This window comes from Paroedura picta, chromosome 7, assembly GCF_049243985.1.
Source record: "Paroedura picta isolate Pp20150507F chromosome 7, Ppicta_v3.0, whole genome shotgun sequence".
Taxonomy (NCBI): domain Eukaryota; kingdom Metazoa; phylum Chordata; class Lepidosauria; order Squamata; family Gekkonidae; genus Paroedura; species Paroedura picta.
This window is the reverse complement of record NC_135375.1, coordinates 15,573,959-15,860,894: the sequence shown is the minus strand read 5'-3', so window position 1 is coordinate 15,860,894 and position 286,936 is coordinate 15,573,959. Positions and strand designations below refer to the sequence as shown.

The 286,936-nt window shown below is 47.0% G+C and overlaps 5 protein-coding genes and 1 long non-coding RNA gene across 14 annotated transcripts; 3 read left to right on the top strand and 3 right to left on the bottom strand.

Annotated features, from left to right (window-relative positions):
• The first annotated feature begins 51,420 nt into the window (after positions 1-51,420).
• On the top strand, positions 51,421-90,256 carry CCDC68 (coiled-coil domain containing 68). Of its 3 annotated transcripts, XM_077346806.1 has the most exons (13): positions 51,421-51,553; positions 57,809-57,866; positions 62,728-62,835; positions 70,245-70,387; positions 72,187-72,264; positions 75,585-75,722; positions 78,263-78,388; positions 79,549-79,677; positions 83,833-83,915; positions 84,822-84,927; positions 85,606-85,689; positions 87,011-87,087; positions 87,661-90,256. In XM_077346806.1, the coding sequence occupies exons 3-13, from the start codon at positions 62,817-62,819 to the stop codon at positions 87,707-87,709; spliced, it is 1,032 nt and encodes a 343-aa protein (XP_077202921.1). In that variant the 5' UTR covers positions 51,421-51,553; positions 57,809-57,866; positions 62,728-62,816; the 3' UTR covers positions 87,710-90,256. The 3 variants fall into 3 exon arrangements, with proteins under 3 accessions (XP_077202921.1, XP_077202922.1, XP_077202923.1); XM_077346807.1 differs by lacking the exon at positions 62,728-62,835 and having other exon boundaries at positions 51,423-51,553; XM_077346808.1 differs by lacking the exons at positions 51,421-51,553; positions 62,728-62,835 and adding an exon at positions 51,667-51,684.
• Positions 90,257-92,822: 2,566 nt separating this feature from the next.
• Positions 92,823-212,570, bottom strand: RAB27B (RAB27B, member RAS oncogene family). 3 transcript variants are annotated; one of them, XM_077346810.1, is made up of 8 exons: positions 212,513-212,570; positions 212,346-212,434; positions 154,126-154,224; positions 102,717-102,888; positions 100,048-100,133; positions 98,129-98,232; positions 96,866-96,989; positions 92,823-96,421 (listed from the first exon to the last, which is right to left on the bottom strand). In XM_077346810.1, exons 4-8 carry the CDS (start codon positions 102,867-102,869, stop codon positions 96,232-96,234), a joined length of 657 nt encoding a protein of 218 aa, XP_077202925.1. In that variant the 5' UTR covers positions 102,870-102,888; positions 154,126-154,224; positions 212,346-212,434; positions 212,513-212,570; the 3' UTR covers positions 92,823-96,231. The 3 variants fall into 3 exon arrangements, with proteins under 3 accessions (XP_077202925.1, XP_077202924.1, XP_077202926.1); XM_077346809.1 differs by lacking the exons at positions 154,126-154,224; positions 212,346-212,434; positions 212,513-212,570 and adding an exon at positions 132,867-133,337; XM_077346811.1 differs by lacking the exons at positions 154,126-154,224; positions 212,346-212,434; positions 212,513-212,570 and adding an exon at positions 111,559-111,580.
• Positions 116,602-123,283, top strand: LOC143841724 (uncharacterized). The gene is made up of 3 exons (XR_013232760.1): positions 116,602-116,666; positions 118,479-118,599; positions 123,042-123,283. It is a non-coding gene; the product is annotated as an uncharacterized LOC143841724 (long non-coding RNA).
• An 18,017-nt stretch (positions 212,571-230,587) lies between the features above and the next one.
• C7H18orf54 (chromosome 7 C18orf54 homolog) lies at positions 230,588-249,294 on the bottom strand. 3 transcript variants are annotated; one of them, XM_077346801.1, is made up of 8 exons: positions 249,194-249,294; positions 247,249-247,587; positions 243,914-244,696; positions 241,203-241,356; positions 236,452-236,554; positions 234,645-234,770; positions 233,737-233,807; positions 230,588-231,668 (listed from the first exon to the last, which is right to left on the bottom strand). In XM_077346801.1, the coding sequence occupies exons 2-8, from the start codon at positions 247,475-247,477 to the stop codon at positions 231,593-231,595; spliced, it is 1,542 nt and encodes a 513-aa protein (XP_077202916.1). In that variant the 5' UTR covers positions 247,478-247,587; positions 249,194-249,294; the 3' UTR covers positions 230,588-231,592. The 3 variants fall into 3 exon arrangements, with proteins under 3 accessions (XP_077202916.1, XP_077202918.1, XP_077202917.1); XM_077346803.1 differs by having other exon boundaries at positions 243,929-244,696; XM_077346802.1 differs by having other exon boundaries at positions 249,158-249,232.
• Positions 249,270-259,533, top strand: STARD6 (StAR related lipid transfer domain containing 6). 2 transcript variants are annotated; one of them, XM_077346804.1, is made up of 7 exons: positions 249,270-249,491; positions 252,205-252,294; positions 252,960-253,009; positions 253,300-253,426; positions 254,980-255,094; positions 256,903-256,996; positions 258,932-259,533. In XM_077346804.1, the coding sequence occupies exons 1-7, from the start codon at positions 249,285-249,287 to the stop codon at positions 259,074-259,076; spliced, it is 828 nt and encodes a 275-aa protein (XP_077202919.1). In that variant the 5' UTR covers positions 249,270-249,284; the 3' UTR covers positions 259,077-259,533. The 2 variants fall into 2 exon arrangements, with proteins under 2 accessions (XP_077202919.1, XP_077202920.1); XM_077346805.1 differs by having other exon boundaries at positions 249,366-249,491; positions 252,200-252,294.
• Positions 259,534-261,024: 1,491 nt separating this feature from the next.
• On the bottom strand, positions 261,025-284,523 carry POLI (DNA polymerase iota). 2 transcript variants are annotated; one of them, XM_077346799.1, is made up of 10 exons: positions 284,350-284,523; positions 281,475-281,600; positions 275,152-275,316; positions 273,439-273,591; positions 272,655-272,891; positions 271,153-271,331; positions 269,833-269,924; positions 269,088-269,212; positions 267,339-267,538; positions 261,025-262,877 (listed from the first exon to the last, which is right to left on the bottom strand). In XM_077346799.1, the coding sequence occupies exons 1-10, from the start codon at positions 284,420-284,422 to the stop codon at positions 262,065-262,067; spliced, it is 2,163 nt and encodes a 720-aa protein (XP_077202914.1). In that variant the 5' UTR covers positions 284,423-284,523; the 3' UTR covers positions 261,025-262,064. The 2 variants fall into 2 exon arrangements, with proteins under 2 accessions (XP_077202914.1, XP_077202915.1); XM_077346800.1 differs by lacking the exon at positions 284,350-284,523 and adding an exon at positions 283,772-283,851.
• Between the last annotated feature and the right edge of the window lie 2,413 nt (positions 284,524-286,936).

The following is a 286,936-nucleotide window of genomic DNA, read 5'->3' as shown; positions in this document are numbered from 1 at the left end:
GCACTGATAAAGCTGTTCTGACTGAGCAGTAATATCAGGGCTCTCTCAGCCTCACCCACCCCACAGGGGGTCTGTTGTGGGGAGAGGAATGGGAAGGTGACTGTAAGCCGATTTGAGCCTCCTTCGGGTAGGTAGGGAAAAGCGGCATATAAGAACCAACTCTTCTTCTTCTTCTTGGTGTAGTGGTTAGGAATGGCGGGTTTGATTCCCCACTCCTCCACGTGCACCCAGCTGGGACAAATCACAGTTCTCTCCAAGCTCACTCAGCCTCACCTACCTCATAGGTTGTCTGTGGTGAGGAGAGGTGAGCTTTGCCTGCAGAGGGGCTGAGATTCATCAGCATCCCCAGGATCATGTAATGGGTGATGTGGAAGATCTCCACCGAAAATGCTGGAGTACTGCTGCCATGAGTGGAGACCAGCCTTTCTCAACTTTTCTACCATTGAGAAACCCCTGACATGTTCTTTTCTACCATTTTCTACCATTGAGAAACCCCTGATGTGTTCTTCGGGTGTCAAGAAGCGGCACAATTGTGCAGAATATGGTTGAGAAGCAGAGCTGTGTACCCCTCTAGCCCCATCACTGGCCATTTGGTGTGGAGGGGTAGGGCTCGACATGAGCAAATTTGGTCATATCAATCCTGCAGAGGAGAGGACACGCAGTAATGGGTTTAAACTTCAAGTACAACAATATAGGCTAGATATCAGGAAAAAGTTTTTCACAGTCAGAGTAGTTCAGCAGTGGAATAGGCTGCCTAAGGAGGTGGTGAGCTCCCCCTCACTGGAAGTCTTCAAGCAAAGGTTAGATACACACTTTTCTTGGATGCTTTAGGATGCTTAGGGCTAATCCTGCGTTGAGCAGGGGGTTGGACTAGATGGCCTGTATGGCCCCTTCCAACTCTATGATTCTATGATTCTATGATTCTATGAATCAAAAACGTTTAACATAATTAAAAAATAAATATAAAATTAATTAACTCCCACAAATTCAGGAGCCCTTCCAGAGCCATCAAGAAACCCCAGGGTTTCACAATAACCCTTGGAGTCCCATTCAGTTATTTGGCTGCGTGGACTCTAAATGAAATGCTGTAACAGTGGATGGGAGGCAATGGTAAGGGGAAGCCAATTTCTCAGCTTGAGGCCTTCTCAGAGGCATCTGGCAGCCAGCGTGGGAAACAGGATGCTGGAGGACACGGAGCTTTGGTCTGACCCAGCAGGGCTATTCTGATGTCCTATTGAGTAATTGATATCATTATACTTGAGTCATTCCCTTTGTACTGAACAAAGTTCAGAGAAAGAAAGTTCTCTGCTTTCTTTGTAGGAGAAGGGTGACGTTTGATGTTACCATCATGCAATGAATCACTGCAAAAGGTGCCTGAATTTGACTCTTAAACCCAATTTGAAAGTTCAGGTTTTCTACCTTTTGGGTGATGCTACATCCCAGACACAGCCTCTTGTGGCGCAGAGTGGTAAGGCAGCCGTCTGAAAGCTCTGCCCATGAGGCTGGGGGTTCGATCCCAGCAGCCGGCTCAAGGTTGACTCAGCCTTCCATCCTTCCGAGGTCGGTAAAATGAGCACCCAGCTTGCTGGGGGGTAAACGGTAATGACTGGGGAAGGCACTGGCAAACCACCCCATATTGAGTCTGCCAAGAAAACGCTGGAGGGCGTCACCCCAAGGGTCAGACATGACTCGGTGCTTGCACAAGGGATACCTTTACCTTTTACATCCCAGACACGGGCTTCTTACTTAGGGGAACGGGGCTCGTGTTATCTTTTGCATTGCTGGATTTATTGATTCATTTACTCTGTTCCTGTGGATCCGGACAAGCAAAATCAACCTATGCTGTCTTTAGTTGGTTTCGATGCAACGAGACGGTATTTGGATGACTTGGGAAAGTTCCGTTTGAATGGAAACAATAGCAGCTGAGTCACTGTTCACAGGATACAGGATACAGTCATGGCGTGAAATCTGTGAATCCGGGTGCACCTGGAACAACTCCCCCTCAGGAAACAAACAACCAAACAAAAACTATCTTTAAAAAAAGGAAAATGATGACTCAGCCGTTGTTATTTGAAATCGTAATGGCTCTCAAAAGTGCAACTTGAGCTTAGTATTAACTCGTGAAATAATCAGGCAGCATTGTATGGGCAAAAAAGTATTCCTGGAAGGAGTAATTATATGGAGTCGAGATGCCCTTTTATGGCTTCTTTTAAACTAATATATGCTTATTTCTCCTAGCAGCTGGAATTGCCTTAGTCCATCTTTCTTGAAGCCTGGAAGCTAAGCAGGGTCGGTCATGGTTAGTGCTTGAATGGGAGACCACCCAGGAAGAGGGGTTGGTATGCAGAGGAAGGCAATGGCAGATTGCCTTCTGCTGGTCTCTTGCGTGGAATGTGCCATGGGACTCACTGGCAGTCTTCAAGCAAAGGTTGCATGCACACTTTTCTTGGATGCTTTAGGATGGTTAGGGCTGATCCTGCGCTGAGCAGGGGGTTGGACTAGTTGGCCTGTATGGCCCCTTCCAACTCTATGATTCTATGATTCTATGACTCTTCTTCTATTTCTCAACCAGGGTTTCGTGAAATCCTGGGGTTTCTTGATGGTTGTAGAAGGGTTTCCCAAATGGATGAGTGTTACCTTATTGGGTGATAGGACCATACAAGGTCATGTCAACTCAACCACTCCCTCCCAAAATTGCTAATGATGATCCTGGGGTGGGGATGGGAAGGGGAGAGGCCCTGGGTGGGCGTGTACATGGCCATGATTCCTAACCATCTACAAAATTGTTTCTCTTCACAATTAAACTATTTTTTTATCAGGGATTCCCAGCCAGGGTTCCAGGAAAGTCTGGGGATGTGCAAATGCTGCCCAGGGGTTACGCGGCCTTTCCCAGAAGTTTGGATGGCTGCTGACGTCACTGGACAGCACTGGAGCCTACTTCCCCTGTTGCCAGCATGATGTAGTAGTTAATATGGTGAGCTGGCTTTGATTCCACACTCCTCTGCATGCAGCCAGCTGGGTGATCTTGGAGCAGTTCTAGTCCTGTTAGAGTTGTTCTCCCAGAGCAGTTCTGTCAGAGCGGTCTCAGCCCCACCCGCCTCATAGGGTGTCTGCTGTGGGGAGAGGAAGGGAATTGTAAGCCATTTTGAGACTCCTTTGGGTATAAAAGCCAATTCGTCGTCTTCTTCTTCTTCTTCTTCTTCTTCTTCTTCTTCTTCTTCTTCTTCTTCTTCTTCTTCTTCTTCTTCTTCTTCTTCTTCTTCTTCTTCTTCTTCTTCTTCTTCTTCGTCTTCGTTTTCGTCTTCGTCAACGTCTTCTTCTTCTTCTTCTTCTTCTTCTTCTTCTTCTTCTTCTTCTTCGTTTTCGTCTTCGTCAACGTCTTCTTCTTCTTCTTCTTCTTCTTCTTCTTCTTCTTCTTCTTCTTTTTCTTTTTCTTTTTCTTTTTCTCCTTCTCCTTCTCCTTCTCCTTCTCCTTCTCCTTCTCCTTCTCCTTCTCCTTCTCCTTCTCCTTCTCCTTCTCCTTCTCCTTCTCCTTCTCCTTCTCCTTCTCCTCCTTCTTCTTTTTCTTCTTTTTCTTTTTCTTCTTCTTCTTCCTCTTCCTCTTCCTTCTTCTTCAATGGAAATTGTAAATGATTATTTGGCTGGCTCCTGAATCTTACCTCCGCACCCACTTCTCTGAAGGGGCATATCACCACTTCTGGGTTCTCTGAAACCTGAAAAATATTTCAGGGTTTCCTCCATGGTCCAAGGGTTGAAAAAGGCTAGTAACCTGGTACTCTGCTCCTCTTTGCATTTCTAGACTCGGCCAATAGGCTCCACAGACCTTAAGAGGCAGGATTTCAAGAAGGCTTAAATCAATTCTTCAGAAATGTTGACTGCATTACCGATGAATCGAATGCAAGTTGCTCCACAACCTGATTACCCCCATATCTGTCTCTATATAATAAAGAAGAACAATATGTTGTGAAAACATACCTTGGGATTTACCAAATGCAATCAAGGTGCAGAAGGCAAAATAGATATTCAGAGAATCACCTGCAGCCTTGCTTGAAAAATCAGAGCTAACGTTATATTTTTCCCCTATTTAATTATCCCTTCCATAACATCACTTAGATTTAGTCTCCTATCTGTGCAAATTAGTAGCACCATTATTATTAAAACCTACTTAGGAATCTCAATCAGGGAAAACTACCACTTTGATGCTGAATACATATAGGCGCATATAATTGGGAGTGTGTCTGGGGGGAAAAACAACCCCTAAAATATGATGCAAATGGACTGCCTGGCTCAAAATCCAGCCTCTTTCTCTATGCCAAGCTGCATTTCATACCCTGAGTTTTCAGACGCACCGTGTATAAATCTATACTAAACCAGTAATCTGAGACTATGCGCTGAGTGCTGAGGGGGCTGCTTTGGCAAAAAGGAGCATAGGGCAGAAATCACAGTGCTACGGTAGGCACACACAACATCTTAGGAAGGCCCTTCCAGCATCACCCCCTTATAGCACAGTCGAAAGGACCATGAACATATCAGCAATAGCTTCAAGCTGACATATTGTCAAAACTATGCCTGCATTTGCCGTTTGTTCTTTCAGTGTCTTGCTTGGTTCTTCGTCCATGTGATTGATTACCTTAGATGTCTTAGGGGTGAGTTGTGGCAAACGTTGGTTAGCAAGTTAGCGGGGGGATTTCCTGTCTTGTCCGGTTGTCAGGTGCTGCTATTTCGATGGTGGCCTTAAAGGGTGGTTGCGTTTCTCCAGTTCGTACGTATTAGTCTCCAAACCACTCACCATCTTTGTAGCCTTTCTCAGTCAATGCTCCAGTTTCTCTACATCTACAGGACTCTAAGTGAGGCCCTACCAGAGTGGAGTGGTAACATCACCTGGCATAATCTGGACACTATACTTCTTTTAATACAACCCCAAATCATAGAATCATAGAATCATAGAGTTGGAAGGGGCCATACAGGCCATCTAGTCCAACCCCCTGCTCAATGCAGGATTAGCCCAAAGCATCCTAAAGCATCCAAGAAAAGTGTGTATCCAACCTTTGCTTGAAGACTTCCAATGAGGGGGAGCTCACCACCTCCTTAGGCAGCCTATTCCAGCCTATCCCGTTTGCCTTTTTAGCTACCAAGTCACACTGCTGACTCATGTTCAGTGTCTGGTCTACTAAGACCCCCAGGGTTGTCTAGTCCAACCTCTTGCACAATGCAGGAAACTAACAACTATCGGTCCACTCACAGGGTTTCCAAGCCTACTGGAAATCAGAGTTTATTCTAAACTTTTTTCCATCACTTACAAACAGTGCAGTGCTACCTTCACCCAGTATGTATGAACACTCACAGAAAAACCCTTCTCTAAGTAAAAAGGAACAAAAATAAAAGAGAGGGCAGGGAAAGGAGGGAAAGTGACAAAAACAGGAAGGAAGGAAGGAAGGAAGGAAGGAAGGAAGGAAGGAAGGAAGGAAGGAAGGAAGGAAGGAAGGAAGGAAGGAAGGAAGGAAGGAAGGAAGGAAGGAATCATAGAATCATAGAATCATAGAATCATAGAATCATAGAATCATAGAGTTGGAAGGGGCCATACAGGCCATCTAGTCCAACCCCCTGCTCAACGCAGGATTAGCCCTAAGCATCCTAAAGCATCCAAGAAAAGTGTGCATCCAACCTTTGCTTGAAGACTTCCAGTGAGGGGGAGCTCACCACCTCCTTAGGCAGCCTATTCCACTGCTGAACTACTCTGACTGTGAAAAACTTTTTCCTGATATCTAGCCTATATCGTTGTACTTGAAGTTTAAACCCATTACTGCGTGTCCTCTCCTCTGCAGCCAGCAGAAACAGCATCCTGCCCTCCTCCAAGTGACAACCTTTCAAATACTTAAAGAGGGCTATCATGTCCCCTCTCAACCTCCTTTTCTCCAGGCTGAACATTCCCAAGTCCCTCAACCTATCTTCATAGGGCTTGGTCCCTTGGCCCCAGATCATCTTCATCGCTCTCCTCTGTACCCTTTCAATTTTATCGACGTCCTTCTTGAAGTGAGGCCTCCAGAACTGCACACAGTACTCCAGGTGTGGTCTGACCAGTGCCGTATACAATGGGACTATGACATCTTGTGATTTTGATGTGATGCCTCTGTTGATACAGCCCAAAATGGCATTTGCCTTTTTTACCGCTGCATCACACTGCCTGCTCATGTTTAGTTTACAATCCACAAGTACCCCAAGGTCTCGTTCACACACAGTGCTACCTAGAAGCGTATCCCCCATCCAGTAGGCATGCTTTTCATTTTTCTGACCCAGATGCAGAACTTTACACTTATCTTTATTAAATTGCATCTTGTTCTAATTTGCCCATTTTTCCATTGTGTTCAGATCTCGTTGAAGGAAGGAAGGAAGGAAGGAAGGAAGGAAGGAAGGAAGGAAGATGACATAAGAGGAAGGAAAAAAAGAAGCTTAGAAATTCTGGAATGAAGGAAAAAATAACAATAGCAGGAAGCAAGAAAGAATGAAGTGAGGGGGAAACAAAATAGCCAGTTTTCCTCTATTTTTAAATTTTCTGCAGCATTTTTTCTTTCCTGTTTCATTTTAAGAAATGACCTTGCTCTTCATTAGGCCCCAGACATTTAACTGCAAAAAACTAAGTTCTTATTGCATATTCCTTCCCACACATAGACCTTGTTACTTCATAAACTGCATTTGGCTGCATGGTGGAACAAACCCTTATGGACGATCTTCTTCATCTGAGCTGAGAAACCTGAGCTGAGTCCAGAAAGTGGCTGATAATGTCTGAGGCCAGGAAACTGAACTGAGGACATCAAGGAAGGATGGTTGCCCTTGTCGTTAGTATATCCTGTTTGGTCTGTGACTGATGAGGACTGAGCTTGAGGTCTGAAGAAGGATCATAAACCTGCAATGTAACTGACCAATGTGTGGCAGGATCCCACCTGCCGGGCCCAGTCAGTCTAAAGCGAAACTGACCAATAGTGCGCACTGGCAGGAAGATCTATTGTGTGGTTGGCGTATATAAGTTGGGGTTGGTTGTGGGTTTCTTCGGTCCAGATTTGACTCTTATGCCACCATGCTGGGGTCACAATAAAGGGCTGATGGAATTCCCAGTATCCTGGCTTCCTTCAAATCTATAGTATAACATGTCCCCCAGACAATCCCTTACAGAGGCACATGCAGGAGAGAAATGGGGATCTTTTTCTTGCCTTTTGCAACAACCGTAGAGCAAGACCAGGGCTGATTCTGCACTTACTTTTTTATTCCGTTATGGATCCTGCTGAATTCAGATTGATTGGAACTCAGGTTTTCTTCTATCCCCTCCCCATTGAAACAGAAAGTGTTCTGCACGTGATTAGGGAAGCTCAGGAGGGGGGGGGGAGCCAAGTGCAGCAGGAGCCTCTTTCTTTCTTGAAGGGTGGGTGGGAGAGGATTGGAGATAGCAGAGGTGGAGGGATAAATCCAAGAGGAAAATCTCTGCTGAGAGAAGTTAGGGCTTCCCCTTTAAGGGAAGCTTTACAACCCGGGAAGGAGGAAGCCTTTGAACCGAAGCCCTGGCCAATCAGGACTTTTCTACAGCATTGCAGCTAGTTAGATTGGGATGAGCAGAGAGCTGCACCATTAGTCATGCCGATTTTTCAAATATCGAGGGTTATATCCACTCCAGGATATTGCAGGGGAAAGGTAGGGTCACTCCGTATCAATCCTACTTGTTGCAGAGGGAAAATTTAAATCGCCCCAAATCAAAATGGAAATCTCATTCGGTGTAGGCAGCAGGGACTGAATCGACCTGAGACTGGAATAAAAGCTCCGTGCAGATTCAGCCCAGGTTTTCAAGTATCGGTGGCAACTGGACACCTGCTTTTTGGTGCCCCTGGATATAGTTTGCCTGCTTCTGTGCATGCCTTAGCTTTTTAGCTGACATTTAAAACACCGCTTCAAAATACTGGAGATTTCCTTCTGAAAGCCCGCCATCTCCGTGTCTTCCATTCTCCTCAGAAACAAGTGATATTTACAGGGACCCTTCTCTGTGTAATTACACAATTATTAAAAAAACACAGTCATGGAGAAGGGGCTTTTATCAAGTCATTCAAATTAGAACTGTTTCATCTTAATCACTATCTACATGAATATGTATTGCTGGGCTGCAAAGGCAGGCGGGGAAAAAAAGCTCATTAAATAATTTCTTTCTTTAAAATTTAATTACTGGGAACTTCTTCGGAGAATAATCGTTGTGGGTATAATTAGGATCTTTGTTTCTCTTTGTTTTTAGACGAAAAGGTATAAAGACTGATGGAGAAAGAGAGAGATTGCAAGGCCGATGCTTGGAAATTGAAGCCGTCAGGAGAGGGGCAGCATATTAACAAGCCGAAACCCCGAATTATCGCGCAAAATGAAGGCACTTAACAGGTGGGCATCCAATTGCGATCCCACTACTTGAGCGGCCGCAAAGCTTTTAACTGAGACGCGGAAAGTTAACGGAGGAAGCCTTTGCCACCCTTCAGATCTCTGCTGCCTTCACCACCTTTCCCCTGTTTGGCATTCATGTGGTTCCACCAAGGGGTGTGCATTACAAAATTCCCAAGTCAGAAAAACACATGGAAATCATTCGTTTGGGATGACAGGGATTACCTGGAATGGGAATGCAAATAGAGGATTTCTGGGAGCTACAAACTCCTCTCCACCCAAACAGTTCATTTTCCCCCTCCTCTCATGTTCAAGTGCTTATTAGCGACGGACCTCACAGTTGTACCCTTATCTTTATATATAACTGTTGAGACCCTCTGCAGATCCCTCGTTGAATGTCATTGCCCCCTGTCCCCAGAATCCAAACAAACTGCACAGATTTGAATCTAGAGCCAGTAATGGCCTAATAGAACATAAGCAATCGCTGTAAAAATAAGTAAATAAATACCCCTGGGAACAATATTGAAATGAAACTTGAGACATGAAGAGCTCAGGGAGGCTGAAACACAAAAGCTTTGTCAAACCAATATGAGAATGAATAAGTAACTAGGAGAAAAGTTACAGAAATGGGGCAGAATTAACACAGGTCAAAAATCACGAAGAAAAACACCTGCCAAGAAAGCAAAAATGATTGCTAGAGTTGCCAACTTCCCAAAATTGCACCTGGAGATCTTATGGGATCATAGAGTTGGAAGGGACCTCCAACATCATCTAGGTCAACCCCCGCTGAAAAAAAAAAACAAACCAAATTCCCTGGCCAGTCTTGCTTGGAGGAAATTTGTCTACCCATCCCAACATGGTGAACGGCACTTCCCTGGGCATGGAAAGGGGCACAAGAGCCAAGCACTGACACAACCCTTCTGCTTCTCTCTGACAATCGGCCTAAGTTCACAGAATCAGCATTTCTATCAAGTAGATATCTAGCCTCTGCTTAAAACCCCTCAAAGAAGGAGCACTCACCCCCTCCCGAGGAAGCCTGTTCCACTGAGGAACCGCTCCAACTGTCAGGAACTTCTTCCGGATGTTTAGCCGAAAATTCTTTTGAATTAATTTCGACCCATTGGTTCTGTTCCGACCCTCTGGGGCAAGAGAAAACAGCTCTGCTTCATCCTCTGACAGCCTTTCAAGTTCTTGAAGATAATCATAACAATAATAACAAGTGTTGTTGTTGTTGTTGTTATATTTTTATGGCCTGTCTTTCCTGGTTGGCTCCCCCCAAAACCAACTCCCCCCAAAAGCAGCCAAGCTGCTGCTCAGATTCTAGGGAGTAAACTCCTGCATTCTTTGAGCAAGGCCTTATCTAGGGACGCCAGCATGTGGGACCTGGGGATCCTCCTGTTTTACAGCTCATCCCACCCCATGATAGAAATCTGTTTCCCAGGAGAAAGTGGCATTTTGGTGGGTGGATGCCATAGCATTCTACTCCACTGAGGCTCCCTGCCTCAAATCCCACCCATCCCCTGCCAAATGTCTCCAGGTATCTCCCAACCCCAAGCTGACAACCCTAGTTTTATCCTTTCTGTTAGAGCTCTGCCTCCTTGACCATGATTGGAGTATGTTTTTTTCCCCATTTCTACCCCACCACCCATTATGTCCACTGAATGCGATTTCCATTTTGATTTTGGCTGGTTTAAATTTTCCCTCTGCAACAAGCATGACTGCTCCGGAGTGACCCTATTTTTATCCTGCAATATCCTGGAGTGGATATAACCCACAATATTTGAAGAATCGGATTGAGAAAGCATGAGATGGCATGCGGAGCTCTGCCTGTTTCGAATTTGTTCCTGAACTCCACGGTAGAGAAGCCCTGATTGGCCAGGGCATCAGTTCCAGGATTTAAAGGGGAAGCCCTAACTTGCCTTAAAGGGGAAGCTCTAAGTTTTCTCAGCAGAAGCTCCAGAAGCCTAAACTTCTCTCAGTAGAGATTTGCCTCTTGGTTTTTTTCTCCTTCCTCTGCTGTCTCCATCCCCCCCCCCCCCCAAGAAAAGAAAGAAAGAGGCTCCTGCTATGCTTGGCTTCCCCCCTCCCCTTCAGAGCTTCCCTAACCATATACAGAACACTTTTCTGTTTCAATGTGTGCGTGTGTGGGGGGGGGGGAGGAAGACCTGAGTTCAAATCTATCTAGATTCAGCAGGATCCACAATGGAATAAACAAAGTAAGTGCAGACTCTGAAACTTTACCCAAGGCCTCAGGGCCTTGTGGAAAAGAGCCTTCCTTGAGACCTACAGATTTGTAATTCCTCAGCGCTAGGCCCAGGATCATGACTAGTTGTCTTTCTTTAAATTTGTCATTTCCTTTCAACCCCAATGCTGTCTCACAAACATCTTTTAAGACATTTTTCCTTTCAAAAGATGCTTGCTGTAATGTTTAACAAAGACGTCCCCAGGCTCCCTCTGCAGGCAGAACTGGTATGTGCATTCCTTGGATCAAGGCCCATCTCATTGTCCACTATCCTGAATATTTTTCTTTCTTCTATTTTTCAAGAAAAGTTTCCAGTCCTCTAGGCCAGGGGTAGTCAACCTGTGGTCCTCCAGATGTCCATGGACTACAATTCCCATAAGCCCCTGCCAGCAAACGCTGACAGGGGCTCCTGGGAATTGTAGTCCATGGACATCTGGAGGACCACAGGTTGACTACCCCTGCTCTAGGCTATATTCTGAACGAGCAAGTAAACTTTGGATTGCAACTCTGCGCACAGAAGGAATCAGGACCTTTGTAATGTAAATACTAGCGCACAATAAAAGCGAAGGGATTTTTTTAATTTCGGGGGGAAAATATTTCAAGAATGGGGATAAATGGATCCCTTGTGTTGCTTAGTGGAGCTTTTGAATCAGCAACAAGCAAAATCAGCTGTGATTATGCTTAGGCTCAGTCAAATTTTGCCAATCAACCAGATTATAAAATAAAGAATTTAAAGAAACATCTCTTTTTTTTGGGGGGGAAGGGTAGAAATCAGAACGCAAATCTGGCAATTGCTTGCAAATAATCTACTGGGCTAGATGAAGAACAAGTATAGATTCCTGGAGGTGGTACGTACAAAAATATGTTTAGAGACTACAGCCTAAAACTATACGTCTAAAAACTAACAGCCCAGGAGTCAGCTATGAAAAGGACTGATTGCCACATTTGTAGGACAAGGAGACAATTGTGTAGGGTTGCCAGGGGCTTCCTTGGGGATGAGAGAGAGGAAGGGAGGTCTAGGAAACGTCTCTAGCATCATATTGATGCTCTGGTATTTGGTAAAAAATTGGCTTCCAGAGTGTTGTCTGAATATCCCCCCCCCCCCCAATATGGTGGTGTTACTTTCTGTATGCACTAGAAGCAACATTACCACATCACCAGCAATGTAGAATCATAGAACCATAGAGTTGGAAGGGGTCAGACAGGCCATCTAGTCCCACCCCCTGCTCAAGGCAGGATCAGCCTAAGGTATCCATGGGAAGTCTCTGTCCAGCTGCTCCTTAAAGACTGCCAGTGAGGGGGAGCTCACCACCTCCCTAGGCAGCCAATTCCACTACTGAACTCTGACAGTCATTTTCTTACCCTTGATATCAAGCCTGTACCATTCTACATGTAGTTTAAAGCCATTACTGTGGGACCCAGGCTGAACATTCCCCAGTCCCTCAGCCTTTTGTCACAGGGCTTGGTCCCCAGGCCCTGGATCATCCTCATTGCTCTCCTCTGCACCTTCCTTGATTTTGTCCATGTCCTTTTTGAAGTGAGGCCTCCAGAACTGCTCACAGGACTCCAGCTGGGATCTGAGCAATGCAGTATTCAGCAGGATTATGACATCTTGCGATTTCGATGTGATGCCTCTGCATTCGCCTTATTTGCTGCCATATCACACTGTCTGCTCATATTTTGCTTACAGTCCACAAGTACTCCAAGATCTCATTCACAAGGGTTCATTTAAGCTGGGTTGGGATGCAGGACTGCCATTTTTCAGAACAAGCATAGGTTCTCCCCCTCCCTGTACTGCCTGCAGGCAGAATATTTCCATGAATGCCCCGCCCACCACGCTGTAGCATCTCCTTGGGGTTTGGTGTAGTGGTTAGGAGTGCGGACTTCTAATCTGGCAAGCTGGGTTAGATAACTCGCTCCCCCACATGCAGCCAGCTGGGTGACCTTGGGCTCACGACAGCACTGATAAAGCTGTTCTGACCGAGCAATAATATCAGGGCTCTCTCAGCCTCACCCACCCCACAGGGTGTCTGTTGTGGAAAGGGGAAAGGGAAAGTGAATGTAAGCCCCTTTGAGACTCCTTTGGGTAGAGAAAAGCAGCATCTAAGAACTAATTCTTCTTCTTCTTCTTCTTCTTCTTCAGTAATATCAGGGCTCTCTCAGCCTCACCTCCCTCACAGGGTGTCTGTTGTGGGGAGAGGAAAGGGAGGGCAAAGGTAAGCCGCTTTGAGACTCCTTCGGTTAGAGAAAAGTGGCATATAAGAACTAACTTCTTCTTCTTCTTCTTCTTCTTCTTCTTCTTCTTCTTCTTCTTCTTCTTCTTCGATTCCCCTCAAAGGGGAAAGCCCCAGCAGGCCTGTGAGTCATATTCACAAAGTGTCATGTGGAAGCTGCTGTTAAATTTGGGGTCTTTCTGTGTTCCATGCTGGGGAAAATCCCTCTGTGGAAGCAGCCATGGTCAGAGAGTGGAGCGGCCCATGTTCAGAATATCCCTGCCACCTTATCTTTGTCTTCACTCAGCCAAAGAACCCATTAAAAGTCAAGCATCCCACACATGACCACAGAATTATCTTAGCCTTTCCCCCCCTTCCTAATGCTACATGACCTTTGGAATTTCCAAAGCAGACTGGGGACTCCATGGCAAACCATGCATTTCATATCCACCTGAAAGTCCTCTGGCTTGAGATTTGGCAACAGCACGTTTCTGTGATGGGGGAAAAATAAAATCAAACTTAAAACAGCAAAGCTCCCATCAAAGCTAGATAATCTCCCATCGCCATCAAGAATTTTCGGCTAGCAACAATAGATGTTAAATTTAGCCGCAGAATAGCTAGTTAATCAACCTGCTAATGCACACTTATTTCTGGCGCACGGAGTTGAACCAAACATTTGTCACCTACGTAGTGTCAAGCTGTATCCAAAGATTATGTGTTATAAACAAGGTCTGTTTGCATTTTATTCTGCGCTACAATATGGTCTATTCTTTGCACAGGTGCTTAGCCAAGGAGCCGTTTGGGGCGGGAGGAAATTAATTAACGGAACGGAGGAAAGGGAAGCGGACAGAGAGGCTCCAGTTATGGTCCAATAACTTCAGTTTGCGCCCCCCGAAACTCTTTCCTTCAGGTTTAAAAACACTGCCATCGAGTATAACTTAGGCCAAGAGTGCTTGGGGGGAAACACCCACGTTCATGTCGAGGGCTGGGGCTTGCGGGGGCTTGGACACCTCCCCTCTCTCATCTAAAGGGGAGCAGTTATTTCTGGAGAGTCGCATGGAACAGCAAACAAATGTGTGGCTCAAAGCAGAAGGCTGCCGGGTTTTTGGATCAAGGATGGCTGCTGTCCACATTAAGGAATGTGAGGGGCAGAGAAGTCAGGGTGACTCCCAACGGCCTGTCCGTGACCTCCCTCTGCACAGAGCCTATTTACAAGCAAGCTGTACACAATGAGTTGTCAAAGGCTACCATAGAGTTGTGGTTAAAAGCAAAGGACTCTGTTCTGGAGAACCGGGTTTGATCCCCCACACTTCCACATGCAGCCAGCTGGGTGACCTTTGGCCCAGGCACAGTTCTCTTGGAACTGTTCTCATGGAGCAGTTCTATTTGAGCTCTCTCAGTCCTAACTATCTCACAGGGTGTCTGTTGTGGGGAAAGGAAGGGAAAGGTCATTGCAAGCTGTTTTTGGACTCCTTCGGGTAGTGGAAGTGAGGTATAAAAAAAAATCCAGCTCTTCTTCTTCTGTCACAGCTGGAGTCAGCTGGTTGCTGTGGATTTTCCGGGCTGTGTGGGTGTGGTTTGGTAGTTTTAGCCCCTGACGTTTCGCCAGTAACTGCGGCTAGCGTCTTCAGAGGTAGGATGCAGCAAGATGGGAACCTCTCCCTGCCCAAATTACTAGCAAAACTTCAGGGACTCAAACTATCAGACCATGGCCACACAGCCCAGAAAATCCACAACAGCCAAGCTGTACATACTATCTTCAGCAGTCAGCTTGGTGTAGTGGTTAGGAGTGATGACTGTTGTGGGGAGAGGAAGGGGAAGGCGACTGGAAGCCGCTTTGAGACTCCTTTGGGTAGAGAAAAGCAGTGTATAAGAATGAACTCTTCTTCTTCTTCAGTAAGAAGAACACCCTGTGAGGGAGGTGAGGCTGAGAGAGCCCTGATAATATTGCTCAGTCAGAACAAAGAAGAGTTGGTTCTTATATGCTGCTTTTCTGTACCCAAAGGAGTCTCAAAGCGGCTTCCAATCACTTTCCCTTTCCTTTCCCCACAACAGACACGCTGTGAGGGAGGTGAGGCTGAGAGAGCCCTGAGATTACTGCAGAAGAAGAAGAAAACTTGGTTCTTATATGCTGCTTTCCCGTACCTGGTCTCAAAGCAGTTTACAGTCTCTCTCCCTTTCCTCTCCCTATGAGGGAGGTGAGGCTGAGAGAGCCCTGAGATTACTGAAGAAGAAGAAAACTTGGTTCTTATATGCTGCTTTCCCGTACCTGGTCTCAAAGCAGTTTACAGTCTCTCTCCCTTTCCTCTCCCTGTGAGGGAGGTGAGGCTGAGAGAGCCCTGAGATTACTGAAGAAGAAGAAAACTTGGTTCTTATATGCTGCTTTCCCGTACCTGGTCTCAAAGCAGTTTACAGTCTCTCTCCCTTTCCTCTCCCTGTGAAGGAGGTGAGGCTGAGAGAGCCCTGATATTACTGCTCAGTCAGAACAGTTTTCTCAGTGCTGTGGCGAGCCCAAGGTCACCCAGCTGGCTGCATGTGGGGGAGCAGGGAATCAAACCAGATTAGAAGTCTGCACTCCTAACCACTACACCAAGATGGATTAGCCCTGCCGTCATGCAGGTGCCGGCCCGCCCTTCCCTGCCCATGCATAATCGGTCAGACGGAGAGATAAAGCAACTTCTTGTCCATAGCCTATTTGTAGTCCTGAAACTATGGTAATCAGATCTCAGAAGCTCAATAGGGTCGACCCTGGCTAGTATATGGATGGGAGACCTCCAAGGAATACTAGGGTCACATGTCACGGAGGCAGTTCAATGGCCAACCACCTCCAAATACCTTTTGCCTGGCTGCCAGACACTCCCCGGATTCCCTGTCTATGCTACACACATGCCATACAATTAATAAATAATACCAGATCTGCAAAACTGCATATGAACCAAGCCAGTATGACGAATCACGCGCCTTTCATCGTATCATTCATATCTATATTTTTGGGGGGTTGGGATCTAGAGTCTTGGGGCATGGGGACCCTCCCCCCCCCACCGAAGTCCTTGTCCTTTAAAAAAAAAAACCTGGAGATGAATCATAGGCAATTAACAGGAGCAATTCTAATTAACTGACATAATTAAAAAACTAATAATGTTTAACATTATTGTTTTATGCAACGGCATTAAGCTTTAACAGCCTAGCAACACATCAATGCTTCATTTGCAGAGCCACCGTGTAAATTATTTATTCTTGGTTTCTTTGGTAACCAAATTGACAAAAAAAAGAAAAGAAAAGAAAAGAAAAAAAAACCCAGCAGTAAGAGTTCCTAAATTGTTGCGCCATATAGCTCCATCACTTTGCCACTGGCAGTCAACGTAATGTCGGTATAATTCCCTTTTAATTATCAGCTAATGAAATTTACATTCATCAGGGTAAGATGGAAGGACGCTTGCTCAGACTCCCCATCACCTGGCCAGACGCTCCTTCTGTGTGACATCACATCGGACGCTTTCGGCCTCTTTTGTTTAATGCGAATGTCACACGGAGGAATGATGGCGCTCCCGTCTCTTTGATGCTTAAAGTGCAAATGAATATTGATTCCTGCCTGTGTTTCTCTTCTCCCTCTTTGTCCCCTCCCGAATTTCCAAGGGGTCTTCTTTTTGCGGAAACCCGGCGATTCGGGTGCTCTGCTTTATTTATTTATTTATGTCTCGGGCATTAAGCTGGAAGGATTTTAAATGGAATTAATTCGGCAAACTTTAATTGGAGAATAATCTCTGTCGTTCCCTTATCTCTTGATTTATTACAGGCATTTATTTCTACTTTGAAAAATTCTCATCAGTTTCCCAGGGAATTAATTTAGATTTCCAAAAAAGAAAAAGAGAGGTTTCTTTTTTTTTTTTTAAGGGGAGGGGGGAAGCATAGAAGGGAAGAAAGGAAATTGCTTCTAGATTCAAATTAAGAGGCTAATTACAATAATTATCTCATGAAATGATAGAGAAACTTTGCGCATATGAGTTTAATCATTTTGGGGAAGGGGGGGGAAAGGTTGTCTCGTGTTCAGCTTAATTTCAGAAGAAAACAAAACTTTGATCCTGCATATCTTTGATAATGACGTTAGAAGACAAAAATGGCACCCACAGGAATCAGCCTTCTTGGACCCCTCCAATTTGGGTGGATTCAAAGCTCATTCCTGCTTATAAAATTCTTTTCCTATTACTGACATTCCTCAAAGTGAATGTTCTGCATTTTATACCCGTTGACATTTCTATAAATAACGTTGATTGCCCTTGTCAAATTTGGGCTGGCTCCAATGATTCCTCGGCCCTCTCCTTACCTAAAAGCTTGTTTAAATATTTAATTCATTTAAGGAAGGGAGAGCGGGTTGTAAGCCACTTTGATACGCCTTTGGGTAGTGAAAAGCAGGGTATAAAAATCCCAGCTCTTCTTCTGTTCTTTGAAGCAGTCTCCCTTTCTCCCTAAAAGAGAGCCAGTTGGTGTAGTGGTTAGGAGTGCGGACTTCTAATCTGATTCCCCGCTCCCCCACATGCAGCCAGCTAGGTGACCTTGGGCTCACCACAGCACTGATACAGCTGTTCTGACCGAGCAGTGATATCAGGGCTCTCTCAGCCACACCCACCACAGGGTGTCTGTTGCAGGGAGAGGAAAGGGAAGGCAACTGTAAACCACTTTGAGACTCCTTTGGGTAGAGAAAAACGGCATATAAGAACCAACTCTTCTTCTTCTTCAGTAATATCAGGGCTCTCTCAGCCTCACCCGCCTGACATGGTGTCGGTTGTGGGGAGAGGAAAGGGAAGGCGATTGGAAGCCGCTTTGAGACTTCTTCGGGTAGAGAAATGTGGCATATAAGAACCAACTCTTCTTCTTCTTCTTCTTCTTCTTCAGTAATCTCAGGGCTCTCTCAGCCTCACCCACCTCACAGGGTGTCTGTTGTGGGGAGAGGAAGGGAAGGCGACTGTAAGCCGCTTTGAGACTCCTCAAAGAGAGAGAAAAGTGGCATGTAAGAACCAGCTCTTCTTCTTCTTCTAAAATGCATTTTTGTCCTTAAAGGCCTCACAATCAATTACTTAAAACCATTTACTATATAGATCTCAGGATCGGAATCCAATTTTTATTGGGGAGGGGAGGGAGTGACTGGAGGCCTACCCGGGAAGAAGACGCATCTTTGCTGTCACATCTGGAAATATTCCTCCTCCCCAAAAGCGGAATCAACAGTTGTCAATGGGGGCAGGGAGAGAAGAGACGCTACAGAATAGACTGGTCCAGTCAGGACCACCTTGTCTCGGTGATAGGCTGGCCCTTGGTGTGACAAGGGACTTCCCTGCCATGGATAGCTCAGACTAGCCAGATCCTATCAGAAGCTAACCAGGGCCAGCCTTGGTCAGCATTTGGATGGGAGACCGCCCAGGAAGAGCAGGGGGACCTGCATGGAGGACCTCTGAAAGTCTCTTGCCTTTCTCCCCTATGAGGGTGCCATAAGTTGGCTGTGACCTGATGCCCCTCAAATAAAAATCTTTAATAAATAAACCTTTATATTTAGAACCCGCCCTTCCTGGGACAGGTGACAATATGATTATACAACAGTCAGGAAAACAAAATAAATAAATTGTTGAATAGGGGCAGTGGTGGTGGTGGGGGGACCAGATTGCTGCCCCCCCCATCCTGTATGCCTGCACAACCTCTCATTCCATCTAGAAGAAGAAGAGTAGTTTTTAACTCCGTTTTTCACTACTCGGAGCCTCAAAGTAGCTTCCAATCGCCTTCCCTTCCTCTCCCCACAACAGACACCCTGTGAGGGAGGGGAGGCTGAAAGGGCTCGGACAGAATTGCTCTGTGAGAACAGCTCTAAGAGGGCAGTGGCGAGCCCAAAGTCTCCCAGCTGGCTGCATGTGGAGGAGCGGGGAACCAAATCCAGCTCGCCAAATTAGAAGCCGCCAATCTTAACCATTATATCACACTGGCCTTACTGACCAACTTGGCATACACAGGCCACTATTTATTTATTTATTTATTTATTTATTTATTTATTTATTTATTTATTTATTTATTTATTTATTTATTTATTTATTTATTTATTTTCATTTAGTAGTTCCTACTAATTGCTCCAATTCCTGATAAATGTACCAAGAAGAGTTAGTTTTTATACCCTGCTTTTCACTCCCCGAAGGAGCCTCAAAGTGGTTCACAACTGCCCTCCCTTCCTTTCCCCACCACAGACACCCTGTGAGGGAGGTGGGGCTGAGAGAGCTCTGACAGAACGTCTTTGTGAGAACAGCTCTAACAGGACTGTGACTAGCCCAAGGCCACCCAGCTGGTTGCATGTGGGGGAAGAGCTGGGCATCAAACCCACCCCGGCTCGCCAGATTAGAAGTCCGCCCTCCTAACCACTACACCAAGCTGGCTCTTGGTGCGGAATAGCTCACAGAGTGAAACATCAGCTGTTGATTAAGAGCACACCAGCTGAGCTAACAACACAGCCCACCACCAGAACTTATATACAGTGCCAGGTTCCCGCCAAAGCCCGTCATTGGCCCAGGGTGAATTCTCCAAGCTCAAAATGATTGGACCATTTAAATCAGGAGTAGTCAACCTGTGGTCCTCCAGATGTTCATGGACTACAATTCCCACGAGCCCCTGCCAGCGAACGCTGGCAGGGGCTCATGGGAATTGTAGTCCATTGACATCTGAAGGACCTCAGGTTGACTACCCCAGATTTAAAGGATCCAGTAGCAGGATGGATCCTGTATGCTGGCCAACGCTGATATTTGAATCAGAGTTCCCGCTCTGTGTCTCTGCTGAAGCGCATACACAACAGGGGGGGGGGGGTCTGCAGGCTCTGCCCCTTCCCAGGCATGAAAGCCACAAGGAGACTCATGCTAGGGAGGGGGGGGGAGCAATGGAAACAGCCAGTTTCCTAGCTTGTGGTCAGTCCATTAAGGCAGGAGGGGAAGGGTCGTGGACTTTGGGGGGGGGCGGTCTGCAGACCCCTGTTTGGGAATCTTTGCTTCTAATGCCGCGACCCTTTAATACAACTCCTCATATTGTGGTCACCCCCAACCATAAAATTACGCAAGTGCTCTTTCACAGAAATTAAACCGAAACTGAACCATGGCATGAAGATCCATCGTTCAGGATTGTATATAAACTGTCCCCCCCCCCCCAGGGTTTCTCAGTTCACTTCTGCCTCTTGTCCCACTATGTCGATCTTGCTCTTTTCTGCTGCTCCAGACAAACAAACGTATCTCGATCTACCCCGCAAGGGTGTTGTGTGGATAGTGCCCTCCAGGCCAGACTGCTCGCCCTGCTGCGACCCCTGTGAAAGGTTCGTTCGACCCCCAAAGGGGTCCTGACCCCCAGGTTGAAAACCACTGTCGTAAGCACTTATGAAGGTAGAAAATCAGCAGAGGGATGGGGGCTGTCCAGTGTTTTGCAGAGAGAACCACGTGAACACTGGTTGCAAACATGAATGTGCGGATGCTGCGTGGGGCTTGTGGCTCCCAGGGAGCAGGTTCGTTCCCCTGAGGTTAGGGTTGCCAACCCGCGGAAGCTGAGACAAGAGAGAGAGAGGTTTGGGGAAGAGACCCTCAGGGACTGAGCAGAACAGTCTGACCCCTGTGCTGATGACTCTTCTGCTGTGGTGGAGAGTGAGAGCCTGGAGGTTGGAGGGTGTCAGTCTAGGGAGGAGCTCAGAAAGTTACAGGACCTCAGAAGTCCTTCCAGTTCCTCATGCAGGGCCACCTAAACCGGCACAGATCAGGGCTCTCAATGTGTGGATGAGAAAGGGGTGCCAAGAAGCAGGACCTTTCTAGGACAAGCCGACCCTGTGCAGAAGAGAGGGGCTTTGTTTGAAAAGGAAACAGAGAGAAACAGACCTATCCAATGGCAATACAATAAATATATTCATAAAAGAAAGAAAAGTGTCCTCTTTTTTTTGTAGTTTTCCTTATCTCTTTATTCTGTAGGACTTCTGTTCAAAACGGAATCCAGGTAATATCCGTTTTCAGTGAGATCCTTTCATCAGTGACAAGTCCTCTGAGTCTTCAGTATTTTTATCAATTTTATAAGTATTGAGAATTTAAACCTTATATTAATAATATAATACTGGCCACAGGCTCACATAGGTATGGGGATACTGGTCTGTACGGGTCAGAGGACTTGTCACGGATGAAAAATCTCACTGAAAATGGATATTACCTGGATTCTGTTTTGACAGAAGTCCTACAGAATAAACAGATAAGGAAAGCTACAAAAAAGGACATTTTTCTTTCTTTTATGAATATATTTATTGTATTGCCATTGGATAGGTCTGTTTCTCTCTGTTTGGTTTAATTATTAGACCGTCCTTCTTATACTCTTGTATGAACTCAAAAGGAACCAGGCGATTAATATTTAAAGGCGGAGCGGCTTTTACACCTGGCGTTCTCAACCAGCGTTTTGTGAAACCCTGGGGTTTCTTGGCGGCCTTGGAATGGTTTCCCAAATAGGTGGGTCACTTAAATTTTCAATATATAATTTAAAGTTGTTAAACATTTATCGGGTGGAATATCCAATGAGGGGTATGGAGGGCGTGTCCACAGCTCTGCTTCCCAACCATATTCTGCACGATCGTGCCACTTTTAGGGTTTCCCGAAGCCTAAAGAATGTTTCAGGGGTTTCTCAATGGTAAAAAAAACTGAGAAAGGTTGTTTCAGATTAATCCCAGGGGAAAATCCAAGCTGGGACTAGGGATGCCAGTCCATTCACAAACTTTCTAGCTATTTGGGACGTCATTCATGACGAAAAGGGTATTTCGTCGGTTCCGAGGGCTCCCCCTAAACCATCTGCACTCTTTCCCCTTCTCACATGTTTCAATCTGTGGTCCCTTTCAAATGTCCCAGGGCTGCCCATAAGGCCCTGTTGAGAACGGCTGCTTTAATCCATCATTTCTTCCCGTATAATAGTTTGAAGAAAGAAATTCTCCGCTGTTAGATTTAATCATGTTCTGTAATTCAGAAAGTCCACCACGAGGTGGCAGTGCAGGGTCACATTATTGGAGAAGAAATCCCCCCCCCCCCCTATTTTTCTATGTTTCTGATTAGGAAAGTTTGCAGTTTTTTTTCTTCTTCTTCTTCAATGCTTGATCGCACTAAATGTAGGGAGGTGGGGGGGGGGGGTCATCCAGGAAAGTTTGGAAGCTGACCATAAATCACCAGCAAAACCTTTATCAGGTTGCTCAACGTTCGGAATCAAACAGAACACAGTCGTTTGCACCCAGCTGCAAACTTCTGGTTTTGATTTTGCCTATTAAGAAACCTTGCAAACTTAAATGGATTCCGGGGAATGGTAGAGGACAGGAAGGCCTGGAGGATCATTGTCCATGGGGTTGCGATGGGTCGGACACGACTTCGCACATAACAACAACAACAAATTAAGAAACCTGATTGGCCCAGGCTAGCCCAGCCTTGTCAAAGCTCAGAAGCTGAGCCCTGTTTAGTACTTGGATGGGAGACCAAAGATGTCCAGGATTGCTGCGGCACAGAGGCAGGCGATGGCAAAACCACCTCTCTTCGCCTCCTTCCTTGAAACTCCTATGTGGTCACCATAAAGCTGGCTGCAAGTTGACAGCACTTTCAGGCCCCCCTGATATAGCAACACTTTAAGCTGGTCCTGCATTGAGCAGGTTGCTGGACTACATGGCCTGTACGACCCCTTCTAACTCTAGGATTGTATGAGTCTGAAATCAGTACTGGGTGTTGGGGTGGAGCGGGAAGTTTTGTGTGTCGCGGCTCACTTCTTCAAATACTTCAAGGTTGGTGGATTTCTGTTCTGTACACCTAAATGTGGTGCAAGAGTCCAGCAGCACCTTAAAGACTAACAACAAAATTTCTGGCAGAGGAGGAGATTTCGTGAGTCGCTGCTCGCTTCTTCAGATACTTCGAGGTTGACGGATTTCCGTTCTGTACAGCTAAATGCGGTGCCTTCCAAGTCGATAGCTCAAGATGGGCTGCAGGAGTAGAAAAGAGCAAGAGTCTAGCAGCACCTTAAAGCAACAAACCTGCTGTCAGGGGAGGAGCTTTTGGGAATCACTGCTGGCTCTTGAAAGCTTCTACCCTGAAAACCATGTTGGTCTCTCAGGGGCCACTGGACTTGAACCCAGGTCTTCTACTGCAGACCCACACAGCTGCCTGCGGAAGCTCTCCCCAAAGACGATCCGAGATGCTGATCAAAGTTCCGCTGAACTTACACCATCGCTGGCCTTCCTCGTCTCCGTTTCACCGCACGGCTCTTTTGCTTTCCACGGCGGTTCTGCAGATGGCAGGCCGGGGACCGCAGAGAACACGGCTGGCTCTGCTTGCCGGTGATTAAACGGCCTCTCAGGATGCCGAACATCCATTTCGCTCCTCTCCCTTAAATAAGGGGTGCTGAGGCATGGAAAGAAAAGCCCGTCTCCCGTCGCCGCTGCCGTCTTTGCTGCGGCAGAAAGACAACGGTGTCAGGTCCCTTTGGGCGGCGGCTTTCTAATTGTGCCAACCTGCCATCCTTCCCACGTACAGATGTCTGCTGAGCAAGCTGGGGAAATCCCTTATGCCCAGTTGTGCCATGTATGGCACTCTGGAAATGTGGGCTGTGTTATTTAGTGGTCGCCAGAGGAGTTCGACACATGTGTGTGTGTGTGTGTATGCGCTAATGTTTCCCTTGCCGTTGGAAAAGCTCCTGATGTTAGCCCTTAAAATTCAGGCACACAAGGCAAAGGTAGGGGATGCAATGGGCTGTGGTGCTCAGCCTCCAAGAGAGGGATAAATATCTTAGAATCATGGAATCCTAGAGTTGGAAGGGACCTCCTGGGTCATCTAGTCCAACCCCCTGCATTATGCAGGACACTCACAATCCTATCGCTCATTTGCTGTAACCTACCACCCCCTTGAGCCTTCACAGAATCAGCCTCTCCGTCAGATGGCTCTCCAGCCTCTGTTTTAAAATCTCCAAAGATGAAGAACCCACCACCTCCCGAGGAAGCCTGTTCCACTGAGAAACCGCTCTCACTGTCAGGAACTTCTTCCGGATGTTTAGACGAAATTTCTTTTGAATTAATTTCATCCCATTCATTCTGGTCTGTCTTGTGGAATTAAAACAGGTCTCTGGACTATAGAGACCAGAAGCAGAGTTGTTTTTTATACCCCACTTTTCTCTCCGTGAAGGAATCTCAAAGGAACTTCGCAATCGCCTTCCCTTCCCCTCCCCACAACAGACAGTCTGTGAGGTAGGTGCGGCTGAGAAAGCTCTGTGGTGAACAGCACTATCAGGGCTGTGACTAGCCCAAGGTCACCCAGCTGGCTGCATGTGGAGGAGCAGGATATCAAACCCAGCATGCCAGATTAGAAGCTGCTGTCTTGAACCACCACACCACGTTGGCTTCTTTGGGGACAACCCCCCCCCCTCTCCCATCCTTAAACGCTGCCCTTCCAAAGGTATACTCACAAAGTCCAGGAATTTCTCAATTGCAGAATCTGCTGCTTTGAATTTATGGCCCATCAGCTTCATATGAGTTCTAGGATGATTCAAGTGGTATGCAGGATTTTATAAATCTCTGCCGCATCCCTTCTCTTTTCCTTTCTTTTCTTTTTTAAATAATTTTAATATTTATTATTATATAAAGCATTTACAGAAAGGTAAAAGAGAAAAAAAGCGAACAGCTGAAGTAATTATTATTACATAGTCTATACATCATCTCTTGTGGCGCAGAGTGGTAAGGCAGCCGTCTGAAAGCTGTACCCATGAGGCTGGGAGTTCGATCCCAGCAGCCGGCTCAAGGTTGACTCAGCCTTCCATCCTTCCGAGGTCGGTAAAATGAGTACCCAGCTTGCTGGGGGGTAAACGGTCATGACTGGGAAAGGAAATGGCAAAACCACCCCAAGGGTCAGACATGACTCGGTGCTTGCACAGGGGATACCTTTACCTTTACCTTTATACATCATCTATACAAGTGTACCATACATAGTATAGTCTGATATTATCTCAAGAAATATGTAGTCAGTTCCCATCCCTTCTCTTTTCTGACTTGAAAAGTCCCCGATTCTTCAGCCTTTCCTCACAAGGAAGGTGCCTTCAACCCACTATTTATCTTGGTTGCCCTCTTCGTTACCTGTTTCTAGTTCTGTGATATCCATTTTGACAGTGACCACAGCCGTGCCCAGTTTTCCGAAAGTATTCATGGGGTGGACAGAGCGGACAAAGAGAAGCTGATGGGAGTCGATTCAGAACAGACCAAAGGATACACTTCCTTGCTCAGCGATGGTTTAAAATGTGGAATTCACTGCTAAAGGATGTAATTACGGCCACAGGTACAGACAGTTTTAAAAGGGGATTAGGCAGATTCTTGGAGGTCAGGCCTGTCGGTGGCTATTCGTCATGTTGATTAAAGAGAACTTCCACATTCAGAGGCACTAAGCCTGTGAATCCCAAAGCCAGGAGGCAACAAAAGGGGAAGGTCTCAGACTCTATGCCCTGGTATTGTCCATCCAAAGGAACTGGTTGGCCACTGTGGAAAAGAGGGCACTGGATTAGATCAGCCACTGGTCTGACCCAGTGGGGCTCTTCTAATGTTCTCTGAAGACCTTGGATTCTACATCCTGTTGTTGGCCATCCAAAGGAATGGTTAGTCCACTGTGTGAGACAGGATGCTGAACTAGTGGTTAGGAGTGCAGAATCTGACAAGCCATATTCAATTCTGCACTCTCCACATGCAGCCAGCTGGGTGACCTTGGGCTTGCCACAGCACTGATAAAGCTGTTCTGACCGAGCAGGAATATCTGGGCTCTCTCAGCCTCACCCACCTCACAGGGTGTCTGTTGTGGGGAGAGGAAAGGGAAGGCGACTGTAAGCCGCTTTGAGACTCCTTCGGGTAGAGAAAAGCGGCATGTACGAACCAACTCTTCTTCTTCTCTTCTAGATGGACTGCTGGCCTGATCCAGCAGGGTTCTTCTGATGTTCTTATGAAGGCCTTGGCATCTAGCCCCTGTTGTTGGCCCTTCAGAGGAACTAGTTGAGGCCACTGTGTCAGGCAGAATACTGGACTAGTTGGACCACTGGTCAGATCCAACAGGACTCTTCTTACATTCTTATGTCTATTCTTGGGATGGCTTGGTTCAGACATCATACACAGCCATGGGTCCTTCTAATGGCAGTTTGCAGAAGTTCAAGATGAACTGCAGTTAATAAGCCAAATTTAAGCCATGGCTTCAAATCCTTATGTTGACACCCTCTAACTCATGTTTGTTGATGGAACTTATCATTCAGTTGATTGCTATCCTGTGATACTTCTGTGGGCTCATTGCTCAAACTATATATATATCTAACCATGGGGTTTTCAAGGCAAGAGTTGAGAACAGGTGGCTTGCCATTGCATCCCTCTGCATCACAACCCCAGCCTTCCTTGATGGTCTCCCATCCAAGAACCAACCATGGCCAACCCTGCTCAGCTTCCAAACTTGGACAAGATTGAGCTAGTCAGGGCTACCTGGGCTATACACATTACTGCTCGGTCAGAACAGCTTTATCAGTGCCGTGGCGAGCCCAAGGTCGCCCAGCTGGCTGCATGTGGGGGAGTGCGGAATCGAACCCGGCATGCCAGATTAGAATTCCGCACTCCTAACAACTACACTAAGCTGGCTCTCGAGGGCGGGAAATAAATATGTTCCTTTTCCTGTGCCTGAATTCATAGTATGCCACAAGGCCTTACTTTCTCCCCTCTAACCAAAAGCACAACAGGATTCTGCTGGGGTCTGAGTGCTGTTTGAAAACGTAGACAAGCCTCTACAGGGGCAGAATTCAGAGTACGCAAACAGCAGGCCGAATATTGAAAGCGACAGTCAATCGCAGAACGTAATTGCATATGCACAATGCATCTTTGAGGTTCGCAGCATCGAGACTCCTGTTGTGCTGGGAATTAAATAAGTCAAACAGTCTCAATTCTTCTCATATTGCAGCGCGAAATTAATAGAACTGTCATGTATTGATTAGATCAGAGGTAGTCAACCTGTGGTCCTCCAGATGTTCATGGACTATAATTCCCACGAGCCCCTGCCAGCAAATGCTGGCAGGGGATCGTGGGAATTGTAGTCCATGAACATCTGGAGGACCACAGGTTGACTACCCCTGGATTTGATGGTTCTGCCACCAGTCAGAAGTCTTGGAGCCACTGTAATAATGTCATCTAAGCAAGGGTGGAAATAAGATCAGGTGACCAGATTGCCCCACTTTTGGAGGGACATCTGGGGGTACCTGGCAAATTGTACTTATGCTGAAATTTAAAAATATATATTACAATACTATTTTTGTGTTCTATGCATTCTATGAAACTTTTGGTTGCTCCATATAGACCAAATTTTTAATCAAGACACCCCCCCCCCCCGGTCAATGGTGTCCCGCTTTACCAATGTTAAAATCTGGTCACCTTAAAATAAAAGGAAGGGTTGGTTCTTATATGCCACTTTTCTCTACCCAAAGTAGTCTCAAAGTGGCTTACATTCACCTTCCCTTTCCTCTACCCACAACAGACACCCTTTGAGTTGGGTGAGGTTGAGAGAGCCCTGATATTACTGAAGAAGAATAAGAGTTGGTTCTTATATGCCGCTTTTCTCTACTAGAAGGAGTCTCAAAGTGGCTTATAATCGCCTTCCCTTTCCTCTCCCCACAACAGATACCTTGTGAGATGGGGCTGAGAGAACCCTGATATTACTGAAGAAGAAGAGTTGGTTCTTATATGCCACTTTTCTCTACCTGAAGAAGTCTCAAAGCGGCTTACATTCACCTTCCCTTCCTCTCCCCACTACAGACCCCCTTTGAGGGAGGTGAGGCTAAGAGAGCTCTGATATCACTGCTCGGTCAGAACAGCTTTATCAGTGCCATGGCGAGCCCAAAGTCACCCAGCTGGCTGCATGTGGAGGAGCAGGGAATCAAACCCAGCTCACCAGATCAGAAGTCCGCACTCCTACCCACTACACCAAACCAAACAGGTGTGAGAGAAAATTATATTGGACGAAATTTGCAGAGTTCTGACTGCCAAAAACGCAAACATATATATCTATCTAACAAAGCTTTCGGTTTGACTGGCAAGGAACAACACGCGTGGCTTTGCGTTTCTGCCTCCAAGAGAAGCAGCCCATGAAATTAATAGCCCTTACAAACATTTTCGGGGGGGAAACAAATGATAGCAAAGGCCCCATAATTTACAGGAATCAGTGGCTGTTTACAAAAGCCGCTAATGATCGAGGCTCGTGAGGACTTTATGACTCTTGGAAAAGATTTAACAGCTTGTATTCTCTCCCCCACCCCCAATCCAGAGACTAAAAGAGCAGCTGTGGGGATGGGAGAACAGAATTGATGTGAGTCACAGTCCAGTCCGATGGGAAGGGGACTGAATTGAACAGAAGGGAATCTAATGACTATTTCCATACCGCAGTGATTGATTTGTGAAGCTGCTGAAGCTTGTTGTCGCCAAATGATAGGCTGGGGGAATTTGTTAGTCATGTATAGTTAATGTTAGCTGAAGTTAAACCGCATCTCGTTTCTAAAGACTTTAAAGGTATAAATATCTAGGTGGGAGGCTCTGTATACATTGGATCGCCAACCTCCAGGTGGTGACTGGAGACCTCAGGGTTACCGCTGGTCTCCAGGTGGCAGAGATCACTTCCCCTGAAACAAATGACCACTTGAGAAGTAGATTCTATGGCAGGGATGGCCAAACTATGGCTGTCCAGATGTCTGTGGACTACAATTCCCATGGGCCTCTGCCAGCACATGCCTGCCTCCTTCCTACCCCTCCCCCACATCTCCCAGAGGCCAAGCTGGGTGGAGAAGGCCATGGGAGAGTAGGCTGCCTCTTTCCCACTCACTCCCATATCTCCAAGAGCAGGCTGCTTGGGAAAGGCCATGGAAGATGGGCTGCCTACTTCCCACCCACCCCATCTCACAAAGGGCCGGCTTAGGCAGTCAATTCCACTGCTCAACTACTCTGACAGTGAAAATTCTTCTCCTGATATTGAGTCTGTAAACCCATGACTGCAGGTCCTCTCCTCTGTGGCCAACAGGAACCACTTCCTGCCCTCCTCCAAGTGACAACCTTTCAAATACTTAAGAGAGCTATGGCGTCCTTTTGCATTTGACTGGGCCGTTTGAAGGTAATTGCTGCCAAAATCTGGCAAGATAAGCAGTAGGGAAATACCTGAGATTCCAAGGTTGGACAATCAATGGTTGGATGGTTTTGACATATTGACAAAGCCAAGGCGTGATTGCTGGGTCTAAATGTCCTCTCAATGGCTCAGATCAGATCAGTGGATCAGATACTAGGCTGCCTTGATCAATGGTTGGATTGCATTAGCAACACTTAAGGGCTGCTCAACTGTCCATAGGTGGAAATGGTTCAGGTTACCTTGATGGAGTACCTCTTGGAGCAAGCGCAGGTACTTCTGGAGTGCTGTCCTTAGCACTGAAAGGGTTTTTGTTTTTCGTGAGAATGGGATGTCACAGAGCTGGGGGAGACTACATTGAATCAATTTCTAATTCCAGCGCACCCTTCCTCTTCTGTCCTGGGATTTTCCCGATGTAATGGCTGTCATATGGCATGTTCCCCAGAAAGCTAAAGGTACACCTTGTGGGCCCTGCATATCTGAGGGACTGCCTTTCCTAGTATGTCCCAAGAAGGATACTACTAATACCAACATATTGATAGTCCCTGGTCGAAAAGAAGTACATCTGGCCTCAACAAGAGCCAGGGCTTTTTTGGCATTGGATTTAGTCTGGTGGAATCCATTGCCTGCCAAGATTTGGGCTCTGATGGAACTATTTAAGTTCCACAGGGCCTGTAAAATGGCGCTCTTCCATCAGGTTTATGGTTGAGGCCAGAACAAGTTAATGAGATCTTACAGGCCTCCCCTCTTCCGGTCATTCTACCCCTGAACAAATGGCTGAGAAGTAGGATACTGTAATTGAAGCACTAAGGGGTATTTATAGCTTTTACTGTTTGTATTGTATTTTAACCAGAATTTAAATATGTCGTAAACCATGCCCGAGTCCGTCTATAGATTCTATAATTATTAAGAAAAAAGTTGCAAGAGTCAGATTGTTGTGTAAGATGCTTGCGAAAAAAACAAACATTAAAATTCCGTAGTTTTTGAATTTTTGTTTTTAAATATTTTCAGGTTTTTTAAAGCCAAATTATTTTAATGTCAAATTAAAAATCTCTACAAGAGGAAACTGTAGATATTCACAGTTTTGAGACCGTCTGACAATGAATGGAGATATTGTGATGCAACACTGGAAAGTTACACTTGCAGCCTGCTGTACCTCGTGGAGAATGCCTCCCTTGTGAAGTTCACACCTCCTGCCCAGCTTCCTGGACGTTTACGACTTGTGTCTTTGTGTCCTTTACTTTTTGCTGGCTGAAGATTACTATCGTAACAGATTTACGTTGCATTTTTCTTTGCGTATCTTAAAGATTTCCCCTAGGGCTACCACATAAGTTGTTTTCACATTATTATTATTATTATTATTATTATTATTATTATTATTATTATTATTATTATTATTATTATTATTATTATTATTATTATTATTATTATTATTATTAACGATGACGATGACGATGACAACAACAACAACAACAACAATAACAATAACAATAACAAACAATTGATCTCTAGTCAAGCATGTCTTTGGGTAGCATCTTGCTAAGCCAGGCTTTCTCAGTCACAGTTTCCTGAAACCCTGGGACTTCTTGACCGCCTGGGAAGGGTTTCCCGTATGGGTGAGAGTTAATTAATTCTTGATATATTTTTAAAATTTGTTAAGACATTTATTGGGTGATATGAACATATATGATCATGCTGACCTGTCCCACCCTCCAAAAATGGCCAATGATGGGCCTGGAAGGGGTGGGAAGAGGAGGGTGGGTGTGTCCACAGCTCTGCTTCCCAACCATGTTCTGCACGATTGTGCCACCTCTGGGGGTTCTTAAAGCCTGAAGAATGTTTCAGGGGTTTCTCAATGGTAAAAAAGTTGCAAAAGGCTGTGCTAGAAGAAGAAGAAGAAGAAGAAGAAGAAGAAGAAGAAGAAGAAAATTGTTTTTATATGCCCTTTTAGGGGCCTACGGGGCTATCAAGCCCATGAAGGGACTTTAGAATAGATGGGACGTCATCATAAAGACTAGCCCTGGACAGCAAACAGGAATGAAGTATGTGGAACATCCATCACTAAAGACAAGACATTGTGAAATGTGGAACACATGTAATGAAATGCACCGTGGGATGACTTGATTGTTAAGTTACAGACATATTCAGTCTGATATTGATGCCAGAAAGGAATTGCTGCTCGGATTAGACAGGCCATGAGTCTGAGACATTCTTCACATCTGTCGCCACATGTGGCTTGTGCTGTTCGTAAAAGTCACCCCCAGCTATTTGCCAGGTAAGCGTAGTTCTGTGACTCACCTGCTCCCTGTATGTGCCACGTTGTCACCTGGGATATATAGGATGTTTGGAGGTGCCTTCCAACACTGGGTGTAGCTGTCCTACACATAATAACTGCAGTTGTTCCCTCTTCCCAAGAACTTGGCAACTGTATTGCTGGGGAAATGATCTTCAACTATGAATACTCAACGCATCACCTGTTTGGCAGTGTGTGTGTAAAATTCCATGTTGGAGTGGACTTAGAATCATAGAATCATAGAATCATAGAATCATAGAACCATAAAGTTGGAAGGGGCCATACAGGCCATCTAGTCCAATCCCCTGCTCAACACAGGATCAGCCCAAAGCATCCTAAAGCATCCAAGAAAAGTGTGCATCCAACCTTTGCTTGAAGACTGCCAGTGAGGGGGAGCTCACCACCTCCTTAGGCAGCCTATTCCATTGCTGAACTACTCTGACTGTGAAAAATTTCTTCCTGATATCTAGCCTATATCGTTGTACTTGAAGTTTAAACCCATGACTGCGTGTCCTCTCCTCTGCAGCCAACAGAAACAGCATCCTGCCCTCCTCCAAGTGACAACCTTTCAAATACTTAAAGAGGGCTATCATGTCCCCTCTCAACCTCCTTTTCTCCAGGCTGAACATTCCCAAGTCCCTCAACCTATCTTCATCTTCATAAAGTGATTCCAGGGAGGGGTGTTCAGGCAAGTGAGAAGCAGGGGTGATTTCCCATGGCCTTCCTCTGCAAAGTCGTCCTTGGTGGTCTCCCGCCCAAGTATTGGTCCTGCTTAGCTTAGACTTGTGGTGAAGCCATTTGGGAGCTTTCAATGCAAGTGAGAAGCAGAGGTGATTTGCCATGGCCTTCCTCTGCAGAGTCTTCCTTGGTGGTCTCCTGCCCAAGTATTGGTCCTGCTTAGCTTAGACTTATGGTGAAGCCATTTGGGAGCTTTCAATGCAAGTGAGAAGCAGAGGTGATTTGCCATGGCCTTCCTCTGCAGAGTCTTCCTTGGTGGTCTCCTGCCCAAGTATTGGTCCTGCTTAGCTTAGACTTGTGGTGAAGCCATTTGGGAGCTTTCAATGCAAGTGAGAAGCAGAGGTGATTTGCCATGGCCTTCCTCTGCAGAGTGGTCCTTGGTGGTCTCCCGTCCAAGTATCAACCCTACTGAGCTTCCGAGATCTGACAGGGTATAGAACACACTAAAATGGTATTAAAAGATCAACCCTATAATTCAAAGCCTGCGTAAACAGAAACTTTTGGGACAGGCCCCTAAAACAGATCAGACAAATCTCAAACAATCTGCAGTATCGTACCTGTGTTCCGCTTATTATTTCATAATTCATAGAACAGGAAACATACCCACTAATAATGAAGCATTGTTTTTAATTAGAGACGTTAATGTTCTTTGCAGTTCTGCTGCTCTGAGCAATTCATGCTGATCTTCAACGCACTAATTTTGATTGAGAATCGTGAGTACAGGCAAATGGATGTACACCACCAGATTCAGATATACCAGAATATTTTGGGTGTGTTGCACTGAGAAGAAGAACACTGTTTCAGTGTGCATGACAAAATGTCAGGCTGTCACCCATATCATAGAATAGAATAGTATCCTAGAGTGGAAAGGGGCCATACAGGCCATCTAGTCCCACCGCCTGCTCAAGGCAGGATCAGCCTAAAGCATCCAGGATAAAGATCTGTCCAGCCACTGCTTGAAGACCACCAGTGAGGGGGAGCTCCCCACCTCCTTAGGCAGCCCATTCCACTGCTGAACTAGACTCATAGAATCCTCGAGTGGGAAGGGGCCATGCAGGCCATCTAGTCCCACCCCCTGCTCAATGCAGGATCAACCTCAAGCATCCAGGATAAGGATCTGCCCAGCCGCTGCTTGAAGACGGCCAGTGAGGGGGAGCTCCCCACCTCCTTAGGCAGTCGACTGCAAAGTTGCACTAAACAAACTGTGGACATTTCCCTTCTGATATCTAACCACCTTCCCTCATTTCATCAAGTCAGAATTCCCAAAAATAATTTTAAGGAAATCATAGTGATGAACACCCGATAAAGCTGATTTACATCTGTACTGTAGATCAGAATCAGACCTTTATTGGAATAAAAACAGAGAAAATGGAAAAAGAAACGCCTCTCATAAAGAATTAATTGTTCTACAATTGCAAGACCTCATTGGCAGCTGTAGAAACTTGGCGACTGATTCAGTTCCTGGAGGGGTTTTGTTTGCTAGTAAGAAAATGGGGCCAGGCTGTAGCGGCCTGTTCTTTCATGTTTTCTTGGATTTGGAAACTGAAGCTTTGATGCTTCTCTTCCAAAGATCAGGCAAACAGGAGTCTTTTCCAGCTGGGTGTTCTTCATCTTGTGTTAAGATTTGGCCTTGGTCCTGGGCCACTATCTGGCATTACGTTTTGGGTGTGATTGTTCATTTTAACTGCGAGTTGAGAATCATCAGCTATTGCAGGGAGGGGGGCTTTTGGATGCAATATTTGGAGTGCTGTTTTGACACGAATTACCTAAAACAATTCTGCAGGGCCTGCAGATTGGAGCTCTTCCACCAGGCTGTAGGTCAAGGCAAGGGACCCTGCCAGCAACCAGATCCCAGGGGACCCTCCCACTACCAACTGCACTCATAGAAAGAATCTGAATCAGCACTATAGTAAAACCAAGTCCCATTGTTGAATATCAAACTGGAGTGAAAAAAAACTGAGCCATTCTATATGATTATGCTGTGAATGTTCTTGCTGTTAACATTTTTAAAATCCAAAACCAAAACGATATGACTGCATTATGAAAGTTACTGTTAAAAAAATGTTATGCATTTCAACCCAAGATGTTGTACTGTACTATACTAAGAACGTTCCAAAGTAAACTGCTCTTAGCCGTAAGGGAGGGTGGTATAGAATCATAGAATAATAGAGTTGGAAGGGACCTCCTGGGTCATCTAATCCAACCCCCTGCACTATGAAGGACACTCACATCCCTATCGCTCATCGACTGTGACCTGCCACCCCCTTGAACCTTCACAGAATTAGCCTCTCAGTCAGATGGTGGAGAGAAAACACAGGAGGGGTCTCCCGTCAGGAAGCTTGCAAATATGCAGCTTCCAACGACGCAAGTTTAATGCCTCCATGCGGAAATGGTGCAACTCTTCTTCTTCTTCCAACAGCTGATACAGACAACAGCCCCCCCCCCCAACACAAGAAAGAATCTTCTTTTAGCAGTGTGGATGTGCTTTCTTATTCTGGGGGTGGGGGGAGGGAGCATACAAACCTCCTTATTGCAAATTTACATGTACTGAATATGTAACCGGTTAGCAATTCAGAAGGTCTTTAGAGAAGAAGATGATAGATCCCATGCTATTGATCAACAACAAGCACCCAAAAACTTAGGAGTGAGTTTCTAAATTAGGGAAGCTATTTATTATTTATTTAAAACCTGTATCCACCGGCTCTAATTAAGAGCAGTGGCCTCTAATCTGGAGAACCAGGTTAGATTTCCCAGTCTTCCTCCAGATGAAGCCAGCTGGATGACCTTGGGCCATTCACAGTTCTCTCAGGAGGGTCTTTTCCGGTGATCTTAATTCCTCAGCTGGGAATAAGGGATGTAAGGATGTGGTCTTTAAAGGACTAGGAGCAACCTGAATCCAAAACCCTTGGGAAGTGATGTGGAGAAGGAGGAAGGGAGAGAAAAGAGCTAGACTCAGCTCCAACCAAAGTGGGAAAATGTCTATGTTGCCTGCATCTGGGAAAGCACAGATTTAGTTCCCTCTGTCCTAGACAGTGTTCCTTAGTTCCACAAGAGCAGGGGTAGTCAAACTACGGCCCTCCAGATGTCCATGGACTACAATTTCCATGAGCCCCTGCCAGCGTTCATGAGAATTGTAGTCAATGGACATCTGGAGGGCCGCAGTTTGACTACTCCTTCATTAGAGTGTCATGATTCCAGTGGAATCTTGGGAACTGGATATAATTAATTCCCTGTCTCTTGCCTCGTGCCTTGGGCCACCTACACGTCGGGCGCTGTCAATGGATTGCTGCTGATTGATTGCAGTTGTGACGGAATGCAACACAAGAGGCCACTTCTTAGGCTGTAATCCTAGGCATGAAAAGTAAGGGGCTTCGGTGGCCCAGTGGAAGAGCCTCTGCTTGGCATGCAGAAGATCCCAGGTTCAATCCTCAGCATTACCCGTTGAAATATCTGAGACTAGTAATGTGAAAGACCCTGGAGAGCCCCTGCCAGTCTGGGTAGACTATACTGACCCCAATAGACCAGTGGTCTGATTCAATGTCCAGCAACTTCATGCATAACTACTGGGGAATAATTAACAAGAAAATGTGTTCAGGGTGAAAGGTGTGAGCTCTACAGTGCCAAAAAACCGAGTGCAGAGCTGCCAAGAAAAAGACAGTAAGGGTTATTTCAATACCTTCGGCATGCTTTCATTATCCATTTGTATGCCTAGTCTAGTACTCTTCCATGGCAAAGGGTGGAGTAGCAATTCAGTCTGTGAACTCATGCTGAGTTGACACTTTGGGAACAAGGACTCTAAAACCACACCAGCGTGGTTCTCCAGGTCAACCGAAAAACAACTTGGACTTTCACAAGAGTTGATAAAGATGAAACAAGAGCAATTGGTTTTCAGAGTCTTGGCCAACAGATGGGAAGCTAATCCCTTATTAAGGCCTAGGTAGCAGCAGTTTCCTGTGCCAAGCAATTAGCTATGTTATGCTCAAGTGCAGTGTATTTGGACGAAGATCTAGAATTACACAAATTGGAAGGTACCCCCATGGTCATCTAGTCCAACCCTCTGCAGAATGCAGAACTACCTGCCCACCCACAGTGAGACAAATTCCATGCCCAGATGATGCCCCCCCACCAAGTGTTCTGGGGACAGGTAGGTCACTAATAGCCTAACCTGACATAAATGGTAAAACTCTGTGTGGGCTACCTGCATGATCTGAGCCTACATAGATGAGGTATCAAAGATTACCCCCAAATTTTTGCCTCAGGCACAACCACCGTTATATTTCCCTTTTCCCAGAATCACCCTGAAACCCTTCCCTCAATAGGATCTCTCCCTAGGCTCCCCTTGGGTGATATGACCATATATGGTTGATGTCCTACCTTCCTACCCACCCCCTCCCAAAATGGCCAGTGATGAGCCTAGAGGGGGATGGGAAGGTGTGTACTCAGCTATGCTTCCTAACCATATTCTGCATGATCATGCCACTTCTGGGCTTTCTCAAAGCCTGACGGATGTTTCAGGGGTTTCTCAGTGCTAAAAAATTTGAGAAAGGCTGTTCTAAACAGAGGCCTTCTGAGATCAGCTGTTTTTCTTCCCTGGAGGACTGAACTTAAGGCTGATGGATGAGATGCATTTCCATGTGATAACCCATTTAAGCAAAACCCCTATTACAAACAGGCCTTTCTTATCACATGAATGCAGAGCTGCGGAATCAACGCCCAGGAGGTAAACTCCCCGCTCGATCATTATCACGTGAGCTGACCACATCCTTACCTTTATTTAAAAATTAATTAACCCGTCTGATTGTCTTTCTCAGAATGAGCAAGTGGGAACGAGAATTCTCTAACCTCAAAAAGTCAGTTGTGGCCTGTGGTTGTGTATTGTATTCATGACATGTTCCATGGGGGGGCGGAGGGGCTGACTCAGTGGTTGAGTCTCTGCATGGCACGGTAGAAGGTCCCAGGTTCAGTTCCTGGCATCTCCATTTAAAAAGACCAATCTGGGTAGACCATACTGACTGCTGCCAATCTGAATATTGATGTAGACTGGGCTTCTCAACCAGGGTTTCATAGAAACCCTGGGGTTTCTTGATGGCCCTGGAAGGGTTTCTTGAATGGGTGGGAGTTAATTAATTTGGTATGTATCTTCTTAAATTTGTTAAACGTTTATCGGGTGATATCACCGTATGTGGTCATGTCAACCCACCCACCCCACCCCATATGGCCAATGATGGGCCTGGAGGGGGTGGGAAGGGGAGGGGCCCTGGGTGGGCGTGTCCACAGCTCTGCTTCCATATTCTGTCCAATCGCGCCACTTCTGGGGTTTCTCAGAGTTTGAAGAATGTTCAGGGTTTTCTCAATGGTAAACAAGGGCCTGATTCCGTATAAAGAAGTTTCTTATGTTCATGTTCCCTAATTGCTGTGCATGTTGTATTTGCATCATCTTCTACCACCATTCAAGGCTATATACGATCTCTTTATGCTGTTAGTTATCATTTTAGGAGTTGCAGCTTTCTTATCACTGCTAGCTTTTTGTTCTTGGGCTCTTTAGTTTTGTCTTTACAGTCGCAAGTACTTGGTTTGAGTTTAGTATTTAAGTGTATATGCGTGTGCATCTTAATTGGGGGTGTGGGGTGTGTAAATTGGTTTGTTCAAAATGTGGAATATGGCCTTTCTTTAAAACGAATATAATAACAATAACATTAATATAGAAGGCCAGTTTTTATACCCTGCTATTCACTAACCGAAGGAGTCCCAAAGCGGTTTACAAACACCTTTCCCTTCCTCTCCCCGCAACAGATACCCTGCAAGGTAGGTGTGGCTGAGAGAGGTCTAACAGAACTGCTCTGTGAGACCAGATCTATCAGGAATGTGACTAGCCCAAAGTCACTCAGCTGCCTACATGCGGAGGCGTGGGGAATCAAACCCGGTTCTCCAGATCAGCGGAGAACACCACACCAGGGGTAGTCAAACTGCGGTCCTCCAGATGTCCATGGACTACAATTCCCAGAAGCCCCTGCCAGCGAATGCTGGCAGGGGCTTCTGGGAATTGTAGTCCATGGACATCTGGAGGGCCGCAGTTTGACTACCCCTGCACTACACTATGCTGGCTCTTAATCCAATGTCTCTTGAAACATCAAGGTCAACAAATGGCTTCCTACCATCATTATTAGGGAAGATATTCTATTCTGTAAGAGGGAGAGAATCCTGTACCAAAGACTTTTCATTAATTGTCTTACTTTTCTTGTGAATCCCTGCCCTCGAGAGATCAACACAGGTAATAAGCTGCCTTGGAAGTCCTGACGACATGTATTTAAAAGATAAAGTGTTTGCATAATGCATAACAGCAACCCTAAATCCTGGTGATCCGTGTTTACAAAAGGATTAGAAAGATGAACACAAAACCTTGCAGGATGTCTGGAAGAATGAGATGTTTAGAGCCAGGAAGTTTCAGAGATCGGGGAACAACTGCCAAGAATAAGTCTCTCTTGTTGCCTAAAATCGGTCCTTAGATGCTCGATGTAAGATAATACACATCGCAGGGTTGCATACTGCATCCATGTTCGCCCGTGTGTTGAGTTGTATTTGTTGCTTCAAATAGCAGTACTTCAAATCCCAGATCTGTTGCATTGTTTTGTTTCATTACAAATCTTTGTTGTTAGATTGAGGTATTTTACACATACTTCGTCAAATACTTTGGCCACCTCATGTGAAGGAAGGACTCCCTGGAGAAGAGCCTAATGCTGGGAGCGATCAAGGGCAAAAGAAGAAGGGGATGACAGAGAATGAGGTGGCTGGATGGAGTCACTGAAGCAGTCGGTGAAAACTTAAATGGACTCTAGGTAGAGGACAGGAAGGCCTGGAGGATCATTGTCCATGGGGTCGCGATGGGTCGGACACAACTTTGCACCTAACAACAACAACAACAACATTTTACACATGGGAAAAATTGGATCCATGTTGACTGTTTCGTTGTCTTTAACCAGCCTCCTGTTTTTGAGGCTGCTGGGCACCATCGACATTTTGAAAGGAGGCAGTGACTGCCACCACAAGTGGCTGCCAAAGGAGGTGTAGCTAATCCCAAAATGGCTGCCATGGGAGGCAGAGCCAAAACACAGTTATTTACCTCCTCACTTTGGAAATGAGCCAGAGAAGGGGAACAAAAAGACATGAATGGAAATTCGGGGGAGGGAATGAAGGAACCGAGGAAGAAACCCAATCAAGTTAGAGAAAAACAATGCAATCTTGGATAGCCCCAACCTGAATCTTGGATAGCCCCAACCTGTATGGCCCAGGCTAACCTGACCTTGTTAGATCACAGATCTGGAGTGGGATAGAAGACCATCAAGGAAGTCCAAGGACATGATGCAGAGGCAAGTGGTGGAAAACCACTTTTGAATGCCTTTTGCCTCATAACCCCCTTATAAAATTCTCATTTGCGTACCCTTCGTAATGTGGCAAATCCAGAATCCACTATAACACATGGAACTTGGAACATTGCAACGGCAACACGCTTCTTCTGCTTAACCCACAAGAATGCACACTGAATGAGAGTTGGACAACTCTGAGAGTAATGGCTTTTGAACAATATTTCTCAATGTGGGCTTATTTAACATCTGAGTTTTCTTCCTTATATGTTCCAGGTGTTAGCGTTGATTCTGGATTTGCTGTATATACAAATGGAATTGTATCAGTGTTTTTGTTTTTCACCCTGTGGACAAGTCACCAGTGATGTACAGGCATGTTGAAAGAGTCCCTTTGCAACACTACTGATCTACACGGATTTCTGGTTCACTCGTCTGAATTCAGACTAACCCCCCCACACACACACATACACACACCGCCCCCTGTGACAGCTGAAATTCCTTTGGGACTGGCCTATCTTGCTACAAGATCCTACCCCCACACATAGATCACTATTATATATCTTCAGCCGTCAGAGACTGGCAGAAAGAACCTTTGAGATGTTGCCGTGCTGAGGATTCTCCAATAATACCTGTTCCTCGCTATTCGCCAAAGTACAAATTTTCAGGGAAGAGGGACTGCTGAATCAGATTCAACCTAGCATCAAAACATTGCGTCTTCATTAGTCAGCCCAAGATTTCATCTTAGCCTCATAATTTTGCTGAAGCTAGATGAGTCACAGCTGTGCGTCCTAGCCCACAATCTGTGCTCCTTTTGACTTTTAAGAACCTCCCATTCTTTCATGTCGTGTCAAGGTCTCTTTGATCTTGCGTGCAGGCTTCCTTCCATCAGAACCTTGAGTGGTGTCTGCTTGGCCATCTCATCCCAAAACAGGTGCTTTGGCGTGCCGCCATCTTGTATATCCCTTAGCTAGGGCCAGCTCGACAGACTGAGTGCAGTGAGGACATCTCCATGGGTGACTCTGTTTTCCCAGGAAATGCCAAGGATGCCACATTAAGAGCAGCCAAGCCATTGGGCTTCTTCTCTTGGCAACCAGGAGACAAGATCCACATTCCAGTGCTGCATAGCAGGGCACCAAGAGCTGGCAGAGTAGATAAGCATGTTTGTTTTGATGGTGAGCATTAGATTAGCCCAGCACTGGGTTTTCTGGTTCCTGCTGCATCGCTCCCACGGACAACTCAGAACTTTCACATCTTCACATCGAGCAAAGTAATGCATTGCTCCCACATCACAAACCTGCCCTACTTGGGGAAAACAAATGGTGGAGCCTCATAATGGGGCAAACAGGGACTTTCAGCAGGCACAAATGGCTTTTGCACAGGTGTTGCTGAAAGCATCTCCTGTTTAGCAAATGAATTGCATTTCCCCTTTGCTGGTGCAGGAAAAGCCAATGGGGTGTAATGGTTAAAGACTGCTGGCAGGGGCTCCTGGGAATTGTAGTCCATGGACATCTGGAGGACCACAGGTTGACTACCCCTGATGTACAGCATCCTGAGCCGGCTCACTGGGAGGGCGGTATAAAAAATAAATGAATGAATAATGAACATCGTAATCATCATCTCTGTTGCTCTTCTCTGGCCATGTTTCACTCTGCCAACATCCTTCTTAAACTGAGGTGCCCAAAACTGAACATTGTCCTCCAAGTAAAGTCTAACCAGACCAGAACGTGCACCCAAAATAGCTCTCCAACTCACTGTGCACCCAAAACAAGCTCTCTGATCCAGTATCCCAAGGCAGATAACAAAGGATGTATTAGGACAGGGAGGCATATGAGTCAACCAAACTTGAAAGTCCAGAATGAAGCTGGTCTATTTACAAGAAGTCTTCCTACGCGGAAAATTACAGGCTTAGCAAAGAGTTGGTGTGTGATGTCAAGGCCTGGTATCTCAACCACGTGAGGTGTACATGCATACAGCCTGATAAACGTTGTCAGTGGCGCATGATGGAACTGATCTCATGGACAGAAAATGTTGGGCAGGAACGTTTTTGTTGTATTAAGTTCCTTGAGACCTGACGGTGTTGGCCCTGGTTAGGATTTGCATGGTCAATACTTGGACCACCAATGAAGGCCAGGATTGCTATGCAGAGCTCTTGGCTTGAAAACAATCTAGGGTCACCATACGTCAGCTGTGACATAATGGTACTTCCCACCATCAATCTACTTGAATGGTACATGTCTTCTAATGAGCTGTGTTGAGTTCTACAGGTGGTCTTTATGGCTTGGCTTACTTATTTGCATAATCTATGACTACTTGCTTGAGGAGGGTCATGCATCTAAGATGCTCCAGGTTCTTCCTGCCCCAAGACTTTTCTCCATGCTCGAATTACTTCTGGTTTTCTTGGGGGGTCGATCTGCAAGCATTGGAATTGGTTTGGGCATCTGCTCTCTTTCTGCATTTTTACAGTTGTGGAATAGATTTAGTTTCTTCTGCATGTGTCTTTGGTAATATGGGTTTTCATCAGTGATATCATAGCCATGCCCCCTTAAAAGCAGTACCAAAATATTTCTTTCATTCATTCATTCATTCGTTCGTTCATTCATTACATTTCTATACCACTCTCCCAGCAAGCTGGCTCAGGGCAGTGTAAATCATATTATCACGAAGTCATAGTTTTAGCTGTTGGAATTGTTTTTAGGTTTTTGCTGTTATTGTTTATGGCTTTATTGAATTGGATATATGTTATGTGACTGTGAACCACCATGAGCCAGCTTGCAGCGGTATATAAATCCAATAAATAAATAAATATTAAACATCATCCTAAAACATTTAACAATTAATTGGAATTTCTTTAAAAATTAACATTCAAAATTAAATTTAAAATATAATTGAGTGACAATTTAACAATTGAGTGACAACTGTAAGCCGCTTTGAGCCTCCTTCGGGTAGGGAAAAGCGGCATATAAGAACCAACTCTTCTTCTTCTTCTTCTTCTTCTTCTTCTTCTTCTTCTTCTTCTTCTTCTTCTTCTTCTTCTTCTTCTTCTTCTTCTTCTTCTTCTTCTTCTTCTTCCTCTTAGTAGGGGGGCCCATTAGATGTTGTTTCACTGGCCCCAACCATAAGCCTGACAGAAGAGCTCTAACTTGCAGACCCTGTGAAACTGTACTAGCTTGATCATTCGTATTTTGCTTGAGCATTGTAACAATAACTTTCCAAGCTTTCTTTTTTAAAAATGAAGAAGAGTTGGGTTCTTATATGCCACTTTTCTTTACCCGAAGGAGTCTCAAAGCAGCTTCCAATTGCCTTCCCTTCCTCTCCCCACAGCAGACACCCTGTGAGGAAGGTGAAGCTGAGAGAGCCCTGATATTACTGCTTGGTCAGAACAGCTTTATCAGTGCTGTGACTGGCCCAAGGTCATCCAGCTGGCCACATGTGGGGGAGCGAGGATTCAAACATGGCTCGCCAGATTAGAAGTCCGCAATCCTAACCACTACACCAAGGAAGTCTCTATCCCCTTCCCTCATGCAAGGGAAGAGACTGAAATCTTTGAAAAAATTAAAGCTGGGAATTCAGTGAACTTGCTAAGCCTAATGTTAAAATGCTTGAACAATACGGTGTCTGTTGTGGGGAGAGGAAAGGGAAGGCGACTGTAAGCCACTCTGAGCCTCCTTCAGCTAAAGGAAAGTGGCATATAAGAACCAACTCTTCTTCTCTTCTTCTAGCCAGGAGATCTGAGAATTGTCTGGCGGCCAGGCAAGGGGCATAAGTCCTGTCCCCTAGTATTCCCTAGAGGAACTAACACTCATGTTCTTGGCCATACAAGATTTTAAAACTAACATATATCACACAGTATTGCACAAATCCAAAGCATTTTGACACATGAACTAATGACAGAACAACAGAAAAGCAAACCCATTTCAACTCCTCTTGGGGCATTTTTCAGTGGTCTAATATTGAAATACACTCATGTGATGTAATCATGGGGACTATAAAATGGTAAAAAATCTGGAATAGATAAAAATATATTATGAAGAGCATTGTCATGCTATAAAAATCTAAACTGTTTTTAGATAGATGATAGATGACAGACAGACAGACAGATGATTGATAGATAGATAGATAGATAGATAGATAGATAGATAGATAGATAGATAGATAGATGGATAGATGGATAGATGGATAGATGGATAGATGGATAGATGGATAGATGGATAGATGGATAGATGGATAGATGGATAGATGGATAGATAGATAGATAGATAGATAGATAGATAGATAGATAGATAGATAGATAGATAGATAGATAGATAGATAGATAGATAGATAGATAGATAGATCTGTTTATGAGTGGGACAATCAGAATGGAGAGAAATATTACACAAGAGAAAAAAGGCGGCTCACAATCAACTTCTGGAAAACCTCGTGATAAAAGCAGTCTTTAAAAAAAACAATGAAAAACATGGGGGTGGGGGAGGGACAAAGTGAAAATTGGAGGCACAAAATGTGTGCAGAAATCAGATTAAGGAGCCACAACCAACAAAAAACAAAACATGTGGGAAAGTTCTAATACTCTAAGATGTCCCATAAACATCTCTGGCAAAGTGTGGAATAAAACAATATGGAAACTGCACACACACACACACACATACACACACACACACACACACCCTGCCACATTCTATCATCATCCAGAATCGAGAAATCAAATCAAGCCACGTTGTCATGTAAAGCAAGTGCATTTCCATAACAGTTCGAAGCCTCGCAGAGTTTTTGCATGTTACAGAGACTTGGGTTTGCTCAGCGCACAGGCCGAATAGAGGGTGGCAGCCAGAAGCCCAGCAGCCCTGCCCACTACCATGTAGCTGTACAGGGTGAGAGCAATAGACTTTGACACTTTGCCCTACCGTCCCTCTGTTTGCAAGTGGCGTCTGTTTACATGTTAACTCTGGATTTTTCCGAGGCAGGAAAGGAGTGGCCCTGGCATTTAAAAATGGCTTCGGCTTGTAGCGATTTCTCACAGCCGATAGGTTCTCAAACGAGGCCAGAATTTGATGCATTGGCATTGAGAAATCGGCTTTGAAAACCAAGCCTGTCTCGAGAAAAGGCAATATGCTAGGGATGCCAGCCTCTAGGGCAGGGGTAGTCAAACTGCGGCCCTCCAGATGTCCATGGACTACAGTTCCCAGGAGCCCCCTGCCAGCGAATGCTGGCAGGGGGCTCCTGGGAATTGTAGTCCATGGACATCTGGAGGGCTGCAGTTTGACTACCCCTGCTCTAGGGCCTAGTCTGCATACAATAGATAATGCACTTTCAATGTGCTTTCGCGGCTGTATTTTCCTGTGCGGAACAGGATAATCTACTTCTAAAGTGCATTGAAAGTGCATTATCTCTTGTGTGCAGACTAGGCCTAAGTGGGACCTGAGGATCCCCCAGAATTATATCTCCTCTCCAGAACAAAATTTTGAGTCTAGGGGCACCTTTAAGACCAGTGATATATATATATATATTTAATTGCTGGATAACTGCAGCTTTTATTTTATTTAGAAGAGAGAATAATAGAAGTGAGAAAGAACAAAAGATTACAGTTCCATAACAAGTCAGTTCACCCTACTAACATATTTGTTAATACCTATACCTATCTGGATAAATATTAATACATGTTAATACATATATACCTATCTGGCTAAATATTGTGAGAAATACCCCCAATGTTCTTCAAAATCTTCTGCTGGTCTTCCATTAACTAGATTAGTAAGCTTTGCCATTTTGGTCAGTTCTCCCAACTTTTCCATCCAGTCGGTTATTCTTGGTATATCTTCTTGTCTCCATCTTCTTGCAAGGACCATCCTTGCTGCAGTTGTCGGAAGAAAAAAACGCCCGCTTTAGGAGGGAGATTGTCCAGGGACACACTCTACAACATATATTCAGGACATAATGACCAGTGATATTTTATTCAAAGCTTGAGCTTTCGTGTGCAAGCACACTTGTTCACACGGAGGGACAAATACATCTTTCCTGAGGAAGTGTGCTTGTACATGAAAGCTTATACCTTGAATAAATCTTTGATGGTCTTGAGGGTGTCCCTGGACTCAGACTTCATTCTGCTGCTTCAGACCAACACGGCTACCCACTCAAAACCAGCTCATCCCCAGACTGCAGAGATCGGTTCCTCTAGAGCAGGGGTAGTCAAACTGCGGCCCTCCAGATGTCCATGGACTACAATTCCCAGGAGCCCCTGCCAGCGAATGCATTCGCTGGCAGGGGCTCCTGGGAATTGTAGTCCATGGACATCTGGAGGGCCACAGTTTGACTACCCCTGCTCTAGAGAAAACGTAGGCTGGACTATGTGACATTGTGGCTCTCTGAACTGTCCTTTCCAGATGTTGTATCTGTAGTTCTGCCGAGGACCAAGCCTGAAGTCGGAGGCATAATTGTAAGATGGCCCTGTAACTTGACCAATGCGTGGCTAGATCCCTTCTGCTGGATCCAGTCCCTTTAAAGTGAAACTGACCAAGAGCACACACTGGTGGGAAGATCTATTGTGAGGCTTTTGGGGATGAAAGAAACTCCTGGCCTTTGAATCCAGGGATCTAACACCAGGCTCCACCCCCCAAATCTCCAGGATTTTCCCAACCTGGAGCTGGCAACCCTCCTCCTCCCCCATCTGCTCCCTGTGCCCAACCTGCAGTATTGCCGAGCACATCCTGCCCCAGTGGGAAATGGAATTTTGTTCTCGTGCGTTGCCATTTTCTGTGATGTCATGTTGCATTTTTTGCTGCAGGTATATTGTTTAGGTGTTTAGCCGTCAACACTGTAGAAAAGGGGGATTAATATATTTCAAAAGGGCTAAAATGAAAAAAAACTGAGGCTGTGGGAGAAGGCTTTCCAACTTCTGAGAAGCTTTGAGTCCTTCTGCTTGTCGTTTTAGAACATTTTAGAACATAAAGAACAGAAGAGTTCTGCTCTTCGAGTCCAGCATCCTGTCTCGCACAGTTGCCGGACAGTTCCTCCAGGAATCCAACTGTAGGGCAAAGAGGCCGAGACCTTTCCCTGATGTTGCCTCCCGGCACTGGGATTCAAAGGCTGACTGCCTCTAAGCATGGAGGTTCCCTTTAGTTATCACGGCCACTAATATAACAATATTCCATGAATGCCTTTTAAAGCCTGTGGCCATCACTTCATCAAATCCCTGTTCTCCTCTCTAAGATTTGCCTTTTACAGGCTCTACTCCCAGATCTCCATGAATTTCCAAACCTGGAATTTCCCAGCCCAGAACCAGTGGTGGATTCTCTTATGTTCTTATGTCTGGGGGCAGTGATGCTCTGTTTTCCCAGTGCTCGGTGGACCACAGTAGGAAGGCTTCTAGAGTTCTGACCCCACTGTTGGACCTCTTGATGGCACCTGGGTTTTGTCCAATGTGTGAGACAGAGTGTTGGATTGGATGGGCCATTGGCCTGATCCAAGATGGCATCTCTTAGGTTCTTGTCCCGCTGGTTTGAGCCACTGCATGATACAGAGTGTTGGATTGGATGGGCCACTGGCCTGACCCAACATGGCTTCTCTCATGTTCCTATGTTCAGCTTTAACTGCCAAAAACATATATTTCTCCTTTGTAATTTAACCCACCTCCCCTTTACTTACATCCATGGGTGCTCTCACTAGCATATTTGGCCATTTTGTTTTATTGGTATTTCTGACTTGTAAAAATATGTTTTAAAAAACAGTACAACATTGGATTGGCCTCAGGATAGCGCAGTTAGATTCGAGTCCAGGAGCCACCATAAAGAACAACAAGCGTTTCGCGATATAATGGTGATCTCAGAGCTCTTTTCAAGAGGAAATTACATGAGATCACTGAAATTGAGATAATTCAGAAGTTCAGAACAATGAACAATCTTTAAAGAGCCTGAACAGGGACATAGAATTGCTATCACCCCACAGATGAGAACAGAGCTTCTCAAGCTGCATCTTACTGAGCAAAGCCATTAAGCACAGTCTGAGACAGGCCTATTAAGCCGTTTCATCCAACATCTCAAATACGCTGGTACACATTCGCCACCCTTGTGAACTGAATGGGCTGCAGCACTCACAGCTCCTGAACCAATCATCCTCTCCTCTTTCGGAGGAGATTTGCATGCAAGACTGTGATTGGATGGAAGTCTACAGAAGGCTGACCCACACGCGATACCTTAGGCTAGCAAAGTTATGACGAACGCTGGTTAAATATCGGAACAAAAACGGCCCTCTTTGTGGTTGTCGACAAATCTTCAGGCATTTAGAAGCAGCAGTCCCATTTCTTCTGACTGGAAAGCACGCTTCTACCAAGTGACAATGCATCCGTTTCATTTGGGCAATTAGGCCTTGATTCAGTGCCACTGATCTGCAATTTGAAGCATGTCTTTAGGAAGGGTCACAGGAATGAAATCTAGCAAATGGCGGGCAGAAGTGGAGATTTCCTTGATCATCGGGACCTACCTTTTTGGACCGCTGTTAATTTCACAGGGGTGAAGAAACATCTGGAACAGGGGTTCTCAACCATCCTAATGCCCACGACCCTTTAATACAGTTCCTCATGCTGTGGTGACCCCCAACCATACAATTCTGCATTCTTTCACGGAAATTAAACCAAAACTGACCAATGGCTTGAAGATCCACTGTTCATGATTGTATATAAATTGTTCCCCTCCCCGAGGTATCTCCGTTCAGTTCTGCCTCTTGTCCCACCATGCCAATCTCACTATTTTCCACTGCTCCAGACGGACAAGGTTCTATCTCGATCTACCCTGCAAGGTTGTTGTATGGATGCCCCCCCCCCACGGCCAATCTGCTTGCTGGGGTCGTTCGACCTCCAAAGGGGTCGACCTGTGAAAGAATCGTTCGACCTCCAAAGGGGTCCCAACCCCCCAGGTTTTCTACAACAGCACGTCCCTTGGAGAGCCAGTGTGTGGTGTAGTGGGTTAAGGGATCAAATCCCAGGTTCAAATCCCTGCTTATGACATGGAAAATTGCTAGGTGACCTTGGGCCACTCATGCTCTCTCAGTCTAACCCACCTCGCAGGAGCAGAAAAGAACAAGAGTCCAGTAGCACCTTCAAGCAGGAGTGGCCATCAGGCGTGCTAACAGGGGCTCATGGGAATTGTAGTCCATGGGCTTCTGGAGAGCCGCAGTGTGGCCACCCCTGCCTTGAAGACTAACAAAATTTGTGGCAGGGGATGAGCTTTCACAAGCCACTTCTCAGTTCTTCAGATGTACCTCGCAGGGTTGTTGTGACCCGGATAGCTCAGGCAAGCCTGATCTCAACATAGAATCATAGAATCATAGAGTTGGAAGGGACCTCCTGGGTCATCTAGTCTGACCCCCTGCACTATGCAGGACACTCACACCCCAATCGCTCATCTACTGTAACCTGCCACCCCCTTGGGCCTTCACAGAATCAGCCTCTCCGTCAGATGGCTATCTAACAGATATTGAAAGCTAAGCAGGGTCAACCCTGGCTAGTATTTGGGAGGGAGACCTCCAAGAGACACTAGGGTCATGTGTCAAACAATAACAAACTATCTTTGAACGTCTAATGCAGGGGTAGTCAAACTGCGGCCCTCCAGATGTCCATGGACTACAATTCCCAGGAGCCCCTGCCAGCGAATGCTGGCAGGGGCTCCTGGGAACTGTAGTCCATGGACATCTGGAGGGCCGCAGTTTGACTACCCCTGGTCTAATGCCTGGCTGCCCAACAATTCTAGGATCTCCTGTATTGTACACATGCCATACAAGAAAGAAAGAAAGAAAGAAAGAAATGTGAAGATAAAAAGGAGAATGAGGCAAACCACTCTGGGGCAAAAGACAGGACATAAATCAAGTGAATACATAAGATAAAGTAAACAGATCCCTTCCTGAAACAACACTGGTGTGGAAATGCACCACATCATGCTTAGACATTACCTTCCTGGCATGAGAAAGGGCCACAGTCACTGCAGTGTCAGGAAGTATTTTTCTATTTTGTCTGTTTTTGTGTCTGCTGTGGGTTTAAACATGCAAACTCTGACCTTTCCGAAAAAGTCTCCTTCACTCATGAAACTCCAAATATCATGTCTGGACTTACCCTGATCGCTGATTGTGCAAGAGCCTCTGCACCACGAAGTGCTGCACAGACCAGATAATCTCACAGGTCGCTTGCTTGCACAGGTGTGGCAGCCTAAGAGTTGCACTGAGCTCCCCCAAGGCTTCGACCAAATGGATGGTCCACCTCCTAGGGGGAGGGGCCGTGGCTCAGGGGAAGAGCATCTGCTTGGCACATCGAAGGTCTCAGAGTCTCTCTTCCATTTGTTGGCGCCAGCTGTTTCCGCTGCCCCTCTTGTGTGACTCTGAGCCATCTCTGGCCACCAGCAGGTGATGCGTCTTTTAGCTCCATCCCATCCAAGCTATCCCCTGCTAAGACTATGCAGCAGGCAGAGTTGCCAATTGGCCAGGGGAGAAGCGAAGCCCGCTTCTGTCTTCGGACAAAAGTCTGAGCAAGCAGGGCTTGGTGAAAATATCGAGTCCTGTCCCACCCAAAGCTTCTCCTGCTGACGACTACAGGTCAGATGCCTGTTAAAGACACAGGAATAGGCCTGCCTCTTTTCCTGCTCATTTGGCAGTCCTGCTGTCTAGCCTGTAGCCTGCTGTCTAGGCTGCATCCTAGAATCATAGAGTTGGAAGGGGCCATACAGGCCATCTAGTCCAACCCCCTGCTCAAGGCGGGATCATAGAATCATAGAATCATAGCATCATAGAATCATAGAGTTGGAAGGGGCCATACAGGCCATCTAGTCCAACCCCCTGCTCAAGGCAGGATCAGCCTACTTGAAAGTGGAACTAATACGGAAGAAGTGTGGCAGATAATAATAATAATGATGATAATAATAAATTTTATTTTTAATTCACCCTTCCATAATGCTCAGGGCAGGGAACAACATAGAAATTACATGCAATTAAATGTAAAAACATTACATTCCTGGATGCTCTCAATTAAAATTCCCAGGCAGGGGTGTTTAGTAAGGAGCTACCTTCCCCCCTTCATCCCAGTGAGGTATAGCAGCTAAGCAGGCTAGTTTTCTTTTTTTTTGGGGGGGGTGATCTCAGGTTCGAATCCCCTCTTGGGCCATGGAAGCTGGCTGTGCAACCCTAAGCCAGTCATGCTCTCTCTGCCTATCATAACTCACAGGGTTGTTGTGAGGCTAAAATTGGAGGATAAACTGATTTCGGTGGGTTCCCATTGAGGAGAAAGGCAGAGTATAGAACAAGGACATCCATTAAACCCCCTTTCTATGTGCTTTTGCAGCTGGATTTCCTTTTGTGAAACATGTAAATCTCTATCTAAAGTGCACTGAAAGTGCATTATCCACTTATCCATTATCCACTTTATCCACATTATCCATTATCCACAAGAGACTCTGCATCCAGTGGATAACCTGCTTTCAATGCACTTTAGAAGACTTCCCATTACGCACACATTGGATTATGTCCTTCCAATGCACTTTAGAAGACTTCCCATTACGCACACATTGGATTATGTCCTTCCAATGCACTTTATAATCCTCCCTATTATGAACACATTGGATAAACCGCTTATAATGCACTTTAGAAGGATTCCCATTACGCACATGTAGCATTATGTCATTTTCAATGCACTTTGGAAGAATTCCCATTACGCACATGTAGCACTGTGCGCTTCCAATGCACTTTAGAAGGATTCCCATGACGCACACGTGAGATAATGCACTCCCAATGCACTTTACGCTCATACTGAACAATGCACTTTCAAGGCGCGTTAGCGGCTGCATCCCCCGTGCAGATCAGGCTAAGCGACTTCCAAAGTGTCCGGGAAGCGGCCCATGCCCACCAGCAGCCCCACCTCGCTCCCCCGACGCTGGAAACCCTCCCCGGCCTGGACGCTGCCCCGCGGCCAAGGGCTGCCCGGCGTGCGCAAGGGGCGAGGCGAGGCGAGGCGAGGCGGCCTCCAGGGGCGGGAGCGGGGCGGAGCCGGCCGGCCGGGGCTCGGGAAGAGCCGGGCAGGAGCGGAGCGCCGAGAGAGGCAGCCGGGCTGCGGGCTGGAAGGAAGGAAGGTCGCCGGGGACGCTGCGTGGACTGCGGTAAGGGGCGCCTGGCTGCGGCGGGACCCCGCGGGCTTCCCCCTTGTCCTTTGCGGCTCTCTGTCTCCTCCCCGGCGCTGATCGGACGGGGGTCTGAAGAGCAGAGCTTTTTCTTCCTAGGCTTCTCCCGGGTGGGTTTCGTGATGCAAAAGAAAGGCGGGGAAGCGGGGGGCTTTGCGGCGTTGCCAACCTCCCGGTGGGACCTGGAGCTCTCCTGGATTTCCAGCTCATCTCCAGCCGACGGAGATCAGCCCCGCTGGAGAAAAAGGATATTTTTATGGGGTAGTCAACCTGTGGTCCTCCAACTGTCCATGGGCTACAATTCCCATGAGCCCCTGCCAGCGAACGCTGGCAGGGGCTCATGGCAATTGTAGTCCATGGACACCTGGAGGACCACAAGTTGACCATCCCTGCTCTACGGCATTATGCCCCACTGAGACCCCTGAACAGCCCCCCTTCCCATTCTATCCCCAAATCTCCAGGAGTTTCCCAGCCTGGATCTGGGACCCCTACTCACCCCTTCCCCACCCTAAGAGGGTTCTGTGCATCTCGGATGCCTGCTTGTCTCAGTGGCTCACATCATTAATTCCCCCCCAGCAGTTTCAGGATGGCTGAATTTCCAGGTAGGTCAATGCCCGTAAAAGTCAATTGAAGAGGAGCCTCTTTGCAGTCCTTTAGTTCCTGGAACTAGGGCTTGAAGGCTCAAATCCCAACCATGAATCCGGAGGGCTGGAATCGCCCCTCCCCCATGAAGTCCCTGCGTAAAGTTCTAGGAACCTCAGTCTGCCCATCTGTGATATGGGCCTAAAATGGCACTCATCTCCCTGGTGCTATCCTGACCTCCTCAGGCTGGTGGACGTGAGGTGCCCTTGAATGCCTCAGATAGGCTGGAGACACGGTTGTAATAATGAAAAGACAAGCTGGAGAGTTGCAGCCAGTCTTAGGTGGGTCACTGTGCCTGGTATGTGGAGTGGTCTTGTAGAGCCCGATATCACCCAGTATTGGGTGCTAAGCGAGGCCAGTGCTTGGATGGGAGGGCGCTGAGGAAGACTCTGCAGAGGAAGGCTGTGGCAGGCCACCCGCTGCTTGACAGCTCTTGAAACACACACAGAGAGCTATGTTGACCTACAGTTGAAGACCATAACTTGAGGCTAGCAGCACCTTAAACACCAACAAGTTTTCCAAAGTATAAGTTTCAGAGTCAAGGCTCCAGAGGAATTTACCTGCGTCTGAAAATAACCTTTTCTGTCCATCCTGGATCCATGCCACCTGATTCTGGATGGGCGGGGAATTTCTGAATGTGTTCAGTGTTAAGGGTAATACCTTCTGCAGCTTACAAGAGGAACTTTAGTCTTCATATTATTCTTTATATGTACTCATTGTAGATTGTATAAGTTTGTGAGGTAGACAACCAAAGGCTGGCCGTAAATCTGTTTGAAATAGGAAGCTGTCTTGAACTGAATCAGGCCCCTGGTCCCTCATTTTGCCCTCTGACTGGTAACAGTTCACCAGGGTCTCAGGGCAGAGGTCTTTCACATCCTGTTAGCTGATCCTTTTTAGCTGGTGATGCCGGGGATTGAACTTGGGACCTTCTGCATGCCAAGCAGAGACTGTGCCAATGAGCCACAGTGTCTCCCCTGAACCCAGATATTAACTTCTGAGAAGGCCTACTTAGCATTGTTCTCCAAAGGAGCAATCCTACAGACACATATCTGTGAAGAAAAATCACCTCAGTTCTAGTCATATAAAGAGTTACATGGGCCACTGTCCACATGGTCACTTAAAAATGTGCCACTTGGTGCATACAAATTGAGTTGAGTAGCAACATGTACTGAACATATGCTGTTTCTTCCACATCTCCCATAGGCTTGCTTCAGGTGAAGGAATTTCAGGCATCTCGAGTTGTTTAGCTAAAAGCAGGAGAGCTTAAAAAGTAACTTGCTGGCTACAGTGTAAACCTGTAGTAACAGCCCTAATCCTCAAATGCAAACTTTCTCTGCATGCTGACCTATGGTGGTCCCAGGTCACAAAAGTTTTTATTTTATGGACCTTGTCAGCTGCTGTTTGTTTTCAATGCTGTGCCTGAACTGGAGGTACGTGCAGGTCAAAAGCCAGCGTGATGTAGGGGTTAAAGAACAGTGGAGTCTAATTGGAGGACCCAGTTTGATTCCCTGCTCCTCCACATGCAGCCTGCTGGATGACCTTGGGCTAATCTCAGTTCTCTTAGAGCTCTTGTAGAACAGTTCTGTCAGCCCCACCTACCTCACAGGGAGTCTGTGGCGGGGACAGAAAGAGAAAGAGATTTGTAAGCTGCTTTGTTAAGGGCATTTGTGTGGTGTAACTGGCAGAGTAATTTGTAAGGAATAACCCGCCAGCCACTGTGATGTCAAGATTTCACTAACGATTGTATGATTAAAAATTACAAAAAGAGAGAATGCACAATGTTTGGCTGCTAAGAAAAAAATGGTGCTTCAGAAAATAAGGCTGGTTTAAAATGTTTAAATATGCTTTTGCACAGGATCTGCGATTGTTGCAGTAACTACACAAATATTTATATTTTTTAATGGTTTTAATTAAGCATTTTGCTTAGGGTTGATTTTCTCCTTGGATTTATGTTGCTGGGCAAGTCCGGTCCCTAAGATTGCCATCCTCCAGTGACAACTGGAGATCTCAGAGTATTGCAGCTGATCCTCTGACAGAGATCAGTTTCCCTGGAGAAAATGGTTCCCTTGGAGGGTGGACTCTGTGGTCCATTTCACGTCACCCTAAACCGGATGTTATCCATTGGTGGCCCAGTTCTGATCCAGGAATCGAGGTTTCAAACTGTTAATTTTTTTTCCTGTTGAGCCGTCTCCTAAACAATTTGGCCATTTTAAACAGCGGCATGCAATTGAACAGTCTAAGGTGAGTGTTATAGGGCTAGACCGGTATAGCACTTCTCACTGGGTCTCAATGGTGCTATATTGATCTAGCGTTATAGCGCCCCACTTAGAAAATTCAGAAGACATTTGAGGAAGGTTGTGCAGCAAAATAGTGTAGGGGAAAATGCAGTCCTATTAGAAAGGTTGCAGACATATTGTACAGCATGTTACACTGAATCGGAAGCCCAAATAAGAGGCGAAAACAGGAAGAAGCAGTTTACCCCAAGAACGGCTCAATCATGCTTTGCTAACGGGATGCAAGCAGCTTCCTATGGGTAGGCAAAGAGAATCTGTTAGCAACCAGCCACCAAAACGGATTACAAGGGCTGTCTGTAAAGGGTCAAAGGCATTACATGCTAGTGTGATCCCTCGCTTCCCCAAACCCTCTATTTCCTGGGTTCCATCCCCTAAGTCTCCAGGTATCCCCAACCCAGAATTGGCAACCAGACATCCCCCAAGCTGACTTTTACATGTTCCAGTCTGTGATCCTTGGCTCTTCCCATTGGCTCATGGCTGTATTCCCACCCAAGATAAGTACCTTCAGGAGAGGGAGAAAAGCAGCCTAGATCAGGGGTAGTCAAACTGCGGCCCTCCAGATGTCCATGGACTACAATTCGCATGAGCCCCTGCCAGCGAATGCTGGCAGGGGCTCATGGGAATTGTAGTCCATGGACATCTAGAGGGCCGCAGTTTGACTACCCCGATTGACCTCTGCTTCTGCTATTTAGCCAACAGGATCTTCCTCCTTTACTGTCACTTGCATAGTCTCTGAACAGTATTCTTCCACCAAAACTTCTGGGAAACTATCATAATTTCCATTCCCATCACTAACTCAAGCTGCAAGCCATAAATTCAATGGTGCGCCTTTTATGGTCTATTTTACACGAGAAGTTAAGAGACAAATCCTGCCAAGTTTGACGCTGTGGATATTTCCTAGCACAGCCGTGCCTCGATCTGCAATCCGTGTCAGCTAGGAAATATACCCGAGACAGAATTTGTCAGGACTTGCAAATTTGGGTAGATCACTTGTTCAAAACAGTCTCTCTGCCATCAATTCATTAGTTAGCCGGTTGTTTTCTGTTAGCTCTTGAACTGTCCGCATAGGCAGTCCAGCCAATATAACCTGAAGAGGATTGTTGTAAGGATTTCCGAAGACATGGAGAAGAAAATACTTTGCCTACAGAAAAGAGATACAAACACTACGTAGGATTCTACCTGTGGGATGCAGGCTATTGTACTTGTGAACATTGTTGAGACTGTGAGAGCAGAATTGACAGGAGTGCCTATTGGACAGTGCCTGTGTTGTCATTGCAGGTCAGTGCCATTTTTATGTACTCACAAAAATTAATCTCATTCGAATTTGAGAAAAGGGCAAGAGTTCAATACCACCTTAAAGACAAACTAGCAAAATTTGTGGCAGGGTATGGGCTTTCGTTGCCAGCCCTGGGTTGAGAAATATGTGGAGACTTTGGGAGTGGGTGAGATTTGGGGTGGGGATGAACCTCAGAGGGATTTAATGCTGTACTCCAAAGCAGCCATTTTCTCCAGGGGAACTGACCTCTTTTGTCTGGAGATGAATTAGAATTCCAGGGGATCTCAAGGTCTCACCTGGAAGATGGCATCCCTATGTGAGTCCTTACTCAGCTCTTCTTTTGTCTGAACAAGTGAGCAGTTACTCACAAAAGCCCCACTTCTGCCACAATTTTGTTTGTCTTTAAGGTGTTCTGGTACTCATGCTTTTTTCCTGCTGCTACAGAGAAACTCAGAGGCCCATCTTGAACCAGAATTCCAGTATCTTCAAAATCAGAAGTCTACTAAAATCTCCTTGCAAGGTTAAGAGAAACATTGGAGGCTGGGATCATCTTTGCAAGGAAGAAACAATATTTTGTGTAGCTTACCAGAGGAGGCTGTAGTGTCTTGGCAAAACACTGAGGACTGCTGTGTTAGAGAGCGAGAGGTGGGGTTTTGCACCCTGCTTGTTACTACCTAAGGGAGTCTCAAAGCAGCTTACAGTTGCCTACCTTACCTCTTCCCCTGTTAGGTAGGTGAGGCTGAAAGCCCTGAGAGAACTGTGATCCAAGGTTCCCCAGCTTGCTGCATGTGGAGAAGAAGAATTGGTTCTTATAGGCCACTTTTCTCTATCCAAAGGAGTCTCAAAGTGGCTTCCAATCTCCTCCTCTTACCTCTCCCCACATCAGACACCCTGTGAGGTGGGTGAGGCTGAGAAAGCCCTGATATTATTAAAGAAGAAGAAGAGTTGGTTCTTATATGCCGCTTTTCCCTACCCGAAGGAGGCTCAAAGCGGCTGACAGTCACCTTCCCTTTCCTCTTCCCCCAACAGACACCCTGTGAGGCTGAGAGAGCCCTGATATTACTGCTCAGTCAGAACAGCTTTATCAGTGCTGTGACTGGCCCAAGGTCACCCAGCTAGCTGCATGTGGAGGAATGGGGAATCGAACCCGATTTGCCAGATTAGAAGTCCGCACTCCTAACCACCGCACTAAACTGGAAGGGGGGGGGGGATCAAATTCAGTTCTCTGGATTAAACGCCTCTCTTAACAAGTGCATTAAATTGGCTCTCCCTGGGCCCGCCCAACAAGGTTCAAAGTCCATTGGCTGCTTGCATAGCAAGGAATTCAACATTTCCTTGTGCCTAGTTGTTAATGTTGCTACTAACTAGATCGCTGCTGTTCTTGCAGAAATGGCAAATTCCAGTGCTCCTGTTTTCCTTTGTACTGGAATGGAGACGTGCTGGAATGGGAAGACTTATCACATGGGGAGAGTTACCACACGGCAGTTTAGTGCTCCTGTTTCAAACAATGATAGATCAAGAAGATCTCTGGATAGGAGAAGCTTTAGGGGTTTTGCTGCCTTACTTGGCAGGAAATCTACCAAATTATACTCCCAACTACAGTGTTCTTTGGTGTTCTCTGGTTTCCTTTTTCCACTGACCAGTCCTAGCATCATTGCTTTCTCCATTGAGTTGGATCGCATGATATGGCCAAAGTAAGTGATCAGAGTTTCATGATTTTGGATCCGGGTGATAGATCAGGCTTTACGCGCTGTAGTAATTCCTTGTTTGTGACTCTTGCTGTCCATGGAACCCACAGAAGCCTTTATATCAGGGGTAGTCAAACTGCGGCCCTCCAGATGTCCATGGACTACAATTCCCAGGAGCCCCTGCCAGCGAATGCTGGCAGGGGCTCCTGGGAATTGTAGTCCATGGACATCTGGAGGGCCGCAGTTTGACTATCCCTGCTTTATATTATAGCTAAATTGTGGTTCAACTAGTGTTACTTTGTATTAAAGCAGTCATGTCTCTCTTCTTTTTAAGGAAACTGTGAATTTATGTGGACCAATTTTGGAGTTTCATAAAGACTATTCAGCATTGTGTAAGTAAGCTAAACATCCTATCCTATTTATTTTGATTTTTCATGTGACAAGCATCATTGGTGTAGACGTTTCTTGTTTGTAATCACCATATTTCTACCTTAGCATAATATAACTGAGAAAGGTCATGAAAACGTGGAATCGACCTGACATATTGTGTTATCTTGGAATAAAGGAGTTAGAAGAAGAAAAGTTGGTTTTTCATACCCCGCTTTTCACTGCCTGAAGGAGTCTCAAAGTGGCTTACATTGGCCTTCCCTTTCCTCTCCCCACAACAGACACCCTGTGAGGTGGGTGAGGCTGAGAGAGCCCTGATATTACTGAAGAAGAAGAAGAGCTGGTTCTTATATGCCGCTTTTCTCTACCGGAGGGAGGCTCAAAGTGGCTTACAGTCACCTTCCCTTTCCTCTCCCCACAACAGACACCCTGTGAGGTAAGTGAGGCTGAGAGAACTCTGATGGGACTGCTCTGTGAGAACAGTATTATCAGGGCTCTGACTAGCCCAAAGTCACCCAGCTGGCTCCACGTGGAGGAGCGAGGAATCAAACCTGGCTCACCAGATTAGAAGCTGCTGCTCTTAATCACACCAGCAAACTAGCTCTGTGCTACTATATAGCCTATCTGTCATTTTTTTCGATTTTTTAGGTGGGGCCTGTACATCTTCCATTATTAAAAATGATCTCCAGACAACTGAGATGAAAATGGCTGGAGAAAATGGCTACTTTGAAGGGTGGACCCCATTGGAGACCCTCCCTTCCCCAAATCCCACCCTCTTCAGGCTCCAGTCCCCAAATCTCTGGGTGTTTCCCAACTCAGAGCTGGCCACCCTCTTTTTGCCATTGGCTGAAGAATTTCTTGTTTCATTGGTAGCCCTCAGCTGATGTTGCCCCTCCTCCCTGGTGGGGTTAGGTATATTTATATGTTTTCTTGTTCCTATATTTTCTGGGCATTTTTATTATAAAAGCTGTTTTAATGCCTCGTTTGCTTTGATGTTTGTTGCTTTGGGAACCCTATGCGAGTGGAAAGGTGGAGCAGAAAATAGTTATAAGTAAAAGTAAATGAAAAGAAGAAGAGTTGGATTTTATACCCCCCCCTTTTCACTGCCTGAAGGAGTCTAAAAGTGGCTTAAGATCACCTCCCCTTCCTCTCCCCACAGCAGACACACTATGAGGTAGGTGAAGTTGACAGAGCTTCTGAAAGAACTGCTCCGTGAGAACAGCACTATCCGGGCTGTGACTGACCCAAAGTCACCCAGGTGGCTGCATGTGGAGAAGCGGGGAATCAAACCCGGTTCGCCAGATTAGAAGCTGTTGCTCTTAACCACTACACTGCACACTCACTAGAAGCTTTCAACATAAGCAAAAATACACCTTCAAAATGTAACTCTTGCAGATAAAGCTGGTTGCAGACTAAAAGTTATGTGGCCAAGATCAAGAAAATACAGTCATTGGTCAAGAGCTTTCATCTGTCGTTAGAAGCAGAAGTCTTGTTTTGCTTCGGTTTCTCTACCTTTTTTGGCTAACACCAAGACAGCAGTGCCAAAATAGCAAATCCAGAGGAGGGTGCCCTTATAGCCTCTGGTCCTTATCGAGAGTTGTTTACCATCAAAATTGGCCCTCCTGCTCAGTCAACAGAGGTTCTGCAGAGCTGAGCTCATCTAGTCATTGTTTAGCTTTTCGTCTTCTAGCCCTGCTCGCCGGCATGGGGAAAGTTGGTCCTTCAGGTATCTTGGTCCTAGGATTTAAACATGAAGACCATGAGAGGCAAACATATGATGAAAGTTCCACATTTATTTTATGGTCGTAAAGGCTTCCGAACTTTAACTTGCTTATCAAGAACTCCCTGATGACTTAGCTTGTCAAGAGTTAAGCCATTTCTGATAGCACTGCTTTCAGATCATGAATCTTCATCAGATTCCAATTATGTCTTGCCTACAGCTGTTAAAAGGCACACCCTCCCTTCAGACTCTCCCTTCCAAGTCTCCCGGGACTTAATCAGCCGGAAGCCAATGGGGATAAAGGCGGAGTACGAATGAAGAAAATGAAATAAATGTTCTCTGTTTTAAATCAGGCAAACTTCTCCCAATGGCAAGTCTCTGGCTATAATCCAGCATCCATGTTCTGAATCAGTTGTGGTTTCTGGATTGTCTTCAAGGGCAGCACCACACAGGGCATGTTACAGTAGTCCAACTGTGAGCCTATGTGGCTGGCAGCATGAGTAGCCCAATTTGGCCTGATCTTTATAGGGCTAAGCAGGGCTAACAGCCATGGTCAGTATTTGGATGGGATGGGTGGTCATGTACCACCAAGGAAGGCGCGTTGCTTTGGGGAGGAAGGAAATCTCAAAGCAGCTCTACTGCTTTTGCCCTGAGTCTCCCATGACTGGGGTCACCGTGGGCCAGTTCTTGAGGGTAGCCATGTTGGTCAGTGGTACACCAGCTAGATCTGCAGACTAACAAAATAATCTGGGTATTGGTTTTGAAGAGTTAAAGCCCCCTTCGTCAGATCTTCATAAAATATTACTTGAGAATATTGTTGGTCTCTAAGGTGCAACAGAACTCCAATCCATGCAAGTCAACAATACAAACCGTGGCCACCACACAATGAACCAGTTTGGTTTAGTGCTTAAGAGTGGTGGCCTCTAATGGGGAGAACCAGGTTTGATTCCCCACTCTTTCCTCCACAGGCAGCCTGCTGGGTGACCTTGGGCCACTCACAATTTTTTCAGAGCTTTCTCAGCCTCACCTCCCTCACAGGGTGTCTGTTGTGGAGAGGGGAAGGAAAGGCAATTGTAAGCCTCTGAGACACATGAGGATTGCTGGGTGACCTTGGATTAGTCCCAGTACTCTGAGAGTTCTCTCAGCCACACTTCCCTCACAGAGTGTCTGTTCTGGAGAGAGGAAGGGACGGCACTTGTAAGCCGCTTTGAGATGCCTCTGGGTAGTAAAAAGTGAGATACAAAAAGCCAGCTCTTCTTCCTTTCAAACAGCAAGGCTGGATCCACTCAGTTCGTCTCCATATCAAAAGATGTTCAGAAGCTCCCAAGAACATTGTATTGTGTCAACAGCTGATACTCTCTCCCAGACAACCACGGCTGTGACGTCATTACCCTTCGGGGAACAGAGAAGAGCCATCTGTGATGGCTCATTTTGCTTCATTTGGTAGAGCAGAACATCAGTGTGTGATAACTGGAGGGCGTGTCCTTGTGGTGACATCCTGGGATGAGTAAAGAAACGCAAAGGCTGTAAGCTGATGTATCTCAAGGACTTTGTTTCCACGTGGAATGCTAATAGATCTCTGCTGTTAGGACAGGGATGATGCTATCAGCTTGTTCTTCTGAGAGGCTGAATCACTCACTGACATAGTACTCAAAGTTCTCCAAGAATGTTAAATCTCCTTGAGCAGGGAAACAGTCTAATCTGGGATACCAATATAATGGCCATACGTCAATTAAGAAGAATAGATCTATGGATATTACCTATGATAGCTAAGTAGAACCTCTATTCTTAGAGGCAGTACTCTGAAGGCCATGTTGGAAACAGGATATTGGGACTATATACAATCTGTCCTTGGCTGTATTTAGCCATTCTAGGAAAGACCAGGCTTTCTCAACCAGGGTTTTGTGAAACCCTGGGGTTTCTTGATGATCCTGGGGGGGGGGGTTCCTGAATGAGTGGGAATTAATTGATTTTTAAAAATATATTAACTTTGTTAACCATTTATTGGGTGATATAACCATATATATGGTCAGTGATGGGCCTGGAAGGGTGGAAAAGGGAAGGAGCTCAGGTGGGCATGTCCACAGCTCTACTTCCCAACCATATTCTACATGACCGTACCACTTCTGGGGTTTCTTGAAGCTTGAAGAATGTTTCAAGGAATTCTCAATAGTAAAAACGGTGAGTAAGGGAATTTCAAACAGAGCTGCTTAATGTCTCCCCCACCCTTTTTCATGGCACGTTCTTCCTCAAAAATTTTTGGAGAACATTCTAAGTTGAGTGCTATAGCATTAGAGCGATATAGCCCTTCCATATTACAGCGGCACTATTGAGATGGCTTGGTGCCACTGAGGTATGTGGCCCAATGAGCTACTTCTCTCCTCCTGAATCCACGTAACAACAGCCTCGATCTCACTGTGTCTTAATGATGCCACCGCAACACCGAAAAGTGCAATACTGGTCTAGCGCTACAGCGCTCAGCTGTATGTAACATTCTAAGTTGTCAAGAATGTTAAATATATGTTCTAGGAAGTTTGCTTTATGAAAAAGGGAGGGGGGAGGAAGGCAGCCCTGTTCGAAGCGCTGCAGACCACGGAGATTCAAAAGCGCAAAGAAGAGGTGGAAATGGAAGAATGGCTCAATCGCGCTTTGCTAACTGGATGCTGGTAGGTTTGTATGGGAAGGTGAATAAAATCTGTGAGCAGATGGCTACTCAAGTGGCTGTGTCCGAACTGACACACAAAATCCATTAGCAACCAGCTCTCAAAACAGATGACAAAGGCTGTTTGGGAGAGGCCCTGGGTTCATATCCCGTATTCAGCCATGAAGCTGCAAGCTCATCACCCTCTCTTAGTTAAACCAGCTTCACGGGGCTCTTGTGCAGACATGGGGGTCAGTGGACACCACGTACATTGCTGTGCCCTCCGTGGAGCTGGGTGGGAGAGACTCGGATAGCAACAGGAAGGGGAAAAAAATCAAGAAAGCTGGCAGCAAAAACAAGGACATGGATTTCAACGAGGAGGAGTTCAGTGTGGAGAGAGGAGAGGAAGGATGCGATGCCGGGCAGGGGCAAACGGTTGTGTGGAACCGGGATTCATTGCTATCTATCTGTCTTCCTGTCTTCCTTTTGTCCTCCCCCTTTCAAGCCTTTTGGTTTCGATTCCCTCGGGACCACTCCGATCAAGCCAGCTCCCCGCCCGGCTGTGTTTCAGGAAGGAGCAGTGTCTCTTTCAACATGAGCCATGAAAAGACAAGTATGTAATGGTGCTGTTTGAGAGGCGAGGACTTGGGTGGGCCCAAGGCGGTGTCTATACTTATTTTTCAGACATTCACAGAATCCCGCAGCCGTATGCTCCCCTGGACAAAGAGAGAGAGGGGTGAGTTTTGTAACCAGCATTTCCACCTGAAGGTTGCTCTGATAAGTCTCCAGCCTTGTGGGTTCCTAACCTGCACCTGGTCGAGCACCGGTACCTGCTGGACCGTCCACTTGGCTAGGCCAAGTCTCCGTCCGGTGATGGGGTCCTGAATCCCAAGGCATTAAGCACTAGGCTACAGCAGCAGGATGGAGGCATACTTTGGGAAACCAAGAAGCAACTTCAGGGTAGAACCCACCTAGTCAGGTGATCAGGAGGAACCAATCCATGCAAGTCGTGGCTCTTTCACTGCTCTAGTCATGAGGAACCAACAAAGCAGCTGGCCTTCCTTCAGTCTGTAAGAATGTCTTTCCCTCTGTTTATCTGTCCTTCGTAAGCCCTGTCAAGTTGCAACCAGCTTGTGGAAGCCCCAGGAAGGGGCTTTCAAGGGTAGTGAGAAGCCGAGGCAGTTTGCCATGGCCTTCCTCTACAGAGTCTTCCTTGGTGGTCTCCCATGCAAGTCGGTACAAGTCCTGTCCCTTCCCAAACTCTGCCCCCCCCCAAATCTCCAGGCATATCAACACAGAGCTGGTAACGCTAAAGACATGGGAGTTGTTGGCTTAAAAAGAAGAAGCTGTACTGAATATTCAGACCTGAGACTAATTCCTCAAACACTGGATGTCACCCTTGTACCACAAACACATTGTCAGAAATCAATTTTGGTTGCTTGGGCAGGGATTTATGTTTGCTGCAAAAGGGCCAGCAGTTTGTTTTCGCTGGGAAAAAGAGCTTTTCTCGGCCTGGCCAATAGGACCCCCCCCCAGTGTCTTCACGTAAGAGAATCAGCTATTGCTGCTTGCATGGCCAGAGTCCATGGGGCAGGACTCGCCAGGGGGTCAAACCGCTACTTTTGTATTGCAAAAAAACAAATGTTGGGTCTTTGCCGAGAATTCCGTATCCTTAATGCTGAAATTAGAGCGTTGGAGGCAGACAGAAACCCTGACCTTGTTGAACAGACCTGTTCTTTCAGTGCCTTTCTGGTCTCCTGGCTTCTGCCTCTCTTCTGTCACATTTGACCTCTCCCCTTTTTTGCCCTCACTGACCCCTGCCTCATTGGAACTTTCTGCCATTTAATTTGATTGACATTTGATTCCATTTGAGCTTTCGTGTGCATGCAGAGCCAGAGTTGTGTAGTGGTTAAGAGCGGCAGCTTCTAATCTGGAGAGCCGGATTCGAGTCCCTATTCCTTCACATGCAGCCTTGGTGACCTTGGGCTAGTCACAGCCCTGATAGTGCTGTTCTCACACAGCAGTCCTGCCAGAGCTCTCTCAGCCTCACCAACCTCAAAGGGTGTCTGTGGTGGGGAAAGGAAGGGAAGGCGATTGAAAGCTGCTTTGAGGTTCCTTGGGGCAGTGAAAAGCAGGGTATAAAAAATGATTCTTCTTGTATTTTGTCTTCAAGGTGAAACCAAAGTCTCAGAACTTTGTTCTGTTGCTTCAGCTCAACACAGCTACCCATCTTCATTCAATTGTTGTATTTCTTGATTATTTATTCATTTATAGCCTCCCTTTGTCCCTAACGGGGACCCAAATTAGCTCACTTCATTCTCCTCCTGTCCATTTTGTTCTCACGACAACCCTGCGAGGGAGGTTGGTCTGAGCATGCGTGGCTGGCCCATGATCATCCTGTGAGCTTCCTTGACTGATTGGGGATTCGAACCTGGGTCTTCCAGACCCTAGTTTGGCACTCAAGCAACTACCCCCAGGGATTTTCAGCCAGGGTTCCCCCTGGGGTTCGGCAAAAGCTGCCTGGGGGATATACAACCTTCCCAAGAAGTCTGGATAGCCGCTGACATCACTGGACATCACTGGGGCAACACTTTCTCCACCAGGGAAACAGTAAGCGATTGACCAGTCAAGTAGATGGTTTCCACATCTGGAGAGCCAGTTTGGTGTAGTGGTTAGGAGTGCGGACTTCTAATCTGGCATGCCAGGTTCGATTCTGCACTCCCCCACATGCAGCCAGCTGGGTGACGTTGGGCTCATCACAGCACTGATAATACTGTTCTAACCGAGCAGTAATATCAGGGCTCTCTCAGCCTCACCTCCCTCACAGGGTGTCTGTTGTGGGGAGAGGAAAGGGAAGGCGACTGTAAGCCGCTTTGAGCCTCCTTCGGGTAGAGAAAAGGGGCATATAAGAACCAACTCTTCTTCTTCTTCTTCTTCTTCTTCTTCTTCTTCTTCTTCTTCTTCTTCTTCTTCTTCTTCTTCTCTCTTCTTCTCTCTTCTTCTTCTTCTTCTTCTCTCTTCTTCTCTCTTCTTCTTCTTCTTCTTCTTCTTCTTCTTCTGCTCCCTGTTTTCTGCATATCAGGAGAACTGACCAATTTGTCTGTTTTGGGAAGTTTGTTGAGATTTTGGGGGTGGAGCCTGGGGGGTTACGGAGGGGAGGGACCTGTTGTGGGCCTAATGCCAGAGAGATCAATGCCCAGAGCAGCCATTTGCTTCAGGGGAATGGATCTGTGTCCTCCAGAGACCAGTTGTAATTCCAGGAGAACCCCAGCCTGGCTAGTCCTTACTAGACACCATGATTTTTTTCAAAATGTGCAGTGTACCTTTAAATGTACATTTGTATGGGCTGAGCTGAGCTGAGCTGAGCTGCAATTACTTCTTGTTTTGCATGTGTGTTTTCTGTGGCATGCACACCGCACACTCTGACCTCTGGGTTGGTCAGTTTTTGCATGGTTTTAAAGAACCACAACATCTATCTGACCGGAGGTCACAGCATCACCCCTCCCTTCCCCAAACCTGAGACTCACCCAGGGACACATCAGGGACTGGATGCCTCACTCCATCTTGCTTTCAACCATCTTTCAGATGTCTGCCTGCCTCCAACCTAAGCAGGTTTGCAGAACTAGCCTTCTGGTCTGCTGAACTGGAGCACCCTGCAAATGCATACAATAGGGGTATTCAACCTGTGGTCCTCCAGATGTTCATGGACTACAATTCCCACGAGCCCCTGCCAGCATTTGCTGGCAGGGGCTCATGGGAATTGTAGTCCATGAACATCTGGAGGACCACAGGTTGACTACCCCTGGCATACAATACAGCTCCCTCCACTTGAGCGCTCAGGGGTAAGGAAGAAGGAGAAGAGCTGTTTTTTAATACCCTGCTTTTCACCAGCCAAAGGAGTCCCAAAGTGGCTTACAAACACCTTTTCCTTCCTTTCCCCACAACAGACACCCTGTGAAGCAGGTGAGGCTGCGAGAGCTCTGAGAGAACTGCCCTGTGAGAACTGGGACTGGCCCAAGGTCACCCAGCTGGCTGCATCTGGAGGAGGAATGGGGAATCAAACCCGGCTCTCCAGGGCTCATTCTGCACACCTTGGATAGATTATCCTGTTCCGCACAGGAAAGTCCGGCTGCAAAAGGACATTGATAGTACCTTTTCGGAGTGGAACCAAGAGTTTGATCCTGCAGTTAAACGGCAATTTAATGGGTGTTCTGCTTGCCTGCAAACCCAGAAGTGTGACCTCTCTTCATTTCCTCTATGAGGGCATCTCACTTTACACTGGAAATCTTAACCATGCTATTGACCGAAATCTGCAATATATGTAGGTTTTTGCCAAACTCCAGGCAGCTCGCAAAACCCAAAGTAACTTGCAAACGCCTTTCTCTTCCTCTCCTGGCAACAGACACCCAGTGAGGTAGATGGGGTGGAGAGAACTCTAAGAGAACTGCTGAGACACCTGTGACTAGCTCAAGGTCACCCAGCTGGTTGCATGTGCAGGAGTGGGAAATCAGACCCAGCTCTCCAGATTAGAGCTTGCCAGTCTTTAACCACTACACCCCCTGGCTCTTCCTGTGCCAGCATTTTGCTCTTGCACCTGCAGTCTTGAGCATCAACGATTCAACAACAAAAGACCAGTAATAATAATATAATAATGAGCTGTAAAGAATGATAATAACGACAGTCATAACCACTGAGACAACCGTAACAGCTAAAACGCCAAGATCTAACTATCTATTAAATTTAATTACATCGTACAAATTTTTGGGACATGGTGATGTCAGTCATTCGGTCGAGTTCGGGACAAGTGCAAAAGTAATAGTAGGATCCCTTCCAGCCAAAAGGATCTGCAGCTCACAATGGGCTGGGGGACAAACCAGATCCTTTACAAAGGGAGAAACAAACATGGTGCTGGAGCCATGAAATTTTGGACAATCCGATAAAGGAAAGCCAGGAGGAAGGAAGGATGTTGGTACTTATATGCCACTTTTCTCTCCCCAAAGGAGTCTCTAAGTGGCTTATGTTCCTCTCCCTACAACAGACACCCTGTGAGGGAGGGGAGGCTGAGAGAGCCCTGATATTACTGAAGAAGAAGAAGAAGAAGAGTTGGTTCTGATATGCCACTTTTCTCTACCCGAAGGAGTCTAAAAGCAGCTTACAGTTGCCTTCCCTTTCCTCTCACCACAACAGACACCCTGTGAGATGGGTGAGGCTGAGGGAGCCCTGAGATTATTGAAGAAGAAGAGTTGGTACTTATGCCCCTTTTCTGTACCCAAAGGAGGCTCAAAGCGTCTTACAGTTGCCTTTCCTCTCCCCACGACACCCTGTGGGGTAGGTGAGGCTGAGAGAGCCCGGATATTCCTTCTCCGTCAGAACAGTTTTATCAGTGCCGTGGTGAGCCCAAGGTCACTCAGCTGGCTGTGGGGGAGTCCAGAATCGAACCTGGCATGCCAGATTAGAAGTCCGCACTCCTAACCACTACACCAAGCTGGCTCTCAGAGTGTTGGAATAGGACAGGCTTTCTCATCTGATTTTCATGAAACTCTGGGGCTTCTTGAGGCCCCTGGAAGGATTTCCTGAATGCATGGGAGTTAGTTTGTTAGTTAATTTATATAAATATTAATTGTATATGGCCGATGTTGGGCCTGGAGTGGTTGGGAAGGGGAAGGGCCCTGGCTGGACATGTACACAACTATGTTTCCCAACCATATTCTGTACAACCGTGCCACTTCTGGGGTTACTTGAAGCCTGAAGGACAATTTCTCAATGTAAAAATGTTGAGAAAGGCTGGACTAGGGTCTAGGAGACCTAGGTTCAGATCCCCGCTTGTGCTTTGAGTGTTTGGTGGGTGGCCTTGGGACAGTCACAGTCTCTCAGCCTGTCTACCTCACAGGGTTATTGCTGCTGGAATATGCCAGATCTGTAGGGTGCATGATTCAAGAGGATATCAAGGATATCCAACAGGGGACATTGGGAGAGATGCTTAGCATATTTAGATTAGGAAATCCTGGTATTTTCAGATCTCCTCCTACATCTTGGTTGGCTCGACTAGAGACTTCCTGCTCCTTCGAGCACACTTCCTCCCTGGTTGCCTCCAGAACAACAGTTAGTCAGTTAGACTGTTAGGGCTATCTCTTTCCTTTCTCCTTTAAAAAGCTGTTGGTTTCTCAGAAATGCTATTTATTCTTTATGCAGCCAGTGCTGCACACGTCATGAACATATTTAAACTCTGAAAACAGCTGCGAGGACAGAAAAGGAGGAGAGAAGAACAGTAGAAGTTATTTTGGGTCACCATTGGGGGAAACGTTGGGGTATACATGAATTAAGCAAACAAATAAAACTTTAGAATAGGAAGGCTTCCTTGTGTCTGTTAGAACTTTGGGAGGGAAGGTTCCTTGGATGAGGAGTCAAATCCTTGACACTTTAATCCCAGATAGGTGGGTAGGTGTAGACCCAAACATCATGGCTTATCTGAGATCTGAACTTGAGTATCTCCAGTCAAATCCACACCCATTTGAAAACAACCAGTTAGAAATGAAGAAGAATCAGCACACATCCTTCCCCATCCCCTGTTTCCCTTCAATGTTACCCAAATTGGCTCAACTTATAAACTTGGTGTAGTGGTTAAATTACTGGACAGAAAAACTGAAAGTCATATTCTCACTCTGCCGTGCAATTTGCTGACTGAGCTTGGCCAACTCCCTTTCTCAGCCAAACTCACAGCTGCTACCTTGTGAGGTATGAACAAAATGGAAGGCAGGAGACGTGGGACACTTCAGGGTTTCTGGAGAAAGGGCAGGATCAAAATATACTGAATAAGTAAAGGGCTTCCAAAGGGCGTTCAGGTTTTGGAACGTTTCCAGGGAAGGGACAGCACAACTGCTCTCTGTCATCTTCAGCAGACAATGGTTGTTAAGCGGTGGTATATATGGACCTTCAGTTATTTGTTTGTACTTCTCCTGGATGCTTTAGGCTGGTCTTGCATCATGCAGGGGGTTGGACTAGATGGCCTGTGTGCCCCTTCCAACTATGATTCTGTGGTTGTCTCTGTTGATCTTTGTCTGAATAAGTTCTGCATTTATTTGACACAGTGGTTATACCATCGATCATAGACAGATGCGGTGCTATGGCCCACGACACCTCTCTCATATCACTTTCAACAGAGAGCTGGGAGTGACATGAGAACATCAGAAGAGCCCTTCTGGATTAGACTAATGGTCCATCTAGTCCAGCATCCTGTCTCACGCAGTGGCCAGCCCATTCCTCTGGATGGCCAACAAGTGGGTATAGAGGTTATGGCCTCAATAAGAACATCAGAAGAGCCCTGTTGGATCAGACTAGTGGTCCATCTAGTCTTGCATCCTGTCTCACACAGTGGCCAGCCAGTTCCTCTGGAGACCCAGCAACAGGGCACAGAGGCCAAGGCCTTCCCCTCATGTTGTATTCTGGGTGGTTTGCCAGTGCCTTCCCCAGTCATTACCGTTTACCCCCCAGCAAGCTGGGTACTCGTTTTACCGACCTCAGAAGGATGGAAGGCTGAGTCAACCTTGAGCCGGCTGCTGGGATTGAACTCCCAGCCTCATGAGCAGAGCTTTCAGACTGCATGTCTGCTGCCTTACCACTCTGTTCCACAAGAGGCTCATTGAGAAGATTAGTGCCTGTGAATGAGAGAGGTATTGTATCCTGTAACACTTTACATCCCTTTAAATTATTCTAATTTAGAGCGGTCAACTAGAGGAAGCTTTTAGTTCATCTGAATGGCTCTAAGGAGACATAAAGGAGAGGTACGTAAGTTGGGCCTCCACCATTGGTGTTTTTGCAGAACAGAACCATTTTCGAGAGTTGTCAGGACACCACTTCCTGCTAATGTCATGCATTAATGAATTTCTGATCATCCTCTTTCCTCATGACTTGCTTCTCCCGTGTTGTCTGACTGCCAAGACACCGTCATGGTTCGTTGGTTGGACTTTGAGTTTCTGTTCCATGAAAGAATATTGAATCAGCCTTTTTGGTCTTTTCCTGCAGGACACCCCAAAGCCCTGATAATGACCACCACTCTAGTGTTGACCCAGCACGTCTTAAGAGAGGACCGGGGGAATGAGGGAAATTATCTCCTGTATGGATCCACTGCCTCTGAGATTACTGAAGAAACGGAATACATAAAGCAGGTATTCTGTTCTAGGAATGTATTTTAGTTGAGTATTTATGCCTCCTGTTTTCCCACAATCCGAAGTACGTCAGAGTGGGAAAATACTGAACCTAAGTAAGATGGTGTGGAATTGTGGGTAGCTTATTGGGTTAATGAGGAGATCAGCCATGGAGATACTCTAGAATTGGTTTCAGATCAGCCGTGAAGATACTCTAGAATTGTTAATGGGGCTCTTCCTTCTTCTAGGAATGTTCCAATAGGTTTGTTTGCTTGTTTGGTTCATGCTTTTGTTTAGCCAAAAAGGGTTTTAACCACCAAAACACTGGGTTTTGTGTAGAACAGGAAAGCAAAACAACCCCCAAAACTTCCTGTGAAGCATCCACCACAAGGTCCTTCATAAATTCATTCCTGAATATCTCCATGTCTATACAGCAGATCTGGCCACCAGTCTATCAATTGTGTGAACATCACAAAGCAGAAACTTAATCTTATCAGTAAGAGCAACTGTATTCACAACTTTCCAAGGAACTTCTGACTTGGCGTGTGTAATCAGGACAGTGTCCTACATAACGACAAAGGCTTTCAGTTTGAACGAACAGGAGTCCAGTAGAATCTGAAAGACTAATTAAATGCATCCCAGTATAAACTTATGCAAGTCAGAGCTCATTTCAGAACCCTCCACCTTTGAGCTGGTACTAGGCTCTTGTGTTGGTATTTATTTTCTGCTACAGACTTACCCGGCTCTTTACATAACCCTGGATTACTTTTAGTTTTGGCCATACTGTGCATTCATAAACATCACTCTAACATAGCATCGGAAGATGTGTTGGGGGGATCACTGGGGCTTGAAATTGGGGTCATCGTGGGCGGGCAGGTGGTTGTGAGTTCCTGCACTGTGCAGGGGGTTGGACTACATGACCCTGGAGATCCCTTCCAACTCCTTGATTCGATGTGCACATGTATACAGAAGCTTATCTGTTCCACTATATATTTCTGGTAAGGCCTTGGAGGAGGAGCATGTCTCATGACTTAAGTGCCCCTCAGCGCTTAACACCCACTCAGGACGGCTGTCCCACCCCTGAGTGCCTCCTCCTCCAACCGGCTTGCCTGTCTGTCCAGCAGCCAGCCAATCACCTTCCATCCCCCACCCCTGACCACTCCCTCCTCCTTCCACTTCCCTCTGAGGCTCGGAGGCTGCAGATCCCTGCTGCATGAGAGCTGCCCCTGCTGGAGAGTTCCCTAACAGCTGCCTACAGCCTTTCCAGGTCCTCAGGGGAAGGGGAGTCCATCCATAGAGTTCTTCCACTCCACCCCCCCCTTATCTAGCACCTGTTGTATTCCTGAATGCAAGGGGCCTGGGCCCTAGTACCTTGAATAAAGCTTTGAGGGTCTTAAAGGGGCCACTGGACTCAAATGTTGTTCTACCATTTTTATATTTCCTTTCTAAAAACTGCACAGTTTATATCAGGGGTAGTCAAACTGCGGTCCTCTATATGTCCATGGACTGCAATTCCCATGAGCCCCTGCCAGCAAACGCTGGCAGGGGCTCATGGGAATTGTAGTCCATGGACATCTGGAGGGCCGCAGTTTGACTACCCCTGGTTTATATGTTACAAATATCATTGGTAATATTTGTACAGAATAGGGTTGGAATGCTGAAAATAATCATAACTGGGCATCTCCAGGCTTGAATCTGGCAGCTCCACTCACTGCAATCCCACTCCCTGGCTCTCTCTCTCTTTCTCTTTTGCAATGACGAGTTTGTTTCTCCATTCAGGGGAGCCTCAAAACCTAATGGCGTTTGTTTTCTTCCGACAGATCAGATCCACGCTGGCTAAAGTTCAGCCTCTGCTGTGTAAAAACCACGCAGTTGCAAATGGCGTCCTGGATTCAAAGGTATGGGAGGCTTCTGGTATTAAAAGACATGACGTATCCGTCGTGCTTGGCAGTGTGAGATATGAACGTAAATCAACGTGATCCGTGGTCAAAACTTCAGTCTTGAGATTTTTGAAGGGATCATAAGATAATCTACAGCCATCTAATCGATAGCAGGATTTGTGTCCTTTAAGGAAAGCCTGTTTTTTAATATTTCCTCTGTCCAATGACACCCCAGAATTGAAGTCAATTAAAAAAACCTTTGGCCTTGCAGATTTAAAACGAGCCATCATTGATTGATTAAGTACTTTAAGTACTGAAAGCAACCTGGTGGGGAGTGAGGATCGCCACAAGAAGAAGAAGAAGAGTTGGATCTTATATGCCGCTTTTCCCTACCCGAAGGTGGCTCAAGCGGCTTACAGTCGCCTTCCCATTCCTCTCCCCACAACAGACACCCTGTGGGGTGGGTGAGGCTGAGAGAGCCCTGATATCACTGCCCGGTCAGAACAGTTTTATCAATGCTGTGATGAGCCCAAGGTCACCCAGCTGGTTGCATGTGGGGGAGCACAGAATCGAACCTGGCATGCCAGATTAGAAGTCCACACTCCTAACCACTACACCAAACTGGCTCTCAAAAGCGGCTGTTTTGTGAGGGATTTTGCCCCATTTTCTGAAACCCCCAAAGTGGGGGAGGGGAGCAAGACCAGAGCAGGGACCCCCCCCCCCTGGCCCCAGTGGGAGTCTGGCATCACTAGGCTCCATGAGATATTATTTGCCAGGTGATATGGTTGTCCTTCATAGAATGAAAAGTTTCAGCGACCCATTTCCACCTTAAACCATTAAAAGGGCAACACCATTTTTTAAAAAACCCTGGCCTGTTGGCAATCCTGCCTGTAAGCCATAAGGCCAGGGCCAAGGGCCCTTTGGCTCAGGGTTCCCCAACGTGTTGCCCGTGGGCACCTTGGCACCTGCTGACCGCCAAGTGCCTTTAGAAAGTGGGATGTCCAGGTGGAGTTTTTGCCCAGCAAGGTTTCCAGCTGGTCACAGGACATTGGGTTGGCTGTGCAGGTGTTTGTTTGTTTTTTAAGTTGCTTGTCACTGTGTGACTGAAGGTCAACTTCAGTCCTTTTGCAGCTGTCTCTACCGCCATCATCCGTTTTGTGGGGTTTGGGGCAGGAAGGGGCCTCAATGGGGTATCCTGCAATAGAGCCCACCCTCCATAGCAACCAATTCCTCTCATCTGGGAGGCTGGCAACCCCAAGGCTGAGCCAGAATTTCCTGGCCAGTTCTTTCTTTCCCCACAGTCAAAATAGGGACCGTCTAGAATGGACAGCAGAGCCTCTTGTGGCGCAGAGTGGTAAGGCAGCAACATGCTGTCTGAAGCTCTGACCATGAGGCTGGGAGTTCGATCCCAGCAGCCGGCTCAAGGTTGACTCAGCCTTCCATCCTTCCGAGGTCGGTAAAATGAGTACCCAGCTTGCTGGGGGGTAAACGGTAATGACTGGGGAAGGCACTGGCAAACCACCCCGAATTGAGTCTGCCATGAAAACGCTGGAGGGCGTCACCCCACGGGTCAGACATGACTCGGTGCTTGCACAGGGGATAAATTTACCTTTACCTTTACCTTTACCTTTACCTTTACCTTTAGAATGGTCAGCATCCAAACCAAAACGCTGACAGCAGCCATGTTAGGAGCGTTTCGCTGTGATGTGCAGATATTAAATGCTTAATTGCCTCTCTGCTCAAAAGTGCTGCGTTCACCGTCCATTCAGAACAGGAGAGCAATAGGCAAGCAACCCTCTAAAGAAAATACAAAAAAAAAACATCCATTCCCATTTATGAAGTTGCTGCAAAAACACCCTGGATTAAGCAGCCCTGGGCAGCTCGACCACTTCTGAACCGTTGCCCCGGAATGCCCCCTGAACACATTTTTTTTGTCCTTCTGGCGAAAGGCTGCAACTCGCCTTTCGCCCCCACATCGCAGTCCGACTCATTAAACCAGCGATTGGGTGGCCTTTCTAACCAAAGAGCAAGCGGGATGTTCGTTACAAGAAACGCGAACGACCTTTGGCTTTGAGCAGCAGAATGCCACCGGTTTGCAGAGACGGCCATCTGGCCAACTGCACTATTCTGAGGGCTAATTAATCTTGTAGGCAGGGGGGGGGGAACGATCCCGGGGGAATCAAAAGCTGTTATTTATCAGCTCTTTTGTGCTCAAGCTTTCAAGCTCTGAATCCCCAGGGAGCTGAGCCAAATGGAATGCAATCTTTGGGACCGCCGTGGGTCGAGAGAGGAAAGAGGATCTTTTGCCGAGAATCTCTCACAGGGCTCGGTTCAACGGGGCTACGAAGATGGGGCAGAGGTTTTGTTACACCAAGTTCACCCGGATAACTGCTTTGAAAGCTCTTGACCAGAAGCCTCGAGTTAAATTGTGTATATCAGTTAAGGTAAAGGTAAAGGTGTCCCCTGTGCAAGCACTGAGTCATGTCTGACCCTTGGGGTGATGCCCTCCAGCGTTTTCATGGCAGACTCAATACGGGGCCGTAATATCGGGTCTTTCTCAGCAATACCTCCCTCACAGGGTGCCTGTTGTGGGGAGAGGAAGGGAAAGATTTGGGAAGGTTCACGGCCTGGAGACTCCTTCTGGTAGAGAAAAGCAGGGTATAAAAACCCAACTGTTCTTCAAGGTTCTTTTTCTCGCTCCTTATACTCATTGGGCTGGGATAGATCTGTAGTCCTGCCAGTGTGTGTTGGTAACTGAATCAAATTTGCACGGGCCAGTTTTGAAATGAATTAAACTAAAGGGATGCAGGACAGAGAGAAGCCATGGAACAGGAATCATAGAATCAAAGAGTTGGAAGGGGCCATGCAGGCCATCTAGTCCAACCCCCTGCTCAACGCAGGATCAGCCCTAAGCATCCTAAAGCATCCAAGAAAAGTGTTCATCCAACCTTTGCTTGAAGACTGCCAGTGAGGGGGAGCTCACCACCTCCTTAGGCAGCCTCTTCCACTGCTGAACTACTCTGAACTAATCAAATGGAAAGGAGGAAGCCTCCTCATGGTGTGTGTTAACTGAGAGCCAGCATGGTTTTTGGATTAACAGCAGTGACCTCTAATCTGGAAAACTGAGTTAGATTCTCCACTCCTCCACACGCAGCCAGCTGGGTGTCCTTGGGCCAATCCCAGTTCTGTCAGAGCTCTCACGGCCTCATCTACCTCACAGGGTGCCCGTTGTGGGGAGAGGAAAGGGAAGGGGAAGGTAAGCCGCTTTGAGACTCCTCCGGGTAGTGAAAAGTAGGGTGCAAAAATTACAGCTCTCCTTCCCTCTTGATTCACATCAGCCACATTTCGAAGAATCAGGATTGGACCCTGACCAAGAGGCCTTGGTGACCAGCTACACAAACACATTGGAGAAGGTGGAAGAAATGGAGCAGGAGCTGTCACGGATGAACAAAGAGAACGAATGGCTGCAGATCAAGGTGGGTCCAGTTGTCTTCCGCTTGGCATGCGGGAGGTCCCAGGTACAACCCTGGCATCTTAAATCCAAGGGATCGAGTTGTAGGAAATGTGAAGCAGCACTGCCCGAGATCCTGTTAGGGTTGCCAGCTCTGGGCTGGGAAATATCTGGAGATTTTGGGGATGTTGCCTGCGGAGGGTGGGATTTGGAGAGGAGAGGGAATTCGGTGAGGTTTACTTTCTGAAGCACCTGTTTTCTCCAGGTGAACCTGTCCCTGTTGCTTGGAGGGCAGTTGTAATCCCAGGAAATCTCCAGCTTTCACCTGTAGGTTGGCTACCCTATATCCTGGAGAGTCTCTCTTTGACAGCGTACCATGCTGACATGGATTAATCTTCAGGCACACAGAAGGATAAGTTGCGTTCACATTAATTCTGCAGAAATATTGTGGTTAATTTTTATGGAGGATGAGTCTGCCAACCTGAGATACACCTCACAGGTGATTGCTATGTCTGGTTTCATCCTTTTAACCATGTCTAGACAATCCTGTAGTCAGTGAGTAAGAGTCATACTGGCAAGACAGATGGATTAAACTGGGATACCTGTGTTCCTAAGTCACGCAAAGCCATCATTAAGGCTAATTGGCAGCGTGGTCTGGTGGTTAAGATTGGTGGTTTCTAATCTGGTGAGCCAGGTTTGATTCCCCGCTTCTCCCCCACATGCAGCCAGCTGAGTGAACCTGGGCTGGTCACAGCCCTGATAAAGCTGTTCTGACCGAGCAGTACCATCAGGGCTCTCTCAGCCTCACCCCCCTCACTGGGTGTCTGTTGTGGGGAGAGGAAAGGGAAGGTGATTGCAAGCCACTTTGAGACTTCTGGTAGAGAAAAAGTGGCATATAAGAACCAACTCTTCTTCTTTAATATCAGGGCTCTCTCAGCCTCCCCTCCCTCACAGGGTGTCTGTTGTGGGGAGAGGAAAGGGAAGGCGAATGTAAGCCCCTTTGAGACTCCTTCGGGTAGAGAAAAGCGGCATATAAGAACCAACTCTTCTTCTTCAGTAATCTCAGGGCTCTCTCAGCCTCACCTCCCTCACAGGGTGTCAGTTGTGGGGAGAGGAAAGGGAAGGAAACCGTAAGTCTTTCCCCTCTCTTCAACCTCCCCCTTCCCCCACGTCCTCTTTCTCCATTCTTTCCCTCTTCTCCAAAGGATGATCTTCCATCCTGCCCCGGATCCCAATTAGCCCGTACAACTGTCGGAGCAGATGGCTTGAGCTAGCGAACGAATAAACGATGTGTGTTTCTAAGTGTCTAATCCTGACATCTCGCAACGTGAAACGCCTCTCTAGCACATTTCCCGTCAAATTATCTTTTTCAAGAGCAACAAGCAGCTCTCGTCTTAGGGAGAAAACCGTCTTATTTCCTGCCACCTAGTGGTCGTAGTGTGATATTGCAGCAGACACGGGGCTTCTGAAAGTGATGCAGAAAGAAATTAGATGCTTTGCTGATCGGGAAATTCTGGTTTTTATTGAACTGAGACATATTCAGGGCTTGTTTTATGTGACAGTATTCCCAAGCACCCTTTTGGGGGAGGTGGCTCTCGAAAGGGTTGCTAGATACTGCCAAACTGTAGGTGGGGGAGTAGGCACGATCCAGGAGCTCCCCCCACTTAACCAAACCCAGAAGAAGGTCTGGTGTGCTGACATCACCTAATGTTGGCAAGTCTGAGACATCCCCAGCTTTGGGGGAAGCTATATGGCCTCAAATCATAGAGTTGGCCTCAAATCATAGAGTTTTGCCCTAAACTGAGCATCACCCCCCCCCATGACCCCAATATGCTGATGTGACTTTCAGGTGACATCAGCACGTCAGGATGTCCTTCCTGGTCCCAGGGAGTGTGGGGGAGACTGCGAGGGGGGAGGCCTAGGAGGCGAGGATCACCCAATACATGTAGTGAGTTCCATGGAGTGAGCTCAGTTCCCAGGGCTACAGAGCCTCATTTTCCAGCTTAGCGTAGTGGTTGGGAGTGGGGACTTCTCATCTGGCAAACTGGGTTTGAATCTGTGCTCCCCCACATGCAGCCAGCTGGGTGACCTTGGGCTCCCCACAGCACTGATAAAGCTGTTCTGACTGAGCAGTAATCTCAGGGCTCTCTCAGCCTCACCTCCCTCGAACGGTGTCTGTTGCGGGGAGAGGAAAGGGAAGGTGATTGTAAGCCACTTTGAGACTCCTTCGTGTAGAGAAAAGTAGCATATAAGAACCAACTCTTCTTCTTCTAGTAGTCATTCATGGAACTCTGCTGTTAAGAACATAAGAGAGGCCATGCTGGATCAGAGCGATGGACCGTCCAGTCACACAGTAGCCCAAACCCAAGTGCCCAAGTGCACGTCCACCAGCAGGGCCAGAAGTCCAAAAGCCCTCCCACTATCCTCCCCCCTCCCCCAAGCACCAAGGTAGCACTTTACAGAGTGCAAGCACATAAGCTCTTGCATTGCAGACCATCACGGCTACCCACCAGCACCTGTTTTCATGGGGGTGTCTAGAATAACCTTTGTGTTTTTCTTTCTCAGCTTGAGGCCTCGAGAGCAGCTGGATTAGAGTCCGTCAAAAATGCCTCCCGCGTGCTCCAGGAAGAGTACAACCAGCGCTGTGATGCTCTTAAGAAAAGACATGACGGAATTATACACAGAATAAAAGTAAGGCTGTAGCCGGTGTACTGGCTTGAGTGTCATAATAGACTCCGGGAGGGCTAGGCTCAGATTTCTGCCCTGCCATGGAAGCTTGCTGGGTGAGCATGAGCCGGTCACACACTGGCAAGGTAAAATGGTGGTGTGGTGTAGTGGTAGAGAGCAGTGGAGAGCCTGGTTTGATTCCCTGCTCCTCCACATGCAGCCAAGCCCTGCCCCTCAGCCGGCGATCAACTGGCCAGTGGAGGGACTTACCAATAGAAAGAAGGATGCCTAGGCCATGTTGCTGGTATTGCACAGGAAGTGACATCATCATGCCAGCATCTTCCCGGTGGCATTCTGGTATTTGGGTAGTGACTCTATAGTAGAAGCCAGTTTTACCATAGAGTTTTCACCCAAATACCAGAGAGTTGCCTGGAAGTTGCTGTTATGATGATATTACTTCCCGTGCGGCCCCAGTGATCCGGCCTTTCTGCTGGCAAGTATCCCCTCCTCTGCTGGTTGCCGGGAGGGATCTGACAACCCGGACTTTCAGTGAAGTGTGCGTGTGGGAGTGATGTGAATTTATGATTTCGCAAGAACAAAAAAGACCAGAAAAGCAATGTGTTAAAGATAATTGGCCTCATGTTTGCTGCCACCTTGGTCCATTTTTAATCCAAAGGGAAAAAGTCAAGACATCCTCTGCTTAATTCCTTTTTGAATGACTACAACGAACTTGGAGGACTGTCGAGCTGGGTGTCATTTTTTTAAAAAAACTAGGGAATACGGGCCTTTTTGTAAGATACGTTGCAGTAATTTCAGAATGAAAACAAACTTTTTTCACGGCTTGTATTGTGGTAGGGTGGCCAGCTTGGTGTGGGGAACTCCCAGGAGATTTGGGGATGGAACCTGGAGAGGGCAAAATGTGGGGGGAGGGGAGGAGACTCCCAGAGGAGACTGACCAGGTGTGGCCAAACTGTGGCTCTCCAGATGTCCATGGACTACAATTCCCATGAGCCCCTGCCAACATGTTTATTTCTTGGATTTGTACACCACCCGAGCGGATGACAACCTGGCCCTGAGCGGACAGAATAAGGCCATGCGGCCGCAGGGCAACAAGTTTAGTTCGCCGCCCCCTCCGAAGGTTGCTTCTCCCTTCATTGTCTCTTTCCGCCTCTCGTCCATTTCAGGCCCGCAAGCTGGAACAAGAAGAGGCGTTGGAGCAAAGTACGGAGAACCTCAGCCGAATGAATTTGGCCCTGAAAGGGAAGCTCAACCAGATCGAGGAGCTGGAGAAGCGGGTCCAGAGGATGGAAGAGGTAAGTCTCACCTGGTTCGCACGCCCCAGCAATGGCAGGACACGTGACGTTAATGGCGATTTTACGACTTTTAAAAAAATGAAAACACGAGGCTGCGTTATATTGAATCTGATTGTCAGTCCGTCAAAGTCAGTATTGTCTGCTCAGGCTGGCAGCTGCTCTCCAGGGTCTCAGGCAAAGGTCTTTCACATCACTGACTACCTAGTTCTTATTAACTGGAGATGCCGGGGATTGAACCTGGGACCTTTTGCATGTCAAGCAGATGCTCTGCCTCTGGGCCCAATTATTGGGGGGTGGGGTGGCTTGTAAGTAGCCTCAAGTAGAACTCTGGAGAGTTGCCATGTTTGGTGTTGGCAAGTGCTGTCAATTCGCAGCTGACTTATGGTGAGCCCATAAGCAGCGGTGGCTGAACGGTGGCTCTCCAGATGTCCATGGACTACAATTCCCATGAGACCTAGGGGCTCATGGGAATTGTAGACCACGGACATCTGGAGAGCCACCATTTGGCCACCCCTTCTAAGGTTTTCAAGGCAAGGGACATTCAGAGGTCTCTCCATAGCAGCCATGAACTTCTCCGATGGTCGCCCATCTAAGTAACGGATCAAGGTTGACCCTTGGAGAGCTGATGGGAATGGGTTAGCCCGGGGTTACTGGATCAGGGTGTGTTGAGCAGCAGTATGACCTGGCTCTCCATAGCAACCATGGACTTCTTCAGTGGTCTCCCATCTGAGTAACTGATCAGGTTGACCCAGCTTATTGTTATTACTATTACTGTTAATGACATTTCTATGTCACTCCTCCCCACGGGTCGTCTTCAAGCAGGAGCTGGACAATTACTTCTCATGGATGCTCTAGACTGATCCTGCATTGAGCAGGGGGTGGGACTAGATGCCCTGCATGGACCCTTCCCACTTTAGGATTCTATGAGCCTAGTTCAACAGTGGAAGGGGCTGCCCAAGGAAGTGGGGGGCTCCCCCTCACTGGCCGTCTTCAAGCACCAGCTGGACAGATCCTTATTGTAGGTGCTTTAGGAGGTGGGGAGCTCCCCTTCACTGGTGGTCTTCAAGCAGCGGCTGAACAGAACCTTCTCCTGGATGCTTGAGTCTGATCTTGCCTTGAGCAGAGGGTGGGACTAAATGACCTGGATGACCCCTTCCTGCTCTGTGATTCTGTGGTCTGCTTACCGTGGCAGCAGCTCTCCAAGAACTCCGGAAGTGACCTTTCCTAGCACTTTTCTAACCCGAGATGCCACAGGTTGTCCCTAAGCCGTTCTGCAGCAGACCAACAGAGGCGCTGCCACCAAGGGGCCTTCCGTATGCGCACACCAGCTCAGTCCAATTGGCTGGGCTTCAGCCAAGTCGAAGCACCTGTTCCATTTCGTCAAGCGGGCCTACATGGAGGACCTTCCTAAAAAGGAAAGAATTCCGACCGTCTCATTGGTCGGCTGAAAAGCAGCTAAATGCAAGAAGGACGCCAGCTGACGGCAGCTCTGGCACCGTTTGCTCCCAAACACCTACTCTTTCGGTTCCTGTTTTGTCAGCTTTCCAGCAGGCTGATAAACTAATTTTTCCTCCCCGCTCCCTTGAAAGCGCTCCCAGCGTTCTCGCCTGATTCACAAGTGCTTGCAATGAACCAACACCACCTCCTTTGTAGTAAATAGCGATTAGCAATGAGAAGTTTATTGCAATGAATGCATTACTTAAGATGAAAGCTTCGCCATCTGTTCTGTTACAACGTGGGAGGCAGCAGGGATGGCGTTCCACTAATAGAGGCTCCATCACAGGGTTGGTCTGAGGAGGGCTCCTGGCCCAGCATGAAAGCTTAGGCACAGAATTCAGGTTCATTGATTTTAAAGGCGCCACTCCCAACTTCATTCTGTTGCTTCAAACCAACACATCTGAATTAAAGGGGTTAATTAAAGGGGTTAAAGAGACTCTTGTGGCAGAGAGCGGTAAGGCAGCAGACATGCAGTCTGAAAGCTCTGCCCATGAGGCTGGGAGTTCAATCCCAGCAGCCGGCTCAAGGTTGACTCAGCCTTCCATCCTTCCGAGGTTGGTAAAATGAGTACCCAGCTTGCTGCTGGGGGGTAAACGGTAATGACTGGGGAAGGCACTGGCAAGGCCACCCTGTATTGAGTCTGCCATGAAAATGCTAGAGGGCGTCACCCCAAGGGTCAGACATGACCCGGTGCTTGCACAGGGGATACCTTTACCTTTACCTTTATAGGTATACACACACACACACACAAAATACATATATACATTTGTATATTTATCAGATTTATTTAGGTATTTGTGCTATATTTTTCTCCTCAGGAGATGCATGGGTGCAGGGTGGGCAGCAGTGGGTCCCACCGCAAGCCCAGGGCCCCAGCAGTTGCCCCTCCCCCAAGTATGCGGGTGCCAGCTCTGGGTGGGACCCATGGCATGAGCGTCTGCAATGGCATCTGGGGTGTCTTGTGTGTTGTAAGAGACACCGTTTGCCTTTCATTAATGAGTCTGTTGACCAAACGGAAGCCAACCTTGAGAATCTGTTCCCCTCAGCTGTAGAGGGGAGGGGAAGCTGATTTCTTCTTTTGTTCCTGCTGATTGTAAAATTGCAGGCTTAAGGAGAATTAAATGCGGCGAAGACACCTGCTCTCTTAATTTTTCTTCACTCTTATCCAAGGCGATTAAAAGATTCGGTCGATTCGTTTAGAAAAATCCTTCTGCAGTTCTCAAGTATCGCACAGTAAGCAGCAGATGATAACAGTGAGCTTCCATGGGCTTCTTAGCCCCAATCCTTAGAGCAGCTTTTGTCAACCTTTTGACCATGGAGGAGTCCCTGAAATAAATTAAGATGCTTCCAGGGACCCAGGAAGTGAGGCTGGCTGACCACGCCCCCGGAAGTGACGTGTCACTAGAAGTGACATCATCACCTGCACCCTTTGCCTTCCTTTCACTCCCTCTCGCCGCCTTTACGGCCACTATGGTGGCTCCGCCTCATGGCTGGAAAGGGGAGGAGCTGGGAAGACTGTCCAGACCGCCATACTATGGCACAACCCCCCCCCCTTTGATTTTTACACCCATAGCTTGTCCACTGAGCCCTCTGGGCAGAGTTGGCCAGTTCCCTAGCTTGTGGTCAAGTCCCTTAAGGCAGGAGGGGGATGCTGTGGACTCCCATCTGGAGCTCCCACGGACCACTGGGGGTCCGCTGATCCCTGGTTGGGAACCTCTGCCCTTGAGTTTAGGGACCCCCAGGAATATGGTAAGATGGAGTCCCCGAGGTTTTTGAGCCTGCATAGTGAGGAGCAGGCACAAAATGGCAGCCACAACTCACATCCAGTCCGTCCCATGGTGAAGATCGCTGAACTATGGTGACAGTTGTAGCCAAAGCATCATTTTTAAAAACCATGATGCCAGTCAGAAGCTTGGCTGAGGGAAATCCCCACCCACTTTCTTAAAACAGTTGGCAAGCATGAGGAAAGAAGTTGGTAGATACACGGTGCCCACGGTCATGGTGTTGGGGAACCCTGGAATGAGACATGTCATGGAATGAGATATGGAATGAGAAATGTCCAGGAAGAAAGTAGAATGAGTGGAAATTGCTCTCCAGAGTCTCCTGCTGCAATTAGAAGAAGAAGAAGAAGAGTTGGTTCTTATATGCCGTTTTTCCCTACCCGAAGGAGGCTCAAAGCGGCTTACAGTCGCCTTCCCATTCCTCTCCCCACAACAGACACCCTGAGGGGTGGGTGAGGCTGAGAGAGCCCTGGTATCACTGATCGGTCAGAACAGCTTTATCAGTGCTGTGACTAGCCCAAGGTCACCCAGCTGGTTGCATGTGGGGGAGCGTGGAATCGAACCCGGCATGCCAGATTAGAAGTCCGCACTCCTAACCACTACACCAAACTGGCTCTCAATTAGGAGACGTCTACGTTTGATGGAGTAACCGGAGCCAAATGTGCACACCTCTGGTCCAGTGTGGGAATTGTCTGTGCTTGGAAGTGTGCAGGGAGCATACATCTGAGGCTGGATCAGGGCTGTTGCACAGAAGGAGAGTCAACTGGAAATACATTAAGGCTGTTAAAAGTATCGGGCCCTTCTGACCTCTGCTTGCATTGCTCAGAGAATGTCAGTGGAAGTCCCTGTCTGAGCCAGGCCCTTTGCTGTTTCCTAGGAAAAGAAGACGCTGAAAGAGAAGCAGCGGTTATTAAAAGGGAAGCTGCAACAGATGATGTTGAAAGCCGAAGACACTAACAGGTTTGCACAACCTTTTCGTGTTCAGTTTGTGAAACGGCTTTTAATTCGGAAAGGACATTACAACCTCTGTAGCGTTGGACATTTTATTTTGTTTTTTTGGGACAGCATAATAACAGCTATTAAAGCAAGGAGGACTGAAGAGGGGTCTTGGACAGTTGATATTAATTTTAGAGTTGAGTTTTTTTGTTTTTAGAAGAGATTTTTATATCCTACTTTTCACTGCCTGAAGCAGTCTCAAAGCGGCTTATAATCAGCTTCCCTTCCTCTCCCCACAACAGATGCCCTGTGAGGCTGGTGGGACTAAGAGAGCTCTGAGAGAACTGAGACTAGCCCAAGGTTACCCAGCAGGCCTCCTCTGTCTCAGAGCAGCTTACGATCACCTCCCCTTCCTCTCCCCACAACAGACCCCATGTGAAGCAGCTCAGGATGAGAGGGCTCTGAGAGAACTGTGACTGGCCCAAAGTCACCCATTAGGCCTCATGTGTCTCAAAGTATCTTACAATCACCTACCCTTCCTCTCCCACAACAGACATCCTGTGAGGTAGGTGAGGCTGAGAGAGCTCTGAGAGAACTGGGTCACCCAGCTGGCCACCTGTGAAGGAGTGAATCAGAATCATAGAGAGCTGGATGAGACCTCAAAGGGCCATCCAGCCCAGCCCCCCAACTTCGTGTGCACTTAACAATCACACATTCCTTACAGATTTCACAATGATGGGATAATCAAACCCAGCTCTCCAGATCAGGGTCTGCCCCTCTTAACCACTTCCCCACCTAGGAGAACCTGCTGACCCAATGGTGCTCTGGGCTATTAAGAAGGGGTGAATCTCTTTGTAACGTTTATACAGATTCTTAAGTTTCAGTCTGGTTGGAAACTCTTTCTCCTTCCTTCCTTCCTTCCCTCCACAGCTGCGTCAAAGTCCAGACGGAAATCTCCACTCTTCAGGAGCAAATCAGTCATCTGGACCATGTGATCCATTCACAGCACCAAAACTTGCATGCTCTGATTCATCAGGTGAGCTGACCTAATGGTGTCTCTGCCATCTGGAGGGCCTGCTGCACCTCCCTCAACTTTCCCTGGCGATCAGAGCAGGAGTTTTGCTCCCTCTCCTACCTTTCTCCATCTCACAAGCAGATTTCCTAAAAAATGAGGGTGGGGGGCAACCAAGAGCCTTCTTTCTGAAGGTCGTCCCATGCCAAGCGTTGACATTTTCATTTAATTCATCAGGATTTGGGGGGAAATAGTTTGTGGCTATTTATTTCAGGTAGAGCCAGTTTGGTGTAGTGGTTAGGAGTGTGGACTTCTAATCTGGCATTCAATTCTGCGCTCCCCCACATGCAGCCAGTGGGGTGACCTTGGGCTCGCCACGGCACTGATAAAGCTGTTCTGACCGAGCAGGAATATCAGGGCTCTCTCAGCCTCACCCACCTCACAGGGTGTCTGTTGTGGGGAGAGGAAAGGGAAGGCGAAAGTAAGCTGCTTTGAGCCTCCTTCGGGTAGGGAAAAGTGGCATATAAGAACCAACGCTTCTTCTTTAGTGTACTAGCTGGCCTGCCGGAAACGTGCCTTGCGGAGAAAGTTTGAGAGTTGACAAGCAGTGCTTAAAAGTGTAAAGAATTGCTGTGGATTGAGAGCGACAGATTCATAACTGGTTTTATTACCATTTGCATTTTGCTGCCGGTTCCTTTGCAGACCGAAGACTTGAATAATGAGTTGAGACTTCAAGACGAACGGATAGAATCCCTCAAAGAGAAGATCGGGATGCTGCAGGCTCAGGTAAAGGGAGGGGGGGCACTCTGGAGACGCACCTTTGCATGTAAAATTCAGAGGCTCTGAATGCCAGGTTTTGGGTTGTATGACTGGAGTGCTCGGGAGGCAGTTTTGTTCCTGTGGAATATCCCCAGGGTATGAATAAACCAACACCTTGGTGATATGCCAAACTCCTTCTCTTTCAAGTTGGATTTTGAAACAGATTTCCTCTCTGCGCTCAAAAATGCTCACAGATCACTGTTGTTTGGAGCTCCTAAATAAGGATCAGTCGATCTCCTCATCTCTCAGACGCAGTGTTCCTTGCCTGTAAAGTAGGACAGCAAGAGCTGGACCAACAGGATCTTAGACCAGCCTTTTTCATCCTTTTGACCAGGGGTAGTCAAACTGCGGCCCTCCAGATGTCCATGGACTACAATTCCCAGGAGCCCCTGCCAGCATGCTGGCAGGGGCTCCTGGGAATTGTAGTCCATGGACATCTGGAGGGCCGCAGTTTGACTACCCCTGCTTTTGACGATGGAGGGAACCACTGAAATGTTTTCAGGCTTCGGGGTACCAGGAAGTGATGTCAAGTGGTCAGACCTCCCTGCCTCTACCACCCCGAAGTGAGATGACCCTCGGGTGGCAAAGGTTCAAATGGCCAGGACCCTCCCCTTCACGCCACGCTTTTGTAGTACCATACACAGTACCTTGGTACCATAGTTGGGAAACTCTCTTAGACCCACAAGATTTCCAGACTATGAGGGTTCAAGTGTCAACGCTTCATCAGAGATCTGGCAAACAGAGCTTTGGCTCTTGGAAGTTGACACTTGGAAACCTGATTGGTCTTCAAGGAGCTTGAATGGCACTCTTCTACTGCAGCCCAATATGGCTGCCCACCTGTAAAATAGTAACAGCTGTTTTTTTTTAATTCCCTGCTTTTCACCACACGAAGGTCTCTCAGAGCGGCTTACAAACATCTTTCCCTTCCTCTCCTCACAACAGACAACCTGGGAGGTAGGTGGGGCTGAGAGAGCTCTGAGAGAACTGCTTTGCAAGAACAGCTCTAAGGGAATAGTGACTAATAGCAGTAGTCGGTTTTCTGTGATCATATCTTGGTAAAACTTACCTGATGTTAACTTGGGCATGAAGGTATACTTGGAGGAGCAGATATCTCAAAGCAAGCCTCATTGCAGCTGGCATAGTCCCCCTTAAAGGAGCCAGTTCTTTGCAAATCACTTCAGCTGATAAACTGCATTAAAAAAAAATCCAAGTTAAGAGGTCCTCAAAATCTGTTCAGAATGGGTCTAGTACTAAAACGAAACTGATTTTGTGTGATTTCTTCTTCCAGAATGAAGAACTGAAGTACAGAGTACAGTTTTGGTCTGCTCAGTCCAAATCTAAAGTCTCCAAAGCTGTTTCAGCAAAGTAAGAATACTCTCTCCCTCTCCCCCTTTCCTCTCTCCCCCCAAAGGAGTTGCCTGCCATCTCCCCTTCCCGCAAGCGGACCAGTTGATTGGATTCCGTGCAAGATCTCCCCGCCCTTTCCCCAGTGAACTTAATGCACAGTCTAGGGCAGTGGTTCTCAACCTTCCTAATGCCACGACCCTTTAATGCCATTCCTCATGTTGTGGTGACCCCCCAACCATAAAATTATGCAAGGGTTCTTTCACTGAAATTAAACCAAAACTGACCAATGGCGTGAAGATCCCTTGTTCACGATTGTATATGAATTGTTTTTTCCCCGGGGTTTCTCAGTCCAGTTCTGCCTCTTGTCCCACCATGCCGATCTTGCTCTTTTCTGCCTTCAGGAGTGGCAACAGTGAGCCCCCCCCCCCCGGCCAAGCTGCTCACCCTGCCACGACCCCTGTGAAAGGGTCATTCAACCCCCAAAGGGGTCCTGACCCCCAGGTTGAGAACCACTGGTTTAGGCCCAAGATCCATTCACGTCGCAGGTGCATAGTTCCCTGTGGAAAGGTTCAAAACGTCTTGTTTTTGCAGGCTCGACGGGGCCTCTCCCTACAGCATGGTGACCAGGCTGCGCAAATGAGACGCCCCGTGATCTGGCCCTGAGATCCCAAGACTTCCTGTTGAGGATTCCTCTTCTATGCGGTCCCGTTTTAAAACGTTCTGCGTAGGAACAGTCCTTCTCCCACCACATGCTACGGACGGTGGCCCAGGATGGCCATTCCCCGGGGAGAAGCAGAACCTGATGAGGAGGAAGATCTGGAAGACGGCTAAGAAGCGGTGGGGGAGGAGGAGAAGGAGGAGGAAGTGGTTTTGCTTTTTATTTATTTAGAGACATGGGACTGTACAGCATGGCTGTCTCCAATGACGATGGAAACATTCTGCCTTTCGGACTGATCCAGCCACACGCATCAGCCTGAACATGCCTTGGGCTGGATGTGAGGACATGCATCCAGCTATACCGAGAAACATATGAAGGATTAAAAGAACTGAATACAAACCCATGATCTGACAGTCTTACTTTCATGCAGTGGACTGATTTAACCCCTTCATCTGTAGCTGTGCTGCACCTTCCAACCGGCTTAGCAGCCCTGCTTCGTTCTTGAGTCTTGAGGACTGTCTTGACCATAGGGTAGACAATATGTGACTGGGAGCACCAGGAATCCCCAACAGAAAATTCTCTCTGCCTTGCTGCATCCCTGGGAGTCTTAGGGGGCAGCTATGCCAGTGTAAGGGGGCAGAAAGCCAATGTGAGCTTGGAGTGTGCCAGTAATGCACTTTTTGCTGCAGGATGCGGTGTTGATCATTGTGTGATAGCAAGTAGATAGAAGAAGTCCCTGACCTGAGGCAATTGTGACCTGGGTTGGAGGCCCTTCTCTTTCCTCAGAAACTCCCATGGGGTAGAGAGCCTTGACTCTCACTGCCATCCTGATGAGGGAATTACAATCCAGAAGCTTCCCTTCACCCCATCTTAGATGCTGAGCCAAAGTCCCTCCTGTTTTGCTGAGCTTTCCAGCCAATAAAGGAAACCACTTAGAAATGAGCATAGCGATTATTAGGACGGAGTTCAGCTCACGTGTACTAAAGACGTCTACAAAAAGAGTATCTTAAGTACACCTTAGTGGTGAGAGTCAGTGTGGTGTTCATGGTTAAGAGGGGCAGCCTTTAATCTGGAGAACTGGATTCCTCTCCCCTTCCTCCTCCACAGGCAGCCAGCTGGGTGACTTTGGGCCAGTCATGGTTCTCTCAGAACTTTCTCAGCCTCCCCTCCCTCACAGGGTGTCTGTTGTGGGGTGAGGAAGCAGATTGTAAGCTGCTTTGAGACACCTTTGGGTAGCAAACAGCTGGGTGAAAATGTGTAGTAAACAGTGGGGTGAAAAAAAACACTTATTTATTATTATTATTATTATTATTATTATTATTATTATTATTATTATTATTATTATTATTATTATTATTATCCACTTCCACACAAAATCCACCCTAAGTGCATCAAAGGGACGGGCAAGACAGGCACCCAGTGTGTTGTCCTGTTTTTAAAAAGGATCTATGAGAAGAATGTAGAGTGGAAGACAAATGAATTTTCAAGTGATCAATTGCCTAATGGAAACAAATCTTAAACCTCATATATGACATGAGAGCTTTAAGAAACCTGTTCTGCAAGAACAGCCCTCAGAGAACTGTGACTAGCCCAGGGTAACCCAGCCGGCTGTCTGTGGAGGAGGAGTGGGGGATCAACCCCAGTTCTCCAGATCAGAGTCTGCTGCTCTTAACTACCACACCATGCTGGCTCACTCTTCATGTAGCAGGAAGAGTATCCTGCTATTCCCAGACAGTAAGCAAAACACACTGCAGGACAGCAGTTCCCATTGCGTTGCCTGGGGGCTACCAGAGCACCCTCCTCCTGCACCTCCCTGTCACACTTGATGTGCACTGAAGGTCAGCTCCCAATAAGTTCTCATGGAAGTTCTCATTTTTTTTTAATGCAGGTGTCCACATCTTTGCAGAAACATCTGATAACCCCCCCCCCTGGCAAGATGATTCTCTTCTTCTTTTTAAAATAAGCATGAGTAATTCTGGATAAAGAGCCTCTTGTGGCGCAGAGTGGTAAGGCAGCAGAAATGTTGTCTGGAAGCTCTGCCCATGAGGCTGGGAGTTCAATCCCAGCAGCTGGCTCAAGATTGACTCAGCCTTCCATCCTTTCAATGTCGGTGAAATGAGTACCCAGCTTGCTGGGGGGTGAAACGGTAATGACTGGGGAAGGCACTGGCAAACCACCCCGTATTGAGTCCGCCATGAAAACGCTGGAGGGCGTCACCCCAAGGGTCAGACATGACCCGGTGCTTGCACTGGGGATAGCTAATTCTGGATAGGAATAACACAACACCTTTTCAAAAACATCTCCATCTTCACACAGACTCCCACGTTCTTTATTCCCCCTGTGTCTAAAAGGCAGGCGATTCTTTTCTCTTTGTGCTAATTTCTGCAAAGGACTAGCCCGGGTCAAAGACAGACTGAGACACACCGCAGAATTTTGCTCTCCACGCAATGTACAGGCCACCAGCGATTAAAAACTGTAATTTTTTAATTTTCAAAAGAACAGCGCAGAAATAAAATCACAAGATTACAATCCTCAACCATATCATACAAACCCAGACACCGGTAAAGAAAAGTGGACAATATATATATATATATGTATCTATATATATAATATGTATATATTTGCTTTGAAGCCACAGGTACTTTGGTACAATATACTGATGATTGACAATGCTATGCTGGCATCACAGTCTACCGAGAGACGTATAAGTAAAAACTTCCACGTTCAAGAGTGTAAATCTCGACATGTAAAAGACCTGCTGCATAGACCAACGTAAAACATGCTCAGGGCAACTGAATCAAAGGAACGCACTTTTAAAAAGGCAGTCAATCTACTAGAAGGCTGTTAGTGTTAAATCAGAAAGACGAAGGGTACAAAAATCGGAAAAGGATCATTTCAATAAATATAATCGGGCAAGATACAATAGGTACCCTGGATTACACAGCATGTACACTGAGAGCCCTGTTGTGCAAGGAGGGCAGGCAATTTTGGGGTGAGAAATGGTTTGTAAAGGATTAGATCAAAATGTAACATGGTATGAAATTAAGCACAGAACACAAATTTGCCTCTGAACCAGAAAAGCACAAGAACGACTGTATGGCACAGAAATGATATCACCTCACCCCCCTCATTTGGCCTGAATCCTATTTACTGAAATCCAAAACTGGCAGAAGGCAGATTCCAGATATAGTGGTGTATAAATGAAAATTGGCAGAAAACACATAGTTCAAATCTTATGGCAATCTCTAGGTACAATGGGAACCCCATTAAAATATCTTGATCCACACGCTTCCCACAGGGAATTACAATCCTACTCTTCTCTCTGTACCAAATTTGTGTTTTTCATATACCATTTGATACCTGTGTACACAGCTTCCTTCCGATTATGTCTTTCACCTAGTTTGACTCTTGAGGCGCAGGGAGAAACAAACCATGACATATGTTGATGTGAAACCAAAAACATGAAAACATCTTTATCGGCACAGAGGGTGCCATGCAAGTCCCCCTCTCCTCACTAAAGGTCTGGAAGATTCTGCAGCTGGCCTCCACACACAATTCCCAGTGTGGGACTGCACAGAGGGCGCACACAATAAACAACTCCAGGTATTTTCAGTGTTGGACACGATTTAACACCAAAGTCACCACTTAGCTCATTGAGGTAGATCTCAAATGGCGAGTTCAGCAGTGAAATGTTTGTAGGTCTGAGACGGGCCAGGCTAAGGGCTTCCCTACAACACTTGCGATGACCCAGTGTCGTTACTGTCTTTTGGGAGTTTTTCCAACCAAGTATTGTTGTACCGGAGTTTCACGGGCATTGCATTGGTCGCCGTCAACTCATGCTCAATCGGATTTGCTCATCTGAACACAACTCCTTAAACAGATAACGGGAGACCCCATTCAGTCTCTTCCACCAAAATATGATAAAAGTACACGAAAGAGGATCAGAACTATCTTGGAAATCTCTTACCGTGGAAATCTCCATCTGCAAAACCTTTTTCAGCAGTTACGCTTGGAGATCTCCTCCTTTGTGGACCAGGAGCTCCTGCTCCCTACGTCTCCTCCCAGTACTCTTGGTCACCATTTCATTGGGAGAGGACCCTGCGCATTTTCCACTTCAGTGTACGTTGCAACCCTAAAGGGTTCTGCGCGGCACGTACTGAAACTGGAAACATGCAGGAGCCATGTTGACCGTTTATGCACTGGGAACTTCAGTGCCCCAGCTCTCATGCAGGAGCACAAATTGGAGGCGGATAAGGTGCCCCAGGCCAAGTATTCCCCCATGTGGGTGCAGGAAGAGGTGGGGCAACCTGCTATGACTAAAACTCTAGCCTGCAGCCTGGCATGAAACCTCCAGTGCATAAACGGTTGTTCTGACAAAACGGTGACTACATATTTGCGCGCGCTCACAGCTGGCCGTCCGCAAACATCTCTGAAAAGGCCTTGCGACAGCCTGACGGGGAGAAAGGTGAAGGAAGTCTCCCCAGCTTGGTCTGATTCCAATAGCTGCAGGTAGAGGAGAACTATTAGGATCGCACCACAAGGAAAGCCCCATCGCCTGCGCCCCAGAAATACTTACAAAAGGAGAAGTATTTGGAGCTGCCGCTCAGGGATTGATTTGTAAACGTGTTCTCCCTCGTGGAAGCTTTGGGCCTGCGGTAAAAACCTGCACTTTGGGCAATCGACACGCAGGAAACGGTAACTAGAAAAACACAGTGTTACTCAGTGGCAGTGTGACTTCACTGGGGGGTAGGGGGACTGCAGAGCATGGCTGCGGGAGCAGCGCTGGCACAGGCTGGTGCAGGGCATTGCCACATCGTAAGCCTTGAATGGGAACTCTCGGACGGGCGTCTTAAGACGCTACAGGCAACCGACAAGGCGACCTTCTCCGGCTACATTTCACAAAATCCTTGCTTTACATCAGGGGTAGTCAAACTGCGGCCCTCCAGATGTCCATGGACTACAATTCCCAGGAGCCCCCTGCCAGGGGGCTCCTGGGAATTGTAGTCCATGGACATCTGGAGGGCCGCAGTTTGACTACCCCTGCTTTACATCTTCATATATTTGATCTACTAGCACAGCACAGCTTGCATTTCCCCCCCAAAAAGTACAATTGGTCTCTTCCGACAAGAAGATATTCTTCCCCTTTCCCTGGTTCCTTATCGGTAATCAACCGAGTCTTTCCCCTTTGCCAGGCCATCTCGGAGAGGCTGCTTCGGCAAGCTAGGGCCAATGGTTCCGGTCGGCTCCCAGAATGCCTTGTAGCCGCTTGGGTGCGTGTTAGTGGCTCTCTTGTTTCATTCCAAAAACTTGCAGCACGTTTCATGGGATAAGGCCGCAGCCGTCATTTCAAACAGATCAGAAGGAAGCCCAAATTACCAGTTCATCTTTTATTTTTGTCAATCGGTGCTCAGGAGGATACTCCGGTGGTAGCTGAGAAAAGATGCCATAAAAATGGGGTGGGGGGGGGAGATCAAAATGAGGGTTAGGGGGGAGAAATCACACGGAGGTAAAGCTAAAGCCAAGACTATAGTTGCCCTGTTCTTTTCCTACAGGAAAGCTGAATAACCTCCAGAGCAGTATGTTTTGAATAGGAAACTTCAAAGGAGAATTATCTCACATCATTTTAGAGGCCAAAAAGTGGCCTAAGCATTCTTGCCTAAGTTACAGCAACCTCTCTCAACATTTTTACCATTGGGAAACCACTGATACTTTCCTCAGGCTTCGGGAAACTCCAGAAGTGGCACAATCGTGCAGAATATGGCTGGGATGCACAGCTGTGGACATGCCCACCCCGGGCCCCTCCCCTTCCCACTACTTTCAGGCCTATCATTGGCCATTTTGGGAGGGTGTATATAAATTAACTAACTTCCACCCATTTGAGAAACCCTTCCAGGGCCATCAACGAACCTTATGAAACCCCAGTTGAGAAAGCCTGGCTTAGAGTAACTTAAAAAACTTAAAAAAAAAAAACCCAACCCACTAATTTCAAGCAAGAAATTCAGAATCAGCATAATTGGCCCCAGTTTTTCTAATTAAAAAAATCCAGTATTAAATGCGCAGTAATAAGAAATAATAAAAAACAGCAGCAGGTGGACTTCATGCTCAATGCCACGCCCTCCACACACATGCATGCACACTAAGCAAGGATCGTTAAGACATTCCGCATTCGACCGGCTGGCTCGCTCCCCAGCCCTGCCCTGATCACAAGTACAACTAACGCCATCGGAAGGCTCAATCAATTGCTCTTCCTGCCTGTTTTCTTTAAAGATGGCTCATCCGGTGGTCTGTGGGCTAATCGCTCCCTGCTAATGGACTGGATTTGCCGCTTGGCGCATCTCAGTGGCTGTGATGCGGCAGCCGTGTGTTACTCAGTTCCCCGTGGAGATTCACAGTACAACGGGCACGGTCAAGGGAATGTCCTGTAGGGCTGAAATGGCTTCTGGATAAGAGACCTTCGGCAAGCTCCTTTAACAAGCACAGGACAGAGGAGGGGAAGTGGGGGTCAGGGTTGTCCAACAAGATGGCTTATGCTGGCCAAATCAAACTTGTTTCAAGCCACTTTCCAACTTTCTGCGTACTAAAGTCCCCAATGGGAACCTTTGGAATTCTGACACAGTGTGGTGGGCACAGGCACAAAATGGCTGCTTCCAGGACGTGGAGCCAGTCACAAAATGGCTGCTTTCAGGACGTGGAGCCAGTCACAAAATGGCTGCTTCCAGGACGTGGAGCCAGTCACAAAATGGCTGCTGCAGCTTACCGTAGTGAAGATTCTTATGCTGCGGGGGCAGCTTTCCAGTGGCCTATCAAGAAGCCTTGCTGGGCAAACCCGCCCACCTGGCCCCTCCCACTTTCTAAAACCATTGGGTGGGTACCAGGAAAGGTGCACCCATGGAGACCCCTCTGAATATCGCGCCATTATGCCCTTCATTAATTCAGAACAAGACCCGAACCAAGTCTACCTGATGGTGAAACCAAAGACAACACAGTGGCCCATTTGGTCACCGTCTGGTAGCAACCATGTTACCTGATGACCTGGGAGACAGATCCTTTCCTCTCCAAGTGGCATCACAAAGAAACGGCATCTGATCGGGGTGGGGAGTCTGAATTTTTATTTCAAAAAGAGACATTTCAACACGTTACTGACCTGTACTCGGCTACACAAAGTACTTAGACCCTTAGGAGGCGGCATAACTGGCAGTGACACAAATACCTGGGATACTCCTACCCCTTTACTTATCCATCAATTGAACATGTCAAAGGGCCAACCATAGACTACATTTATCAGTGTCGTGCTTCTGGGGTGCTAATTTTCCAAATCAGCACTGCTTTTTTTGTTTTTAGACAGTGAACCAGTTTTGACAATATCTAATAGAAATAAAACCAACAGCAAATGGAAAGCAAATGGCACTCTTTGATAACCCGAACAGATGTCCCACATCTTTCCACCCCTGCCAAAAACAAAAAACAAAAACACAAACCCTGGGCAATCCCAGCCATAGCCCCATTTTAAAGTCAAAAGGGAAAATGGCCACCACTCCCCATCTGCCGTTCTTCGGGAAAGACAGACCATGTTTGGACTTTTTAAAGGGCCAAGAATGCCTTTTATGATTATCACTACCCCGGAGGATACCCCATGCTACTTTCCAGCCACAAATTTCTGGCTTCCTCCTTCCTCTTGTAGCTCACATTCCTCCAATTCTGCTTTTAGACCTATTGTTGAGGCCTAAAAATATTGCTGAATTGAACTGGCTTATCAATGCCCCAATGACACACCATACGGGGAGGATATCCTTCCTTCCCACCATAATGTCAGAACAGGCCACTAAGGACAAAATGATTTCTAGATGTTTTCAGTTTTCATTATTTCTTGTATACTGTTTAATTATTTCTTTTGGATGTTTCATTCTGACGTACCCCGCCCTGGGTGCGAAGAGAAAGGGTAAATGCAATAAATAATAATAGTAATAATAATCATCGATCAAGGCTAATAGCTGGACAATCCCCAGGTTTGATTCCCAAAGAGGATTCTGTTCTATTTCTTGATGCGACCGAACTCATCAGGAAATCAGTCAACAAAATGTTTACCCCCAAAGCTTGCTGGGTCGTGTCTGGGAAGGTAGTAACAAACCACACTCCCCGTCCTTTAGATCTTTATAAACTACATGGAGAAAATGTAGAATGGACATTGTAAGAGAAGGCAATGGGATTTAAAGAGACGGCCGAGGTCTCCAAGGGGCATCCCTTGCTTTATTCAAAAGGTGTCTCCCACCACTGGAACAATCCGTTCCCTTTGGATTTCATTGGGGTTTTTCTTTTATGAATATGGCACTGTAAAAGGGAGCGTCTGCTCAAGCACAGAAACACGGATCTCTCAACATCAAAAATCAGGCTCGCTTTCGGACAACAACAAAGGCCTCCTGAGGCCCAGGGGAGCTCCTGGGGTTGAATTGAGCAGTTCTTTGCTTGTTCTTTTTTAGTCCCGGTGGGGGAGGGACCAAATCAAATCAACAAGCGCATCGCTTCTCTTCTGTTTTCGCTGAATCCAGTTTCCCCGAATTGCCCCCGTTGGCTGTGTCGGACACTTGAGTTTTGTCAACACACTGCTCCATGCGCTTCATTATCAAGTCCAAGAGCGTTTCCACGGCCTTGTCTATGTTTTGGCCGGTCGCTGCACTCGTTTCAAAGTATGGGATACTAATAGGGGAAAAATGCAAAGAATAAAAATGGTCAAACAGAAGGCTTTCAGAATGGGGACCTTACATATGATAGAATCACAGAAGGGACCTCTAGGGTCATCTAGGGCTTTTCATACCCCACTTTTCGCTGCCCAAAGAAGTCTCAATGTGGCTGAAAACCGCCTTTCCTTCCTCTCCTCACAACAGACACCATGTCAGGTAGGTGAGGCTGAAAGAGCTCTGATAGAACTGCTCGGTCAGAGAACAGCACTATCAGGACTGTGACGAACCCAAGGCTACCCAGCTGGGAATCAAGCCTGGCTTAATTCCATGGGTTTCAGTAGCACACAACTTTATGCTTTGTGACCTTCGTGAGACCTTTCATGATCCTCCACCCGTACGCACGCTTGCGGCATGGCTGAGATCATCATATATGACTTGAACCGAGAAAAGGTTGGCTCACCCGTATTTGTCTGCCAGATCTTTCGCTTGCTTTTCATTGACCTCCCTCTGATCCGACAGGTCGGCTTTATTTCCAATTAAGACAATATCTGGATTCTCGCAGTAGGCATTCGCTTGTAGCTGACCTGAAGAAAACAAGAGATATTGAAAATGTTTTTTTTTGGATATGGATTAGAAGAAATTTATTTATTTATTTGATTTCTATACCGCCCTTCCACATGGCTCAGAAGAAGAAGAAGAACTTTATTCAATACAGTTATCCCAAATTCATACACCAGGATAACATTTATTCAGAATGATTAGGGAGTCAGTTTAAGGCCATATATGGTCTGGGCCTGGCCCCCCTACAGGATCACCTCTCTAAATATGTCCCCAGAAAATCTTTGTGCTTAACCAATACCAATAGCATCGTGGTCCCCAGTCCCAAAGAAATCTGGCTGGCCCTGGCTCCTGCCTGGTGGAATGAGCTCCCCGAAAGCTCCAGGGCCCTGTTGGAGCTCACAGAGTTCCAGAGGGCCTGCAAAACAGAGCTCTTCTACCAGGCCTATGGTTGAGGTCAGTCAAACATCTACCAACAGCATCATATTGACTTCCCTCCTGTACTCAGATTGGGGAAAGAGAGACCTGCGAGGCCGGGCTCAGGGGCCACAATGCAGCCTCCCATGAGCAAACCCTCAAAGATAGGTCACCTGGGAAAAATGGCACAGCCGTGTGGCTCTCTACCACCAATAGCAAAAAGGCAGTTCGGGTGCTCAGTATTTCCTTCATCTATACCTGGCTTTTCTTTTTGGTAGAGTACCTGAGCTGCTTTCAGCACCATCCTCTTCCCCTCTGTCTTATCCTCCCCTGGCAGGCAAGTTAGGATAACCGTGTGTGCCTGGCCTGGCCCAAGGTTACACAGCACGCTTCCATGGCAGAGCGGAGGACTCAAACCTGGGTCTCCCAACTCCCAGCCTGGAGCACTAACCACCACACCACATCACCCTTGAACCTGAGACCTTCTAGCTCACAGCTTCAGAGGACCCCTCGTTTCTTTAAAAAGCTTTTGCGTGCCCAGGCCATTAATAGGACTTTCTTCCTTGGTCTTATCGCCTTTAACAGTCAGAATGGAATCCGGGTTAGCCTGGCTTCCCCCCTCCCCACCATTCTGAGCGGCATCCCTTCTCTTGCGCAGGGATGGCTGCAGCATGGATGACAGACACGGCAAAAGCGGAATCTGAAAAGCACTCGGGGCCAAGAACGGCAGCTGCATTCTCCCACTTACTCATCCAGTTTCGGACGTTTAAGAAGCTCTGCTGACTGGTGAGGTCAAACATCAGCAAGAAACCCATGGCGTCTCGGAAAAAGGCCGTCGTGAGACTTCGGAATCTGCCAACAGAAAGAGAGGAGAACGTCAACGTGTCGGATGGATTTTTAAAAAGAGAGTCAGTCAACACTTGTGTTTGAGGGGACTGAATCACCTAAGCGGTTGCGGGTGCCCTTCCTCACCCAACCCTCTTCCCAGGAACATGTGATCCGCTGCCTATCAAGGTCAGTATTGCCTGCTCAGGCTGGTAGCAGTTCTCCAAGGTTTCAGCCTGAGGTGTTTCATGCCGCCTGCAACCTGACATCCTTAAAATGGGAGATGCCGGGGATTGAACCTGGAACCTTCTGCGTGCCAAATCATAACAAAAGTCAGATCTCATCACTTCACCATGTGTCCAGAGAAGAGTGACTAGGAGGCTTGAGGGGTTGGAATCCATGCCTACAAGGAAAGGTCGAGAGACTTGGGTGTGTGTAGCTTGGAGGAGGGCAAGGGGTGTTAGGAAAGCTGTGTTTAACTATGTAAAAGGGATTAAAGTGGGTAGCCATGTTGGTCTGAAGCAGCACAGCAAAACAAAATCAGAGTCCGGTGGCACCCTTAAGACCAACAAAGATTTATTCAAGGCATGAGCTTTCGAGTGCAAGCACTCTTCCTCAGACTGTGAATTGAGGAAGAGTGCTTGCACTCGAAAGCTCACGCCTTGAATAAATCTTTATTGGTCTTAAAGGTGCCACTGGGCTCTGATTTCATTATGTAAAAGGGAGACATGTCAAAGAGGGGGCCAATGTGTTTACTGCAGTTTTAGATATGACTAGGAGCAGTGGGTTCAAATTACAGGAAAGGAGGTTCCACTTAAAGATTAGAAAGCATTTTCTGATGGTGAGGGCTGTTGTAGATGGAATGGGCTGCCTCAGAGGGTGCTGGAGTCTTCTTCATTGGAAATCTTTAGAAGGAGATTGTCAGGAATGTGTGGTTTTTTAAGTTCCCAAGAAGGTGGGGGCTGGACTGGATGGCCCTTTGTGGTCTCTTCCAGCTCTGTGTGATTCTGATTCTTTAATCCAACTTGTCTGCCTTTCCAGAGACGGAAAAGGCTGTTTTCCAAACAACTGTGAATGGAAACAGACAGGCATATTTATATTATATATTTATTATATTTATATACCGCCCTCCCCAAGGGCTCAGGGCGGGTTACAGAGAACAGGGAAGGATAGGGCTTTGTTTTCGACCACTATCGCGCAGTTGCTAAGTCACTGTTCACGTGTCCTGAAAAAGCGAGCCCGATAACGTTATCAGCTGCCACAATAAAACGTTTGCTGGATTCATAAGAGGGGTAACCTCAGCCACAGTCATCAGGTATATTATTTCTCCTGAAATTAGGACTACATGATGTGAATAAATGGATCCAGGGTTGAGGGTCTGATTGCGAAAAAGAGGCTTCGAAATATAAGGGAAGGATCAAGCAAAGAACCAAAAAACAAGAAGAACGTTTCCGCTAGAAATGTCAACTCCTTGCTTAGCAAAGCTCCCAGATTGCCTTCCCACCACCAAGATGCGGAGGGAGGGCAGAGGGGCAAAACTGCTACGGCAATGCCGGCCTCCTTCGTAAAAGACATACACCCCTGGCCATTGAAGTGCTGAAGGGGCTTGTCTTCCTGAAAGCACGCCGCGTCTCTCCTTGACCAATCAAAGCACCTACTGATGTTGAGTTCAGATGCTGATGCTGAGCAAAAGCGTCTCTTCTCAAAGCCCTGCGTGAAGGACATGAGGCAAGCGTGCAAGAAACAGAATTATCTCGCCAAGCGGCAGTAGAGTGAGACAGGGGGTTTCATCTGCTCTTCCAATTCTCTTTGTGCCGGAGGTTCTGCGTCCTCACGCATTACCTTTCTTGCCCAGCTGTGTCCCAGAGCTGCAGGTGGACTTTAAAGGCCTTCCCGGGCGATCCATTAGTTCCTCGGCTATTGTACACCTGAGAAGCAGAAAAGGCGCTTGTCAAAACACGCAGGAGCCGTCGTTTGTTGCCTGGAGGCATCTTTTGTTAATTTGCAGCCAATGGCATGCACCCGATTTGGCATTATCTGTACAAATTATTTCACAGAATCACTTGGACTAAATTATTAGGTTGCATTGGAAGGACAGGCAGGTGGCGAGGGCTTCTCCTTGGCCTGCGGCTCTGTTCCTCCCATCTCAGAAAATGTACTTTTTAAGACTATGCTTTTAACATAACATCTGGCCACACTGGAGGGAGAGGCAAGTGGTGAGGCCTTCTCCTTTGGCCTGCAGCTTCATTCTGCTCCTCCCTTCCCAGAAGATTTTCCTGCCGTAAATCCTAACTCCCAGAATAAAAGCTAGGGTTGGCAACTCCAGGTTGGGAAAGTCCTAGAGAGTTGGAGATGGAGCCTCCAGAGGGGAAGAAGCTCAGAGGACTGATGCCATAGAGCAGTGGTCCCCAGCCCCCGGTCCGGGGACCGGTACCGGACCGTGGATCAGTACCGGGCTGCAGCTACTTCTTGTCCTCCTCCCCAGCTGCTGCCTCAGGGGCTGCTCTGCCACTCTGCCACCGGCTCACCTTTGGTGCTCTCCAGTGGCCGCCACGGTTGGGGCTCCCCTTCAGCATGGTAATGCACAGCTGCTGCTGGCAGCACCCCCCAGCGGGCGGCGGGAAGTCAGGGGTGTCGGCAGGAAAGCAAGTGGAGCAGGGGCTCAGGCGGCGGTGATGTCCCTCGGCAAAAGACTACCCCCCCCCGGGCCTCAGTAAAACTGTCAAGCATTGACCGGTCCCCTGTGATAAAAAGGTTGGGGACCACTGCCATAGAGCAGGGGTGGTGAAAAAGTGGCTCTCCAGATGTCCATGGACTACAATTCCCACAAACCCTAGCCAGCATGCTGGTGGAGGCTCATGGGAATTGTAGTCCATGGGCATCTGCAGGGCCACAGTTTGACACCCCTGCCATAGAGTCTGCCCTCCTACAGAACCAGTTTCTGTAATTAGGAGATGAGCTGTGATTCAGGGATATCTCCAGACCCACCCGGAGGCTGGCAACCCTAAAGGGAACAGATTTATAACCTACTTATACTTCAGCTTACTTGTCAGCTTCTTCCCTTCCAATTCCCCTTTCTCTTTGGTTTTGTGTATATCGTGGGCAGTTGTTTTGAATTGCAAAACACCTTGGGTGCCATGGCGGAAAAGTAATAAATAAATGTAATCTATGCATTCAACACATTTTTAAAAAACTTCTCCTCATTCCAGAGTCAGCCATGAATCCACTGGGTCACTCTCTCTCTTATGCTAACCTCCGCCATGAGTAAGGTAGAGATTCAGGATCTATGGGGAAGGCAGAGTTTAGGGAGGGGAAGGAGCTCTGCATGGATGCTGAGCCTTCTGAAGCTGGCATTTCCCTCAGGGGAACTGATCTCTGTAGTTTGGAGGTCAGCTGCAATTCCAGGAAAATCCTGGAGAATCTCCAGGCCCCACCTGGAGATTGTTTAACATTTAAATAATTTAACAATAAATACAAATAGAAACAACCAAAATGGCCTCCAGATTTAAACCGTTTTCAAAGTGGCATTTTCATCAGTGGTTGTTTTTCCAACTTAGTTTACGGTTTAAATCTGGAGGCCATTTTGGCTGTTTTATGATGATTAAAAGAAGAGATATTTCTATTTGTATTTATTGTTAAATTTTTAAATGTTAATTATAGCCTAGGGTAGGTTCTTTCTTCTGTTATCATATTCATTTCAAACCATCCTCTTTTCGTGGTGTATTCCCACCTGGAGATTGGCAACCCTACTCACAAGGTCTCTGCAAGGAAACATAGGGAAAGCGCTCCTAAGGCAAAAGACAGGGTAAGAAAAATACAATAGGAAGGAAATCATCCATGTTTCCCAGTAACTACTGCATCACCAAAGATTATTATGACTGGCAGCACCACCAGATATTTCCAGTTTCATCAACAGCACTGAGTTCTCGGAGGACCTACAAGTCTCCATGTGTCCCTTTTCATGGGCAAACCAGCTAGCAATGAATAATAGAAAGATCTCTGCTGGCTAGGGTAGCCAAGCCAGAACCCAAATTGCCTAACATCTTTACACCTCCTGCTGCCCCAAGCGAGCCAACTTAGTTCCGGGTGGAGTGACTAAGAACGGCCAAGTATTGGTAAGCGATTTCCCAGGCCTGTACCAGTCCTCTGAACAATGCTTAAAACCTTGCTAGAGATTCACAATTATCCCATTGCCTAAACACTCAGAACACATGGGGGAGGAGAAAGAAACCATCTGAAATATCGGCAAAGTTTGAAACTGCACATGAACGTGACTTTAGGCTAGGTTAAGGATGCGGGCCAATCATTCACCACTCAGAGGAGAGCTGTACAAGGCCCAGCGTGCCTGGAGGCAGACGGGATGCAGCAACACGGAATGTTCTAACACGAAGGGAGTGCTGGTAGGTAATCCAGACTCACAGAACATTCCGCGTATCCAAAAGGGACCGAGGAAAGAAGAAATCTTTCAGACAAGCAAACTGGCCGACCGAGAGAGGACGAGGGAGACTCACCACGCGTTTTTCCCGGAAATCGATCCCGACGGTGGTGATGAACTTCGGGTTGAACTTGTTGTCGGTGTATCTGTACAGGAAGGTCGTCTTCCCAACCCCAGAGTCCCCCAGGGCCAGGAGTTTGATCAGATAGTCGTAATCCCCATCAGTCATAATGCTGACCTTGAGGAACCTGCAGAACAGAGGGAGAAGAAAGCCTGGGATGAGAGAAAAGTCCCTTTGAACAAACAATGAAGCTCTCCCAAGTCTCTCTTACACTGTTAATGCAGCCTAAAGGGATGATGCATCCATAAGACTAGCACCCTTTACCGAGGGGTAGAAGATCAGCAGCTAGCAGTAACACTGCACACCCTTTCACTGTGTGTGTGTGTGTGTGTGTGTGTGTGTGTGTGTATGTGTAGCTGACCTACAGTGACCCCAATGTGGTTTTCAATGCAAGAGCTGTCCAGAGGTGCTTTGCCATTGCTGTCTCTGCATAGCAGCCCTGGACTTCCTCGGTGATCTCCCATCCAAGTACCCACAAGACCCAACTCTTTTTACCTTCCCAGATCTGACCAGGTTTGTCTAAGTCTGGGCCACCCAGGACACATTCCCTTTCCTATATTCCTCTTCCTTTTTAAAACTTCCATTCTACTTTTACCGAGGTGAAGGAAGACCTGGACCAACAGTGACTGCAGGTCAGATGAACAAAGGTATTTTTTTAGCTATTTAAACTCTGTGTAGAACGATACCGTCTAGATCAGGGGTAGTCAAACTGCGGCCCTCCAGATGTCCATGGACTACAATTCCCAGAAGCCCCTGCCAGCATTCGCTGTGACTGCATTCGCTGGCAGGGGCTTCTGGGAATTGTGGTCCATGGACATCTGGAGGGCTGCAGTTTGACTACCCCTGGTCTAGATACTATGAATTTTTTTTCACAGAGTAGTTCAGTAGTGGAATGGGCTGCCTAAGGAGGTGGGGAGCTCCCCCTCACTGGCGGTCTGCAAGCAGCAGCTGGACAAATACTTCTCATGGATGCTTTAAGCTGATCCTGTATTGAGCAGGGGGGTGGGACTAGATGACCTGTAGGGGACCTTCCAACTCTAGGATTCTATTTTTGAAGCCATCATTTAATGCAGATTCAAACCCGAGCGAGGGTCACACACAGCAGGGATGATATAAAATTTCTCAAGGCAGCAGGGTGTTGCTTCCTTGTTAAGGAAACCACACCCATTTCCTTGCAACAAATGAAAGTGCCCCCAAAACACGGACAATTTTCAGCATGACTATTGTGTCTGCAAATAAGGATACAATATTAAAAAACATATGAATGTGTGAATTCTATGAAAGTTGCCCAAATTACATTGGGGTTTTTTTGTAACCGATGCTTGCATTTAGACTCGCTGTCTCCTTCCCATCGCTGAATTCTTAGTAAACGAACTTACACATTTGTATAGCTGATTATCTATGCCCCCAGAACTACCAACTCCAAATGCTGCTTTGCATCAGGTCATAGGTGGCAATTCAGTCGGGGCGCCTCTGAACTCATTAGCTTCCTGGACGCAGTCACATTCATCCAATATCCCCCTTTTTGCCGAATAAACTGCACAAGTTTCGGCTCAGCGTGAAAGACCTTTCCAGAATTCAAACTCGTACCACAAAGACAGGGAGACTCAGTTATGTGATGCTTTAACACCTCAGCTCTTCAGAAGGCCAAGTGTCGGTGCCCTCTGCACATTCTCAATGTCCGTGGCATTTTGTGCCCAGGTGGCTGCAATCAGCTGACCTCCTCCGCTAAGCCTCCTGTGAAGTACCAGATTAGGAAGCCCTAGAATCACAGCCACTGTCTCCTTCCTGAAGTCCCTTTTGGAGTTCCGATCCAACCCCAGGTATGTCCGGAACCATTTTATTACCTTGATACCTGTATGCTTATTCATCTCACCATTCCCTCTACTTAGAGCTGCCTTCCTCAACCTCTTTACTATTGAGAAACATTCTTCAACTTTTGAGAAACCCCAGAAGGGGTGCGATTGTGCAGAAAGCAGCTGGGAAGCAGAGCTGGGTACATGCCCACATAGAGTCCCTCCCTTTACCATCCCCTCTGGGCCCAGCATTGGCTATTTTGGGAGGGGGTGGGTGGGCTGACATGACCATATGTGGTCATATCACTCGATAAATCTTTAACACATTTCTAAAATATATTTAAAATTAAATAACTTCCACCCATTTGGGAAACCCTTCCAGGGCTGTCAAGAAACCCCAGGGTTTCACGAAACTCTGGCTGAGAAAGCTTGACTTTCTGGAAGATAGAGACAGAGTTCAACGAGATCTGAACACAATGGAAAAATGGGCAAATGAGAACAAGATGCAATTTAATAAAGGTAAGTGTAAAGTTCTGCATCTGGGTCAGAAAAATGAAAAGCTTGCCTATTGGATGGGGGATACGCTTCTAGGTAACACTGTGTGTGAACGAGACCTTGGGGTACTTGTGGATTGTAAACTAAACATGAGCAGGCAGTGTGATGCAGCGGTAAAAAAGGCAAATGCCATTTTGGGCTGTATCAACAGGGGCATCACATCAAAATCACAAGATGTCATAGTCCCATTGTATATGGCACTGGTCAGACCACACCTGGAGTACTGTGTGCAGTTCTGGACGCCTCACTTCAAGAAGGACGTAGATAAAATTGAAAGGGTACAAAGGAGAGCAACAAAGATGATCTGGGGCCAAGGGACCAACCAAGATAGGTTGAGGGACTTGGGAATGTTCAGCCTGGAGAAAAGGAGGTTGAGAGGGGACATGATAGCCCTCTTTAAGTATTTGAAAGGTTGTCACTTGGAGGAGGGCAGGATGCTGTTTCTGTTGGCTGCAGAGGAGAGGACACGCAGTAATGGGTTTAAACTTCAAGTACAACGATATAGGCTAGATATCAGGAAAAAGTTTTTCACAGTCAGAGTAGTTCAGCAGTGGAATAGGCTGCCTAAGGAGGTGGTGAGCTCCCCCTCACTGGCAGTCTTCAAGCAAAGGTTGGATACACATTTTTCTTGGATGCTTTAGGATGCTTAGGGCTGATCCTGCATTGAGCAGGGGGTTGGACTAGATGGCCTGTATGGGCCCTTCCAACTCTATGATTCTGTGATCCTATGATTCTATGACTTAGTGGAAACAGAAAGGAAATTTTCCCTTTGGCTATAGATTGTTTAAGAACCCACTACTAACATATGCCAAGGAAAGGAACACACTTTATTCAAAACAAACTCCACAGAAAGCAGACGGAAGCCATGAAAGTGTAATGGCAAATGCAAATCTTTTCAGAGAGGTTATATCTTTTAGCAGGGTCTTCCCAAAATGGAGCAGACACAGAATGCAGGGTCACAAAAGGTCCCTTAGGTCTTCGTGCACAGATCAGGAAATGTGACCTGCAGACAATTTAATGGCAGGAGGGTCAAACGGTTTGCTCACACATTTTCCCTACAGGGAATCAGGTTGTCTCTGAAGCTGCCACATGGCAGCTCATTTGCAGGATGCTAGCGCACTGCCTTGGTACGAGAATTCCGCTTAATGGTTGTTTCTTTTTGTGCACCCACCTATATCCCAAGGAACTTTTCAAAATTATCCTTGTCTGTCTGTCTGTCTGTCTGTCTTATTATTATTATTGTATTTATTGACCGCCACTCTCGGCCTGGTCGGATCATGGCACTTTATATATAACCTTTAAAAAAAACAGATGAAGTCCCAGTCCATCAATCAATATTGGCAGCAGATAATCCACAATCTACAGCATCCTCCGTGCCATCTCCTCAACCCTCCCATAGCAGTCCCCGTTGCCCTGGAAGACGTTCAAAGGTGATGCCTGGCCTAAGGGGCTTCAGAGCTATAGGAGGAGGGCTATAGGAGTCTTAATTCCCCAGCCTCAACCAAACGCCATCTTGTAGGCCCAGCAGAACTCTGAAAGCTCCGTCAGGGCCCTCAACTCTTCCAGGAGCTCATTCCACTAGGACAGGGCCAGGACCAAAAAGGCCCTGGCCCTGGTTGAGGCCAGGTGTACCTCCCGGGGGGCAGGGACAAACAGCAGATTCATACTCACAAAGCAAAAGGCCCTGCAGGGTGCATAAGGAGATAAGCAGTCCCTCAGATAGGTGGGACCCAGGCCGCGTATAGTCTTGAAGGTTAAAACCAAAACCTTGAACCTGATCCAGAAGCCAACCAGCAACCAATGCAGCTGCCTCAGCATAGGCTAGACGTGAGCCCTCAAAGATTACCTTGTGAGGTCCCTCGCAGCCACATTTTGCACCCATTGCAAGTTCCAAGACAAAGGCAAGGGAAAGCCTGTGTAGAACGAGTTACAGAAGTCTAATCTGGAAGTGACCGTTGCATGGATCACTGTGGCCAGGTGTTCCGAGGATAGGGAGGGCGCTAGTAGCTTGGCATAGGTGGGAAAACATTGCTTGTGCTACCTTTGCGATCTGGGCCTCCATAGGCCTCAAATTCTTGGCCTCAGGTACAGGTATAAGCTATACCCCGTCCAAGTAACAAGTATGTTACGTGAACAGTAACTTTGAACTGGTTGGCAATCTGGCTACCAGATCTATCTGCCCTCTGGGCAAATTTTATTTCCACTGCAGCACTGTTCTTCCATTTTTGGGATTCCTTTTCCACATCAGGCAAGGAATCCCTGAGCATGGCAAAGGATTATATCGCATTACAAGCACCTTCTGCTCATCTTAGACATTATTTAGTCTGTCACCCTGTGGGAACAGAACACATGCCTGCCCTGAGACATAACTGCCACTTATCTGCAGCTGCGCATTGCAGGAGATCGATGCTGATGGGAAAGCTGCTTTTTAGGGAAACTAACCCTGGACTGCTGGTGGTCTTCAATCCTCCCCTCAGCCGTTCCTGAAGAATCCTTCGGGGCACAGAACATGGGGCAGCCACCACTGCCCTAGGGTGAGTCACTCTCCCCAGTACCGACTCTGGGAATCATCCGTTAATTAACTGCTTACCTTTCAACACAACCTTCTACAAATGTGGTTTAAGACAGGAGTTGAAAATCAGGACTTCGCTTTCTACTCACCTCCCCCCTCCATATTTAAAGTAATATTCAGCAACTGACGGTGTTTCAACCTTTGGATCATGAGCACCCGGAAATAATTTTTCAGGCTTCGAGGAGACCCGGAAGTGATGTCAGCTGGCCATGCCTCCCTGCCATGCTCCCTGGAAGGGACAAGTCACCAGAAGTGACATCACCACCTGCATTAACAGGCAGGTTTAAGGAGGACAGGCCATGAGTGGTGATGGTTTAAGGCAGGAACAAGGGTGCAGGCTCTGCACACTCCTAGGCATAAAAACCACAGGATAATTCGCTAATGCTTGGGAGAGTGGAGAGAGAAGCAGCTGGCTCCTTAGTGTGCAACTAAGTCTATTAAGGCAGGAGGGGAAAGGCTGTGGACCCCCTCAGGAGCTCCCACAGACCTCCAGGGTCTGCTGGTTGGGAATCCCTGGTGTAGAATCTAGCGGATGTGGAGTCTGGACTGGAGTTCTCCTAGAATTACAGATGATCTCCAGACTACAGGGATCACCTCCCCTGGAGGAAGTTGCAGCTTTGGAGGGGGGACTCTTACATCTTGCTAAAGCCGCTCTCCAAATTCTGCACTCCACTCTTAGATCTTCAGGAATTTCCCAAGCTGGACTTGGCACCCCTTTGCACAGGATGGGATTTTAGCTGCCAAATTTCCTCATCACCCTAGCCCCGAGTTTGCCAGTTTCCCACCAGGGTTCCTCTACCCTTCACTCTTGGTTCCTGCCACCACTCCTGCAGGAGAAAAGTAATGTACAAAAGAAAATTACTTTCAGGAGATGACAGGCATGACATCACACACAGAGAAAACCTGGAAATGATGTCTGTTCACTTTAAAGAATTGCAATAGACTCTATGGTAGAGCCACAGAGCCTCCTGTGATTCCTAGAGCGATGTGACATCACTTCCTTGTTTCCCCATGTCCACACTGCCCTGGACTCCTTGCTAGTTGACAATCACTGGCTGGAAATAATACCTAGCCCTGATCACAAGTTACAGTATACATCTGTTTACATGAAACAGCCAGTGTGTGTTCACTTTAAAAATAAAACCAGGGATGAGTACCTGGATAAACGTGGACTTTAAATCGCACAAGGAGTTGTACATGCATGGAACACAACATCAGAATCACTCAGTTCACGCCAGCAGCCAAGAAGCTTTTCTTTCTTTCTCACATGGCTATGGGCTGCCTCTTTCCACTCACCAGTAACATCCACCCACACAAGCGAAAGACTCCCATGAACTGCGGCGAGTTCTGTGATCTCTAACAACTGAAAACGCACAAGGAGATCCCAGAAGCTGCTGCCGTTTACGTCCCTGAGCTGCCAGAACAGTCGCATTCACCACACAAAGAACGTTGTATCAAGTGCTCCCAACATTTATAGGCTTATTTATGAGAACGTTTATATCCCACCTTTCCTCATGCTTCAAGGTGGCTCACAGTAACAGTTAAAACAGGGGTAGTCAACCTGTGGTCCTCCAGATGGAATTACAACTGATCTCCAAACTGCAGACATAAGTCCTCCTGGTGTAAAATGGCTCTTGCAGGGGTGGACAAACTGTGGCTCTCCAGATGACCATGGACTACAATTCCCATAAGCCCCTGCTGCTGCTATCAGGGGCTCATGGGATTTGTAGTCCATGGTCATTTGGAGAGCCACAGTTTGGCCACCTGTCCTCTAGAGCAGGGGTAGTCATCCTGTGGTCCTCCAGATGTTCATGGACTATAATTCCCATGAGCCCCTGCCAGCCAAACGCTGGCAGGGGCTCATAGGAATTGCAGTCCATGAACATCTGGAGGACCACAGGTTGACTACCCCTGAGTTAAAACATCTCCAGCTAAAACCAAAGCTAAAGTAACAGGCCAAATCCCCACCCACCCACCCAAAAAGAGGTCAGTTCCCCAGGAGAAAACGGTTGTTCTGGAGGGAGGGCACCCCAGCATTATGCACCACAGAGTTTACCGGGTATTTCCTAACCAAGAGTTGACAACCCAAAGTACCTCCTGAAGATTTCCTTGCCCCAAAGATATTGCCACGGTATTTCAAATATAGCAACGTTTTTAAAAGCCACAGAATAATTCATAATTAAAGTTTGCCAACATTAACATGGCTCTGAAGACAAATTAGTTCTTTCCGCTACCACCGCTTCATTCCTTCCGGGCAGGCACCCGGCACCCACACATCTGAATGAGAAGGCAAGAGAAGATACAAAAGGATAACAAGCAATCTTTCCCAAATTAGCCTATTAATGAAACACACAAAGTCTACTGGCCCTGCTACAATGTGTTCTACATTTTTTTCTCCCTTCCAAAACATAGTACAAGGAATACATGCATTCACACAATCACATAGTGATAACTTTCTGAAATCTTATCTTGGTAGAACATCCATTCCTTTCCTCTCTCTTGAGAAAACAGGGGTCCCCAGCCTTTCTTGATTCTGTGAGCACGTTTGCATTCTGGCACAGAATGGTGGGTGTGGCCACAAAATGGCTGCCACAGGGGGTGGAGCCAGTAACAAAATGGCTGCTACCAGTGATCCATGATCACACAGTGAAGATCCTTGTGCTGTGGTGGCAGCTGCTGGCATAACATTTCTTTTAAAAATCTGCATAGGCTATCAAATCTCCAGTGGCCAACAAAAAGAGTTGCTGGGCAAAAATTTCACCTTTCTAGAAATACCAGGTATGGTCAGCTGTCATGGCCCCCACACGCACCACCCTGGGAATACCTGCCTTAAACTACCTTCCAGTCAATTCCCTCACCCCAGGTTCCCACTGCACCGCCATCTTAGAAGACCCCCATCTGAGTAACAGTGTGCTCTTGGGAGGAGGAACTGCCCCCAAAGGTACTTTATCTTTCTCTGCCAGCCCCTCTTCACATCACTGACCCCATTAAGAATCTGGCCGCAGCAATCCTGCCGAGGGGGCACTTTTCCAAGCAGAGCCCTCCCAACGCTAAAACCTTAAAATATTACTTCCAAAGGCTTTTCCCATCACGCAGGTCCCTGGAGGCCTTCCTTTCTCACCTTCTGTTTTGCTCTTTTCCAATGCCAAGTTCCTAGTAAGATATTATTAACCTACAAGGGCCTGTACCTATTCCCTCGTGCACTTCCCCTCCTCCCCTTCAAAACCTGCTCGGTCGCTAAATGAATCATGCCTGTCACAGACTCCAGCAAAGGAGGCCTGGCTTTAATAACTAGGCAGCCCATTCTGCCACACGGGAGTAATAGAATCAGGTCACTGTGACTGCAGACAATAAAATCATTGTTTAGCGTCGCCATTCCCGCCTGGCGTCGAGGCCTTTGCCAGCAGCGACCACGACCTGACACTGAAACCCCGCTTCATCCACCCTGCGGCCAGATTTCGGTTTGCACAAAAAGCAGGGAGCGGAGAACATGGGCTTCTGTTTAAGGGACCAGAAGTCACAGTTAAGAACGAAGCCAAGGTCCCAGAGAAGAAGGGCAGAAACTTCAACCTGCAACAAAACCAATCTTGCTCACCTTGAGTAATTTCAAGGCAGTTTGCAACCATTTACTCACTGGAAACCTGTCCTTTTCAGTGGCAGGGGAACAAAGCACAAATTGGTTTAAAAGACAGAGGGGAGAAGGTAGGGGAACTGATCTTTGTCCCCTGGAGTTGAGCTGTAAAACTGAAAGATTCCCTGGTCCCACTTGGGGACTGGCATCCCTAGGAGAAAAGCAGGAGCCTAGGAAATAAATGGCTGTGAGATTGGCAGAAATTCAAGAAGCACGACTTCTGCCACCCGTATAACCACTCACCTCCAGTTAAAAGAAAACACCTTCCTTGTTGAACCGGTGCAGATCGACTGGAAGTGAGAGCTGCCTCAGCAAGCAGAAGTTTGAATGAACAAGGGCCCCTCCCCTTCCCAATCCCCTCCAGGCCCATCATTGGTCATTTTGGGAGGGGGTGGGTCAACCTGCTCATATATGGGAGAACATCTTATTTTGCCACAGCACACTGGTTGGGAACCCCTGCTCTATGGTCACACCATGGAGTTCCCCACAATTGCCAGAGTGTCCCTGCCACGTCCTCTCTGGGTGCACGGGGAGAGATTTCAGGACATTCCTGACAATGCCATTATATTACTGGCCCACCCCCAACTGGGCCTTTTGTTTGCTGGAGGGAGAGCTAATACTCCCAGGCTGCTTGCCAGTTAAGATCTAGGCAGAGACTCTCCATGCATGACTTACCTTCATGGAATGCGAAATAAAGGGCAGGGAGGCTTTTTCAGCAATGGACCCTCATCTGGGGAATTCCACTGCCCAGTCTTTTTAGCCTAGGGGTTCACTCAGGATACATGTTGATTTTGAACCCTTGAACATGTTGATTTGGGCTTTAAATTATGTGTAGAATGGATATCAGGGCAGAGTCGTTGAGCAGTGGAATCCGCTGCCTAAGGAGGTGGTGAGCTCCCCCTCACCAGCTGGACAGATCCTTCTCCTGGATGCTGATCCTGCATTGAGCAGGGGGTAGGAATAGATGGCCTGTCTGGCCCCTCCCAACTCCATGATTCTATGATTCTAACCTTTCATCCCCCCACCCGCTCCACATTTTCTCATATTGTTAACTGTATTGCATTGTGTTCACCATTTCTGTGCGTGTGGCTGATTTCTACATTATATATAACCTTCCTGGTAAGCGTTGGTTGAAAAAAATGCCGGGTATTTAGAAAATAATAGCAATAATAAACATTACAGACAGCTAAATGCACTCATTTAAACTGCAATAACCAGTCTTCTATGGCTTTAAAAGCTAAAGAGCTATTTGTTCTTTGGGGCTAATGTATGCTGGAAAAAACCAGGATTGTCCTACAACATACCGTTAAGCCATACAAAATATCCTTCAACTATCACAACACATCATGTCTCAGGCTGGACACACTGCATGGTATCTTTTGCGGATTGCACTACCGACATGATGCATCCATGCAGCCTAGCCCTGAAGAAAGAATTCTTACAAATTATATTGAAAACTTTTTAGCGATGGACCACCGAAAGTAAAAAATAAAGACCCAGGATCTCAAAGAAAACACAAGGGAAAGTGGGCCAATTTCAGTGTGTGACAACTAGAGGCTAGCAAGAGCCTCTTTCCTGCAGGGCCATCACAGAGAATGGAGCCAGAGTGCTGGACTAGCATACTGGAGATCTGGGTTCGAATCCCCACTTGTGCCATGGACTCTTGCCTGGGTCCAGCCAGCCTAGCCTACCTCACTGAGCAAAATTGGAGTCTGGCAGCACCTTTAACCCAACAACCTTTTATTCAAGGTATAATGGAGTAGCATTCAGTCACAAAAGTCCCCACCTGCAAACTGCATTCCCACAGCTCAAAGACAGGAAAGAACAAAGTGGCATTAAGTTCACAGCTGCGTACCAATCTAAAGCTGATGAGTGAGCTTCAAGCCCTGTTTCGTATTGCAATTTTGTTCCTTATGGAAAGCAGCAGTATTCCCTGATTTGGTCCCTACGAGAAAGGTTCTCATCGCAGCCAAAAGTTGCAAATGAACTATTTTCCCTACCTGTTCCATAACTTACATCTCCTTTACAGTTTGGAAGGTAGATAAGAAGAGCCCTGTTGGGTGAGTTCAGTGGTCCATCTGGTCCAGTATCCTGGGTCTCATACATTGGCCAAACAGTTCCTCTGGAGGGCCAACAACAGAGCAGGGAGGCCAAGGCCTTCAAAGAACATCAGAGGGGCCCTGCCTGGTTCTGACCAGGGGTCTATCTAGTCCAGCATCCTGCCTCACACAGCGGCCAACCAGTCCCCCTGGAGGGCCAACAACAGGGCAGGGAGGCAGAGACACTCCTGCCACTGGGATTCAGAGGTTCAGTGCCTCTGGATGTGGAGGTAGACAGACACCATCTCAGAAATGCAGGTAAACACTCTAACACAGCAGTCCTGATAATTGTATAGAATCACCAAGTGACTGGATAAACAAGACCAGCTTGCTCTTGCAGGTTCTTAACACCAGTTTCACTTGTAGAGATGTGAAGTGAAACAGTTCCCAGAACTGAGATAAATGTCGCCTGCTAATATCAGAATTGAGCTAACCATTGTCAACTGCTACTTAGGGGGGGGGAATCATCTGGGCATGGAATTGGGGTCACTGTGGGTGGGCAGGTAGCTGTGAATTTCCTACAATCTGCAGGGGGTTGGACTAGATGACCCTGGAGATCCCTTCCAACTCTGTGATTCTATTATCTGACTGTTCAAGACGGGGGATTGCTCAAGTGTGGGCAAGCTAATGACAACTTTGTGGGGGAAAGAGTGATATCCATCTACTCCACAAAGGAGAAAAAGCAGTAACCCTTGATGGCTGCAATCCCACAACGACATCAGCCACTTCTGCAACCTGTTGCGGGTTTCGGAAACGCGCCGGGGAGAAATGTGCAAGAGCCGCTTCCTGAAAAGTGCTTGAAAGAAACAGGAAACGGGGTGGGGGTGTCTTGTCAGAGAGATGGACCAACTTCAGGGCACACCTTCCTTCTTCCTCTTCCCTGGGCTCTGGAGAGGCTGAATGTTGCATCTCTTTTTCACGTTTCGGAGAATGCTTGCAACTGTCTTTCGGAAAACTAAGAAACCAACCTGCTCTCTAGCAGGAGGGGCAGAAAGCGCCATCTCTTACGTCACAGCTAGCAAACTGTGATACTGTTACACTCTTTCTTTCTGGCTTGACTCAGCCTATTTTAAACCTGTACGCCAGCAACAGGAAAAGGTTCTGGCTGACATGTTCAAGTCTCCCCAGCTCAGCCACTCAGTGCTGATTTTTGCCCGTCAGGCAAGAATTAAAGGCCTCTGTCAATCAAAGCTTAGTTGCTCACCTTGATCCAGACCTGAATAGGTGTGCAGGTGTGCGGTGATGTTTTATCTCAAGCCAGATGCCAACAGGAAGAAATGGAAGCCTTAGTGCCCCATATGGAGAGGGTTTTCTTTGGGAAAAGTTTTCTCAATAGCTTATGTGCTGCTGCAGTTTCCACCATGCCAAGACACCCACCAGGTATCAGTTCCCTCCAGCCAACCAACGTCTCATCTAGGAGAAAAATGCTGCTCCTTTAATAGATGCTTAATGGGTGGAAACAGGCAGTGGAAGCTTTTTCATAGTTTAAATAGAAATCACATTACCTGATAGGGTTTCCGCTTCAGCTGGTGCCTGGCAATCTCCTGGAATTACAACTGATCTCCAAACTGCAGACATGAGTCCCCCTGGTGTAAAATGGCTCTTGCAGGGGTGGATAAACTGTGGCTCTCCAGATGACCATGGACTACAATTCCCATAAGGCCCTGCTGCTGCTATCAGGGGCTCATGGTAATCGTAGTCCACAGTCATCTGCAGAGCCACAGTTTGGCCACCCGCCCTCTAGAGCAGGGTAGTCAACCTGTGGTCCTCCAGATGTTCATGGACTACAATTCCCATGAGCCCCTGCCAGCAAACGCTGGCAGGGGCTCATGGGAATCATAGTTCATGGACATCTGGAGGACCACAGGTTGACTACCCCTGCTCTAGACACTACGGCAGGGGTAGTCAATCTGTGGTCTTCCAGATGTCCATGGACTACAATTAACTGGCAGGGGCTCATGGGAATTGTAGTCCATGGACATCTGGAGGACCACAGGTTGACTACCCCTGCTCTAGACACTACGGCAGTCTCTTTTAAAAGAACAGGACATTTCTCTCCAGCAATTGTCTTATCCCTATAGCTGACAGCCAATAAAGAAATCAAGCTACAGAAGAAGAAGAAGAAGAAGAAGAAGAAGAAGAAGAGTTGGTTCTTATATGCCGCTTTTCCCTACCCGAAGGAGGCTCAAAGCGGCTTACAGTCGCCTTCCCATTCCTCTCCCCACAACAGACACCCTGTGGGGTGGGTGAGGCTGAGAGAGCACTGATATCACTGCCCGGTCAGAGCAGTTTTATCAGTGCCGTGGCGAGCCCAAGGTCACCCAGCTGGTTGCATGTGGGGGAGCGCAGAATCGAACCCGGCATGCCAGATTAGAAGTCAGCACTCCTAACCACTACACCAAACTGGCTCCCAAAGGAAGGGCTCCCAAAGTGGCTTCCAGACACCTTTCCCTTCCCACAACAGGAACCCTGTGAGACTGTTGGGGCTGAGAAAGCTCTGAGAGAACAGGGACTGGCCCAAGGTCACCCAGCTGGCTATATGTGGAGGAGTGGAGAATCGAGCCCCTTTCTCCAGATTAGAGGCCACTGCTCTAAACCACTGCACCAAGCTGGCTCCCTGCTTGCTTAAACCACTCTCTTGAATGAGTTTGCACCCCAATTCTAAACTTAAGCGGTTGTGAAACCTGTAGCTGGCAACTCTTTTCGGGGCTGAACAATTATTACATTTAGTTCCTATCAGTCCCATCCAAAATGGTGCTCCTGAGAAGCTGGTCTTCTTGGACAATGTATTCCCAAGAAAACGGGTTTGACATTTATAAAGAAAGCTGGTAATGCTATGTGAACTGGGGAGGGGGGGATTCTAAATTTTTTTTAAAGTTTCTAAACCTTAGAAGTTATACCAGGATGTCTTGCCGCAAATGGCCAGAGATCACAATTCACACCCAAAGAAGTTTGCAGCAGAACAAAAGACTTCACTTCCCTTCACTTTTCTCTAGCTCTTGCTTATCTCTTCCACCCTTAACTTCCTGAAGCAATATCCCCCCCTCTCCCCTGGCACATGCTTTCTCACAGCTTTGTTCTTGGGCTTATCTTACCCCCTCTTACTCACAGAGGTTACAGCCCTCAGTGCTGTTAGTCTCTGTTTACCCAGAGCAGATCTGGACTCCCAAATCCTCACCCCATTTCACAGCTGGCCCAGCTTACCTTGTCAACAGATGGTTTAGGAACCAGGCAGTGGACAAGACGGGAAAGGTGAGTTCTTTGGGGCCCGGAGGAACTTCTCCTTCGTGACTCAGCTGGGCTTGACCTCGGGCTCTGTTATCGCTCTGCTCCACCCCTTAAAGTGTTGCACTTAGAATCACAGAATCATAGAGCTGGAAGGGTCATCCAGTCCAACCCCCTGCAGAATGCAGGGAATTCAAAACTACCTGCCCACCCACAGGGACCTCAATTCCATGCACAGATGATGCCCCCTTTCTTCAAGAGGATTCCTTTTGATTCTTCACTGAAAACATTTTTTAAAAGAACTTGTGACCTCTTCATAAAAAAGAATTCTGCTCACAAAAGAAATCAATCTGTCTTCTCTCTCTGTGTGTGTGTGTGTGTGTGTGGTTTTTTTTTTTTTTGCTTTTCCATGAGACAGATTTATGGAGGACAGCATCTACTAGCCATGCTGACTGAGGGGAACCTTAGGGGTGGTCAGCCCCTGAATCCCACGGCCAGGAGACAATTTCAGGGGAAGGCCTCAGCCTCCATCTTTGATTGTTAGACCTGCAGAAGAAGTAGTTGGCCACTGTGTGAGACAGGATGCTGGACTAGATGGATCACTGTGGCCTGATCCAGCAGAATTCTTCTGATGTTCTTTGAAGGCCTTGGCCTCTCTGCCCTATTGGTGGCCATCTAGTGGAACTGGTTGGCCGCTGTGTGAGACAGGATGCTGGACTGGATGGACCACTGGCCTGATCCAGCAGGGTTTTTCTAATGTTCTTATGAAGGCCTTGGCCTCTCTGCCCTGCTGGTGGCCGTCCAGAGGAACTGGTTGGCCCCTGTGTGAGACCCAGGATGCTGGACCAGATGGACCACTGAACTGACCCAGCAGGGCTCTTATGTTCATAGGTCAAATTCAGGCTACGCTATTCCATCTGACGGACCTCTTCGTGGACAGTTGTGCAGAGGCTGGAGGATTTTGCTTTCTACCATCTTGTGTTGGTGGTTTTTATTGTCTCAAAAATTTAAAGGGGATTTTATGGGGTGGTTATTATGTCATCCGCCTTGAGTCCAAGGAGGAAGGTGGACTATAAATGGAATAAATACATATTCATTAATTAATTAACATGTGGTAGCAGTAGGGTTGCCAACTCAGGGTTGGGAAATGCCTGGAGATTTTGGGAACATAACCCATGAAGATTGGGTTTTGGGGAGGGGAGGGACTTCATTGCAGTACAATGCCATAAGATCCCATTCTCCAAACCAGCCCTTTTTCTCACCGGGAAGTGATCTGGTTGTCTGGAGATCAATTGTAATAGTGAGAGATCTCTGGACGTCACTTGAATATTAAGATGGTCTGATGAACCATCTGACGGAAAGGCTGATTCTGTGAAGGATCAAGGGGGTGGCAGGTTGCAGTAGATGAGCGATAGGGTTGTGAGTGTCCTGCATAGTGCAGGGGGTTGGACTAGATGACCCAGGAGGTCCCTGCCAACTCTATTGTTCTATGATTCTATGAACCACTTAACAAGTGTCCAGACTGCGGGTCAAATGCTTGCTGGGATGTCACAGAATAATGAATGTAGGTTTGGCATGAGTTCAATCAAAAGAAGACGGAAGAAAGCTAAGAAGTCGAAAGTGGCTGTGTGAATTGGCCCTCTGGAGGGGGGGGGAGGAGAGTAACCTCCTGCATTGGCTGCAGTCACCAAAACGCCATTACCAAGTTATCCCAGTTTTGTCACCAGCTCACAATGAGGCCTGTGGCCCTGCAGACATCTGCTATCATGTAGAATTGCTAGATGTTGACAGGCCTGAGTAAGAGTTCTGGCACACGGTTTCCATTTCCTTCTCCTCCAGGGAACCACAGCTGCCAGCAAAAACACTACCAGGATGTTGTCGATTTTCCTATCTCTGCCTCCTACAAAACGGTGATGTGGGCGCTCAGAAATCCTACAGAATAAGGGCCCTTGTTTTGCAGGTTAGTCTCTCTGCCCCCCTTCCTCTGCTGAACCACTATGCCACTGTGCAATGGAAAAATCTTGGAAAGAGGGGGAAAGAACAGTGTGTTAGGGAACATCTAGCCCAGGGGTAGTCAAACTGCGGCCCTCCAGATGCCCACGGACTACAATTCCCATGAGCCCCTGCCAGCGAATGGCTGTGCTGGCCACCGTTTGAGAAAGGATGCTGCACAGAAGATATTATCATAGCATCCTGTTGTCATTGCGTTACTGTATACTGAAATTAACACCACCTTTCTGCATCATATTGGCACTGTTCCATGTCTAATACACGATGCTTGTTCAGATTTTTGTTATCCTAATCCGAGCACAGGGCTTGTTTGATGCCTCTCCGTGCAGACTGTATCGATTGTACTTTGCAATCTGCTTCAGATCCTAGCGAGAAAGGCAGGCGATCAATACATATATTGCTCCTATTATTATTATTCACCAGCCCATCTTTTCTAAGGGAGCAAAGCTGTTTTATAAAGTGGAAACTAAATTAAAAAAAATAGTAACATGTTCCTTGTATATTTCCCATCCACAATCCCCCTTTCCCGGGTTTCAAAACTGTACATTTGCAGTAAAGCTCATCTTTACGGCCCCTTCTTCATACATTTCCCTACCAGCTGGTGGGAATGGTCTTAATATCAGCCACTGTTGTTGTTGTTATGTGCGAAGTCGTGTCCGACCCATCGCGACCCCATGGACAATGATCCTCCAGGCCTTCCTGTCCTCTACCATTCCCCGGAGTCCATTTAAGTTTGCACCTACTGCTTCAGTGACTCCATCCAGCCACCTCATTCTCTGTCGTCCCCTTCTTCTTTTGCCCTCGATCGCTCCCAGCATTAGGCTCTTCTCCAGGGAGTCCTTCCTTCTCATGAGGTGGCCAAAGTATTTGAGTTTCATCTTCAGGATCTGGCCTTCTAAAGAGCAGTCAGGGTTGATCTCCTCTAGGACTGACCGGTTTGTTCGCCTTGCAGTCCAAGGGACTCGCAAGAGTCTTCTCCAGCACCAGAGTTCAAAAGCCTCAATTCTTTGACGCTCGGCCTTCCTTATGGTCCAACTTTCGCAGCCATACATTGCAACTGGGAATACCATAGCCTTGACTAAACGCACTTTTGTTGGCAGGGTGATGTCTCTGCTTTTTAGGATGCTGTCTAGATTTGCCATAGCTTTCCTCCCCAGGAGCAAGCGTCTTTTAATTTCTTTGCTGCAGTCCCCATCTGCAGTGATCTTGGAGCCCAGGAAAATAAAATCTGTCACTATCTCCATTTCTTCCCCATCTATTTGCCAGGAATTGAGAGGGCCGGATGCCATGATCTTTGTTTTCTTGATGTTGAGTTTCAAGCCAACTTTTGCACTCTCCTCCTTCACCCGCATCAACAGGCTCTTTAGTTCCTCTTCACTTTCTGCCATTAGAGTGGTGTCATCTGCATATCTGAGGTTGTTGATATTTCTTCCTGCAATCTTGATCCCAATTTGTGACTCCTCTAATCCCGCATTTCTCATGATGTGCTCTGCATACAAGTTAAATAGGCAAGGCGACAGTATACAGCCTTGCCGAACTCCTTTCTCAATTTTGAACCAGTCAGTGATTCCATGTTCAGTTCTCACTGTTGCTTCTTGACCTGCATATAAATTTCTCAAGAGACAAATAAGATGCTCTGGTATTCCCATCTCTTTAAGAACTTTCCACAATTTGTTGTGCTCCACACAATCAAAGGCTTTAGCATAGTCGATGAAGCAGAAGTAGACGTTCTTCTGGTACTCCCTAGCTTTCTCTATGATCCAGCGTATGTTGGCAATTTGATCTCTAGTTCCTCTGCCTCTTCGAAATCCTGCCTGTACTTCTGGAGGTTCTCGGTCCACATATTGCTGGAGCCTAGCTTGTAGGATTTTGAGCATAACTTTGCTAGCATGAGAAATTAGTGCAATGGTGCGGTAGTTTGAACATTCTTTGGCATTGACCTTCTTTGGGATTGGAATGTAAACTGACCTTTTCCAATCCTGTGGCCATTGTTGAGTTTTCCAAATTTGCTGGCATATTGAGTGTAGCACTTTTACTGCATCGTCCTTTAAGATTTTGAATAGTTCAACTGGAATGCTGTCACCACCACTAGCTTTATTGTTGCTCAGACTTCCTAAGGCCCATTTGACTTCACATTCCAGGATGTCTGGCTCCAGGTCAGTAACTACCCCACTGTGGTCATCAGGGATGTTAAGCTCGCTCTTGTATAGTTGTTCTGTATAATTTTGCCACCTTTGTTTAATCTCTTCTGCTTCTGTGAGGTCCCTACCATTTTGGTCCCTTATCATACCCAACTTTGCATGAAACGTTCTCTTCATATCTCCAATTTTCTTGAAAAGATCTCTGGTCCTCCCCATTCTATTGTTTTCTTCTATTTGTTTGCACTGTTCATTTAAGAAGGCATTCTTATCTCTTCTAGCTTTTCTCTGGAATTCTGCATTCAATTGGGTGTATCTTTTTTTCTTTCTCCCTTGCCTTTCACTTCCCTTCTCTCCTTAGCTATTTGTAAAGCTTCCTCAGACAGCCATTTTGATTTCTTGCATTTCTTTTTCTTTGGGATGGTTTTAGTTGCTACCTCTTGTACAATGTTGCAAACCTCAGTCCATAGTTCTTCAGGCACTCTGTCTATCAGATCTAATTCCTTAAATCTATTTGTCACCTCTACTGTGTATTCGTCAGGGATATGATTTAGTTCATACCTGAGTGGCCTAGTGCTTTTCCCTACTTTCTTCAATTTAAGCCTAAATTTTGCAACAAGAAGCTCATGATCTGAGCCACAATCAGCTCCTGGTCTTGTTTTTATTGACTGGATAGAACTTTTCCATCTTTGGCTGCAGAGCACATAGTCAATCTGATTTCTGTGTTGACCGTCTGGTGATGTCCATGTGTAGAGTCGTCTCTTGGGTTGTTGGAAAAGAGTGTTTGCTATGACCATTGTATTCTCTTGACAAAATTCTACCAGCCTGTGCCCTGCTTCATTTTGTACTCCAAGGCCAAACTTGCCTGTTATCCCGGTTATCTTTTGGCTTCCTACTTTAGCATTCCAATCCCCCATGATGATAAGCACATCATTTTTTGGCGTTGCTACTAGAAGGTGTTGTAGGGCTTCATAGAACTGATCAACTTCATCCTCTTCAGCAGCAGTGGTTGGGGCATAGACCTGGATCACTGTGATGTTGAATGGTTTGCCTTGGATTCGAACTGAGATCATTCTGTCATTTTGGGGATTGTATCCCAAGACTGCTTTTCCTACTCTCTTATTGATTATGAAGGCTACTCCATTTCTTCTGCGAGATTCTTGTCCACAGTAGTATACCTGATGGTCATCTGAATTAAATTCACCCATTCCTGTCCATTTTAGTTCACTGATTCCTAAAATGTCGATGTTCAGTCTTGTCATTTCTTGTTTGACCACGTCCAGCTTACCTTGATTCATGGATCTGACGTTCCAGGTTCCTATGGAATAAAAATCTTTACAGCATCGGACTGTCTTTTCGCCACCAGTTACTTCCACAACTGAGCGTCCTTTCGGCTTTGGCCCAGTTGCTTCATTCATTCTGGCGCTACTCGTACTAGCCGTCTGCTCATCCCCAGTAGCATATTGGACACCTTCCGACCTGAGGGGCTCATCTTCCAGCGTCATATCGTTATGCCTATTGGAACTGTCCATAGAGTTTTCATGGCAAAGATACTGGAGTGGTTTGCCATTTCCTTCTCCAGTGGATCACCTTTTGTCAGAGCTCTCAGCTATGACCTGTCCGTCTTGGGTGGCCCTGCACGGTATAGCTCATAGCTTCACTGAACTACGCAAGCCCCCTTGCCACAACAAGGCAGCGATCCTTGAAGGGGGAATATCAGCCACAGTTACAGCCAAATGCATGGTAGGCCACAGACAGGCTGTGGGAGCAAGACAGACTGTACCACTTTGGACTGCAGGGGAGGGGGGAATTTCCTCTTTATCAGGAATGCCTTTCAAGTAGGCGAATGAGCACAGCATAAGGAGCATTTTCACACATGCTAAACGATGCCATTTCAATGCACTTTGGCAACCAATTTCAAGTGGATGAAGCCATTTCACACAGTAAGGTCCAGTGGCAAAGTCGACTGAAAGTGCATTATTTAGTGTGCGTGAAAGTGCCCCATGGCTTACCATGGGGCACTTTCATGCACACTTAATTATGCACTTTCATTCCACTTTGCAAGCTGTGTGTATGTGTGAGAGAAGTTTGACACACACACACCTCAGACCATTCTGCTGCCATATTCATCTGCATGGGTTGCCCAGGCCTGCAGAATTTCTAGGTATACTAAGGGAGGGTGCCTATCTAAGCTTTAAACACCCTGAGGGATTTTTACAAGCGGTGGAATTATCACTTTTTGTTGTTGTTCTAGGCAGGGGTAAGACACTGCCCATCCCAAGAACGACTCCTTATCACTTTTCAAACTTTCTTGACGTCAGACTCCAGACTGAGCTGGATACAGGAATGAGGCGGTGTGTAAAGTTTCGGTGCTACCTGCTACGAACACCTGACTCGCTACAAATGAAGGTATGTAGTTCAGCCACAGTGAAACAGTTCTTAAAGTTCCATTGGTTTCAGCGGAAGGAATGTGGACACAAACTTCAGCTCCTCGTTATGAGCAGTGGAACCTGAAGGTGCTGAGCTTTGGCTGGATCACACCCAAAGTTCAGTGTCCAATTTAAATGAGCAACTTTACTGCATTTTTGGTAAAAATCGATTTGTTTGAACTTCGGTGCTGGAGAAGGCTTCTGCGGATTCCATGGACAGCAAAAGCCACACACAAGGAAATACTACAGTGCATAAAGCCTGATCTATCCCTGGTAGGCAAAATCACAAAATTCTGGCTCACTTATTGACCATATCATGCGATCCAACTCAATGGAGAAAGCAATTATGCTAGGACTGGTCGGTGGGGAAAGGAAACCAGGCTGACAAAGAACACAATTGTTAGATATGGTCAAAATGGAGACTGGCCGGAACATTGAACAACTATAAGAAGCTGTGCGTGATTGAAAATCGTGGTGACAGTTGAGCCACAGGATCAACAAGAGTCGGACTCAACTGAATGGCTAACATCATCATCAAAAATATTCTGTAGCGAGAATGACCAAGTTCTGAATCAGGAGTGAAATATATTCATGTTCAGATACCTTCAGCTAACTTAGCTACTAACAGCAAGGCAATTTCAGGTTACAATATAAGCAGATTCCATATATAACTATAACATTTCTGCCGATTCCAAGAGACGTGACATTGCGTCCAATTTTCCACGCTAAAATGGGCCGATTAAGCTTTTCACAGCTCAGGCAAATGACATTGCTCGATGAATAACAACGATAAGCATTTATTCAATGGACAGCACATTTCTTTTCCTCCAGGCTCCTGATAGACCCAGTAAAGAAGAACAAAAAAGACACAATGGAAGGGGAGGTAGAAAACTGGAAAGGAGACGAAGGTTGATCAGGAAAAGTTCCTTGTCCAACTCAGGTCAGGTCAGATTCTCAATTAGTAGTTGGGGGACTGTTGCACCATGATCTCAGATGGTGGAGGACAGGGAGGGGTCTCCTGTCCTAGAACTCCTCTTCCTGTCTTGCTCTCTTCCTCTACCCCCAGTTTCCCATCAGCTTCCCCTCACTTCCCATCTCCCACATATAGGTGGTCAGAATCGTTCTCCAACTACCACCAATTGGCCCCCCAAGCTCCCTTCCTACCATGACAGTTAACAAATCCACTCAACCCCTGGGTCTCAGTACGAGTTGAGCTAAGGCTCTTTGCAGTTCCGCCTTCCTTTAATGTTATTGTTGTTATTGTTATTATGTTAACGTTATTGTTGTTACCACCTTTCTGTTACCAGAACGATGTTACCTGTACCATTTTGTTTTTTCATGCAAACCGCCCTGAGCTTTAGGGAGGGCGGTATATAAATACAATAAGTAAGTAAGTAAGTAAGTAAAGTAAAGTAAAGTAAAAGGAGGAGTGACCAGTATTGAGCCCCCAATTTTTAATATCCATAATGAAGAATCACAAACAGATGACCAGTTATGATATTTCACACACCAAGTTCCATCAAATATTTGTTTGAAATTATAACTATTTCACCTGATGAAGCTGCCTCAGCTCTAGTTTCTGAGCGGGGTTTTAGTACCGTTCCCTGAAGCGACCTGTTTGCAAAGCCGAAGCATCCACTTTCCAGATTAAGGGGAAAGTAAAACTGAAGCATCACTTTACCACTTGAAGGTGTAACTAAAATGCTCACCACACAAGTCCTGATGCTCAACTAGTTACTCCCAACTGCCATCAGAGAAACAGTCAATGAATGGGCAAAGGAAAAGGAAGTGACCAATTAGAATCTTTCTCCTTCCAGATTAAAAGGACAAGTTTTTTAAAGGAATTCTCAGTAGCATATTGACTGCACGTGTTGGAGAACTGGCTGTTGTCAACCATGTTTCTGGTCCAAAAACTGCCATAAATCAGATCTGGGGATTAGGGAACTGTCAAAAAATACTAGAATTCAATAGACCAACAAAGGGCAGTTCATTAAAAGAAATATGAACCGTGTGTGGAACCACGCCATGGAACCAGCCATACAGGATAGAAGACAATGCAAGGCATGCTGACATGGAATTTGTCCTGGTGCTCTGCAATATTTCTACATGTAAACTATTTTGGTCCACTTGTGCAAAAATCGCACACCCTGGAACGAACATGGTCTGAATAGCTATCGCCGGTTGTATATGACAGCACAACCTTGTAAAAAGTCAGCACAGGATCAGCTCCACGTTTTTCAAAAGTAATTTCTTCCGCTTGTCTTCAGAAGAATTTTTTAGCTCTGAAAACCATGAGCACCGCTTTTCTGCAACAGAAATAAATTCTGAGGCAAACACTTCCCTCACTGCCAAGACGTGATTAGTTCTAGGAAGATTGCACAGTACAAAGCTGAAGGGGAAAAGCTGGGTTGTTTTTTGTCCACCTTTGGGGTAATGATAAGGAGGGAAGATTTTTAACAGCGTCACGGATTGTCCATGTTTCTTGGTTGAAGGGAAATTACAATGATGACCTAACTCCAGTGGTAATAAGAAAGAGAAATTTTACTTACAAAAATAGAAGTACATCTTAGATGACAGATTCATGTTGGTACATTTATCTTATTGGGATAATTAACATCAAAAAGTTAAACTTGCCTACAGCTCCAAGCCTCAGTAAGAGAGAAAAGAAGAGAAGTCCTATACGAGATGATAGAAGGCAAGCAACAGCCCAAGAGGCTCAACCCAGGCTTTCATACCACCCAAATCCTTGGAGGTCTCCCATCCAAATACTAGCCAGGATTGGCCCTGCTTGGCTTTCTAAAATCTGCTGGACTACCTGGGACAGGGTGTGGTATACAGATTGTTTTTAAAGGTCTCAGGTGTTTAGGCCCTGACCTGGATAGCCCAGGCTAACCTGATCTTGTCAGATCTTAGAAGCTAAGCAGGGTAAGCCCTTGGCTAGTATGTGGATCAGAGACCACCAAGGAAGTCCAGGGTTGCACATTCAAATCACCTCGGAACATCTGTTGCCTTGAAAACCCTATGGGGTTACCATAAATCAGCTGTGACTGACAGCACATCCCAACACCAAAGTTCATAGACAATTCATAGATGGCAGGTTTGTCTAAATATAATAGCTAATAACTAGAACCTCCCCAAGTGCAGAAGCAATCTATCTCTGACTACCAAAAACAAAAGCTGAGTTCTAATGTCTCATGTCTTCCTCACGTGCTTTCATAGAGGTATCTGGCTGGCCTCGTTTGCCAACAGAATGCTGAAGGAGATGGTTATTTACGTCAGTGGTCCCCAACCTTTTTTCAGCTGGGGACCAGCAGGGCAACTGCCCCGCCCGCACAGCGCGCATGCGCGGGCCCGGCCACACATGCGCGATGCACGGCGCAGCCCTGATTCCCTCTTCCCCCCTCCCGCAGTAAGAAGCTTCCCGGGCCGCAAGCTTGCGGCCTGGGAAGTTTTTTACTGCGGGGGGGGGCAGGGAGAGGGAACCGCGGCCCAGCGCCCTAGCCTTCGCGGCCCGGCACCAGGCCGCGGACGGCAGGTTGGGGACCACTGATTTACGTAGTCTGAACCAGAAGGTTACGTTGCAGATAATGGAGGGGAGGGATGCACAGCCTGGGAGAGGAGCACATTGGTTAGAGCAGGGCTTCCTCCACCTTGCTTTCTTTTGCTAGCCTTTGACTCACTGTGTGTGCAGCATCCTGGTTCATCTTTCTCTCCCTGTTCACAGGCTGAGCCTCCCATGTTAAGTTGGAAGTTGGATGTACAAGCCGATGGACCGTATGTTGGAAATTGCAATGGAATCTGTCTCCTGTTTAGATATACCAGCATCCACCATAAACTACCACGACAAATGAGCTACCTCCTAATTGGGCCAACAAAAACAGAGTCCAGTGGCACCTTTAAGACCAACAAAGATTTATTCAGGGCGTGAGCTTTTGAGTGCAGGCACTCTTCCTGAGACACTTCCTCCAAAGTGGGCAAAATGGAAGCTCAACAGCCTAATGCATTCTTGGAAATGTCAGCACAAGCCACAAGAGGAAGGCTCAACTCTTTTGGCTGTTGATGCTAAAACAAACACACCATCGCTAGCAAATAAAACCGAAACCAGACTGGGTTCCTTTCTATTTTGTTTTGGGGTGGGTTCTTCTCAAGTGCCTCTCAAACAAACCAGACAACACCCAAAGGGAGCATGGTGTGTACAAACAAACAAAAAAAAGCCACAATTAAAAAATAAGATTATCCCAAGAAGCATGAATGAGTAATAATTAACAAGTGCTAAATGCAGAGGCTAACAAGAAAGCATTTTGGAGCCCATTTGGTTAATAGGGGTCGTCATAAGTTGAAGGGTCACATATACACTCTGGGGCTATGCAGACCTGCTGGGGGGAAAAGCAAGGGATTAAAAGTCCTTTCCTGCTGGGCCACAACTGAGAAAAATCCTTAGAGCACAAGAAGTGTTCTATTGGACCAGGCCAGAGGCCTATTTAGACCGGCCTCCCTTCTCACACAGTGGCCAGCAAGTTCCACAGGGCACAGATGTCAAAGTCTTCCCCTGATACAAACATAAGAAGAGCCCTGCTGGATCAGACCAGTGGTCCATCTCAAACAGGCTTCCTCAACCAGGGTTCTGTGAAACCCTGGGGTTTCTTGAAGGCCCTGGAAGGGTTTCCCAAATGGGCAGGAGTTAATTGATTTGTTAAACATCAGGTGATATTACCATATTTGATCATGGTGAACTCCTCCCCCCCCCCATGATGGGTCTGGAGGTGGATGGGATAGGGAGGGGCCCCGGGTGGACATGTTCGCAGCTATGCTTCCCAACCTTAGCCTAGTTGTGCTACAACGGGGGTTTTTCAATAGTAAAAAAGTTGAGAAAGGGTGATCTAGAAGAGTTGACTTTTATACCTCGCTTTTCACTCCCCAAATGGATTACAATTGCCTTTCTTTCCTCTCCCCCCAAGAGACACTCTCCGAGGTAGGTGGGTCTGAGAGAGCTCTGACAGAACTGCTCTGGAAAGAACAGCTCTACCAGAACTGTGACTAGCTCAAGGTTACCCAGCTGGCTATATGTGGAGGAGTGGGAAGTCAAGCCCTCCTCTCCAGATTAGAAGCCGCCTCTTTTAACCACTACAACACTCTGGCTCTAGTCCAGCCTCCTGCTACACACAGTGACCAACCAGTTCCGCTGGAGGACCAACAATGGGGCATAGAAGCCCAGGCCCCTGGATGCAGAGGTTTTCTTTAGTCACATACAGCTCACAGTTATCTCACCCCGTCCCACACTAACACTAGGAGGTGGCTACTGATGGTAACAAAAGAGAGAGGATCCAATCTCCTCTAGTCTGGAATTCATTTCATAGACTTGGCAACCGGTAGGTTCTTCAGCCTTGCTTCTTGCCTGTCCTTTCAATGCTCTCTGCCGCAAGCAGATTTCCCAGTCTGCCTAAACTATTTTTGTCCCCCCCCCACAATGTTCTTAGCACCACAGGTGCAACATGAGAGCAATACACATAGATTAAGGGGGGGATTAAAAATGGTGGGACTGTGTTTTTCCTAATGAGGTCAGGAAACAATTAAGTGAAGGATCACTTGGCCGGGAGGAAACAGCTGAACCTCATTACACTGCATGGGGCTTACCCCTGAGTAAGCACACTTTGGATTTCGATGTCACGTGCAGCTAGAGAGAGGCATGGTTTTAATAAGGATGTCATGCTACCTAAAGGGTCCTACAGAACCCAGATTCAAATTCTGCTGCCAACTGCAGGAGAATAATCCTTCAGCAGTGTAAGTGCACCTTTGAGTCGGGTTCTGGAGAAATTGCACATCGCTGTTGCGCTGTCTGGGTCGGTCTTAACAAAAGGTGTTATAAGACTTTTGTTTTGGACTTTGTTGTGTCAATGCAGCTTGGACCAGGGATTCCCAACTGGAGTTCTGGGGAATCCTGGGGTTGCCCGAGAGCTGCCCAGGGGTTACATGGCCTTTCCCAGAAGTTTGAATGGCCACTCACGTCACTAGATATCTCAGTAGCCCACTTCCCCTATTGCTTTACAGGCCTTGTCTTTTTCTCCACAATGGAATCGGGAAATGATGTCAACTGATTGGCTCCTGCAGTTCACTTCCACACCCATTTCTCTGAAGGGGCGTGTCACCACTTCCGGAGCTCCTTGAAGCCTGAAAAATATTTCAGCGATTCCTCCATGGTCAAAAGGCTGGAAAAGGCTGGCCTAGCCCATAAGACAGCCGCTACCTTGATACAGCTGACCTGGCCACCTAGATCCATGCCACCGTAATATTTGTGCTAGACTGCTGTAATGCACTGTACATTGCCCCCCCCTCAAAACCAACTCGCAAACACCAACTGGTCCAGAATGCTGTGGTTCGATTATTAGCTAGGAAGAGCATACGTGTGACTCCCATTCTGGGGATGCTTCACTGCCTGCCTATCTGTTACCAGATGCAGTTTGAAGTATAGGCCTTCATGGTCTTGGACCCTCTTATTGGTGGGGCTGGATCTCGCCCTCTGCTCTGCCATGACAACTCGGCTCCAGTCAGCAGGAGCTTCTGCAATTGGGCAAAAGGAACAGCTGCCCCCACGCAAGCATTCGCCATTGTGGCTCCTGCTTTTTGGAGAGGCCTGCCTGAGGATGTCAGAAAAGCCCTCACTTTCTGCAAATTTAGGTAAAGTTGCACTATGCCAAGAGGGTTTTTCTATGCAGGTAACTGAGCTGTACTGTACACGATGGTTCACAAAATGACTCATAATATGATTAGGGACTGTGGTTTATACTGCTGAATATAGCTCCCTATATGCAGGATCCTTTTCATGTTGTTTCTGTACCACTTAATGTGTCATGTGAACAATTATGCTATGCTAGTGGTTCCGGACTTCTAGAATCCTAACGCATGGGTCACAGAACGTACCCCATTGTGGTGACCGCACTGAGTCACAGTGCTGACTCACAGTGAGAAAGGCGGTCTACAAAGAGCATAAACAAATAAATACAGGCCAACACAAGCTACTTACATCTTTTAAAGGCTGCCAATCTTTAAAATCTTTAAAAGCCCAGATAACAAAAAAAGAGCAAATTCAGGCAAATCCCAAAAAAAATCACAAAGGAAAATAAGTTAAAATCATACCAGCTCAAATCTCAAATGCTGTGCATACATAAAGCTGCAATCCTAAACCACATCTGTGTTTATATACATCACTAAACTCAAATCATGCATTAACGTAACATTTATTTCCTTTTTTTATTTATTCGATTTCTAGACCGCCTATCCGGCTCTGCATAAGATTGGCCCCCTGTGATCTTTACAAATTTATACACACACAAACACCCCCCCCCCCCCGTCCAAAGGCCTGTTCCAGGAACGCACTCCAGGCGCTTGGGGGCAACCACCAAAAAGGCCCTGCTTCCTCTCACCCCCATTCTGAGGCCCCAAAGCCATGAGCTTCCCACTGCCTCGTTTTATAAGCTGTCTGTATAAATGCCACTCACAGGGGAGCGGCGCGTTCTAAGAGATTCCTCTGTCTTATGAAACCCGGCATAGCTCCCTTGAGAACATTTGCAATGAAACTCAAGGAGCGCTTCAGCCCAGCAGAATCAATACAATCGTTTCATTAATGTAAAACGTGGCTGGCCTCGGACGGCACAGAATCCACCCGGCTGGAAATTCTCGTCAAGGCTGGGTGTCTCAATCACATGGGCTTATTGGCAGCACAGTATGTGGAGTGCTGAAAGCGGCAACAATTATGCCAGCTTGCCTTTCCCAGGCCTGGCCGGGCACATCATATACAAAAGACCTCACCTTGTTCTACCTGGGATACGTGGCAAAGGAAGGACCACGTGCAATTATTTCCTACACAAAGCTTTGTGCCCACATATATGCGGACAGTCCGATATATGCGGTGGGGGAGGGGGGGAGAGCTGGAACAGATTGGCAGCTGCAGTTGCTGACCCCCTCCCTCGGCAAGCATTCCATATGTGGGCGCAACCTCCCTGCTCATCCACTTGCTCCCCCCCCCTCCCTGCATGGAATTTAGCCAGCAATGCCCTTGCTGCCCCCCCTCCCTGCACCTGCAATCCCCATCCATTAATATAAAACCCACATAGGGCTACAGTTCTTCCTGTACAGTTGCCAGCCTCCAGGTGGGGCCTAGAGACCTCCTGGAATGACATCCAGTTATAGAGACCAGTTCTCCTGGAGCAAAGGGCTCCTTCGGAGTGCGGACTCTGTGGCATTGTACCCTGCTGAATTTCCTCCTCTTCCCAACCCCGCCGAGGCTCCACCCCCAAAATCGCCAGGAACCTCCCAACCCAAAGCTGGCAACCCTACCTTCCTACTCCAGGAGGCAGTGAAGCATTTGTTGCGCTGGACACCGCATAAACAGGGAATAGAGAAAAGGAGAAACAGAACAACAGAGAAGCCGGCAAAGAGAGAGAAACAGAGAAACAGCCTGTTTAATTCCATGGGTATACAGGAGCGTTAGGCAGACCTACAGACACCATATGGTTCCCACAGACTCCAAGCAAGAAGCTTAGTGCCCCACAAGATCTTTGACTCTCGAAAGTTCATACCCCCCCCCCCACAAAAAGATTCCTGTTGGTCTTGCAGGTGTTAACTGACTCAATACTAGCTGTTGTGCTGCTGGTCAACACAGTCTCAGACTAACTTGAAGTGGTTCTAGCAATGACCCTGCCTACAGACATGGGAACGGCCAAGTTTCCTTCACTGTCAAAACCAGCAGAAGGCGAACCCGGATAAGATCTCACAGTGTGCAAGGAACTTCAGTGGGTTCAGAAAGGTATAAGTCTCCACAGGCCTGTATCGTCAGCTACCTAGTCGTACAAAATCCGCATTAGACAAATTACAGTGAAATCTTTATTATCTGAATCAGGCCTACTTATCCATATATACAAGAAACGACTCTCTCCTTGGAAGGAGTGCTTCCAAAGCCCTCTGAAAATCCAGCCCTTAAAGATGCTATTTGGAAGTAACGTCTTTGGATGTCTCCAAGCTCAACTGAAATCAAGAGCAAAGTTTTAAATCCACGGGCTCATTAAGATCAACTAAGTTTAATCCTGGGAGCAAGCAGCTGTGTGCATGCACAGGAAAGCTGGAAATCCTGGGGACAAGCATTTGTGTGCATGCACATGAACGCTTATACGTAGAGTTAAACTTCGCCACTGGACTCAAACTTTGTTCTCCAGCCCCATACCAGCACGGCTCCCCCCCTAAAATGAAGAGCGTTTCCATTAAACCTGGGAGCCTGGTGCATGCATTATTCTGGCTTCCCCCTCCGTTCTGGCATCCCCACCGGCCCGAAACGCAGGTAAAAAGGCCAGCATGGCCCAAACCCCCCTTCCCCGCCGCTTCCCCCCAACCCTCCCCCGTTTGCACAGCCCGATTTCGGGCCAGCCGCGATCCGCCGCGCTTCCGGTCCACATCAGCAGAGCGATCGGGATCTCGCCCAGCAGGCGCCACCTTCCCAAAACGCCGCGGCCAAGATGGTTGTCCGCGGTGCCAAAAGAAGCGCTCGCGCCGGGGCGGGAAGGCGGCGGCCGAGGAGCGCGGAGCGACCGGGGGGGGGAGCTCGCCCGCCCCACGCGCCTGCCCACCTCCGCGCGTGGAAGCCCGCAAAGGCGACCGACCTGGCAGGGTCCCAGCTGTGTGTCCGGAGGGCAGGCGACGAGGAGCCCCACTTGCCCGGCTGTCGCGCACTGGCTGGCGCAGGCCTCGCCTTTCCCGCCGGCCGGGAGGTCTGTGGGCAGCACAAGGGGGCGGGAAAGACCGCGCAGCCCTCGCGAGCCGCCGCCGCCGCTTCCTCGTCCCTGGCCTGGCCGCTCCCCTCAGGCGAAAGTCGCGGGCGTGCGTCGGAGTGGCCCCTTGGCTGACGGACGGAATCCCCGCGGCTCCTCGCCGACCGGCCCCGCCAGCCAGTCCTGGGCGGCCGCAGAATAGCCCAGCCGCGGACGCGCCGAGAGGGCGGCGGGGAGCCTCGCCTGGCCACACCCCTCCGCCGGGCACGGCAAGGCGCACCTTGGGGAGGACGCCGGGGGCCCGCGCCCTCCTCGCGGCGCGCTTGGGGAGCAGAGTCCTGCTCGGAGGGGCGCCGCTGGGGGTTCCGTGGCGCAGGGCTTCCTTTTCTGCTTTCAAAGGGCGATGGGGCGGGGCCAGCGCCTTTCAGGGGTCCGGAGACGCACCTGTAGGCCTTGGGGCAGGTGGGCTCCGGCAGGGGTGGGGAGAGCGGGGCCACCCTCCTTAGAGAGCCAGCGTGGGGGTCCAGGCTAAGAACGGTGGCTTCTAATCTGGCCAACCGGGTTTGAGTCCCCGCTTCTCCCCCACATGCAGCCAGTTGGGGGACCTTGGGCTAGTCACAGTCCTTTTTGAGCTGTTGAGCAGAGCAGTTCTCTCAGGGGTCACTCAGCCTCACCTATCTTGCAGGGTGGCTGAGAGGGAAGGGGATTTTAAGCTGCTTTGAGGCTCCCGGTAGAGAAAAATGGCATGTAATAACCAACTCTTCTAGCCACGGAGGTGCCTGTCATTTTGTTTTATTTAGATTGCCCTCAGTCAGGATAGCCGGCAGATGGTGTTCAGGCAGTGGTGGGTTTTAAATTGTTTAAGACATCAGGGTCTTGCACAGCTTTAACCCGTTCTGCAGGGCCTGGGAGACAGAGCTCTTCAGCTACGCATACAGTGGGGACCCTGACAGACCTCCAAGATATGCTGGCCTCACTTCCCTGAATTAAAACTGGACTGGAAAGATTGAGGGCCCTCCCCTCAAAACCTGGATTTAGTTGGGAGTTATACACAGCAGAATCTTTTGGCTGTTTTTAACATTTTACTGTTGTCAATTTTTGCTTTTATTAATTGTCGTTACCTGCCCTGAGCATAGAAAGAGAGGGCTATAAAAATAAAGGTGATGATGATTTTATGATTGTATTTTATTGTTGTAAACTGCCCTGGAGGGACATTATAGAAATTATTAAATTATTGATGGTTGTCTTTTATTTTAAAAAGGTACATATGATGCCCGTATCAACAAGCTGCAAACTTTATCATATGCCCCAAACAAGTGTATAAATGTGAGGCCCTTTGGGAATCCGAAGCCTCTGTCAAACAGCCACCCCCCACTCCTAATAAACTCAGTTTAAGGCAAGGCCTAGCAAGGCTTGGCTTTTAAACCTTTCCTGGGTGGCACCAAGAGCAGAGGCAGAAAACCCTGTGATTCCTAAGTAGCGACAAGACATATACACCCCACCCATGTGCAGTCGTTCCCCTCCCAAATCAAAGGCAAATAGATCAGATAAGGAAAAAGACATTTTTCATCCATCATTATTGTACTTGTAGAGGCCCTTTAAAAAATATTATAGTCTTTTCTATTCCGTTTTTTTATCTCCCACTTCAGAGATTCCAGGCAGAGCACGCTCATTAAAAATGATAACCATTCTAATAACCTTCCACTGAATTCAGTTCAGCACAAAGAATGAAATGTTCACAGCAGACTCTCCAAACCAAGAAGCAGCACGAGGTAAAATTTCCACGTTACAAGACTCCTGGTAAGCAAGTGGAAAGCTTTCTGGCCAGACATTCCACCACCTGGCCACCCTATTTGGGGAAATTGTTGTCCGTCCTTGCCAAAGTGGTAGAATTGCCAATAATCCTTGGTCTGCAAAAGAGAGGATGTTGGAGGTCAGTGTCCTCACACATGGGTGGCTAACAAACAAAGTCACATGGACTGATGACCGGAGCAACCTAACCCCACAGGAACTGAAGAAGCCTGCAATACAGAAAAAGAACTGGGTTTTTTTAAACTCCACTTTTTACTACTCAAGGGAGTCTCAAAGTGGCTTACAATGGCCTACCATTCCACTCCCCACAACAGAAAGTCTGTGAGTAGGTGGGGCTGAGAGAGCTCCAAGAGAACTGGGACTGGCCCAAGTCTCCTACAATTGCCACCATTTCACACAATAGACATGCTAGGACTGTTTACACACTGGGAACTTCACTGCCCCAGCTCCCATGCAGGAGCACAAATCAGGGGCAGTTGAGGCACACCGGGCCAAATGCTCCCCTATGTGGGTGCAGGAAGAGGTGGGGCAACCTGCCATGACTAAAACTCCGGCCTGCAGCCTTCAGTTTATGAAACCTCCAGTGCATAAACAGTCTATGAGGTAGGTGGGGCTGAGAGAGCCAAGGTCGGCAAGGTGGCTTGATATGGACGAGTGAGGGATGAAACCCAGTTCTCAAGATTAGAGGTGCTGCTCCTAACCACAACAGCAAACTGGCTCTCAGTAGGCCATCACTGAGCACTGAACATCTAATGCATGTGTGCCATAAAGTCACTTCTGACTTATGTCAACCCTGTGAATTAGTGACCTCCAAAATATCCTATCATTAACAACCTTGCTCAGGCCAGATTCACACACCGCCTTATAATATGAGTAACCCCTGATCAGTAGCCCCACCCCTGATCGACTCCATAGAGTTTTAGCCCAGTATGGAAATAAAATATTGCCAGTGTGATGAAGAGCCAGTGTGGTGGTGTGGTTAAGAACAGCAGTTTCTAATCTGACGAGCCAGGTTTGATTCCCTGCTCCTCCACATGCAGCTGGCTAGGTGACCTTGGGCCAGTCACAGCCCTGATAGTGCTTTTCTGATCCAACCAATAATAACTAAACATCCATGTGGGAGCAGCCCGAACTTTGGTTCTCCAACAGGCCAAGGAAAAGCTCTCTGACTGAGCAACAGCCTTCCCCATAACAGCTGGATGAGAGGACTAGTAAAGTATAAGACAAACAGTAGTTCTGAAGGAAGTGCTGAGAACATGGATGTTCAAACAACACATGTTGCTCACGGCTGAAACTGAGATCGAGAACAGAATGCCCCCAAATAAACCATTTGTCTGGCAACAAGGAGCACTGCCTCATGGATTCAGGCCATGGTCATAGATTTCCTGTTACAGGACGCAACAAGAAAGTTAAATAGTTATAGCTAAAGTACCTTAAAGGTGAGGAATAGGTTGAGAAGGGCTATCGGTCTGAGCAAGAGGAAAGGAAATCTTTCTTTCTAGTCATCTGTCTTTGGGTTTTATCTTCCTTTCTTCATGAGAAACTAAATTTAGCTATATTTGGGGTATCTTTGTAGAATTATATTAATAAAAATGCATTTCTGAAAATCGTCTGTTTTTACAACCTCCGTGGCTGATACCATCGTTATAAAAAAAGTACTCAGGATCCAAGCAGAACGCTCTGTCCCCGTTACGTTGCTTGTGCCTCACTGTGAAATAACCAAACTGCTGTCAAACATAATGGGCTGTCACAGGACAATCAACTGATAGACAATGAAAAATGCATACAATGTTCTATGAAGTCCCATTCCATGCTGTGGGGTTTTTTTTTTTTTTTGCTATCTGATGGGCTTTGCACATGACCCTGACCTGAGTGCTGGTCTGATGTCAGTCATGCTGTCCTGAGTGTCTAGACTGTTCCTAGCCTGGGGCCAAAGCTCACATAAGATCTAGGTTTGGATCTGTCAATCAACTTAAGACTAGGGTTCAATCTGTACTTACTTTGTTTATTACGTTGTGGATCCTACAGAATCCAGATTGATTTGAACTCGGGTCTTCCCCCCCCCCCACCCCATTGAAACAGAAAAGTGTTCTGCATGTGGTTAGGGAAGCTCAGAAGGGTAGGGGGGAACCAAGCACAGCAGGAACCTCTTTTTTTCTGGTCTTGAAGTTGGGGGGGGGAGGAGAGGATTGGAGACAGCAGAGGAGGGAGAAAAAAACCAAGAGGCAAATCTGGAGCCTCTTCTGAGAGAAGTTAGGCCTTCCCTTTTAAGGCAAGCTTGCAGCCTGGGAACAAGGAACTGAAGCTTGGCCAATCAGGGCTTCTCTACCACGGAGCTCAGCAGCTAGTTTTGAACACGCAGAGCGTTGCATGCTTTCTCATGCTTTCTCACACCAATTTTTCAAATATTGAGGGTTATATCCCCTCTAGGATATTGCAGGTTAAAGGTAGGGTCACTCCAGATCAATCATATTTGTTGCAGAGGGAAAATTTAAATCAGACAAAAGCAAAATGGAAATTGCATTCAGTGGAGATGGCAGGGAGGTGGCTGTTTCTCTAGAAGATGCAAGAGTCGTGTTTATACGGCAAGAAGAGCATACCCACCAGTGTAGATGAACAAAACCCATGACTCTGAGGAGATCGGTATTACCCCAGAAGAGGTGCGATCGTGCAGAATATGTTTGGGAAGTTTAACGGTGTACATGACCACCCAGGGGCCCTCCCCTTCTCACCCCCTCCAGGCACATCATTGGCCATTGACCGTATATGGTCATATCACCTGATAAATGTTTAACACATTTTTAAAACTATATAATTCCCACCCATTCGGGAAACCCTTCCAGAGCCGTCAAGAAATCTCAGGATTTCACAAAACCCTGGTTGAGAAAGCCTGCTGCGAACCTATATGAGAAGCAATGGGGTTGCCAGACCCCCTGGTGGACACAGGGGTCCCCAACTGCCAGCCCCTGCCCCTCAGGCACTGATCAGCTGGCAGGAAGGGGGACATACCAGTATGAAGAAGGCAGCCTAGGCCATGTTGTTAGCCTCACACAATTTTGATGCATCCTGAAAGAAGCCAGTTTTACCATAGAGCTTTTGCCCAAATACCAGAATGCCACCCAGAACTCACTGGTATGATCATATCACTTCCCTGTGAGATGATGGCATTGTGGCTTAGGCCTTCTTCTTTCTACTGGTAAATCCACCCCGATCTCCTGCTGGTTTTCAGGAGGGTCCTGAAGCATATATGAAGAAGTACATATGGCATCATATGAATAGATGACACATCTTGCCCCTACACCAGTCTGCCCCTCTAGCAACAAAGCAGGATCAAGAATGGCATCATATGTTAAATTCTCTATTAAGGGTGTCATTCCTAATCTTCCTCAGTATGCAGGAATGTCATCCAGAATTTAACTCAGAGGCTCAGATGGTTAATAGGGACAGATGAGATGTTGGCCAAGTGCAGTTGGCACGGCGAGCCTCCTGGAAGCCCCCCCCAAATTATCCAGTCTTCATTTGACTGACAGCAGTGGGTTGACCAGCTGTCAAAGGGGGGGGGGTACAGTGAGCAAACCTGCCCCACGATTCAAGGTAATTTTCTTCAAAACAAGCTACACCGATAGAAGCCTTTGATTAAGATGATTTTGTTGAAAAGGATAATTGGGCTGGCTTTGAACTGTGGCTTTGAAACAAGTCCATCAAGTCTGTTTTGAAGAGTAGAGACTAGGACGGTGAGTGATGGAGAGAAAGTATCCCTCTGGGTACACAAGCTGCCCCAGAATAACCCTCCACAAACGGGAACACTCTAATACAGGGGTCTTCAGTGAGGTTGCCAACTCCAGGTTCGGAAATACCTGGAGACTTTGAGGGTGAAGCTGGGAGTGGGCAGGATTTGGGGCAGGGGGAGGGACCTCAGTAGAGCATAACACTATGGAGTCCACCCTCAAAAGTAGCCATTTTCTCCAGGGGAACTGATCTCCATCACCTGGAAATGAGCTATAATACCAGGAGATCCCCAGGTCCCACCCGGAGACTGGCTCTGGCCTTTTTGAGCCCGTTTTAAATTCATCTTTGAAATTCTGGCACAGCGTGGTGTAATCAACCATGAAATGGCTGCCATGGGAACCGGCCCCAAAAATGGTGGAGCCAATGCCCCAAAAATACCAAGGAGAAAGGCTGTTTGCAACTCTAATAGTAATTTTTCAAGATTTCAGGCAGAACCTCTGCTTAATAGGACGTCTTCCGGAATGACCTTATTGTTCTAAAATATTTCCTTGCATACATTCAGCTGACCTCTGTTGGCAAAGTGCAGAGCTCTGGGACTGAAAACTGTGTTTTTACGATCTGCCCAGCCAATTAGTCAATTAAATTACACTTATTTTATTGTTTAATTCACTTCTTTGAGAGTCCGCCTTTTTCACTGTGACTCAAAGCAGATTAAACAGAATAAGTGTATACATTTGACAGCTGGAACATTCAGTACAAGCAATAGAGTAGGATTATGGCCATAGAATTAACCCCCCCCCCTCCGATGGCTAAAAAAAACAAAACTGAAACAAAGCAAGTATGGTGTAGTGGTTAAGAGCAATGGACTCCCTTCTGGAGAGTCCTCCTCCACATGCAGCCAGCTGGGTGACCTTGGGCTGGTCACAGCTCTCTTACATGTAGTGTGGTACCACCTAGATATCTAAGGTGGGTGGGAGGAATTTCACAGTCAGAGTAGTTCGGCCGTGGAATTGGATGCCGAAGGAGATGTTGAGCTCTCCCTCACTGGCAGTCTTCAAGCAGTGGCTGGACAGATACTTCTATGCTATAAACAGCTGTGAACTGCAAGGGAGGGTGGTATTAAAATGTAGTAAATAAAAATAAATCCTTATCATGGGTGCTCGAGGCTGATCCTGCATGGAACAGCGGGTTGGACTAGATGGCTTGTATGGCCCTTTCCAACTCTAGGAGTCTATGATTCTTAGGGATGTTTCTGCAGAACAGTTCTGTTAGAGCTCTCTCAGCCCCAGCTATCTCACAAGTTGCTTGTTGTGGGGAGAGGAAAGACAGGTAGTGAAAAGCAAGATATAAAAACAACTCTTCATCTTTTCTAGATATTAACATGACACATTAAATCAGGGGTGGGCAAACTGTAGCCCTCCAGATGTCCATGGACTACAATTCCCTTGAGCCCCTGCCAGCATTCGCTGGCAGGGGCTCATGGGAATTGTAGTCCATGGACATCTGGATGGCCACAGTTTGCCCACCCCTGCGTTAAATGATGCAAAATTCCATGGTAGGATCCTAGTTTTTACAAGCCATACCCCCGACTGTATACCACACTCCCTAACTATTTTTCCAAGTAACTTTGCGACTTATTTAGTACAGTGTGCCACTCTAATGTCTGTGTTATCCAGTTCTGCATGGTTTGAGGGAAAGACATGAGACTGGGAGCTTTTCTTGACCTCCTCCAGCAGGCTATCTGTCAAGGAGGGGACCCGCAAAGGAGAAAGTCCACAGCACAGAGGTCCCTCCCCTCCCCAAACCCTGCCCCTGCCCCTGCCATTGCCCCTGCCCCTGCCATTCACCCCTGTTGAATATCCAAAATGTTCCTAACGCAGAACTCTCAATAGTCAACCTTCCGCATGGGCACCCGACTGCTTCCAAACTCAGAAACATAGTGGTCAAATGCCCATTAATCGGCAGGTCCCTGGCAACCCCTTGGGTTTTCATCAGAGATCGGGAAAAACTGTGGAATGTCACTGTATAGCTGGAAACGGTCTTGCAGCTTTGCATAAAATGGAATTAATTGCATTATCACTTTCCCCCTCGTTTTAGCTTTACCAGCCTGCGAATACTAATAGCTGTCTACATAATCTGCTCCGGTTCATTGCATTCGAGGGGTGCCTTTGACTTCAGGGCCTTCCTTCTTTTACGTCTACCGCACTGCTCGCTACCGACCAGCTGCAGACAGGCAGTCATGTTAGTCTGCAGTAGAACAGCTGGACCCAAGTTCCGGAGCACCTGAGAGACAGTCAAGAGTTTCAGGGTGTAAACTTTCAAGAGTCAAAACTTCGTTCATCAGTTCTGCATCTGAAGAAGTGAGTGGTGACTCATGAAAGCTCACGCCCTGCCCTACATTGTGTTAGTCTTTGAGGTGGTGCTGGACTCCTGCTCTTTTATACTGCTACAGGCAGACTGGCATGGCTAACCATCTTGATCTTTCTCCACGAAAGGCAGCACATTTAGCTGCACAGAACGGAAACCCACCAACCTTGAAGTCTCTGAAGAAGTTAGCAGTGACTCACAAAAGTTCCTCCCTGCCACAAATTTTGTTAGTCTTTAAGATGCTACTTTTTGTTAGTCTTTAAGGTGCTACTCTTTGACTACTACAGGCAGGCTGACCTGGCTGCCCATCTTACTCTTTCTCAAAGATCAGTGTTTTAAATTTAAACATGAGAATAAACGATCACCCTTCTGAGGCTGTCACGGGGAGGTATTGATGACTTCACCCAGCTTCAGACATTGTTAGGACTGTGTAGTGGTGGGGACCTTGCTCAAACTCCCAAGATCGGCACTTGAGTTTAGTTTCTCGCAGTAAGCTGCGCAATGCAACTGCAGAGGAATATGAGCTGTCACTGTGGGGCGACCAGCTTGATATAGGTTTGTGACTAATCCTTCGAAAGGGCCGGGAAATAGTGCGTGTTAACAAAGTCAAACAAATCAGCCGTGGTACTCCTAGTACCACGTGGCCACAGGCTGCGAAGCAGAGCGCCAGTCCTCCTGACCCACCTGTCAGTGCGTCAACAGAGATATGATGCGGTGTCCTGCTGAGAGGCAGCATGAGATTTGTGAATGACAAGCTCCAGTGTAAGGCCTCCAGTGACAAGCTACAAAACAAGCAAACAATGAATCCCCAAGAGACCTTTGGCCATGAAGCAGCTGTTTGAAAGGGATGAGAACGGGGGGGGGGGGGGAATGAAAGACCAGGAAGTAGCTTGGATGAATCAATTTGTAAAAATAGGAAGCGGTTGCCGTAGGGACGGGGACGGGAAATATCATAAGCAACAACCACCTAAAGGTGAGTTGCATGACACCCACGTGTACACCATGGCATGAAGATGCTGAGGATTTACAGCAAGAAGCATGGTCTAAGAGCATATCTAGAGGTATGCTTCGAAAGATGAAATGTGAGTAGGGATGCCACCCAAATGCCGCTACTCGGGGATTAAAGCTCATCTCCAGACTAAACATATGGTATCAGTTCCCTGAGAAAATGGTGGCTTTGGAGGTCCCTCCCCACCTCATATCTGTCAGAATCCCTAGGTATTTCTGCTATGAATTAAGTCTGTTTATTCTGGTACTTATTAGAGTGCTGCTCTGGCCTAGCTCATTTGCCCAGAGGTAACACAGATTCTTTGGTTTGACCCCTCCCCCAAGGTTGATTTCTTGCCATTATATTTTTATGCCTTCTCACCCTCTTTTCACATTCCTTCCACTCCTTTCACATTCCTTCTCCTCTCTGGTTATACTGCTCTGTAGTTCCCAGACTTTCCTGTCCCAGATGGCCAAATGCTTATCTCCATGTTTTGACTTCTTTGAACTGTGCCTGGTTCGAGTTCCCAAGGGAGGGGAGATGAATCCCTATATTGTTTGTCCTATGCTTTGTACCTCAGTCCTGACAATGCTTTCAACATAGATGCTTGCATTTTCTTAAAATAAAGAAACTTTATTTCCACGAGTTTACTTATTCAGAAATCAAATTCTCACAATATCCCACCCACTCCTGGCTCCATCACCAAAGTCTCCAGCTCTTTCCCAACCCAGAGCTGGTAAACCTAGGCATGAGCAAGCGACATAGCTAAAGTCATCCAGTCTTTTAGGTTCCCCCGCCCACTGGATTGACGTGCTTCTCCGTCAGTGTGGATTAAAGCACTGGTAGACTGGAATTGAGAGCACCGGCATGCTTTCATTTTTAAGGCAGATGGCCTGGGTAAAGATAAAAGGAAATACTGAAAAGGATTAATTAGCATCTACCAGACAGGAATGCAAAAGAGGGGGGAGAAATAGAGCGTTAATATTCATTCTTATTTGTGCAACTTCCATTCCACCCCTTTTTTGTATCTTTGGTGGAGTTGCTGCGCTCCTGCAAATGCCTACGGTTTATCTTTGGAAGTAATTTTTTGGAAAGGATCCGAATAGGCATAAATGGCACCCGAGAACAGTGACTCTTGGATTCTGCCAGCAATTGAGCTTATTAGCCGTAGAAGCAATGTCCCCAGGACTGTACTTTTCTGTAGACCAGGCTTTCTCAACCAGGGTTTCCTGAATGGGTGTAAATTAATTATTTTAATGTATTTTTAAAAATTTGTTAAACACTTATTGGTGATATGATCATATATGGTCATATTGACTTGTCCCCTCCCCACAAATTGGCCAATGATGTGTATGGAGGGGGTGGGAAGGGGAGGGGCCTTGAGTGGATATGTATACAGCTCTGCTTCCCAACCACATTCTGCATGATTATGACATTTCCGGGGTTTCTCAAAGCCTGAAGAATGTTTCAGGGGTTTCTCAACCGTCAAAAAAATTGAGAAAGGCTGCTGTAGAAACACGCGTATAAAGAAACAGGGGAACAGCAAAGACTTCGTAAGGGAGGATCTTATTTTCCCTCCCTTACTATTTCCTCTTTCTCTTCCCTGAAAGCTCTCCTAGCCTCTCCCCTTGCCTGCTTCCTTCTCTCCTTCCCATTCACCAGGAATCCTATACCTTGATGTGTCCCTCATCTCCAGCTTTGCCTCTTTGACTTCCACAGGCAGCCTTGATCAGGCAAAGTTATGACTGAGTTGCCCAGTGCTGACCTCTGGGTCTAGGGCCATCCACCAGCAAGACAGCAGGAATCTGTGGGACACCGCTTTCCTCTGTATGCCCCCCCCCCAAACACTGTTTCCTCTTTTTCCCTCCTCCTAGCAGCTTCTACATCCTTGTCATTCCCTTCTTCTTTCTGTCTCTCTCTCTCATGCACTAACCAGCCTGCTATGTATCTGTCTTTAAGGTGCTCCTAGATTCTTGCTCTTGTTTACTGCTATAGACAAACTAATTTGGCTTTCCATCTCAATCTGGAAATATTGATATAGCAATACAAAAAGAGATAGAGAGAAGAGAATAGAGAACCTGGACTTTGATACCTGAAAAAACACACATATATGTGTGTAAACTGCCAACCAGATAGGATGCTCTGAATATGGTATGAAGCCAACATCTTTCCCAATTAAATAAAATGGAGCAGATTTTAGAAAAACCTGCCAGTTCTCATGGGCTTACGTTCAATATACATAGGCTATTATTAGGTTGGGGGGGGGGGGACGACAGTTTACAAAAACAGGAGAGAGAGAAAGATTTGCAAAAAGGAATCGCAAATGATTCTTGGCTTAAACTGCATAAGGCGTTTGGGAACTGATCTATAAATATAGGAGTTAGATCAGCAGGAAGTATCAATTAGATCAGTTACATCAACAGGATATATAGATGATACTATTATCCATCAAATTTATTTTTTAAAGTCAACCCGCCTCCACATTTTGGTGATAACCTGACAAGTACATTATTGCACATATGGTGGCTATACCCCTAAATCAAGCCGGTTCGGCACATGTCTTCGGAGTAATGAACGATCAGTTATAAACTTGCGTGCCATCCAAAAGAATCACACAGGAGTGTTTTCCAAATATACTAGAACAGTATTAAACTATAAGAACAGAAATGTTTTACGGTGCATTAACAACTAGAAAAGCTAATAAGAAAAACGTTACTGTGCATGAATATTGGCATGTGGTAGAAAGAGCCAAGTCACAGCTGACTTATAGCCACCATGTAGTTTTTGGGGCAAGAGATGTTCAGAGGTGGCTTGCCATGGCCTGACTCCACATAATGACCCTGACATTCCTTTGAGGCCTCCCATCCACATACTAGCCAGGGTCAACCATGCTTTGCTTCTGAGATCTGATGAAATCAGGCTAGCCTGAGCTCTCCAGGCCAGGGCTTGTGACTCCTCAATGCAGAGAAAAGTGGGGCAGAGAAACCTCCACCTCTTCCTAGAATCATAGAGTTGGAAGGGCCCTCCTGAGTCATCTTGTCTGACCACCCACAATATGCAGGACACTCACATCCCTATCACTCATCCACTGTAACCTACCACCCCTTTGAGCCTTCACAGAATCTGCCTCTCCATCAGTTGACTATCCAGCCTCTGTTAAAAAATTTCCAAAGATGGAGAACCCACCACCTCCCGAGGAAGCCTGTTCCACTGAGAAACCACTCTGACTATCAGGAACTTCTTCCGGATGTTTAGACGGGATTTCTTTTGAATTAATTTCATCCCATTGGTTCTGGTCTGTCCCTCCGGGGCAAGAGAGAACAACTCTGCTCCATCTTCTATATGGCACCCTTTTAAATACTTGAAAATGATTCCCTCTCAGTCGTCTCCTCTCCAGGCTAAACAGACTAAGCTCCCCCAACCTTTCCTCATACGTCTTGGTCTCCAAACCCGTCACCATCTTTGTTGTCCTCCTCTGGACACGCTCCAGTTTGTCTACAACCCTCTTCAACTGTACTGCCCAAAACTGAACACAGGACTCCAAGTGAGGCTGAACCAGAGCAGAGTAAAGCCACACCATTACCTCCCACTCTCTAGACAGAATACACTGATACAGCCCAAAATACCATTTGCCTTTTTAGCCACTGAGTCACACTCCTCTTCATCCTTTTAGTATTTCATGGGCCGGCTCTGTTCAAATGTTTCTGATCATTCTCTTGACAAGGTTCAAAAGGGGTGAACAGCTGGAGGCAGCCTCTGCATCATCTTTATTCACCAGAGGAAAACTGGACTATGAATGTGAGATTGAACAACTGGGCTCAGATAAGGATGCAATTAATAGAAGTGAGCGGAAGAAGAGGCCAAACGTGTAAAATGAATACAAAATGAAGCAGACCTCTGGCCAAGGGCGAAACAGGCTGGGAGTTACTTGGTGTGAAACGACCCACTCAAAGGAAACTATGAATGCTCTGGCACACTGAGGGCCCTCCTGTTCATCTTAACGGGGGTTGTGCAGGAGGGATCTCTGATGGATGGTGCTTAATGCTGCCTGAACCACATTGCTTGAACAATGTGAAATCATATTCCTTCATTGCTGTAATTGAACATAGAATTTCTGGTTTTTAAGAATGATGAGGCTGTGAGACACTATAAGGCTGCAGGTTGAAGGAAAAGTTTTTGGTCAAAGAGGAGAAGAAGAGTTGGCTTGTATCCCCCAGTTTTCACTACCCAAAGCAGCTTCCAATCGCCTTCCCTACTGCTCCCCACAACAGACACCCTGTGAGGTAGGTGGGGCTGAGAGAATTCCGACAGAACTGCTCTGTGAGAACAGCTCTAACAGGACTGTGACTAGCCCAAGGTCGCCCAGCTGGCTGCATGTGGAGGAGGAGTGGGGAATCAAATGCGGCTCGCCAGATTAGAAGCCGCCACTCTTCACCACTACACCAAGCTGACTCACCAAACTCAGCTCTTCTTTTTCTTCTTCTTCCCATTAATTCTGGTGTTGTACCTTCCATTATTTTGTTTCTCCCAGTTTCTTAAACTCTTGAAGCTGGGACAGGAAGGCGCCAAACCGTGGTTGTCCCCAGAACCCAGTTGGGGACTAGCAACCCTAGAGGTGGCTGGGGCTGAGACAGTTCTGAGAGAACTGGGATTGGCCCAAGATCACCCAGCAGGCTTCATGTGGAGGAGAGGAATCAAATCCAGTTTTCCAATGTAGAGATTTCCGTATTTAACCACCACACCATGCTGTTAGAGCTCTCTCAGTCCCACCTACCTAACAGGGTGTCTGTTGTGGGGAGAGGAAAAGAAGGACACTTGCAAGCTGATTTGGGACTCTTTCGGGTAGTGAAAACCAGGGTATAAAACCCAGTTCTTCTCTTCTAGAGTTGCCAACTCAAGTTTAAGAAATTTGTCTAGGTTTGGGGTCTGTCCTGTGGAGGCCAGGGTATGGGGAGGGATCTCAATGGGGCATAATGCCACACCCTCTAAAACAGCTATTTTCTCCAGGAAAAAAAGGATCTCTGTAGTCTGGAGGTCACTTGTCATACTGGGAAATCTCCAGGTAGCACCTGGAGGTTGGCAACCACACCCCGGAATGCCCCTCCTTCTGTTGAAGGTTTCTTCTGAACATACATACACTACTCTTTGCTCAGCAAGGGACACACTCATCGATGAAAACGTCCTAAAAGCATGCATAACCATTTGTTAGGTGCAAAGTCATGTCCAACCCATCACGACCCCGTGGACAATGATCCTCTAGGCCTTTCTGTCCTCTACCATTCCTCAAAGTCCATTTAAGTTTGCACCGACTGCTTCAGTGACTCCATCCAGCCACCTCATTCTCTGTCGTCCCCTTCTTCTTTTGCCCTCGATCGCTCCCAGCATTAGGCTCTTCTCCAGGGAGTCCTTCCTTCTCATGAGGTGGCCAAACTATTTGAGTTTCATCTTCAGGATCTGGCCTTCTAAGGAGCAGTCAGGGCTGACCTCCTCTAGGACTGACCGGTTTGTTCGCCTTGCAGTCCAAGGGACTCGCAGGAGTCTTCTCCAGCACCAGCATAACCATTATCTCTGCTAATTTCCTCCCACTTTCCCGTAGAGCAAATAAGTATAATTTCTCTTGCTTTGGAACATCTCTACGAGCCAAGAGGGAAATGCCCAAAGTACAAGCCGAGGGGCTGAAATGTTCCGCTGCTTCTTCCAGCAGAAATTGAGAGGTTGTAAATGCAATCTCTGGGGCTTTTCCCAAACAGCCTGGAGTTCTTCTGTTTCCCTGTGCCTTTTACAAAATGTTTTCCTGGAAATTATTGTGATTGATGGGTGGGAGAAGCACCTGCAAAAGCCACCTGCAAAGGTGGGCCCTTTTGGAATGTTTGGAGGGGGGGAGGGGGCTCAATGGCAGAGCATCTGGTTAGCAATGCAGAAGGCCCTGGGTTCAGGCCCTGACATCTCCAGCTGGAAGAAGGGTCAAGTAGTAGGAGACATGAAAGACCTCGGCCTGAGATCCTGGGGGATCCACTGCCTGTCTGAGACCTTGATGGACCAATGGTCTGAATCAGTACAAGGAAGCTTAACATATTGGCATGTTCCTGAGAGGAACTGGATTACACATTCTCCTTGACAGCACAGCTAAGGAAAAGTGAGTCTTAAAGGAGTCTCAAAGTGGCCTTCCCTTACTCTCCCCACAACAGAGACCCTGTGAGGTAGGTAAGGCTGAGAGAGCCCTGAGAGGACTGCTTGGCCAGAACAACACTGTCAGGGCTGTGACAAGCCCAAGATAACCCAACTGGCTGCACATGAAGGAGTGGGGAACCAAACTCGGCTCTCCAGACTAAAAGCCGCTGCTCTTAACCACTACACCACGCTGCCTCTCCAGGTTTTGGGTTGCAGTTTGGGCATTGGGCCTCTAAAAGGTTCGCCGTCACTGCTCTATCAGTAACTTTGCATGTCTCTGTTCCTCTTCAGGGCTGAGTTTTGAAAAAGATGATTTCTACAAGTTTGCGCCAAAAGCCAGCTGGTTGGCCAGTTCATAGACGCACAGAAATCATGGAGTTGGAAGGGGCCACACAGACCATCTGGTCCAACCCCCTGCTCCATGCAGGATCAGCCTCAAGCATCCAGGAGAACTATCTGTCCAGCCACTGCTTGTAGACCACCAGTGAGGGGGAGCTCACCACCTCCTTAGGCAGCTGATTCCACTACTGCACTAACTCAGACTGTGAAAAGCTTTTTCCTGACATCTAGCCAGTGCTGTTCTACATGTAGTTTAATGCCATTATTGCATCCTCTGCTGCCAACAAGAACCACTTCATGCCCTCCTCCAAGTGACAACCTTTCAAATCCTTCAAGAGAGCCATCACATCCCCTCTCAGCCTCTTCTTCTTCAGGCTGAACATTCACCTCTGCCTTTCCTTGTAGGGCTTAGTCCCCAGGCCCCGGATCATCCCTGTTACTCTCCTTTACACTCTCTCCATTTTGTCCACATCCTTTTTGGATTGAGGCTTCCAGAACGGCACGCAATACTCCAGGGCCTAGTCTGCACACAATAGATAATACACTTTCGATGCACTTTAGAAGTAGATTTTCCTGTTCTGCACAGGAAAAACTAGCTGCCAAAGCACATTGAAAGTGCATTATCTATTGCAGGGGTAGTCAAACTGCGGCCCTCCAGATGTCCATGGACTACAATTCCCAGGAGCCCCTGCCAGCATTCGCTGGCAGGGGCTCCTGGGAATTGTAGTCCATGGACATCTGGAGGGCCGCAGTTTGACTACCCCTGATCTATTGTGTGCAGACTAGGCCCAGGTGTAGTCCGGCCAATGTGGTAGCCTTTAGCATGATTCCAATGCAACGGTCCCCAGTCTCCAACACGGTTTTGCAACGATTTCTTTTTTAAATGTACCCTTTAAATAAAAATTAAAAAGAATTATCTCGGGGGGGGGGGATGTCGACCTTACAAAAATTATAAAGACGGGCAGTCCACCCAAATGCTTGGCGGGGAGGCAGAGAGGAGAAGCCAGACTGCCCTGATCCTGAGAAGAGATACCTGTCCTGTAAATGGCAAAGCTATGAGGAGGACAGGTTCACACCATGAGTGAAGAACCTGCGATGACTTGAAGTGAAATCCGTGCACAGATTTGTGAAGTGACTTTCTGCCTTTGGTCTCTTTCTCTCTCCTCCTGCCAGATTGAGCTTCTTTTGGAAATCCTGGCAACTGCAGCCGCATAAGCTGTGCTTCATAATGCTTGTGATTAGGCAAGGAGCCCTCCGTCTAGACATTCGAGGCAGGTCTATATTTTTCTCTCGCATAATGTCGCAAGCAGTTGCAGCTCTTTGCATGGACAGCGAAGGGGAAAGGTGGTATCGATGATCGGACTGTCTCAAAACGCCAAGGGGAGAGGGAAATCTAAAGTGAACCGGGAGGGATTGATTCAGCAGGAAAATTTAAAGGACTTATTTTGTAGGAGGAGTGATTTTGGCAGCTTACAGAGAAAAGGAAATCAAAACGTTACAAAACTGATTTAAGTCACGATGGTGTTCCTGTGCAAATAATCAGATGGGCTTTCTTCTTGCGCAGTGCTTTATTGCATTAAATGAAAATAAAACACATCCGAAGCCAAATATATTTCTGTTGCAAATAGGCTTAGAAGGGTCCAAACCTCCTTGGATAAGTCCTGAAAATGGGTGACAGAAAGGTGAGTCTGAAATGGCCACTTCCTGTGTTGTGGAGGACAGAGGCACACTGCAAATCAGAAATCAATGGAAGACAGCCTTAATTGATTCATTGATGAGAATATAAATAAGAATGCAGATTTTAGTGAACAAGGCTGCCATTTTAATGCTTAGCACCCTTTTGTCATTTGAAATCAGTAAATTAGCCTTGTTATTCTAATAAAACACAAGAAAGATTCAGGTGGGCAGTGGTGTTGGTCCGAAGCAGCAGAACCAAGTCTGACAAAGTTTTATTCGAGGTATATGCTTTCAAAGTGTACCTGTGCCACGATCTGTCTTTTTGCCAGTTTCCTGCCATGGTCATTTGGTATTGTCATTTATCAGGTATCATTATTGCAGGGGTGGCTAATCTCTGGCTCTCCAGGTGTCCATGGACTACAGTTCCCATCAGCCCCTGCCAGCATGTGCTGGCAGAGGCTCATGGAAATTGTAGTCCATGGACATGTTGAAAGCCAGTTTGGCCACCCCTGCAATACAGTATCAATAGTCACCTATCGCTGCCTGTTGTCATTGTATTGTCATCTGTAAATGGGGGAAAGGGGGAGATTATCACCTGTCTGGCCTGGGAATGTATAAGTGATTGTCACTGTCTCCGTTGCTTTGCATCTGTTGTTATTTCGTGTAGTTGGGAAGATGGAACCATGGGAGAGGGGAGCTTGAACGTTATTGGTGAGGCTGGCCTTGGGACAGTTTTGCAAGGCGATGTCATGTGCATCTGGGTGCAGGACTAGTTCACACGCTTTACCCTGCGAGCCCACTTTTTCCTAGCTGGGATGTTTTAATGTGTGTCTGTGGGTGGGCCTTTTGGTGTTATATTGGTCAGTGTATTGCCTATCAACTGAGTTTCAACAGGATTAATCATGAGCTTCATATCTCTACCTCAATGAACTGCTTTTGCTGCTAATGCCAAGTGTGTTCATTAGGTGCAAAGTCGTGTCCGACCCATCGTGACCCCATGGACAATGATCCTCCAGGCCTTCCTGTCCTCTACCATTCCCCGGGGTCCATTTAAGCTCACTCTGACTGCTTCAGTGTTTCCATCCAGCCACCTCATTCTCTGTCATCCCCTTCTTCTTTTGCCCTCAATCGCTCCCAGCATTAGGCTCTTCTCCAGGGAGTCCTTACTTCTCATGAGGTGGCCAAAGTATTTGAGTTTCATCTTCAGGATCTGGCCTTCTAAGGAGCAGCCAGGGCTGATCTCCTCTAGGACTGACCAGTTTGTTCGCCTTGCAGTCCAAGGGACTCGCAAGAGTCTTCTCCAGCACCAGAGTTCAAAAGCCTCAATTCTTTGACGCTTGACCTTCCTTATTCCTTAATGTATTAGTATATATATATTATGGTGGTATAGTATATAGTATATAGTAGTATATATATATTAAGTTTTTTCTGCTCTATTCTTTATATCTATGCTTTAAAACTAAATAACAATATTAATTAAAAATAATCGTCTTAAGGCAGGGGTAGTCAACCTGTGGTCCTCCAGATGTCCATGGACTACAATTCCCATGAGCCCCTGCCAGCGTTTGCTGGCAGGGGCTCATGGGAATTGTAGTTCATGAACATCTGGAGGACCACAGGTTGACTACTCCTGTCTTAAAGTATAAACTTTTGTCTTAAGGTATAAGCTTAAATATTTAAGGTACTATTGATTTTAATGATGTAAGCTGCCACGAGTAGGTATATATCAGGAGAGGTGGTCTATAAATATCATTATAAATAAGCAAATAAAGGGACTAGACTGCAATTTTGTTCAAAAAGTGAGAAATAAACTTTTAAAGAAAGCTCCCCCCTTCTGTCAATGAGTGATCATTGGCTTGTTGTTCCATTCAGTTCTTCCACAGCTTCAGGCTGAACATCCCCTCTATTCTTTCATCCAAATCACTTACTAAAACATTAATCAATACGGGCCCTAGGACAGATCCCAGAGGCACTCCACTTATCACTCCTCTCCAAGTGGATGAAGAACCATTAACAGCCATCAACAAGCACTCTTTGAGTGCCATCTGTCAACCAGTCACAAACAAATCCCCCTAACAGTAACGGGATGCAAACCACATTTGACATGTCGACAAGAATATAGGGTGCTACCTTATCAAAAGGCCTCTCTGAAATCAAGATCAACTACATCCGTAGTACCCCTCCTGGTCCAACAAGATTACTAATTCTTTCACAAAAGAGATAAGGTTAGCCTGACCTGACCTGTTCTTGAGGAACCCGTGCGGACACTTAAAGAAAAAAAGAATTTCATCCTAATGAAGAGGGATTGGTTTGGCTTCTTGTTGCATCCTGCGCTTCCATGGCTTCAAACTGAGACCTGCATTGAAGTCTGGGGGTCATGCAAGATGATTCAGATTGAACCGACTGACTGATCGACTGCTGGATAACAAGGTAGGGTTGGGGTTTTTTGTTATTGCCAAGTACGAATTATTATGTTTTACTAGTCTGAAGGCGCATCCTAGTCATTGCCTGGTAATTGGTTCAACAGCACCATCAGTGTTTAATCCCTGTGGTGGGTATTAAAATATTACAAAGAACGAGGCACGGAAGAGGTTTAAAAGTCTTCGCAGGAGACAATGGAATGCAATGAGGGCCAAACGGTGGGTATTAATTCTAATCCTGTGAAATGAGCAGTGACTGCAAACATCATTCCTAAACAGCCTCATGCCAAAATTTACTCTGGAGGCCATATCACTAGACTTTGCGGATGGAGTTTTGATCCTGGATGTCGTATAAAAACGTACCGAGATTTAAACTGGGCATTCTCGACCGCCTGCTTTTTGATCACCTTGTAAAGGTAAAGGTAAAGGTATCCCCTGTGCAAGCACTGAGTCATGTCTGACCCTTGGGGTGACGCCCTCTAGCGTTTTCATGGCAGACTCAATACGGGGTGCTTTGCCAGTGCCTTCCCCAGTCATTACCGTTTCACCCCCCAGCAGCAAGCTGGGTACTCATTTTACCGACCTCAGAAGGATGGAAGGCTGAGTCGACCTTGAGCCGGCTGCTGGGATCGAACTCCCAGCCTCATGGGCAGAGCTTTCAGACTGCATGACTGCTGCCTTACCACTCTGCGCCACAAAAGGCTCTGAGCACCTTATAGCTGTGTTCTAAAATTGGATACATTCAACCCTTTTTTGGGGGGGGGGAGACTGTGATCACTGATGACCTTGATTCATATATTACAATAATCTATGTTGGGTCCAGGATCTCCACACTGTGAACAGATTGGAGACCAAATCAGATTCAAGGCTTTGGTTTTAATAGTTAAAGTTCTAAACCCGGCTTTTTCAACCAGGGGTTCATATTTCTCTGTTCTTCAGGGCTTAGACTGGGGGAGGAGCTCACTTTTGCAGGCTCTACGAAACTGTTTTAGCTCCGTCAGGTCCCTGATCTCCTCTGGGAGCTCATTCCACCAAGTGGGGGCCAGGACAGAGAAGGCTCTGGTCCTGGTTGAGGTCAAGCGGACTTCCTTGGGGCCAGGGATCAATAGCCAGTTGGAGGGGGCAGAGCATAAAGCTCTTTGAGGGGCGTAGGCATTTGGAAGGGAGGAAACGAAATGGAGGCACTTAAACCAAACACCTGACAGGCAGATTGTCCTACTCAACTGCTAGGTTTAAATGCACTGAACCTCAAACCCAGCCACACAAAAGGCCTGGGAACTGTGCAGGGGGAGTACAAATCAGCCAAATTCATGAGGAATGTAGAGTTGTGAGCCGGTTCATGCCCATCCCTGTTAACCAGTACTAACCCGACTTAGCTTTTGAGATCTGATGAGATCAGGCTAGCCTGAGCCATCCAGGTCAGCTCATTGGTGAATTTATACTGGAAAAATTCAACCGAGGGTCACCTGAAAAGTGTCTTCATTTGATGGGCAAAGAATCTGCTTTGGATCTGTGCAATTGCTTAAGGAGAGGGAGAGCTGAGGCACTGCAACAGAGAAAGTCCACTTTTTAGTAGCTGCCCACTGGACCCTTTCCACCTTACATACAGTGTGCTCACTAGGCCTGGGGTAAAGAAATGAGCTCTGACCTGTTTGGTAATGGCTGTGCCTCTGCGGGGAATCCTTCAAAGCAGGCTAGCGAGGAGCAACGATGTCTTCTGTTCCATCACAGCTTCCTCAGAAGCTCCCTGGGTGGGGAAAAGAAAAGAGGGGCAAAGTGAAGAGCTGCGAACACTATCAGGTGATGTGTCGGCAGAAGCAGAGGCACCTTTGTGCGCATCACATGAACAGAGAAATCGTTTGGCAGATCATCTGCCTGAAAAGAATGCACCCGGTAACACCGCAAATGTCCACCGAGGCTTGTAATGATCCATTTAGTAAGTGCTGCTCACAGAAAGAGGGAATAAGTGAAACAGCCATTTCAATGATTATAATATACGTTATCTTGTTCCCCCTTCTTACTGGAATGAGCATGCCCACGTCCCTGTGTGTTTTCAGGTCCTGTCTGCAATATACAGAGTTGCGGCTTGGTGCTTCTTTGAATGGCCACGTGCCCAGCATAGTCGCTTTGCTATGCATGTGAAAGAAGGGTTTGCCTTCCCAGAGGAGCTAACCAAAATCAAATCCCAACATGCCTTCGGATGGCTAACTAATGAAATTACTTCTGCCGTTGAACTAAGTAGGACAGCTTGGGCTATTTTTCAGGCAGAATCATAATGTCCAGAGACGAATCTTCCTTTTCCATTTCCTGGAAATGGAAATTCTGGCTGGGACAAACATGGTTGTCTGGAAGTTTTAAACAATTCTTCAATATAATGTGTTTATTTTGGAAGTATTTGACTGGCTCTGAGAGCCAGCATGGCATACTGGTCAAAGAGTGACCCTGGAGGTCCCTTCCAACTTTATGATTCTATGATTCTATGATTCTATGATTCTATGATTCTATGATTCTATGATTCTATGATTCTATGAGTGGCAGACTTTAATTATGAGCACAAGATGAGTTCAGTACAGTATTATTACAGTAACACAGTTAAATGGAGAGCTGTGGACCTGGAAAAGTGCAACTGTTATGGAGCAAGTTTCTTGTTTGACCAATTCAGGCTCACAACATTGGATGGAAAAGCTCAATGGGTCTGATGGATTCAGACTTACAACATGGAACAGAAATGCTTTTCATTTGTGCACAAGAAAACCAAAATGGGGATAATGTTACAAAAAACAACACCTAACCAAGCAGGAGTTAGGAACCAAAGGGTTAAGTGTCCACACAATATAAATATACAGATTAAATTAACATTTATTGTGCACAATTTATAAAGTTAAAAAGTTAAAAACATAAACAGAACCCATGGGCTGATTGTTGAAACCACAAAATATGTAGCGTACAATGCTAGACCTATGTGCAGTTCTGGAGGCCTCACTTCCAAAAGGAAGTGGACAAAATTGAGAGGGTACAGAGGATGTTCCGGGGCCCAGGGACCAAGCTCTGTGTGAAAGGCTGAGGGTCTTGGGAATGTTCAGCCTGGAGAAGAAGAGATGGAGAGGGGCCAGGATGGCTCCCTTTAAGTATCGGAAAGGTTGTCTCTTAGAGGAGGGAACGGAGTGGTTCCTGTAGGCAGCAAAGACCCACAGTAATGACTTTAAACTACATGTAGAGTGGAACCGCCTAGATATCAGGAGAAAAAAAATCCAGTCAAATAGTTCAGCGGCGGAGTCAGCTGCCCACGGAGGTGGTGAGCTCCCCCTCACTGGCAGTCTTCAAGCAGCAGCTGGACAGAGACTTATCCTGGATGCTTTAGGCTCATCCTGCATTGAACAGGGACTTGGACGTGATGGCCTGAATGGCCACCTTCCAATTCTAGGATTCTATTCTAGGATTCTAAAATGCCACCAAACACAGCTTTTCAACCAGGAAAGCAAAACACCATTAAAAGAGAAGAAGAAGAAGAAGAAGAAGAAGAAGAAGAGTTGGTTCTTATATGCCGCTTTTCTCTACCCGAAGGAGGCTCAAAGCGGCTTACAGTCACCTTCCCATTCCTCTCCCCACAACAGACACCCTGTGGGGTGGGTGAGGCTGAGAGAGCGCTGATATCACTGCCCGGTCAGGACAGTTTTATCAGTGCCGTGGCGAGCCCAAGGTCACCCAGCTGGTTGCATGTGGGGGAGTGCAGAATCGAACCCGGCATGCCAGATTAGAAGTCCGCACTCCTAACCACTACACCAAACTGGCCCCTGAGAGGAAGCTCACAAACAGCTGCTTGCTACAAACATATGAACATTCTGATTTCTGGCTGGTAGGAAACAGAACACATACTAGTACTGTTTTAATCTCCGAGATATTTTTCAACAGACCTCAAAACAAAAGAACACATGAGAGTCATGGCTCAGGGATGTAGCCAAGCATACAGCTTGTATGCATACATTTCTCAAGACTGTCCCCATCACCTCCATTTAAATGAATCAGTCGCTCTTGAAAAGGTCCATTCTTGACAACATGGAGGCTATCCTAGCCTAGATAAATCAGTGAATTGACTTCATGTAAGGCAGCTCCTTCTTCTTGGCCATCTCTGCTCCTGGTGGTATATTTGTGCTGTCTATCCATGCCTCCTGGTCGGCCTGCCACGGTCTGCCTTGTAGCAGTTCCAAGGGCGCTCGAGCTAGAAAGTAGCCCCCAAGTCCTAGGCCTGAACGGGCAAAGCTCTGGTCCCCTTTCACCATCCTACAAAAACGGCCAGGGTTTGCTGACTCATCTGGGCATTGAAGAAAGGCCCTGGATGACCACATAACGTTTTGTTTCGCAAGCCCCCTTAACACTTTTAGAACACAGTCTGGGCAACCAGCAGAACGTCTCATGGAAAATAATTCCTGTGTATGCTGCTCCTGCTCCTTTAAGGGAGGACAAACTGCCTTAGCAAGAGTTGAACAGGACATCAGGTGCTGTCAAAGAGAAAAGGGCATGGCATTAAAGAACGTATGCTAGCCTGTCAAGTGTCCGGCTTGCGTATCTTTTGCTAGCAGCTAATTCACTGTCCCCCGACCTGAGTTATCACTTGCCCAACAGCACTTCCTGGCCCAAGACTAGCTTCGAGGTACTTTAAAGCACTTTTCCCCACCTAACTCTCGCGAAGTTACCAGAACTGTTGGTTAATTTTTCATTCTCCCCAAAGACTTGAGGCTCTGGAATTTTCCTAAGCTTTCATTGTATCTCAATCAGTGGTTCTCAACCTGGAGATTGGGACCCCTTTGGGGGTTGAACGACCATTTCACAGGGGGCGTGGCAGTGTGAGCAGCTTGGCCGAGCACTGTCCACACAACAGCCTTGCATGGTAGGTCGAGATTGAGTGTTTGTCTGTCTGGAGCAGCGGAAAAGAGCAAGATCTGCTTGGCAGGAGAAGAGACAGAACTGAATTGAGAAACCCCAGAAAAAAACCAATTTATATGCAATCATGAACAATGGATCTTCACGCCATTTGGTCAGTTTGGTTTTAATTTCTGAGAAAGAACACTTGCATAATTTTATGGTTGGGGGTCACCACAACAGGAGGAACTGTATTAAAGGGTCACGGCATTAGGAAGGATGAGAACCACTGATCTAAATGAACGTTGCTGAAGTAGCAAAACCTTTGTTCATCAAGACTGAATTGTCCCTAGTAGCTGAAAGGTCTAAACTGAGGCTATCGTACATTGGTCACATGATGAGAAGACAAGCCACTGTCTGATAATGAGTAAGACCCAACATGAGGATGAACTCTTTAAAAGGATCCACAGTCCTCAGTTTGCAAGATCTGAGTGAGGCTGTTAGCAACAGGATGTTTTAGAAGTCATTAATTCACAGGGTTGCCATACAGCAGAAGCAACTTGGCGGAACCCAACATGCACAAAACTCTTCACAGACAGCAAGGGGGGGGGGGAAACCCAATGATTTATGATTGCCTGATGGTGGACACCCAAAACTGATGTGTCATGGAGAAATGCTGTAATTCAGCCTTCTTCAGACAGGTTTGGTTGCTACATGTAGAACCAATGTCCAATCTTAGAATGGGACATGACCTCTTCCTTAAAGGAAGCTCTGTGCATACTTGCAGACCCTCCAGTCCTGACTGGAAGACCTCCAGTAGGAAACCGCACCACCACCCAGGAGAAACCCTCACTCAGTGATGCGCTGGGATCAGAAAACAAAGGTAACACCCTCCCCTTGGCTCTGTTTGGGTCTGGACCCATTGTGACTACTCCTGATGCCCCAAGAAAGCCAACAGGAACAAACCTGTCGGGACATCCAGACCAAAACACGTAGTGAACACTTAGCAGAGTGGAGCATTCAGTCTCATAGCCTTATGTGGAAGGAGGAAACTGACCACTAAGTGTTGGCAGGATCAAGCCCTAATCAATGAGGGAGGGTGAGGCAACCAGATAAGATATTAGAAGCATCATTTGTCAGTTGATGTTGCAGCATTCTTCTTAGGCTGTTTTGTGCTTCAAACAAATTTGATTCTCTGTTATTCTGATTGATTGAGCTGAGTAGTCAACCCAGTAGACAAGTTGAGAAGGGCAGAGGAAAACAGTGAGAGAAGGAAGCCAAGCTGTGTGTGTGAACAAGATCTTGTGGTACTTGTGGACTGTAAGCTAAGCATGAGCAGACAGAGTGATGCGGCGGTGAAGAAGGCAAATGCAGTCTTGGGCTGCATCAACAGAGGCATCACACTGAAATCGCAAGATGTCATAGTCTCACTGTAGACCACGTTGGTCAGACCCCACCTGGAGTGCTGTGTGCAGTTCTGGAGGCCTCCAAAAAGGACGCAGACAAGATTGAGAGGGTGCAGAGGAGAGTGATGAGAATGATCTGAGGCCTATGTTGCCTGGAGTTTTAATGCCAGGAGATCTCCAGGCCTCACCTGGAGGCTGGCATCCATAGCTAGGTGAGACTGATTAATATTCCACAGAAACACATGGAAAGGACAGCCACAAGTGCAACTGAGTTGTGTTTGGTAGCCAAGGCAGAACATTCCACAAGAAAATACTGCATACAGATTGGCAAACAATACTATCATTGGGAGGTGGGAGGTATTTCTTCGATTCACCTTTTCTGCGGTAGACTTACTTGCCATGTGTACATTGGTGTTTCCCAGAGAGCACTGTAAAATGTGGATGGGGAAATACATGTCTCCAAAGGGAAGGCCAGCAATGGCTGTTAATTGGCCAAGAGTCCCAAGCAGATGTCCATGGGAGATTTCCCACTGTTACAGTTGACCTCCAGATTACAGAGATCAGTTCCTCTGGACAAAATGGCTTCTCTGGAGGGGGGACCCAATGGCTTTATACCCGGATGAGGTCCCTCCCCTCCACAAAACCATCCTTCCCAACCTCCACCTCCAGAATACTCAAGTATTTCCCAACCCAGAGAGGGAATCTCACGCTGCTGCCATAATGCCATGACAAACACCAGGGTACACATGGACAGCACCATGCTGTGGGATGCGCAAATCGAGCCTTTGGCAGGCTCAGCTGGAGTGCAAGCGAAAAGGGAGATCTATGAATCATTTGTTTCTCAGTAGTCAGAATTATTTGCTCTCCCCTTTGAGGAAATATGGCAAATATTTTATGAACGTGTTGAAATGTGCAGCCTTTCCCTCTTCGGCTCACACAGTAGCAAAAAAATTGACAGCATATTGCTTCCCGGGTGCTTAAAATAATTGACAAGATCAACTGAACCTTTACTGTACAGTGGGGAGCTTGGGAAGTGTCTGTATCTCCTTTTATATAGGAAAAAAAAAACCTCTTACTGGATAATTTGCCTGTAGAATGACAAAATCTTGGCAGAACTTGGGATGCCGACCAAAGTTACCAGCCTGGCAGGCAAATATGGGAGGTGGGGACAAACTCTTCTGTGTGGATTATCAGGAATAGCATAGCCATAATTCCTGCATAGTTCCTGCATAGCCATAGTTGGAGGACCAAGGGGATGACATCATCATCAGTTCCTGCACAGCTAGAGAGTTAGGCTAGATCGCCCTGGTGGTCTCCTCCAACTCTGAGATTAAATAAGTTTCTGGCACGTATCTGTAAATGATGCCATTGCCTTTAGATAACACTCAAGTATTCCCCCAAAAACCCATGGTTAAACCCCAGGATATTGGGGGAATCCTGTAGTGCAGGGATGACCAGCAAGGGTTGTGGGAAACCCTGAGATTATGTCGAAGCTCCAAGGGATTGCACAGTCTTTCCCAAAAGTTTGGGTGACCATTGACATCACTAGATGTCACTGGAGCCCATTTCCCCTGTGGCACTACAGACCTTGTCTCTTTCTCCACAATGGAAAAATGGTAAGTGATGGATGGATGGATGGATGGATGGATGGATGGATGGATGGATGGATGGATGGATGGATTGGCCAGCTGGCTGGTTCACTGGCTGGCTGGCTCCTGCAACTTACCTTCTTATCCACTTCTCTGTAGGGGCATGTCACCACTTCTGGCGTTCCTCAAAACCTGAAAAATATTTCAGGTGCTTCTCCATGTTCGAAAGGTTGAAAAAGGCTACTCTAGTTTCACAGTAATACATCAGTATTATCGAGATGGGTAGTCATGTTAGTCTGTCTGTAGCAGTAGAAAAGAGTCCAGTATCTGAAGAAGTGAGCTGTGACTCATATGGACACATGAAGCTGCCTTATACTGAATCAGGTCCTTGGTCCACCAGAGTCAGTATCGACCACCCTCCAAAGCAACCAGTTTCTCTGGGGGATCTGATTTCTGGCGTCTGGGGATGAAGTATAATTCTGGGGGATCCCCAGGTCCTACCTGGAGGCTGGCAAGATATTTTTCCTCCTGGATGCTGGCAACTCTAGCCAAGGACCAATCCATCAGCTGACTTGTTCTCAGAAAGGTGAAAATGACAGAAGGTATTTGCTCAAGTGTGCAGGGGGTTAGAACCCTACTTAGAACTCCAAAAGTAAGCTCCAGAAACTTGAATAAGGTCTGGAGGAAGGGCCTGTTTATCCATGTAGCACAGGCTATGGACCCCATGCTTCTAGGGGCCCCATGCTGTGCCTCCCCACTCCATGGAACAGGGCTGTAGCCTCTCTCATCACCCCCATTCCCTCTTTAATGACACTCAGAGTGACACCCCATTGCACTGTGGGGGCCCTCCACCGCCAGCCTGGCTGTTCCCACCACAACTGTACTCTGCTTGGGCCCCACAAATCCTTAAACAGGCTCCGGTGGGATGAGCCCCACAAATCCTTAAGCCACTCCTGTCCGGAGTTCGAATGCAAAACAGCAATGCCTATCATTGTTTTTCTTGCCCTGGCTTCCTCCACTTCTGGCCTGGTCAGTAAAGTCTGCCTTGCAGCTCACCATGCTGACACCCTCCGCTTAGCCTTTGGATGGCAATCCGTTTTGAGCCGGAGGACCAAAGGGAATGCCAAACTGAACAGAAAAGGCAAGAAATCCGGGAAACCACTGATCCAAGAAACTCTAATTCCTCTGGTGAAAGATTAACCTCTCTGCCCAAATGAATAAGGCCTGCGTGGTTCCATCAGTCAGGAGTGACAAGCTGGCAGGTGGGAAACAATGCTTAGCAGGAAAGGCGGAGACCAGGAGAGAATCCATCCAGTCACACCGAAGTTACAGTCTGTTCAGACCAGGTTTCGGCTGTCCAGAGAATCAAGTAAAACTAGGGTTGTTGCTTCCTCTGCCTTGGGGAATTCTTGGGGCCATTTCGCACGGCTTCAAAATAGCACAATGGTTGCTAATTGAAAACGCTACTAATTTGCCATAACCCACGACGTCGTAGACAATCTGCAACAATCCTGAAACCAATCAGCAAAAAGCGCTTCGTTGTGGCGCTTTCAGGGGAATCCAGAAAAGTGGATTCACCCTCCGGATAGCGATACACTCCTGCAACCAATCTGCAACAGTAGCGCTAAAGACCTGTGCGTTACCATTGTTGCTGGTTCTTCAAAGTCCCTCCCCCTGGCTCTCTCCTCCAAACTTCCGGCGAAGCGATCGCCATTTTTTTTTTCTCCGAGCGAGCGGGGATAAACGCACCGGCGAGCCTCTTTCTGTTTAGAGGCTTCCCTGGCTTCAGTCCTTCACCTTTAGTCACTAAGCACAAACCACTTAAAAGCCCATTTGCTGAAATAAAGTCCCTTTATTTTTTACACATAAATTCAGCCGAAAACCGGGCCGGTGAGAAGGGGGGGGGAATTTTTTTTTATCACTCGAGGCAGCGTGCAAACAATCATACAATCAAACGACAGCTCACATTAGGCAGCTGGATGGGTCTCTCCGTAGCAACGAATCTACATAGATTCGTTGCTATGGGTCTGTTTTTTTTTAAAAAATACCTTTCTTAAAGGGAAAGGGGCTGTTTGGGAGCATGCTAACGGCTGCCCATTGGCTGCTTGACGGCCAGGGGCGGGACGAGCTTGGCAATAGCGCTTCCTTTCTAGCGATTTCTGCCGAGACCGGAAGCCTGTGGGAAACGCTAAAAAACGCAACTGATTCCACTACAAAGGCAGGTATGCATAACAACGAATTCCACTATTTTAAATGGCGATTTTTCATTCCGCAAACAATTTGCAACAAAGATCCCCGTGCGAAAAGGCCCTTGGAATTTAGGGACAGGGCCTTTATTTTTTTTTACATATTTAGGTTTACATAACGCCTGCTCCCCTGAGTGCCAGCTTGGGGCGGTTTATGACATAATATATATATACAATAAAAACATCCATCATAAAACACTAAAACAGAAGCAATTCAAATGATAACAATAGCTAGGGCCATTTCGCACAGAGCTCAAAGTGGTTATTTGGTTGCGGTTTGCGAAATCGCTACTTTGACTAGAGTTCCAATCCTCACACATACACACACACACACAACTTTTCTTGAGCTGGGGACAACCAATCTATTGGTGTTAGAAGAGCCAAGAGCTCTTCAGGGGGCATAGGCGTACAGGTGATCCCTCAGATATGTTGGACCCAGACTGCATATGGCCTTAAGGGTCAAAACCAATACCTTGAACCAGATCCAGAATTCCACTGGGAACCAATGCAGCTGCCTCAGTACAGGCCGGATGTGGCCTCTCCAGGGTGTCCTAGTGAGAACCCTGGACGCTGCATTTTGCACTAGTTGCAGTTTCTGGGTCAGGGACGAGGGTAAGCCCGCAGAGTGAGTTACAGACGTCTACTCTGGAGGTGACTGTTGCCTAGATCGCTGTGGCTAGGTGCTCCTGGGTCAGATAGGGTGCTAGTCGCCTTACCTGGCAAAGGTGGATAAACGCTGACTGAGCCTCAATTGAAAGAGAGGCATCAAAGAAAAAATTAATATAAAAAATAATTATCTCTCACCCATTCAGGAACCCCTTCCAGGGCCATCAAGAAACCCCAGGGTTTCATGAAACCCTGGTTGAGACAGCCTGGACTAAGGGCTCCAGAATGTTTCTGTTGTATTTGTTTAGATTGGCTTCCTTTAGAACAGGGGTAGTCAAACTGCGGCCCTCCAGATGTCCATGGACTACAATTCCCAGGAGTCCCTGCCAGCATTCGCTGGCAGGGGCTCCTGGGAATTGTAATCCATGGACATCTGGAGGGCCGCAGTTTGACTACCCCTGCTTTAGAAATTTCTTTAAGTACCTTCGAAAGAAAAGCAACATAGGAATGCCCCAATAAACCCTCTTGAATTCACAAATAGATACAACCCGATTGATTAACTTTGGTTGATTGATGGATCAAGGCAGGCTTTTAAGGAGCTAATTGGCAATGGGTACTTTTAAAAAGATATGGTATACAGGCGCACAATGATGCTGGGAATTAAAAATCCAAATGTATCTTTGCATTAGTTAACAAAGAAGGAAAATACTCAAGATGGCCTTTCCGTCTAACACGAGACGCTTTGTTTATCAAAATGGGGGGGGGGGGGAACAACATTTCTTTCGGTGCCTTTCAAGGGCAGTTTCAAAGATAACAGGAAAGTGTTTTCAAATGTAATAATGCAATTCACAAATTGCTTGAAAGGTGCATGGTTCATCAGCTAAAGAGTCTTTTAATTAGTAACAGATGTAATTAACTTTTTTTTTTCTAACACAGAGTCCTGTTAACTGTAAAGGGTGCGGGGGTGTATTTGTATGTGCCAGAGATGAAATTATGAGATTAAGTCTATTTAAAAAAAAACACATTAAGAAAAGGACTCCCATGAGTATAGCTGCACATTTAATTTTAAGGGTGCCAACCTCCAGATCGGGCCTGGAGAACTCCCACTTTGACACCTGATCTCCAGCTGACAGAGATCCGTTCCCCTGGAGAAAAAGGCTGCTTTGAAGGGTAGACTCAAATGGGTAGCCAAACTGTGGCTCTCCAGAAATCTATGGACTATAATTCCCAAGAGCCCCTGCCAGCACACGGTGTACGGACTCATGGGGATTGTAGTCCATGGACCTCTGGAGAACCACAGTTGGGCCACCCCTGACATTGTACCTATGCTGAGGTCTCTCCCTTCCCCAAACCCTGCCCTCCCCACAACACCCCCCCTCCCCAAACCTCCAGGTATTTTCCAACCCAGAGCTGGCATCCCTATTACCTTCACAGCATAAACCCTTCACATACGGCAGATTGTATCTGACCTTGTGGCTCCAAAATGATCAACAGCACAGCTTGTTCTTGACTCCATGCTTCACTCGAGGGCGGGGCCAACCCGTGAGCGACCTCAGGTTCCCTCAGCTTCGGAAACATGTGCCCAGGGAGGAAGAGCCTTAGGCGATGATAGGAGATCTTGTGATAGTTGGACACGCAAAACTGTTGTGCGTGTCTTCTGGGATGCCAAGTGGGATTGGATACAACACAGTGCTTGCTTCTCTCACAGATTCCCTGTACTCTGTGTTACCGAGGGAGGAGATAGTAGAGGATTCCCTCCCTCCACCTCCAGCTTTTTCCTCTACTGAACAAGCAGCCAGCACACTGCCCCCCACACAGAAGAGTGGGGTTTTATACTCTGCTGTTCTGTACCTTAAAGAATCTCAAAGCAGCTTATAATTGTCTTCTATTCCTCTTCCTACTACAGTCCCCTTCTGAAACAGCTGGGGCTAAGCGAATTCTGAGAGAACTGGGACTGGCCCAGGGTCACCCAGCAGGCCACTTGGTGCCAGCGTGGTGCGTATATGGTCTGTTTGGCATTGTACCCTGATAGAATCATAGAGTTGGAAGGGTCATCTAGTCCAACCTCCTGCACTATGCAGGACACTCACACCCTCTCGCTCACCCACTGTAAACTGCCACTCCATTGAATCTTCACAGAGTCTTCCTCTCTGTCCAATGGCTACCCAGGCTCTGTTTAAAAATTTCCAAAGATGAAGAACCCACCACCTCCCGAGGAAGCCAGTTCCACTGAGAAACCGCTCTGATTGTCAGGAACTTCTTCCGGATGCAGAATTTCTTCTGCATTAATTTCATCCCATTGGTTCTGGTCCGTCCCTCCGGGGCAAGAGAGAATAACTCTGCTCCATCCTTTACATGGCAGCCTTTTAAAAACTTGAAGATGGAATTCCTCCCATCCTCAAAACCTGCCCTCTTTAGACTCTACCCTCAAAATCTCCAGGTATTTCCTGACGCAGAGCTGGCAATCCTAAAATGGAGGAAAGGAAACAGACAAGCTGACAAAGGCGAATCCTGTCAGTATTTATCGACACCACAGAAACCAGAGCTGAAATGAGCCCCGGGTGTATAACACTCGTTTTCGACAAAACAGTCTTCCTCAGTGACTCTTTAGTCAATTATGTGCCTAACAATTCTTCTACAAGGTATGCACTCTGGGCAAACAAAAGGGCAATCAGATGTTTTGCTATCATGAAGTTTGTGCCCTGGACTTTATTCTGGACAATGTTGTCAAAAATGCACAAATTCTTTATTGCAAGTAACAGCAAAAGAGTTCTGAAGCAGCAATTTTGTGAAGACCCTCCTATCTCGAAGGTGGCTCACCCCCATCACTGCAGTCACTCTAGGCTTGCCAACTCCAGGTTGGGAAACTTCTGGAGATTTGGAACTGAACCCCGATGAAGGTAAAGTTTGGGGAGGGGAGAGGATTCAACAGGGTGCAATGACATAGAGCAGGGGTAGTCAAATTGCGGCCCTCCAGATGTCCATGGACTACAATTCCCAGGAGCCCCTGCCAGCGAATGTCCATGGACATCTGGAGGGCCGCAGTTTGACTACCCCTGACATAGAGGCTTCTCAGAACTCTTTCAGCCTCACCTGCCACAAAAGAAGAGTTGGTTTTTACACCCCGCTTTTCACTGCCTGAAGGAGTCTCAAAGCAGCTTACATTCGTGGGCCTCTCCTTGCAACAGACACCCTGTGATGTACGTGAGGCTAAGAGAGCCCTGAGATTACCACTAAACTTTCACTCAACATTAAGTAGCGGAGAGGCATTCTGCAAAATATGCAGGCATAGCAGTGAAGTAACAGTCTGGATATGATCGAAGTGAAGGGAACGCTCCCCACGCCAGTCAGGTGATGTCTCACAAGGCCATTAAAAGGAAGGAAACAACTAGCACAAGAATAATGTGAGGAGGGCCAGAGCTATTTGAAAATACTGCTTCTACCGATCCTGTACAGCGAGAACAGGGTCAGCAGTGAATCATGTCAAAAACTTGACCGAGCTTGTAAATTGTCCCTTGACCGAACTTGTATATTGTCCAAGATAGCATTAAATCATAGAGACTAGGACAGCTAGAGGGGCTTTGCAGAATTACAACTGGTCCCCTGTAGAAAATGGCTGCTTTGGAGGGTGGACTCTATGGTAAGGTGACCAGATTTTAATACTGGTAATGCGGGACACCATTGACCGGGGGGGGGGGGGGTCTTGATAAAAATTTAGTCTATATGCAGCAACAAAAATTTTCATAGAACACTAAAATAGTATTGTAATATCTATTTTTTAAATTTCAACATAGGTATAATTTGCCAGGTGATCCCAGATTTCCCTCCAAAAGTGGGACAATCTGGTCACCTTACTCAATGGCATTATACCCCACTGAAGTCTCTCCTCCAATATTGCCCTCCCTAGGCTCAATTTTAGGGTTACCAAAAATAAAGGACCCATGAGGCGAAGATCCAGGAAAGGAAATAGTCAAACTGACAATGGCCAATCCTTTCAATATTTATTGAAACTACCGAAATCAGATCCAAAGTGAGCCCCAGGTGTATAACGCTCATTTTCTACATAACAGTCTTCCTCAGTGACTCTTTAGTCAATTCCTGGTCAATGTAGGAATTTTCTAATCTATACTCGCATTCGTTTGAGACCATTAGTAATCAAGAAAAAAGCTATTTTGTAGCAGCTTAATGTATTGAAGCTTAATGTTTGGAAATTATAAATTTCACACCGGTCAACTTTTTCAGGAAATCTAAAACTGAGCAACATGGCTGCCCTAATGTAAAATAATGGGGAAAGCCATAGAAGGTATGAGCCATGAATTTTAAAAAAAACAACAACGAAACCTGCAACCATTGAAACAGATAAAACAGAACGGTTAAGTAAGGTTGTCAGCCTCCAGGTGGGACCTGGAGATCCTCTGGAATTACATCTCATCTCCAGATTGCAGAGATCTGTTCCCCTGGAGGAAATGGATGCTTTGGAGGGTGGACTCTACAGCAGGGGTGGCAAGACTGTGGCTCTCCAGATGTCCATGGCCTACATGCTGGCAAGGGCTAATGGGAATCGTAGTCCATGTACATCCGGAGAGCCACAGTTTGGCAACCCCTGCACATTGTCTTCCACTGAGGTCCTTCCTCCTCCCCAGGCTCCACCCCCATATCTCCATGAGTTTCCCAGCCTCGATTTGGCAACCCAACTCCCTCTCATCCCCTGTCAGTGGCCAGGGAAGATTCGGCAACCCTCTGATTAACGAACTGCTCTAATGGTCTGGAGATCTAAATTATGAAATTGTAAAATGTAGGCTCCAGGGTGGGGAATTCTGGACAGGTTCTTTGACATACACCAGGATGGTAATTTGGGCAGCCCTTGATGCTGCTTGGTGTGATTCACATCTCACTTCAGCGCCGCCATCTGACAGGACTGACAAAACTCATGGCCCTTTGCTGATCCATCACCCGCTAGATAATTTCAGAGCAAGATCTGCAAAATCTGCCATTGTCGGGAGCAGAACTTGACCTTGTCGACAGCCTCCCTTTGTAGAAGTGTCTTGGGCTCCATCAACACATTACAAAGTCCTGGTGTTGGCTGGGGAGTCACACAAGTGACTTTGCGTCACAACCATCGTCTCCTGTAACCATCGTGTCCCCTAAGCGGCTACATGTGAGCGTCACGAGCCGATCGCGGCTCTGTGCGACAATCTGCAGACGCAAAAATAGCAATGGGGAAGAGGGCGGCGTGTATTTTGAGTGTATTTGTGCCTGCACGGTTAGTAGTGCTCAACATCACCCAGGCAGCCGGTTGGCAGCCTCTGCCACCATATGCTCAAAGCTCACTTTGCGGCTGGGGTAACTCGTGGCAGTTTTCTCTGCCGTCTGAGTCACTCTCAGAGGCTGCAAAAGCCACAAGTCCTCCCCCCACCCCCACCCCAAACTCTGGCTGGAATTCATGCATGGAAAGGTTAGGAAGAGTCATGTCTATGAAAGTATTGGTTGGCGCTTATCATCTACTTAAACAGCCATCTCCTAAGGCAGGGGTCTCCAACAAGGAGCTCACGGGTGCCAGGTCACCCACCAGTATCTATCTTGGTGCCCATCAAGTATTTTTAGGAAGTAGGCAAGGCCAAGTGGTGGGGGAGGGTTGTGCCCAGTAGGGCTTCTGATTGGCTGTCCAGATTAAAGGGTGTCCTGTAAAACAGAGCTCCTGCCCAATTGTTACCAGGTGTCCCCCCATGAATATTAAGCTGATATGACATGGCATGTCTCATACATTTCTTCCAGGGTGCCTATTGTTCCCCCACCCAAATTAATATTTCCATCATTTACATATACCTCATATAGATTATTATTTCCCATCATGGTATCAATTAATATAGTTCAGTGCTCAACCAGTGCTCGATGCTTTTATGTGACATTGGGTGCCCCACTGTGTCATTTCCAGGGAGAAGCCATAAGCGGAGTAAAAGCAGCTCTACAAAATGCTGGAAACGAAACCAGCAAGTGACATTCGGTAGCTCTAGGAATCACCAGAAACTCTATGTTTTAGCACAGAGATCCCTAGAGCGACTCGTCATTTCCAGTTATCCCCCTGGAAATGATACACACAATGCTGAAATTAAAAAGTGATTTCTCTCAATGCTGCTCCAAGTGACGGGTGTCAAAGATGGCTGCCAGCAGGAGGCCTGCCAGGTGAACAGCCAGACAGATGCTCCATTGCTGTTGCAAATTGCTTTGCATTTGAGAGTTATATGAAGAATCGTTGACATGTGGATGCCTCTGCAAATAGTTTCCTGGCAAGCATGGCTACTTTCAGGCTTTTTAGCAATAGATTGCTATTTGTTTCCTCAATCAGCTTGGGGTGGAGAACTAGCTTGGTATCGTGGTAAAGAATGGTGGACTCTAATCTGAAGGGCTGGGTTTGATTCCCCACTCCTCCACATGCAGCCAGCCATTTCTGTTCTCAGTGTTTTCATCGAGGAATGTCAAGTTATGAAATGGAATCCATTTCTTATGCCAACATATATTCCAACTGGCTTTGTAGAAAACATGGGTGCATGCTTTGAGAGAGAGAGAGAGAGAGAGAGAGGATTTGTTTCTAATTGTTATTTTCCTATGCAAGTGTTCCATTCCCTCCCTCCAGCTAATCTGCTCTAGAGATCCACAGACAGAAAGGCTGTAATGGATTCTCAGGAACAACCTCTGTTCGAAATTTGCTTCCTGGTTTCCAGTAAAAGGCTGTTCCTCGGGTGGAGAGCACTCAACGCTGTGAGGCAACGCAGAGTTGTTGTTTCTCGGTGACAGCCCTGCAACAGTTCCGCAGACGGATGGGAATGCAGGAGGCATGATTTATGGCGAGAGCCATAGGGCGTGCGTTTGCACAACAGGACAGCTCATGCCTCTGGAATGCAGCCGTGGGAGCCTCGTTATGCTGGCGAGGAGTGCCGCAACCTTCCTCTCAGAGCTGTAGAAGCAATTAGATGCTTTCATTTTTTTTTGTGGGAATGGAAAGGTCAGTTGTATTCCAAACAGCTGAACCAAATTTGCTTAAGGCCATCCCTCCCAGGAGCTCAGGGCAGAGTACGTTGCTCCCCTCCTCTGCTTGCTCCTCACAACAACCCTGCGAGGCGGGTTTCGAGAAAAAGTGACTAGCTCACAGTCACCCAGTAAACTTCAAGGTGTGCAGGGATCTGAGCCCAGCTTGTCCCAGACTAGGGCTACAACCCCTGCTTGGGAAATACCTGGAGATTTGGGGGTGGAGCCTAGGGAGGGCAGGGCTTCAGGCAGGGAGGGACCCCAGTGGGATAAAATGCCATCCAGCCCACCTTCCAAAGCAGCCACTGTCCCCAGGAGAACATATCTCTGACTTCTAGAGAGCAGCTGTGATACTGGAAGATCTCCAGCTCTCACCTGGATGTTACCAGGGGAAAAAAAGAAAAAAAGTTGCTTTTTATACCCTGCTTTTCTCTACCAGGAGTCTCAAAGCAGCTTACAATCGCCTTCCCATTACTCTCCCCAAAATCATGCTGCATATTTGTTGTGAAGCTGTTTACTAATTTACTCTCTCCTTATATCTGTACTCTTATGATTTTGTTCCATTGACAGAGGAAGTGTGCATGCACACAAAAGTTCATGCCTTGAATAAATCTTTGTTGGTCTTCAAGGTACCACAGGACTCAGATTTTGATTGTCTTGATACTTTATAAATTACTATTTTGCATTTTTGGAAGAATTATTTGCTATAGTTGCAGAGTCACAATCTCCTCTCTTTCCTTGGCATTTCCCATCTGCTGTGTAGCCCAGTTTTTGTTGTATTCTCACCTAATCAGGGCTGATTCTGCACTTACTTTGTTTATTCTGTTGTGAATCCTGCTGAATCCAGATCAATTGGAACTCGGGTCTTCCTCTTCCCCCCCTTCCCCATTGAAACAGAAAAGTGTTCTGCACATGGTTAGGGAAGCTCAGAAGGGGAGGGGGGAGCCAAGCACAGCAGGAGCCACTTTCTTTTCTTGAATGGGACGGGGGGGGGGGGGGGGAGGATTGGATACAGTAGAGGAGGGAGAAAAAAAACCAAGAGGCAAATCTCTACTTGAGAAGTTTAGGCTTCTGGAGGTTCTGCTGAGAAAAGTTAGGACTTCCCCTTTAAGAAAACCAGGAACTGACGCCCTGGCCAATCAGGGCTTCTCTACCACGGAGTTCAGGAACAAATTTGAAACAGGTAGAGCTCCATATGCTTTCTCAATCTGATTCTTTAAATATTGAGGGTTATATCCACTGTAGGATATTGCAGGATAAAGGTAGGGTCACTCCGGATCAATCATTCTTGTTGCAGAGGGAAAATTTAAACTGGACAAAATCAAAATGGAAATCGCATTCAGTGGAGATGGCAGGGACTGAATCGACCTGGGATTGGAATAAAAGCTCTGTGCAGACTACACCCTGGAGGTGGGCAGCCCTCCTTCAGCTTTCTAACCACTACACAAGGATGGCTGTAGAAGATACTGTATCTGTTGTTTCTCCTTAGGGGTGCCTCATTTCTCCAAGTGGTGCAGAGCTCAATGGTAGGGCTTACCTGAACCAGTTCTCCTCTGGAGGCGAGAGAAATAGGGACTTGTGCTGTTTTAAAACATTTCCATTCTTTTCAGGTATGTACATAGAGCGCAGGTGGAGAGCGCAGAGAGGAATTCCTGTGGGGCAGTGGATCTGCTACTCCACATCAGGATCCCCAGAGAGAGATCCTTCCTCCTTCAGGCATTTCGGCCCGGTCACAGCATCATCTGTCTCCTCCTCTCAGCCTCTTGCGGAACCAAAAACACCATTTTCTTCACATGAACACATGCACCTGCCCCCTCCCTCGCCATTTGTCAGAGGGTTTCACCACTTGCAATCCCTGAGGTGTTGGCAGAATTTGAATAGGAAGAGATGGCAAAACACCAGGCTGCTTAAAGAATAAAACAGTTTTTATCAGACTAGAAACTGCTATAAAGAGACACAGACAGACAGACCTACAGTCTAGCTAAGGTATTTTCCAACCCAGCCCTAAGTAACTTCTTGCAAGCCTTCCTATGAAGCTTTCTCTTCTGAAAATATCTTCCTGTCAGGGAGCAAAGGAGGGAGACAGAAGGAAAACAAGCACATTTATCAGAGCTGTAGAGCAGATCAGCTTGAGCTGCACACACATTAACTACTGTTTAGCCTATACAGGAAGAAAACAGATTTTTTCCCCTTTCTTTCTTGACTTGTGATATTATAAGAGAGTCATGCATGTCTCTGTGTGTGTTTATGTGGTGGGGTATGATTCAAGGTTGAGCTCTCCCCAAACTGTTCTCATGCACAGCTTTCTGCATCATACAGGGCATCAGAAGAACCTGGAAATGATGGTGAGTAGCTCTATGAATTGGCCAACATCCTTTGGTTTCTCTCTGTTCCCACCTCCCCGGAAGTGACATCATCACTTTGCTGTCGCCATCACCACCACGTCCCCAAACACTCCTGGCGGTTGCCTTAACGGTATATTTATTCCGTAGAGCTGTGGGGATATTGAGGTGTGCAATCTAACTGACACAATTTCTAAACCAAACAGGGCTTGTGAAGGGATGCCTACATGTGTACCCTCTGTTTCCCAGGTAACAGTGTCATCATCTGATGATGTCACTTCCTCTCAGCCCCCTCATGACTTTTCTCCCTTTTTTTCTCAAGCATAATGATTAGCAGTTGCCTCTCCTGTTTTTTGGGGTAGGAGTTTTTGGGAGAGGGAGGGAAGTTTCCAGTGGACCCCCCCCCCCCACACACACACCACCACCACAGAGAACAAGACATTGTAAACAATCTCTACCTTCCAGCCTTTCTTTGTTCATTAGTCAGAGTCCATATCACAGAAAACTGAGACTTCTAGATATCACCAGACAGGCTTTTTGCACTTCCCGGCAATGTTCGAAGGGGAATTCACCCCAGGGAACTACGCAAACCTCAAAAGCCTGAAAGCCAAACTCATGAAGTACACAAACAGCCACTTGCTGGTGCTTTGGAGAACAAACGTCACCTCTAGTCTCACCCTCAAGTTCGGCAACTCTTGTTCTTTAAATGGGAATGGCAGCTGGCCAACAGGGTGCCACGATCCTGGGGTGCAGTCCCAAAAGCCCCTTAAGACAAATTCGCAGGAGGCCCAGGCATTGGGAAAACCTGAGTCAGTTTTTATTATGGGGAAGGCAACATCTACAGGAGAATCAGCAGCAAATAAACCTTGTCGAAGGCAAAGAAAAAAAGAGAGCTTGGCTAGTTATAACCTAGACACAACCCCCCTCCCTGAACCCACGTTCAAGTGGGAAGTCCACTTTCCCATTGTATCCATGTTTGGCCTAACAGGGTGCCAAAACCAGAGACCGCCATTCTAAATAACAAACAGGTGTTAGTTCCGCTAGGATTGTTAGACATACCACTAAAGAACACAGATATAGTGTAAAGTGGGGCAAAACAGGGGGACTACCTCAAAGTGGTCTTTTGGGGCTTGTTTGGAAATTTTTAAACAGGGGCTAGATAGCCATCTGACGGAGAGGCTGATTCTGTGAAGGCTCAAGAGGGTGGCAGGTTACAGTGGGTGAGCGATTGGGATGTGAGTGTCCTGTATAGTACAAGGGGTTGGACTAGATGACCCATGAGGTCCCTTCCAATTCTATGATTCTACGTTGTGAAAATATGCTGTTGTTCACTCAAGACTGAGAAATAAGAGATGGTTGGTTGGTTAGTTGTCAAAGAGAAGAAAAAACACGAAATGGGCGTTTCCTGCAACGTTCAGCAAAACTACCTACTGGGTAGGCTTACTGAAAGGGACCACCTGATCTTGAAGGAGAGAATGAAGAATGACCTGCTCAAGACAGGGCTATAGCACGTCATCCGGGACCCCTGACCGGGTGATGATGACTGCACAAAGCAAAAGGGCTGCAACATAAACAACAAAAAGGCAAGAGGGGCGAACATTAAGTGGCTGACCAGTAGAGATGTTCTCAGAGTTATTCAAATGGAAACAGCTATAGCAGTATGGTGTGAACTGGAGAGGCTGTATGTTAATTTGTCTCTGAAAAGCCAGCGCTGTCTACTAAAGAGTAGCATTAAAATGCAAGAGAAAGGGGACTTACATGACCATGGGTTTGTAATGTGGACTTTTATTCTTGTAACCCGCCTTGAGTCCAAGGAGGAAGGCGGGATATAAATTTAATAATAAATATAAATAAATAACGAGTATAAATTAACTGCGCAGAAGTGCTGTGAAAGAGACTCCAGAACAGGATCTGGTGCTATTAGTTTTAATTAGCTTGCCAAAGACTTATGAAAATACTGTGTTTCAAACTAAAAAGGCAAAGTGTCTCTAACTGAAGTAATGCCAGCTTGAAGAGACTTATAAGCATAAACTGCAACAATAAAACTGAAGCAAATATTGAGCAAATGCCTCCGAATTTAAGGGGAACAAGCGATTTGATTTGTCACTCATGTGGAGAACACTCCAAAAAGGGCTTTAATTCTTCTAAGCAAAGGTGGGCCTTTCCAAAAACAGACAAAAAAGGGAGCCATTTAAATAGAGATCCTTAAAGTAGTGCTTTGTATTGACTCAAGGTGCAATACAATCATGTCTTTAAAACAGCTAGTAATCATAAGGTATGCCAATTTTCAGTTAGCAAGACCTACCAAGGCTTCAACAGTTCCATCTCCTCTCCCCTTCCCATGTGGCCCCAATCTACGCTGTGGCTGTGCACAATTAACATTTAACAGACTGCTGGAGATTCATGATCTGAGCTCCAGGATGCCGGCTTTGGCTAACAGGCAACCGGGTGGTGCAGAACGGACGGAAGGCAGGAGTTAAGAATGCTTACGATGTGGGAGGCCTCCTATGGCAAAGGTTAAGGATTCCTGTTCTAAAGGGTTGGTCCTGCTCCGGTTTCGGCAAAGGAGCAGCTAAGAGGTGGCCTCAGCCTCCTGAACTTTACTCAACATACAGAGCAGGGCCGTCATGCTAAGGAACACCCGCAAATCAAACATTGTGTGAGGTCATGTTACACAATATTGACATGCCAATTATGGGTCACTCACTGTCAAAACCCTGACTGATGTTTTGCCATATGTCCTGGCTGATATTTTATGTTGTACCTTTTACTGCCTCTGCCGTGCAATCTGCTTCGTGTTTCCCTGTTATGTCTTCGATCCTGTAGCTGTCTCCTTCCTGTATTAGATCGTAAATGGGAAAAACCACGCTCTCTGCCCCGTCGCCGTGGTAACAATCTCGGCAGCCTTGAAGCCTGGAGGCCAGTTTCATCAACACAGGTTGTTTGCGCCCAAAATCATTTGGCGTTAGGAGGGGCTGAGGGTTTTGGATTGATGGACGGGTGAGGATAAGGACCCCCAGTCTTAGAAAGGACCCCGGGATGATCTGATTGATGTTTCAAAGACTTTCTTTTCCTAAACAAGTCTGATTTTTGGGAGCATCTGTGGATTCTTACAGTCACGCTGTGATACCAAGAGGATAAATTAAAAAGTGACATTTGCTCAGTATTAAATGCCTGGTACTTTGGTGTAAAATTGTGGCAATAAAGAGTGCCCTATTATCCATGTCATATCGCTACAAAATAATTCAATGTGAAAGATACTGAGTGTTGAGACCCATGGCATGGGTCTGCAATGCCCAGAGATGTTAGCAGAGTGCTTAATTAAACTGGTGTGCACAGCACAGTGTTGCAGGCTATGAGTGCATGTAGGCCAAATAACAGCAAAGAAAGAAAGTGCAGGCTCTGGTTGTGCTATTAAACTAATACAACAACTATTTATTAGAGGACTCCATTCTAGACAGGAATGATAAGAAGATAGTCCCTGATCTAATCCAGTGAGTTGGATGGGGAGAGACACAGGAGGCATCTGTCCACCTACAATGCTGCGAGGAGGAAGAACAAGAAGCAGGAAACAGGAAGTTGTCCCTAAGAGGCTCAGTCTAGCCTTACAGGGAAAGCATCAGAGAGATGAGAAAAGCCAGTGGTCAGTGTTCCTATCTATCTCCCTGACTCTATGGTAAGCAGCCTTTTGCTGCCGGCTGAGCCAAGAGGCATCGCTCAGGGCACAACTTCCTACAGGAATAATGCTCCACTGAGTCATAGCAGGCCTACTCAGGGTGGGCACTTATGGAATTGTGCTACTGTGTAAACTCACATATTACTTCTTTTCCTATCTATATCTATATCTATCCCTATCCATCCATCCATCTATTTTTTAAAAAATAACACTGCAAGATTTAAACATGCTGAACTTAAATGAGTAATACACCATGCTGCCATGATCCTTATGTTCTCCCCAATCACTGGATCTTGGAATCATGGGCCCTGGCTAGTATTTGGATGGGAAAATGCCAACGAATACCAAAGTCAAGACACGGAGACACAGCATGCAATCAGCAAACCATCACTGAACATTCCTTGTTTTGGAAAACCCACGGGATCGCCAAACATCAGTTGTGACTGGACGGCAAATCCTCCCACATGGAATGCTTAGAGATACTTAGATGATGCTTTGAGTGCATTCGCAGTGGGAGGAATTAAAATTTGCCGTGTGTGTGTAAAGTGCCATCGGGTCATGGCTGGCAAATGGGGACCTCAGGAAGGGTCTTTCAAGGCAGGAGTGCAGCAGAGGTGGCTTGCCATGGCCTTCCTCTGCAGAGTCTACCTTGGTGGCTTCTCTTCCACTTCCTCACCCTGCTTAGCTTCCAAGATCTGATGAGAGTGTCAGTTAACATGTGGTTTCCCCTCCTGCAAATTTACCAAAGGAAAGGTTAATCCTGATCCTATATTGTTGTAGTTGCAGAACTTTACCCTGAAATTACCAGTCAACATCAGAAGCTTTGTTTGTGGCGGCAAAATTTCTGTCATTAGCCTGCGAATTACAGAGACTGACCTTTCTCAGAAGGTGGATGTATCAAAAGAAATGTGTTAGGCAAACGTCTCTGAGCAATAATGTGCAGCAGAGTGGTACCTGTTAATAATTTACCTTGAAAAACCGTGAGCATGGTGTACTGATAAGAGTATTTCATGGCTCGCTCGCTTTTAGAAGAGCTGGTTCTTGTACGCCACTTTTTTATTACCTGAAGGAGTCTCATAGCAGCTTACAATCACCTTCCCTTCGTCTCCCCACAACAGACACTCTGTGAGGTAGATGGGGCTGAGAGAACTCTGAGAGAATTGTGACTGGCTCAAGGTCACCCAGCAGGTCTCATCTGTCTCAGAGCGGCCTACAATCGCCTTCCCTTCCTCTCCGCACGACAGACACCCTGTGAGGTAGGTGGGACTGAGGGAGCTCTGAAAGAACTGTGACTGGCCCAAGGTCACCCAGGTAGCTGCATGCAGAGGAAGAGTGTGGGGTCAAATCTGGCTCTCCAGGTTAGAGGTCACTGCTCTTAACTGCAACACCAGCATGGCTCTTAGCCTATCTCACCTCAAAGAGTGAGATAGTGGAAAGATTCCATATCGGGGGGCGGGGGGGATGAGAAATCTGGCCAGAAGCTTTGCATGCCAAAGTCTCAATCTCTGAATAAAGCATGTACAGCCCTAACCTAGCCCAAACTCATTGGATCTCGGAAGATAAGCAGCATCCGCCCTGACTAGTATTTGGATGGGAGGCCCCCAAGGGACATCATGAGCATGATGCACAAGCTGGCAATGGAAAACTACCCTGGAACATATTTTGCCTTGAAAACCCCATGACAGCCTTTCTCAACCTTTCTACCATTGAGAACCCCCTGAAACACTCTTCAACCATCGAGAAACCCCAGCAGTGGCGCAATTGCGCAGAAATAGGTTCGGAAGCACAGCTGTGTACACGCCCAACCAGGCCAACCATGGGCCATTTTCGGGTGGGGGTCAATATGACTATATATGACATTTATTGGTCGTATCACCCAATAAATGTTTAACGAAAGTTTTCAATGTTCTTGTCATTCCATTTTTTTTTTAAGTCTCATTCAGATATATAACCACTTGCTAAGCAACAAGCACACAAGAACACACAGCAGGTTTTCTTCAAAACCAGGGAAGGTTACTGAAGGCGGCCCTTTTGAAAAAAGCAACAACCCTGATTTGTAAAAGAACTTTTAAGGTACGATGGACATGCAAGGGACTTTCACTTGAATGTAGATGTTGGTTTACCACTCCGATGATTGACAAATGATATAAGAGCCAGCTTGGTGTAGTGGTTAGGAGTGTGGACTTCTAATCTGACGAGCTGGGTTTGATTCCCTGCTCCCCCACATGAAGCCAGCTGGGTGACCTTGGGCTCACCACAGCATTTCTAGAGCTGACCGAGCAGGGCTCTCTCAGCCTCACCTCCCTCACAGGGGAGAGGAAGGGAAGGCGACTGTAAGCCCCTTTGAGACTCCTTAGGGTAGAGAAAAGTGGCATATAAGAACCAATTCTTCTTCTAAAAACATATTTGATGTATACCTGTGTGTTTTAAAACAATTCTGTGTGCTTAATATTGACCTCTGCGGAAGATCTGCTCAGGTCAAAATGCATCATATCTTTGAATGATAGGATATAACTACTTAATACACGTGTGACCTATAGAAAAAATGCTCTGCTGTTTACATTGTTTTTCATACTTTTATATATTTGAATGCCATAAATAAAATGCAAATGAAATATGTTAATATATCCTGTAAAATTGCAGCTTTCTCAACTTTTTAAGGTTCTCCATAAAACAACTTACTGCCAGAAAGATCATCGCTTATTCAAGGGCAGGGAAACACACATCACGAGAAGAGACTTCTCATGTTCAGCTGAGTACGATGCTAGGCTGCCAGGCTGGTCGCCCAAAAGGGGATCTCATTTTCCTTCTGGGAGAAACATCCATCTCCTTCTCCTGCACACACCCCCGCCCCAAAATGAGAGCAGATGCATCTTCAGGGATGCCGGGCTAAGTGTTAATGAGGCTCCGAAAAGGCTGCTAGGAGCCACGGAGACACGTTTGGCGGAAGCTCAACTCGATTCAGGTTTCCGCAGGCGATGAGCAGCAAAGGAAACGGAACGCGATAAATTATTCCAAAGCACAGCCAGAATCCCAAGCTGTGTTTCCCAGTGGCCTGCCAGGCCTCGTTACAGAGGCAATGAATCTTGGCCTGGGCTGTCTCTAGGGACCAAGCCCTATGAAGATAGGTTGAGGGACTTGGGAAAGTTCAGCCTGGAGAAAAGGAGGTTGAGAGGGGACATGATAGCCCTCTTTAAGTATTTGAAAGGTTGTCACTTGGAGGAGGGCAGGATGCTGTTTCTGTTGGCTGCAGAGGAAAGGACACATAGTAATGGGTTTAAACTACAACGATATAGGCTAGATATCAGGAAAATATTTTTCACAGTCAGAGTAGTTCAGCAGTGGAATCGGCTGCCTAAGGAGGTGGTGAGCTCCCCCTCACTGGCAGTCTTCAAGCAAAGGTTGGATGCACACTTTTCTTGGATGCTTTTGGATGCTTAGGGCTAATCCTGCGTTGAGCAGGGGGTTGGACTAGATGGCCTGTATGGCCCCTTCCAACTCTATGATTCTGTGATTCTATGATTCTAGGGTTGTCAGCTCCGGGTTAGGAAATACCTGGAAATTTTTTTTGGGGGGGGGTTGAATCTGAGGAGGGCAGGACTTGGAGAGGGGAGGGACTTCAATGGGATATGATGCCACAGAGTCCACCTTCAAAAGCTGCTGTTTTCTCCTGGGGAACTGTCACCAGGACATCAGTTGTAATAGCGGGAGATCTCCAGCCATTACCTGGAGGTTGGCAGCCCAACTGTATCACTTCACACGGCAGTTAAAAGGAGTTCCAAATTGGGAGCTGTCTTTTTTAAATGGTGGCGTGTCGCCCAAGAAATTCCAGGAACTATGTCCCATCTAGTTTGGCCCTAGGTCAGTTTGTTAGCCTCAGGTAGGCTACACTCTTAAGGTTATAAACTATCTTGCATTAGGGTGGATGCAGGGGGAAGTAGGGGGCAGAGATTGGACCACTGGTGGCACTCCGGTACACTGACGGCACTTCTGGGGAAAACTGGAGGTGACATCAGGGGATACTCTAGGACAGTGGTCCTCAACCTTGGGGTCACAACCCCATTTGGGGTTGTTTGGCTCCTTTCACAGGGTCGCCCCGTTGCTGGCGGAAGTGGCTGGCGGTGGTGGCTGGCAAAAGCAGGTAGCGGCAGCTGGTGGAGGTGGGTGGTGGCAGCGTTCGGAGGCGAGTGGTGGCTGTGGCGGCAGAGGCGGGCAGAGGCAGTGAGCAGCGGAGGCGGTGGAGCCATGGCACTGGCCTCCTCCACACTGCCTCAGTTGTTTTGCACATGTGCACGCACACACCCCTGCCAAAGTTGGGGTTGCGGCACCAAAAAGGTTGAGAACCACTGCTCTAGGACAAGGGTGGCCAACTTTGGCTCTCCAAATGTCCATGAGCTACAATTCCCATGAGCCCTTGCCAGCATGTAGTCCATGGACATCTGGAGAGCCACAGTTCATCCACCCTTGCTCTAGGGGTTTCAAAAACTGCAGCCAGAGCTGTATATCTGAGGGATTCCCAGGTCCTACCTAGAGCCTGGCATCCCTAAGCCACCTGGAGGGTGGGATCCCTAAGCCCCTCCAGCACCCCCTTAAGCCATCACACGGTCCATGTTGGTCAGTGGCAGCAAGGAGTTACCGTAGCCTCAGAGGCCATGTCCTAGGCTGGGGCCAGTAATCCCACTTAATCTTAAACAACAGATCAGTTTGTACGCTATCCCCACCACGGTCATGATTCAATATGTATTTGAAAAATCCTGTACTGCCGACATCCTATTGCTGTTCCACATTGCCTCCAGCTGAGCAAACAGAGGCTACGATGGCTGTTCAGGGGAAAGCCAGGCTCCTGCTAATGAGGCTCCGGTCTTGAAAAACCGGTTTTGCCATTTTAAAGCACTGGGATTTCGTCCAAGAAGTCAGCTGAGTAAAGGAACTCGCTTTTGCCTGTTCTGCTGAGAGACACACCAGGAGGCACAGAATGCAAAGGCTTGTTCTGAGACGTTTTCCCCTTTTCTCAAAAGGTCGGTCAATGAGTTGAAAGGAAGCCACGTCAGCACCGAACGTGTCAGAAAACTCCTCTTTTAACTTATCCAGACAAACTGACTGTTGCCATCTTGATCCATAAATAGAAAATGAGAAAGGCGTTGAAATTGAAGGGAGAGGGATGGACACAAACCAGCATGCAAACTAAAGTCTGCGATGAATTTTGGTTGGTTCATGATTTGGGAACTGAAATTCATGGTAGGTCATTTGGCAGGAACTTTCCACGAATGTTCAGGCAGTTCGTGGTGGTTTGTGAATGGCTAAATTTTTAAAAAGTGTCCCTGCTCCTTAAATGTTTACTAAACTTTAAATCAGGAGTAGTCAAACTGCATTCGCTGGCAGGGGCTCATGGGAATTGTAGTTCATGGACATCTGGAGGGCCGCAGTTGGACTACCCCTGCGGGGGCAGAATTCTCCTGCCTGTGCATTTGTTGAGCATAGCTTGCAAGGGGGTCCATTCTACACAATTGAACCTACACCTGAAGAAGAAGAAGAAGAAGAAGCCTAAGGAAGAAGAAGAAGAAGAGGAAGAGGAAGAAGAAGAAGAAGAAGAAGAAGAAGAAGAAGAGGAAGAGGAAGAGGAAGAAGAGGAAGAGGAAGAGGAAGAGGAAGAGGAAGAGGAAGAGGAGGAAGAAGAAGAAGAGGAAGAAGAAGAAGAAGAGGAAGAGGAAGAGGAAGAGGAAGAAGAAGAAGAAGAAGAAGAAGAAATGTCTCAGCTGCCTGTTCCGATTCCCTCCCCTTCCTCTCCTTGAATTCTCCAGGTCTGCTTTGACTCAGCAATGAGACGAAGGAGAATCTCCCATTCTGAGGAGGGGAAAGTGCGTCTTCAGGTACAGTGAGGGGGAAGTGTTAATAGAAATCTTCTCCTCCCTGTTTCCGGTGACAATTCAGGATGCTGCCAGCTGGTTTGGCAGGCCAACATGCAACAGACAGGTTTGGCAGGCCAACATGCAACAGACAGGTTTGGCAGGCCAACATGCTTTGACAGCCATGGCCGCTCATGAGCCAAGGCTCTTATCCACTTGGTAAGCCACCATCTGTATCAAGCAGCTGCAGAGTTAACTGCCATGACCAAACAGCCAGTTCTGAGTCCCATAGCACCTTAGAGGCCCACACGATTTTCAAGGGGGGCTGCCAACTTCAGGCCATGAAATACCTAGAGTTTAGGGGGGAGTGGAGCTTGAGGGGAATGGTTTTTGGGGAGGGGAGGGACTTCAGCCAAATATAATGCCATAGAGCAGGGGTAGTCAAACTGCGGCCCTCCAGATGTCCATGGACTACAATTCCCAGAAGCCCCTGCCAGCAAATGCTGGCAGGGGCTTCTGGGAATTGTAGTCCATGGACATCTGGAGGGCCGCAGTTTGACTACCCCTGCCATAGAGTCCACCTTCCAGAGTGGCCATTTTTCTCCAGGTGTACTCATCCAATCGCACCTTTAAGACCAAAAAAAAAAAGATTTATTCAAGGTGTGAGCTTTCAAGTGCACACATTCCTCCTCAGCCTAAATCGAACATGGATCATAAGAGTACAGAGATAAGGCAAAAGTAAATTAGTGGCAAATTAGTCAGCTGTCATACTATCCAAATTATGCAGTATGGTAATTCTTTCCTAAAGCAGCTAATCATTCCTATTGAGTTCAGTTGTAGTTCACAAAAACATTGGAAACATTAAAATGTCAAGGTTAGTAATTCATGTCAAAGTTATTCATTAATGGCAGACACTTTCCCCGTTGTGAAAAGAAATAATTCTAAGAGTTGCATGGCGCCTTTCAACTCTGTGATTCTAAGATCTCTCTTGCCTCAGAGATCAGATGTAATCCCAGGGGATCTCCAGCCATTGCCGGAAGATTGGCAACCCTACTTGGGTGTATAGGCTTTCAAGAGGCAAAGCTCCCTTAGCCAGATAGAGTGGAGTATTTGATAAAGGGATCTTTGACTTGCAAACGCTCATATCCCTGTCCCATCTTGTTGGTCTCAAAGCAGAAGAGTTAGTTTTTATAACCCCACTTTTCACTGCCTGAAAGATTCCAAAGCAGCCTACAATCGCCTTCCCTTCCTCTGCCCACTACAGACACCCAGTAAGGTAGGTGGGGCTGAGAGAGCTCTGTTAGAACTGCTCTGTGAGAACAGGTCTAACAAGACTTGCCTGGCCCAAGGTCACCCAGCTGACTGCATGTGGAAGAGTAGGGAATCAAACCCAGCTTGCCTGCTCAGAAGCTGCTGCTCTTAACCACAACATCATGCTAACAGACATAAATCCAGGTGCTCTTCCACAGACCAGCATGGCTAGCCCACTGAAACGTGGTCGAATTCCATTTTCTCAAGGAGGTATCATTTCATTGCGTTCCCTTGCCTGACGTTTACATCCTAATGGCTTACGAATATCCCAGAATTACCTTGGGTAGGACCACATGAGAAAGAGTATTAGGGGTGCAGTTCGTGAGCTAATGGGAAGTGCTAAACTAAGGCAATGAGGAGGTAGATTTACTTAAGGGCCTCCCATATGCCCCCCCCCCTGCCAAAATCAGCCGCTCTGGGCTCTGAGCCATCCTCTTTGTTGATTTTTCTTCGATACGGATCCTGGTGTTAATCAAACACTCGTCTGCCTTAATCATGCTGCTAAAAGGGAGGCAGTTTTCGCGAAAATTTCTGACCTACTATTTCCTTCTGCTATTTCCAACTTCTAAGCAATAATTCATTATCGCCGTATGAAATATTAAAAGCGCTGCCTTCTGCAGTGTCCTATTTATCTCTAGAAATATTTTTTTTTGTTCTTTCCACAGTGCTATTAAACTGGCTTCCAGCCAGTTCCAGTTTCTGTAGACACGTTTCTATTATGGTATATAATAAAGATTCTCATCTTCCATTCCTTTGTGTTGTGCTAGAAAGGGGCGGGGGGGGGAGCACAAAATTGGCTCTGGACTATGTGGATAAAATGAGTTGGTTTTTATACCCTGCTTTTCGCTACCTAGAGGAGTCTCAAAGCAGCTTACATTCGCCTTCCCTTCCTCTTCACAAAACAGATACCCTGTGAGGGAGGTGAGGCTGAGATAGCCCTGATATTACTGAAGAAAGAAGAAGAAGAGTTGGTTCTTTTATGCTGCTTTTCTCTGCCCCAAGGAGTCTCAAAGCAGCTTCCTATTGCTTTCCCTTTCCTCTCCCCACAACAGACACCCTGTGAGGTGGGTGAGGCTGAGAGAGCCCTGATATTACTGAAGAAAGAAGAAGAGTTGGTTCTTTTATGCTGCTTTTCTCTGCCCCAAGGAGTCTCAAAGCAGCTTCCTATCGCTTTCCCTTTCCTCTCCCCACAACAGACACCCTGTGAGGTGGGTGAGGCTGAGATAGCCCTGATATTACTGAAGAAAGAAGAAGAGTTGGTTCTTTTATGCTGCTTTTCTCTGCCCCAAGGAGTCTCAAAGTGGCTTACGATCACCTTCCCTTCCTCTCCCCTCAACAGATACTTTGTGAGGCAGGTGGGGCTGAGGGAGGTTTGACAGAACGGCTCTACAGGAAGATCCAACCAACTGTCTTTGGAAGAAGAGTGGGGAATCAAACCCTGGTCTTTAGATTATAAGTGCTCTCAACCATCACACCAAGACATGACACACAGTTCTCTTGGGGAGGAAAAGAGGGGGGAATAGAAAAAAACAAACATTTTCTTGCACCCTTTTCTCATGAGTTCTCATTTGAACCTGGATCTGGCCAGTGCCAGAGGAAAAGGAAGTGTGATCCTTGGGCCTGGATCCACAGAAACAGGAGGAAGCTCTCCAAAATGAATGTCCCTTTCCTCTTCTGTCTCCAACATGTATCTTTTAAAGCAGGGGTAGTCAAATGCTGGCAGGCGCTCATGGGAACTGTAGTCCATGGACATCTGGAGGACCATGGGTTGACTACCCCTGCTTTAAAGCACATGTAGGGAGGCAACAGGAGGAGTAGATTGTGGTTATACACAAAGGCTGGTCTTACCAGCCCTGGCTATGAATATCACTTCTCCATAAACGGTTATTTATTCAATGCCTATTAAAACATTTAAGGTCATTTTGACTCATAAGAGAGCCGGTTTCATGGCCGTTTCGTCTGTTTCTATGCAATTACGGCAATCAGCCGCCCAAGCCATCATGACATCAACCGGGTCTCGAAGGATAATTATTATCTGCCCCGAAGAAGACAAAGGTAATGGTCGGGAAGGCGGAGATCTTGGAGGCAGTTGTGCAGCCCACTTGGGTGGAGTTTAGCTGACCCTTGCCGACTTGGTTAAGAGCCTGGAGGTTATACTGGAACCAAAGTTATTGTGGAAGAGGCAAGTTAATGCAGTTGCAAAAAAGAAGAAGGTTTTCTCCCAAATCAGCCTAGTCCAAGAGATGGCCCCTTATCTATCCACATCACAGTGACATCCAGACCAGGCTAAAGTAATTCACTGTGCAAAATCAATCTGAGCTATTCTGTGTGCTTGGGGGGCAACAGTGGGAGGGCTTCTAGCCCTGCTGGTGGACCTCCTGAGGTCACCTGGGCCACTGCGTGACACACAGTATTGGACTGAATGGGCTATTGGCCTGATCCAACATGTTCTTATGTCTGGGACAGTGATACTGGAGGAGCTCCAGGAGTTCTGACCCCACTGGTAGACCTCCTGATGGGACCTGGTTTTGGCCACTGTGTGACACAAAGTGTGGGACGGGATGGCCCATTGGCCTGATCCAACATGACTTCTCTTATGTTCTTACTCTCGGGAGCTGGAGCATACACATGCATACTACTTCCATTATACAGTCACTTCACAGGCTGCAGATCAGTGACCAGGATCAATTTTCAGTATTGCCTACTACATATAAAGTCCTTCATGATCCCACACCCCTAATATCTGCAGAGCTCCCTCTCTCCTTTTGCACTGCCATGATTGCTTTCCTCATTTGAGCAAGGTACTCTGCAGGTACCAGCATGCAAATGAAAAAACTCAACAAATGCCCTTACCAATGCCTGCTCTGTTGTGGCACCCAGGTTATGGAATGGCCTGCCTAAGGAAGTCAAGAAGGCTCCCCCTCACCTGGCTTTCTGCAAATTATACACAGCCGATTATTCAAGAGGTCTTTCCTATACTGGCAATAGAATTGCTCTATAGCGATTCATAAACTTACATGGATAAATAATCAGGGACTGTGCTCTGTACTACTGAGTTTAGCTTACCGAAAACCAGGGTTTTGCTATGTAGAAGAAGAAGAAGAGTTGGTTCTTATATGCCGCTTTTCTGTACCCAGTCTCAAAGTGGCTTACATTTGCCTTCCCTTTTTCTCCCTACAACAGACACCCTGTGAGGTAGAACAAGAAGAAGAATTGGTTCTTATATGCAGCTTTTCTCTACCCGAAGGAGATTCAAAGCGGCTTACATTTACCTTCCCTTCCTCTCCCCACAACAGACATGCAGTGAGGTAGAAGAAGAAGAAGAGTTGGTTCTTATATGCCGCTTTTCTCTACCCGAAGGAGTCTCAAAGCGGCTTACATTTACCTTCCCTTCCTCTCCCCACAACAGACCCCCTGTGACATGGAAGAAGAAGAAGAGTTAGTTTTTATATGCTGCTTTTCTTTACCTGAAGGAGTCTCAAAGTGGCTTACATTTGCCTTCCCTTTCCTCTCCCCACAACAGACACCTTGTGAGGTAGGAGAGGCTGAGAGAGCCCTGATAATACTGCTTGGTCAGCATAGCACTATCAGGGCTGTGACGAGCCCAAGGTCATCCAGCTTGTTGCACGTGGGGGAGGAGCGAGTAATCAAACCTGGCTTGCCAGATAAGAAGTCCACATGCCTAAATATATCATTTAGTGTATCATGTTATGACTTATGCTTTCTACAACCCTATTGTTTGTTGAATGTTCCACCCTATTGATTGCATTGACTCATTCTGAGTTTTAATGTTGGGGACATACAGGCTTGATGTTTATCCATCTCTCCCTGCCCATCTGTTAAGATAGCCAGGAAGCAGCCGCCCATTCAAAATGAAAACCAGGGAGCTTCCTGGATCTGAAAAATTCCCAGGTAACAAGAAAATAACTTACTTTGCTTCCAAATGTGGTGTAGTGGCTAAGAGCAGCAGCCTCTAATCTAGAAAACTGGGCTTGATTCCCCACTCCTCCTCCACATGGAGCCAGCTGGGCGACCTGGTGATGTCACAGTTCTTTCAGAGCTCTCTCAGCCCTATCTGCCTCTTATATGTAGTAGACCTTGTAGGAAGCTGTTGATCCAAATAGTCCATTCCTGAGCTGGCAAGTGCTGGAGCTGGATGAAGTCAGTCTGGCTCTCCACTGAAGGACCCAGGGATGCCAGCCTCCAGGTGGGACCAGGGGATTCTCTAGAATTATAGCTCATCTCCAGATCTCTGTTCCCCTGGAGGAAATGGATGCTTTGGAAAGTGGACTTTATGGAATTGCATCCCACTGTGGTCCCTCTGCTCCCCAGGCTCCTTCCCCAAATTTTCAGCAGTTTCCCAACCTGTATCTGGCCGTCTTACTCCTCCATCCCTCACCAGTGGTCAGGGGGACTTGGAAACCCTAAATTGGCCACTCCTTATCTCGTAAGTCTTCTTGCTTTTACCTAGCTTAACATTACTTTTGTGTTATTTGATTATTTCCATCCCATTTTTTTGGCACAGGAAGTAGCTCTGAAGCAGAAAATACCGTCATAAATATTAAAACAAGCCAACAGTAATCCAAGAGTACAACAATCAAAAGACAATTCAGTAGAAGGACAGATTCTATATCAGTCCCACTTTATATAATATAGGTAGTGTGTCAAAAGAAGCCATTTTAACTTATCCCTAAGCATCAGAATGAAAATTCTCCTAACATGGCAGGGAGTTCCGCAGTCCCGGAGCCACCACCAGAAAGGCCCTGTTATGTGTTGCCATCCCCTGGACATCCTGTAGGTGGCACCACATGAAGCAGTGACTCATTGTTTCCAGGGCTACCTGGGCAGAGTCTGCACTTACTTTGTTTATTCCATTGTCAATCCTGTTGAATTCAGATCGATTTGAACTCGGGTCTTCCTTTCCCCCCCCCATCCCCATTGAAACAGGAAAGTGTTCTGCACAAGGTGAGAGAGGCTCAGAAGAGGAGGGAGGAGGCAAATGGAGACTCTTTCTTTGTTTTCTTGAAGGGGGGAAGAGGATCCAAGAAGTCAGAGGAGGGAGGAAAAAAACCTTTCTTTTCTTGAAGGGGGAGGAGGATTGAAGAAGGCAGGGAAAAAAAAATCCAAGACCAACAGAAGTTGAGAGAACTTAGGGGCTTCTCCTTTAAGACAAGTTTGTCACATGACCACTTGTAGCTAATCACGGGTTCTTTACCACGGAGGAGAGCCCAGATTCAAAACAATGCGATTTTTAAATATATTGAGGATTAAAAGCACTCTAAGATATCGCACAATAAAGGGTAGGGTCACTCCGGATCAATCCTCCTTGCTGCAGAAGGAAAATTTAAATCGCCCCAAATCAAAACGGAAATCGCATTCTGTGTAGAGTGCAGGGACTGAATCGACCTGGGATTGGAATAAAAGCTCCATGCAGTTTACACCCTGGACTCATGACAGAGATCCTTCAGATATCCTGGTGGCAAATTATTTAGGACTTTAAAGGCAGGACTACCAGCTGGGTTAGGAACCCATAAAGGTGAGGTGATACGGTTGCCCCAGTCCACCCCAGACAGCAGCCAAGTGGCTCTATTTTTTAAGACATTAAAAACTGGCCCACTGTTTTAAAAGAACCTGAAACCATCCAGCTCTGTAATTATTGAGATAAATGCACAGACATTTTAGTATAATGTCCTGGATGACTCAACTCTACCCACTGGCTTTAAAGACATATCATAGATCCAGGCAGAAGGAACGGTTCTTCATGACGAAACACAAATCGGCACCTTAACTAAATTGCTTCTCTTCAAATCAGAACTTTCTGCTTTGCGATTTAAATTGCCTTGAATCAAGTCAGTCCATCCTGATGCATGGTTAATTATTCCCTCATTTGCATCGTTTCTCTTTCTTTCTTTCTCTCCTTCAAGCTGTGAATGTCTAGCCCACGGGGCCTGCACAGGGAGTGAAAGAGGCCAGCTATCTGTGAGGAAGAATGATCCTATCAGCTCGTGACTGAGTCCCACTAGTGAAATGAAGCCGTTTTAGCCCTGCAAAACGATTCAGTGGGAGACTACCTTGGGGGTGGAGGCTCACCAGCAACTTCTGATACAACCAAAAGGGGTGTCACACTAGCATTTGATTCAAACACTATGGTTTTACCATAGAGTTTTTGGGGGAATGCTAGAGTGTCTCCTGAAGGGATTATGGCATCTCTGGGACCGTTTATGCACTGGAGGTTTCATGCTGGGCTGCAGGCTGGAGTTTTAGTTGTGGCGGGTTGCCCCACCTCTTCCTGCACCCACATGGGGGTGCATTTGGCCTGGTGCACTTCATCCGCCCCTGATTTGTGCTCCTGCATGGGAGCTGGGGCAGTGAAGTTCCCAGTGCATAAACAGTCTGGGTCTTGCCAAAGGGGATTGAAAAGCTGTTGGCCTATCTCTATGGCACCTCCCATTTCCCTCAGTATTTCCCCGCTGCTGCCCAGCCTGGGAGGTGGGGGGGGGGTGGAGCTGGCCAAGGGCAGGAGATATCCAATCAAAGTGGGATAACTAACCCCCCTAATTTAGAAGCAAGGGTTGCCAACCTAAGGTAGAAGCTGAAGTTCTCTCAAAATCACAACTGCCTTCGGAGACCAGTTTACCAGAATGAAACAGCAGCTTCAGATGGTGGAATCTAGGGCTGCCACTCTCCAGGTGGGGCCTGGGGACCCCCTGGAATTACAGCTCATCTCCAAGGATCTCAGATCCCTAGAGCAGGGGTTCTTAACCTGGGGGTCGGGACACCTTTGGGGGTTGATTGACCGTTTCACAGGGGTCGCGGCAGGGCAATCATCTTGGCGGGGGGAGGGGCCATCCACATAACAGCCTTGTGGGGTAGATCGAGACAGAGCCCTTGTCTGCCTGGAGCTGCGGAAAAGAGCGAGATCGGCATGGTGGGACAAGAGGCAGAACTGAACTGAGAAACCCCTGGAAGAAAACAATTTATATACAATCATGAACAATGGATCTTCACGCCATTGGTCAATTTTGGTTTAATTTCACTTGCATAATTTTATGGTTGGGGGTCACCACAACATGAGGAACTGTATTAAAGGGTCATGGCATTAGGAAGGTTGAAAACCACTGCCCTAGAGGAAATCTCATAATTTGTTCCTGTGTGTGTGCTTGAATTGATGCATTCAAGGGAGGAAAAACAAACACACATGGTTCTCTGGGTTGTATGAGAATGGCTGCTGCAGAGAATGGCTCATATTAGTTTCTTCCATGCTTTATTAGTTGGCCAAATGTTATTTATGAATCTCTCACAAATAAAAAGCTCCATTACAGTCTTGGGTAACTTTTCCGTGTGGCTGTTTGAACTTGCCCAACTCCTATTTCAGTCAGCTTAATTGCTTAAGCTCCTGCTCAGAAAGTGGAAGAGGCAGACTCTGGGCTCAGAGGGGCTGTTTCTACCCTGTGGTGAAGAAATATTCAATCTTGCTGCGAAATTTCTGCTTGAGAGGTTGTCTCAACTCAGAGCGAAAGATGGAACGCCTGTCACCACAAGGGGATTAGCCATCATTTAAACTCATGTCCATCTCTTCAGAAGACATCAAGACATTGTGAAAGACTTAAAGACGTACATGAATGCAAAGGGAGGGATAAGTCCCATATCTACATGAACTTGGTGTCACATAATGTTGCCCTCGTGTTGTCATCGTCACCCAACTTTTCTTCACAATGGGGACCCAAAACAGGTTTCAGCACGGTCCTCTCCTCCATTTCTTTTTCTTAATCTTTGTGAAGTACATTAAGCTGAAAATGTGTAACTGGCCCAAGGTCACCTGTGAACTTCCATGGTCCAGCAGGGATTCAAACCCGGATCTCCCTGTTCCTAGTCTGACATTCTAACCCAGGCTTTCTCATCCAGGGTTTCTTGATGGCCCTGGAAGGGTTTCCCAAATGGGTGGGAGTTAATAAAATGGCCAATGCTTGGACTGGTGGGGGTAGGAAAGGGAGGGGCCCCATGTGGGCATGTTCACAGCTGTGCTTCCCAACCATATTTTGCATGATTGCACCACTTCTTGGATTTCTTGAAGAATGTTTCAGGGGTTTCTCAACCATCAAAAAGTTGAGAAAGGCTGATTTAGCCATTGCATGGGTTGAGCTGAAAAGGGGATACTTTGGGCAATACTTAATCAGGTGAAAAAATCCAATATTTTCCAGCTCTTTTTAGATGTGCCGCAAAAGAGGGAAATGTGTTTAGAGCTAAAGATTAAGGACAATGATGAGCGCTCCAGGAAGCTTTCTGAATGGCTGTTGAGACATTATCGTACAGCCATATATGTTATATTGACTGGCAATTCGGTCCTCAGCCTTTTGAGCCTGTGGGCACTTTGGAATTTTGAGAAAGAGGAATGGCCACCACTTAAGGACTAGCCTGGCAAACGTCAGGAGAACAGGGGGATGCGGACATGGTGTGGCCATTGCAGTAACATGACATCACTTCCCTGGGGGAAAAAACTGGAAAATAATTAGGCAGTTGCTCAAAAGAACTGATGTCATTTCCGGAGGAAACCTTTCTAGGAATTGCTGGAACCTCCATGGTTTTACCATAGAGATTCTGACATTTCCTAGATAGGTGTGATGTCACAACTGCATTTTTCTGTAAGTGACATCATGCCATCCCTGATATCTCCCCCCTCCCCATTCCCACCTGTTCTCCCACGGGTGGAAGCCAGATTACTGGAGGAGCAAATGCCTTGATTGCTTAAAACAATTTCCTAAAAATATTTGTTAACAAAGAAAATCACTGCATGGAAGTTTTATTATTTTAATTATGCCTGTCAAACCAATTCAATCATTTTCAGGTGCATTAATTAACTTTCTTCGAAGTACAGTTTTGAACTCTCATAAAGTTGTCTTTTTGAGATACTGGAGGAAATATCAGAATGAACAAAAACTACCAATCACTGGTAGAAGGCCCTTTGTCATTCCCTATTACAGTAAAACACTGAAAACAAAACAGCCCTCCCCTCCCCCAAGCAGATCTGTTTAGCTCCATTATCTCTCAGTCCAAAGACCCAAATTTCATCTCATTGGGTGAAAACTTAAGCCCCCCTCCCTGAATTAATCGATGAAAACTTTGGCTGATTAACCTACTGATTTTTCTGGTTCAAACTTGGAAATTAACGGCAGCTGGCTTATGTCTATGAAATCCTACCCTGTCTTTACAGCTTCTTCCCAGTAAGCTCGTTCTATTTGCACCTTTAGCCCCAATGACTCAAATGAGCAATTCATATCACCATTTACATTTAGGGAACAGGATTTCTTCGATTAACAGGCCATGGGAAACAGCACATCATGCCTGACATTTCTGGGAGATTAGCAGGCTTTTAATTATTTTAAAAAAAAAACCACGCTGTTCCATTTGTGTCCTGCCATCTTTTGAGTCAATTAGAAAGAAGAGCAGAAACGGTCAATGGAAAATTTAAAGCCCCTCGCGGTTGGCCTCAGCAGTGAATCGGAGAGAAATCCTTCTCTAGCTCATTTCCCCTCCTCATGGATGAAACCCTAACATTGAACAAAAGGCACCTGCCCAGTCCAATTAGTGGTACGTTGGGTGGCTTCGTAGGGTATTCATATTCAATGCCCAAGGAGCTAGGAGAAACCACCGGTGGGAGTTACCTCGATCTGTTTTTGTATATCGGATACTTTTCACAGAATCACAGAACTGGAAGAGACTCCATGGGTCATCAAATCCAAACATAGTGGGACGTACAGCTGGAAGTGCCTCCATTAATAACCTTTTTAAAAATCTCCATCCTGGGCTTGAAGGCTGTGGGTAATGAAGACTCCACAGAATGGTTAGGCTGTCTCTTCCACTGCCCCAGGCAGAACGTTCTTCCTGACAGCCAGACAAAATGGAGGATTTAGTTAGCTGCCGTTTTTGCCTATTATTTCTTGGCTCACCCAGACGAACCCCTGTCTCCCAGAAGGCAACTCTTCAATGCATCTGAAAATGGTTAGAGAATCTTTGGCCTAGACAAACAAATCAGGCTTACAGATGCCAAGCATCCAGTTTTGTTGCCCACTGGTGGGCAACACATGGTAGGAGGAAACGGAGAAGAAGAAACGTTATCAGCATCACACTAGCATGGTTATGTCAATTCCAGTTTAAACTGGAAGTGACACGGCAGACACTCTAGCGTTCTGTAAATGCTCTATGGCAAAACCATAGAATTGTTGCAAAATGCTAGATCGTCTGCTATGTCACTTCTGACTTTTACCAGAATTGACATAACCATGGCACGCCTCCAGACCCCACCCTGCCTGGCAGCCCTACGCCAACTACATCAAAATTTCATTGTGCCATGTTCTTCAGACCTTTCATAGATTTTAGTTTCTCTCTCCCTCCCCGCCCCCCTTGGTCTTCTCAGATTCTCCATGCCTTTCCAGTAAGGGTCACTGAAACCATACTTGAACATAAGTGTGGCCAATGACATGGAGGAAAAATGCCACCTATGTCAGGGTGCCCCCCCCCCCTCAGATTATTAATGGGGAATAGGTTTTCACGAAATGTTCTGCCATGTATGGGCCAAATGTTGGTTGAGGAGAGGTAAAGAAAATGAAGTTTAAAGAGAAAAGTGTTGTATTCCTTATTTAGAGGTAGGAAAGGAAAAAGGAAATGCCATACTGGAAAATATTATTACGTATTATTATGTAAATGTATATCTTGCCATTCTTTGTAGACTCGTGGTGGGTTACATAAAACCAATAACCCCCCCCATAAAACCCCCAATATATCAGTCACAACTTCTAATATCCTAAAACACCAAGAGGCAGCATAGCCCCCATTCTTTCCCCATTCTACAGTCAATCGTCATAGGGTGGAGATTCGTAGAGTGGTATCACATTGGTCAGAGAAGGGGCCCCAATTGTTCCTAGTCCCAGCCTCAACTAAAGACCTGGAGGTATTCTGCACAGAGCCAAATTAAACAGTTTTAAAAACAACCAGTTTAGACCGCTTTATTGTATTACAGTCGTTGTCTGCATTGAATATAGTATGTTGAAAAACTATGTTGCAATGCTCTCTGCATGAAACAAGTCATAGCCCTGCCCCCTGTAATTTTGCCAACTCCGCTTTGTTCTCTAATGCAGTTACTAATCTGCATAACTTAGGAGCTTCTCTGCATTACTAATAGAGTGTCTCAAGCAGGCAGGAAAGAAATGAATCGGTGAAAAGCATCTTTCAGAACCAATGCTTAAAAGACGCTTAAAGCACCGAAGAGACAGTTCACCATGCAGAGCAAAATCAGTTTTGTGGAGTAAATTAACTCTTCTGTGCAGAGATCAGAAAAACAACGATGTATTTAGTGAGTTTTCATCAGCTTATCCATCATGCAGAAGAGGCCCTGGCGGAAGAGCTCTATGAAAAGCAGAAGCAATTCAGCTCTTGCAGAATCCATATATATTTTATATAGTATCACTGTCAGGCTCCAGGGATAATGAGCAAATGTACTTAGATCCAGCACGACTGCAACAGGAAAGCCGTTTAAAACCAGATTAAAGGGAACCCTGGAAGATACATCAAGGGCAGAGCAATCTCTGGCATCGGCAGTAAACGCTCAACTCGTACAGATAATCTGTATCTGATTGGAAGACTCAAGGCACAGAGCTAGATGCGTGATTACAGGAAGGGCTGGCTGACTGCCTGTAGGGTTTGAAACTTTTGTGCTTTCTGGTGAAGGAATGGGGGGATTTTTAGAGCCTCATCTGAAGGACTGGTCTCCCTCCTAGTTGAAAGCAAGATGGAAGCAACCTGTTTTGTGATTAAACGTGGTTGGTCCTTACCAACGCCTACAGTCCTGCCCCTGATCTGGAAATAAGATTGCAAGGTCTGGGATGGAAAATATGTGGAGACTTTGGGGGTGGAACCGGGAGTGGACAGGATTTGCGACAGGGAGGGACCTCAGTAAGAGTCTGATGCTATGGAGTCCACCCTCCAAAGCTACCATTCTCTCCAGGGGAACTGATCTCTGTCACCTGGAGATGAGCTGAAATTCCAGGGGATCCATTCCCCAAATCCCATCTGGGGACTGGCATCCCTAATCCCCAAAGTCTCCAGTTTTTCCCCAGCCCAGAGCTGGCAACTCTCCTTCTAATAGTATGTTGGACTGCCTTTCCAATGGCCTTCAGAGTATTGAGCATTTTCAGGTGCAGGGACAAGAAAGTATAAAGCCTATCCATGCCTATCCATTGCAAGGAAGATCGACAAGAACAGACAGGGCAATCTGCTGTCTCCGGAGTGCACTCTTACAAGTGCAAAGGCCCAGTAGGGAAAAGGAAACCCTTGAGGCTGCTCTCGACCCAAGCACTGCTGCGCTCAGTCGAAGCCTGACTGGATTTTTTGACTGTAAAGTTGTCAAAGCTCGGATTTCGAGTGTCAAAGTTGTAACACTGCCTGCTAGGGCCGCTGAGCGTTAGTGCCGATCTTGCGTATATATTTTTCTGTGCATTGGCTCATTGACCTTCTAAATAAATATCAAATGCTGGTTCTTCACACGGATGATGGCGATGTGCCAAAAGTACTACTTCAAAAAGAGTCAAAACGAGCCCCAGGAACTATGCTTTGTTTTCAACCAAAACAGTTCTAATATTTCTTCCAATATATAAGTCTAATAGTATCACTTGGACCTTACCGGTTTCTACATTATTACTTATGGTTTCTATCAAGGGTAGTCAAACTGCGACCCTCCAGATGTCCATGGACTACAATTCCCATGAGCCCCTGACAGCGAATGCTGTCAGGGGCTCATGAGAATTGTAGTCCATGGACATCTGGAGGGCCGCAGTTTGACTACCCCTGGTTTATATTTTCAGGGATGTGTATAAAGTTCTATCTTCTGATTCCGATTCCCCGGGTTCACTGCCTATCCAGCTTAAACTGATTCACCAGATCAGAAATCTTGGAACAGCATCCCACACGGAGCAATCAAGCCCTCGCGATTTGCTCAGCGGTTTCCGCTCTCTGGCCTCATCGGCTGCCTACCTTGTGATTCTTATTAATCACGCTCATCACAAGCAGCATAACTTTCATTATAAATCCCTTGTGACCCAAATTCTTTCACTGACTAGTTGGATTATCTCTGTTCCGTTGGTGGAATCTGCCAAATCAAAAGGCTCATTTTTGCATGGGCCAAGTCTTTTCCAAGAAAGGTGGGGCAACGTCCAGTAGAGAGGTTTCCGACACAAGCCTCAACTGACTGAGGGGGGGGAGATACCAAATGTTGAGTGCAAGAGCCATTCCTAGGCAGCACGATGGGGTAGGGAGAGCCAGCTTGGTGTAGTGGTTAGGAGTGCGGATTTCTAATCTGGCGAGCCGGGTTTGATTCCCTGCTCCCCCGCATGCAGCCAGCTGGGTGACCTTGGACTCAACATAGCATTGATAAAGCTGTTCTGACCAAGCAGTAATATCAGAGCTCTTTTAGCCTCACTTACCTCACAGGGTGTCTGTTGTGGGGAGAGGAAAGGGAAGGTGACGGTAAACTCCTTTGAGACTCCTTCGGGTTGAGAAAAGCAGCATATAAGAACCAACTTTTCTCCTTCTCCTTCTCCTTCTCCTTCTCCTTCTGCTCCTTCTCCTCCTCTTCTTCTTCCAAGGAATAGCTTCTCTATTTTTTTTTTGCCAGGATTAGGATGCAAACTCTGAGTTGAGAAATACCTGGAGATTTTAGGGGTGGAGCCTGATGAGGGTGGGGTTTGGGAGAGTCTTCTTCAATCTCGCAGAATGTCATGGACTCCACCTTCCAAAGCAGCCATTCACTTCAGGGGAACTGATCCCTGTCCCCAAGAGATAGGTTGCAATCCTAGGAGATCTCCAGCCACCACCTGGCTGTTGAAAAACCTTGCGAGAACCCAGGCGAATGGCTCCCTTGTACTTGTGAATCCATTTAAATCCAATCACATTTAAAATACACTTTGTTCCTTTTCAGCCCTTGTAATTCCAGCGGTCAAACTGCTCACTGAGGTTGCCCAGGCTAACTGCAATCTTCCGGATAAGTGTGACTGCCATCAGTCTCTCAACGGAGAGATTCATCCTTTTCCCAGCTTCTGTGTGTGCACTCAGCACCCCAGGTTTGTTAAGAGTGTGTGTTTGTGTGTATTGAAGCTGGAAAGGACATGTTTTACCCTGTTTACACAAAAAGGTGCCCATGTGGAACGTACCAGGAAGATGGCGGGCAGAGCAATCTTATGTTTAGTCAGTGTGGCCCAAACTATAATCACTGAAAAGTGCTATTGGCTAGCACAGCCGTCCCCACCCTTGTTGAGCCTGTGGGCACCTTTGGAATTCCAACAGAACATGTTGGGCATGCCCACGAAGCAGCAGCTGCCACAAAATGGCTAAAGTTAGCCAGAGAATGGCTGCCACAGTAAAGATCCCTGTGCACTAGTGTCAGTGTTTTGAAAGGAGGTGCTTTTTTTTTTTAATGACAGAGTCAATCAAATCTCCAGGGCCCAATCATAGAGTTGGAAGGGGCCATACAGGCCATGTAGTTCAACCCCCTGCTCAACGCAGGATCAGCCCAAAGCATCCTAAAGCATCCCAATCATTGCAATCAGACCCTTTGCTGGGCAAAACCCCTACCGGGCTCCACCCACTTTCCCAAAATCACTTGGTGGGCCCCAGAAAAGGTGTTGGCAGGTGCTCTATACTCACAGGCACCATGCTGGTGACCCCTGGACTAGCTCTCATTAGCCAGACCTGGGAGGGCCAAGCAGCTGAGAAACAGGTCAAGAGTGCAGGACACCACAGTACTCCTGAGTACCTGAGAAGGTGCTGGTTTGGAATCCAGACTGGATTCTTAAAAGAAACTTCAATCATACTCGATTAGGGTTGTCAAGTGCCTCCTGGCAACTGGCTGGTCACGTGGCGACATAATTTCCGATGTGTACCAAAAGTGACATCATCCCGATGTGACATCGCTGTAACGCTCTGGTCTTTCGGGGAAAACCCTATGATAAAAAAGGCTTCTAGCACAGAGTTTGTGCCCAAATGCCAGACCGTCACTGCAATGTGATCGTCCTTTCCGATGCACACTGAAAGTGGCATTGCCATGTCACCAGCAACACAGCCTGGGCCTCCCTCCCTTTCCTGATAACCGGCTGACTGGGAGTGGGGCCTGGGGTGGGGGATCCCCTGCCTCCAGCAGGGGGACGGGCAACCCTTCCCCATAAAGTGGTATTGTTCCGTAGACTGTCCTCTGAGCCGTGTTCATCAAACCAGGGGTAGTCAACCTGTGGTCCTCCAGATGTTCATGGACTACAATTCCCATGAGCCCCTGCCAACATTTGCTGGCAGGGGCTCATGGGAATTGTAGTCCATGAACATCTGGAGGACCACAGGTTGACTACCCCTGCATCAAACAATCAGGCTGCCTCGTGTGCCGCATTGACAAAAACATACCCATTCCAAACGCACAGTCTCAGACACATAGGATTCGGCTAACTTAGTTATTGTGTCAAGTTATCTTGCTGATGTTTGCAGAATGCAAAACAGATTGCTGATTTGTTATTGTAGTGCTTGTCATTCCTCACCCCTGCTTTGGTCAACCTTTCTCCGGATCTCCAGACATGCCTGATGTTTGTATTTTGTTACGGCTTACAGCTAAACCAACAACAGTGAATTGATTGATTGGTAGGTTGCTGGGGGAAAAAACAATCATTAGAAAGCATTACTAGATCCATTGAGCTAGGTTCACTGTGTTATGCCGGCAGTCCAAAGCACAGAAAACATTTTAAATGATTATGGCGTTGGATTAGATCCCAGAAATCCCTCTGGCTAAAAACTGACATTTTTTGGCATGAGGGGAAAATACCCAACCACTACTATGATTCTATGATTCTACTTCAGGTACCCTTCCCAGTAGCGACTTTGGAGAGGGATTTCTTGACTGTAGCACAAAACCTTTGGAACTCTCCCCCCGGAAAGACTTGTCTATCTCCTTCTGTTGCCAGTGTCCGCCAGTGAGTCAAGACATTCAGCCTAGAGAGGAGATGACTGAGAGGGGATCTGATAACCATCTTCAAGTATCTAAAAGGCTGCCATATGGAGGATGGAGCAGAGTGGTTCTCTCTTGCCCCAGAGGGACAGACCAGAACGAATGGGATGAAATTAGTGCAAAAGAAATTTCATCTAAACATCCGGAAGAAGTTCCTGACTGTTAGAGCAGAACAGGCTTCCTCAAGAGGTGGTGGGTTCTCCATCTTTGGAAATTTTTAAACAGAGGCTGGATAGACATCTCACAGAGAGGCTGATTCTGTCAAGGTTCAAGGGGGTAGCAGGTAACAGTGGATGAGCGATAGGGTTGTGAGTGTCCTGCATAGTGCAGGGGGTTGGACTAGATGACCCAGGAGGTCCCTTCCAGCTATATGAATCTATGATTCTATGATTTCTCTGTTCCTATTGACCTTTCTTTGATGATCCCTGTACCCTTCACAATGTTATCTCCTTCTGTTACCAGTGTCCACCAGCAAGTGTAGACCTTTTTCTGTCCCTCTTTATCTTCCTTTGGTGATCCCTGTACCCTTGGCAATTGATTGTTTTTTGTTGTGCATGTCTTTTAGCTCTGGTTTTAATGATTGAGAATGGTTGGTTTTACCACGTGATTTTATTATGTGTGTTTTCATTTGTTCGTGGCCTCAGTAAGCCCTTATGAGGGCAGAAGGAGGAGGCATAAGATTTGTAAAAAAAAGAATTGTTTTTTAAGTCTTCCTGTGCTAGGGAAAGTGCCACCATTTGCTAAACAGATCTGCTGGATCAAACCCAGGAAGGATAAATCACCTACTCACAGAGAGGGAGCCAGACATTTAATACACTTCCCATAAAGCAGTTTTGTTCTGTGGATGGTCGTCTGAGCCACATTCAGCACACAATCAGGCTGCCGTGCTGCTCAAGTCAAAATCTGAGCAAGGCCATGGTGTAAGCAAGAAAAAAGGGATCCTTTCCCAGGGCACGTCTTAAAGATGTGGGTGAGCAATGTGGATGGAGACTTAGCTGTTTCCATCGGGACACAGAAGCTTTCTGAAGGCTATTTCAAAAGTTCAGTCCGGGACAGCCACAAGAAGCAAATTGTTGATGGGCAGCACAATTAATACTGCAAATAGCCAGCTTCCCAAGACACCTTCAGGAATGACAAGAATCCCATTCAGCTGACAGCAACCTTATTAAATAGAGGAGAGAGGAACGGGCCTTGCTGAATTAGCTATCCCAGGTAAGTATAGATGGTTAATTTGATCTCAGCTCTGCATGTGTCCAGCTCACTAAACCTGATTGAATGGGGTTGCAATGCAGGTTCTTCTAACAATTGCCCTAGCAGCAAATGCTGCCATGAATATAGGGTTGCCAGCTCTGGATTGGGAAACACTTGGAGACTTTGGAAGTGGAGCCTGGAGTTGGCGGGATTTGGGGTGGGGAAGGACTTCAAGTGGAGTCCACCCTCAGTGGAGTCCACCAGTAGAGTCCACCCTCCAAATCAGCTGCTTTTTCTGGGGGAACCCCTCTCTGTCATTTGGCGATCGGCTATAATTGCAGGGGCTCTCCAGGTCCCACCTGGGGACTGGAATCCCTATTAGTTTGGAAAATACCTGGAGACTTCGGGGGTGCAGCCAGGAGCAGGCAGGGTTCAGAGTGGCGAGGGACCTCAGTAGAGCATAACACTATGGAGTCCACCCTCTAAAGCAGCCATTTGCTCCAGGGGAACTGATCTCTGTAGTCTGCAGATCAGCTGTAATTCTAGGCGTGGTTGGCATCCTTAGGCAGTCAGCGTCAACTTCAGTTCTTTGCTTTAGGATGCTTAGGGCTGATCCTGCGTTGAGCAGGGGGTTGGACTAGATGGCCTGTATGGCCCCTTCCAACTCTATGGTTCTATGATTCTATGGCCTGTATGGCCCCTTCCAACTCTATGATTCTATGATTCTTTACTGCCCACAAGATTCTAAAGTGCAGTAAAAAATTTTCAAGATGTACAGTAAGTCTAGATTTTTTTTTAAAAAATTAAAAATCAGATTTGATCCCAAGAGGTCCAAGCTAGGAAGGAGCTACAGAGAAGCTCCCCCAGGGTACCCTCCCAAATCAGTTGTTCATTGCTAAAGCCTAAACATGTAGGGGGGCCATTTCAGCTTTCAGTAAAGGGGAGCAAGAGATTTTAGTGCACGTGTGTCTGGGGAGGATGGAGTTTCTCATTAAAAATGAAGAGACGGCTCTCGGGTGTATTGAAGATGAAATTACAAAAAGAAAACCCAACAAAGGCAAGGTAATTCGAAAACATTTGGCGATTACTTTTTAAGATCGCATATTATTCTACCAACATGTTGTTGGGTCCTAGTTTGGTGGGACACTCCTCCAAACTAGATCCCTGCTCGAATAAAAATAATGTGTCTTTATTTTCATAGATTCAAGTGGGTAGCCATGTTGGCCTGAAGGAAAAGCCTGAGTCCAGTGTTACCTTTAGGAGCAGGCTCGCCGCATCTCCGACATGGTGGGCCTGCTCTTTTGGCCACACCGAAGCCTCCGCCATCCGCCCCCTCACCCCAAGCAGGGCCGTCTGGGACGAGCCAAGGGACTAATCGGGAGCCGAGAGCTGCGTGGCTCCTGATTGGTCCCTTGGCCCACACTGACATTCGGAGGGGCCAATCGGGAGCCGCAAAGCTTGGCCCCTTTGATGTTTTATCCTGGACTTGCCCCGCCCCTTTCTCCTCCCACATAGGACTTATTCTTTTATTCTTACCGCTCCCGCGAAGTGGTTTACAGATTATTGTTCAGTTTACTTTGATATGCAATCAGCTCAAAATGTATTAGTAAAAACAATATCAACTGCCCCACGCAAGACCAAGACCAACAAAAAGGACCCATGTCCGCCATTATAATCCAACATGCCAAATATAATTATTATCAGCAACAGAAGGAACACAACAAAAAATTACATTAGTAATAAAGGTTATACTGATGTACTGACCGACCAGATACTGTTTGGCATTCAAGCAAAGGGCTTCAAAGCCCAGCGTTTCCAATGGAAACCAGCTGGCTGATACCAACAGCACACAAAGGTGTTACCCCCCCCCCCGCACACACCATATTCTGATCTGACCATGGTAATCCATGCTCAGATTATATCTCAATTAGATTTCTGTAATACACTCTGTGTGGGGCTGCCTTTGAAACCACGCTGGAAAGTGGTCTAAATTTAGGTCCAAAATGTGGTGGCCAAATTACTGTCTGGGCCAGGAGAGGGGCAGACTTGCCAGCTCTTGCTTGGGAAATTCCCTCCAGTCCACTTTCTCCAGGGGAATTTATTGTGTAACTGCAGATCTCCCGGTGCAACCTGGCAGTTGGTAACCCTATTTCCCTGGTGCCTACATTTCTCTCTTTTCAGCACTTCTCCCAAACGTTTCTGTTCACTCAGGCTTTTCATTAATTAAGGGACTGATCTTTTAACACCATTTTATAATGTGCTTTTTGTCTGAAAACTGTGATTTCAAGCTGCTCCGTGACCTCCGTTTTCATGCACCAGCTGGGTTTTTTTGTTTTTGGTTTTAATTCTGGATCTGCATGAATAACTGTTACATTTTTGTGCTTTTCTTATATTTCTGTTTTGCAAGCCACCTGCTGGAGAGGCGGCAGAGACATTCTCTACATAAAACGGTTCTTTGTTCCCCAGCAGGTAGGATTAGTATGCGCCATGCCTGTGAATGGGGAAGATCCGTTTAGCTCGGCTGGCTGATAGCCACTGATAAGACTATTCTGCCTGAATTTCCTTAATCCCTTTTTAGAGCAATCTCCATTGATAGCCATCACACCATCGCCTGGCAACAGATCCCATAAATGAATTATGAAGCAGAAAAAAGAGAAATTGGTGAGCGGGGCTTCTGCACAGTTGGGTATCAGCATAAAGCCTGGCTGGTAACACTCTTTTGGGTCCACAGGAGATGAAAAGAGTGCTTGTCCACTCTTCCATAGGGTTGCCAGCTCTGAGTTAGGATATATCCGGAGGTTTTTGGTGGGTGGAGCCTTGGAAAGGTGGGGCTCAGGGGGGGTTTGGACCACAGCAGGGTATAACGCCATCGAGTCTGGTGGTAGAGTTTAAATACGCAAAAGTTCAAAGTACTGGATGCTTAAAGAATTGAAATGACGTTATAAGAAAGAGAGGAGTGAGGTGGTCCTAACAGTCTAACTGTTCTTCTTCTGGAGGCAATAAAGGAAGAAGTATGTTCAAAGGAGTTGGAAGTCTCCAACTGAGCCAATCAGGATACAGGATGAGATAATCTGAAAAATACCAGGAAGTTCCTATTCTCCCTATGTTGAGCGCACATCTCCGCTGCCCTCTGCAGGATACTGTTCATGTGTAAGCATTGGTGTGATCATTATCCAGCACCTACTGCCTCGTCTACCTTCACCTTCTTGGGAATAGCTAGAACCGTTATGCTGTACCTGCTGACATGTTTTTGTAAAACAGAAACTGAAGCCATAAGAAATGTTAGCCACTAAAAGGCCCCGAGACCAGAGATGAAAAGATGATGGTGCAGGCTGGCACTAGTAAGACAGCATTTGAAATGCCACCTCCCATCTTATGCTTTGTGAAGCCTCCATTTTGCTCTCAATTAACAAAATCTAGCCCTGCATTACGCGGCAAGGAGAGGCAAAATATCTAAACCCTTTGCTCGTTTAATTTGGCAAAAACCTCCTTGTCTGATCTAAAAACATGACGAGGTGCCGATTCTCCCCCCAAAGGAAGCCACAAATCCACCCTGCCCACTTTTGGCTTCCCGGCGTCTCAGTGGCAGATTGCAAACCTCACCTCACCGTAGAGCCATCTTGTTCAGCTCCCCCTCTCGGTTTTTCAAAGGCTCGTGTATGATTTTGGCTTGCTGCCTGGAAAAATACGGATCCTGCAAATAACTCAGCGGCTTCTTTATTCTCCCAGCTCTAACGACTTAACATTATCAAATTTGATTTTGGCTAATTTCTCGCAGCGGCTTTCTGCTCGAGTACAAACTCAAAGAGATAATCTGAACGCTTGCCTAGCGTGAAAAATGGACATGCACAAGCATCACCAAATGGAAGGGGATTGCCTTCCTTGGTGAGAATACCGTCTAGTAGGGCTGGCGGGTGCTGCTCCACTGCTGGTGGGGGAAGGAGCCCCCTCTGGGATCTCCCCCACACACACTTCCCCAAACCCAGAGAGTGTATGGTGAGCTGATGTCAGCACATTGGAGACAACACTTTGGCTTTTGGTAAAAAAAACTGACCTCAATCCAACCATAGAGTTTTGCCCAAAACCCAGAGTGTCATCCCCCCGATCTTGGTGAGTACAGGGGATGAGGGTCTCCATGAAAGGAAAGTGAGAAAAATTACCAACACCTTCCTCTGCAGAGCTTTCCTTGGTGGTTTTCTCATCCAACACCAACCCTACCAAGCTTCCAAGATGTGTTGACCTTGGGCTATACCATTCTTCCATCCCTCTGGGCACTGCTTGCCATTATTTTATTCACCTTATTTATACCATGTCCTCCTTTCTTCTCATTAAACAGGGTTGACGGCTCAGGGTTTGGAACCAACTCATGAACTAAAGTCTGTCATGAATTTTGGCCAGTTTGCAGTACAGAAAGCAATTTTCATGAACTGAAGAGCTGCCACAGCTTTCATGAATTTTGATGCAACTCATGAATAGCAGAAAGCAGGGGTTTAGATGGCTCTGAGCCCTGTAAACCCCTGCTTTCCACATGTCGCCAAAAGCATCTGCAACCAGAAAGCATGGGGTGGAACGGCTGGGAGCTATTTCAATCTCTGCTTTCTACTCTCTGCTGCTTTTGAGGGGAGAAAGAAAGTGGAGATTTGGTGGTATTACTAACCAGGGACATCTGTCTTTAGCTTTTGAGCTCTAACAAGACTGGACCAGCCTAGGCCATCAAGGTCAAGGGCTGTTCTTATTCTTGCTATCAAGTCACAGTCCTGTAGGGTTGTCCAGGCAAGAGGTGAGCAGAGGGGTTTGCCATTGCTGGCCTATATGTAGCAACCCAGGACTTCCTTAGCGGTCGCCTATCTAAGTACTACCCATGGACAACCTTGTTTAGCTTTTGAGATCTAACAAGATTGGACTAGCCTGGACCATCAAGGACAGGGCCTCTTCTTCTTGGTGATGGAAAGGGCTGTCAAGTCACAGCTAACTTATGGAGACCCGGTAGGGTTTTCCAGGCAAGAGATGATCAGAGGGCTTGGCCACTGGCTGCCTCTGTGTGGCAACCTTTCCTTGGTGGTCTTCCATCCAAGTGCTGACCAGGGTTGGCCAAGATCTTATGAGACTGGGGAAGCCTAGGCCATCCAGATGGACTGGGCCAGGGCTGTGGAGTTTGCTGCTTGTTGAATGTTGAATGTAAGTTTGAGATTATGTTTATTAAGGGAACCTCCACCTTCAAAAGCTGTAAGCCTCTGAATCTCCATGCCAGGAGGCAACCTAGAAGAAGGCTTTGACCTCTGTTGTCCTGTTGTTGGCCCTCCAGAGGATATTGGCCAACATATGAGACAGCTTGCTGGGTTAGATCCAGCAGAGCTCTTCTTACGTTCTTATGCCATAGCGCCAAGACTGAAGAAAAAGACCTGATTGAACAGCAATGCTTCATCATAAAGTGCTCAGAGAGACTGCTGTTCCCCTCCAAGTTAAATCAAATCTATCTTTCGCCACAGTTTCACCCACCCAATTCGCAAAGGGGACGCCAGGTAAACATTGCGCGTTATTAAAAATGAATAAGAAACAATATTAAAGCTCAATAAAATAAACATAAAGCTGTTCCCCGAACAATCACAGAATGAAAGAATCCTGGATACAAAAGTTTCTCTTTATGCATGCAAATAGAGCCTATTGTGGCGCAGGGTGGTAAGGCAGCCGACATGCTGTCTGAAGCTGTCTGCCCATGAGGCTGGGAGCTCAATCCCAGCAGCCGGCTCAAGGTTGACTCAGCCTTCCATCCTTCCGAGGTCGGTAAAATGAGTACCCAGCTTGCCGGTGGGTAAACGGTAATGACTGGGGAAGGCACTGGCAAACCACCCCGTATTGAGTCTGCCATGAAAACGCTAGAGGGCGTCACCCCAAGGGTCAGCCATGACTCGGTGCTTGCACAGGGGGATACCTTTACCTTTACCTTTATGCATGCAAATAGATGCAACTAGCAAACGGGAACTCCACTTGCTCAGAGTACAACAGCGTTACATCAGACCATACCCAAAGCACGATATATCTTCCCGCAATCGGTAGATTCTTTGAGGTGCAACCTCAGTCTAAGCCAACTGCATGACTCCTTCCAAAAGTTCAGGACAACACCTGCTGCGCAGTGACTGGGGTGTGGAGACCGAGTTGCCAGGGTTTGCTCGTCAGGGCGGCTTTACTGTTTGTCAGCGCCAGCTAAAGAGAGACGGCGCCTGCAGAGGCACAGTCGAAACAACCTTTTGGTAATCGAATTGGAGGCAATCTGGAGGCCGCAGCATTTAGTCTGCATTCAAGAGGAAATCAATGTAGTCGCTCCCTTCGTTTTATTTCGTCGTAAATTGATGGAGTGGGGAGGTAGGCAGTTTCTCCTTGCATGTTTAATTTAAAATACTGGCTAGTGTACACAAGGCCCTTCACGACCTTGGATCGGCAAAACCATCTCTCACCCTATACCAGGGGTGGGCAAACTGTGGCTCTCCAGATATCCATGGACTACAATTCTCATGAGCCCCTGGGGCCACCCCTGCCCCTATACTCCACCACATCTGCAGGTGCTAACCTGAAAATGGGCAGAATCAACAGGTGCCTGGACACTTTATGGATCGGCCTACCTCAGGAGGTCAGGAAGGTTCCCGTTGGTTTTCCGTAAAACTATAGAAAGCTCAATTATTCAGGAGGGTTTTTCAACACAGATAACAGGGAAACACTGTATTAAACCATGCACAACGTGGTCCCTAATACTAATGTATACAGTGGGAATTCTCAGCTGGGGCACCCCGGAACCCCCGGACTCCATGAGAAATCACCAACCGTTCCCTGGCACCTGGGAGGGGTGGAAAATCCTCCACAGCCCCACCTGGTGGGTAGCAAAACGGTGGCCGCTATCAGGTAGCGATGTCGCAGAGGGAGGGAGGGAGCTGGGACAATCTGGCCTTGGCACTGGGGGGAAGAAGAAGAAGAAGAAGAAGAGTTGGTTCTTATATGCCGCTTTTCCCTACCCGAAGGAGGCTCAAAGCAGCTTACAGTCACCTTCCCTTTCCTCTCCCCACAACAGACACCCTGCTGGGGTGGGTGAGGCTGAGAGAGCCCTGATATCACTGCTCGGTCAGAACAGTTTTATCAATGCCGTGGCGAGCCCAAGGTCACCCAGCTGGCTGCATGTGGGGGAGCGCAGAATCGAACCTGGCATGCCAGATTAGAAGTCCGCACTCCTAACCACTACACCAAACTGACTCTCTTGGATTGAGTGGATTGAGCCTGGATGCTTACCCCCCCCTCCCCATTTAAGACCTTCTTGGGCCTGCTAAATATTTCTTATCCTTGGAGTCAAGGATTGGGCATTACTTACCTGAATTAGAAGTGATAAAATTTTGGCAGCCAGCTAAGAGAAGAAAAACCGCTTATGAAAATTGATACTGAGTGATATAAAACATTTGCTAGGAAAATCTAAAAACTGTCATTGCAGTATGACTATGAAACAGTACAAATTAAAGATTGCATAATAAAACGAGCTAAAAAATCAGAGAGAATATAAGCATAGACCAGTAGGAGGGATTGTGGGTTAATGAGCTGAAATTTGCTGAATGTCAGATGTTTAAAAATTGGTATAAAATGTTTTTCACATGGTGTATTGCCCCCCCCCCCGAAGACATTGTAAGACTTACTAAGAGATAGTGGCAATTGTTGGAAATGTCATAACATAAATGCATCATATGTGGTGGACCTGTCAGAAAGATAGGAAATATTGGATGATGATTCATGATGAGATGCAAAAAAATATTGAAAGTTAAATTTGTGTTGAATCCAAAATGTAAGTTATTAAATGTGGTAACAAATAATCTTAATCTATATAATAAGAAATATATGGTAGTTGCTAGGATTCTTTATATATCAAGATGGAAAAAAAGAATCATCACCATATATTACAGACTAGATAAATAAATTAATGAAATATGGGACAATGGCAAAACTTACATATTTGTACACAAGAAATCAGCATCAGAATTCAGAAGAAAATGAAGTCCACATTGAACAGTAGAAACTGAGATAAAAAGAAACAAAGCAAACTCTAGAACTGTAGAGGCTAACTAAGGGGAAAATGCAGTTTGTCAGGGGTAGTCAACCTGTGGTCCTCCAGATGTTCATGAACTACAATTCCCATGAGCCCCTGCCAGCATTTGCTGGCAGGGGCTCATGGGAATTGTAGTCCATGAACATCTGGAGGACCACAGGTTGACTACCCCTGCAGTATGTGATCACTAACATGAAGGTGATATAAAAGAACAAGAGACGTATTGCTAAATGTGAGCTCTGTGTATATCCTTTTTCTAAAAAGCAGTTTTGTAGTATATGATATATAGTATTTCTTTCTTCTTTGTATCCCACTAAATAAAAAATATACTATGTAAAAAAAGAAGTCGGTAACTTTCCCGCAGGTGGGAAGGGAAGGAGGGCTGAGCTTCCTTCCCTTTCCCTCCTGACTCCAGCTCCTTCCTCCTCACCAGATTTCTGCAGGCAGGAAAGGGACTGGACTTGGGAAGCTGACTGAGGAAGAGCCTGACTCCTCCTGTTCTCCCCCTTATCCTCAGCACCACATAGTCACATACGGCTTGGCGGGCAACAAAGCTGCAGCCTCTATTAGGTGGCAATGCTGCACAGAGGAGGGAGGGAGCTGGGACATTCTAGCCTTGGGAACCGGTGCCCTGATACTTTCTCAGTTGTATGAGTACGATTTCAGCAGTACCCCAACCTGAGTATATCACAGACCTATATGGTCACTTCCAGGGGTGCGGCATGGAGGCGTGGCCAGTGACATCAATTCCAGCCTGATTCTGAAGCTCCTCAAAGCCTGAAAAAACATTTCAGGGGCTCCTCCACAGTCAAATGGTTGGAAAAGACTGGCATATACTACTGCATATGGGAAGAAGAAGAAGAAGAAGAAGAAGAAGAAGAAGAAGAAGAAGAAGAAGAAGAAGAAGAAGAAGAAGAAGAAGAAGAAGAAGAGTTGGTTCTTATATGCCACTTTATCAGGAGTCTCAAAGCAGCTTATATCCGCCTTCCCTTCTTCTCCTCCCAAATGACACCCTGTGAGGAAGGTGAGGTTGAGAGAGCCCTGAGATTAATAAAGAAGAAGAGTTGGTTCTTATATGCCGCTTTTCTCTACCTGAAGGAGTCTCCAAGCGGCTTACAGTCACCTTCCCTTTCCTCTCCCCACAACAGATACCCTGTGAGGGAGGAGAGGCTGAAAGAGCCCTGATATTCCTGCTCAGTCAGAACAGCATTATCAGTGCTGTGGCGAGCCTAAGGTCACTCAGCTGGCTGCATGTGGGAAAGCGTGGAATCAAACCCGGCTCGCCAGATTAAAAGTCAGTACTCCTAACCACTGTACCAAGCTCACGCTAACAATTTGCTTCAGTTCTGTTTCTTTCATATTTTTAACTCCTGGCTGCTTTACAACCTGAATCCTATGTCAATGTTTACAGGATGGCTCATTTTGATGATTACATTGACTCACTTTGTAGTGAGATCAAAATGGGTAGCCATGTGAGTCTGTCTACAGCAGCAGGAAAGAGCCAGAGTCCAGGAGCACCTTAAAGGGACCAAGGCCTATGAAGATAGGTTGAGGGACTTGGGAATGTTCAGCCTGGAGAAAAGGAGGTTGAGAGGGGACATGATAGCCCTCTTTAAGTATTTGAAAGGTTGTCACTTGGAGGAGGGCAGGATGCTGTTTCTGTTGGCTGCAGAGGAGAGGACACACAGTAATGGGTTTAAACTACAAGTACAACGATATAGGCTAGATATCAGGAAAAAAAATTTCACAGTCAGAGTAGTTCAGCAGTGGAATAGGCTGCCTAAGGAGGTGGTGAGCTCCCCCTCACTGGCAGTCTTCAGGCAAAGGTTGGATGCACACTTTTCTTGGATGCTTAGGGCTGATCCTGCGTAGAGCAGGGGGTTGGACTAGATGGCCTGTATGACCCCTTCCAACTCTATGATTCTATGATACTATAAAGACTAACACAATTAGTGGCAGGGGAGGAGCTTTCATGAGGGGCCACTCACTTCTGCAGGTACCTGACTCACCTTGTGCAATCTGCCTCGAATCCTAGCGAGAAAGACGGTCTATCAGTACTGCCAATAAATACCATCCTGTTTGCCTTGTCAGTTGGCTACTGTATGAAACAGGATGCAGGGCTCAACTTATGTTCTTCAACACATTTGCAAACTGTGAATCACTGAATTCGCATCACTGTTGTAATCCTAAGCAGAACTCATCAAATACCGGATCAGGTTTAAGGTGTTGGTACTCACCTTCAAGGCCATATGCAGTCAGAGCCCTGTATATCTCAAGTACCATCTCCCTGCTTCTGCTCCCTGGAGAGGGACCCTCTCTATCCATTCAAACAGACTGGTGATCCCTAGCCGCAAGGAAATTCACCTGGGATTAACCAGAGCCAGAGCCTTCTCCTCCGTGGCCCCGTCCTGGTGGAACAAACTTCCCAACAAATTCGAGGCCCTATCAGAACTCAAACAGTTCTGTAGGGCTTGCCAAATGGAGCTCATCCACCAGACTTTCGGTTGAGACCACTGCCATGGCCTCCCACAGCCTGGCCCCTTGTCGAGCAACTCTGACACTTCACACACAACCCAGCCAAAAGCTGCTGCCCAGCCTCTGCCTCCACCTCTGACCTGATCGACTACCCTGTGCACAAAGTCCCGAGTTTGAATTGCTGTTCGCCTGCTCATGTTCATTCTGCCTTCTGTCCAAATTGTTATACATGTTATAAATGTACTCGTTCTGCTGTTCCATGCGCACCGCCATGAGACGTTGCAGTAAAGGGTGGTATATCAATCAGATGAATACATAAACACACTACACAAATGGCACAAACTCTGAACTCGATAGATTTGCTCTGGAGTCAATATATTCAGCATCCCATTCTATTTCTTTTTGATCAAGAGAAGTGCTAGGGATGAGACGGAGCAACCTGCCCGGTGCCACTCCGTGTCCTGAACGAAATAACCACCCGGGGATCCGAAACATGCAGACCAAAAACTATAACAGTCAAACGGCAGGCGAGGGCGTGAGAAATGGCCAATATTCCTGATGCTTGTTTTTAATTTGCTCTCCTTGGCAGCCGTTTCTGTGCCATGAGCTCTTTCATGTGACTGTGCAGATCGAGTACTTTTCCCTATGGCACTGAGAATATTTGGAAAGGTCTGTTGGTACCATAGAGGGAGGGACGGGGACAAAGTCTCCCGATGATTTTGAATGGCATTTGTAAAAAAAATAACACGGCTACCTTGGAATTCAGTACATGGCACCAATCGGTCCATGCATTTGGACCGGGAACGAGACTCGATGGGATTCCGTTTTTCCCAGGTTCACACGCTTCTTCCTGGTTTCGACCCAAGCCATGGCTTCAGTTGTGAAGCATTTGGATGTTCCCTCAGTGGCCCAAGAGAATGTTTCAAAAAAGACCCACAATATCTGAGCGTACATAAACAAGCCAAGAAAAGATTCTCTCTCTCTCTCTCTTGATTTTTCAAGGCCTCTTTTAGCTTCCCCCCAACAGCAGAGCAAGCAAATAAAAGCCTTCTGATTTCAGAAGCTGGTCCCGGAAAGGGTTGATTGGCATCTGCGAGGGCAGATTTGGGTTTTGGCAAGAGACAGAAGCGCAAGCAGTGAGCAGCGACAGCAAGAAAACCGTAAAGGATCCAACTTACACTTTTCGGCATTCAAAACCGCCCCTCTGCTTCGGCCAGCGGGAGCATCCCTAGCCCATTTCTTTGCTGCACTGTTGCTTCGGGTGGCTCTGTGGGAATAAGAAGACATCGGCGTGAGGGGGCTGCCGGTGAAGGATGCTAAAGGTAACAGGCAGGTACAGAGATACCTTTTTGGGAGGCAGAGGATGTTCCTGCTGCAACAGCCGCTCCCCCCTTGTCTTGTGTAACAGCAAGAGCTGCTCAGTGCCTGTATCACTGACATGCTAGCAGGCAGCATTTCTGAAAGGCGTCCGTGAGGTCCTAGTGCCAGGCCCTGGCAAATCCTTGGTGAAGAAATCAAGATTCTCGTTATCACCATCACCAACACCAGCCCAGTGTTCCCTTTATCACAGAGGGTAGAAAAAAGGATGCAAAAAGGAGCAAAATAAGGATTTTTAATAGGTCACCCTTGCTTCTGCTAAAATATCCTGTTTGCTTCTATTTTTTAAGGCAGGGGAAGAAGAAGAGTTGGTTTTTATACCCCGCTTTTCACTACCTGAAGGAGTCTCAAAGTGGCTTAGAATCACCCTTCCCTTCCTCTCCACAAGACACCCCGCAAGAAATTGAGAGAGCTCTGAGTGAACTGCTTTGTAAGAACAGTTCTAACAGGACTGTGACTAGCCCAAGGTCACCCAACTGGCTGCTTGTAGACGAGTGGAGAATCACCAGAGCAGAGGCCACCGCTCTTAACCACTATACCAAGCTGGCAGGGGGAATTTGCTCCTGAAGTGGGGAGATATTCTATGTCCAAAGACAAAAAAAGGAAGATGAAAGAAAACCCAGTCATGCAGTGATGCAGCGAGGTAGGAGGTAGCTACATGTTAGTATTTTCTGCTCCTTAAGGGAGTGTGTGTGAATTCTTATGCCTACTAGGCAGAGGGACTAAATTCATCCCAATCCAAAAGGAGGAAACAAAAATGGGAAGCTACAGATACATATCTCTGTGCTGAAAGGCTGATCCCGGATTCAGTGATGCTCACAGACACACGTCATCACCACCATGAGCGTATTCTAATTCCCACCATGGCCACATGTGTGGATACTTAAAACTGGAGTCTGGGGCCACAGACAGACAGACCATTCTACATACCTAAGAAAAGCAGTTTTGTCCTCCATATGCAGGCAGCTGGGTGACGTTGGGCTACTCCTGTTAGAACTGTTCTCACAGAGCAGTTTTCTCAGAGCTCTCTCGGCCCCACCTGTCTCACAGGATGTCTCTTGTGGGGAGAAGAAGGAGAGGCAATTGTAAGCTGCTTCGAGACTCCTTCAGGTAGTGTAAAGCTGGGTATAAAAAACAACTAAATATAGCTGGAGATGGGAGGAAGAGAGAAGAAAGGATGTGGGTAGGTGGGAAGGAGAGAAGGAAGGAAGGTTTGCCAGGAGAAGACAAAAAAGGATGTAGTCATAAGGTTGTCAGTTTCTGGGCTGGAAAATCCTGGAGGTTTGGAATGAAGCCTGAAAAGGGGAGAGTTTGTGGATGGAAAGGGCTTTCATGGATTATGCTATAAGATCTATCTTCCAAAGCATCCATTTTCTCTTCGAAATCTGGAGATCAGTTGTAATTCCAGGAGATCTCCAGGCCCCATCTGGCAACTGGAAACCCTAGGGATACCGGGGAGGGGATGAGGTGCTTCCTGCAAGTCCTTGCTGGTTCCCCAACACACATGGGGCCAGGCTGGCACCAGACACCAAGCAACTGGGACACGGTTTTCCCAGATAGTGCTTGCCAGGGTGAGGGAAAGAAGGAACGCAGAAGTGAGGGATAAAGGAAGGTTGGCTGGTGGCCAATGGGAAACAGAGAAGCATGCCTGGGGGAGAGGCTATTGGGGTTTTCAGGGAAGGAAAAGGGGAAACAGGGAAGAAGAGAAATGAGATGCCCCTTGCAAGTCTGTGCGGGTCCCCTCCTTGCCATGTATGGTACTCTCAATTATGATTTCAAGAAGCAGAAGTAAGATTCTGTCTTTCCTTTGAACAGTTGATCAATGTCAGCAATACTGAACATTATCTGATCAAGGAGAACCATAGAACCATAGGGCTGGAAGGGGCCATACAGGCCATCTAGTTCAAGCCCCTGTTCAATGTAGGATTAGCCCTAAAGCATCCAGTAGAAGGAACTAAGTAAAGTTAGAAGGAAAACTTAAGAGAACTTCTAAGGAAAAGACTTTTTGTTTGAAAAATGATTGCCTTTGTTCAGCGACCATCGCTTCCTTTGTTTCCTGGGGAACCTTTTTTTTTTGGTCCTTCGTTGAAAATTGGAAATAGCCAGATCATTATAGTGCTATAATATTATAGTCATCTACTGCTACTATGTATCTGTTCCAAGTTTTCATTTAAAAAAAATCTCTACTCTTTTTCATTATAGCAGGAAAGGAGCAGGCTGCACTTTTCCATTATATCTCCTCAATGAAAAGAGACATTTTTAAAAGAATGAAAGTTAGGAAGTGGTACCTTGTCACAGTAGATTGTTATAATGTTACAATGTTTTAGCTATTTGCTCTTGTTTAAAAAAAAACTGGAAAAGGCTATCTATTGAGGTGGGCAACTTATGAGACCTGTGTGAGAAAGAGCAATGAGCAGTCAATGTGTGAAGGAAGGAGAGGCACTGCACCTCCAATGGTACCTTAAATACCAAAAAACTATAAGCTAAAGAAGTATGCATGAACATGGAAACTTAAGTTATATTCTGTTGGTCTTCAAGGTATCGCCGGACTCAAACTTTGGTCTATTCCTGTACTGCTTCAGGCCAAAATGGCTACCCACTCGAATTTACCTGGAAAATGTTGTTAGTATTTAAGGTACTATTGGACCCAAATTGTATTCTAATTCTACACCAGCCTTTCTCAATTTTTTTAACATTGAGAAACCCCGGAAACATTTTTCAGGCTTCAAGAACCCCCAGATGTTGTGCAGTTGTGCAGAATATGGTTGGGAAGCAGAGCTGTGGACATGCCCACCCAGGTCCCCTCCTCTTCCCACTCCCTCCAGGCCCATCATTGGCCATTTTGGTAGGGGGGGGGGGAAGCAAGTCAACATAACCAAATATAGCAATAAAGGTAAAGGTATCCCCTGTGCAAGCACCTAGTCATGTCTGACCCTTGGGGTGACGCCCTCTAGCGTTTTCATGGCAGACTCAATACGGGGTGGTTTGCCAGTGCCTTCCCCAGTCATTACCGTTTACCCCCCAGCAGCAAGCTGGGTACTCATTTTACCGACCTCGGAAGGATGGAAGGCTGAGTCAACCTTGAGCCGGCTGCTGAGATCAAACTCCCAGCCTCATGGGCAGAGCTACAGACAGCATGTCGGCTGCCTTACCACCCTGCGCCGCAAGAGGCTCATTAATATAGCAATATCACCTGATAAATGTTTAACAGATTTTTTAAATATATATGAAAAATTAACTCCCACCCATTCGGGAAACCCTTCCAGGGCTGTCAAGAAACCTCAGGTTTTCACAGAACCCTGGTTGAGAATGTCAGTCCTGCACACTAACACAGCTTCCCACCTGGAACTAAACCCTGAGTAGATCCAGCCAGGGTCTCCTCAGCTAGCAAGGCTGCCAACTGCCTCTTCAGGCCCATTCAAAACACCAACTGCCCTCTTGGAACGGAATTCATGCAACTGAACCTTGAAATGCACCCACATTTTTCACATCAGGCTTTCTCAACCAGGGGTTGGTTCTTGAAACCCTGGGGTTTCTTGACGGCCTTGGAAGGGTTTCCTGAATGGATGGGAGTGAATTAATTTTTTAGACATTTTAAAAACATTTATTGGTGATATGTGGTCATGTCAACCTCTTCGACCCTTCCAAAATGGCCAATGATGGGCCTGGAGGTGGTGGGAAGGGGATGTGTGTCCACAACTATGTTTCCGAATCATATTCTGCATGATTGCACCACTTCTGGGGTTTCTCGAAGCCTGAAGAATGAGTCGAGGGTTTCTCAATGGTAAAACGGTTCAGAAAGGCTGCGGTACATAGACAAACTATGGCCCCTTATTTGTGTCTCCCTAGCCCCCTAAAACCCTTGCCAAATTCTGGGAGATTATTTTTACGCCTGGAACTTGGGAGTGTTTTGTGACATTTTGGATGTCTGTTAACCAGCTAATTTCAGCTATAATTTTGGCTTAAATGCACCCCCTTAGTTATGATTATCACACATATTGTTATAAGGCAACAGCAGCTGACTTCCTGGTCTCTATGGTACTTACCATAGAGAGTAAGGGAATTTCCTCCAATGTCCCAATATAAGGGCAATGTTTAATCCTGTTCTTTAGGGATGGAAAATTGGGGCTGAGGACTGGTAATTCTCCTCCTCGGCCAGGCAAACAGAAAGCGTAACTTTGGATGAGACAAACTTTCTGCTACATACCGATGGTAGCCCTCTGAGGGACTATACTACCTCAAAATAAAATTGAAGTCAAGAGGCCAGTTTGAAGCCAGTTTAGTTATGTGCTGGAATGTCTTTTGGTCAACTTTAAAGAGGCACTTCTTATTTTGCTGCCACCGACTAACATGGCGGCCCCTCAGGAATGATTACCACCTCAGAAAACACAGGCCTCTCACATTTTTGAAAGCATTCCCCCTTCAAAATGGCCCTCGCCAAGGTGTCAGAGAGAAGGCTAAACTAGGCCCAGGAGAGGACTGTACCACCTGTTCTTACAAACATCCAAATGGCCTCTCAGTAGTGAGTGCTTCCCTTGGTTGTCATGGCAACGCTCCCCCTTGCCTGTTGCCATGCAACCATTCCGAAGAAACACTCGTACCCTTAGCTGGATTTTCTTTTCTATATCTGTTAGTGTGTCTCCTTCTTTCTTTTTTTACAAGAGGATCCTTCCTATAGCTGGCTTGCAAGGAGCTAGTATGCTGTGATTTCCCCTCTCTGTTGCCTTTTCTTGCCTCGGCCGTGCTGGCTTTCCGTCCTCGTCTCACACTAGACTAGCTTCATAATCACCGACTCGGCAATCCGCGGAGACCATCTGAGCAGGCTTTTCGGAGGGAGAGCAAACATTTGCTTTCATTTGGCTTTATCTTAGAGACGCGGAACCCATTTCCGCACTAATCCGATCGGGATGGAGGCAAACGGTGCACTTTGAGCGTTTCCTGTAAACACCAGAAGACGGAGACTGGATCTTCTCAGTGGTGGGGCTGGTTCTCTGGTGAAGCCACCCCAAGAGCTGCTTGGGGTGGCGCAGTGACGAAGATTGTGATGGAAGGGGAAACAAAATGCAGCCATGACTATGCTAATGAGGAGCTTTCCTCTGCTAATAAGAGCTGAGGCAAGCAGTGAAGTTCCTTTGGGGCTCACACGTCTAGATCAACCCTGGTGGCTTCCAACAGGACATAAATAGAAGTGAGAACCCCAAAGGAATTTAGAATCCTAGAGTTGGAAAGGTCCAGAAAGGCCATCTAGTCCAACCACTCCTGCTCAAGGCAGGATCTGCCTAAAGCAAACTTTCTCAACCAGGATTTCATGAAGACCTGGGGTTTCTTGATAGCGCTGGGAGGGTTTCCTGAGTGGATAGAAATCACTTGATTTTAAATATATATTTTAAATCTGTTAAACATTTATTGGGTGATATGACCATATAACACTAGAAAAATCATTAATGCTCGGCATGGTCAGCAGCAAAAGGAAACATGGTCAGCAAAGGATCCGCTGGCTCAACACGACCAAAGCCGACACAGGGATGACCATGAACCAACTAAAAGAAGCAGTCAGAGACAGGGGCGTGTGGCGAAGGCTTCCCTATAGAATCGCCGAGGGTCGGACACGACTGAACGGATGACATCATCTTCATGACCATATATATATATCGTCATGTCAACCCACCCCTCCCAAAATGGTTTGTGATGGGCCTGAAGGGGACGGGAAGGTGAGGGGCCCCAGGTGGGCATGTACACAACTATCCTTCCCTACCATATTCCACACAATCACAACCACTTTGGGGGTTTCTCAAAGCCTGAAGAATGTTTCAGGGGTTTCTCAGCTGAGAAAGGCTGGCCTAAAGCATTCCTGATAAGTATCTGTCCAGCCAGCGCTTAAAGACCAACAATGAGGGGGAGCTCACCACCTCCTTAAACAGCCAATTCCACTGCTGAACTACTCGGTGAAAATTTTTTTCCTGATCTCTAACTGGTACTGTTGTACATGCAGTTTAAATTGCGGGTCCTGTCCTCTGCTGCCAACAGGGAGCTCTCCTGGAAAGTGCAGAAAGGAATTGCCACAGGAAAGCGATGACCTTTCAAATGCTTCAAGACAGCAATCATGTCCCCTCTCCACCTCCTCAATTTCAACAGTTGCTTCCACTCTTCTGACCTGGGTAGGCCAGCTAGCCCAATTTCATCTGATCTCTCAAGCTAAGCAGGATCTGTGGGAGTTTTTGCACCCTTGCAGACAGGCACTCTGCATGTTGGTGGGAAGAAGAAGAAGAGTTGGTTCTTATGTGCTGCTTTTCTCTACCCGAAGGAGTCCCAAAGCAGTTTTCAATCACCTTCCCTTTCCTCTCCCCACAACAGACACCCTGTGAGGGAGGTGAGGCTGAGAGAGCCCTGAGATTACTGCTCGGTCAGAACAGCCTTATCAGTGCTGTGGCAAGCCCAAAGTCACCCAGCTGGCTGCATGTGGGGGAAGAGCAGATAATCAAACCCGGCTCACCAGATCAGAAGTCCACCCTCCTAACCACTACACCAAGCTAGTGAGAGTTGGTTAATGGAACTTCTCTTATTCAGTTAGTTAAGGTCTCTGCTTCTATGTACTTGTTCGAGACCAAGTCACTGTCTCAATAAGGTACCATAACAAAAAAAAAAAGTTGCATTATGCACAAAGTTTACCTCAGTCAGAATGTACGAGCTTGAGTCTGTGTTTGTTATTACAGTTTTACAAATTGAGAAGAAAAGAGAAAAGCCTGAACACAAAAACAATACATAGCTAACTGTGCCTCACCAACACAGTAGTATATTATCCTGGGTGTGACATCTCACTCTCTCTGGTTGCTAGGACTCCTGTTTAACAGCCGCCTGACAGAAATGCAACAAGTGGTGCTTCCCATCACTGCTGCACCTCACTGTTGGGAAAAGCTCTTTTCTGCAGCACAGATGTACAACACAAACATTTTGCTTGTGCAATGACCCACTTTTGAAAGACAGACGAGGAAAATGTTGAAGTGTTCTATTTTGACCCACTGTATTTTTTATTCAGCAAGGTAACCTTGTTTTCTAGCACTATCTGGAGGCCACGACTCCAGTCTGAACACCTTTTAAAGTGAGAAGCCAGGAGGAAGAGTATTTGAAAAATTCCAGGAAGTTCCTAAGCCAGTCAGGGAGGAAGTGTTGTCAAAGGAGCAGGAAGTCTCCAAATGAGCCAATCGGGGCATAGGAGGAGATTATTGGAAATGCATCAGGAAGTTCCTATTCTAACTATGCTAAATACACATGTCTTCCAATGCCCCCTGTAGGTTGTTCTTCGTATGCTGTTGAATCATGCTGTCTGGCATGTTCTTGCAAATACTTTGGCAAGTTGCCCTTTCACAATAAATTACACTGCCACCCTGGCCCTTCCTCTCCCCATTGGCATGTGTGCTGTCACTGCCCAAGAACACCCAGTGTTCGGTATGGACCTGGATTCAAATCTGGATCTCCCCGGTTCATGCCCAACAAGATGTCTGTCACACCACACCAGCCTGCAGAGTGTAAAACCCCTGAATATAAAAGCTGTCACTCCAATGACTAAGGACAGAGTGATCTTATATCTTCATTTCAGCAGTTGCTGATGGCAGTTTTGCCGTACTTGGCAACACTGTGAAACAAACCATTCTCAGATTAAGAACTGTGACAACAATCTGCAGGACTTGGGAGTGTGATGCTCCCTAAATCAAGCAACAAAAATAAATGTAATGACATGGAAATAAATAATTGGCTAAACCTCTTGAGATGGAGCCAGAATGGTCTCTGATCTGGAGAACTGGGTTTGATTCCCCACTCCTCCACATGCAGCCAGCCAGGTGACCTTGGTCCAGTCACCGTTCTCTCAGAACTTTCTCAGCCTCGCTTACTTCACAGGCTGTCTGTTGTGGCGAGAGGAAGGGTAAGCAATTGCAAGCCACTTTGAAATGCGTGAGGCCTGCTGGGTGAACTTGGATGAGTCCCATTTCTCTCAGAATTCTCTCTCAGCCCCACCTCCCTCACAGAGTGTCTGTTGTGGGGAGAGGAAGGGTAGGCGGTGGTAAGCGGCTTTGAGACTCCTTCTGGAGGCAAAAAGTGGGGTACAAAACAAACTAGTTCTTCTTCTGTATTTAATGTGCTTACTGCTGCATGGCATTTGAGAGCGGCGGTATATAAATATAATTATCTTTAACCGCTCCTAGCGGAGTGGAAGAAATAAAACAGTAAGGGCCCCGAGGGCAGGCCCTGTCCGGGATGAGGAAGGGTGCCGATAGGCCCCTTTCGCTGGACTGACAAGCAGAGGGCCCAATCGGGAAGCGGAGGGCCCAATCGGGAGGCGCGAAGCAGCGCAGCTGCTGATTGGCTGTTTGCCTAGACTACAGCCAATAGGGAGGTGCAAAGCGCCTCCCAACCCACCCCATCCCCGACGAGGGCTACCCTTCCCTGCACGGCGGCCATTACTCTGCTGGCCGCCGAAAGGGAAGGTAGGCCTGCGGCTCCCTGTGCCTTCCCCCAACTGGGGGAGTACAAAGGATTCTGCGGGCCCGGGGACGGCCCTGGGAGGCTTGCTGAGCCGCCCTGAGCCATTCCTGGGCGCGCAGAAGCCTCTGCCGTTGGGGGGGTGGGAGGGGAGAACGGCTTCTGCGCGCCCCGGGATGGTGCAGGGCGGCCGAGCCCCTGCGCCGTCCCCGGGCGCGCAGAAGCCTATGCCGTCTTCTCCCGCCGTTGCCAGCCACCAAGCGCCGTCCCCAGGGACAGCAGCTAGCGCCCATTTTATTCTAATATAAAATGGGCTTTAAATCTAGTAAATAAATACATTTGGAAAACAGAGACCAGGGGAAAAGCGTGAATCCATTCACTTTTATCTTTGCCGTCTTAGAGTGATCAAATCTTTTGTCATGCCACTCAGAAGGCAAACACACCTTTTGTCTAAATCCCACCTCAGCCTATGTGACTTTTCACCATGTACCTGGCTAGAAAAAGGGTACAAGTCCCTTCAGCTGGGCATCCCAAATCACCTCTCTGGTAAACTTGCATTCCACCAGACGCCCAACTCAAATGCCAGCTGGTTCAGTTGATCTGCTCCTTCTTTCTGCACTCCGCACATCCAGAATGGTAATTATACACCCCTTGCTGCTACTTTCCCCCTGAAACTTAGCCATTTCCTACCTTATTTCTCCCTGCATACATGTGTTAGTGTAATTGCATATGGCCTATTATTTTTCTTACATGTTTTAAGAAAACTGCATTCTTTATTTTTAATATTTTATTGTGTGCCTCAGATCCCTGGAGGTGCTATCACCTCGTAAACATTGGCAAAAGGTCCCCACTAGATTACCCCCCCTTTTGCTCTGCTAATCCCCACACATTTAGAGCATTTTGGGTAACAATTCCACTGCTGAACTACTCTGATTGTGACCCCCCCCCCCCCCGCAATATTTAGCCAATACCATTCTACACATAGTTTAACCCCATTACTTCGGGTCCTATCCTCTGCAGTAAACAGGAACCACTTACTAGATAATTACATAAGCTACTAGATAATGTTGCAGCTATCAAGCAATAATCTCTGCGTGGATAAATAGGTATATAATAATCACTATAGTGGCATAATCCTATAACTGATGTGTTGAATCTGCCAGTAAGATGTTTGTTCCAAAGGCTTGGAGATAAAGCACATTTAGCTGACACCCACAAAGTCTGTGGTCTCCCTTGCCTACTTGACTGGTAATCCATCTCATCTTAAAGTAATATTATTTTGGGGGGGTATCAGTCAACCTTAAATATATCCTGTTGAGGGAATATACTGGAAACATATTCACGGCTTTTGCTTGCAATGAGAAAGTAATACAGTCGAACTATTTGCTCGGAGGCAATAGCAATATTAGACATATAACTCTTGAGATTGTCTTGGGCAGATTGGAATATAGCCTCAAGCTCCCGTGCATATAAAGTTTCTCTCTTAAAATTGCTGTGCAAATTGCAAGCAGGCTGACGGGGATTTCGGGGGCAGCTAAAAGAGAAGGCCACGCTATTATTCTTCCGTATCACTATGGCTAACTCTCTAGCCATTTTCTTCCTTCTCCCGCCTCCTGTACCTTTCTTTGTCCAATGAGGGGAATGATATTTTCCAGTTTTCCAAATGTACCTTTTATTGATAACTGGTACTTGAGGAGGGGATTCCCCTTTCACTTTGTTACTTTTAATTGTAGGAAGTCATATTTTTATTAAGTTGAATTGCAAGTGCTTGTGCGTGGGTCTGTAGCTCAGTGGCAGAACAGGCGTTTTATGTACAGAAGGTCCTGGGATTTCAGGTGGTAGATGGAGGGCTGGCCTCAAGGGCATGGAGTGCACTAGGGCGACAGCTAGGTAAGCTGTGTCCTGGGCAAACCGATGTACCTGCAGTCAAGTGGAACAGCTAGGCCTGCACAGACGTGGGATCTCCCAGGGGGTAGAGAGAAAGAGCCACCACCACTCTGTGAGGGAAGTAGGTATGGAGTTTGGAAGGGGCTTTTCCACATTCTGATTTTCCTGTTGCTTTGGGTGGGTTTTCCTGTTCTGTGTGTATTTTGCTTCTTCTAGTGGTCAATTCTACATTGCATTGTTTTTTGTTTTTCTCCCTCTAGTGGTCAATTCAACCTTGTTTTATGTTCTGCTCCCTGTTGTGGTTAATTAATTAATTAGATTTTGATACCTGCCTCCAATATGGCTCGGGGCGGTTTGCATATAACATCACAGGGTAATACATGGAATGACTTAAATATATAACAGCCAGAGATAACATCAACAAAAACATCAACAGTGGTTCTAAATTAACATAATCAATGGTTTTGATCAACTATAATATAACAGGAAAAACAACTAAGATAGAAACCCACAGAAAACCAGACTGGTATAGGCCATGGAGGAGGGGTCTTGGGGGGGGGGAGAGGGGAGAATCTGTGGATGTTATTGTGTTGGTCAGTCTCGGGCAAATGCCTGACATGATATTACTTTATGTTTTGTTCCCTCTAGTGGTCAATTTGACACTGCATTGTTTTATGTGTCGGCATAAAAATTTGCAGTTTAAATCTGCAGGGAAATATGCTCAACATAAATTACTGTGATATTAAATCAGCCACCAGAGGAAGCAAAACATGGGCAGAACTTAACCCCACCCCCCAAAAAACCAGGAACACACTAGCGAGAAAAACAAGGATGCAAAAAAGACTCTAGTGGGTGACTTCCCTCCTTTCTGTTTCTTTTCTTCAGGGGGGGGGGTGCAAAGGCAGGTTTCTCTTATGTCCTTAAGAGCAGAGGTCCATGAGTAGCTCTTAGCCCCAAGGTCTAGATGGAACACTCTGTCTGGGGTAGGGATGCTGTGTATTCTTGGTACTTGAGGGGTAAGAGTGGGAGAGCTTCTGGAGTTCTGCCCCTGCTGGTGGACCTTCTGGTAGCACCTGGGCATTTGGCCACTGTGTGACACAGAGTGTTGGACAAGATGGGCCATTGGCCTGACCCAACATGGCTTCTTTCACATTCTTATGAGATGCTGGGGATTGAACCTATGGCCTTCTGTATACAAAGCACAGAATTAAAGCCCTCCTTGGGGGGAAAGTGAGAAAGCAGTGTTAAGTGGTTAGAACTAGCCTTCATTACTTCCGGGCAGATGGGGCTGGGATCTTTTGTCCCTTTCTGCAAAGAAGTGCAGATGTTGGCAAGATCTCGTGCTTTGCACCTTTGAGGATCAGCACGAAATCAGCTCCATGCGTGCTGCTCTGCCCACCACGGCTCATCCCTTATAGGGACAAAGCCACCCATGTTCTAGTTTCTCGCTCTGCGTTGTGAGCGTCAGCAATGCAGACTCTCCCACTCCATCCATTCCATAGCAATGACCTTCCTCCAGATGGCACAACGGTCTCCATAGTAGCTAGCGACGTCCTCCCTTCAACATGCAAACCGCACGGCCTTTCTTTCAACCCTCTCCTTTACTCACTGGCCAAAGGGGGCGGGGAGGTCTCTGTTCCCTCCACTTTCTGGATTCACGGGTACAATGTTTTATGCAAAACCAACAAGGATTACAACACTGCGGCTGGGGGACAAATGACATTAGGAGAATCTAGGCTCTCTGGCCTGCCAAAATAATCGCCGGCATATTAAATTTGAAACATTCGTTCCCTTGCAACTGGCCGGGGGCGGCGGGGGAAAGGCTCGCTACAAAAGAAACCGTTATCGGCTCTTCTGCCGGCATCATGCGCCGCGAACGCTGCATGATTTGATAAGATCGCAGGAGATGGGCTGGAGCCACAGGGAGCGAATGACAACAGCTTTGAGCATTTCTCCGGCGCGTGGTCTGTATGTTCAATGGGATTTGTGAACAGTTCCACTGCAAGCCGCTTGCTGACCTCACCAGTGTTTTGGAACTGAATCATGTTCTTAGAATCATAGAGTTGGAAGGGACCTCATGGGTCATCTAGTCCAACCCCCTGCACTATGCAGGACACTCAAATCCCAGTCGCTCATCTACTGTAACCTGCCACACCTTTGCCTTCACAGAATCAGCTTGTGCACAAAGAATTTTTATTAAGGGTCTAACAGCGATACTTCCATACTGGTTGTTATTCTTAGAAAGGGGCAGAAGTTTGGAGTCGTCCCCTTGATTTACTAGAGATTTGGCAAATCTCTAGGCAAACTTCAGGATACAACAAGATGTTTCTGCCAGCTCTAGCAGTGGTTAGAGGTCAGCAGGGATGCCAGGGCCCAGGTGTGAATAAAAAGAAGAAAATACTCCCATGAGAAATGCACAGTTTACCTGTTGACTTTTAAGCTACTGATTAACTGTGTGTAATGTCTGTACATTTTCCTGCCAGTTTAAAATCTAGTAGTTTGAACAGCAGACATTTCTGCAGATACGGTGAAATGGCACAGAATATCCCCCCCCCTAATATTGTTGGTTTTATATTATACAATATAAACTGAATCCTATCCTGGGTATTTAAAATTTCCTATTGATACATGGGCAGCCACCACTGTACTACTGCTATTCTCAAAGAGCTGTTTGTTCTTTTTGTTTGCACCGTCTACCTCTGTGACCTCATTATACTTTTTAGTGCCCAGTTGTGGCCTGGGGATCTCCAGGCAACAGAAATCCATTCCCCTGGAGAGAAAGGCTGCTTTAGAGCAGGGGTAGTCAACCTGTGGACCTCCAGATGTCCATGGACTACAATTCCCACGAGCCCCTGCCAGCAAACGCTGGCAGGGGCTCATGGGAATTGTAGTCCATAGACATCTGGAGGACCACAGGTTGACTACCCCTGCTTTAGAGGGTGGACTCCATAGTATTAGACTCCCCTGAGGTCCCACCAGCCCCCAGCCTCACCCCCAAAGTCTTCAAGTATTTCCCAGAGCTGGCAGCCCTGGACGTTCTACTGGCTATTCTCTTGGGGGTATAACTTGTGTTTAAATATCTTATGAACAAGTTTCATTTCATTCAGTAGCTTCTGGGGTATTCAGGATCAGCAGAACTAATAAAGAAGCACAGCAGAGACACCTCCTGGGTGGACTGGGAATCACATGGACTGAACCAAATAGAGCTCACCATTCCAGAGAGCGCTCGGCAGGGATGTGTCATGCTGGCCTGCATGTCCCCGGTCTTGTCAGAACTTGACAGCTAAGCAGGCACAGTGTGGTTAGTGCATGGAAGGGGGGCCATCATGGTGGCGACACCTCTGAATATCTCACCTCTAAGAAGGGACCACCTGGGGCATCTAGTCCAACCCCCTGCACTATGCAGGACACTCCCAACCCTCTCGCTCATCCACTGTCACCTGCCACCCCCTTGAACCTTCACAGAATCAGCCTCTCCGCCAGATGGCTATGTTTCTTATATGCTGCTTTCCTCTACCCGAAGGAGTCTCACAAAGTGGCTGACAATTGCCTTCCCTTCCTCTCCCCACAAAGGAGTTCTAAGAGAACTGCTCTGTGAAATAGCTGTAGCAGAACTGTGACTAGCCCTAGGACACCCAACTGGCTGCATGCAGAAGGAGTAGAGTATCAAATCCAGTTCTCCAGAACAGAAGCCGCTGCTTCATAACCACTACACCACACTGGCCTCAAGCGATTCCAGGCTGGCTTGAAACTATTCCACATGCTGGTCATGGAACAATTGAACATCATTCCAATCACCGACAAACATACCTTTAACCATGAACCTCCTATGTTTGACGTTTCCATTAGGCTATTTCAGACCTTCACCAGTGTATGATGCCACCTGCTGGCCAAAATGGTACCTCCTGTTTTTATAAATTTCTACAGGTCCAGCTGCGGTGAAGAAGACAGAAGTAAGACAGTGGCAAGCTTACCAGCTGGAACGCCCTGGCAAACTTGCCAGTGTTCCTCTCACTTAAGTTCCTAATGTTGGCAGGGTTCAGATACGCAAAGAGGATCGGAGCACTCGGATGCTTACAGGAATAGAATAGTTTTGCCGTGAAATGACTTTGTGTACAAAGAGACCAAACTAAAGGAGTGCTTTGTCGTCTTCATTCATTCTGTTCCGGAGGCAAGCAGGAAGGAAGTGAGCTCATAGGAGCAGGAAGTCTCTCCCTGGGTCAATCAGGACATTGGAGGAGATTACTTGGAACATATGAGAAAGTGTCTATTCTAACAATGCTAAATACAAATATCCCCTGATGTCCTCCTGCAGGGTATTCTTATACTGTTGATTCATGCAGCCAAGTCTTCTTAATTCCAAGTAGCGTTGTAATGAATAATACAATGAGCAACCACCAGTTTTCAAAATGGTTACAAAACAGCAGATGCACAGTTCAGCAAAAGCGATTCACATGGGCTAAGGCCCACTGGATGGCCCTGAGTATCTTGCCAGATTTTGGAAGCTAAGCAGGGTTGGCCCTAGTTTGCACTTAGATGGGAGTATTTGTATTGGCAGAATCCAGTGCCAGTAGATTTTTCCTGTTCCTCCCCTGGATACTGGGAAATCCTGCAGTGTGCTCCTTTCTCACTTTGGACCTTTTTGCTGAGAAGCTACACAGCAGGATGTTCCAGAATCCTGAGGATTCTGCCAATAAAAATTCTGCCCTCTGCAGGGTACATAGCTTGTTTTATGTGTGCCCAATAGATATAGTATTTTATGATTTTCAAACACGTTTTAACTCTAATCATAAATTACTTCGATTTTTCTATATTTGGTTTTATTCCTAACCTTTGTGGTTAGAATCATAGAGTTGGAAGGGGCCATGCAGGCCATCTAGTCCAACCCCCTGCTCAACGCAGGATCAGCCCTAAGCATCCTAAAGCATCCAAGAAAAGTGTGTATCTAACCTTTGCTTGAAGACTGCCAGTGAAGGGGAGCTCACCACCTCCTTAGGAAGCCTATTCCACTGCTGAACTACTCTGACTGTGAAAAACTTTTTCCTGATATCTAGCCTATATCGTTGTAGTTTAAACCCATTACTGCGTGTCCTCTCCTCTGCAGCCAACAGAAACAGCATCCTGCCCTCCTCCAAGTGACAACCTTTCAAATACTTAAATTTCTCCAGGTTGGGTTTTTATTTTCCTTTATGTAATTTGCTGACTCGGTAGAGCCCATGGGTAATCAAACTGTGGCCCTCCAGATGTCCATGGACTACAATTCCCATGAGCCCCTGCTAGCATTCGCTGGCAGGGGCTCATGGGAATTGTAGTCCATGGACATCTGGTGGGCCACAGTTTGACTACCCCTGCAGACGTCTGCCTCTGAGGGCCACTCTCTGCAGTGAGCCAATGAAGCCCATGGTGTTCATTGGGGGTTACTCCTTGGTAGGTCTGCACAGGATCACAGCCCTCCCCAGCACTCACCGGTCCTGGATTCTGGCCCAGAACATGACGGAAACCTCTGACTTAGGTAGCTAAATAATCACATCCCACAAATGCATTTCATGGTCTATTAGTCCCCATTATTCCTAAATGGAAACCAATCACCACCTAATTACAATGGAGAAAACGACAATGTTGTTCAATTTATGGTCATTAGAATGTTATTTCCTTAAGGTTGCTTACAATTCTCATAATGGGAAGATCTGGGGAGAGGCAGAATAACATTTCTTCTACCGGGGGAGTATAGGACAGGAGTACCATCAAACATTGAATGAAAAGTTGTTTACCTGGTATGCATCTTTGTTCAGGGGGGTGGGGCAAATTTGTGGACAGGCCCAAGAATGGCTTTTAGCCAGGATGGTTAGGTGGAGCCTCCATGTTCAGAGGCAGTATTTCTGAAAGATCAATAGTAGGAGGGTAACGAAAGGGAGAGGGGTTTGGGCCTCTATGCTGGACTCTTAGGATCTTGAAAAAGCATTGTCGATCAGTATAGGAAACTCATTTAGATGGGCTATTCTTCCGGGGACCCTTGACCTATAGCGCTTTCAAACAATGAGATGAAATTCAGGAGTCAATATAGCAAACTAACAAATAAATAAAGACCACACAAAATTCATCTACATGGACAGGGATTCCTTTAATAACTTCCCCTTTCCTCCCTATTTGTAAAGCTAGCTGATATGCCATTCCAAGGGGACCGGAAGGCAGTGTGAATGTTGTTAAAACTAAGTGAATTCATGGCAAATCTTTTTGTTTTGCAATCACCGTGCCCTGTTCTGGTAGATTAATTGCTTGATCCTCATTAAACCTCAGAATCCTCTTAAGTTCCTCTTGCTTTTTGCTGAAAAGCTGGCCTAATATGTGGTCTGTTGCGGCGTGAAAAGAGTCATCCATAGTGAGAGTTTGCTGCTGCTGCCAGAGGGAATGAACAAAAAATGGGGGTCAGAAGCGGTTGCATCATCCTTTACTCATTATCACTGACCCCAAAGATCAATCTGTCTGAATTTCATACTTTGCTGGTTGAAAATTAAATATTGTATTTAATGTTAAAACTCTATACTGTTATCTTTTTAATTTCCAGAATTTTTCCAGGCCACGTAGTGATTTGCATTCTCTCCCCCTACGGCTTAGAACTATAGCAGTGTTTTTTTTGCGGAAACATCTTATGTGCACAAACATGGGAAAGATCTAATAAATAAATAAGATACGCACTGAAACATGCAACGGAAATCCATTACGGAAGTAACCCCCCACATTCAGGGCACCCCAATTCTGCCTGTGGGCACCAGGTCACCTACCAACTTTCACGATGCTGTCTAAGTATCTGTCCCAGCTGGAGCTTTACGGATGCTCGAAACCGAACAACGTTCAGGCAATTTCTATGCATCAAAGGTTTTCGGGGATTTTTTTCTTTTTCTTTTGGCTTCATTAGATAGTTGACTAGAGACTGGGCATTTTCTGTGATGGCCTCTGGAATGCCCCCTTTAATTAGTCAAGTTTTTGGGCCCCACTTTTCATTACCTGAAGGAGTCTCAAACCAGCTTACAATCGCCTACCCTTCCACTGCATACACCCTGTGAGATTGGTAGGGCTGAGAGAGCTCTAAGAGAACTGTGACTGGCCCAAGGTCACCCAGCTGGCTGCATGTGGAGGAGCGGGGAATCAAACCCAGATCTCAAGATTACAGGCTGCCGTTCTTAACCACTGCACCACGCTGGCTCTCAGGGCAGGGATCCCCGACGTATATGAGCCTGAAAGTCTGACGCAGCATAATGGGTGCAGCCACAAATTGCCTGCCACAGGAGGTGGAGCCAGCTAAGAATGGCTGCCTCATCTTCCTATCAATCACAGTGCAGATCCTTTTGCTGTGGTGGCAGCTCCTGCCACAGCAACATTTTGAAAAATCTGTGCATCCACTCAAATCTCCGATGACCAATCAGAAGCCTTTGTTGACCAACATTGTGTGCGGTAGTGGTTAGTGCTGGACTGGGATCTGGGAGACCCAGGTTCAAATTCCCACTCTGCCATGAGTCCCATTGTCCTCTGCCTCACCTACCTCACCTCAGTGTTGTTGTAAGGATAAGCTGAAGGAGAGAGGAATGATATAAGCAGTTCGGAGACCCTGCTGGCGAAATAGGCAAGATCTAAATTAAATAAATAAATTGATAACATGGGCTCTAGGATCCCAAAAACCTAATGTAAAAAAATCATTAGTCTTTTATTTAGCTGTACATTCATGACTGTTGGAAAGCTTGCCCGAAAACTGATGGGAGTTAAACATGTAATTTCCAAACCTTACATGGTGCTTCCGAGCAGTGGTACATGCCGCAGGTTCACTCTGCCGCTCTCCGAGAGACCCGATATGTCATGTCGTGCCATTAGAAATCGACCACTGACACCACCCAGAGAGATGCAGTTACTTTGCTGAAATCTAACATTACGTTGCTGAGAGCAATTCGCAGAGAAGGAAGCACTATCTGTCTCTTGAGAGATTAATGTTTCAAGTAAGGGCAGATTAGACCAGGGTTTAGGGTCTATATCAGCCAAAGTGTGGCCATCTCCACCTGACCTACACAGAAAACCTTCTCCCACAATGTTGTCTTAATCCTTGCACTTCATGATCTAGAGCGGCATATTTGGTAATTCGTGGTATTGGGAGCAATACTTATTTGAAATCATTAACAGCCTTGGCAGTAGATAGCAGGAAGAAAAGAGCCCCGGAACGAGGTCCGTCATCCTGGGGCAAGGGCAGACACACAGGAATGTAGACGTGTTTCTTTCACAAGCCATGGCTGCCCAATATTGTGGAGATTCAAAGGCAATTTTGAGGCACGGCACAAAGGCACTCGGCAGCGGAAGAAAAAGGAGCTCAAAACCCCACTGGGCTCGTAACGAACCCCTCCTGTGAGCTCTGGCAGCTCTTTGGATCCAGGCTTAAAGGTTATAAATTTTTTAAATGTCCCAGTGGGGAAACCTGCAAACTACAATTAGGAGTACACCCTTCAGTTGGAGATTTCTCCTAACACTGAAGAGCCAAGAAAGATTACCGGCTCTTAAAGTGATTCTTTCAAATCTCTAGCAAATCACAGGATCGCCTTCCTTGTTTCCTGACTGCCCTGAATAATAGTTGCCACTTTGCTGTTCATTCAGTGCACAAGAAGTGGTCTCACGGGGGAAGCTCGCGCCAGTTTACGTCTTGCTATGGTTTCATCGGCTCTTCTTTGCCGCACGTATCTTCCACCAGACCTTTAAGCCGCGATAAATGGTGTAAAGCTCTGCAAAGAGATGGACAAAAGAAAGGAGCGTGGCTTACTATATAAGCACATTGTTAAAGTAACAGCACTCAAGCAACACATGCAACAAGCACATGAAGCTGCCTTATACTGAATCAGACCCTTGGTCCATCAAAGTCAGTAGAACAGAAGTGGCCAAATGTGGCTCTCCAGATGTCCATGGACTACATACAATTACCATGAGCCCCTACCAGCCTGCTTGTGCAGGGGCTCATGGTAATTGTAGTCCATGGACCTATAGAGAACTGCAGCCCTGCCGTAGAAGAAGAGCTGCTTTTTGTGTTTGTACTCTACTTTTTACTTCTCAAAGGATCCTACCCTTCCTTTCCCCACAACAGACAATCTGTGAGGCAGGTGAGACTGAGAGAGAACTGGGACTAGCCCATGGTCCCCTGGCTGGTTGCATGTGGAGGAGGAGTGGGGAATCAAACCCGGATTACGGGCCACCACCCTTAACCACTACACCAAGTGGATTTTCAGTACTGGCCTCTCAGGCTGGCAACAACTTCCTGGGATCTCAGGCTGGGGTGCTTTAGGTAACTGCCTAATGTATGGATCAGTATAACTGGCTGTAGCTATTCAGAAGAATACTTTGCTGTAACACATGCACAACCCAAAACACAAAAAAGAATAGTTGGTTTTCATACCCTGCTTTTCACTGCCTGGAGTCTCAAAGCGGCTTACAATCGCCTTCCCTTCCCTCCCCACCAAAAGCACCCTGTGGGGTAGGCAGGGAGAGCTCTGAGAGAATAGCTCTAACAGGACTGAGGCTTCCCCAAGTTCTTCCAGCTGGCTGCATGTGGAGGAGCAGGGAATCAAACATCACTGTCCAGATTAGAGGCCTCCACACCAAACCACTACACCAAGCACACTCAAATCCTAACCTTTGAGCACTCTGGTTTTTTAATGCGGATGGTGAGGAGGTCACAGGCGCGCAAGGAGCTGCCTTGTGCTGCATTAGGCCCTCAGTCCATCAAGGTCTGTATGTATTCTGACTGGCAGCAGCCCTCCTGGGTCCCAGGGAGAAATCTTTTGCTCTGCCAATACCAACCAGTTGGAGATCCCTGGGCCAGGAGAATTCCAACTGGCCTGGAGCAGAACTGAGGCCTTTTCAGCCCTGGCTCCTGTCCGGTGGAATGAATTGCCCTGACGGAACTAACGAAGCCCTGCAGAGCCTGCAAAACCGCATTCTTCCACCAGGCCTATGGTCGAGGCCAGGACGAAATGAAGAATTACAATGTGCCTCCCTCCCTGATTCTCCCCTTTCTCCATGCCCATTTTCATAGAATCCTAGAATCATAGAGTTGGAAGGGGCCATACAGGCCATCTAGTCCAACCCCCTGCTCAATGCAGGATCAGCCCTAAGCATCCTAAAGCATCCAAGAAAAGTGTGTATTCAACCTTTGCTTGAAGACTGCCAGTGAGGGGGAGCTCACCACCTCCTTAGGCAGCCTATTCCACTGCTGAACTACTCTGGCTGTGAAAAACTTTTTCCTGATATCTAGCCTATATCGTTATACTTGAAGTTTAAACCCATTACTGCGTGTCCCAGTTCCCACGGATGTCCCGTTCCCGCCCCCCCCCCACACCTATGGAAATACACTGTGTCTGTAGATGAGATAATTAAAAAGTCATGGGGGGAGCTGGTGGAAGCAGATATCAGTATGGAAAATAATTTTAAATGGCTTTATATTTTAAGATGATGATTTTAACGTTGCTACATGTTGTGAGCCACCCCGAGCTCGCTAGTGGGGAAGAGCAGCCTAGAAATCAAAACATAACTTTTTAGAAAATTCTTAAAAATCCCCTAAAAACTGATCCTTTTAATTAGAGATTTGGAGGACTGAACCAGGGAATTTCACATGGCAAGCCTTTCCTGTATCAATCTCATCAGTCATGGGGGGGCGGAGGGAAGGAAGAAGCAGCACGTTATCTTTGATTATATCTGCTGGTGTAGCATCCTGTTTCCGACGGTGGTCACATAGATACTTCCAGGAAGCTCACAGGGAAAGAACCGTATGTCTGAGCGTCAAAGCAATCGCATGCTCACCTCTGAAGGGACTTTGTGACAGGGAGTATATCAGGCTCACACGGTTTCAAATCATCATCCTCACCTGACATCTGAAAAACAAAACATCATTTAACACCATTTATCGCGGTCTGTCTGAAATCATGACAGCTATTTATTTATTCAATTTACTTGGCTGTAACACATGCTATTTATTTATTCAATTTATATACTGCTACGAACTATGACGTCTCAGGGTAGCGTACACAGAACCAGGAAGACAGGATGTACACTAAACAAACGGTTGAGAACAGAACAATCATTTTAGTTAACAGGCACGAGCAACATAACTTAGAAACATGAGTGACTGCAACAATCGAGAAGGCGAGACCAAGAGATTGGGGGCAGTGGGATGCCTGACAGAGATGGAGCCAGACTGCAGGAGGCCCTCCATTGTCGGTCTTCCGCCGAAAGCCTGGTGGAAGAGCTCCATTTTGCAGGCCCTTAAATGCCGTTAGAGCCTCTTGTGGCGCAGAGTGGTAAGGCAGCAGACATGCAGTCTGAAAGCTCTGCCCATGAAGTTGGGAGTTCAATCCCAGCAGCCGGCTCAAGGTTGACTCAGCCTTCCATCCTTCCGAGGTCGGTAAAATGAGTACCCAGCTTGCTGGGGGGTAAACGGTAATGATTGGGGAAGGCACTGGCAAACCACCCCGTATTGAGTCTGCCATGAAAACGCTAGAGGGCGTCACCCCAAGGGTCAGACATGACCCGGTGCTTGCACAGGGGGTACCTTCACCTTTAAGTGCCGTTAGGGCCCTGATCTCATTGGGGAACTCGTTCCACAAGGTTGGGGCCACAGTCGAATTTTACATCTTATGCTGGACAAAGTACAAATGTTATAACCAAACAAAATGCTGCAGTAGCATTGTGTTCAAAATGGAATCACTTGCTTTCTCAGGCTCTTCGCTCCGTCTGGCAGGCGTCTTGAAGCTCTGCTGGAACGCTTGAAGGTTGAAGAGCATCAGCTTCAGGGCTTCCACGGGGCCATGATGGTTCCCTCCAGAAAAAGTGCTCTCCTGGAACCAACGACAGACATCGTGATTAAAAAAGAACATGGAGCTTAATGCTTTAAAGCAGGGCTAGTCAACCTGTGGTCCTCCAGATGTCCATGGACTACAATTCCCATGAGCCCCTGCCAGCAAACCACAGGTTTGGACCACAGGTTGACTACCCCTGCTTTAAACAAAATCAAAAAATCCGTCCCCTCGATGAAATTTTAAGCTCAATGGATTTTCCAACTTCAGCACTGGGGATGGGTGGGGGGAATGCAGTCAAGCCATGGCCAATCAGGGCATCCCCGTTGGGTGTTCAAGGCAAGAGGTGTTCAGAGGTGGTTGGCCATTGCCTGCCTCCAAGTCACGACCCTGGACTTCCTGGGCGGTCTCCCAACCCAATACAACTGGGGACGACCCAAGTTAGGTTTCTGGGATCTGACAGGGTCAGGCAAGCCGGAGCCATCCTGGTCAAGGCCTTTTAGCTCTCCTGACTCCTGAAGTCCTGAGAGTCCTTAAAAGGCAACTTTTCTAATTTTAGCAAATGGATTCTGTCACCGCTTGATTCCCCGCTCCTCCCCCATATGCAGGCAAGCTGGGTGACCTTGGGTTCATTACAGTCCTGAAAGAGCTGTTCTGACCGAGCAGTAATATCAAGGCTCTCTGAGCCCCACCCACCTCACAGGGCGTCTGTTGTAGGGAGAGGAAAGGGAAAGTGATTGTAAGCCGCTTTGAGACTCCTTCTGGTAGAGAAAAGCAGCATATAAGAACCAACTCTTCTTCAAACTGGTAAACCGCAAGTCTCTTAGAGCGGCAGTATACAAGATTAAATATAAATAAATAAATAAATTCAAGACTTTGACTAGCTGTCAGCTTTGCAGAGCAAAGGCTAATGAATGGCTAAGTAGAGTTTAGGCTAAGTAGAATTCACAAATCAACTTGACGTCATGGAGGTCAAGGGCTCAGTCACGTAATCCCAAACCACGGCTTGGCATTGTGGCTGAGCCACGCCACGAAATGCATCTCGGCTAAATGTGAAAAAAGATCCTGTGCTTGCATGAGACATGCCATTTTAGGGGCAGAGGGGCAACTGACGGAGACATGATGCTCCCAGGAATGCAGGATTTCACTCTCACTTGCCGTGAACTGAGACAAGGCCCTAACAAAGTTCAGGTCCCATGCAGGGGATGCAGGAAGTGGCACCGGTCCAGAGCAAGATCTAAAATCTCTGACGAAGACCGAAATAATACAAAGCAGCATGCAGGCTACTGAGTTCTCAAGAACTCTTCCTCCGGCTGAAACAGGAAGTGTGTGCTTGGGGGGGGGGGGGAGGCAAGTCTTATGATCTTAAGGCATGATCTTAAGGCATTCACATCCCAGGCAGAAGACTTGTTAGATCAGAACAGATAGTAGTTCTAAGAGGGAATCGTTATCAGTTTGTCCCTCTGGTTTCCTGAGAAACCAGGGGAAAGGCTAATCTCCCAAATTTAATGGTTTATCAGATCTCCCCCAATTTGTACTGACAAACAAGATATTTTCAGGGAAATACCAATTCTATTATTGATCTTTTCGTCAAAAGAGTTGCAATCCTGGTCCAGAACAACCTGAGGGCAGCTGCTTTACAGACCTTGTATCTCCCTCCCTCTATATCCAGAGAGAGCGCATGAGAACCAGACTTTTCAGATAAGCTGGACTTTGAACTTGCCTGACTGCTGTTCTTTAGACAATCGTCCAAAAAGCCATCCACCATGCTCGCTTTGTGGGGTTGTGGAGAGTTCTCTTCGCAGTATACAGGCACCGGAGACTTCCTAAAGACAAACATCTGGAGTTTAGTCTGAAGTAGTCCCCCACATCAAAAAATAAATGTCCTGATAAAACTTGGGAAGGCTGTCCCCAGGGAGAGCTGTCTGTCCCCCTCTCCTGCTGTCTTTTAAAAACTATTATTATTTGATTGATAGACCTCCCCCCTCCACAAGTGGGCTTGGGGCAGTTTGCATCAGGCGATGAAGGCATTCATAGACAGGTTAATGTCCTAAAAATCTAAAAAGTACCAGAGCAAGCCCCCACCTCACCTACCCTAGCCATCTCCAGCCTGGCCTGCAGTGATTGGCTGCAGGCTAGGTACATATGGCCAGTCTCCAAGAAAGGGGGGGACCTCTGAGAGGAGAGAAGGGGATCCCCTTGGAAGAGGGAGCCCAGCAGCGGGTGGAAACTTTGTTTTAAAACCGTCAGCTATCCTACCTTCTTGCTCAATATTTTTCATTTTGTTTTCGTGTCTTTCTATTTCCGCTCCGCTTTTAAATATTTTAATGATGTGTGTGTTCTGCACGTGTGCATGTTTGTGAGGGGATGGATTCAAGATGTGGTTTTTATTATGTACGTTTTGATCTGCTCACTGCCTTGGTGGGCCCTTGCCGGGGCGGGAAGTCAAGGCATACGTTTTGCAAACAAACAAGCAAACAAAATCGTTGCATGGAAACTATTGGGGTTTTCTGCCTTCAAGGTTACCAAGAACGTTTCAGTTTTAATGTACTACATTTCTGTTCACCACCACCATCACTCCCCCTTCGTCTGGGGATTTCCAGGCAGCAAATATGCTGATTCTTCCCATTTTCCACAATGCGCCTATGAGAAAGATGATGCAGGCAGAAAATGACTGGCCTGGGGTCACCTGACAGCTTCACCACAAGCAGGAATTTGAATCTGCATCTCCCGGCACTTAGCCTCTAAGCCAGCCTTATTCAACCTTTTCACCTTGGAAGAGCCCCTGAAATAATTTTTCAGGCTTTGAAGAGCTCCGGAAGTGGTGTCAGCAGACCACACCTCCCAACCACGCCCTCAGAAGTGACATCACCGTCTGTTTTAACAGGCAGGCTCCTGGAGAACTGAATGTCGGAGGGACAGGAAGTGGTTTAAGGCGGAGGAGGCATGCAGGCCCATAAACCACGAAGAGAACTCACTCGAGCTCAGGCAGGGGAGCCATGGACGTGGCTGATTCCCTAGCTAGCGGCTGAGTCCATTAAGGCAGGAGGGGAAAGGTGGCAGACCTCCCCCATTGCTCCCCGCATTGCCCCCCCCCCGGGAGTCCATGGATCCCTGGTTGGGAATGACTGCTCCAACCACTACACAACACTGCTCTCTAGTGCCAAGATTTTAGGCATCGGGAAAACCCTTGCGCCCGTCTGCCAAAAGACAAATGTCAAGGACAACTGGGCAAAGATCAGTTTTCAGAAACATTAAATGCAAAGCTCTTTAAAGGGTGCTCTATTTATCACATGGTGTTTCTCCGCTACCGGCTAGCACAGCTGCGGCAGCTTGCAAAGAAACTGCTTAACCATTTAATACACACGAATTTAGATACATAGCAATGATAAAAGATATGTGCGGGGGAACAAAAAGGCTTAGCAGAAAACTGCACACACAATCTGCCGATGGCTCTAGCTTCAATGGGAGCCCCAAAGCCCCCCCCCCTCAAAATCTAGGCCACACCCTTGCAACTCAACAAGACTGACAATATCCAGGGTGCCATGGCTATACAAAAAAATGACTAGCCGACCACCTACTATCTAGGCCTGCTTGGGTCATCAAGTCGTATCTGATTTATGGTGAGAAAGAAAGAAAGAAAGAAAGAAAGAAAGAAAGAAAGAAAGAAAGAAAGAAAGAAAGAAAGAAAGAAAGAAAGAAAGAACAAAAGAACGAAAGAAAGAACGAGGGAGGGAGGGAGAGAGAGAGAGAGAGAGAGAGAGAGAGAGAGAGAGAGAGAGAGAAAGAAAGAAAGAAAGAAAGAAAGAAAGAAAGAAAGAAAGAAAGAAAGAAAGAAAGAAAGAAAGAAAGAAAGAAAGAAAGAAAGAAAGAAAGAAAGAAAGCTTTCAGGTCATGGGAGAAGAGGTGGTTTGCCATGGCCTTCTTTTGCAGAGCCTTCCTTGGTGGCCTTCAAACACATGAAGCTGTCTTAGGCTGGATTAGACCATCAGTCCCTCAAGGTCATTACTGTCTACTCAGATTGGTGGATGCTCTCCAGAGCCTCAGGCAGAGGTCTATCACTAGTCTGTTTACCTGGAGATGCTGGGATTGAATCCAGGACCTTCTGCAAGCCATGCAGACACTCTACTGCTCAGCCATGGTCCTTCCTGAAAACATCACTTAAATCCCACGTGAAGACATGTGGAGTTGCCTTCCACTGGATCAGACCCCTGGTCCATCCACATCGTTATCGCCTGCTCAGACTGGCAGCAGCTCCTCAGGGTCTCAGGCAGAGGCCTTCCACATTGCCTCCTACCTGGTCCTTTGAACTGGGAGTTTTGTTATTAGTCAGCTCCTGTCTCCAGTGGGCTAGCCATGCCAAGGGTTTGCCGAGACCTGATGTTTCTGGTTTGCCCAACTGAATGCACGCCGATCTGCCTTATACCAATTCAGACCCTTGGTCCATACATGTCAGTATTGCCCGCTCTGGCCAGCAGCAGATCCTCAGGATCTTAGGCTGAGGTCTTTCACTCCACTTTCTGCCTGATCCAGATACCGACCCTGCTTAGCACCTGAAATCGGGCTACATCATCCTGCCTTCCCTCCCCTTACTACCGAACTCTATGCAGTCTAGATTCATTTATCGCATGCTGTGCGTAGTGTAGCCCAGAAATCTGAGGATTCTCTGGCAGCCAGGCAAGGGACGTTTGGAGGGGCTCTGCCATTTCCTGGTGCTGGTGTCCCTTGGAGGAATATCACTGAAATCCTTGGAGGTCTCCCATCCAAATAATAGCCAGGGTCAGCTTCCGGGATCTGATGGGATCGAGCTTGCCCAGGCTCTCCAGAGCCTCAAATGGTCCTGCTTTTCTAAAGGGACCTGCGTCATTTACTAGCCAGGGCAAGAGCCGACGGCTGCTTTGGTTCCAAGCCAACAGCAGCCGCCGGGGGCAGGCAGAACAGCGCAACCAAGCCTTCTCCCTCTGGCTCCTTACCCTTCCTGCAGGCGACTCCGAGCAGGAGTAGCAGCCGTTGACCGTGGCAACCGTCACTGTCTCGGTCCGCCCAGGATTCCCTGGCTGGTTTGCAAAACAGCCCCAAGGAACTGAACTCCACCCAATCTGGCTGGTTCTTCACTTAGCACAGCTGACTTAAAGAAAAGCACTGCAGGAAAACAGTTGCCGAGAGACTTTGTCTCTTGATGTCTAATCTGTTTTTTAGTAATTTTGTAACCGTAGGCTACTCCTGGCGATCCGGGATGAAGACCAAAAACCAAGCAGGTTTGGTGAATCATTCTCAATTACAGAAAACTAACTTCGTAGCTGCCATAATTCATTACATTTTTAAAATGTATTGTTCTTTGAGCTTTCTTCTTGCCGAGGCTGCCCTGTCCCTGCCTTTGATTTCCCAAGCAGCCCCGTATGACCCTTTAAGAACAGGGGCAGAGGGGGTTGGATCAGACAGTGGCCCATCTCGGTGGGCTTTTCGGAGCAGACCAGGGCCCCCGCTCATCTATCATCCTGTTTTGCCGATGCTGATTCTTCAATGGACGATGAGACACCCAGGATTGAGGGCTGCAGCAAAGAGAGGGGCACGAAATGAATGCGGCACAGAATCCCACCCGTTCTCCGGTCAGGTGCAGTAAACGTGGCCTGGAGATTCCAAGAAATGCTCCTGTCTCTGGCCTCAGGCAGGTTTTCAGCTTTTGAATTTTGCAGCTGCTAACTAAATTATGTATTGCTAATGTATGTTTCTCAGCTTGAGCAGAGAAAGAGAGAAAGGAAGGGAGGGAGGAAGCAAGAAAGAGGAAGAGAGAGAAAAAGAAAGAAAAAGACAGAGAGCGATCGAGTGAGAGAGAGAGAAAGAAAGAAATTGATTTGAACAATGTTTTTAAAGGGAGAGCAACTTTCATGCATGCTTATCCAAATAAATCATCTCTAGCTTATCCACTTGGCAAAACTGTCAATTGTAGGATGCTTACTACGTTATTATTAATTGGCAGCCCAAAAACCACAGGTATTCCTCTCAAAAATACATTTCTCTATAGTTTATTGGCCACCTCATGAGAAGGAAGGACTCCCTGGAGAAGAGCCTAATGCTGGGAGCAACTGAGGGCAAAAGAAGAAGGGGACGACAGAGAATGAGGTGGCTGGATGGAGTCACTGAAGCAGTGGGTGTGAGTTTAAATGGACTCCGTGGAATGGTAGAGGACAGGAAGGCCTGGAGGATCATTGTCCAAGGGTTCGTGATGGGTCGGACACGACTTTGCACCTAACAACAACAAAATAGTTTATTCATGCACGGATGGGAGAGGGAGATTGGAAGACGGTTGTCAAAACCAAGATGCTGTATCATCTATCATATTTTAAACCTGGTCTTTACCCAAGGCGCTCCAGACGACCTAGGTATCTCCAGTATGTTGTGGCACTCCTGAAGAATCAAACCGGGAGATCCTGGAAACGTTTTCTAAATCAAACAAGACCTCCTGCTACTCACAAACCAACGGGAACATTATCCCACGATCTTTCTGCCTCCAGGATGTCCACCGTACAAGGACCGCTGTCGTGGTTCTGGAAGCAGGATAGTTCACTGGGGGAGGACGCCAGAGATCTCTTCGCCGCCGGAAGGAGCGCCTGGGGGTCATCATTCTCTAAAATAATTGGGAGCCAAAGTTGAATGCAATTCAGCACATAGGCATGACTCAAACGCGTGCAGTGTATTTATCGGTGCTGACAATCAAATGCAGGTACAAAAGTGTCGAGCGAAAACCCTTTTAAAAGGTAAAGGTATCCCCTGTGCAAGCACCGAGTCATGTCCGACTCTTGGGGTGACGCCCTCCAGCGTTTTCATGGCAGACTCAATACGGGGTGGTTTGCCAGTGCCTTCCCCAGTCATTACCGTTTACCCCCCAGCAAGCAAGCTGGGTACTCATTTTACCGACCTCGGAAGGATGGAAGACTGAGTCAACCCTGAGCCGGCTGCTGGGATCAAACTCCCAGCCTCATGGGCAGAGCTTCAGACTGCATGTCTGCTGCCTTTCCATTCTGCGCCACAAGAGGCTCATATCTCATCTTTTAGCGGAACCCAAAAAGAAAGCTGAAAAGCCCTGGAGGGGTGAGTTGCATTGACTTGTTGCAGGGAGTACACCAAAGAGGCTGTAAGAGAAACGAGTCTGTGGCAGCTGTGTTTCTTCTAGACCTGAAACGGAGAACTTGAGACGTCTCTGCAGCAGGATAGGAAGAAAGGACGTGTTCCTTATATTCAGCCTGCCAGAGCTCAATGAACTGAGGTGGATAACACAGCAAATAACAAGTGCCTTGATTAAGTGCTCATATTTTCTTAGCCTGCCCCATCACTGGCTGCTTGAGGCAGGCTCACACTCATACCTAAATAAAATCAGAGTCCAGTAGCGCCTTTAAGACCAACAAAGATTTATTCAAGGCGTGAGCTTTCGAGGGCAAGCACTCTTTGTCAGACAAAGAACTGGCCATCATAACAGTGAGAATAACTGATGGTCAGTTCTTAGTCTGACAGAGTGCTTGACTCGAAAGCTCATGCCCTGAATAAATCTTTGTTGGTCTTAAAGGTGCTACTGGACTCTGATTTTATTGTGCTATTTCAGACCAACACGGCTACTCATTTGAACTCATTCCAAAAGATACCAATAAGGAGACGCCTTACTGAACTCCACGGCCCCCTTCTCTCCTGATGTTGAACTGTTCAATTCCCTTATCAATCAGAAGCAGGAAGTCATGGTTGTATCTTCTCGGCAGGGGTGTTTTTGGTCACCAAGGAGCAACTGCTGCTGACGCTTCCGTCTAGAAGAACGAAAGTCGCCCCACCCCACCCCACCCCCAAGCGTATAGTAAAATTCAAATCCATCGCATCAAACAGGAGTTGATAATGGAAGGAGAAAGGCAGGTTGCTAGGAATTTAAGATTGCAAAGGATACAGATTGTCTGGGTATCAGCTGAAAAGGAGGCCATGTTGAAGAGATTCCAATTAATAGAGACATAATCTGTGACGGCTGGGAGCAGCGGTCTTCATAATTCCTAAGCCCTAAGTAGGCGGAGAAAAGGGCAGAGCCAGTCCAGGTGAGAGGCCAATCAGAAGGCATGAAGCTGCGGGCCTACTCCAAGGCCTGCAGGGAAGCCGGCCACTCAGAGGGGAGGGGGCGGGTGGGGAGTGTTGCCTGTGGGCCTCAGAGCAGGCCCGCCGTGTCGGTGACACGGCAGGCCTGCTCCGAGGCACGCGGGGAAACCGGGGATGGGGGGCCTGAGCGGGGGGTCCCTGGTGTTGCGGGGGATGCCGCTACGGGCCACCCCCTTTCAAAGCCCATTCTTATGAACGGGCTTTGAAGCCCTGTAGGGTAAATAAAATGGCTTGGCACAGGGAACTAAGGAAACAAAATGGTTAATAAGATTCCCTGGGTATAGAATATGAAGAAGGTAGGGTTGCCAGACACCCCCCTGCCCCCATGGAGATCTCCAGCTGGCAGGCCCCACTACCCAGCAACCAATCAGCTGGCTGGCGGGGAGAATATATCTCCCAAAAGGGGGGGGGGGCTCTGTCGATGTGCAGGGACATGCCCACATGATCTGGAAGCAATGTCATCGTGTCAGGAAGACACTGTGGTATTTGGGCAAAAACTCTTTGGTAGAAACCAAATTTGCCATAGAGTTTTTGCCCAAATATCCACATACCACCCTCCCCTAGCATGGCGACATCACATCGGGATCACATTGACAGTGATGTAGGCACACTGCGGCACATCAGCACAGCCTCCTTCCTGCTGCTCCTCATAGGTCCTACCACCCAATCCTCTAACAGTTGTATCTGGCCATCCTTGAAGGGCAGAAACTATTATTTTGACAAGAAAATCATTGAGTACAACACAGAAAACTGTAAGAGTCCCTCTCCCCTCCCCTTCGCTGGCAGTCTCCTAGCAGTGGCTGGACAGATCCTTATCCTGGATGCTTGAGGCTGTTCCTGAATTGATCAGAGGGCTGGATTAGATGGCCTCTATGGCACCTTCCAACTCTCGGATTCTATGATGAAACACCATAACAACAAAGAGTTAGCAGGCAACATGGTTGGGCGAGACTGCATTTTCCCTGGACCAGTAGCAAAAGGGTGGCACCGAGACGTAATTCAATGAATTCTGGATTCACCATATCTTTACAACTCAGAACTAGATCAAGTGTTACCTGTCCATGAGTTACCTGTCCACGAATGCCTGCCCTCTCCTGCACCATCGGATGCGAAGCACACCCTCCGGCTATCATCTTGGCAGGTTCTTAGAACAGCATCCTTATCCCGTAGGTCCACCAAGCCACCGTGTTCAGAATGCCTAGAGCTGTTTGATCTGCCCGGGTTCCGGTTGCTTCTTAGTTTCCCGCTCCCTTCCAAGTGGTAAGAATCGCTCCCCACATCGCTGGTTTGGGAGAAACATTCAACCGCTGAATTTGGCAAGAGGTTATGGCTGTCGAGCCAAGCCGGGTACTTGGAATCAGGAATGCTGCTGATCCCCGAAACACTCAAGTCAGATTTTTGACATGTAAGCCACCTCGGATAGTTCTTGTGAAACACGGGTCCCGATTCCTCCTGCTCAATGAAGTGGTTCTGCAGAGAATGCCAGGAAGGGCCAGAATCATATTTAAGAAAGGTATGTTGGGCGGGGATCTTTCTGCTAAAGTCTTTGTACGAAGAGGAAATAATAGGATCTCCCGGAAAACTCAGTCCTCCTTCGTGGCCAAAGGAAGCAGTCTGCTGATGGATGTAAGAAGAAGTCTGAGATTTCCTCTTTGATCTGCTATAGTGATGCACTGGCCGTAAGGCGACGACTTGATTGAAAGACACAGAGCCGTCCGGAGGAAAGGCTAGAAGGTCGTCCGTGGTGAGACTCAGCAAGTCTGACTCACAAGCGATTTTTCTCCTCAAAAAGGGAGAGACGGGAACTTTCACTGCATGATGCATTAAGTTCTCCAGAGCTGGGAAACAAGATATAATTTAGCTGAATCCACACATTTCCCCACCCCCTCTCAAAGTAAAAGATGCTTTGAAAGTTGCAGTTACTATAGCTTTGTGCTAGACGTTTATTATATTATTATTATTATTATTATTATTATTATTATTAATTAAATTTCTAGCCCGCCACTCTCATGAAGGCTCGTGGCGGGTTACAATACGCATAACATCCCCAATAAATATTACCCCTAAAAGACTATGAAATGCAACATAATGGCCCTGCAGTCACACATTTATCCAAGATAAATCATTATTTCCAGGGAAGTCCTGTGCTACATTCATAGTCTGAGTGATGCAGGGACGCAAAGAAACCCCTGGGTCAGAAGGGTCATGTTTTCTGTGCTTAATTTCAGGATTGCTAGGGTCACCCACAATAGAATCACAGAATCATAGAGTTGGAAGGGGCCATACATGCCATCTAGTCCAACCCCCTGCTCAACGCAGGATCAGCCCAAAGCATCCAAAAGCAGAGGTAGTCAACCTGTGGTCCTCCAGATGTCAACCTGTGGTCCTCCAGAGCTGGAAGGGGCTCGTGGGAGTTGTAGTCCATGGCCATCTGGAGGACCACAGGTTGACTACCCCTGTCCTAAAGCATCCGAGAAAAGTGGGTATCCAACCTTTGCTTGAAGACTGCCAGTGAGGGGGAGCTCACCACCTCCTTAGGCAGCCTATTCCACTGCTGAACTACTCTGACTGTGAAAATGTTTTTCCTGATATCTAGCCTATATCGTTGTACTTGTAGTTTAAACCCATTACTGCGCGTCCTTTCCTCTGCAGCCAACGGAAACAGCATCCTGCCCTCTTCTAGCTTAGCGAATGTATTATGCACAACTTCACACCTACCTGTTTTTGAGACCACAAAGGCCTCACTGAGCAACCATTCCATATAGGCCGAAGGCAGAGTCGTCAGTCAGTTGTTTATTACACTCATCCATTACTTTATTTAGATTTATATCCCACCATTCCCTTGACAAACAAGGCTCCTGGGAGCCGATGTCAAGAGTAAAATACAATTCAATAAACAATTGTGAGAACAACAATAATAAATATAAAACACAATTTAAAACCAACAATTTCAATCTCCCATTGAACGCACGCCTGCATTCAGTAAAACGATCTAGAAGAAACAATATTTTAAAACTGCCAGCTATATATTAGTTCAGCCGTGGAATAGGCTGCCTAAGGAGGTGGTGAGCTCCCCCTCACTGGCAGTCTTCAAGCAAAGGTTGGATACACACTTTTCTTGGATGCTTTAGGATGCTTAGGGCTGATCCTGCGTTGAGCAGGGGGTTGGACTGGATGGCCTGTATGGCCCCTTCCAACTCTATGATTCTATGATTCTATATTATTATTATTAAACTTATATATCACCCTCCCCTGAGGATTAAGCTCCATGTTCCTTTTATTCACAATGCCCGTCATTGGTTCCAGGAGAGCACTTTTTCCGGAGGGAACCATCATGGCCCCGTGGAAGCCCTGAAGCTGATGCTCTTCAACCTTCATCTGGAGGACCACAGGTTGACTACCCCTGAGGATATATAGCCTTCTCTGTCCTCGCCCCCACCTGGTGGAATGAGCTCCTGGAGGCGATCAGGGCACTGACGGAGCTAAAACAGTTCCGCAGGGCCTGCAAAAGGAGCTCTTTCCCCAGGCATTTGGCCGAGACCGAGCGAAACCAGCAGCATCTACAGGGCCCTTGCTCCCTCCCTCCCAGAAATCCATTCATGTGTTCTGCCCCTGGACCGGTTTGCCCTGTTACAGCTACAATTATTACTGTTAATATTGTTATTGTTGTGGGGTAGAGCCTGTGCTTGGCCTGCATGGTTCTACATTCTATGTAAACCGCCCTGAGCCTCAGGGGAGGGTGGTATATAAATACAACAAACAAGCAAATAAATATGTAATGACTAATTGAAAGCCCGATTCAGGTGGGTAGCTGTGTTGGTTTGAAGCAACACAGCAAAGTTTGAGTCCAAAACTTTTACCTAGAATTAAAGTTGGCTGCTCTTAAAAGTGTCACTGGACTCAAACTTTTCTACTTAAAAGCCTGTTGGAAGAGCTCACCTGTGCAAGCCCTGTGGGAGATAACAAGGGCATGGGCATGATCTAATTAAACCACTCTTTCTCAACAGTTTTACCATTGAGAATCCCCTGAAACATTCTTGACGCTTTGAGAAACCTCAGAAGTGGTGTGATGGTGCAGAATATGGTTGGGAAGCAGAGCTGTGGACACGCCTACCCCAGCCCCCTCCCCTTCCCTCCCCCGGCAGGCCTATCATTGGCCATTTGGGGAGGGAGGTTTGACTCAGCCACATATAGTCCTATCACCCAATAAATGCTTGACAAAATTAGAATTAGGGACCAGTAATGTCAGAATGATATCAGCAATGCTAAAAGAAATGGTATTAAGGAGATTCTGAGGTTCACACCATTTCAACAGCGGCCTGGAAGGCTAGCCAAGTTTCCATTCATCACCCATTCTGCCAGGGGGAAAAAAGCCCAAATCACTACATACCATATTTTTGCTGGAAACAATCCTTGGAAGGCCTGATGTCTCTAGGAGTGCTGTGATTCACGCAGATTTTTCCAGGCTTTATTTGCGGGGACACAAGGCTGAGATCGTAATCTTTAATATAGGCCTCCAAAGCTTGCGATGCTGAGCTATACTGCTTGTCGTTGTACTGGACTGGACTGTGCTCCTCCAAGGAACTGCTGCTATTACTCCGGAGGTGATAACTTGCCATAAGAAAAAACGGCGTAGATCCCAGGGAGCAGATGCGACCTTTTCAAATTAAACCTGCCATTGCTTTTCATCCAACTGGAGGTCAGGAACTGTCATTCATGTTTCTGAAAACTGTCAATAAATGGGGGGGGGAGGGAGAGAGAAATCAGTTGTCTTGACATTTATTAAAGGTAAGACCTTGTTCATTTACTATGATGTTCAAAAAGTCTCGTAAACCAAGGTTGCCGTCCCTTCCAATTTGACCACTCTGGTGGTCAAATATTCACTATGAGAGGTAGGAATATAATTTAAGCCTCAGCTAGGTTTGTCAGCCTTGGAGAGGGGGGAGCTGAAGGTCTCCAGAATTAGAACTCAGCCCCTGGCAACAGTGACCAGTTGCCGTATGAAAAAACTGGCTGCTTTGGAGGATAAACTCTATGGCATCCTTTTCCAGCCTTTTGACTGTGGAGGTAGTGCTGAAATATTTTTCAGGCTTCAACGTGCCAGGGAGTGATGTCAGTTTGCCACACCTCACTTCCACACACCTTTCCTTTTTGTTTCAGAGCCAAAAACAGCAGGGACAGAGTGTGTGTGTGGGGGGGCTGTTTTGAACCCCCCCCCCCACATCACTATACCATTGAGGGGCCTTTGCAGTATCATACGGTGCCACTCTATGGCATTGTAGCCCACCTCCCCAAACCCCTCCCTCCCCACGTTGCACACCCCAAATCTCTGTTTTCCAATCCTGAGCTGGCAATCCTCGTCTCAAGTGTCAGACAATACACCTCACAAAGACTGAATCAGACCCTTTGGCCAATATCGTCTACTTAGACAAGCAGCCGCTGTCCAAGATCTCAGGCACAGAAATGTCTTTCACATCACCGACTGTCTGATCGTTTTTATTTAAGTGGAGATGCCAGTGATTGAACCTGGGACCATCTGCATGCCAAGAGGGGGCTCTTTCACAGAGCCAACCAATCATCTCAATATAGTCACAAATGAACACACACATGAAAACTGCCTTGTACAGCATCAGACCCTTGGTCCACCAGAGTATTGCCTACTCAGGCTGGCAGCAGCTCTCCAGGGTTTCACCCACAGAGCAAATCAATCATTTCAATATATCTACAAAGACACATATGAAAACTGCCTTGTACAGCATCAGACCCTTGGTCCACCAAAGAGTATTGCCTACTCAGGCTGGCAGCAGCTCTCCAGGGTTTCACCCACAGAGAAAATCAATCATTTCAACATATTCACAAAGACACACATGGAACTGCCTTATACAGCATCAGACCCTTGGTCCACCAAAGTCAGCATTGCCTACTCAGGCTGGCAGCAGCTCTCCAAGGTCTCCCACAGAGCAAGTCAATCAATTCAATATATTCCCAAAGACACACATGAAAACTGCCTTATACCATATCAGACCCTTGGTCCACTAAAGTCACCATTGCCTACTCAGGCTGGCAGCAGCTCTCCAGGGTCTCGGCTTAGTGGTCTTTCACATCACGTGGTCCTTTCAGCTGGGGGCTGAACCTGGGGACCGTCTGCATCCCATGCAGAAGCTTTACCCCTGAGCCACGGTCCTTCCCATGGTGAACTCACCCCCCCACCCCCACCCCCACCCCCACCCCCACCCCCACCCCCACCCCCACCCCCACCCCCACACATTCCAAACCCGTGAATGCAACGGGACCCTCACGTCTGAACGCGGGCAACACGCTCCTTGCAAGCCCACCTGTTTTCTCCTTGCCCCCCAGCCGCTTCCCCGTCCTCCTCCTCCTCCTCCCGCCCCTCGTTTTGAAAAGGGAAACGCCACCGCCTCCAAAATGGCGCCGCCGGGCCGCCCTGCGCATGCTCGCCTTCCCGCGGCGTTCGAGCGGACCACAACTCCCGGCACGCCCCGCGCCCGTCGGCGTCACAATGCCCGCGAGCCGCACTGCCCCCCGCCGCTGAGCCGCGGGCGCTGCAGGCGGGAGGAGGCGATGGAGGGCGGGGGATGCTGCGGCGTCCCGCAGTCCGCCTCTTCCGCCCAGGTGAGCGCCCCGGGGTGGAGCCTCCGCCCGCGGAGCGACTCCAGCCTGAGCCGGGGATGCGGCACTGCCGGTGGAACTGCTGAAGCCGCCCCTGGAGAGGCAGCGTCCCGTGGTCCTGCATATAAGAACTGCCCTAGGATGGGAAGGGGTGCGGTGTCCTGGTTAAGAGCGGCGGATGCGGACTGGAGAACCGGGTTCGATTCCCCGCTCCTCCACATGCAGCCAGCTGGGGGACCTTGGCCTGTCCCAGTTCTCTTCAAATGCCAGTTTTATAGGTTACATTGTCAAGTGCCCCAAGCTTGCAGGGTGGGGCGGTATATAAAACAAGCGATAACTAAAATTAGAGCTGTTCTAGCAGAGCTCTCTCAGCACGCCTAACTCACAGGTAGGGAAAAGACCCCTTCGGGTCTTGCAAAGCAGGGTATTAAAAAAAAACACATCTGACATTTCATCCCACACATCTGTGGGATCTGGCATCTCATCCCACATCTGGCATTTCATCCCACCTAAAAATGCCCTATGTTGCAATAGAAAACAGCCAGAGTCCAGCAACACCTTAAAGACTAACAAGATTTGTGGCAGGGCAGGAGCCACGAGAAGCAGGGCAAGGGGCTGGCTGGTCTTATGAATGCCCTTCTTTGGCCTCTCTAGGTTCTGGGTGTCCCCTCAAGATCTGTACATTGGGGTCTTCCTTGGTGTCTCCCATCCAAGTACTCCGCTTCCAAGATCTGAGGAGACCAAACCAGCCTGGGCCATCCAGGCGATCCTGGTCACTAATTTACTCTGAGGTGCCAGTGCACATGAAATGAGGACCTGGGTATTTAAAAAGCCTGCCCCCCAGAAGATATATCTGCCCTCCCAGATTGTATGCGGGAAACTAACGGGAAACTTGTGTGTCACAGGATGTCAAGACTCAGTCTAAAAATGTTTGCTTGTTCATGCGGCATGCATTCTCAGGCACGCTGTCCCTCCAGCTTGTTTTGGAAACATGAACAAGGGACCTGAACGATTAACAGATTTGCACTTGAAATTTGGGACCGCCTCAGTTCATCTGAGTTGTTGCATGATGCAGCTCAGTGTAAACATCACTTTGGACACAACACCCTCATCAAACGGCGTTCCCCAGTCCCTCTCCTTGGAAACACTGGTAAAACTATGGGGCTGCGATGAGAACCCTGATGAACCTCAAACTGATCACAAGTGGCTCACAGGGAAAGCAGCACCTGGTAGCCTAGAAATATGATCTGGGGTGGTCGAAAAGCAGTTTTATGCTGCCAGGCCAGACTTCAACCCCCAGCATCTCCAGTTAAAAAGATCAGACAAACAGCATCCTGAGGAGCGAAAGAGGCCAGAGGAAAGAGCCCTTTCAGGGGCTGCAGGCCTCTCTGGAATTCTGACTCAGGAGGTTTGGTGCAAATGATAAAGGGCTGCCATGGGTGGCAACCACCAAATGTCACTGCATGAGGTTTTGCCTAACTTTAGCACGAACTCTTCCACACTGGCCAAAGCCATCTGAAAACAACAACAACACAGCCAATTAGAACAGCCAATCGGAAGACTTGCTGTGCAAAAGCCTTACTTTCTTAAAATACTTTGCGGGCACTTCAACTATAGAATCAAATTAGGAAAGAACTCATGACATCTCTCCCACTAACCAGGAAGATTTCTGGAACACTATCTGATAAAAAATAAAATTAAAAAAAAAAAGTTCATTTCTGCAGCTGCCAAATTTGCTTGGTTGGCTACCAGGATAAGGAAGTTTTGGAAGCAATCTGAAGGAAATATGCCAAAGGTTTGTGCTGCTTGCTAAATTTACAATGTATCTTAGATTATGGAATCTTAAAGTTTAACATTGTTCTTATTTATGGTTCTTGGAATTTTCCTGTTTTATTTTTTGTAAGTTTTAATTTCTTTTATCTGTATGCATGCTGTAGCCTGGTCAAGTATCGTAATAAATCTGATGTAAGTTGGTGGCTACCAGGAAAGGTGTCACTGGGGACCCCTGATAAAGAGGAAATGGGCCACTGAGTTTGCGAGTCCTACTGAGAGCCAGCTTGGTGTAGTGGTTAAGAGTGGCAGCTTCTAATCTGGTGAGCCAAGTTTGATTCCCCGCTCCCCCACATGCAGCCAGCTGAGTGACTTTGGGTTCGCCACAGCACTGAGAAAACTGTTCTGACCGAACAGTGATATCAGGGCTCTCTCAGCCTCACCCACCTCACAGGGTGTCTGTTGTGGGGAGAGGAAGGGAAGGCGACTGTAAGCCGCTTTGAGACTCCTTTGGATAGAGATAAGCGGCATATAAGAACCGACTCTTCTTCTTCAGTAATCTCAGGGCTCTCTCAGCCTCCCCTCCCTCACAGGGTGTCTGTTGTGGGGAGAGGAAAGGGAAGGCGATTGGAAGCCGCTTTGAGACTTCTTTGGGTAGAGAAATGTGGCATATAAGAACCGACTCTTCTTCTTCAGTAATATCAGGGTTCCCTCAGCCTCACCTCCCTCACAGGGTGTCTGTTGTGGGGAGAGGAAAGGGAAGGCAACTCTAAGCCGTTTTGAGACTCCTTCGGGTAGAGAAAAGTGGCATATAAGAACCAACTCTTCTGCTGCAGACAAACAGACAGCACATTATGGCCTGCATAGACCTGAGACGGTACTCCTCTTGCTTTTCCCTCTCCCTTGGCGAAACGTTCTCCCCTTTGTCTGCATTTGTGAAGGACAGATGGATTACAAGAAAATCTCAGAAGACGTGTCTAGGAAGGTGCTGTTGTACTTGAAGGATACATCAGGATGGCAAGAGGTCAAAAAAGGAGTAAGTGGCAATTGATCTTCTGAAAGTTATTTCCCTCTTGCGAGTGACGTCCCAGAAGTTAGCAATGTGTGTGAAGTTTAACAGGTCCTCTTGTGCATATTTGTTTTTCAATACAGTGTGGTGTAGTGGATACATTAGCGGGCTAGCACCCTGAGTGACCCAAGTTCAAATCCCCGCTTCTACAATGGAACCTTGCTAGGTGACCTTAGGGCCCTTATAAGCCCTCAGCCTGGCCTACCCCACAAGGCTGCTGTGAGAAAGTGGAGGAGAGGACAATGTTCTAAAAGCTGCTTTTGAGCCTCAAAGGGGGAGAAAAGCAGGATATAAATAAATGCATGTACTTGTGCCTCGAGCCTTCGGGGGGAGGCGGGGTATAAATATAAATATAATAATAATAATAATAATAAAAAAAGAAGAAAATAAATCCCTATGTTTTGGTAAATCTTTCAGTCTGGTAAACAGGAGAGAATTCATATTTGCCCTGGGTGGGTTGCATGGTCCTTTGGAGTGACTTAGAATTTAGACTTTAAATAGCATGTGCATTAAGAAATAACAACTCGCCATCTTCTAAAAATAATAAATGGCTGAATTTCGCAATTGCATTAGTGGTATCTCTGAAGTAGAGGCATTTGACTGTTTGTTTTCTTTCCTCTTGTCAACCTGAGAAACATATTACTGTGTCAGCAAGACCATCAACAGACTACCCAGGAAACATGTACGTACATCAGCTTGGCTTTCAGTGTCATCGGAGATCATGCTTGCTTCGATCCTAGCTTGGCCCTCTGTATGATCATTAATATCATTAATATGGCCAAACACATAACAGGCGGGGTGGGTGAGAGATGGTCACGGAGGGGGCAAAGGGCAGCAGCAACAGGTGGTTGCAGGAACTGGGGGGTGGGGGGTGGCAGCTCTGGATGGTTCCTCTTAAACATCAGTGTCTGTAGGAATTGAGTTCATCCCATCTGTAACAGAAATCAAATCTTGTTTCTATCTTGGACCCAGGTACCGTGTGGAAGCCACGATGGAACAACCAGCTGAGAAAGTTCTTTCGTTAATGTACCTTCCTGAGTACCGTACCAAGTGGGACAGATCCTTACAGTCGTACAAGATCATAGACAGAATTGATCAGGTGATTCAGTAAAATTGATGCAGAGCGTTTCAGTCCAGTGGATCTTCTTCAGTGGCTAATTATAGACCCACACATGCATAAATCACTATAAACAAAAAGACTTAGAATCATAGAACCATAGAGTTGGAAGGGATCTCTAGGGTCATCTAGTCCACCCCCCTGCAGAATGCTGGAAATTCAACACTATCTGCCCACTCACAGTGACTTCAATTCCATGTCTAGATGATGCCCCTTTCCTCCCAAATAAATCCCACCAGAATCTCTGGCCAGCCTGGTCTGGAAGAAATTTGCCTTCGCACCCCAATTTGCCTTCGGACAATCAGCATTTCCCTGGGGATGAATGGAAAGGCCACAAGAGCCAATCTTAGACACAATCACTTCTGTCCACCCACTTACAATTTTCCAAAATTCATAGAATCAGCATTTCTATTGTGAAATTTCAAGGGGGCAGCAGGTTAGAGTGGATGAGCGATAGGGTTGTGAGTGACATGCATAGTGCAGGGGGTTGGACTAGATGATCCAGGAGGTCCCTTCCAACTCTATGATTCTACTAGCCAAGAAGGTTGATTGTTAGAATTTGCCTTTCTGTAAACCTTTCCTGGACTGAAGTAAAATCTCTGCGTGTGGCCTTGTGTATATCAGAAGGTGAATTCTGTCCATCATAATATAGACCCAAGATCTTTATTGGCACCTCTGTGTAGTACAGACTTGTATTCAACCTTCCTGACTGTAAAAAAAGTTTTTGTTGTTTTGTTATAGGTCATTTTGTTAGCTGGGCACTGTGAAACTCAATGTGTATTTAATATATCTTTACGATTATAATGTATGGGCTGTTAAAATTTAACTGATGATGGAATCCAGACTTGTCAAGGGGGAAGACCATGGCTGCCCAGCTAATCCCATGGTGCATGCGATAGCAATCTTTTCTCACTTTCCGATACTGTGGAAGATCACCCCAAACGTGAAGCCAGTGAAGAAGCATAATGGGGGCAGGGTGGGTAGAAAAAGCAGCTAAAGCACCCCCTGTGGCCACTTGATGATCCAGTAGGACTACCAGTTCTAGGTTGGGAGGTACCTGGAGATTTTGGTGGATTGGGCCTATGAAAAGCAGGGTTTGGGGAGGAGAGGGACTTCATTTGGATGTAATGCTGTGGAACCCACCTTCCATAGCAGCCACATGCTCCAGGGAACTGATTTCAGTCTCCGGCAGATACAGGAAGCATGTTCATGAGGTCCCGCCCCAAATCTCACCCAATCCCAACTCTGCCCCCAAAATGTTTCCCAAGCCCTAACTGGCAACCCTAGTTGGAATCTCGGGAGCTCTCTAGGCTAGGGGTAGTCAACCTGTGGTCCTCCAGATGTCCATGAACTACAATTCCCATGAGCTGCTGCCAGCAAATGCTGGCAGGGGCTCATGGGAATTGTAGTCCATGGACATCTGGAGGACCACAGGTTGACTACCCCTGACAACCCTAACTCATACCCTGTTAATTTGTTGTAGGGATTCTTCTGTTGATGGTTTGATTTCTTTTCTTTTTAAAATGTAATTGCAGGACACTGCTATTTATCACAGTGTTACGCATAGCTATGGCTTGGGGCTGGTTCCACCAAGAGATTTCGTCTACATTTTGCACATTAAAAAATACAACGATCTTCTTACTACAAATTGTAAGTAACCGTTACACCTTGGGGACAGTGTAATGTTTGAATGGATATGGGTGCATGAATGAGACAGATTTTCATTCCCCTTTGCTAGGCTGGGATAAACCCTTGGATTGCCAACTCTGGATTGGAAACATCTGGAGATTTTTTTTTGGGGGGGGGTGGAGACGGGAAAAGGTGGGGGTTGGGGAGAGGATAGGGACCTGGGGATCTCCTTGAATTATAGCTCATCTCCAGACTAAAGAGATCATTTCACTCATTGCAATACATGCATTAATAAGAGAACACACCATTGAAATTTTTGGCAGGCATTGGAAGAGAGCTAATGGCTGATAAATAGGTATCTTCATGCATTCATTGATTGACTTTGGTACATTACAGCTCTTACTTTGGAGCTTTTATTGGCTGCTAAGCATATTAGAGTGGTTTCTCAGTGGAACAGGCTTCCTTGGGAGGTGGTGGGTTGTCCATCTTTGGAGATTTCTAAACAGAGGCTGGAGAGCCATCTGACGGAGAGGCTGATTCTGTGAAGGCTCAAGGGGGTGGCAGGTGACAGTGGATGAGCAATAGGGTTGTGAGTGTCCTGCATTGTGCAGGGGGTTGGACTAGATGACCCATGAGGCCCCTTCCAACTTTATGATTCTATATATGTGTAATGAATGGGTATGTGCTATAACCAGATCTCTGAAGAAGGCCCTACAAGGGGCAAAATGCATCCGTCTATTGGTTCTTATAGTACATAGCACACTGTTTTGCAATAACCAGTGGGCTGTATATATGTTTTTTAATTCTTAAAGTTTTTTAGACTGTGCAGAATAAACGTTATATCATTTTAACATTAATACAGACATTCAACCGTTAAAGGTAATGTAATAGAGTCCACCCTCCAGGGGAATGCTGGCAGGGGCTCATGGTAATTGTAGTCCATAGACATCTGGAGGGCCACAGTTTGACTACCCCTGCCCTAGATAATGCCTGGTCAGCTGCGAGTTCCATGGAGGCAGCTAGAAAGGGGATACATGAATGGGGGGGGGGGGGGACTAGGGACATATTTTTTTGGCCTTGGCTCTAAGTTGATGGAACACTCTCCCTGGGGAGATCAGGGCCCTGCACGTCTTGGGAGAGTTCCACAGGGCCTGTAAAACAGCTGTGTTGTTGGGTTTATGGTCGACACCAGGAATGACATTGAAATTCTGGCCTCCCTGCCCAAAACAGCCAAATCTTCACCACATTGACATCGGTACCCCACCCCCTGGGAAAGGAGAGGTGGTCTGAATCAACTGCATGTAGAATGTGTGGCCCCCCTGCTTACCCCCACTTTGGGGGCTATTTTTGGATAAGTGCTCCCTCTTTGAGCCAAGCTCTTATAAAATACATCCCAATTTGTTTGCCTGGCTCACTGGATTGTTTTCTCCTCTACGGGAAAGCAAATGAATAGAATTTAAGATTGTGGTTTTAATTGGGTTTTAGTATTTTTACTTGTTATTTTATATTTTGTACTCTTTCCCTGTTGTACACTGCCCCTGGACCATTTTTGGTTAGGGTTGGTTTAGAAATGTCATCTCAATATAAATAAATAAAATAAATAGTTGTCATTTTATCAGTGTTTTTATATATGTTGTTATATGTCCTGAGCCTTCGGGGAATGGTGGGTTATAAATAAATAAAAAATAAGTATATTGGTGATAGATCATATACCAATTTCAGGGCTCTTCTAGTCTGCTGTAAGAAACTCAGGTGTTAACTTGAGAAACCCAATGCCATTCAAGGTGACGTGCTTGCTCTTTGAACAGAATTTAAATCCTGTTTTGTAGCTACCAGCGTGGATCATCCCAAATGCCCTCCATGTCCTTCTTACATTCGTGGACGCACCTTTCCTTCCAGCTATGCATGTTATCCTTCACCAGAGTAAGTGTTTGTAGATTGTACTGCAGAAACATGATTCATTAGCACGGCAACTTCCAGCTGGAGGAGCTTTTTACAGCCCGATTCGGGTTTTTTTAACGTCTTAAATTTATTTTATTTCTTTAGAGTTATAATCCATCTTCGCTGTTGGAGGCGAATTCAGGATGGTGAACAACATATACATTTTAATACAATGAATTGCGCTAAAATCATGTTGAAATTTTCAGAATCTGAAAGCACAAAACCAGATGTCTGAGACCCAAACCCTAGGTCCTGGGTAAGATACGATGTAGGAAGTGCGCAATTTGAACCTGCCTCTCTTGAAGAAAGATGGGAAACACCTACCAGGATGTCCTTCTGACCTCCAGCTGGAAGGCCAATTTAGGTTTCAGGTGGAAGAACTTGTTCTACCAGGCAGAAGCCAGGTCCCAAAAGGGCCTGACTGATTAAGGCCAGCCAAATCTCCCCTGGGCCTGGAACTACCAGCTTGTTGGTGTTGGCTGAGCACAAATGTGCCATAACCAGGTTTGGTTCCTGAGGAAGAAACTCTTAAATCCAAAATATTCTGAAGCATTTGACATCGTAAATGAAGGATCCCTGAACTTTTTGCACCTGCAAGCCCTTTTGGAATTCTGACACAGCACAGGTGTCCGCAGTTACAAAATGGCTGCCACAGGAGTGGGACCGGCCACAAAATGGCCACCACAGCTTCCCTTCAGTCACACAGTCTTGTGCTGTGGTGAAAGTGGCTGCCAATGTCTTTTAAAAACCTGCAGAGCCAATTCAATGTTCAGCTGCCAGTCAGAAAGCTTGCTGGGCCAAAGACCGTCCTCACTTCTCACTTCCTAAAAATGCTTGGTGGATGTCAGGAATGGTGTTAGTGTCATGGAACCCATTATGCTAAATCATCACTTCATTACATATAAAGGTCTTAACTTTCACAGATCCCCAAGGCCAAAATTCATTCACGCAGACGATTTTAAGACAAGCAAACTATTGGGGGGGGGGGAGAGGAGACTCTTGAAGAATGGCTCCCTCTCACACCGCAGCTGATGAATACCAACTTTGGTCTGCAGAGACTGTTTTTAAAAACACAGTGCTTGTCGTGGATGAAAGACTTCAGCCTAGCTTTATCCCTGACTTGCTAGTTTTCCATTAGTGGGGATTCTTTTAAAGCAATATTATTGTGGGGAAAAATGTGATCCCCAGTTTCTGTAGGAAATTTTGAAGTTAACTATGCCATTTCTATCCCAACCTTCCCCCAATGAGGCCAGGGTTGTGTTGCCAGCTTGGAGTTGAGAAATACTAGAAGATTTTTTTTGGGGGGGGGGGGTGATAATGGTGTGGGATGAGGCCATCCAGCCAGCCTTGAGGTTCCCTCACGAGAAGCAGAAAAACAGAATATCCTGGCCAAAAAGCTACTTTAGTACCCAGCATGGCGGTGGTATTGGCAGGCTGCCACGAGGCCCCACAGATAGAACATAGAAAGATTCGAGATCAGTTGTAATTTCAGAATTCTAGACCTCATCTTGATTTTTAATCAGTTTTCCAGTTTACTCCAATCAAGAAGCAGCGTTGTTTTTTTTATACCCTGCTTTTCACTACCCCAAGGATTCTCAAAGCGGCTTACAATCGCCTTCCCTTCCTCTCGCCACAACAGACAACCTGTGAGGTAAGTGGGCGTGAGATATCCCCGAGAGAACTGCCCTGAGAAAAGCTCTAACAGGACTGTGACTAGCTGGCTGTATGGTGGAGTGGAGAATCAAGCTTGGTGCTCCAGATTAGAAGCCACCGCTTTTAACCACTACACCAAGCTGGCTCTCCAAGGAAGGCTGGAGTTGGCATATGAAAATCCTCTATTCTGTAATAACCTGTTTGACGCCAAGGGCTGAGCATTCTCCGAGGCCTATTTTTAGCCAATGATTATTTCCCTTTCAGTAATCCAGAGCACTGCAAATTGGTGGGCCTCATCCAGGTGGATTTAGGAGGAATGATGCTTCCTTCGGTGGTGCACTCAGTGATGCCGATGAGTCTCATGAATTTTGTCACGGACTGCAGAGCCGGCATGAAGAAGCTGAAGTAACCAGATGCCCCAGAGAAGCCTACCGGAGATTGGAAGAAAGGATGCACTGAAGTTTGGTTTCATTTAAAGCAGGGGTGGGCAAACTGTGGCCCTCCAGATGTCCATGGACTACAGTTCCCATGAACCCCTGCCAGCATTTGCTGGCAGGGGCTCATGGGAATTATGGTCCACGGACATCTGGAGGGCCACAGTTTGCTCCCCCCTGATTTAAAGTCTTAAAGGGAATACGTTCAGCTGGGACCACAATGGAGCAGGCCAAAGGTCCACCTAATCCATCATATTGCCTTCAAGAACACCCACGCAAGGTGCACCAAGGAAGTCCTCAAGCTGTGTCTCAGGGAGATGGCCATCTGCTGAAGAGCTTAGAGAAAGCTCAAGCCGACGGACAAGAGGAAACATTGTTTTCTTTTTTCCCTCCATCCAGAATCTTCTTTATAAACCTCCCATTGTGTCTAAATGCTTTGGCTAAATCACACATTCCTTGTTTGTAAGGAACTGCTCCAAGGTGACCATTTCATGGAATTGTCGAGGGCTTTCACGGCTGGTGCCTACTGGATCTTGTGGGTTTTCGGGGCTGGGTGGCCAGGGTTTGGTAGTTTAGCGTCAGGGACTACAAAGTACCAAGTCACGGCCACAGATCCCCGAAAACCCACAACAACCTGTGACCATTTCACATTCAGAGTGCTAGAAAAGGCAGAGGAACCACCAAGCATACCTCTTGGGTAGCTTGTCACCATGACAATCTTTCATCTAGGGCCAGGCTGGAAAGGGCTCCTGAGATTCCACCCCAGGAGTCAATGCATCTCTTTAAATTACTTTTTTCTAAATCATGCAATACACAATACTTTAAATTTTAAATACCAGATCGTTGAGGGCATTGGCCCTGGTTACTCTGGATGGGCGACCACCACGGAAAGCCAGGATTGTAATGCATACTGAGCAAACAGCTTTGACAAGAAGAAGAAAAAGAGCTGGGTTTTATACCCTGCTTTTCACTGCCCAAGGGAGCCTCAAAGTGGCTTATAATTGCCTTCCCTTCCTCTCCCCACAACACACACTCTGTGAGATAGGTGTGGCTGAGAGAGCTCTGGCAGAACTGCTCTGTGAGAACAGCTCTAACAGGTCTGTGGCTAGCCCAAGCTGGCGGGGGATCTTTGTCAGTCTATTGGCCTGGTGCATGTTGTCAGCTTATGTATATTCTAAATATGTCTTTCTCCCCTTGCCCAAAAAAAAGAGCAAAGGAAGAACCAACAGATTTCTAGGCTCACAAAAATGACTGCCTTCAAAGGACACATGATACAGGGTGTCTCTGAGAAGAACTGTAGACTGACTCTCTGACACATCCTCCATTCCGAGCACGGTTTCTTAAGACACCTCCTTTGCTAAACTAGTTCAGGCTTTCTCAACCAGGGTTTCACGGCTTTATTCCTTTAAGAAAGGCAGGTGAACCATCTAACCCAGGGGTAGTCAAACTGCGGCCCTCCAGATGTCCATGGACTACAATTCCCAGGAGCCCCTGCCAGCGAAAGCAGCGAAAGCATGTTTTTTAATTCTTAACGTTTTTTAGACTGTGCACAATAAATGTTATGTCATTTTAACATCAATACAGACATTCAACCGTTGAAGGTCCTGACTGTTATCAGTTGGGGTTTTAAGGTTCCATCAGCTTCCTTGGATGCTTTGGAAGGGGGTACTCCATAGCATTATACCCCACTGAGGCCCCTCCCCACCCCAAATCCCACCCTCTCCTGGCTCCACCCCCAAAACCTCCAGGCATTTCCCAACACAGAGCTGGCAATCCGAGGCGATGAGGGACCTTACTGGTATATAATGTAATAGAGTCCAACCTTCTAAGCAGCCATTTCCTCCAGGGGAATGCTGGCAGGGGCTCCTGGGAATTGTAGTCCATGGACATCTGGAGGGCCGCAGTTTGACTACCCTGGTCTAACCAGTTTCCCAAATGCAGCTTAGGAACTGAGTCTTTAAATTTTGTTCCCCCATTTCAAAGCTCCTGAAAGCCCACAGGTGCATTCCGCAATGGCCCACTCCATGGGGGGGGGGGGGAAGAAACTTTCATTTGCCCTTGGAATTTGCAAATATTTTAATGCAGGGAAATGTTGTGTTGCAACACAATATTCTTTGTTTTCAGTGGTCACATTTTAAGGAGAAAATCCGGAGGCTTATTTCCTTTCTCAGATAAACAAGACCACAGGGCTTCCGAGCCAGGCCTCCACTTATCTTTTTCCTCCCTGAGATTTCACACTTCGTTTTCCACCGATCAGACACCCAGTGACAGAGGATCGAGGGCTGAAGGGAAACGGTCGCAGAGGCGGTTTCTCGGGTGGGGAAAGGACTTTTAGAGCTGACCGATAAAATGGTAGAATCCAAGTTCTTCGGAACTTCATACTGCAGGTTGCAACTGGGGACGGGCTGCCATTTTAAATGTGGCTGAACGTTAATAATAATTTAAAAAAAACAGCCACCAACCTTTCACGGAGAAAAAAAGGACATCGCAAAGTTCTAGCCGAACCTCGCTGTTACGTGCTAGCTTTTCTATGTGCAGGGATTGTTTTGCTCCTGTTCTTATCTACAGACCCGCCAATGTACATGTTCCCTCCTCCCAGTATGTGCCTTCTTATCTTAGTCCAAACAGTTTTAGCACACCACCTCATGAAAGATGACTGGCACATTTCAACATGACTGAGATAAACATGTTAAGAGCGTTAGTCCAAGGAAACAGGATCCCAAGAACTCCCTTGGGTACCCCGTCCATTTTATTTGGGTGCCTCTCCCCCTTAATCAATGAAAAGATCTTTCCTTTTGAGCTGCTGGACTTCCTTATGAAATCCAGCTAGCCACAAGCATCACATTAGAGTTCCAGAATCAGCGATACAAATGCACGGATTAGCTGGCCACCTTTTTTCCCCACTGCAGTCCTATCCAAAATACATGTCCTCCAGCAGCCACCATGCGCAGTGCCCACCATAATCAGGCTGGTTTAAAATATCTTAACAAGCTGTTGGACTGCCGGTGGGAAGGCCGGCCTCCTGTTTTTTTCGTTTGGAGCTTGCTGGGAGTCCTGGCTACACGCAATTTGCAAACCGGTTCCCGGCTCTCCCATTCCACCATCAGCTCCTTCTGAATCTCTGCAGGCAGCTCGGAGAACGTTTTGGCATCGACGCTGGGAGGGAGGGCGCATCGGGACTCCCCTTTCTGATCTCTGTCACGGGGGCTTCCTTCCTCGGTTTGTTCCTGCAGCTCTGGAACGCAGGTTTGGCGACACAGCGGCCAACCTGGAGACGAGGTTTCGAAAGCCGCTGGCATCAGCTTGCTCACTGGTGTTTTTGTAGTAACCTCAAGAGATCTGTGCTGTGGGGTGAACCTGAGCCCTGCTGGGGGGGATGCCCTATTGGGGGATCCAAGATCAGACGGCACCGAAGAGAAAATGTGTTGACGGGTGCGCCCTGAACACTGAGGGGCATGTCTGGCTTGGTTTCGTGCCTCGTCCAGTCGCTCTTCCCTTGAAGCAAACAGTGACTGACTCAAAAGACTTTCCACAGTATTTCTTTCCCCTTTTTGGCTAGAAATGATTTCTTCATTAATGTCCCTGGGAAGCTGATCAAACACATTGTAGTCAATGCCGGCGGGAAGCAGCCGAAGGGGGAATTCAAGACCTGCAATTTGGCCCGGGGTCTCCGACGGCATCTGTGTTGTGCTTCCACTTCCTTCTCCTGGTGCGACCTCGCAGCCCCCCAGTCGCCCTTCTGGAGGTGTACGCTCTGCTCCGGAATTTTCTGTTTTCTGCAAAACAGCACAATCTTTTGTCTACAGTCTCAGACTTCCACCTTAAAATAAGCTCATCCATGGACACTCCTACATGATAAACCTGTCTGCTAGCCTGACTACTACATAATATAGGGGCTTTCCGCACTCCTTCAAAATTGCACAATGGTTGCCAATTGAAAACACTACTGATTTTCCATTATGCACAACGTTGTTGACAATCTGCCACACACCTGAAACCAATCTGCAAAAAGCGCTTTGTTGTAGCGCTTTCAGGGAAATCCCCAAAAGTGGATTCACCTTCCAGAAAGCGCTACACTCCTGCAACCAATCTGCAACACTAGCGGGAAAGTTCTGTGCGTTACCATTGTTGTGGTTTCTACAAAGTCCCTCCCCCTGGCTCTCTCCTCTGATCTTCCGGCGAAGCGATCACCATTTTTTTTCTCCGAGCAAGCGGGGATCAACGCACCGGCGAGCCTCCGTTTAGAGGCTTCCCCGGCTGAAGTCCCTCCACAGAGCTGTTTAGTCACTAAGCACAAACAACAGAGAAGCCCGTTTGCTGATATATTTTCCCTTTATTTTTCACACTGTTTTCGCCCGATAATCGCGCCCGTGAGGGGGGAGGGGAATTTTTTTTTTCACTCGGGGGGAGCGTGGCAACGATGAAACGGCAGCTCAAACACACCTGCCAGCTGGATGGGTCTCTCCGTTGCAACGAATCAACGCAGATTCCTTGCAACGGGTGTTTTATTTTTTTTTTAAACCTTTCTTAAAGGGAAAAGGGCTGTTTGGGAGCATGCTAACGGCCGCCCATTGGCTGCTTGACGGCCAGGGGCAGGATGAGCTTGGCAATAGCGCTTTCTTTCTAGCGATTTTTGCCGAGACCGGAAGCCTGTGGGAAACGATAGAAACGCAACTGGATTCCACTACAAAGGCAGGTATGCATAACGACGAATTCCACTATTTTAAATGGCGATTTTTCGTTCAGCAAACAATTTGCTACAAGGATCCCGGTGCGGAAAGCCCCATAATATTCACCCATATTCTCAGATCAACCAATCAACTCGCTTCCACTTTTTGGAATGCTGGTGGCTACCTGGAGGGAATTTTTAGAATCATAGAATCAGAGCTGGAAGGGGCCATGCAGGCCATCTAGTCCAACCCCCTGCTCAACGCAGGATCAGCCCTAAGCATCCTAAAGCATCCAAGAAAAGTGTGTATCCAACCTTTGCTTGAAGACTGCCAGTGAGGGGGAGCTCACCACCTCCTTAGTCAGCCTATTCCACTGCTGAACTACCCTGACTGTGAAAAATGTTTTCCTGATATCTAGCCTATATCGTTGTAGTTTAAACCCATTACTGTGTGTCCTTTCCTCTGCAGCCAAAAGGAACAGCATCCTGCCCTCCTCCAAATGTGTATCCAACCTTTGCTTGAAGACTTCCAACTTCACTGGAAGTTGCAGCTTGCTTCAACATTTGGAAGCAATAATCAAAAATAGAGCAGACTAAAATGGAAGCCCACAAGGAATCACCAGGGGGTGGGGGTGGGGGTGGGGGAGGAGGAAAATGGATTGGGCAATTCCTTCCAACCCAAATCTTTCTCACAGTGACACTAGAAACTTTAAAGTAGCGATCCCCAACCTGTTGGCCGTGGACCGCATGTGGTCCATCGACTAATTGGAGGTGGGCCGCAAAGGACGCCTTCCCCCCCCCCCGGGTCCTTTACTTCACCCCCCTCCGGCCCTTTACAACACACTTTGGGTGTCATTGTCTCCCATCACTCCCAGATGGGACTCTCTCGTTGCAGAGAAACAAGCTCAGGGTTCCCATTGATTTGTCATTGTCATGAGTTAAAATTTCCATGAAAATAAAATGTTCCTTATGTTCATTGTTGTGGCGTGTCTGTATCTTATTTTGAAGGGATGTTTAAACATTACCATGGCGATCAGAGAGCGTTAGGGCCGTGGTTGAGAGTAGAGGAGTAAACTACCCCCGCCCCCCACCGGGCCTCAGTAAAATTGTCAAGCGTTGAGTGGTCCCCGGTGATAAAAAGGTTGGGGACCACTGCTTTAAAGAACCTGATCAGACCACTTTTTCCATCTCCATGTTTTCTGGACGCTGGCCAGGGGCTCCGTAGGTTCTCAGAAGTTCCCAAAGAGCCAATATGAGAGAGCCAGGTTTACTTACAGGGAGAGCTTTAATAATGCATTAAAGTTACTGAAGATGCAGGCTAAGCTTCTGTCTGCCGGCCTGGAGCGCACACAGACAGTGAAACTTAGCCAGACCTCACGACCAAGTGCACAACTAGAACTAGGCACCTAGATGCCAGCTGCAAGTCAAAGCGTGATGAATTAGGCTACCCTAAAGACCTGGATAGCTTGGCCTTCTTGTAACTTGGCTTCCAGTGATGGCGGGCAGAAACCACCAAGGCGTTTGAAGGGAAGTGCTGCGAATAAGCATGAGAGAGAGTTCCCCAAAGGGCAGCTAATTCTGTCATTTCCCAAGATTCAGGGCATCTAAGCACCAAAATGTAACAAAGATGGAGTTACTCAGGCCAATACACCTTGTCCCTTCCCCGCAACTGTTCTTTCCTCATCCGGGTGGGGGGGGGGATCTTAATTATAACAAGTACAAGATGGATTCCCACTACCCCCCCCTCAATTGCCTATGCAAGCAGTGGCCCTCATCCTGTGTGAGGTGTGTGTGTGGGGGGGGGGTGTCATTTCTGCCAATGAAAGTCACTAAAGGTGGACATGACTGAGGTCTATATAAAGAGAGACTCTTCTCCCTCTCCCAAAATACTAGAACTCAAAGGCAGCCAATGAAGATGATGGGCAGTAGGTTCAGGAAATACTACTTTACACACAAAGTGATTAAATCGTGAAATCGCTGCCAGAGGATGTGGTGATGGCCACAAGAATAAACAGCTATAAAAGGGGATTAGATAGATTCGTGGAGAACAAGTCTATCAATGTTCCTTAGCCATTGTGGCTGAGGGGTACCTCTACAATCAGAGGCACTAAACCTCTGAACCCCAGAGCCAGGAGGCAACCTTAGGGGAAGGCCTCAGCTTCTATGCTCTATTATTGGCCGTGAAGAGGAACTAGCAGGCCGCTGTGTGAAGGCAGGATGCTGGACTAGATGTACCATTGGTCAGATCCAGCAGAGCTCTTATGTTCTCAACCCAACTCTCTGTGCTCCAGATGGTAGATGACCCCTGTTGCCCATTCCCTAGTTGCGGGTAGGGAACAATTTTTTAGAATTTATAATTTATCAAATATTTGATTCATCTTACCAGCGTACAGAAACCCTTGTCTGAGGATGGCTGTACTCTGCTGTCCTTACAACAGTCACATGCATATCAAGTATATGGGGAAAGGTACATGAAATTACAAAGGGGGTGAGGAGGAATGAAATGCTCTGGAGAGTGGACTGCAAACCAAATGTCTCCTCCTGCCCCCGGATTTTATAAACTCTCAGGCACTTAAGCAGGTGAATTCTTTCCTCCTTTCCCTTTAATGGCCTTTCAGTTGCTCTATATTCCCTGCCTCCTGGCACATATTCAGAACTCAGCCTCATCAGGCTGGATTTATTTATATTGGGAGATGCGTGTCTCTTTCTTTTGTTAGATAAAGTCATGGTTTTCTTCATACTTTGGGAGTCCCCCGAAGTTTGGAGAAATGCATCCTAGGTCTGCACGGGCCCTACAGTGTGGTTTTTACCATCTGCACAAGGTCTAGCCAATTTGGTATTAGAGTGCTTATGATTTATACTATCTTTGTGGGCCAGCTAAAGCTATAGCTGTGATTTATTTAAGCAACATTATTTTAAGTGTTACTCAAAATCATGATGCTTGCACCAAATATTACATGCTGCAGTTTCAAGCAAAGTATGGGAAGAAAAAGAAGGCATGACATGGAAATTGTTGGGGACAGCATGGGGGGGGTCCTAACATTTAAAACCACTGTAAAATAATGGTTAGTGTGTCGAAATAGGATTGAAGAGATCCAGGTTCAAATCCCCACTTAACCATGAAGCTCACCGGGTAGCCTACCTTGCAATTTATAAATTTCCTGCAGTCTGCAGGGCGTTAGACTAGATGACCCTGAAGTTCCCTTCCAACTCTATGATTGTAAGGTGGTAAGGATTTTTTAAAAGCAGAGAGGAAAAGCCATATATCCTAGCCTAACTTCTTCAAAGGAAGTGTAGGACAAAATGTGATGGACAGCAAAACTGCATCCTAAAACCTGAGCCGCACATTTCCCCAAAAAAGGGAAAAGAGGAAAGAATGCAGTATTGGGCACAGAACGCAGGTGTCGTAAAACTGGGGGTCTCATTTGCCTCAAGCGGATCTCCCAGAAAGATGGCCTATTCATTTTACTTCACCCAAGAAAAGAAACATCAGCTTTTCCAGTTCATTTCCCCAGTTGATTCAGGATGTGACAGGGCAGGGTTTTCAATGAATCAGTTCTGGACTTACTTGAACGAGTCTGTTGCGGATCGAAGGAGACGGACGCGTTAAATAAAATCCAATCGACTGCTTGGCAGAAGTGGGAGGGGCTTTCAGGTTGGCGAAGCAGACGCTCAGGAGGGTGAGGTGAAACGGCGCTTTCACATTTATCATCTTATGAAACAGCTTCATGACTAGGGCGACCAGCTGGGTCTGGATGCTGGAGTCATCTGAACGAGAAAAAGACAGTGACGCAAAGCCTATCAGACAAGATCTGTGCTAAGATTCCGACAGAGATCACCTTAATTTATTTTGCTTGTAGTGGAAAAACCGGTGGCATGGAGTGTTTGGAACGGCGTTGAACTGTTTGCAGTCCAACTTCCACGAGGGAAGAGACAGGAGTCAGTTTGGCTGTATAGATATTAAGCTTGGAAGTTAAGAAGCGAGAAACCCAAGGGGGAAGAAGGTGAAGGAATGTTATGTAGCAGGGAATGCACTAGGGCAGGGGTAGTCAAACTGCGGCCCTCCAGAGGTCCATGGACTACAATTCCCAGAAGCCCCTGCCAGCAAATGCATTTGCTGGCAGGGGCTCCTGGGAATTGGAGTCCATGGACATCTGGAGGGCCGCAGTTTGACTACCCCTGCACTAGGGGGGAGAGGAGAGAATAAGGCTAGTTGGGTCAAAGCAGTGGAAATGGGGAATTGAGAGAATCAGGTGATATAGTGCTTAGTTTCAGACTACAATCTGGGTGACAAATCTGCCCAGACATGAACTTCACTGAATATCCTTCAGCCAGTCACTGTATCTCTGGGTGAAATGGAAGACAGCAAAGTCATGCATGTATGAGACCAACATAACGTTTATTATTTATTTCTTTAAATTTATAGGCTCTCCTCTCAGCTGGAGTGGACCTCAAGGACCACCTACCCCTATTTGACCCTACCCAACCACTGTGGTCATCTTCAGAGTCCCTTTTTGGGTTGGCCTTGTCATCTGAGGCTAGACGGCAGCCCAAGAAAGGGCATTCTCATATTCTCGGGCACGGCACCAAAATTATGAAATGCCTTCCCCAGAAATTCTCCCTTTTCTGCCAACAGATGAAGACTTAGCTGTTTTAACTACTGTTCTGTCACTGACACCCCCCCCCCTTTTCTGCGTAGATGTTCTACCTGCTTCTATTTTTGGGAGACTTGTTGGTTTTGTTATTAGGTATTTTAAAATCTTGTTTTCACATTTTCGATTGATTGCCACCTTGGGGATGCTAAGTTGAGCGGAAAAGCTGGGGCAAACATGTCAGTAATGGCTCCTGCCGCTGCTGCAGCATTGCAAAAGGTTGGTACCCAGGGTATGCAGAGGGATAAGCAGGGATTTAAGAGCCTCTTGTGGCGCAGAGTGGTAAGGCAGCAGACATGCAGTCTGAAAGCTCTGCCCATGAGGCTGGGAATTCGATCCCAGCAGCCAGCTCAAGGTTGACTCAGCCTTCCATCCTTCCGAGGTCGGTAAAATGAGTACCCAGCTTGCTGTGGGGTAAATGGTAATGACTGGGGAAGGCACTGGCAAACCACCCTGTATTGAGTCTGCCATGAAAACGCTAGGGTCTGCCATGAAAACGCTAGGACCCCCAAGGGTCAGACATGACTTGGTGCTTGCACAGGGGGTATCTTTACCTTTACCTTTAAGCAGGGATTTATGATTTCCACCGCTTGCCGTCATCCCTTGCCATACTGAGCCGTGTCCATTCCTAGGGCCGAAACAGAAGCAAGCTCCAGAGCAATTACCTGTTCCAATCCTCTGGACCACGTGAGACGGGATGGGACACTGGCGGCTCTCCCGGCTAAACCCCCGAGAAACCCGGCGAAGCGATAATCTTATCGTGTGCGGCTTTCTTCCGTCCTTGTACAATCTAAAGCACAGGGAGGAGAGAGGCTAACGTGACCGCCATTTTGCAAATATCCCAACTGGCTCAAAGGATAAAGAAAACTGGCCAAGGATTGTAAGCGCGTTGAGCTTCAATGCTACCGCAGAGTGTTAAAACAGGTTTCATTTAATCAGTCTTTCCTACCACCATCCTAAAAGGCACAAGCCATTGGGATCAGACAACAATGGAGAGAGGTAGGGACAATACAGGGAACTGGGACCGAGGGAAGGCCTCTTGTCTATGACCGGGGTCCCTTGGAGGGGGGGGCTTCATAATTTCCTGGGCCTTCCAGGTGCAGACACCATGAGAGAACTCAGTCACATACTTTCATAGCTTCTGGCCAAGTCTATTAAGGCAGAAATGTCATGGACACTCTCAGGAGCTCCTGTGGACCCTCGGGGGGGGGGGGGGGGGCGGTCTGCAGATTCCTGGTTGGAAATCCTCGGCGTAATCTGAAGCATTTTTATGAAAAAAGGCACAAACAAGCGGTATGCACACACACACAACGGTGATGAGCTAGTGTGACTTCAGAGCAAGCTCAACCACATTTCTTCGAATCACAAACACAACCGACCTCAGCCAAAAGTAAGTACAGTAAGAATCACCTGCCCAACAAGCTAGCAATCAGCTCTCCGACTTTCTTCTCAACCTCTGCTTCTGATGTGCATTTTCTAAAGGAATCTTCATCACTGAGGGACTGCAAAACACGTAGAAAAATGCATTTTGCTGGCATTGGAATAGGGCCAGGTGGCATATCACAAAAAAGTCTTGTATTCTGCTGGAATATGCGAGATCTGCAGTGTGCATAATTGAGCGGAATATAAAGGATGTCCTGCAGGGGGTATTGGAGGGAAAGTGCATTCAGGACAGTTAGGGTAGGAACTTCCTGACAACAGCCTTAAGGAGGTTGGTTAAGAGACTGTAAGGTAAGGCATTGTAATGGAATTTTGAGTTTGATGCCCTGGCCTTGGGAAGTGACCAGCAATTCCCTGGGAGGAATGTCTCACAGTTGTATTGAGCAAGCAACATATGGAGAGGTGATAGCCTTTGATCTCTCTTCAGTGCTTTAGGATGCTTAGGGCTGATCCTGCGTTGAGCAGGGGGTTGGACTAGATGGCCTGTATGGCCCCTTCCAACTCTATGATTCTATGCTTTGGGCTGATCCTGCGTTGAGCAGGGGGTTGGACTAGATGGCCTGTATGACCCCTTCCAACTCTTTGATTCTATGATTCTTCTATTCTATGATTCTACCAACAACATTTTGGTTTCCCTTTGTAAAGTACATTGAATTCTAGGGGATTCATTGGCTGTTTTGACAAAGGATTATCATTGGCTGTATCTGGTTGTGACACAGATGTAACAGAACTGATTTTTGCTATATATTCCCTGTCATGTAAGAAGATCACAGTCTGACGAAGAGTGCTTGCACTCGAAAGCTCACGCCCTGAATAAATCTTTGTCGGTCTTAAAGGTGCTACTGGACTCTGATTTTATTGACCTACATAAAATGACCCATTGAGTCTCGTGGTGACATGAAGATTGGAACCTGGGTTTCTCCCATCCTAGTCTAACATCCTGGCCATTTAGGGCTGCCCTTTTCCTGGTTGGAGGGGTATCCCTTCCCCCACTGCTGTTGCCCAAGCAACCGTAGAAGATTTTTTTTTTATGGATGTGGAATCATATCATTTCTGGTAAAAAATTAAATGAAAAAAGAAGGAAATGCTATATAGTAAATCTAGGGAATTGCTAGAAATTCTATGGTTTACTATAGTTCCCAGTGATTCCCAGAGCTACCTGTGTCACTTTCAGTATTTTTACAGGAAGTGATAGGATGAAGCAGCTGGCATTGCACCTGTCTCTTTATCCCCATCCAGACTCCTCCTTGGCACCCTTAGAGCCTTTACACCACACTGTCACACATCTACCTGAGGAGGCCCCGATGGGGCAACTGGAGCATCGTCTTCTCCGCGGCTCACTTTCTGCAGATGCCGTGCGGCCGAAACACCCAGCTCTCTCTCGAGCACTGCAGCCGAGCACATCTGGAGGTCACAAATGGTGGTAAGTCCCACGGCTGCAAGGCGCTGTGCGGTTTTAGACCCAATGCCTGTGCCAAAATAAAATTAAATCCTTTGCTACAACCATAGTGCTGCAATGCAACCAGCCTGAGGACTCCTAGTATTTTTGCAAAATGAAATGGCATTAATGTCTAGGAAGGAAACACAGGATAAGGAGCACTGCAACTCCCGTGTCGTACCTAGCGTTGCTCTTAAAGGGAGGGGCTGTGGCTCATTGGTAGAGCACCTGCTTAGCATGCAGAAGGCCCCAGGTTCAATCCCTGTTATCTCCCATTAGACAGTTCAGGGGGCAGGTCATGTGCAAGACACTCTACCAGAGACCCTGGAGAGCCGTTCCCAGTCTGAGTAGACCAGGGGTAGTCAAACTGCGGCCCTCCAGATGTCCATGGACTACAATTCCCATGAGCCCCTGCCAGCATTCGCTGGCAGGGGCTCATGGGAATTGTAGTCCATGGACATCTGGAGGGCCGCAGTTTGACTACCCCTGGAGTAGACTATACGGGCCTTGATGGACCAAGGATCTGATTCTGCAAAAGGCACCTTCATGTGTTGTCATGCTAGAGCAGGGGTGGCCAAACTGCGGCTCTTCAGATGCCCATGGACTACAATGACCATGAACCCATGCCAGCCATTCAGGAAGATCATGGTAATTGTAGTCCATGGGCATCTGGAGAGTCACAGTTTGGCCACACCTGCTATAGATGGCCATGCTGACAGGGGTTCATTGTAACTGTACTCTGTGAATTCCATTTGGCCACACCCGCTATACATGACCATGCTGACAGGAGCTCACAGTAATTGTAGTCCATGGACTTCTGGAGAGCCACAGTCAGGACACCCCTGCTCTAGTGTGACCCCGGTTCTACCATTCAGCAGGGGCTCATGGTAATTGTAGTCCATGGACATCTGGACAGTCAGTTTGGCACCCCTGCTATAGATGGCCATGCTGACAGGGCTCAATTGAGCAGGGGCTCATGGGAACTGTAGTCCATGGACATCTGGAGAATCACAGTTTGGCCACCCCTCCTACAGATGTCCATGCTGACAGGGGCTTATGGTAATTGTAGTCCATGGACTTCTGGAGAGCCACAGTTTGTCCACCCCTGCCCTAGTGTGGCCCCAGTTCTACCATTCAGCAGGGGCTCATGGCAATTGTAGTCCGTGCTCTTCTGGAGAGCCACAGTTTGCCCGCCCCTGCTCTGGAACGTGATAGAATTATGACACAGATAAAACGGGGATCTAGAAAACACAGTGAGAGGGATGGGGGGGGGGGGGGAGAGAGATTCTCATTCTCACCCCAAATGGCCCTTCAGTGACAGACAACCCAAAACAGGGCAGATGAACTCTCATACCCGGCAGTTTCCTTATGTGTTCAAGACCGGCCATCAAACCATGCCGACCCTCAGGCAACAGGACCGTTTGCTGATTTGGCCTGAAGGCCCCAGAGACCAATTTGGACAGCACTTTATTTGAAGCTATGCCAGCACATCCCGTAAGGCCCAGCCTGGCATGCACGGATGCTCTCATCTCTGCCGCGATCTGAGATCCAGCTGCCAGCCTCACATGCACTGGATCATGCAGACTGAAAGCTGCAAGGCAAAAGAGAATGGTCAGAAGAATTGGGCATGTTGCATTTAAATGTAGGGACTTAAAAAAAAAATCTCCAAGTTTTTGGTCCCTTGTAGCTTTTGTCCACAGGTCCCACGATCTGCAGCACAAACAGAGAAGCCCCCTCTTCTCTGTTCACCAGCAGAAAAGCTGGGTAGACCCACAGAAGAAGAGCTGGTTGTTTATACCAACTGCCCCCCCTGTCCAACACTCAGTAGCCAAAACCCAGTTGCCATCGAAAGATCCAGAAGCAGGGCCTGAACTCCAGAAGCCCTCCCACTATGGCACCTCAAGTAGCAAGAATAGAGAGCATCCCTGCCCCAGACATAAGAACATAAGAGAAGCCATGTTGGATTAGGCCAATGGGGCATCCAGTCCAACATTCTGTGTCACCCAGTGGCCAAGACACAGATAGGTAGACATATTTCTTGAATAGATGGCTGCAGTCACAGAACAGTCATCTCCATCCAGCTACAGGTGGGGCATTTTTATTCAACTTGAGATTTTGGCCAAACTCCCCCCACTTACTCTGATCCCCGTACACATGGCCAGAGATAGCGATCTGAGAAGAACCATCCTTTCCCCTCTCTTCCAGCCTCCTCTCTGCCATCTCAGTGACGTCCACAAAGTTCTCATCCAATCCAAGCCTTTCCACCAAGGGCGTAAATTCTTCCAACAGTGCTAGAGATTAAAACACAAATAAAATAAAATGGAGTCAATGGAGTGACGCAGGGGTAGTCAAACTGCGGCCCTCCAGATGTCCATGGACTACAATTCCCAGGAGACCCTGCCAGCATTCGCTGGCAGGGGCTCCTGGGAATTGTAGTCCATGGACATCTGGAGGGCCGCAGTTTGACTACCCCTGGAGTGACTTCAGGAGAAATATTTTCAAACGCACAAGATCTCCCAAAGAAGAAAACCTAAGATTTCCAGTATAAATTCATCATCATCAGAGATTATATTACACACACATGATCCTGTGAAGCTGCCTTATACTGAATCAGAAAGCTGGCTGAAAGAGCAATGGGATCGGACAAGGTCTGGGCCCATGAGAGATCTGGAAATCCACTGTCAGTCTGAGTAATACCTAATTCAATGGACCCCTGGTCTGAATGGAAGTTCCCCGTGGGCTGCATCCTTTATTAAAGAAAATTATCTAGAGGGATGCAGGTTCCAGCCTCTTGCTTAGGAGTCAATTTGCATCATACACCAGAATATAATGCTAAGGCCTAGGACAAATAGCTAGTTAGGATCTTGGAATAATATGATCCCATGACAGCACCAAAACAGGAAAGTGGATTAGACACACAAGCCATTCTCTCTTCTCCTGCAATCTCCTCTTTTCTGTACCCTAGACTAGAAAGGCAAGGGAGTAATCACTTAAGAAGAGTCCTGCTGGATCAGACCAGAGATCCAACTAATCCAGCATCCTGACTCATGCAGTGGCCAACCAGCTCCTCTGGAGAGCCAGCATACCAATATAAAGGGCTTAGGTTTTTTCCCCCTAATGTGACTGCCCTGTAATGGTTTCCATCAGCACTTCTGCCTCTGTCTATGGAAGTTCTCTTTGGTCACCATGGCCAGTAGCCACTGACCGATTGCCTTCCATGAATCTGTCTGGTTTCTTCTTAAAGCCATGGATGTTTATGGTCATTGTGACCACTAAAGAAGAAGAGTTGAGTTATCACCCACTTGTCATTAACTGATAGAGACTCAAATATACTTACGATCGCCTTCCCTTCCTCTCCCCACAACAGACACCCTGTGAGGGAGGTGGAGCTGAGAGAGCTCTGACAGGACTGTGACTAGCTCAAGGTCATCCAGCTGGCTACATGGGGAGGTGTGAGTAATTCAACCCACCTTGCCAGATTAGAAGCCGCCACTCCTAGCCACTACACCTAGCTGGCTCTTGGTGCAGGTTCCACAATTAAATTACTCCACAAGTAAATTATAACTAAGAATCTGAATCGGAAGATGAGAACCGCTTTCCCTTTCTCAACGTATTGACCTCATTTCTACCACACCTTTCTTCCCGAAGGGGAGCTCCAAGCAGCTGACATCATTCTCCACACCTTCATTTTTCTCTTCACAACAACCCTGTGAGGTAGATGAGGAGTGTGTACTAGCCTGAGATCATCCAGCAAGCTTCCATGGCAGAGCAGGGATTTAAACCTAGGAGTCCCAGTACACTGTAACTGCTATGCTGCCCAAGCTCTCTTCTACTAAGAAGATTAGCTGTACCTGTAACCTTGTAAGACATTTCCCTGTATTTTGTAAGATCTTCTCCATTAACCAGGACCAGCTGCGGACACGTTTCTCTCGCTTCTTTGACAGTTGTAGCTTTCTTTACGCCAAGTCCTCTGGCTTCATAGTTACTGGTGACCACCAGGGTTTTCTGCCTCACAGCTGAATGAGAAAATTACATCACTGACAGAACATATTTTGAAAGTTTGGTGTGCCCAAGAATCTTGAAATATAAACCCAGAGCTGTGTTTGAGTTTTGCCCCCATCTTTCCTCCACCCCTCAAAAACAAGTGCTACAATTCAGACTCTCGGCGTGACTAAAGTTAGCACTGTAGGCTGGCAGTAATATAAAGTGTTTAAGTAAAAGTCCTTAGATGCCACTTTGAGCACTAACGAAGCATTTATTTGGAAAAGGGGTCAAATTACAGCTGATGAAAGGGAGTCCACGAAGGCTGTTGTTGGACCTAGCCTTGCTAACTGATAAATTCAGGTGTGTAGCGATGTTGGTCCGAAGCAGCAGAACAAAGTTTGCATCCAAGGGCACCTTGAAGATCAACAAAGTTTTTTTCAAGATATTACTTTTGCATGTAAAAACATTTTTTCCAATACAGAGAGCTGATAAATATGTGTTGTGATCTTGTATCCAGAATAGTGCCAAAGAAAAAACAATTACCATTACTACCTAGCCGGGGCTTTGGAGATTTCTTGGGTTTGCGAGAAATGGTAGGAAATTTGTACAAGTAAATGCAGTTATAGTCAAGCCATTAAACTCACCACTAGCAGGTAGCCCTAAAAAAGTAAAAATGTTTTTAAAAAGTCAGTCTCTAGAGAACAGATGCTGCCTTTGAGATCTTAAAATTAAACTTGACCACAGCACCAATATTAAGATTTGCAGACTAATAATTATTACCATATATATTGCATACAGATGCCAGCACTACTGGTTTAGGAGCAGCTCTGTATCAAATGTCTGAGTCATTGCTTGATCTGGCAAATGTTTAAAGGTAAAGGTATCCCCTGTGCAAGCACCGAGTCATGTCTGACCCTTGGGGTGACGCCCTCCAGCGTTTTCATGGCAGACTCAATACGGGATGGTTTGCCAGTGCCTTCCCCAGTCATTACCGTTTACCCCCCAGCAAGCTGGGTACTCATTTTACTGACCTCGGAAGGATGGAAGGCTGAGTCAACCTTGAGCCGGCTGCTGGGATTGAACTCCCAGCCTCATGGCCAAAGCTTTCAGACGGCTGCCTTACCACTCTGCGCCACAAGAGGCTCTGGCAAATGTTTAAGCCATAGCAAATGCAATTAACCGGTGCACCAGTAGAAGTTCCTGGCCTTCAAACAGGAAGTTTGTGACAAGTTTCGTAATTCCTTTTTAGGGTGATGACTAATAACAACCCGCTAACTTATGTACTAACCTCTGGTAAGCTAGATGCTGGACAGAGGTGGGTGTCAGAATTAGGGGCTAAAGCAGGCTGAAAACCAGTACAGGAGCCCAAATAAAAAAATTTAATTTTTCAACATTTATTCGGGGATGTTCAGCTACACTGATCAGGTCTGTATATGATAGTGAGAAACCCTTCCTACCAAAATCAGATTTCTGGGGACAGCTTCTCCTGAGGCATGGTTTATCCAGGGGTAGTCAACCTGTGGTCCTCCAGATGTTCATGCATTACAATTCCCATGAGCGTTTGCTGGCAGGGGCTCGTGGGAATTGTAGTCCATGAACATCTGGAGGACCACAGGTTGACTACCCCTGGTTTATACCACGTGGCAGGAAAAACCCTCCCAGCCATGTTGGCCAGGGTGGTTGGAACTGACACCTCCATGTCACCTCAGCTTAGAATCAGCCAGGGCGGTGTGGAGATTTCAGCTTCTGCCACCCCATCTGATCCTCTAGGTGTGCATCTGGTGGTAAGACCTCCCCACTGCATTCAGATCCTGGGGACATTTTCTCCTGCAGCACGGTTTAAAACAGGGGCAGGCTGGCTTTTTCAAAACTTTTCTTTTGTCTTGGATCTACTGGACCCCCCAAAAATTGGGATTTCTGAATTTTTACAGGTCCGATAGACCTGAACTGAGAAAAAAGGATTTTTTTTTTGCACACCCCTAGTTTTTTGCACACTTTTATATAATTTCAAAATAGTTTATAAATCTGAAAAAGCTAATGGGAACGCTAATTTCCTTGCTAGAAGACATGATAACACACCCACTGAAAATAAAGTAGTCAAGCAAGGAGAAATAATTGCTAAGATGCTCTTAAAATCCCAAAGCTTAAAATTCGTGAAACGCTGAAGTTTATAAGGCAGTTCTTCGAGTGCATACTGTCAGTCCCGAACATTCTGCAACAGCAACATCTTTAAACACATCTTTAAACACAGCCTAAATAAAAGAGTAAGGGCCCCGAAGGCGGGCCCTGTCCGGGATGAGGAAGGGTGCCGATAGGCCCCTTCCCCTGGACTGACCAGCGGAGCGCCTTCCCCGGGGCTTGGGCAGCGTCTTAAAGGATCCACGCCGCCTTTAAAACGCTGCCCAAGTCCCGGGGCCTGGGGAACATTTTGCTACATGGGCGGGAGGGGAAGCAAACCCTCCCCTAGGGCCCGCTGTATTTTTTTTACAGCGGACTCTACTGCTAGTTTATTATATTTACACTGTACTATCGTCTTAAGAATAGTGTTCCAGAATTCTTTTTAAATGAAAGGTACCACATCAAAGCCTTTTATTATCAAAACATTAGTAAGCTTCCCAATTAGAAAGTTGCAGTAAATAGCTAAAATAATACACTAGAGGAAAATCATAAATCCACCAAAGATGTAGAGAGAGAAAAGGAAGACTTTGAAAGAAGGCAGTATCTGTGGGAGTAGCTTTGAGTTCTGTTAAAAAGAGTTCTTTATCAGAAAGTGCAACAAGAATGAACAGATGTAGAGCAAGCTGCGATCCCATACACTCATCAAAGGAGCCCTCTAGAAGGCATCTATGATTAAAAAATAGGTCATTTCGGAATTGAAAGAACTTTAAATTTGGCTAAGGATAAACTCTTCTGGCCTAAAATGACTCAAATGCCAGAACAAAAGTACCATAACTGTGAATGGTGTATAAAAAAGAAAGCTAGAATGGAAAAAGGAGCAGAATTTGTTAACCTAAAGCATTGGATGCTTTAGGATGCTTAGGGCTGATCCTGCGTTGAGCAGGGGGTGGACTAGATGGCCTGTATGACCCCTTCCAACTCTATGATTCTATATGCTCCATCAGAATTAATCTGTACAGATTTCTCGACTCTCACACCAAATGCATGTCATCAAAAATGTTTGGGGATTACCCATCATTTTACCAAATATGCACAAAGATATCTCACCAGAAATCAAACTTCAAGAACATCACTTACAACTTTTGGGGGGAAATTGTATAGGACACTATGGTTCTCACAGGAGGCTCCACAGTGCTCAGGGTACAGAGTCTGAGTCAGAACTAGTCATAGAAGTGACTAAATTTGTGGGGAGTAAGTCATACACTACACCATATCATCCATGAGAAAAACACGCTGACAGATCCCAGTGTACTCTATCAGACATGATGGGCATCTCAGAAACAAGTTACAAATCTAACTAGAAAAAGTATAAAAAACCACTGGTTCATGCCTACAATTGGACCAAAAATAACACTACAGGAAAATCCCTCTAGTTCATTTGATTTGTATTTGGAAATAAAGCCAAAGGGGCAGACTGCAATGACTCATTAGAAACATGTAAGGGATGTAAAACCCAAGGTTTGTATAATTTGGCCAACCAAGAAAGTGAAAAGTATAAACAAGTCAACAAAAGAAGATAGGATGCTAAAGTCATGAAATCTACCATTTTGACAGGAGGCAAAGTTCTAGTAAGTAATTTAAGCCCCAAATGTATGTAAAAATTAACTGATAGGTAGCAAACATGTTGTACATATAGTTCTAGACCAAGCTGAGGAAAATATTCCAGCACATACAGTGTAATCAGAAAATGTTCTAACTGAACACCGAGGTATGCAGAGCCCTGTGTGAATTTATTTCTTCCATTAAGACATGCATGACACAGACATTCCAGAAAATCCCATCAGCAGCTGGCCAAGGCAGAAATCAACAGATGTGGACTCAGCAGCAGAAGAATTCACATTGACCGTTTATGCACTGGGAACTTCAGTGCCCCAGCTCTCATGCAGGAGAACAAATTGGAGGCGGATGAGGTGCCCCCGGCCAAGTATTCCCCCATGTGGGTGCAGGAAGAGGTGGGGCAACCTGCTATGACTAAAACTCCAGCCTGCAGCCTGGCATGAAACCTCCAGTGCATAAACGGTCATTAAGAGTCCAGCTTCCTCAATCCATTAGCAAGGGAATTCACCCCAAACCTCTCTTCTGGAGAGATTAATGTGGCTCAAAATCTTTACAAGAAAAAGCAAGAAAAAAAATCATGCTGCCCAAGTCACTCGTGGTAGTTCCTTCCAGTATGGTGACCCCCTGGGGAAATCAACTGTCTACCTCCAAGGCCTAAATAAGTTAGCACGAAGCCTGCTTTGTGAAATGATCATGTTCTGAGCTTTTCGTAGACGTCAACCAGAATAACTTTCAACAGTAATACGTAATTGTTTGCTGTTTTGAAGAAGAGTTGGTTCTTATATGCTGCTTTCTCTACCAGGAGTCTTAAAGTGACTTCCTTCACTTTCCCTTTCCTCTTCGCACAACAGACACCCCGGGAGGGAGGTGAGGCTGAGAGAGCCCTGAGATTACTGAAGAAGAAAAAGAGTTGGTTCTTATATGCCGCTTTTCTCTACCCGAAGGAGTCTCAAAGCGGCTTACAGTCACCTTCCCTTTCCTCTCCCCACAACAGACACCCTGAGAGGGAGGTGAGGCTGAGAGAGCCCTGAGATTACTGAAGAAGAAGAAGAAGAAGAAGAAGAAGAAGAAGAAGAAGAAGAAGAAGAAGAGGAAGGAGAAGGAGAAGGAGAAGAAGAGTTGGTTCTTATATGCCGTTTTTCTCTACCCGAAGGAGTCTCAAAGGGGCTTACATTCACCTTCCCTTTCCTCTCCCCACAACAGACACCCTGAGAGGGAGGTGAGGATGGGAGAGCCCTGAGATTCCTGCTCGGCCAGAACAGCTTTATCAGTGCTGCGGTGAGGCCAAGGTCACCCAGCTGACTGTATGTGGGGGAGCGGCAAATCAAACCCACCTCACTAGATCAGTGGTCCCCAACCTGCGGGCCGCGGCCCGGTGCCGGGCTGTGAAGGCCATGGCGCCAGGCCGCGGCTCCCCCTCCCCGCCCCCCCCCCCCCGCAGTAAAAAACTTCCCAGGCCACAAGCTTGCGGCTCGGGAAGCTTCTTACTGCGGGAGGGCGGGGAGAGGGAATCAGGGCCGGGCCCGTGGGCGCGGCCCGATGCCCTGCCGGTCCCCAGCCTCAGAAAGGTTGGGGACCACTGCACTAGATTACAAGTCTGCGCTCCTAACCACGACACCAAGCTGGTTGTTTCATTCATCCTAAATCTGTAGATACTGTCTAGATGACAGTATTATAATGGATAGGATGTCACCCCTCATTAGTAATTGTTACCAATTGAATTCCCAATCAAGTTCAGGTTTTGTTTTTGACTTTCAAAACCATTTGTGGTCTGGGCTCAGTGTATTTGCAGGACTGCTTAACCTTCTACATCCCCCCACCTGATTCTTGCACTTTGTGGGGTCATATAAGTTGGTGACTCCTGGCCCTCATGAGGTGTATCTGGCCTCAACCAGGACCAGGGCTTTTTTGGCCCTGACCCCTACCTAGTGGGCTGAGGGCCCTGATGGAGCTATCACAGTTCTGGAGGGCCTGTAAAAAGGAGCTCTTCCACCAGGCATGTCCACAGCTCTGCTTCCCAACCATATTCTGCACCATCACACCACTCCTGGGGCTTCTCAAAGCCTGAAGAATGCTTCAGGGGGTTCACAATGGTCAAAAAAATTGAGAAAGGCTGACCTAATGGAAATTTGGGACCCTTGTCTTTTAAGTGCCTGGAAGGAGACCTCTTGGGCCACCAACAAGAGGGAAAAATTAATTTTGGGGGTAGCCCGCTGGGAAGGCAGGTTAATTGTTTGGACTTTACAAGATCACTGCCCTGTTGTGTTCTTAAGATCTGTTTTTGCTACATAATACGATGCTAAGTGAACGTCAACATGTTTCATTTCCTTTAAATTAATGGACGATTCATTCCAAGTTCTGCCCCATGGAACCCACAAATTGCGGTAACCCGTACACACCCATCTTGTTAGCATACTCACACCTGCAAAAGCCTTCAGCGATCATAAAAAATTACCTAAGGGTTTGCCTCTTAATTCAGGATTACAGAGCATTTCCACCTGCGCATAAAAACAGTCCAGATCCAAGTGTACAATGACCCGATGCAGGGCGCTCCCAGATGACGTCACTTTGCCATGACCGGCTGTGAAGAAAGGACAAAGTTCATCAGGCACAATTCCCCCATATCCACATGGACAATTTATTCTCTCTTTGCTTCTCAAGCCACCCAACAAGTATTGCAGAGAAATGCCCATTGCCATTTTGGGGGTGGGAGGTTAGTTTCCTCCAGGCCAGATTGGCCAAGGATTCTGGTCTTGGGGGGGCAGAGGGGGTGTCATCTGGAATCGGGGTGACTGTGGGTGGGCAGGTAGTTGTGAATTTCCTGCATTCTGCAGGGGGTTGGGCTAGATTAGTGATCCCCAACCTGTGGGCCGCAGACCACATGTGGTCCGTCGACTAATTGGAGGTGGGCCACGGACGCCTTCTCCCCCCCCCCGGCCCTTTACTTCATCCCCCCCGGCCCTTTACAACACACTTCGGGTGTCATAGTCTCCCATCACTCCCAGATGGGACTATCTCATTGCAGAGAAACAAGCTCAGGGTTCCCATTGATTTGTCATTGTCATGAGTTAAAATTTCCATAAAAATAAAATGTTCCTTATGTTCATTGTTGTGACGTGTCTGTCTCTTATTTTGAAGGGATGTTTAAACATTACCATGGCGATCAGAGAGCGTTAGGGCAGTGGTTGAGAGTAGAGGAGTAAACTACCCCCCCCCCAACGGGCCTCAGTAAAATTGGCAAGCGTTGAGTGGTCCCCGGTGATAAAAAGGTTGGGGACCACTGGGCTAGATGACCCAGGAGGTCCCTTCCAACTCTATGATTCTGTGAGTGCCAAATCCAAGCTGGTTCTCCAAGATCCTCGTCCAACCCTCACTCTAACCATAGGCTGTGCCAGCTGTCATGTTACCATGGGATACAGTTACCACAGAACAGGCACACGTTGCATACTAAAATTGGGTTTTGTCATGTCACACTTCCCCAAATGCACATCGAGCGATGAAACCGTCATTTGTTCAAAAATGTTATTTAGAAGAAAACACGCTGAACAGGCAAACTTAAATGGACTCCGGGGAATGGTAGAGGACAGGAAGGCCTGGAGGATCATTGTCCATGGGGTCGCGATGGGTCGGACATGACTTCGCACATAACAACAACAACAACTCTGAACAGACATGCCTGATGCGCACATACAGAGGAGTGAGCCCCATGAGACAGACTGGGATTTTCTTCTAAGTAGACACATTTCAGACTGCCCTGTAAAAACATTGATTTAATGTACAGCTGTTCTAACAGGCAGATATAGCAATGTACCAATTGGGAACAGATTTTGTAAATCTTGCAAATTAGAGCATCACTCAATGCGACATATTTTACTTTATTGCCCATCGCATTCTACACTTAGATGACGACTTATTGTTCCTATCATGGTGGGCCTTTCTGGCCCTATAGACAGAATCATTAGACATTTGCTAGCTGGATAGGTTACCTCGTGAGAAGGAAGGACTCCCTGGAGAAGAGCCTAATGCTGGGAGCGATCGAGGGCAAAAGAAGAAGGGGACGACAGAGAATGAGGTGGCTGGATGGAGTCACTGAAGCAGTCGGTGCGAGCTTAAACAGACTCCGGGGAATGGGAGAGGACAGGAAGGCCGGGAGGATCATTGTCCATGGGGTTGCGATGGGTTGGACAAGACTTCGCACCTAACAACAACAACAAGCTGATAGGTCCCCAGAAATAACAGAACTGGTGGCCGAATTCTTGGCTACTGCGATACAAAGGGACGGTCGGCTAAGGTGACCAGATTTTAACATTGGTAAAGTGGGACGCCATTGACCGGGGGGGGGGGGGGAGGAGGTCTTGATTAAAATTTGGTCTATATGGAGCAACAAAGTTTCATAGAACGCATAGAACGCAAAAATAATATTTTTAATATATATTTTTAAATTTCAACAGAAGTACAATTTGCCAGATGTCCCCAGATGTCCCTCCAAAAGTGGGACAATCTGGTCACCTTAGGCTAGGCAAGAATCAGTTCTAGACCAGGGGCATCTACAGTTGGCGGAAATAAATATATAATAAATAAATCACTGATTGCTGGGCATTCCGGAGGAATCTATTGTTGGTTGCTGCTTATTTTATTTTTCTTATTTGTTTTATGTAGACTGCAGCATTTTTATCAATAAATTATGAATCACCCCTATTTAATATTTTTATATGCCATTAAAGGTTATTTGAAATTTGAAAAAAAATGTACGGATGCATCCTCTTCTGCTTGCTACCAATAAGCTGCTCTGTTGGGACCCACCGGGGAGGGCTGCCAGCGCCTTTTTCGAATTAAACAGAAGGTAGATCAGGACCGTTTCTGCACTGGAGGTTTCATGCCGGGCTGCAGGCTGGAGTTTTAGTCGTGGCAGGTGGCCCCACCACTTCCTGCACCCACACGGGAGAGCATTTGGCCCAGTGCTCCCCATGTACCCCCAGTTTTTGCTCCTGCAAGGGAGCTGGGGCAATGAAGTCCCCAGTGCATAAACGGATCTGACTGCGACTCGCCCAACCACTAACACTGCGCTCCCCCACGCTGGCTCTCTTGCCCAAAGGACGCCATGCCCAAGAATCGCTGGCACATCATTTGCTCCTGGGTATGAAGGTCGTGTGGGGGGGAAGAGGGCATATTAATGCACAAGGAGCCCCTCCACAGGGACAAGCATTCTCCCCAAGTCCTCCTGTGCCCCCAGGCCGGGCTCCCCAAAGCGCCCGCCCCGCTCAGTGCCGGCGACCCCCAAAGCGAGACGCGCCGGCCCCGATCCGCGCAGAAAGCCGCGCAGCGCTTACTCGCGCCTGTCCCGAATGCGCCGCAGGGCTCCGGGGACAGCCAATCCGGCTCGTCCTCTCCGGGGCTCTCCATTCCCACGCCGCTTCTGCGCAGCGCAGATCCGCCGCCGCCTCCTTGCCAGTAGCCGCCCGGGCTGGGAAGGCGGAGTTGGGGAGGCGGAGCTGCTCCTCCCTCCCTGGCTGCGAGGCGCTCTGCTCTTCTCTCCTCGGCGGGGGGACGGAGTACTACCGCCAGGTCCGCCGAGGTCCTCTTTTGGGCTGGGGTCCGTCCTTTGGGGCAGGGGTAGTCAACCTGTGGTCCTCCAGATGGCCATGGACTACAATTCCCATGAGCCCCTGCCGGCAGGGGCTCATGGGAATTGTAGTCCATGGACATCTGGAGGACCACAGGTTGACTACCCCTGCTTTTGGGGGGGGGGGGGTGTCTTAAAAAAAAAAGATGGAAATAGATGGAAATAATAATAATAGATGGAAATAAAAATATGGAAATAATAATAATAATAATAATATTAATATTAATAATAAAATGCCCTCTTCTTTGGGGGTTGGGGCATGTGCCGAGCTGGTCGCAGCTCCGGCATCTTAAATGAGGTGAAGGCCAGGCGCAAAGGTGTGTTTCTTTCTGAACAAGATTAAATAAAAGACGTGATACCAGTTACCAAACGCTGCTCCTTGAATCAATGCAAAATTGTTTGCAGTGGTACGGTACAAGAGGAGAAAAGGACAGGGGAAAAAAAGTGTTTTAAAAAGTCAAGGAAAAGTGAAGACTTATTTTGAGAGGATGTTTTTAGATGAAAGGTTTATTTATTCCTCATTTAAAAACTTTATAGCTCTATAGTCAGATGTTCTGCATCTGGGAGACTTTCTCCGAAGATCTCTGTCCACAAAGGTGTTAAGCAGGAGCCCATTTTAGCACTTTTTAAATTTAATCTTTTTTAAAATGACCTTGCCTCTTTATGGTCACCTATTGATGGTCACCATCCTGGGCTTGGCTCGGAAAGAACTAATTTAGAAGTTGCACCAAGGTTCTGGAATGTATTGTAACCCCCCCCCCCCCCTAAAAAATCCTGTGCACAGACCTGGTAGACGAGGTGTGGTTGCCAATGAGATCCGGTGTGGTTGCCAACCTCCATGGTCGGACTTGAGAATCTTATGGAATTGCAACCGGTTTTCACACTACAGAGATTGGTTCCCCTGGGACAGAAATGGTGTCCTCAGAGAACGGACCCTCTGTCATTATACCAACCTTTTTTGACCTTTGGACTGTCCCCAAATCTTGTTCAGCTATTGAGGACCCCCAGACATGGTGACAGGCCCCTTCAGAGGAGCAGGCATGGAAGATGTGGGAGCCATCCAATAAGCAATCGATCATGTACCATTTTTCCACTGTGGAGGGCCTGCAACAGGGGAAGTGGGCATCAAATTTTGTTAGTAGTCATCTGAACGTCTGGGAAAGGCCGTGTAACCCTTGGGGAGCTCTCATGTAACCCCAGGTTTTGATGGAATCCAAGTTGGGAATCTCTGCATTAGACCCTGCTGAGCTCTTTCACAAGCCCCCCCCCCCAGTTACCCAATCCAGAGTTGGCAACTGTAGGGACCAGTAAAAAAAAAACAACCCTCTTTTAAATTTCCCTTTCACCCTGGTTATCCAAAGGGATTTCCCTCCTCCATGGGTGCAGAAAATGGTGATCCTATGCTCCATTAAACCTGGGTTAAAATCATACTGCATTTACTGCTGCGTATAAAAATAAAACCAAATGGAGATTCTAATCTATGAGAACTAGAAATGAAGCTCCAGCCAGTGTGTAAATGAATAGCAGAGAATCACGGGGTAGACCCACTTATGTCTGTCCTATGCTGCTGTGTGTGTGTGTGTAAGAGAGAGACTATCAAGGTTGTAGATTCATGTCCTGAATCTACCATCAGAAGCATGTACCCATTCTTTGTGTTGGTTCCAACTAGCATACACACAACTAGTTGACGTACAGCAGAAAACATTATGCCTGCAGAGATTTCTGGCAGCGCTTTCTTTGTAGAGCGTGTTCCTTTGAAGCTGCACTTTGAGTACAAGTTATTTTTTAATTCATTCACTGCTATTTATATCAGTAGAAAAGAGTAACACTTTAACGTGTCCAGTAACACTTTAAAGATTAACAGCTTTGGTGAGTCCCTGCTCACATCGTCAGATAACAGTGATTCACATAAGCTCCTCTCCTGCCACAAATTTTTATTAGTCTTTAAGGTACTTCTGGACCCTTGTTGTTTTGTACTGTTACAGGGAGGCTAGCATGGCAACCCATCCTGATCTATCTTGTTGAAAAATCAAGTGTCATCTGTTTCTGTAGTATAAATAAAGCCCGACTGGGGTGGTGGGAGGAGTTGGGACTCATCGCCTACCTGATTGACCAGCCGTCCAATGAATGGTCAGTCAGGTAGGCTGTCCTGATTGACCAGCCCTGGCTGTGTCCTTGCCAGGCCTTGGCAAGGCTGCCCAAGTGGGGGGGGGGAGGAGTCCCTGCTAGCTTTTGCTTCCAGTCCTTACCAGGCCTAGCTGGATTGGGGAGGGGGGATGCTAGCCCTCATTTTA

Excerpts from the sequence above, each read along its gene's own strand:
- CCDC68 (XM_077346806.1), top strand. Across the intron at positions 84,928-85,605 it reads TGCATGCTCTGATTCATCAG|ACCGAAGACTTGAATAATGA; the intron begins GTGAGCTGACCT and ends GTTCCTTTGCAG. Across the intron at positions 87,088-87,660 it reads TCCAAAGCTGTTTCAGCAAA|GCTCGACGGGGCCTCTCCCT; the intron begins GTAAGAATACTC and ends TTGTTTTTGCAG.
- RAB27B (XM_077346810.1), bottom strand. The coding sequence starts at position 102,869 with ATGACTGATGGGGATTACGACTATCTGATCAAACTCCTGGCCCTGGGG. Across the intron at positions 98,233-100,047 it reads GACACAGCTGGGCAAGAAAG|ATTCCGAAGTCTCACGACGG; the intron begins GTAATGCGTGAG and ends TTCTGTTGGCAG. Across the intron at positions 96,422-96,865 it reads GATCTGGCAGACAAATACGG|TATCCCATACTTTGAAACGA; the intron begins GTGAGCCAACCT and ends TTCCCCTATTAG.
- C7H18orf54 (XM_077346801.1), bottom strand. The coding sequence starts at position 247,477 with ATGGCAAGTTATCACCTCCGGAGTAATAGCAGCAGTTCCTTGGAGGAG. Across the intron at positions 244,697-247,248 it reads TTGTTTCCAGCAAAAATATG|CTCTGGAGAACTTAATGCAT; the intron begins GTATGTAGTGAT and ends CTTGTTTCCCAG. Across the intron at positions 241,357-243,913 it reads GACAGGTAACTCATGGACAG|AGAATGATGACCCCCAGGCG; the intron begins GTAACACTTGAT and ends CAATTATTTTAG.
- STARD6 (XM_077346804.1), top strand. The coding sequence starts at position 249,285 with ATGGCGCCGCCGGGCCGCCCTGCGCATGCTCGCCTTCCCGCGGCGTTC. Across the intron at positions 253,427-254,979 it reads TCATAGACAGAATTGATCAG|GACACTGCTATTTATCACAG; the intron begins GTGATTCAGTAA and ends ATGTAATTGCAG. Across the intron at positions 255,095-256,902 it reads CGATCTTCTTACTACAAATT|CTACCAGCGTGGATCATCCC; the intron begins GTAAGTAACCGT and ends CCTGTTTTGTAG.
- POLI (XM_077346799.1), bottom strand. The coding sequence starts at position 284,422 with ATGGAGAGCCCCGGAGAGGACGAGCCGGATTGGCTGTCCCCGGAGCCC. Across the intron at positions 269,213-269,832 it reads ATTGCTAGCTTGTTGGGCAG|ATTGTACAAGGACGGAAGAA; the intron begins GTGATTCTTACT and ends CCTGTGCTTTAG. Across the intron at positions 267,539-269,087 it reads GGTCCAGAGGATTGGAACAG|ATGACTCCAGCATCCAGACC; the intron begins GTAATTGCTCTG and ends TTTCTCGTTCAG.